The sequence below is a fragment of the Haemorhous mexicanus genome, chromosome 2 (genome assembly GCF_027477595.1).
Source record: "Haemorhous mexicanus isolate bHaeMex1 chromosome 2, bHaeMex1.pri, whole genome shotgun sequence".
NCBI lineage: Eukaryota > Metazoa > Chordata > Aves > Passeriformes > Fringillidae > Haemorhous > Haemorhous mexicanus.
In genome coordinates, this window is record NC_082342.1 from 51,698 (window position 1) to 296,012 (window position 244,315).

Here is a 244,315-nt window from a genome sequence, read left to right on the forward strand (position 1 = left end):
TCTAATAAATTAACACCCAACACTCCAGCAGCCGAGCTAGCCCTACCAAATCTCTCTGTTTATACATCCAATAAACAAAACCAAAATCCCAACAATATCCCAAGTCTATTAAAGAAACCTACTGAAATTAATCCTACTCAAATACAAACCAACCCATCCATAAAGTTAGCCTCACTCAAAAAGAAAACAATGACAGAGAGTTAATAATACCAAGAAATAAAGCAACACACCATACACCACCAACGAATATAATATTCAAGGAAAAAAAACACTTTTTTTTTTTTTTTTTTAATTTTTTTTTTTTAACTAACTTCTTTTATTAGCTAGAACAAAGGATTTTGCCAGGACTGTAACACTGTAACAACAACAACTTCTCCTCCTTCCTCTTCTTCTGAAACGTCCCATCTCATTCCCAAATTCCTTACAACTTTTGAGTTTCAATCCAAGCAAAAAGCAAAACTCGTGCACGTGTGCGTCGGATGCTCCTGCCAGGTTCTCCATTGCAGCCCACATCTTCTTACACGTTCAGTCTTCGTGCTGTCCTGCCGGGGTGAGTTTCAGAGAAGGATTGGCACATGTGAAGAGAGGATTTCCTCTCCCTCCCTCCCTCCCTCCCCCCCCAGAGCCGGTTTCCTTAGCGCATTTCAATAAATTCCAAGCCTGCAATGATGCACACTCGTCCCAAGGCTCACAGCAAGCACGCAGGAGCTCAGGCTTACTTGCTTCCATGGCTCTGTGCCTGAGATAGCTGAGGAAATTTCCCGTGACCCTCTGTTGCAATAAACTGGAATGCAAACTCGGCTCCATCTCAGAGCCTCAGTGGGAGGCAGGAGCACATCTGGCTGACCCACAAAAATCCTTTCTTGGGCGGCGGCACCGCGCTGGAAAGGGGAAACACGTGCTAGTGAACAGCAGCTCAGAAACAATTCTTGTCCAATGTTACCTGCTCTACTTGGCAGCTCACTAACACCAGTCTAATTTTATCACTGCAGGGAGAATTCTGTAGGAAAGTGTCTGATGAGCAGCGACAAGGGCTTCACTCCCTGCTACGCAGCCTGCAACACCCTTGAGAGAGCAGAGCAGCAAAATCACCAAACTCTTCTTGCCGTGGGGCAGGGTAGAAGATCACTGTGGGAGGCACATCAAAAGAGGGGAAATGCTCTATAAATGCACAGACATTTGATTTCAGAAGCCCAGAGATAAGGATTTTCTCTAGGAAGCCAGACGTGACATGATATTTCTAAGATTTTCTTCTTCATTGAAGGAAATCTATGTGTATATATACACACTTACAAATGATTGCGTGAGGTTTTTTTTTTTTTTTCTTTTGAAGCTCCAAGAATGATTTCCCATCTTGAGTCACTCAGGAAGAAATGGCCCCTGTGACTCAGGACAGAAGGGCTGCCTGCTCTTTTGATCATGACAGCTTTTGGCTGTACCCGGGAAGCAGGAGCAGCAGCCAGAGCTGAGGCTCAGCAGAGGCTGACCCCGGCCAGCCCCTTCCTCACTTCCCTGTGTCACAACCCTTCCAGGCAGAAGGACGCAAAGCAGGTTACGATTTCTCTCCTAGATATGTTTTTCGAAAATAATACTTCCAGGGGTGATCACAATGGGGGCACAGAAAAACACAAAGAATGAAAAGTACCGTGTTTGGTGTTTTAGCAAACGGTGTGTCTTCCCTACCATGTCCGGAAGCTGGATCGATGCACCAAACTTTTCACTGCACCCTTGTCCTTGCTTCTGCGCCATCTTCACCAGCTGCTCTTGGGAAGTGCTTGTATTGCCCTGGAAAGGTGATCACCCTGCACGAAACTGGAGGCTGAGCTTTCGGCCTCTGGAGGAGGGAGCTGCGCCGTGGATCCCGTCCCGATGGCGCCGCAGACGCCAGCACCCGCGGGAGGACTGGGGGGACTCCGAGCTCCACCTCTCTCTGCCCAGGCCCTGGGGAAGATGGGGGAGCTATTCTCCAGAAGCATCGCCCCTGCAATCATCACCTCCATCAACATTCTGAGAGCCCTTTTGGTTTTAACAAAGAGCAACCCTGATTTGCCATTTGCAGATCACAATGGGAATGAACCTGGAAGACAAAACACAAGATCAATTCACAGCTGGACGTTCAAATCTTTTTCTCCAAAACCCAATCAACGTGCAGCTTCTCCCTTAAGCTGAAGTACGGACCAAAGTCATAGAATCGTTCAGGTCAGAAAGGACCTTCAGGCAGCGAAGATGAGCATTTAGGTGTGGCATGAAGCTTGGGGAGCACTGAAGAAGCTGTAAAAGTCAACTGATATTCTTTGGAAATTAAAAACAAAACGAAGTAATTAACTAACAAGGAATCCTCTGCGGAAACGACACACGGGATGGCCTGCGGGGGAGATGCCCGAAAGCCAAAGCTGCGCTTCAGTGGCATCTAAGGTGGGAATTTTGCAGAGTGCCTGTACACAAGTTTGTTTTCACTGGGATCAGTGAGCAGTGGCCACCGCAGAGCAGGAGGTGCTGTGGCTCAGAAGACCTGGCTGTGAAAAGTACAGGTTATTGTCCCCAAGCACATGCCGGCGGTCTGGAAAAGGGTGATCCGGCTTGACACTGCCGGTGTGCTTGCTAAAGGGGGGGAGCGGCTCAGTCCTCGTCACTCACCTGATGCTCCCAGTCGGGGCGCAGTCGAACGGCACCACTTGGCCGGGCTTCACCTCCCTGGCTATTTTCTGTGCAGGGAACTGCAATGCCATTGCAACTTTTCTGTTCTCGCATCATTCTTCTAGAAAAAAAAAAACCAATACGTTGAAGGGGAAACTGCCTTGTCACCGTCCCAAAATCCTTTATCGCTCGTGGTAACCCACGGCACACTCCCTGCCCGTGTTATCTTCACCTTAACTCTGTTTACAAGTGCCGTGAATAAACCCAAATCCAACTGAGGAAGCTCCTCTTTGCTCACATTTCAATTCAAGGCTGGAACGATCACCTTGCAAAGAACTTTCCTCTACCGGTGCTAGATGCAAAAGAAAAAAAGCCAACCCAGGAATGCCTGCCACACCGGAGTACACAAAGCTGCTGCTGCTGCTTCCAATGGCTTAGGCTGAGGGCTTCTCTGTTCTTCTTTTGCCCTTCTCACGGGAAGGACTGGCTTTGACTGTCTTTGAACTAGCTACAGATACGAAAGAATTAGTAAACAAGTATTCTTTATCCCATTTCTCTTAAGAGTGTTTCCTGACAGATGTCTTCTTCCTCCTGAGGTTTAGACCACTGTTTGATCTTTTTTTCTTTTCCCCCCCGCTTTTTTCCCCCCCTTTATTCCCTGAAGCATTTCACACCATGATGGGCAAAGGCCCAGCAGGAATTAGACTGGACACGGAGACAAAAGAAAAGGCTGGAAGTTACTCTTGTTCTCCAGGCTGGCACTGCCAGCTCCTGAGGGCTCAGTCAGGACAGTCAACATTTCTGAGAGTACCTGTACACAGGCGTGTGCAGACCTTGGGTCCTGCTGCGGCTCGCAGCTGCAGGCTCAGACACGCACGCCGAGCTCCTGGATCCTCCACGACAGAGCCGCCTCTCCCTGCTGATCCCGTGCTGTGCCTGCGGAGCAGGGAGGGAAGGAGAGGCACGCAGGGTACCACAGTGGCAGTGCACAAGCTGCCAGGCCTCACCCATCGGACCTGCACCGAAGAGGAAATCTTACTTTTCAAAACTCTCCATCGTGCCATACAAAACACTGAATCCTTCCCAGTCTGGAAGGGACAGCCTGGCATGATGCCCCTCAGGTCACATCTTACATAAAGGGTTCTTTCTTCTCCTGCACAATGCTCTATAGTCTACTTTTACTTTTTATCTTTCTATAGATATAAAAATACCTACAGAAACTATCGATATTCACGAAGCGACCTTCAATCGTAACAGCCAGGCCTCCGCATGACTGCGCTTAACTCCTGCTCAGCTCAGGGCATCTCCCTGTTCCTCAGGCTCCAGAAACCACTGAAACTCCCCTGTTTTCCTGGGGGCTGCCTGCTGGCAGCTGCCCTCCTCTCTCCAACGCGGTCACCTGCCTGGCTGTAATATTGACATTGTTGTGACTATCGAGTCATTGGAGACTCATCCACGCTTAAATCAAATAAACCCCCTACTTTTAAGTACTAAATTCCCTACCAAAGCAAGCGTTTTACTGACGCCTACACGGGCATACCGGGCAGCTTATTTTCATTCGGAAAAATAAAATAAGCTTCCCCAGTACAAAAGCCCCCTCCAGCAGCACAGGATGCACCCTGAGTACCTCGGCGAAGAGAGGCCACCACGCCAGTGCCCGTCAGCGGCCCCCCAAAACCCGCCCGCCCGCGGCGCTGCCGAGCCCACAGCCCGCCAGCCCCGCACCGGAACCACCGCGGAAAGCCCCGACGGGCCGGCGCCGCCACGGGGGCGCCGTGCGGGCAGCGCAGCGAACGGACCGCGAGCCTCGACCGCGCCCCCCCTTCGTGCCGCCATCTTGGGAAGGTCACCCGGCTCCCGGCCGAGCCTCTCCCGAGTCCCGGGACGGCGGCGGCTGCGGGTCCCCGGCAGAGAGAGGCGTCCGTGCCATTGCCTGTCGGCGCCCGCCCGCCACCCGCCCGCCAGCGGCGCCACTGACCCAGGGCCCGTGTGCCCGGCGCTGCATACCTCACGGAAAATCCCGCCGGGCCGGCGGGCAGGCAGTCCGGTATACAGACCGCGGTGCTCCTTTTTCCCGCCCTTTTGGCCGCCATCTTGGGAAGGTCAAGCGCGTCCCGGCCGAGCCGCCCCCCAGGGCGCGATCGCGCGCGGGCCTCGGCACGGACGCGTCCCGGCCGCTGCCCGTCCGGGGGGCGGGACCGCGCTCGGCTGCGGGCGGGGAAGGCGGGCAAAAAACCGGCTGCCATCCCCCAGAAAATCCTCTGAAATAAACGCCGAAAACCTGCCTCTTACCCAACAGGAACGAAACAAGCGCCCTTTCTTTAAAACCCTATTTAAATCTATTTTAGATTTAAATGTTTCATGTTTACATTCACATGCATCTTTATACCGGACATTGATGCGTTAGGTAATTTGTATAATATATTACATCTACTCCTATGGTTTGTATTTATTTATGTTTTGCGTTTTTATACATATCTGTCTATATCGATTGTATATTTCTTCCTTTAGATTTCTATTTATATAATACTTCTATTATTCAAAATAAAAACCCTGTCTCTAACAAAATAAATACAACCCCCCCTTATTTTAAACGCCATTGAAATATTTTTATTTCTACTTCCTATAATTATATTCACATATGATTCTTTCGTTTCTTTTGATGCATTATAATAGTGATTACATATAAGATATATAAAATTCTAAAAAAGTATTTAAATTATTATTTCTATTATGTATCATATCTACTGCTACAACTGATTTTTTCTTATATTTTTAAATTTTATATATATCTGTATGTATTTATGATCTATTTCTATCCTTAGATTTCCACCTTTATATTATTTGTATCTCAAATTTTTACAATCAAAACTCTGCCTATTGACAAAAAAAACCCCGCTTTACTATTTAAAAGTATTTTTATATTTATAATTTTCATATTTATATATATAATTTGTTATATAGTATACGATAACATATTGATGTACTCTACTTATATATATCCAATACACATTTCCTATAATCTATTATCATAAGATATATACAGTATTACTTGTATTATGTATTGTATCGGTTTTTATTATTCTGTATTTATAATTATCTTATATTTTTATATATGTCTGCATATATTTGTCATCCATTTCTACATTTATATTTTGATTGGGGCTTTGTTTCTATTTATAATCTAGATCTTTAGATATCTATAAACATATGTAATACTCTGTATTAAAAATTATAATAGCTTATTGTAATATATAATGATTCATGTTACATGTTTCACTTTTATATATTCGGTCTATATTTAAATTTTAAGGGGTTTTATTCCCATTTTTATACATCTATTTGCTTTGTTTAATTATCGTCACAGTTATAATTTTACATTTAAAATCCAATTCCTAAATAATAGGACAAAGCAAACAGCATCACATTCCCACCAATATCCTCCAAAAGCATCCAGATACCTCCACCAGCCAACCGACGGCCAGCAAAAAGCCACACAACGCTCTTTGCCGTAACAATTCTCATCACATCAGAAAAATGCAACGAATATAAAAGAAAACCCAATAGAAACGCACACAGCAAATCACAAAAACTACGAGGAAAAATTCAAACCACCTTACTAAACTCCAAACAGTGCCAATGACCCTGAACTTTGCTAAAAAAAAAAAAAAAAAAAAAGAAAAAAAAATTCTACCTCTACACTAAGTCAAAGAATAACCAATACTCTGTAAAAATAACTTTAAAAACCGAACTAATTAACGAAATAGAAAAAAATCTCAACCACTACAAAATAAGAAAATAACTACCCAAATAAAAAAACTACTTAAAAAGACCCACCCTATAAATACCCATGTTCCAAAAAAAAAACCCCTGATAAACAACAACCAAATATATCAAAGGCCAAAAAAAAAAAAAAAAAGCACCACCAAAAAAACCCAACCAAAAACCCAACCGAAAACTTAAATTTAAAAAAACTTAAATTTACAACAACAACAAAACATTCCTAACTGAATCAACCCATAGTGCCTCAATCTATCAAAATAAAACGCCGCCTAGAAATGAACACAAAGCCTAAGGAGAAACGGAACCATAAACAATATCTCCCAAATGATCCGTCACAATAAAACGTACGCTACAATCGAACAAACCAAATAAATGAAAGCCCTGTAAGACGATAAACACAAACGCAATTATCAATATCTTTAAAACCCCGCTGCTATTAACTACCTGACGCTACCTCAAGCCCACCAGAACAAACGCTACACACTCACGCTACTAAAAGCCACCACAACAGAATTAAACGCCTAACCTCTACTTCACGCTACGACCCATAAAAACCATCGCACACCTTTAGAAAACATCGCACACCCCGGCAAAAAAAAAAAAAAAAAAAAAAAAAAAAAAAAAAAATCCGACAACAAAACTCCATTCAAAACAAACCTTTATCGTCACCACCTGAACCGAGATCCACAGCATTCAGGAAAAACACCCTATCCCTTAGCATCCAGCAACTGCAGCCTGCGAACGCTGCGAGAGCTGGAGGTGCCCGCAATTGTACCCCGAAACGGACGCCGCGGGCGGGGCTCACCTCGCTTCAACAAGGGCGAATAAACGTGTGTTCTCCCCTTCAGTTTCATCCCCTGTCATAACAGAAAATAAGGGGTTCTCCTCAAATGAAAGCCTTCAACTGATGGCAAAGAGGGATTTTGACCTCAATTCGAACCCTCGAGAAGGAGGGACAACAGGGCTGCCCCCTCAATTTAAACCTTAGGATGATGAAAATGGGGTGGCTGCCTTCAAATCAAACTCACAATACGACCACGATATTTTTCCAATTGCCCTTAAAACAGAACGCAGGGATTCCCTGTCGCCCCTGTGATACCCCTAACAGCCTGGAAAAGGCAGGTTTTCCTTCAATCAACACCCTTAAAACCGCAAGTGAAGGGGGATCCCCCCCCGGTTCAAACACAGACAATAACAGAAGAGTAGCTGCTTCCCTCTCCTTAATTTCTTTTGTCCTCATAAGCTCCATTTTTGTTCCTGGGGAACCGGGGAGGGACTGGCAAGATGAAATTGAGAAGGGAAAGGACAAAAGTCCCCGCTCCGAGTCCACACGGGCTCACCTGTTCGGCTGCCGCTTCCCGGCACAAAGCTCTGTCTCTCGGCACCTCCTTTAAGCAACGCTCCGCGTATCCAAGCGCGTATCCTGGTGTTCCCCCAGACCCCGGGAGAAGCTCTCACCGTCCTTCCACGAGACAGCCCCGGGAGCCCCGCTACTCAGCAGCACCATGCAAAAGGGAGCTGAGGCAAACCCTCCCCCTAAAACAGACCCCGGCAGGAGCCGGCCCCTCCTCATCGTCACACTCACACCTGGGGCTGCTCCGAGCCCTCATCACCGTCACACTCACACCTGGCGCTGGTGCCACTCTCCAACAGCGCCTCTCGGTGACCAGCGCAGAGCCCGCTTCTCACAGACCCAGAGCAAACAGAAATCTGCCACGGGTGTTGGCTTTTCTCATTCCGTCTGGTTCCACAACTAAAACGCGTTCGTGCGCTGATGGCATTGAGAGAAAGCTTTCCAGGGGAGAGAACTGTCATTCAGGTAGCACACTTTGATACACCTTCAGAAAAAGCAGAATCAGCGCCAACTCTTAAGACCCCCGCTGAGGAACCCAGCCCTCCTTGGGACACCCAATGCACCTCGAAAAAGGAGGGGAGAAGTTCTTGTGCTGAACTCGGCACGGTCCGTCTAAACTCGGTCCTATTCGGTTCTTCGGCTGCACTCGGCAATTTTCGTCCACCCTCGGCTATTTTCGGTTCTTCGGCTGCACTCGGCTATTTCCGTCCACACTCGGCTATTTTCGGTTCTTCGGCTCCACTCGGCTATTTCCGTCCACCCTCGGCTATTTTCGGTTCTTCGGCTCCACTCGGCTATTTCCGTCCACCCTCGGCTATTTTCGGTTCTTCGGCTCCACTCGGCTATTGTCGGCTAACCTCGGGGGGCTGCAGTACCGCGCTCTGCCCACCAGGCGGCTAAAAAGCAAAAAAAAGTCAACAAAGAACAACCCAAGCCTTTCTTTTAAACAATATTTAAATATATTTTATTTTCAAATTTTTCATGTTTATACCCAAATTTCGATTTAGAATGTATATTGATGCATAATGTTGATTTCTATATTTATAATTTTCTATTTATATATACATTTATATTCTATATTTAATCGATTCCTATTACTTAGATTTATTAATATATTTTACATATTGATTATATATTTCTGGTTAAGATTTTATAATTCTGTAACAATCATATGATTTCAAATAAAACCCCTGCCTCTACCCAAGTAAAAGCCAAAAAAACCCCTTTCTTTTAAACTTTATTTAATTTTTTTTAAATTACATTTTTCATATTTATACTCCCATTTACAGTTTAAATGTGTATTCATGTATAGTGTCATTTGTGTTCTATATTACATCTCTTCCTATTATATTTATTTCTATTTTATATTTCTCTATCTATATATTTATATCCTGATTATATATTTCTATATTTAGAAATAGACAAAAATAATATCTATATTCATATTATTTAAAACAAAACCCCTGCCTCTAACCCAATAAAAACGAAAAAAAAAAAAAACAAACCACCAACCCTTTGTTGTAAAAAATATTTGAATTTTTTTTTTTAGATTTATATTCCTTTCTATTTAAAATGTATATTGATGTACAACGTTTATTTGTACATTTATGTTTATCGTTTTCTATCGGTATATAAATTTATATTCTATATTACATACATTCCTATTATTTATATTTATTTATATATTTTTATACATATGTTTTTATATTGATTATATATGTCTGGTTAAGTTTTTTACTTCTGTAACACTTCTATTATTTAAAAAAATAAACCTGCCTCGAACCAAATAAAAGCCGAGAAGAACCACTTTTTTTTAACTGTATTTAATTTTTTTTTACTTATGGTTTTTATATTTAGACTCACACTTACATTTCAAATGTATATTAATGTATATATTAATTATTTGTGCTCTCTATTACATCTCTTCCTATTATTTCTATTGATTTATACTTTATATCTACATTTATATCCTGATTATATAGTTCTAGATTTAGAAATATAAAACAATAATATCTATATTCATATTATTTAAAATAAAAGCCCTGCCTCTCACCAAATAAAAACGAAAAGAACCCTTTCTTTTAACCTATATTTACATATCTTTATATTTACAATTTTCATATTTATATACACATTCATACGAATGAATTATTTTTCAGCCTAATATTATTTATATTCTAAATGACACCTCTTCATATTACTTACATATATTCATATTTAAATTTAAATTTATAGTTAAGCAACAGGTGTATATCTTGATACATTTATTTTATCTTTCTCTATTTAGATATAGAAAATATTTCTAAAATATTTACATTATTTAAAATAAAACCCTTGCCTCTAACCAAATGAAAACCAGAAACACCCCTTTATTTACAACCTATTTAAAGATTTAAAAATAATTTTGTTATGCATAATTATATTTACATGTCCATTTATAATTTTTATTCGTTATATTCATAGATGTGATATATAGTCTAGAGAAAACCTTTTGATCTATCAGATATATTATTTTTATAATAGGTATTTCTATAAGTTTAATTTATTTATATTAGATATTTACAGGTATCGGTATATATAGTATATATTTGTATAGTCGGATTTATATTTTTATATTATTTATATTTATATTATTTTTCAAAAACTCCAGCCTATAACCTAATAAAAACCAAAAAAGCCCCAATTTATTTTCAACGACATTTAAATATTTTTCTGTTTACGATCCCTATTTCTATCTCTTTGTACAGATCTCTATCCCTCTAGCGCCCTTTTTGGGGTCGCTTCCAACGCCTGGGGATGGGCAGGGCGCTGGCTCGGGGGGGCTGCAGTACCGCTCTCTGTCCACAAGGCGGCAGACTTACCGGGAGGGGCGCTCTTCGATTTTCCCGCCCTTTATGCCGCCACCTTGAGAAGGTCAAGCGAGTCCGCGACATCCGCGACACTCCACTCCCAACATGGCGGCCAAACGAGGACCCCCCCCCCCCCCACCACCGTGAGGCGTTTACGCAGATGCCTGTCAGAAACACGCCAAATTACAACCGTCCGCGACTCACCTGAGCTCACAGCCCGCGTCCGAGGCACTTGATACGCCACAAAAAATCCCGCCGTGGCCGCGCAGGCGTCAGGGTGCTGTGCAGGCAGTCCGGTTAGACGGACCGCGGGGCCTTCTTTTTCACCGCCATCTTGAGAAGGTCAGAGAAAGTCCGCGACATTCGCAACACGCCACTCCCAACATGGCGGCAGCGGTGATGCCCGCCCGTGCCGGGCTGCAGTACCGCGCTCTGCCCACAAGGCGGCAGCACCGCCGCGCGCCCCAGCCGGGGGCAGCCGCGCGCCTTGGGGCTGCGGGCAGGGAAGGCGGCGAGAGAGAACAGGGGCGGCCCCCGCCGAAAACTCCTCTGAAAGAAATGCCAAAAAATAAGCCGGAAGAAATTAAACCCTGCCTCTCACCCAATAAGAAACAAAAAGAAAAACACCAAACAAAAAAACCCCAAAAACCAGCCCAAACCCGAACATTCCTTTAAAACAGTATCTATTTTACTTTTTATATTTTTTCATATTTATATTCACATTTATATCTATCATGTATATATTGGTGTATCATGTAATTTAACAATTTATACTTACAAATTTCTATTTAGATAGAAATTGAATTTCTAGATTTCATCTGTTCCCATTACTTAGGTTTATTTCTATGGTTTTATACATGTTTTTATATACTGATTAGATATTTCGGGTTAAGATTTTTACTTCTGTAACACTTACATTATTTCTAATTAAACCCCTGCCTTTACCCAAACAAAAGCCAAAAAGAACCCCTTTCCTTTAAAATGTATTTCATTAGTTTTTATTTTATTTTTCATATTTATACTCGTATATATCTTAATGTATGGTGTCATTTGTGTTCTATATTACACCTCTTCCTATTATCTATATATATTTCTAGCTTATATTTCTATATCTGTATTTTCATATCTTCTTTCTATATTTCTATATTTAGAAATATCAAACAATAATATCTATATTCATATTATTTAAAATAAAAACCCTGCCTCACACCAAATAAAAAGAAAAAACGACCTTTCTTTTAAATTATATTAACATATTTTATAGTAATATTTTTCGTATTTATTTTCCCATTTATATTTATAATTTCAATTGCCCTATAATGTTATTGACATTCTAGATTACATCTCTTCACATTACTTACACATATTTATATTTAGGTTTACATTTAGAGTTTAATTATAGTTACATAACTTTATATATTTATATTTCTATATTTCGATTTACATTTCTATAATACTTGCCTTGTTTAAAATAAAGCCCCTGTCTCTAACCAAATAAAAACCAAAGACTCCCCTTCAGTTAAACCGTATTTAAAAGTTTAAAAATAATTTTATTTTTCATCATTATATTCACATGTCCATTTCTATTTTTTACTATATTTATAGATTATCTAGTATAGAGAATGCCTTGAAGAACAGATCTGTCTTTATACTATATATTTATGCTACTTATATTTATTTTGTATTAAATATTTATAGGTATCAGTAGATATATTATAGATTTGTATAGTTGGATTTATAGTTTTATATTATTTATATTTCTACTATTTATAAAAGAACCCAGCCTATAACCTAATAAAAACAAAAAAAAATCCCCAATTTCTTTTAAACTATAGTGAATATTTTTATATTTACAATCTCTACTTATATATATTTGTGTATATATATTAGACTCTATTTTCCATATATTATAGTATGTCACAATAACATACATTATATGATAGTTTTATATATTTATCTGTTTTCCATGTTTATGTTTACAGTTATAGTTTTAGATTTCCTTTCAAATTTATTTTTATTTCTCTTTTGACCTGTCTAGTAAACCATATCAACTCACTCACCTGACCCGTCAGAACCACAGAAATCCCGACGCGCCTCGGTCAGCGCCGGCGCGCAGGGCACGCTCGTCCCATCGCAGCACATCCAAACAAAACCTATTTCTGCTACTAACAAAGAACAAAGGCCCCACTACACTTCACCCCATTAAAAACTCACAGAAACCCAACTGGAAATAAATTTTAAAACCCCTCTATAACTAGCCCAAACCCCCCCATCCATTCCAATCCTAAACTTCCTCCCAAACCAGTAGCTCAGAAACCCAAAAAACTCAAACACACATTGAAAATGAAATAACTGCTAATAAAAACAAAAACCCATGAAAAAATAAATCAAACCGACTCACTGAACTCAAAACTGTGCAACTGACCCTAAACATTACTCCAAAACCCCCCAAAGCTCCACCTTTATGCTAACTCACAAATAAGAACAAATAATCTATTAAAATTATCTTAAAAATTAAAAAAAAACTAATTAAAAGCATACAAATAAAAAATCTAAACTATTAAAATACTAAAAATACCACTACCCAAATTTTAAAAAATGTTGCCTATAAAAACCCACCATAAAAATGCCCCTGTCCCCAAAGATAAAACTAAACAAAACCCATCACACCAGAAATAAATCGGAACTTGGGAACGCTAAAACCGTAACACTCAAGAAGTACACCATATCCCTTCTGGTACACCAGCTACAAACAGCATAAAACAATACAATCAATTCTTAAAAACCACCTTTAAACCACGACCTTTTTAAGAAAACTTTCAACAATTTTAAAACGGCTTTTAACAAAAGCCATCTAATAAATTAACACCCAAAACTCCAGCAGCCGAGCTAGCCCTACCAAATCTCTCTGTTTATACATCCAATAAACAAAACCAAAATCCCAACAATATCCCAAGTCTATTAAAGAAACCTACTGAAATTAATCCTACTCAAATACAAACCAACCCATCCATAAAGTTAGCCTCACTCAAAAAGAAAACAATGACAGAGAGTTAATAATACCAAGAAATAAAGCAACACACCATACACCACCAACGAATATAATATTCAAGGAAAAAAAACACTTTTTTTTTTTTTTTTTAATTTTTTTTTTTTAACTAACTTCTTTTATTAGCTAGAACAAAGGATTTTGCCAGGACTGTAACACTGTAACAACAACTTCTTCTCCTCCTTCCTCTTCTTCTGAAACGTCCCATCTCATTCCCAAATTCCTTACAACTTTTGAGTTTCAATCCAAGCAAAAAGCAAAACTCGTGCACGTGTGCGTCGGATGCTCCTGCCAGGTTCTCCATTGCACCCCACATCTTCTTACACGTTCAGTCTTCGTGCTGTCCTGCCGGGGTGAGTTTCAGAGAAGGATTGGCACATGTGAAGAGAGGATTTCCCCTCCCTCCCTCCCTCCCTCCCCCCCCAGAGCCGGTTTCCTTAGCGCATTTCAATAAATTCCAAGCCTGCAATGATGCACACTCGTCCCAAGGCTCACAGCAAGCACGCAGGAGCTCAGGCTTACTTGCTTCCATGGCTCTGTGCCTGAGATAGCTGAGGAAATTTCCCGTGACCCTCTGTTGCAATAAACTGGAATGCAAACTCGGCTCCATCTCAGAGCCTCAGTGGGAGGCAGGAGCACATCTGGCTGACCCACAAAAATCCTTTCTTGGGCGGCGGCACCGCGCTGGAAAGGGGAAACACGTGCTAGTGAACAGCAGCTCAGAAACCATTCTTGTCCAATGTTACCTGCTCTACTTGGCAGCTCACTAACACCAGTCTAATTTTATCACTGCAGGGAGAATTCTGTAGGAAAGTGTCTGATGAGCAGCGACAAGGGCTTCACTCCCTGCTACGCAGCCTGCAACACCCTTGAGAGAGCAGAGCAGCAAAGTCACCAAACTCTTCTTGCCGTGGGGCAGGGTAGAAGATCACTGTGGGAGGCACATCAAAAGAGGGGAAATGGTCTATAAATGCACAGACATTTGATTTCAGAAGCCCAGAGATAAGGATGTTCTCTAGGAAGCCAGACGTGACATGATATTTCTAAGATTTTCTTCTTCATTGAAGGAAATCTATGTGTATATATACACACTTACAAATGATTGCGTGAGGTTTTTTTTTTTTTTCTTTTGAAGCTCCAAGAATGATTTCCCATCTTGAGTCACTCAGGAAGAAATGGCCCCTGTGACTCAGGACAGAAGGGCTGCCTGCTCTTTTGATCATGACAGCTTTTGGGTGTACCCGGGAAGCAGGAGCAGCAGCCAGAGCTGAGGCTCAGCAGAGGCTGACCCCGGCCAGCCCCTTCCTCACTTCCCTGTGTCACAACCCTTCCAGGCAGAAGGACGCAAAGCAGGTTACAATTTCTCTCCTAGATATGTTTTTCGAAAATAATACTTCCAGGGGTGATCACAACGGGGGCACAGAAAAACACAAAGAATGAAAAGTACCGTGTTTGGTGTTTTAGCAAACGGTGTGTCTTCCCTACCATGTCCGGAAGCTGGATCGATGCACCAAACTTTTCACTGCACCCTTGTCCTTGCTTCTGCGCCATCTTCACCAGCTGCTCTTGGGAAGTGCTTGTATTGCCTCGGAAAGGTGATCACCCTGCACGAAACTGGAGGCTGAGCTTTCGGCCTCTGGAGGAGGGAGCCGCGCCGTGGATCCCGTCCCGATGGCGCTGCAGACGCCAGCACCCGCGGGAGGACTGGGGGGACTCCGAGCTCCACCTCTCTCTGCCCAGGCCCTGGGGAAGATGGGGGAGCTATTCTCCAGAAGCATCGCCCCTGCAATCATCACCTCCATCAACATTCTGAGAGCGCTTTTGGTTTTAACAAAGAGCAACCGTGATTTGCCATTTGCAGATCACAATGGGAATGAACCTGGAAGACAAAACACAAGATCAATTCACAGCTGGACGTTCAAATCTTTTTCTCCAAAACCCAATCAACGTGCAGCTTTTCCCTTAAGCTGAAGTACGGACCAAAGTCATAGAATCGTTCAGGTCAGAAAGGACCTTCAGGCAGCGAAGATGAGCATTTAGGTGTGGCATGAAGCTTGGGGAGCACTGAAGAAGCTGTAAAAGTCAACTGATATTCTTTGGAAATGAAAAACAAAACGAAGTAATTAACTAACAAGGAATCCTCTGCGGAAACGACACACGGGACGGGACGGCCTGCGGGGGAGACGCCTGAAAGCCAAAGCTGCGCTTCAGTGGCATCTAAGGTGGGAATTTTGCAGAGTGCCTGTACACAAGTTTGTTTTCACTGGGATCAGTGAGCAGTGGCCACCGCAGAGCAGGAGGTGCTGTGGCTCAGAAGACCTGGCTGTGAAAAGTACAGGTTATTGTCCCCAAGCACATGCCAGCGGTCTGGAAAAGGGTGATCCGGCTTGACACTGCCGGTGTGCTTGCTAAAGGGGGGGAGCGGCTCAGTCCTCGTCACTCACCTGATGCTCCCAGTCGGGGCGCAGTCGAACGGCACCACTTGGCCGGGCTTCACCTCCCTGGCTATTTTCTGTGCAGGGAACTGCAATGCCATTGCAACTTTTCTGTTCTCGCATCATTCTTCTAGAAAAAAAAAAACAATACGTTGAAGGGGAAACTGCCTTGTCACCGTCCCAAAATCCTTTATCGCTTGTGGTAACCCACGGCACACTCCCTGCCCGTGTTATCTTCACCTTAACTCTGTTTACAAGTGCCGTGAATAAACCCAAATCCAACTGAGGAAGCTCCTCTTTCCTCACATTTCAATTCAAGGCTGGAACTATCACCTTGCAAAGAACTTTCCTCTACCGGTGCTAGATGCAAAAGAAAAAAAGCCAACCCAGGAATGCCTGCCACACCGGAGTACACAAAGCTGCTGCTGCTGCTGCTTCCAATGGCTTAGGCTGAGGGCTTCTCTGTTCTTCTTTTGCCCTTCTCACGGGAAGGACTGGCTTTGACTGTCTTTGAACTAGCTACAGATACGAAAGATTTAGTAAACAAGTATTCTTTAGCCAATTGCTCTTAAGAGTGTGTCCTGACAGATGTCTTCTTCCTCCTGAGGTTTAGACCACTGTTTGATCTTTTTTTCTTTTCCCCCCGCTTTTTTCCCCCCCTTTATTCCCTGAAGCATTTCACACCATGATGGGCAAAGGCCCAGCAGGAATTAGACTGAACACTGGACACGGAGACAAAAGAAAAGGCTGGAAGTTACTCTTGTTCTCCAGGCTGGCACTGCCAGCTCCTGAGGGCTCAGTCAGGACAGTCAACATTTCTGAGAGTACCTGTACACAGGCGTGTGCAGACCATGGGTCCTGCTGCGGCTCGCAGCTGCAGGCTCAGACACGCGCGCCGAGCTCCTGGATCCTCCACGACAGAGCCGCCCCTCCCTGCTGATCCCGTGCTGTGCCTGCGGAGCAGGGAGGGAAGGAGAGGCACGCAGGTTAGCACAGTGGCAGTGCACAAGCTGCCAGGCCTCACCCATCGGACCTGCACCGAAGAGGAAATCTTACTTTTCAAAACTCTCCATCGTGCCATACAAAACACTGAATCCTTCCCAATCTGGAAGGGACAGCCTGGCATGATGCCCCTCAGGTCACATCTTACATAAAGGGTTCTTCTTCTCCTGCACAATGCTCTATAGTCTACTTTTACTTTTTATCTTTCTATAGATATAAAAATACCTACAGAAACTATCGATATTCACCAAGCGACCTTCAATCGTAACAGCCAGGCCTCCGCATGACTGCGCTTAACTCCTGCTCAGCTCAGGGCATCTCCCTGTTCCTCAGGCTCCAGAAACCACTGAAACTCCCCTGTTTTCCCCGGGGGGCTGCCTGCTGGCAGCCGCCCTCCTCTCTCCAACGCGGTCACCTGCCAGGCTGTAATATTGACATTGTTGTGACTATCGAGTCATTGGAGACTCATCCACGCTTAAATCAAATAAACCCCCTACTTTTAAGTACTAAATTCCCTACCAAAGCAAGCGTTTTACTGACGCCTACACGGGCATACCGGGCAGCTTATTTTCATTCGGAAAAATAAAATAAGCTTCCCCAGTACAAAAGCCCCCTCCAGCAGCAGCAGAGGATGCACCCTGAGTACCTCGGCGAAGAGAGGCCACCACGCCAGTGCCCGTCAGCGGCCCCCCAAAACCCGCCCGCCCGCCCGCCCGCGGCGCTGCCGAGCCCACAGCCCGCCAGCCCCGCACCGGAACCACCGCGGAAAGCCCCGACGGGCCGGCGCCGCCACGGGGGCGCCGTGCGGGCAGCGCAGCGAACGGACCGCGAGCCTCGACTGCGCCCCCCCTTCGTGCCGCCACCTTGGGAAGGTCACCCGGCTCCCGGCCGAGCCTCTCCCGAGTCCCGGGACGGCGGCGGCTGCGGGTCCCCGGCAGAGAGAGGCGTCCGTGCCATTGCCTGTCGGCGCCCGCCCGCCACCCGCCCGCCAGCGGCGCCACTGACCCACGGCCCGTGTGCCCGGCGCTGCATACCTCACGGAAAATCCCGCCGGGCCGGCGGGCAGGCAGTCCGGTATACAGACCGCGGTGCTCCTTTTTCCCGCCCTTTTGGCCGCCATCTTGGGAAGGTCAAGCGCGTCCCGGCCGAGCCGCCCCCCAGGGCGCGATGGCGCGCGGGCCTCGGCACGGACGCGTCCCGGCCGCTGCCCGTCCGGGGGGCGGGACCGCGCTCGGCTGCGGGCGGGGAAGGCGGGCAAAAAACCGGCTGCCATCCCCCAGAAAATCCTCTGAAATAAACGCCGAAAACCTGCCTCTTACCCAACAGGAACGAAACAAGCGCCCTTTCTTTAAAACCATATTTAAATCTATTTTAGATTTAAATGTTTCATGTTTACATTCACATGCATCTTTATACCGGACATTGATGCGTTAAGTAATTTGTATAATATATTACATCTACTCCGATGGTTTGTATTTATTTATGTTTTGCGTTTTTATACATATCTGTCTATATCGATGGTATATTTCTTTCTTTAGATTTCTATTTATATAATACTTCTATTATTCAAAATAAAAACCCTGTCTCTAACAAAATAAATACAACCCCCCCTTATTTTAAACGCCATTGAAGTATTTTTATTTCTACTTCCTAAAATTATATTCACATATGATTGTTTCGTTTCTTTTGATGCATTATAATAGTGATTACATATAAGATATATAATATTCTAAAAAAGTATTTAAATTATTATTTCTATTATGTATCATATCTACTGCTACAACTGATTTTTTCTTATATTTTTAAATTTTATATATATCTGTATGTATTTATGATATATTTCTATCCTTAGATTTCTACCTTTATATTATTTGTATCTAAAATTTTTACAATCAAAACTCTGCCTATTGACAAAGAAAAACCCCGCTTTACTATTTAAAAATATTTTTATATTTATAATTTTCATATTTATATTTATAATTTGTTATATAGTATACGATAACATATTGATGTACTCTACTTATATATATCCAATACACATTTCCTATAATATATTATCATAAGATATATCCAGTATTACTTGTATTATGTATTGTATCGCTTTTTATTATTCTGTATTTATAATTATCTTATATTTTTATATATGTCTGCATATATTTGTCATCCATTTCTATATTTATATTTTGATTGGGGCTTTGTTTCTATTTATAATCCAGATCTTTAGATATCTATAAACATATGTAATACTCTGTATTAAAAATTATAATAGCTTATTGTAATATATAATGATTCATGTTACATGTTTCACTTTTATATATTCGGTCTATATTTAAATTTTAAGGGGTTTTATTCCCATTTTTATACATCTATTTGTTTTGTTTCATTATCGTTATAGTTATAATTTTACATTTAAAATCCAATTCCTAAATAATAGGACAAAACAAACAGCATCAAATTCCCACCAATATCCTCCAAAAGCATCCAGATACCTCCACCAGCCAACCGACGGCCAGCAAAAAGCCACACAACGCTCTTTGCCGTAACAATTCTCATCACATCAGAAAAATGCAACGAATATAAAAGAAAACCCAACAGAAACGCACACAGCAAATCACAAAAACTACGAGGAAAAATTCAAACCACCTTACTAAACTCCAAACAGTGCCAATGACCCTGAACTTCACTAAAAAAAAAAAAAAAAAAAAAAAGAAGAAAAAAAAAATTCTACCTCTACACTAAGTCAAAGAATAACCAATACTCTGTAAAAATAACTTTAAAAACCGAACTAATTAACGAAATAGAAAAAAAACTCAACCACTACAAAATAAGAAAATAACTACCCAAATAAAAAAGCTACTTAAAAAGACCCACCCTATAAATACCCATGTTCCAAAAAAAAAAACCCCGATAAACAACAACCAAATATATCAAAGGCCAAAAAAAAAAAAAAAAAAAAAGCACCACCAAAAAAACCCAACCAAAAACCCAACCGAAAACTTAAATTTAAAAAAACTTAAATTTACAACAACAACAAAACATTCCTAACTGAATCAACCCATAGTGCCTCAATCTATCAAAATAAAATGCCGCCTAGAAATGAACACAAAGCCTAAAGAGAAACGGAACCATAAACAATATCTCCCAAACGATCCGTCACAATAAAACGTACGCTACAATCGAACAAACCAAATAAATGAAAGCCCTGTAAGACGATAAACACAAACGCAATTATCAATATCTTTAAAACCCCGCTGCTATTAACTACCTGACGCTACCTCAAGCCCACCAGAACAAACGCTACACACTCACGCTACTAAAAGCCACCACAACAGAATTAAACGCCTAACCTCTACTTCACGCTACGACCCATAAAAACCATCGCACACCTTTAGAAAACATCGCACACCCCGGCAAAAAAAAAAAAAAAAAAAAAAAAAAAAAAAAAAAAAAAAAATCCGACAACAAAACTCCATTCAAAACAAACCTTTATCGTCACCACCTGAACCGAGATCCACAGCATTCAGGAAAAACACCCTATCCCTTAGCATCCAGCAACTGCAGCCTGCGAACGCTGCTAGAGCTGGAGGTGCCCGCAATTGTACCCCGAAACGGACGCCGCGGGCGGGGCTCACCTCGCTTCAACAAGGGCGAATAAACGTGTGTTCTCCCCTTCAGTTTCATCCCCTGTCATAACAGAAAATAAGGGGTTCTCCTCAAATGAAAGCCTTCAACTGATGGCAAAGAGGGATTTTGACCTCAATTCGAACCCTCGAGAAGGAGGGACAACAGGGCTGCCCCCTCAATTTAAACCTTAGGATGATGAAAATGGGGTGGCTGCCTTCAAATCAAACTCACAATACGACCACGATATTTTTCCAATTCCCCTTAAAACAGAACGCAGGGATTCCCTGTCGCCCCTGTGATACCCCTAACAGCCTGGAAAAGGCAGGTTTTCCTTCAATCAACACCCTTAAAACCGCAAGTGAAGGGGGATCCCCCCCCGGTTCAAACACAGACAATAACAGAAGAGTAGCTGCTTCCCTCTCCTTAATTTCTTTTGTCCTCATAAGCTCCATTTTTGTTCCTGGGGAACCGGGGAGGGACTGGCAAGATGAAATTGAGAAGGGAAAGGACAAAAGTCCCCGCTCCGAGTCCACACGGGCTCACCTGTTCGGCTGCCGCTTCCCGGCACAAAGCTCTGTCTCTCGGCACCTCCTTTAAGCAACGCTCCGCGTATCCAAGCGCGCATCCTGGTGTTCCCCCAGAGCCCGTGAGAAGCTCTCACCGTCCTTCCACGAGACAGCCCCGGGAACCCCGCTACTCAGCAGCAGCACCATGCAAAAGGGAGCTGAGGCAAACCCTCCCCCTAAAACAGACCCCGGCAGGAGCCGGCCCCTCCTCATCCTCACAACTCACACCTGGGGCTGCTCCGAGCCCTCATCACCGTCACACTCACACCTGGCGCTGGTGCCACTCTCCAACAGCGCCTCTCGGTGACCAGCGCAGAGCCCGCTTCTCACAGACCCAGAGCAAACAGAAATCTGCCACGGGTGTTGGCTTTTCTCATTCCGTCTGGTTCCACAACTAAAACGCGTTCGTGCGCTGATGGCATTGAGAGAAAGCTTTCCAGGGGAGAGAACTGTCATTCAGGTAGCACACTTTGATACACCTTCAGAAAAAGCAGAATCAGCGCCAACTCTTAAGACCCCCGCTGAGGAACCCAGCCCTCCTTGGGACACCCAATGCACCTCGAAAAAGGAGGGGAGAAGTTCTTGTGCTGAACTCGGCACGGTCCGTCTAAACTCGGTCCTATTCGGTTCTTCGGCTGCACTCGGCAATTTTCGTCCACCCTCGGCTATTTTCGGTTCTTCGGCTGCACTCGGCTATTTCCGTCCACACTCGGCTATTTTCGGTTCTTCGGCTCCACTCGGCTATTTCCGTCCACACTCGGCTATTTTCGGTTCTTCGGCTCCACTCGGCTATTGTCGGCTAACCTCGGGGGGCTGCAGTACCGCGCTCTGCCCACCAGGCGGCAAAAAAGCAAAAAAAAGTCAACAAAGAACAACCCAAGCCTTTCTTTTAAACAATATTTAAATATATTTTATTTTCAAATTTTTCATGTTTATACCCAAATTTCGATTTAGAATGTATATTGATGCCTAATGTTGATTTCTATATTTATAATTTTCTATTGATATATACATTTATATTCTATATTTAATCGATTCCTATTACTTAGATTTATTAATATATTTTACATATTGATTATATATTTCTGGTTAAGATTTTATAATTCTGTAACAATCATATGATTTCAAATAAAACCCCTGCCTCTACCCAAATAAAAGCCAAAAAGAACCCCTTTCTTTTAAACTTTATTAAATTTTTTTTAAATTACATTTTTCATATTTATACTCCCATTTACAGTTTAAATGTGTATTCCTGTATAGTGTCATTTGTGCTCTATATTACATCTCTCCCTATTATATTTATTTCTATTTTATATTTCTCTATCTATATATTTATATCCTGATTATATATTTTTATATTTAGAAATAGACAAAAATAATATCTATATTCATATTATTTAAAACAAAACCCCTGCCTCTAACCCAATAAAAACGAAAAAAAAAAAAAAACCACCAACCCTTTGTTGTAAAAAATATTTAAATTTTTTTTTTTTAGATTTATAGTCCTTTCTATTTAAAATGTATATTGATGTACAACGTTTATTTGTACATTTATGTTTATCGTTTTCTATCTGTATATAAATTTATATTCTATATTACATACATTCCTATTGTTTATATTTATTTATATATTTTTATACATATGTTTTTATCTTGATTATATATGTCTGGTTAAGTTTTTTACTCCTGTAACACTTCTATTATTTAAAAAAATAAACCTGCCTCGAACCAAATAAAAGCCGAGAAGAACCACTTTTTTTTAACTGTATTTAATTTTTTTTTTACTTATGGTTTTTATATTTAGACTCACATTTACATTTCAAATGTATATTCATGTATATATTAATTATTTCTGCTCTCTATTACTTCTCTTCCTATTATTTCTATTGATTTATACTTTATATCTACATTTATATCCTGATTATATAGTTCTAGATTTAGAAATATAAAACAATAATATCTATATTCATATTATTTAAAATAAAAGCCCTGCCTCTCACCAAATAAAAACGAAAAGAACCCTTTCTTTTAACCTATATTTACATATCTTTATATTTACATTTTTCATATTTATATACACATTCATACGAATGAATTATTTTGCCGCCTAATATTATTTATATTCTAAATGACACCTCTTCATATTACTTACATATATTCATATTTAAATTTAAATTTATCGTTTAGTTATAGGTGTATATCTTGATACATTTATTTTATCTTTCTCTATTTAGATATAGAAAATATTTCTAAAATATTTACATTATTTAAAATAAAACCCTTGCCTCTAACCAAATGAAAACCAGAAACACCCCTTTATTTACAACCTATTTAAAGATTTAAAAATAATTTTGTTCTGCATAATTATATTTACATGTCCATTTATAATTTTTATTCGTTATATTTATAGATGTGATATATAGTCTAGAGAAAACCTTTTAATCTATCAGATATAGTATTTTTATAATAGGTATTTCTATAAGTTTAATTTATTTATATTAGATATTTACAGGTATCGGTGTATATATAGTATATATTTGTATAGTCGGATTTATAGTTTTATATTATTTATATTTATAATCCTTTTAAAAAACTCCAGCCTATAACCTAATAAAAACCAAAAAAGCCCCAATTTTTTTTAAACGACATTTAAATATGTTTCTGTTTACTATCCCTATTTCTATCTCTTTGTACAGATCTCTATCCCTCTAGCGCCCTTTTTGCGGTCGTTTCCAACGCCTGGGGATGGGCAGGGCGCTGGCTCGGGGGGGCTGCAGTACCGCTCTCTGTCCACAAGGCGGCAGACTTACCGGGAGGGGCGCGCTTCGATTTTCCCGCCCTTTATGCCGCCACCTTGAGAAGGTCAAGCGAGTCCGCGACATCCGCGACACTCCACTCCCAACATGGCGGCCAAACGAGGACCCCCCCCCCCCACCGTGAGGCGTTTACGCAGATGCCTGTCAGAAACACGCCAAATTACAACCGTCCGCGACTCACCTGAGCTCACAGCCCGCGTCCGAGGCACTTGATACGCCACAAAAAATCCCGCCGTGGCCGCGCAGGCGTCAGGGTGCTGTGCAGGCAGTCCGGTTAGACGGACCGCGGGGCCTTCTTTTTCACCGCCATCTTGAGAAGGTCAGAGAAAGTCCGCGACATTCGCGACACGCCACTCTCAACATGGCGGCCGCGAGAAGACCCAGCAGCAGAGAGAGGCGTTTACGCAGATGCCTGTCAGAAACCCGTCGAAAAGCGCCCGCCCACCGCGCCGCTGAGCCGACAGCCCGCCTCCGGGACACATGAAACGCCACAGAAAATCCTGCCGGGGCCGCCCTGGCGCCGGGGTGCCGTGCAGGCAGTTCGGTTAGACGGACCGCGGGTCTTCAACTTTCCCGCCCTTTTGGCCGCCACCTTGAGAAGGTCAAGCGGCTCCGCGACACCCGCCGCATGCCACTCCCAACATGGCGGCAGCGGGGACGCCTGCCCGTGCCGGGCTGCAGTACCGCGCTCTGCCCACAAGGCGGCAGCACCGCCGCGCGCCCCAGCCGGGGGCAGCCGCGCGCCTTGGGGCTGCGGGCAGGGAAGGCGGCGAGAGAGAACAGGGGCGGCCCCCGCCGAAAACTCCTCTGAAAGAAATGCCAAAAAATAAGCCGGAAGAAATTAAACCCTGCCTCTCACCCAATAAGAAACAAAAAGAAAAACACAAAACAAAAAAACCCCCAAAAACCAGCCCAAACCCGAACATTCCTTTAAAACAGTATCTATTTTACTTTTTATATTTTTTCATATTTATATTCACATTTATATCTATCATGTATATATTGGTGTATCATGTAATTTAACAATTTATACTTACAAATTTCTATTTAGATAGAAATTGAATTTCTAGATTTCATCTGTTCCCATTACTTAGGTTTATTTCTATGGTTTTATACATATTTTTATATACTGATTAGATATTTCGGGTTAAGATTTTTACTTCTGTAACACTTACATTATTTCTAATTAAACCCCTGCCTTTACCCAAATAAAAGCCAAAAAGAACCCCTTTCCTTTAAAATGTATTTCATTATTTTTTATTTTATTTTTCATATTTATACTCGTATATATCTTAATGTATGGTGTCATTTGTGTTCTACATTACACCTCTTCCTATTATCTATATATATTTCTAGCTTATATTTCTATATCTGTATTTTCATATCTTCTTTCTATATTTCGATATTTAGAAATATCAAACAATAATATCTATATTCATATTATTTAAAACAAAAACCCTGCCTCACACCAAATAAAAAGAAAAAACGACCTTTCTTTTAAATTATATTAACATATTTTATAGTAATATTTTTCGTATTTATTTTCCCATTTATATTTATAATTTCAATTGCCCTATAATGTTATTGATATTCTAGATTACATCTCTTCACATTACTTACACATATTTATATTTAGGTTTACATTTAGAGTTTAATTATAGTTACATATCTTTATATAATATATTTCTATATTTCGATTTACATTTCTATAATACTTGCCTTGTTTAAAATAAAGCCCCTGTCTCTAACCAAATAAAAACCAAAGACACCCCTTCGGTTAAACCGTATTTAAAAGTTTAAAAATAATTTCATTTTTCATCATTATATTCACATGTCCATTTCTATTTTTTACTATATTTATAGATTATCTAGTATAGAGAATGCCTTGAAGAACAGACCTGTCTTTATACTATATATTCATATTACTTATATTTAGTTATATTAAATATTTATAGGTATCAGTAGATATATTATAGATTTGTATAGTTGGATTTATAGTTTTATATTATTTATATTTCTACTATTTATAAAAGAACCCAGCCTATAACCTAATAAAAACAAAAAAAAAATCCCCAATTTCTTTTAAACTATAGTGAATATTTTTATATTTACAATCTCTACTTATATATATTTGTGTATATATATTAGACTCTATTTTCCATATATTATAGTATGTCACAATAACATACATTATATGATAGTTTTATATATTTATCTGTTTTCCATGTTTATATTTACAGTTATAGTTTTAGATTTCCTTTCAAATTTATTTTTATTTCTCTTTTTACCTGTCTAATAAACCATATCAACTCACTCACCTGACCCGTCAGAACCACAGAAATCCCGACGCGCCTCGGTCAGCGCCGGCGCGCAGGGCACGCTCGTCCCATCGCAGCACATCCAAACAAAACCTATTTCTGCTACTAACAAAGAACAAAGGCCCCACTACACTTCACCCCATTAAAAACTCACAGAAACCCAACTGGAAATAAATTTTAAAACCCCTCTATAACTAGCCCAAACCCCCCCATCCATTCCAATCCTAAACTTCCTCCCAAACCAGTAGCTCAGAAACCCAAAAAACTCAAACACACATTGAAAATGAAATAACTGCTAATAAAAACAAAAACCCATGAAAAAATAAACCAAACCGACTCACTGAACTCAAAACTGTGCAACTGACCCTAAACATTACTACAAAAAGCCCCCAAAGCTCCACCTTTATGCTAACTCACAAATAAGAACAAATCATCTATAAAAATTATCTTAAAAATTAAAAAAAAACTAATTAAAAGCATACAAATAAAAAATCTAAACTATTAAAATACTAAAAATACCACTACCCAAATTTTAAAAAATGTTGCCTATAAAAACCCACCATAAAAATGCCCCTGTCCCCAAAGATAAAACTAAACAAAACCCATCACACCAGAAATAAATCGGAACTTGGGAAAGCTAAAACCGTAACACTCAAGAAGTACACCATATCCCTTCTGGTACACCAGCTACAAACAGCATAAAACAATACAATCAATTACTAAAAACCACCTTTAAACCACGACCTTTTTAAGAAAACTTTCAACAATTTTAAAACGGCTTTTAACAAAAGCCATCTAATAAATTAACACCCAAAACTCCAGCAGCCGAGCTAGCCCTACCAAATCTCTCTGTTTATACATCCAATAAACAAAACCAAAATCCCAACAATATCCCAAGTCTATTAAAGAAACCTACTGAAATTAATCCTACTCAAATACAAACCAACCCATCCATAAAGTTAGCCTCACTCAAAAAGAAAACAATGACAGAGAGTTAAGAATACCAAGAAATAAAGCAACACACCATACACCACCAACGAATATAATATTCAAGGAAAAAAAACACTTTTTTTTTTTTTTTTTTTTTTTTTTAAACTAACTTCTTTTATTAGCTAGAACAAAGGATTTTGCCAGGACTGTAACAACAACTTCTTCTCCTCCTTCCTCTTCTTCTGAAACGTCCCATCTCATTCCCAAATTCCTTACAACTTTTGAGTTTCAATCCAAGCAAAAAGCAAAACTCGTGCACGTGTGCGTCGGATGCTCCTGCCAGGTTCTCCATTGCACCCCACATCTTCTTACACGTTCAGTCTTCGTGCTGTCCTGCCGGGGTGAGTTTCAGAGAAGGATTGGCACATGTGAAGAGAGGATTTCCCTCCCTCCCTCCCTCCCCAAAGCCGGTTTCCTTAGCCCATTTCAATAAATTCCAAGCCTGCAATGATGCACACTCGTCCCAAGGCTCACAGCAAGCACGCAGGAGCTCAGGCTTACTTGCTTCCATGGCTCTGTGCCTGAGATAGCTGAGGAAATTTCCCGTGACCCTCTGTTGCAATAAACTGGAATGCAAACTCGGCTCCATCTCAGAGCCTCAGTGGGAGGCAGGAGCACATCTGGCTGACCCACAAAAATCCTTTCTTGGGCGGCGGCACCGCGCTGGAAAGGGGAAACACGTGCTAGTGAACAGCAGCTCAGAAACAATTCTTGTCCAATGTTACCTGCTCTACTTGGCAGCTCACTAACACCAGTCTAATTTTATCACTGCAGGGAGAATTCTGTAGGAAAGTGTCTGATGAGCAGCGACAAGGGCTTCACTCCCTGCTACGCAGCCTGCAACACCCTTGAGAGAGCAGAGCAGCAAAATCACCAAACTCTTCTTGCCGTGGGGCAGGGTAGAAGATCACTGTGGGAGGCACATCAAAAGAGGGGAAATGCTCTATAAATGCACAGACATTTGATTTCAGAAGCCCAGAGATAAGGATTTTCTCTAGGAAGCCAGACGTGACATGATATTTCTAAGATTTTCTTCTTCATTGAAGGAAATCTATGTGTATATATACACACTTACAAATGATTGCGTGAGGTGTTTTTTTTTTTTTTCTTTTGAAGCTCCAAGAATGATTTCCCATCTTGAGTCACTCAGGAAGAAATGGCCCCTGTGACTCAGGACAGAAGGGCTGCCTGCTCTTTTGATCATGACAGCTTTTGGGTGTACCCGGGAAGCAGGAGCAGCAGCCAGAGCTGAGGCTCAGCAGAGGCTGACCCCGGCCAGCCCCTTCCTCACTTCCCTGTGTCACAACCCTTCCAGGCAGAAGGACGCAAAGCAGGTTATGATTTCTCTCCTAGATATGTTTTTCGAAAATAATACTTCCAGGGGTGATCACAACGGGGGCACAGAAAAACACAAAGAATGAAAACTACCGTGTTTGGTGTTTTATCAAACGGTGTGTCTTCCCTACCATGTCCGGAAGCTGGATCGATGCACCAAACTTTTCACTGCACCCTTGTCCTTGCTTCTGCGCCATCTTCACCAGCTGCTCTTGGGAAGTGCTTGTATTGCCCTGGAAAGGTGATCACCCTGCACGAAACTGGAGGCTGAGCTTTCGGCCTCTGGAGGAGGGAGCTGCGCCGTGGATCCCGTCCCGATGGCGCTGCAGACGCCGACACCCGCGGGAGGACTGGGGGGACTCCGAGCTCCACCTCTCTCTGCCCAGGCCCTGGGGAAGATGGGGGAGCTATTCTTCAGAAGCATCGCCCCTGCAATCATCACCTCCATCAACATTCTGAGAGCGCTTTTGGTTTTAACAAAGAGCAACCCTGATTTGCCACTTGCAGATCACAATGGGAATGAACCTGGAAGACAGATATTTAAAATTTAAGTTGCTTATTCTCATTTCTATACATCTGTTTTGTTGAAATATAGTTATAATTTTACATTTAATTTCCAATTCCTAAATAAAATGACAAAACAAACAGCATCAAATTCCCACCACAAATTCAAAACACATCAGGATACCTCCACCAGTCAACCAGCTGCCAGCAAAAAACACCACAGTATGCTCTTGTCACTAACAATTCTCATCACATCACAAAAATAGAATGAAAAGAAAAGAAAACCCTAGAGAAACACACACAGCAAACCACAAAAACTACTAAAAAATAAAAATTTACCAACTTACTAAACTTCAAAGGTTACCAATGACCCTGAACGCTACTAAAAAAAAAAATAACCAAAACTCTACCTCTACACTAACTCAAAGAATTCAAAGAATAACCAATACTCTGTAAAAACAACTTAAAAAACCGAATTATTAACGATATAAAAGAAATCTCAACAGCTAAAAAATAAAAATATATCTACCCTAATAAAAAACTACCTAAAATGATCCACCATACAAATACCCATGTACCAAAGAATAAAACAAATAAACAAATTAATGCCAAATGCATCAAACAAAAAAACAACAAATAAAACGAACAGAAAAAAAAAATCCCCAAAACAAAATAAACTTAAATTTACAACAAAAAAATTATTCTTAACTGACTTCAGAACATCTGTCCAGTACATTTCCCCAGGAAACAAAACTCACCGGCCTAGCTTCCTGGTGTCAGTTTGCAGGAGGCACTTGGCCCTATCAAACCCCCCCAAGTTGGCACTGGGGCCAGCTTGGTGCCGGGCAGGATCCTGCGCAATGCCGAATTTCAGGAGCCATGAACCCACTCTGGGCCACAGACCCCTGAACAGCAACGCCCGCCCTTTTCCCTGGCAAACAAACCTCACCCACCCAGGTTCCTGATGGCAGACTGCAGGAGCCAGCTGGAACTGTCAAACCACCATGGATCTGGCAGGCATCCTGCGCAAAGTTGAATTCCAGCAGGCAGCCAGACCTTCCAGGCCACAGGCCCCTGAACAACTCTACAGGCCTTTTCCCTGGGAAACAAATCTAACCAGCCCAGATTCCTGATGGCAGATTGCAGGAGCCACTCGGCACTGTCAAACCAGCCTAATTTGGCACTGGTGCCAGCTTGGATCTGAGAGATGTCCTGCGCAATGCAGAATTTTAGCAGCCGGCCGGCCATTTAGCCTTAGGCAGGTTCCGAGGAAAAGGCTGTGGTGGAAAGCATGGTATGAGCTTTGAGTTCCCCTTGGGATGCCTTCCGCAGCTGCCGTGTGCCTGGATCTCTGGGCTTTGTCGTTTTAAAGCCCTAACCCTAGCTGTAACCCTAACCCTGGGCAGTAAACACTGCTTTGGGCTAAGGCTAAGCCCTAAATGTCCTAAGAAAGGTTCAAGCATCCCCTCTATATCCTTTGAGGTTTTGGAAAATGCCTGAAAAAAACCTGCTCAGCCTCCAACAAGCCCCTCCTCTTGCTCTCCAACCCTGAGATGTCTTCCCTAACTTTATGCAGTGGATCTTGTTGTCATCTCAGGTTCTGTCATTGTCCTGGTATGAGAGTTGCTGCCGTGTCCCACCGGGAGGGTTCCGCTCTGGTCTCACTGTTAGGGTTGCTGTGTTGCGCTGCCGTTGGGGGAAAGGGCTGTTATTAGGGGGGCTGGTTAGACTGGGATTAGGGCTGGGCTGAGGGGTGGTGCAGCTGTACACTGTCTTGCCTCCTAAGATGTACCCTGTAGCGCGGATCTGCACTGGACTGCGCAGCCCTCAAGCCCTCTCCCTTTACCCCTCAGTCCCTCCTTCAGCCTCCTAGTCCTCAGGCCCTGTCACCCTCAAGCCCCCTCTCAGCTCCTGTGCGTCACCCTTAACTCCTCTCCTTAGCCTTTCAGTCCCAGCTTCTCTATGTCACCCTTCAGCTGCCCCGGCCACCCTCAGAATCTCTGTGTGTCACCCACTGTCCCTTCTTCTCCCTGCTCCTCCCTCAGCTCCCAGCCTCTGCCATCCTCAAGCCAACACAGCGCCCCTAAACCTCTGTCACGCCCCAAAACGAGCCTAAAAAACCCCATTAATTCCCTAAAAATACACCCTCGTCTCCAAAGTGTCCTAAACATCCCCAAAAACATTAAAAAGCCACAGAAAACACTAAAAATACATTACTTTATAAAAAGCCCGAAAATGGCTTAAAAATATCCGAAAAAACTTTAAAAAATCCCTAAAGAGTCCTAAGTGAGTTCCAAGAATATTTAAAAAACCATTTAAAACGCCCTGATTGGAAGCTAAAAGAAAGTCTAAAAAATACCCTCAAAATCCCTAAAAAGTCCCGAGCCTGAAAAAACTTGTCCATATACCACCAAAAGACCTGAAATTCCTTTAAAAACTTCTAAGTAATCCAAAAACAGGAACAAGAATACCCTAAAAAACACCCAAAAAAACTATTAGTCAGACAGCCCTTAAAACACCCAGCATTACAACTCCCCAGGCCCCAGGACTTGTCCTATGATACCTACACCAGGCTGTGCAGCAGGGCAGAGCAGCTTCGGGCCCAATACCCAGACACCCGTGACACAGAACAAGACAAACCAGGGGACACAACAGGGAGAGAAAGCTCTCGGCGAGAAGAATGCCAGCCAGGGCCCAGAGAAGGCGGGACCAGATGACCTGGGTGAGAGCGACGGTGAGCCCGTCAGGCTCAGAGAATCCTGGAGGAACAAAGACGCTAACAGAAGGACTTATCGCAAGCGGGGCAAAGATGGGTGCCCCAGAATCCTACGGTCAGAATCTCCCCCTATCCTGCAATTTGTACAAGTCCTAACCAGCTAGAAGGGATCGTTGCCATGCACAGCTGTCGAGAACAGCTCAGAACAAGACCTGAATAGAACCATCCGGTCAGATGTCTTAAGAGAGATGCTACGCCATTGCCTGTCCAGCATCCTGAGTCAAGGCTTTGAAGGAATACGCACTGGGCCGAGGAACACAGAGATCTCAGTGGCAAAGATGGACACCTGGGCTTCGGAAAATCCTTTGTGGGGCACGAGGCAAAAGACACAGAAGGCACGATACACACAGAAGGCACGACAGACAAGTGACACAAGTGACATGCACCGGGACTGCTCTGCCCTGAGCACCTCAGCACCGGGTAACTCTTCCCTTACGTGGCCTAAGGGGCCACCTCCTGCACAACCCCGCCCCCAAAGCTGCCACTCCAAAGGCCCTCCCAGCACCTCGCTTTCGTCCCCCTCTCAGGGGGCTCATAACCCTCCACTTATCTCTTGGAAGTCCGGGGATGACAATCCGCCTCCGCTGCCAAGGAAGGGCGCCTCACCCGCTGGGAATTTTCCGCAGTCACCGGGCTCTGGTCTCTTGGTCAGCTACAATCAGCAACACCAAATATCACTGCACCCTCTTAGCTGCACAGCGGCCAAAGCCCACCAAGCCTGCTACTCACCCTTCTGCTAAGAACGCCCGGCTCCTCGGGCCGCACGCTACGGCCACGCTCGGAGGCCGCCGCCGTCATCGCGGGCTCTGCCTGCCTCAAGAGGAGACAAGGTGATTTGGCATTGCTGAATCTTCAGGGGAGTCAGGCTCCTCTTCCTTACTTCCCCAACTTACAGCAACTCTTCGGCCCTTCCTGAAGGCTCTCCAGGCGTCACCTTCAAATGGCAAAGGTCACGGCACCATCACAGAGCCCCGTACCGCTTAGCGAGTTCCCACGAGAGCGACGAACCGGGTCTGTCGGCCACTCGCTGATGGGGTCTCGGCGTGATACCCATGGACCGCCTGAAGCACACAAAGGAGAATGGAGGCTGAGAGATGCAGCAGAAATTGAGACCTGCGCAATAACCACTGCTTCCATCCAGGGCCCGCTGCTCACCTTGCCCGCTTACCTTGCCTCCTCAGGTTCGGCTTTATGTCCTAAAAATAAAGGCAAAGAACAATGCTGTAAACACACAGTCACCATGAACGCCGCCCCTGCGAAGGCAAACGGTGCCTCACCTGCTCAGGGGAACCACTCACCCGCCACGGGGCGCTCCGCCACGGATTTCATCTGCCAGCACCTGAAAGAATGGGAGGACAGGGGTCAGAGGGCTGCAGGATGACTTAGGCCTTCCAGACATCTTGTGTCAATCGACAAATGCCATCTAGAGTCCAGCTACACCCCGCATTACAACTCCCCAGGCCCCAGGACTTGTCCTATCATACCTACACCAGGCTGTGCAGCAGGGCAGAGCAGCTTCGGGCCCAATACCCAGACACCCGTGACACAGAACAAGACAAACCAGGGGACACAACAGGGAGAGAAAGCTCTCGGCGAGAGGAATGCCAGCCAGGGCCCAGAGAAGGCGGGACCAGATGACCTGGGTGAGAGCGACGGTGAGCCCGTCAGGCTCAGAGAATCCTGGAGGAACAAAGACGCTAACAGAAGGACTTCTCGCAAGCGGGGCAAAGATGGGTGCCCCAGAATCCTACGGTCAGAATCTCCCCCTATCCTGCAATTTGTACAAGTCCTAACCAGCTAGAAGGGATCGTTGCCATGCACAGCTGTCGAGAACAGCTCAGAACAAGACCTGAATAGAACCATCCGGTCAGATGTCTTAAGAGAGATGCTACGCCCTTGCCTGTCCAGCCTCCTGAGTCAAGGCTTTGAAGGAACACGCACTGGGCCGAGGAACACAGAGATCTCAGTGGCAAAGATGGACACCCGGGCTTCGGATAATCCTTTGTGGGGCACGAGGCAAAAGACACAGAAGACACGACAGACACAGAAGGCACGACAGACAAGTGACACAAGTGACGTGCACCGGGACTGCTCTGCCCTGAGCACCTCAGCACCGGGTAACTCTTCCCTTACGTGGCCTAAAGGGCCACCTCTTGCACAACCCCGCCTCCAAAGCTGCCACTCCAAAGGCCCTCCCAGCACCTCGCTTTCGTCCCCCACTCAGGGGGCTCGTAACCCTCCACTTATCTCTTGGACGTCCGGGGATGACAATCCGCCTCCGCTGCCAAGGAAGGCCGCCTCACCCGCTGGGAATTTGCCGCAGTCACCGGGCTCTGGTCTCTTGCTCAGCTACAATCAGCAACACCAAATATCACTGCACCCTCTTAGCTGCACAGCGGCCAAAGCCCACCAAGCCTGCTACTCACCCTTCTGCCAAGAACGCCCGGCTCCTCGGGCCGCACGCTACGGCCACGCTCGGAGGCCGCCGCCGTCATCGCGGGCTCTGCCTGCCTCAAGAGGAGACAAGGTGATTTGGCATTGCTGAATCTTCAGGGGAGTCAGGCTCCTCCTCATTACTTCCCCAACTTACAGCAACTCCTCCGCCCTTCCTGAAGGCTCTCCAGGCCTCACCTTCAAATGGCAAAGGTCACGGCACCATCACGGAGCCCCGTACCGCTTAGCGAGTTCCCACGAGAGCGACGAACCGGGTCTGTCGGCCACTCGCTGATGGGGTCTCGGCGTGATACCCATGGACCGCCTGAAGCACACAAAGGAGAATGGAGGCTGAGAGATGCAGCAGAAATTGAGACCTGCGCAATAACCACTGCTTCCATCCAGGGCCCGCTGCTCACCTTGCCCGCTTACCTTGACTCCTCAGGTTCGGCTTTATGTCCTAAAAATAAAGGCAAAGAACAATGCTGTAAACACACAGTCACCATTAACGCCGCCCCTGCGAAGGCAAACGGTGCCTCACCTGCTCAGGGGAACCACTCACCCTCCACGGGGCGCTCCGCCACGGATTTCATCTGCCAGCACCTGAAAGAATGGGAGGACAGGGGTCAGAGGGCTGCAGGATGACTTAGGCCTTCCAGACATCTTGTGTCAATCGACAAATGCCATCTAGAGTCCAGCTACACCCTGCATTACAACTCCCCAGGCCCCAGGACTTGTCCTATCATACCTACACCAGGCTGTGCAGCAGGGCAGAGCAGCTTCGGGCCCAATACCCAGACACCCGTGACACAGAACAAGACAAACCAGGGGACACAACAGGGAGAGAAAGCTCTCGGCGAGTAGAATGCCTGCCAGGGCCCAGAGAAGGCGGGACCAGATGACCTGGGTGAGAGCGACGGTGAGCCCGTCAGGCTCAGAGAATCCTGGAGGAACAAAGACGCTAACAGAAGGACTTATCGCAAGCGGGGCAAAGATGGGTGCCCCAGAATCCTACGGTCACAATCTCCCCCTCTCCTGGAATTTGTACAAGTCATAACCAGCTAGAAGGGATCGTGTCGATGCACAGCTGTCGAGAACAGCTCAGAACAAGACCTGAATAGAACCATCCGGTCAGATGTCTTAAGAGAGATGCTACGCCGTTGCCTGTCCAGCCTCCTGAGTCAAGGCTTTGAAGGAATACGCACTGGGCCGAGGAACACAGAGATCTCAGTGGCAAAGATGGACACCTGGGCTTCGGATAATCCTTTGTGGGGCACGAGGCAAAAGACACAGAAGGCATGACAGACACAGAAGGCACGACAGACAAGTGACACAAGTGACACGCACCGGGACTGCTCTGCCCTGAGCACCTCAGCACCGGGTAACTCTTCCCGTACGTGGCCTAAGGGGCCACCTCCTGCACAACCCCGCCCCCAAAGCTGCCACTCCAAAGGCCCTCCCAGCACCTCGCTTTCGTCCCCCTCTCAGGGGGCTCGTAACCCTCCACTTATCTCTTGGAAGTCCGGGGATGACAATCTGCCTCCGCTGCCAAGGAAGGCCGCCTCACCCGCTGGGAATTTGCCGCAGTCACCGGGCTCTGGTCTCTTGCTCAGCTACAATCAGCAACACCAAATATCACTGCACCCTCTTAGCTGCACAGCGGCCAAAGCCCACCAAGCCTGCTACTCACCCTTCTGCTAAGAACGCCCGGCTCCTCGGGCCGCACGCTACGGCCACGCTCGGAGGCCGCCGCCATCATCGCGGGCTCTGCCTGCCTCAAGAGGAGACAAGGTGATTTGGCATTGCTGAATCTTCCGGGCAGTCAGGCTCCTCCTCCTTACTTCCCCAACTTACAGCAACTCCTCGGCCCTTCCTGAAGGCTCTCCAGGCCTCATCTTCAAATGGCAAAGGTCACGGCACCATCACAGAGCCCCGTACCGCTTAGCGAGTTCCCACGAGAGCGACGAACCGGGTCTGTCGGCCACTCGCTGATGCGGTCTCGGCGTGATACCCATGGACCGCCTGAAGCACACAAAGGAGAATGGAGGCTGAGAGATGCAGCAGAAATTGAGACCTGCGCAATAACCACTGCTTCCATCCAGGGCCCGCTGCTCACCTTGCCCGCTTACCTTGACTCCTCAGGTTCGGCTTTATGTCCTAACAATAAAGGCAAAGAACAACGCTGTAAACACACAGTCACCATTAACACCGCCCCTGCGAAGGGAAACGGTGCCTCACCTGCTCAGGGGAAGCACTCACCCTCCACGGGGCGCTCCGCCACGGATTTCATCTGCCAGCACCTGAAAGAATGGGAGGACAGGGGTCAGAGGGCTGCAGGATGACTTAGGCCTTCCAGACATCTTGTGTCAATCGACAAATGCCATCTAGAGTCCAGCTACACCCTGCATTACAACTCCCCAGGCCCCAGGACTTGTCCTATTATACCTACACCAGGCTGTGCAGCAGGGCAGAGCAGCTTCGGGCCCAATACCCAGACACCCGTGACACAGAACAAGACAAACCAGGGGACACAACAGGGAGAGAAAGCTCTCGGCGAGAGGAATGCCAGCCAGGGCCCAGAGAAGGCGGGACCAGATGACCTGGGTGAGAGCGACGGTGAGCCCGTCAGGCTCAGAGAATCTTGGAGGAACAAAGACGCTAACAGAAGGACTTATCGCAAGCGGGGCAAAGATGGGTGCCCCAGAATCCTACGGTCAGAATCTGCCCCTATCCTGGAATTTGTACAAGTCCTAACCAGCTAGAAGGGATCGTTGCCATGCACAGCTGTCGAGAACAGCTCAGAACAAGACCTGAATAGAACCATCCGGTCAGATGTCTTAAGAGAGATGCTACGCCCTTGCCTGTCCAGCCTCCTGAGTCAAGGCTTTGAAGGAATACGCACTGGGCCGAGGAACACAGAGATCTCAGTGGCAAAGATGGACACCTGGGCTTCGGATAATCCTTTGTGGGGCACGAGGCAAAAGACACAGAAGGCACGACAGACACAGAAGGCACGACAGACAAGTGACACAAGTGACACGCACCGGGACTGCTCTGCCCTGAGCACCTCAGCACCGGGTAACTCTTCCCGTACGTGGCCTAAGGGGCAACCTCCTGCACAACCCCGCCTCCAAAGCTGCCACTCCAAAGGCCCTCCCAGCACCTCGCTTTCGTCCCCCTCTCAGGGGGCTCGTAACCCTCCACTTATCTCTTGGACGTCCGGGGATGACAATCCGCCTCTGCTGCCAAGGAAGGCCGCCTCACCCGCTGGGAATTTTCCGCAGTCACCGGGCTCTGGTCTCTTGCTCAGCTACAATCAGCAACACCAAATATCACTGCACCCTCTTAGCTGCACAGCGGCCAAAGCCCACTAAGCCTGCTACTCACCCTTCTGCTAAGAACGCCCGGCTCCTCGGGCCGCACGCTACGGCCACGCTCGGAGGCCGCCGCCGTCATCGCGGGCTCTGCCTGCCTCAAGAGGAGACAAGGTGATTTGGCATTGCTGAATCTTCAGGGGAGTCAGGCTCCTCCTCCTTACTTCCCCAACTTACAGCAACTCCTCCGCCCTTCCTGAAGGCTCTCCAGGCCTCACCTTCAAATGGCAAAGGTCACGGCACCATCACAGAGCCCCGTACCGCTTAGCGAGTTCCCACCAGAGCGACGAACCGGGTCTGTCGGCCACTCGCTGATGGGGTCTCGGCGTGATACCCATGGACCGCCTGAAGCACACAAAGGAGAATGGAGGCTGAGAGATGCAGCAGAAATTGAGACCTGTGCAATAACCACTGCTTCTATCCAGGGCCCGCTGCTCACCTTGCCCGCTTACCTTGACTCCTCAGGTTCGGCTTTATGTCCTAAAAATAAAGGCAAAGAACAACGCTGTAAACACACAGTCACCATGAACGCCGCCCCGGCAAAGGCAAACGGTGCCTCACCTGCTCAGGGGAACCACTCACCCTCCACGGGGCGCTCCGCCACGGATTTCATCTGCCAGCACCTGAAAGAATGGGAGGACAGGGGTCAGAGGGCTGCAGGATGACTTAGGCCTTCCAGACATCTTGTGTCAATCGACAAATGCCATCTAGAGTCCAGCTACACCCTGCATTACAACTCCCCAGGCCCCAGGACTCGTCCTATTATACCTACACCAGGCTGTGCAGCAGGGCAGAGCAGCTTCGGGCCCAATACCCAGACACCCGTGACACAGAACAAGACAAACCAGGGGACACAACGGGGAGAGAAAGCTCTCGGCGAGAAGAATGCCAGCCAGGGCCCAGAGAAGGCGGGACCAGATGACCTGGGTGAGAGCGACGGTGAGCCAGTCAGGCTCAGAGAATCCTGGAGGAACAAAGACGCTAACAGAAGGACTTATCGCAAGCGGGGCAAAGATGGGTGCCCCAGAATCCTACGGTCAGAATCTCCCCCTATCCTGCAATTTGTACAAGTCCTAACCAGCTAGAAGGGATCGTGGCCATGCACAGCTGTCGAGAACAGCTCAGAACAAGACCTGAATAGAACCATCCGGTCAGATGTCTTAAGAGAGATGCTACGCCGTTGCCTGTCCAGCCTCCTGAGTCAAGGCTTTGAAGGAATACACACTGGGCCGAGGAACACAGAGATCTCAGTGGCAAAGATGGACACCTGGGCTTCGGATAATCCTTTGTGGGGCACGAGGCAAAAGACACAGAAGGCATGACAGACACAGAAGGCACGACAGACAAGTGACACAAGTGACACGCACCGGGACTGCTCTGCCCTGAGCACCTCAGCACCGGGTAACTCTTCCCGTACGTGGCCTAAGGGGCCACCTCCTGCACAACCCCGCCCCCAAAGCTGCCACTCCAAAGGCCCTCCCAGCACCTCGCTTTCGTCCCCCTCTCAGGGGGCTCGTAACCCTCCACTTATCTCTTGGAAGTCCGGGGATGACAATCCGCCTCCGCTGCCAAGGAAGGCCGCCTCACCCGCTGGGAATTTGCCGCAGTCACCGGGCTCTGGTCTCTTGCTCAGCTACAATCAGCAACACCAAATATCACTGCACCCTCTTAGCTGCACAGCGGCCAAAGCCCACCAAGCCTGCTACTCACCCTTCTGCTAAGAACGCCCGGCTCCTCGGGCCGCACGCTACGGCCACGCTCGGAGGCCGCCGCCGCCGTCATCGCGGGCTCTGCCTGCCTCAAGAGGAGACAAGGTGATTTGGCATTGCTGAATCTTCAGGGCAGTCAGGCTCCTCCTCCTTACTTCCCCAACTTACAGCAACTCCTCCGCCCTTCCTGAAGGCTCTCCAGGCCTCACCTTCAAATGGCAAAGGTCACGGCACCATCACAGAGCCCCGTACCGCTTAGCGAGTTCCCACCAGAGCGACGAACCGGGTCTGTCGGCCACTCGCTGATGGGGTCTCGGCGTGATACCCATGGACCGCCTGAAGCACACAAAGGAGAATGGAGGCTGAGAGATGCAGCAGAAATTGAGACCTGTGCAATAACCACTGCTTCTATCCAGGGCCCGCTGCTCACCTTGCCCGCTTACCTTGACTCCTCAGGTTCGGCTTTATGTCCTAAAAATAAAGGCAAAGAACAACGCTGTAAACACACAGTCACCATGAACGCCGCCCCGGCAAAGGCAAACGGTGCCTCACCTGCTCAGGGGAACCACTCACCCTCCACGGGGCGCTCCGCCACGGATTTCATCTGCCAGCACCTGAAAGAATGGGAGGACAGGGGTCAGAGGGCTGCAGGATGACTTAGGCCTTCCAGACATCTTGTGTCAATCGACAAATGCCATCTAGAGTCCAGCTACACCCTGCATTACAACTCCCCAGGCCCCAGGACTCGTCCTATTATACCTACACCAGGCTGTGCAGCAGGGCAGAGCAGCTTCGGGCCCAATACCCAGACACCCGTGACACAGAACAAGACAAACCAGGGGACACAACGGGGAGAGAAAGCTCTCGGCGAGAAGAATGCCAGCCAGGGCCCAGAGAAGGCGGGACCAGATGACCTGGGTGAGAGCGACGGTGAGCCAGTCAGGCTCAGAGAATCCTGGAGGAACAAAGACGCTAACAGAAGGACTTCTCGCAAGCGGGGCAAAGATGGGTGCCCCAGAATCCTACGGTCAGAATCTCCCCCTATCCTGCAATTTGTACAAGTCCTAACCAGCTAGAAGGGATCGTGGCCATGCACAGCTGTCGAGAACAGCTCAGAACAAGACCTGAATAGAACCATCCGGTCAGATGTCTTAAGAGAGATGCTACGCCCTTGCCTGTCCAGCCTCCTGAGTCAAGGCTTTGAAGGAATACACACTGGGCCGAGGAACACAGAGATCTCAGTGGCAAAGATGGACACCTGGGCTTCGGATAATCCTTTGTGGGGCACGAGGCAAAAGACACAGAAGGCACGACAGACACAGAAGGCACGACAGACAAGTGACACAAGTGACACGCACCGGGACTGCTCTGCCCTGAGCACCTCAGCACCGGGTAACTCTTCCCTTACGTGGCCTAAAGGGCCACCTCCTGCATAACCCCGCCTCCAAAGCTGCCACTCAAAAAACCCTCCCAGCACCTCGCTTTCGTCCCCCTCTCAGGGGGCTCGTAACCGTCCACTTATCTCTTGGACGTCCGGGGATGACAATCCGCCTCCGCTGCCAAGGAAGGCCGCCTCACCCGCTGGGAATTTGCCGCAGTCACCGGGCTCTGGTCTCTTGCTCAGCTACAATCAGCAACACCAAATATCACTGCACCCTCTTAGCTGCACAGCGGCCAAAGCCCACCAAGCCTGCTACTCACCCTTCTGCTAAGAACGCCCGGCTCCTCGGGCCGCACGCTACGGCCACGCTCGGAGGCCGCCGCCGTCATCGCGGGCTCTGCCTGCCTCAAGAGGAGACAAGGTGATTTGGCATTGCTGAATCTTCAGGGGAGTCAGGCTCCTCCTCCTTACTTCCCCAACTTACAGCAACTCCTCCGCCCTTCCTGAAGGCTCTCCAGGCCTCACCTTCAAATGGCAAAGGTCACGGCACCATCACAGAGCCCCGTACCGCTTAGCGAGTTCCCACCAGAGCGACGAACCGGGTCTGTCGGCCACTCGCTGACGGGGTCTCGGCGTGATACCCGTGGACCGCCTGAAGCACACAAAGGAGAATGGAGGCTGAGAGATGCAGCAGAAATTGAGACCTGCGCAATAACCACTGCTTCCATCCAGGGCCCGCTGCTCACCTTGCCCGCTTACCTTGACTCCTCAGGTTCGGCTTTATGTCCTAAAAATAAAGGCAAAGAACAACGCTGTAAACACACAGTCACCATTAACGCCGCCCCTGCGAAGGCAAACGGTGCCTCACCTGCTCAGGGGAATCACTCACCCTCCACGGGCCGCTCCGCCACGGATTTCATCTGCCAGCACCTGAAAGAATGGGAGGACAGGGGTCAGAGGGCTGCAGGATGACTTAGGCCTTCCAGACATCTTGTGTCAATCGACAAATGCCATCTAGAGTCCAGCTACACCCTGCATTACAACTCCCCAGGCCCCAGGACTTGTCCTATGATACCTACACCAGGCTGTGCAGCAGGGCAGAGCAGCTTCGGGCCCAATACCCAGACACCCGTGACACAGAACAAGACAAACCAGGGGACACAACAGGGAGAGAAAGCTCTCGGCGAGAAGAATGCCAGCCAGGGCCCAGAGAAGGCGGGACCAGATGACCTGGGTGAGAGCGACGGTGAGCCCGTCAGGCTCAGAGAATCCTGGAGGAACAAAGACGCTAACAGAAGGACTTCTCGCAAGCGGGGCAAAGATGGGTGCCTGAGAATCCTACGGTCAGAATCTCCCCCTATCCTGGAATTTGTACAAGTCCTAACCAGCTAGAAGGGATCGTTGCCATGCACAGCTGTCGAGAACAGCTCAGAACAAGACCTGAATAGAACCATCCGGTCAGATGTCTTAAGAGAGATGCTACGCTGTTGCCTGTCCAGCCTCCTGAGTCAAGGCTTTGAAGGAATACGCACTGGGCAGAGGAACACAGAGATCTCAGTGGCAAAGATGGACACCTGGGCTTCGGAAAATCCTTTGTGGGGCACGAGGCAAAAGACACAGAAGGCACGACAGACACAGAAGGCACGACAGACAAGTGACACAAGTGACGCGCACCGGGACTGCTCTGCCCTGAGCACCTCAGCACCGGGTAACTCTTCCCGTACGTGGCCTAAGGGGCCACCTCCTGCACAACCCCGCCCCCAAAGCTGCCACTCCAAAGGCCCTCCCAGCACCTCGCTTTCGTCCCCCTCTCAGGGGGCTCGTAACCCTCCACTTATCTCTTGGAAGTCCGGGGATGACAATCCGCCTCCGCTGCCAAGGAAGGCCGCCTCACCCGCTGGGAATTTGCCGCAGTCACCGGGCTCTGGTCTCTTGCTCAGCTACAATCAGCAACACCAAATATCACTGCACCCTCTTAGCTGCACAGCGGCCAAAGCCCACCAAGCCTGCTACTCACCCTTCTGCTAAGAACGCCCGGCTCCTCGGGCCGCACGCTACGGCCACGCTCGGAGGCCGCCGCCGTCATCGCGGGCTCTGCCTGCCTCAAGAGGAGACAAGGTGATTTGGCATTGCTGAATCTTCAGGGGAGTCAGGCTCCTCCTCATTACTTCCCCAACTTACAGCAACTCCTCCGCCCTTCCTGAAGGCTCTCCAGGCCTCACCTTCAAATGGCAAAGGTCACGGCACCATCACAGAGCCCCGTACCGCTTAGCGAGTTCCCACCAGAGCGACGAACCGGGTCTGTCGGCCACTCGCTGACGGGGTCTCGGCGTGATACCCATGGACCGCCTGAAGCACACAAAGGAGAATGGAGGCTGAGAGATGCAGCAGAAATTGAGACCTGTGCAATAACCACTGCTTCCATCCAGGGCCCGCTGCTCACCTTGCCCGCTTACCTTGACTCCTCAGGTTCAGCTTTATGTCCTAAAAATAAAGGCAAAGAACAACGCTGTAAACACACAGTCACCATTAACGCCGCCCCTGCGAAGGCAAACGGTGCCTCACCTGCTCAGGGGAACCACTCACCCTCCACGGGGCGCTCCGCCACGGATTTCATCTGCCAGCACCTGAAAGAATGGGAGGACAGGGGTCAGAGGGCTGCAGGATGACTTAGGCCTTCCAGACATCTTGTGTCAATCGACAAATGCCATCTAGAGTCCAGCTACACCCTGCATTACAACTCCCCAGGCCCCAGGACTTGTCCTATCATACCTACACCAGGCTGTGCAGCAGGGCAGAGCAGCTTCGGGCCCAATACCCAGACACCCGTGACACAGAACAAGACAAACCAGGGGACACAACAGGGAGAGAAAGCTCTCGGCGAGAAGAATGCCAGCCAGGGCCCAGAGAAGGCGGGACCAGATGACCTGGGTGAGAGCGACGGTGAGCCCGTCAGGCTCAGAGAATCCTGGAGGAACAAAGACGCTAACAGAAGGACTTATCGCAAGCGGGGCAAAGATGGGTGCCCCAGAATCCTACGGTCAGAATCTCCCCGTATCCTGCAATTTGTACAAGTCCTAACCAGCTAGAAGGGATCGTTGCCACGCACAGCTGTCGAGAACAGCTCAGAACAAGACCTGAATAGAACCATCCGGTCAGATGTCTTAAGAGAGATGCTACGCCGTTGCCTGTCCAGCCTCCTGAGTCAAGGCTTTGAAGGAATACGCACTGGGCCGAGGAACACAGAGATCTCAGTGGCAAAGATGGACACCTGGGCTTCGGAAAATCCTTTGTGGGGCACGAGGCAAAAGACACAGAAGGCACGACAGACACAGAAGGCACGACAGACAAGTGACACAAGTGACGCGCACCGGGACTGCTCTGCCCTGAGCACCTCAGCACCGGGTAACTCTTCCCGTACGTGGCCTAAGGGGCCACCTCCTGCACAACCCCGCCCCCAAAGCTGCCACTCCAAAGGCCCTCCCAGCACCTCGCTTTCGTCCCCCTCTCAGGGGGCTCGTAACCCTCCACTTATCTCTTGGAAGTCCGGGGATGACAATCCGCCTCCGCTGCCAAGGAAGGCCGCCTCACCCGCTGGGAATTTGCCGCAGTCACCGGGCTCTGGTCTCTTGCTCAGCTACAATCAGCAACACCAAATATCACTGCACCCTCTTAGCTGCACAGCGGCCAAAGCCCACCAAGCCTGCTACTCACCCTTCTGCTAAGAACGCCCGGCTCCTCGGGCCGCACGCTACGGCCACGCTCGGAGGCCGCCGCCGTCATCGCGGGCTCTGCCTGCCTCAAGAGGAGACAAGGTGATTTGGCATTGCTGAATCTTCAGGGGAGTCAGGCTCCTCCTCATTACTTCCCCAACTTACAGCAACTCCTCCGCCCTTCCTGAAGGCTCTGCAGGCCTCACCTTCAAATGGCAAAGGTCACGGCACCATCACAGAGCCCCGTACCGCTTAGCGAGTTCCCACCAGAGCGACGAACCGGGTCTGTCGGCCACTCGCTGATGGGGTCTCGGCGTGATACCCATGGACCGCCTGAAGCACACAAAGGAGAATGGAGGCTGAGAGATGCAGCAGAAATTGAGACCTGTGCAATAACCACTGCTTCCATCCAGGGCCCGCTGCTCACCTTGCCCGCTTACCTTGACTCCTCAGGTTCGGCTTTATGTCCTAAAAATAAAGGCAAAGAACAACGCTGTAAACACACAGTCACCATTAACGCCGCCCCTGCGAAGGCAAACGGTGCCTCACCTGCTCAGGGGAACCACTCACCCTCCACGGGGCGCTCCGCCACGGATTTCATCTGCCAGCACCTGAAAGAATGGGAGGACAGGGGTCAGAGGGCTGCAGGATGACTTAGGCCTTCCAGACATCTTGTGTCAATCGACAAATGCCATCTAGAGTCCAGCTACACCCTGCATTACAACTCCCCAGGCCCCAGGACTTGTCCTATCATACCTACACCAGGCTGTGCAGCAGGGCAGAGCAGCTTCGGGCCCAATACCCAGACACCCGTGACACAGAACAAGACAAACCAGGGGACACAACAGGGAGAGAAAGCTCTCGGCGAGAAGAATGCCAGCCAGGGCCCAGAGAAGGCGGGACCAGATGACCTGGGTGAGAGCGACGGTGAGCCCGTCAGGCTCAGAGAATCCTGGAGGAACAAAGACGCTAACAGAAGGACTTATCGCAAGCGGGGCAAAGATGGGTGCCCCAGAATCCTACGGTCAGAATCTCCCCGTATCCTGCAATTTGTACAAGTCCTAACCAGCTAGAAGGGATCGTTGCCACGCACAGCTGTCGAGAACAGCTCAGAACAAGACCTGAATAGAACCATCCGGTCAGATGTCTTAAGAGAGATGCTACGCCGTTGCCTGTCCAGCCTCCTGAGTCAAGGCTTTGAAGGAATACGCACTGGGCCGAGGAACACAGAGATCTCAGTGGCAAAGATGGACACCTGGGCTTCGGATAATCCTTTGTGGGGCACGAGGCAAAAGACACAGAAGACACGACAGACACAGAAGGCACGACAGACAAGTGACACAAGTGACACGCACCGGGACTGCTCTGCCCTGAGCACCTCAGCACCGGGTAACTCCTCCGTTACGTGGCCTAAGGGGGCCACCTCCTGCACAACCCCGCCTCCAAAGCTGCCACTCCAAAGGCCCTCCCAGCACCTCGCTTTCGTCCCCCTCTCAGGGGGCTCATAACCCTCCACTTATCTCTTGGACGTCCGGGGATGACAATCCGCCTCCGCTGCCAAGGAAGGCCGCCTCACCCGCTGGGAATTTGCCGCAGTCACCGGGCTCTGGTCTCTTGCTCAGCTACAATCAGCAACACCAAATATCACTGCACCCTCTTAGCTGCACAGCAGCCAAAGCCCACCAAGCCTGCTACTCACCCTTCTGCTAAGAACGCCCGGCTCCTCGGGCCGCACGCTACGGCCACGCTCGGAGGCCGCCGCCGTCATCGCGGGCTCTGCCTGCCTCAAGAGGAGACAAGGTGATTTGGCATTGCTGAATCTTCAGGGGAGTCAGGCTCCTCCTCCTTACTTCCCCAACTTACAGCAACTCCTCGGCCCTTCCTGAAGGCCCTCCAGGCGTCACCTTCAAATGGCAAAGGTCACGGCACCAGCACAGAGCCCCGTACCGCTTAGCGAGTTCCCACCAGAGCGACGAACCGGGTCTGTCGGCCACTCGCTGATGGGGTCTCGGCGTGACACCAGGGGACCGCCTGAAGCACACAAAGGAGAACGGAGGCTGAGAGATGCAGCAGAAATTGAGACCTGTGCAATAACCACTGCTTCCATCCAGGGCCCGCTGCTCACCTTGCCCGCTTACCTTGACTCCTCAGGTTCGGCTTTATGTCCTAAAAATAAAGGCAAAGAACAACGCTGTAAACACACAGTCACCATGAACGCCGCCCCGGCAAAGGCAAACGGTGCCTCACCTGCTCAGGGGAACCACTCACCCTCCACGGGGCGCTCCGCCACGGATTTCATCTGCCAGCACCTGAAAGAATGGGAGGACAGGGGTCAGAGGGCTGCAGGATGACTTAGGCCTTCCAGACATCTTGTGTCAATCGACAAATGCCATCTAGAGTCCAGCTACACCCTGCATTACAACTCCCCAGGCCCCAGGACTTGTCCTATGATACCTACACCAGGCTGTGCAGCAGGGCAGAGCAGCTTCGGGCCCAATACCCAGACACCCGTGACACAGAACAAGACAAACGAGGGGACACAACGGGGAGAGAAAGCTCTCGGCGAGAAGAATGCCAGCCAGGGCCCAGAGAAGGCGGGACCAGATGACCTGGGTGAGAGCGACGGTGAGCCAGTCAGGCTCAGAGAATCCTGGAGGAACAAAGACGCTAACAGAAGGACTTATCGCAAGCGGGGCAAAGATGGGTGCCCCAGAATCCTACGGTCAGAATCTCCCCCTATCCTGCAATTTGTACAAGTCCTAACCAGCTAGAAGGGATCGTGGCCATGCACAGCTGTCGAGAACAGCTCAGAACAAGACCTGAATAAAACCATCCGGTCAGATGTCTTAAGAGAGATGCTACGCTGTTGCCTGTCCAGCCTCCTGAGTCAAGGCTTTGAAGGAATACGCACTGGGCCGAGGAACACAGAGATCTCAGTGGCAAAGATGGACACCTGGGCTTCGGATAATCCTTTGTGGGGCACGAGGCAAAAGACACAGAAGACACGACAGACACAGCAGGCACGACAGACAAGTGACACAAGTGACACGCACCGGGACTGCTCTGCCCTGAGCACCTCAGCACCGGGTAACTCCTCCCTTACGTGGCCTAAAGGGGGCCACCTCCTGCACAACCCCGCCTCCAAAGCTGCCACTCCAAAGGCCCTCCCAGCACCTCGCTTTCGTCCCCCTCTCAGGGGGCTCATAACCCTCCACTTATCTCTTGGACGTCCGGGGATGACAATCCGCCTCCGCTGCCAAGGAAGGCCGCCTCACCCGCTGGGAATTTGCCGCAGTCACCGGGCTCTGGTCTCTTGCTCAGCTACAATCAGCAACACCAAATATCACTGCACCCTCTTAGCTGCACAGCGGCCAAAGCCCACCAAGCCTGCTACTCACCCTTCTGCTAAGAACGCCCGGCTCCTCGGGCCGCACGCTACGGCCACGCTCGGAGGCCGCCGCCGTCATCGCGGGCTCTGCCTGCCTCAAGAGGAGACAAGGTGATTTGGCATTGCTGAATCTTCAGGGGAGTCAGGCTCCTCCTCCTTACTTCCCCAACTTACAGCAACTCCTCGGCCCTTCCTGAAGGCCCTCCAGGCGTCACCTTCAAATGGCAAAGGTCACGGCACCATCACAGAGCCCCGTACCGCTTAGCGAGTTCCCACCAGAGCGACGAACCGGGTCTGTCGGCCACTCGCTGACGGGGTCTCGGCCTGATACCCGTGGACCGCCTGAAGCACACAAAGGAGAATGGAGGCTGAGAGATGCAGCAGAAATTGAGACCTGCGCAATAACCACTGCTTCCATCCAGGGCCCGCTGCTCACCTTGCCCGCTTACCTTGACTCCTCAGGTTCGGCTTTATGTCCTAAAAATAAAGGCAAAGAACAACGCTGTAAACACACAGTCACCATTAACGCCGCCCCTGCAAAGGCAAACGGTGCCTCACCTGCTCAGGGGAACCACTCACCCTCCACGGGGCGCTCCGCCACGGATTTCATCTGCCAGCACCTGAAAGAATGGGAGGACAGGGGTCAGAGGGCTGCAGGATGACTTAGGCCTTCCAGACATCTTGTGTTAATCGACAAATGCCATCTAGAGTCCAGCTACACCCTGCATTACAACTCCCCAGGCCCCAGGACTTGTCCTATCATACCTACACCAGGCTGTGCAGCAGGGCAGAGCAGCTTCGGGCCCAATACCCAGACACCCGTGACACAGAACAAGACAAACCAGGGGACACAACAGGGAGAGAAAGCTCTCGGCGAGAAGAATGCCAGCCAGGGCCCAGAGAAGGCGGGACCAGATGACCTGGGTGAGAGCGACGGTGAGCCCGTCAGGCTCAGAGAATCCTGGAGGAACAAAGACGCTAACAGAAGGACTTATCGCAAGCGGGGCAAAGATGGGTGCCCCAGAATCCTACGGTCAGAATCTCCCCCTATCCTGGAATTTGTACAAGTCCTAACCAGCTAGAAGGGATCGTTGCCATGCACAGCTGCCGAGAACAGCTCAGAACAAGACCTGAATAGAACCATCCGGTCAGATGTCTTAAGAGAGATGCTACGCCGTTGCCTGTCCAGCCTCCTGAGTCAAGACTTTGAAGGAATACGCACTGGGCCGAGGAACACAGAGATCTCAGTGGCAAAGATGGACACCTGGGCTTCGGATAATCCTTTGTGGGGCACGAGGCAAAAGACACAGAAGACACGACAGACACAGCAGGCACGACAGACAAGTGACACAAGTGACGTGCACCGGGACTGCTCTGCCCTGAGCACCTCAGCACCAGGTAACTCTTCCGGTACGTGGCCTAAAGGGCCACCTCCTGCACAACCCCGCCTCCAAAGCTGCCACTCCACAGGCCCTCCCAGCACCTCGCTTTCGTCCCCCTCTCAGGGGGCTCGTAACCCTCCACTTATCTCTTGGAAGTCCGGGGATGACAATCCGCCTCCGCTGCCAAGGAAGGCCGCCTCACCCGCTGGGAATTTGCCGCAGTCACCGGTCTCTGGTCTCTTGCTCAGCTACAATCAGCAACACCAAATATCACTGCACCCTCTTAGCTGCACAGCGGCCAAAGCCCACCAAGCCTGCTACTCACCCTTCTGCTAAGAACGCCCGGCTCCTCGGGCCGCACGCTACGGCCACGCTCGGAGGCCGCCGCCGTCATCGCGGGCTCTGCCTGCCTCAAGAGGAGACAAGGTGATTTGGCATTGCTGAATCTTCAGGGGAGTCAGGCTCCTCCTCCTTACTTCCCCAACTTACAGCAACTCCTCGGCCCTTCCTGAAGGCTCTCCAGGCGTCACCTTCAAATGGCAAAGGTCACGGCACCATCACAGAGCCCCGTACCGCTTAGCGAGTTCCCACGAGAGCGACGAACCGGGTCTGTCGGCCACTCGCTGACGGGGTCTTGGCGTGATACCCATGGACCGCCTGAAGCACACAAAGGAGAATGGAGGCTGAGAGATGCAGCAGAAATTGAGACCTGCGCAATAACCACTGCTTCTATCCAGGGCCCGCTGCTCACCTTGCCCTCTTACCTTGACTCCTCAGGTTCGGCTTTATGTCCTAAAAATAAAGGCAAAGAACAATGCTGTAAACACACAGTCACCATTAACGCCGCCCCTGCGAAGGGAAACGGTGCCTCACCTGCTCAGGGGAACCACTCACCCTCCACGGGGCGCTCCGCCACGGATTTCATCTGCCAGCACCTGAAAGAATGGGAGGACAGGGGTCAGAGGGCTGCAGGATGACTTAGGCCTTCCAGACACCTTGTGTCAATCGACAAATGCCATCTAGAGTCCAGCTACACCCTGCATTACAACTCCCCAGGCCCCAGGACTTGTCCTATTATACCTACACCAGGCTGTGCAGCAGGGCAGAGCAGCTTCGGGCCCAATACCCAGACACCCGTGACACAGAACAAGACAAACCAGGGGACACAACAGGGAGAGAAAGCTCTCGGCGAGAAGAATGCCAGCCAGGGCCCAGAGAAGGCGGGACCAGATGACCTGGGTGAGAGCGACGGTGAGCCCGTCAGGCTCAGAGAATCCTGGAGGAACAAAGACGCTAACAGAAGGACTTATCGCAAGCGGGGCAAAGATGGGTGCCCCAGAATCCTACGGTCAGAATCTCCCCCTATCCTGCAATTTGTACAAGTCCTAACCAGCTAGAAGGGATCGTTGCCATGCACAGCTGCTGAGAACAGCTCAGAACAAGACCTGAATAGAACCATCCGGTCAGATGTCTTAAGAGAGATGCTACGCCGTTGCCTGTCCAGCCTCCTGAGTCAAGGCTTTGAAGGAATACGCACTGGGCCGAGGAACAAAGAGATCTCAGTGGCAAAGATGGACACCTGGGCTTCGGATAATCCTTTGTGGGGCACGAGGCAAAAGACACAGAAGACACGACAGACACAGAAGGCACCATAGACAAGTGACACAAGTGACATGCACCGGGACTGCTCTGCCCTGAGCACCTCAGCACCGGGTAACTCTTCCTTTACGTGGCCTAAGGGGCCACCTCCTGCACAACCCCGCCTCCAAAGCTGCCACTCCAAAGGCCCTCCCAGCACCTCGCTTTCGTCCCCCTCTCAGGGGGCTCGTAACCCTCCACTTATCTCTTGGACGTCCGGGGATGACAATCCGCCTCCGCTGCCAAGGAAGGCCGCCTCACCCGCTGGGAATTTGCCGCAGTCACCGGGCTCTGGTCTCTTGCTCAGCTACAATCAGCAACACCAAATATCACTGCACCCTCTTAGCTGCACAGCGGCCAAAGCCCACCAAGCCTGCTACTCACCCTTCTGCTAAGAACGCCCGGCTCCTCGGGCCGCACGCTACGGCCACGCTCGGAGGCCGCCGCCGTCATCGCGGGCTCTGCCTGCCTCAAGAGGAGACAAGGTGATTTGGCATTGCTGAATCTTCAGGGGAGTCAGGCTCCTCCTCATTACTTCCCCAACTTACAGCAACTCCTCGGCCCTTCCTGAAGGCTCTCCAGGCATCACCTTCAAATGGCAAAGGTCACGGCACCATCACTAAGGCCTATATAACCTCCCGAGTTCCCACGAGACTGACAAAGTGGGTCTCTTGGCCGCTTTTTTATTCTCGGCATAACATGCATGGACCATCTAAAACATGCAAACAATAATGGATGCTTAGAGATGCATCAGAAACACCACTACCCTAGGTAGACAAATATAGAAATTTTAAACAACAAAACTCAAAAAAAACCCACCAAAAAACCTGCCTCCAGTTACTCATAACCACACTACCTGATATAATAACAAAGACCCCATGTCCAATCCCCTTATTAAAACCTGTAAAATCTGTGCCAAAAAAATCACTAAAACTGAAAAAACCTTGCCTCTTACCAAATAAAAGCCAAAGAAACATGTCTTTTGATCTATAAAAAAATCATTAACCTAACACAAAAAAACCACAAAAAGATAAAACCTTACTGAACAGCATTACATGCTAATTTCATCACAACATATAAAAATCCACCTATTTTTAACCTAACAAAAAACATCACCCAATTTTACTGCAATAAAACCTTGAAAACCTCACTAAAAATAAAATTTCAAAATTCCATTTTAACCTGAAAACTCATACATTACTTATACATACTAAACATGGACTTCCTCCAAAACAAATATTCCTAATACCCAAACATCGCAAATAAAGATTTAAAATAACTACTAAAGAGCCAAAAGCCATAAAACAATTAAAAACCCAACCTCAACTATCTAAAACTGTCTATTATATCTCTTCTTAAAAAACAGCCCCACAAATACCAATTACCACCTCAGCAATACACCACCAGCAACACCCAACAACTCCAAATGCTGTCATCCCCATCCAAAAGATACAACATAAACTAAAACACCAAAAAGAAAAAAATCAATCAGCAAAACCCACTCACCCTTCAACAAACCCATTTAGCCTACACACAAAACCAAAACAAATAAAAATTAACTATAAAGTATCATACCTTAATTAACTCCACCATTAAACACTGCTGTACCAAACTTAATTTAAAAAATCACAAAAACCAAGTTACAAGTGGTAAATAACACCAACAAATAAACCAACACACTATATACCACCAAAAAATCAATAAAAGCCACATATAAATGCCACTATTTATTAAACAGCACTGCCATTAGATATATTTACCTGTATATATAAATGTATACATACAATAAAAATATATTAATTTGAGCATTAAACCAACGATATAAGAAAATAAAACGTCCTAAAGTGATAATATAATAGGATATCCTCTATCATCCTCACCCTATTTCTCTCTGAACTATATTGCCGACCACAAACAATAGAAAAAAAAATCAATTTTTTACTTATTCTACCTTACGTCTCATGTATTAGACAAAACGAAAAATTTGGCCAAAACTGTAATTTCTTCTTCTAAAACTATTCAACCTCACTGCGATACAGAAAACCAAACCACCACCAAAAACCTGATGACGAAAAGATGCTGGTCACACCCCATGCACAATTCCGTCCGCCCCTGCCGCTGCACGGACGCAGCAATGGAAAAACGGACACCCGGAGGTCTCACGACACAGTGCGAAACGCGTGGAACACTGTTTCCATCAGACGCCCACGGTATTATTTAAAGCTGTGGCTCGCTTGCAGAGCAACACCAACAAAGCCCACAAACAAAAAGCCCTCGTGGTCGGCGCTGGGTTTTTTTCCCCCTTCTTCCTTTCAGTGACTTTGGCAAGCATGCTCCGAGGCTGACAAGCCCCAAGCGTCCCCGAGCGCCCCTTGCCGGGACTCGCTCCCGGCTGGCGCCGCTCCGCGGGGCGGGCGGCACCGGGAAGGCCACTCGAGCCACGGGAACGGCGGCACCCGGTGCCCCAGGGCGGCCCGGGGATCCCGGCACCGGAACGAGCGCGGCTGCCGGCAGGACAGCGGCTCCTCCGGCGCGCAGGGGCAGCGCCGAGCCGGGAGACTTCCGCCCGCTCCCCCCGGCCCGGCCGGACCGGCACCGGGCCCAGGGGCCCCGGCGGCGCCCGAGCCCCGCGCCCGGAGCGGGCAGAGCGGCCGGCACCGGCCGGGCCAGCTCAGGGCCCATGCCGCCTCTCCCGCCCGCCGGCCCGGCACAGCTGACCCGGCTCCGCACGGCTCGCACCGGCGCGTCCCACCTCCACGCCACCCCGGCGCCGCCCCGCCGGGATTTTCCGGCACGCGGTCACTTCCAGGGCCTGGAGAGGGGCGCGCAGCCCTGTTCCGACGGGGGTCGGGGGTTGCAGCCCTGTTCCGACGCCGCTCGCCCGCCCCCGCCGGCTGCCCCCGGCCCGTGGAGCGCTGCGATCGCGCCCCTGCCGACCGCCGAAACTGGCCCCGCCGGGCCTCCCTCGCCGCTGCCACTCACCCCAGTCATCGTGTCCCGTTGCACTCCTGAATCTCCTTCCCTCCTACCCTCTATTTACAGACACCGCCACGCTCGCCGCTCGCTCCCGCCCCTCGCCTTCCCTCGACGGGCAGCGGTCCTTCCCCCGCCCCCCCGGCACCCAGCGGCGCGGGGCAGGGCGCTGGCTCGGGGGGGGCTGCAGTACCGCTGCCTGTCCACAAGGCGGCAGACGGACCGCGGTCCTCGATTTTCCCGCCCTTTTCCTCGCCATCTAGAAAAGGTAAAAGCGAATCCGCGACACCCGCCACACGCCACTCCCAAGATGGCGGCGGCCAAGTGACGACGCCGGCAGAGAGGCGTTTACGCAGATACCTTTCAGAAACCCGCCGAAATACAAGCGCTCGCTGCGCCGCTGAGCCCACAGCCAGTGTCCGGGGCACTTTAAACGCCACAGAAAATCCCGTCGGAGCCGCGCCGCTGTCGGGGTGCCGTGCAGGCGGCCCGCTTAGACCGACCGGCGGGTCTTCAATTTTCCCGCCCTTTTTGCAACCACCTTGAGAAGGTCACGCGAGAGTTCGCGAGATCCGCGACACGCCACTCCCAACATGGCGGCCGCGGGGCTGCCTGCCGGCGCAGGGCTGCAGTACCGCGCTCTGGCCACAAGGCGGCAGCACCGCCGAGCACCCCAGCCGGGGCGGCGGGCAGGGAAGGCGGCGAGAGAGAACAGGGGCGGCCCCCGCCGAAAACTCCTCTGAAATAAAGGCCAAAAACCTGCCTCTAACCCAACGAGAACCAAGGAAGCCCGCTTCCTTTAAAAACATATTAAACTATATTTTAGATTATAGTCTTCATATTTATGATCACATGCATGCGTATTATAGACATTGATGTGTTATGTAATTTATATATGATGTCTATTCCTATTATTTATATTGATTTTTAATAAATATCTTTATATATTGATTGTACATTTCTATATTTAGATTTATATTTCTATAATACTTCTATTATTATAAACAAAAGCCCATCTCTAACCAAATAAATACCGAAAAACCCTTCTTTTAAACTATATTGAAATATTTTTATATTTACACTTTCTATACTTATATTCACATTTATATTTATAGTTTCTTTTGATTTATTATATTTATAATCATATATAATATGTATAAAACTCTAAAAATATATTTAAACGAACATTTGCATATGTATCTTACCTACTGCTACAACCTTTTCTCTTATATTTTTATTTTAATATAAATCTTATGTATTTATGATATATTTCTATACTTAGATTTCTACCTTTATACTATCTGTATTTATAATTTTTATAATCAAAACCCTGCCTATTGCCAAATAAAAACCAAGACCCCCCCTTTATTTAAACTACTTTAAAATATGTTTATATTTCTATTTTTCATATTTATATTTATAACTTGATATATAATATATGATATCATATTGATAAACTATATTTATATATGTTTCCTATAATTAATTATATTAAGATATTCACAGTATTACTTCTATTATGCATTGTATCGATTTCTATTATTTTATGTTTATGAATATTTTATATTTTTATATTTGTCTACATTTATTTGTAATACATTTCTATACCTATATTTTGTATGTGTTTGTTTATATTTACAATCTACATTTATATATTTCTATAAACATATAAAATACTCTATAAGAAACAATATACCATTGTAATATATAAGGACTTACGTTACATGTTTTATTTTTATATATTCTTTCTGCATTCAAAATTCAAGTTTTTATTCTCATTTCTATACATATATTTGTTTTGTTTAAATATAGTTTTAATTTTACATTAAAAATCTAATTCCTAAAAAATTACAAAACAGCATCAAATATCCACAAATATCGTCGAAAAACATCAAAATACCCCCACCAGCCAACCAACTGCCAGCAAAAAACCCCCACACTATGCTCTTTTCACTAACAATTCTTATTATACCAGAAAAATGGAACGAAAATAAAAAAAAACCCTATGGAAAAACACAGGAAATCACAAAAACTACTAAAAAAAAAATCATACCAGCTTACTAAACTATAAACCGTACCGCTATTACTAAAACAAACAAACAAAAACACAAACAAAAACCACAACACTACCTCTACAGTAACTCAAATAATAACCAGTACTCTATAAAAATAACTAAAAAACCAGAAGTAATTAACGATATAAAAAAAACCCTCAACCAATAAAGAATAAGAAAATAACTACCCAAATAAAAAAACGACCTAAGGAGACCCACCATAAAAACCAAAGTAATAAACAACAACGAAAAAAAAAAACCAAAACAACTTCAATTGACAACAAATAAATTATTCCTAACGGATAAAAGCCGTAAACCATACACTCCAATCAAACAGACCAAACAAGTAAAAGCCCCGTAAGATAATAAACAAAACTGCAATTATAAGTATTAAAACACCCTCACCTATTAACTACCTGACGCCACCTCAAGCCCACCAGAACAAACGCTACACACTCACGCTACTAAAAGCCACCGCAACAGACTTAAAACCCGAAGCGCTACTTCACGCTACGACCCATAAAAACCATCGCACACCTTTAAAAACCATTGTACACCCGGCAAAAAAATATATCCGACAACGAAACTCCATTCAAAACAAACCTTTATCATCACCACCTGAACCGAGATCCACAGCATTCAGGAAAAACACCCTATCCCTTAGCATCCAGCAACTGCAAACAGAACGAACCGATGCAATCGATTCCCAAAACCCGCCTCGAAACCACGACGTCCAAGAACTTTCAGCACTCGAAGCCCGCGCTGCCGGCACGGACGGAGCGCGGCTGCCGGCAGGACAGCGGCTCCTCCGGCGCGCAGGGGCGGCGCCGCCCCGGAGCCCCCCGCCCGCTCCCCCGGCCCGGCGGGGCCGGCACCGGGCCCAGGGGGCCCCGGCGGCGCCCGAGCCCCGCGCCCGGAGCGGGCAGAGCGGCCGGCACCGGCCGGGCCAGCGCAGGGCCCGGGCCGCCTCTCCCGCCCGCCGGCCCGGCACAGCCCCGCTCGGCTCCGGCACGGCTCGCACCGGCGCTGCCGCGGCAGCCCCGCCGCGCCAAATTCCCCGTCCGCCTCAGCGAGCGCCCGGGCTGTGCCGGGAGGGCTCCCGAGCGGGGACGTTCGGGGCCGGGCCACGGGCAGAAGAAGCGCCCTGGAATGCAGCGGCGCGGCCCGATCGCAAGCCTGCGAACGCTGCGAGAGCCGGAGGTGCCCGCAATTGTACCCCGAAACTGACGCCGCAGGCGGGGCTCACCTCGCTTCAACAAGGGCGAATAAATGTGTGTTCTCCCCTTCAGTTTCATCCCCTGTAATAACAGAAAATAAGGGGTTCTCCTCAAATGAAAGCCTTCAACTGATGGCAAAGAGGGATTTGGACCTCAATTCGAACCCTTGAGAAGGAGGGACAACAGGGCTGCCCCCTCAGTTTAAACCTTAGGATGATGAAAATGGGGTGGCTGCCTTCAAATCAAACTCACAATACGACCACGATATTTTTCCAATTCCCCTTAAAACAGAACACAGGGATTCCCTGTCGCCCCTGTGATACCCCTAACAGCCTGGAAAAGGCAGGTTTTCCTTCAATCAACACCCTTAAAACCGCAAGTGAAGGGGGACCCCCCCCGGTTCAAACATGGACAATAAAAGAAAAGTAGCTGCTTCCCTCTCCTTAATTTCTTTTGGCCTCATAAGCTCCATTTTTGTTCCTGGGGAACCGGGGTGGGACTGGCAAGATGAAATTGAGAAGGGAAAGGACAAAAGTCCCCGCTCCGAGTCCACACGGGCTCACCTGTTCGGCTGCCGCTTCCCGGCACAAAGCTTTGTCCCTCGGCACCTCCTTTAAGCAACGCTCCGCGTATCCAAGCGCGTATCCTGGTGTTCCCCCAGAGCCCGGGAGAAGCTCTCACCGTCCTTCCACGAGACAGCCCCGGGAACCCCGCTACTCAGCAGCACCATGCAAAAGGGGGCTGAGGCAAACCCAAACCCTCCCCCTAAAACAGACCCCGGCAGGAGCCGGCCCCTCCTCATCCTCACACTCACACCTGGGGCTGCTCCGAGCCCTCATCATCCTCACACTCACACCTGGGACTGCTCCGAGCCCTCATCATCCTCACACTCACACCTGGGGCTGCTCCGAGCCCTCATCATCGTCACACTCACACCTGGCGCTGGTGCCACTCTCCAACAGCGCCTCTCGGTGACCAGCGCAGAGCCCGCTTCTCACAGACCCAGAGCAAACAGAAATCTGCTACGGGTGTTGGCTTTTCTCATTCCGTCTGGTTCCACAACTAAAACGCGTTCGTGCGCTGATGGCATTGAGAGAAAGCTTTCCAGGGGAGAGAACTGTCATTCAGGTAGCACGCTTTGATACACCTTCAGAAAAAGCAGAATCAGCGCCAACTCCTAAGACCCCCGCTGAGGAACCCAGCCCTCCTTGGGACACCCAATGCACCTCGAAAAAGGAGGGGAAAAGTCAAGCTTGGAGTGGAAAAAAAGAATATAAATACATTCCGGGATAGAGAGTGGACAGAGAGAGGGTTTCTTCCCAAATGAATTTAGAGACAAATTCCTATTCTTTACCATTACCTATAAAAACGAATAACTGGACAGGTTTTAGCATTCTCCACCCACCCTTCCCTGTGAATTTTGAGGCAGCTTTGGGTCCCTCTGGGGGACGGCACCCAGCATGACCCCCCTCGTCCGCCACCCACCTGCTCCCCCACCGCAGTGAGTGTGGCTCGCTCTCCCAGAGACCTTGGGGTGCCCCAAATGGCAACAGAGCCCCGAGTCTTCACCCCCTTTTCCTCACCCAGGCACAGAACGAGTCCAACTGCCCTGGAGAGCAGCGCAGCGCTTCCTTCGAGCCCTTTCCACATGTACATCCCCCCAGAAGGGGATTCTGCTGCAACAAGAAAGGGGGGAGAGCCCCCGGAAGGGCTGGGGTTCCTCCCCAGCCTCGCTGTCACGGGCGAGGGGCAGCGAGGGGGAGCGACAGAGACGGCGGGGACGGGACGGCACAGAGCGGGGGCCACTCTCAGCGGGATGTCGGGAAAGCCGCAGGTCCGGCAGGGCGGGGTGTTTGACCGGCACGGGGGGATCCGCCGAGAGCCTCCGGCCCCGTGCGGGGACTCCTGCAGGGGCCGAGGGGCGCCGGGCTCCGGCCCTCTGGGCTTTATTCTCCGGCACCCCGAGCCCCGCGGCTGCGGGGGAAAAGAAGGAAAGGGGGGACGGGAAGAGAGGAGCGATAGCAGGGGAAGAGAAAGGGCAGGGAGAGAGGTCGGGCTGTGGAGGAAAGCGGGAGGGGAAGGGAAAGCCCGGGAGGGGGAAGAGGGATGGTGGACTGAGGAGAGAGAGACGGGGAATAGAAGGGAGTAGCGGGATAGGGACAGGAAAGGAAGGAGCCGGGCTTGCGGGGACGAGGGAATGGGGGAAAGGGAGCAAGAGAAGAGGAGGAGGGGATGGGGAAGGAGGGATAGAGAGGGACAGGCGGGGAAGCCCCACAGAGCCCCGGCTCCACCCCGAGCCCGCCCGGCGTCCCGCCCTGCCCGGGATGCTGCGCTCGGCGGAGCTCGGCTCGGTTAGGCGACGCTCTGCTAGAGTCGGCTGTTCGGCTGAATTCAGCTGTTTTTTGCTAAACTCGGATATTATCGGCTGCATCCAGCGAGATTCGGCTGTTCGGCAACGCTGGGCTCGCTTCGGCCGAACTCGGAGCCGCTCTGTGTGTTCGGCGCGGCTCGGTTCGCTTCTGCCGAACTCGGAGCCGCTCTGTGTGTTCGGAGGTCGGGAAAGCGGCGCCGCCTCACGTTAAACTCGCACAGCTCGGGGCTCTCCTGCTGCCGCGGGCGGCCCGGCCGTCGCACGGACACGGACGGCAGCGCGGGGTTGGCCAGGAGCTCATTAGGCTGTGACCGCACTCGCGCTAATTAGCGGGCACGAGAGCAGGCGGCTCGGTTCGGCTGAGCTCGGCTCGGTTCAGCCAGCCTCGTAAGCTTCGCCTCGGTTCGGTCGAGGTCGCAAGGTTGGGCTGGCGTCGCCTTGGTTCGGCTGAGCTCGTTCGATTCGGCCGAAGGCGGCGACGTTCGGTTCTGTTCCATTGAACTCGGCTAAATTCGGCTGGGTTCGGTGCTTGGGCTGAACTCGGCACGGTTCGTCTAAACTCGGTCCTATTCGGTTCTTCGGCTACACTCGGCTATTTTCGTCTACATTCAGATATTTTCCGTTCTTCGGCTCCACTCGGCTATTGTCGGCTAACCTCGGGGGGCTGCAGTACCGCGCTCTGCCCACCAGGCGGCTAAAAAGCAAAAAAAAGTCAACAAAGAACAACCCAAGCCTTTCTTTTAAACAATATTTAAATATATTTTATTTTCAAATTTTTCATGTTTACACCCAAATTTCGATTTATAATGTATATTGATGCATAATGTTGATTTCTATATTTATAATTTTCTATTGATATATAAATTTATGTTCTATATTTAATCTAGTCCTATTACTTAGATTTATTAATATATATTTTTACATATTGATTATATATTTCTGGTTAAGATTTTATAATTCTGTAACAATCATATGATTTAAAATAAAACCCCTGCCTCTACCCAAATAAAAGCCAAAAAGAAGCCCTTTCTTTCAAACTTTATTTAATTTTTTTAAAATTACATTTTTCATATTTATACTCCCATTTACATTTTAAATGTATATTAATGTATAGTGTCATTTGTGTTCTATATTACATCTCTTCCTATTATATTTATTTCTATTTTATATTTCTCTATCTATATATTTATATCCTGATTATATATTTCTATATTTAGAAATATACAAAAATAATATCTATATTCATATTATTTAAAACAAAACCCCTGCCTCTAACCCAATAAAAACAAAAAAAACCCACCCAACGATTTGTTGTAAAAAATATTTTAATTTTTAAATTTTTTTTTAGATTTATATTCATTTCTATTAAAAATGTATATTGATGTATAACGTTTATTTGTACATTTATGTTTATCGTTTTCTATCTATATATAAATTTATATTCTATTTTATATACATTCCTATTATTTATTTATATATTTTTATACATATGTTTTTATATTGATTATATATGTCTGGTTAAGTTTTTTACTTCTGTAACACTTCTATTTTTTTAAAAAATAAACCTGCCTCGAACCAAATAAAAGCCGAGAAGAACCACTTTTTTTTAACTGTATTTAATTTTTTTTTTACTTATGGTTTTTATATTTAGACTCACATTTACATTTCAAATGTATATTAATGTATATATTAATTATTTGTGCTCTCTATTACATCTCTTCCTATTATTTCTATTGATTTATACTTTATATCTACATTTATATCCTGATTATATAGTTCTATATTTAGAAATATAAAACAATAATATCTATATTCATATTATTTAAAATAAAAGCCATGCCTCTAACCAAATAAAAACGAAAAGAACCCTTTCTTTTAACCTATATTTACATATCTTTATATTTACAATTTTCATATTTATATACACATTCATACGAATTAATTATTTTGCCGCCTAATATTATTTATATTCTAAATGACACCTCTTCGTATTACTTACATATATTCATATTTAAATTTAAATTTATCGTTTAGTTATAGGTGTATATCTTGATACATTTATTTTATCTTTCTCTATTTAGATATAGAAAATATTTCTAAAATATTTACATTATTTAAAATAAAACCCTTGCCTCTAACCAAATGAAAACCAGAAACACCCCTTTATTTACAACCTATTTAAAGATTTAAAAATAATTTTGTTATGCATAATTATATTTACATGTCCATTTATAATTTTTATTCGTTATATTTCTAGATGTGATATATAGTCTAGAGAAAACCTTTTGATCTATCAGATATATTATTTTTATAATAGGTATTTCTATAAGTTTAATTTATTTATATTAGATATTTACAGGTATCGGTATATATAGTATATATTTGTATAGTCGGATTTATATTTTTATATTATTTATATTTATATTATTTTTCAAAAACTCCAGCCTATAACCTAATAAAAGCCAAAAAAGCCCCAATTTATTTTCAACGACATTTAAATATTTTTCTGTTTACGATCCCTATTTCTATCGCTTTGTACAGATCTCTATCCCTCTAGCGCCCTTTTTGCGGTCGCTTCCAACGCCTGGGGATGGGCAGGGCGCTGGCTCGGGGGGGCTGCAGTACCGCTCTCTGTCCACAAGGCGGCAGACTTACCGGGAGGGGCGCTCTTCGATTTTCCCGCCCTTTATGCCGCCACCTTGAGAAGGTCAAGCGAGTCCGCGACATCCGCGACACGCCACTCCCAACATGGCGGCCAAACGAGGACCCCCCCCCCCGTAAGGCGTTTACGCAGATGCCTGTAAGAAACGCTCCAAATTACAACCGTCCGCGACTCTCCTGAGCTCACAGCCCGCGTCCGAGGCACTTGAAACGCCACAAAAAATCCCGCCGTGGCCGCCCTGACGTCGGGGTGCTGTGCAGGCAGTCCGGTTAGACGGACCGCGGGGCCTTCTTTTTCCCGCCCTTTTGCACCGCCATCTTGAGAAGGTCAGAGAAAGTCCGCGACATTCGCGATACGCCACTCCCAACATGGCGGCCGCGAGAAGCCCCAGCAGCAGAGAGAGGCGTTTACGCAGATGCCTGTAAGAAACGCTCCAAATTACAACGGCCCGCGACTCTCCTGAGTAGACAGTTCGTGTCCGCGGCACTTGATACGCCACAAAAAATCCCGCCGTGGCCTCGCCAGCGTCAGGGTTCTATGCAGGCAGTCGAGTTAGACGGACCGCGGGTCTTCAATTTTCCCGCCCTTTTGGCCGCCATTTTGAGAAGGTCAAAGAAAGTCCGCGACATTCGCGGTAAGCCACTCCCAACATGGCGGCCGCGAGAAGCCCCAGCAGCAGAGAGAGGCGTTTACGCAGATGCCTGTCAGAAACCCGCCGAAAAGCGCCCGCCCACCGCGCCGCTGAGCCGACAGCCCGCGTCCGGGACACATGAAACGCCACAGAAAATCCTGCCGGGGCCGCGCAGGCGTCATGGGGCTGTGCAGGCAGTCCGGTTGGACCGACCGCGGGGCCTTCATTTTCCCGCCCTTTTGCACCGCCATTTTGAGAAGGTCAGAGAAAGTCCGCGACATTCGCGACACGCCACTCCCAACATGGCGGCCGCGAGAGGACCCAGCAGCAGAGAGAGGCGTTTACGCAGATGCCTGTCAGAAACACGCCGAAAAGCGCCCGCCCACCGCGCCCCTGAGCCGACAGCCCGCGTCCGGGACACATGAAACGCCACAGAAAATCCTGCCGGGGCCGCCCTGGCGCCGGGGTGCCGTGCAGGCAGTCCGGTTAGACCGACCGCGGGTCTTCAACTTTCCCGCCCTTTTGGCCGCCACCTTGAGAAGGTCAAGCGGCTCCGCGACATTCGCGACACGCCACTCCCAACATGGCGGCAGCGGGGACGCCCGCCCGTGCCGGGCTGCAGTACCGCGCTCTGCCCACGAGGCGGCAGCACCGCCGCGCGCCCCAGCCGGGGGCAGCCGCGCGCCTTGGGGCTGCGGGCAGGGAAGGCGGCGAGAGAGAACAGGGGCGGCCCCCGCCGAAAACTCCTCTGAAAGAAATGCCAAAAAACAAGCCGGAGGAAGAAGAAAAAAAAACCCCTGCCTCTAACCCAACAGGATCAAGCCCACACCCCCAGAAAAAATTATTTAAAAAAATATTTAAATATTGTTAAAATAATTTTTTAAATTTATATTCACATTTCTATTTTTAATGTATATTGATGGATAATGTTTAGTTACAAATTTATATTTATAAATAAATGGATATTGTATATTACATATTTTCCTATTTCTTAGATTTATTTATTTATTTTTATACAAATTTTTACATATTGATTATATATTTCTGTGTTAGGATTTTTACTTCTGTAACACTTATAGTGTTTAAAATAAATCTCCTGCTTCTACCGAAATAAAAGCCAAAAAACCCCCTTTAATTTCAACTGTATTCAAATTTTTTTTTAAATTAAATTTTTCACATTTATATTCACATTTCTAGTTGTAATTTATATGGCCTTATAATGTTATTTATATTCTATATTACATATCTTCATTTTACTTACATATATTTATATTTATATTTAAATTTATATTCAGAGTTTAGTAATATATCTTTAAATATTTATTATATACTTCTATATTTAGATTTACATTACTATAATACAGATATTATTTAAAAAAAAAGCCCTGCCTCTAACCAAATAAAAACCAAAGCCACCCCTTTATTTAAACCATATTTAAAATTTAAAAAATAATTTCACTTTTCATAATTCTATTCACATTTACATTTATAATATTTATTTATTATATTTATAGATGTTATATATATTAGAGAGAATACCTTTTAACATAATAATAGATATATTATTTTTATATTAGATATTTCTATCATTTATATTTATTTATAAAAATCATTTATAGGTATCAGGACATATATTATATATTTGTATATTTGAATTTCTGGGTTTATATTAATTATATTTATTTTACTTATAAAAGTACCCAGCCTATAACGAAATAAAAACCAAAATATCCCAAATTTATTTTAACTATATTTAAATACTTTGATATTTACAATCTATATTTACATATGTTGGTATTTATGGAATAGATTATACTTTTTATATATTATATGTTACAACAATATACTGTAGATATTATAGTTTTATATATTTATCTATTTGTTCTCTGTACTTATGTTTACCACTTTAATTTTATATTTATTTTTAAATTTATATTTAATTCCATTTTAACTGTATATTAAACCATAAAAATTCACTTCCCTGACCCATCAGAACCACAGAAATCCTGTGCCTCGGTCAGCACGGGCGCGCAGGGCACGCTCGTCCCATCGCAGCACATCAAAGAAAACCTATTTCTATCACCAAACATCCCACAACCCAAATATAAATGAAAATAAACCTAACTGTAAATAAATTTAGAAATCCCACTATAACTGGCCCAAAACCCCCATCCATTCCAATCCTAAACTTCCTCCCAAACCAGTATCTCAGAAACCCAAAAAACTCAAAATCACATTGAAAATGAAATAACTGCTAATAAAAACAAAAACCCATGAAAAAATAAATCAAACCGACTCACTGAACTCAAAACTGTGCAACTGACCCTAAACATTACTACAAAAAGCCCCCAAAGCTCCATCTTTATGCTAACTCACAAATAAGAACCAATAATCTACAAAGTTATCTTAGAAATTTAGAAAAACTCATTAAAAGCATAAAAATAAAAAATGGAAACTATTAAAATATCAAAAAATACCACTACCCAAAGTAAAAAAAAAAATGTTGCCTATAAAAACCCACCATAAAAATGCCCCTGTCCCCAAAGATAAAACTAAACAAAACCCATCACACCAGAAATAAATCGGAACTTGGGAAAGCTAAAACCGTAACACTCAAGAAGTACACCATATCCCTTCTGGTACACCAGCTGCAAACAGCATAAAACAATACAATCAATTCTTAAAAACCACCTTTAAACCACTACCTTTTTAAGAAAACTTTCAACAATTTAAAATCGGCTTTTAACAAAAGCCATCTAATAAATTAACACCCAAAACTCCAGCAGCCGAGCTAGCCCTACCAAATCTCTCTGTTTATACATCCAATAAACAAAACCAAAATCCCAACAATATCTCAAGTCTATTAAAGAAACCTACTGAAATTAATCCTACTCAAATACAAACCAACCCATCCATAAAGTTTGCCTCACTCAAAAAGAAAACAATGACAGAGAGTTAATAATACCAAGAAATAAAGCAACACACCATACACCATCAACGAATATAATATTCAAGAAAAAAAAACTTTTTTTTTTTTTTTTTTTTTTTAACTAACTTCTTTTATTAGCTAGAACAAAGGATTTTGCCAGGACTGTAACAACAACTTCTTCTCCTCCTTCCTCTTCTTCTGAAACGTCCCATCTCATTCCCAAATTCCTTACAACTTTTGAGTTTCAATCCAAGCAAAAAGCAAAACTCGTGCACGTGTGCGTCGGATGCTCCTGCCAGGTTCTCCATTGCACCCCACATCTTCTTACACGTTCAGTCTTCGTGCTGTCCTGCCGGGATGAGTTTCAGAGAAGGATTGGCACATGTGAAGAGAGGATTTCCCTCCCTCCCTCCCTCCCTCCCTCCCTATCCAGGTGCTGTGTTAGAGCAAGGGGGGTCAAGGCTGTTCAGAACCATAGGATCCTTTAGGCTGGAAAAGCCTTCTAAGGTCACTGAGCCCAGCTGTTGCCCCGGCACTGCCAAGCCCCTCCCAAATCAGGTCCCTAAACACCCTTTAAATGTCTCCAGGGATGGGGGCTTCCCTGGGCAGCCTGCTCCTAGGCCTGACCACACCTTCAGTGAAGAAATTTTTCCTCAAATCCAACCTAAGCCCTCCCTGCTGCAACTTGAGGCCATTTCCTTTTGTCATGTCGCTTCTTACTTGGGAGATCTCGGTACTTAAACCTTACCTGCTTGTTCCCTAGGAGGTCTCTGGCTTGGCTGGATGAGAGGAGAAACACTCCCAGCATCGGAATGGGAGCTCAGGAGGTCCCACACCAAGGCAGAGGGAGCGGCAGTCCTCACCAGGGCTCACACGTCAGTTCTCAGTGCTTGGCTCTGCTTTTCCTCCCGGATCTCTGGCAGATCTCTGGTGAGCGCTTCAGAACTGGCCTTTTGGAAGAGGGAGGAAAAAGAGGTTAGCCAAGGTTTTTATCCAGACTCCTCTGATGTCTTTGCCTGCTTTGCCTCTTCCAGACTTCCTTCTGCTAAGAAAACAGCTGCCTTTGGACTTCTAGGGGGAACTTTCATGTAATGCTTGAAAAGGAGCTACAGAAAAGCGCCTCATTTTTAAAGACTCGGCCGAGAAGACAGACAACTGCAGCTTCTCCATCCCCACTGCCTGCAGAGCTGGCAGGCACCAGGCCAGCTCTGCTCCTCCTTCAAGTTGTTCCCAAACCTGCTGAAGAACTGAAGGCTACTTTGGTGTTCCATCGCTCTGCTTTTCCCGAAAAAGATCTTTGGGTGCTGCTATCCCTCCACGGGAAGGGCCCTTCTGTCTCGCACGCTCGGTGACACGAGGCTGCACGAAGCTGCAGCGGCCGCTGCTCCGGGTGGGAAGGGCTTTCTGCCTCCTCTGGCACCTGGCTGGCACAGGTTGCTCAGAGATGCTGCGGCTGCCCCACGCCTGGAAATGTTCAAGGCCCATTGCTGCTCTGGGATGAGGCTCCGAGCAAGCTGCTCTAGGGAAAGATGTCCCTGCCCACGGCAGCAGGCTTGGAATCAGGTGATCTTTGGAGTCCCTTCCTGCCTGAATTATTCCATGATTCTATGAACTCAAAAAACCTGAGGAGTAAATCTGTAAAGGTCACTAAAGACATAAAAGCACATCCCCATCAGCTTATTTTTGAATGAAAACATATTTTCGAATGCAATTCTAAAAAGAGGGAGAAGTATTCTATGTATTTGCTCTTTCTAGCTTTCAGGTGTAATTTTAGCTATCATTTAAAACTTTAAAATATTTTCTCTTTTTGAAATAATAAATAGTATTAAAACTCAAACATTTTTACACTATTGCAGAAATAAAAATTGCTGACAATCAGGCCATGTCATTCTTTATGGAGCTACACACTTACGCTACTAAAAGCCACCACAACAGAATTAAACGTCTAATCTCTACTTCACGCTACGACCCATAAAAACCATCGCACACCTTTAGAAAACATCGCACACCCCGGGAAAAAAAAAAAAAAAAAAAAAAAAAAAAAAAAAAAAAAAAAAAAAAAAAAAAAAAAAAAAAAAAAAAAAAAATCCGACAACAAAACTCCATTCAAAACAAACCTTTATCGTCACCACCTGAACCGAGATCCACAGCATTCAGGAAAAACACCCTATCCCTTAGCATCCAGCAACTGCAAACAGAACGAAGCGATGCAATCGATTCCCAAAACCCGCCTCGAAACCACGACGTCCAAGAACTTTCAGCAATCGAAGCCCGCGCTGCCGGCACGGACGGAGCGCGGCTGCCGGCAGGACAGCGGCTCCTCCGGCGCGCAGGGGCGGCGCCGCCCCGGAGCCCCCCGCCCGCTCCCCCGGCCCGGCGGGGCCGGCACCGGGCCCAGGGGGCCCCGGCGGCGCCCGAGCCCCGCGCCCGGAGCGGGCAGAGCGGCCGGCACCGGCCGGGCCAGCGCAGGGCCCGGGCCGCCTCTCCCGCCCGCCGGCCCGGCACAGCCCCGCTCGGCTCCGGCACGGCTCGCACCGGCGCTGCCGCGGCAGCCCCGCCGCGCCAAATTCCCCGTCCGCCTCAGCGAGCGCCCGGGCCGTGCCGGGAGGGCTCCCGAGCGGGAACGTTCGGGGCCGGGCCACGGGCAGAAGAAGCGCCCTCGAACGCAGCGGCGCGGCCCGATCGCAAGCCTGCGAACGCCGCGAGAGCTGGAGGTGCCCGCAATTGTACCCCGAAACTGACGCCGCGGGCGGGGCTCACCTCGCTTCAACAAGGGCGAATAAATGTGTTCTCCCCTTCAGTTTCATCCCCTGTAATAACAGAAAATAAGGGGTTCTCCTCAAATGAAAGCCTTCAACTGATGGCAAAGAGGGATTTGGACCTCAATTCGAACCCTCGAGAAGGAGGGACAACAGGGCTGCCCCCTCAATTTAAATCTTTGGATGATTAAAATGGGGTGGCTGCCTTCAAATCAAACTCACAATACGACCACGATATTTTTCCAATTCCCCTTAAAACAGAACGCAGGGATTCCCTGTCGCCCCTGTGATTCCCCTAACAGCCTGGAAAAGGCAGGTTTTCCTTCAATCAACACCCTTAAAACCGCAAGTGAAGGGGGATCCCCCCCCGGTTCAAACACAGACAATAACAGAAGAGTAGCTGCTTCCCTCTCCTTAATTTCTTTTGTCCTCATAAGCTCCATTTTTGTTCCTGGGGAACCGGGGAGGGACTGGCAAGATGAAATTGAGAAGGGAAAGGACAAAAGTCCCCGCTCCGAGTCCACACGGGCTCACCTGTTCGGCTGCCGCTTCCCGGCACAAAGCTCTGTCTCTCGGCACCTCCTTTAAGCAACGCTCCGCGTATCCAAGCGCGCATCCTGGTGTTCCCCCAGAGCCCGTGAGAAGCTCTCACCGTCCTTCCACGAGACAGCCCCGGGAGCCCCGCTACTCAGCAGCACCATGCAAAAGGGAGCTGAGGCAAACCCTCCCCCTAAAACAGACCCCGGCAGGAGCCGGCCCCTCCTCATCCTCACAACTCACACCTGGGGCTGCTCCGAGCCCTCATCATCGTCACACTCACACCTGGCGCTGGTGCCACTCTCCAACAGCGCCTCTCGGTGACCAGCGCAGAGCCCGCTTCTCACAGACCCAGAGCAAACAGAAATCTGCTACGGGTGTTGGCTTTTCTCATTCCGTCTGGTTCCACAACTGAAACGCGTTCGTGCGCTGATGGCATTGAGAGAAAGCTTTCCAGGGGAGAGAACTGTCATTCAGGTAGCACACTTTGATACACCTTCAGAAAAAGCAGAATCAGCGCCAACTCCTAAGACCCCCGCTGAGGAACCCAGCCCTCCTTGGGACACCCAATGCACCTCGAAAAAGGAGGGGAGAAGTTCTTGTGCTGAACTCGGCACGGTTCGTCTAAACTCGGTCCTATTCGGTTCTTCGGCTCCACTCGGCTATTTTCGTCCACCCTCGGCTATTTTCGGTTCTTCGGCTCCACTCGGCTATTTCCGTCCACACTCGGCTATTTTCGGTTCTTCGGCTCCACTCGGCTATTGTCGGCTAACCTCGGGTGGCTGCAGTACCGCGCTCTGCCCACCAGGCGGCAAAAAAGCAAAAAAAAGTCAACAAAGAACAACCCAAGCCTTTCTTTTAAACAATATTTAAATATATTTTATTTTCAAATTTATCATGTTTATACCCAAATTCCGATTTAGAATGTATATTGATGCATAATGTTGATTTCTATATTTATAATTTTCTATTGATAGATAAATTTATATTCTATATTTAATCGATTCCTATTACTTAGATTTATTAATATATTTTACATATTGATTATATAGTTCTGGTTAAGATTTTATAATTCTGTAACAATCATATTATTTCAAATAAAACCCCTGCCTCTACCCAAATAAAAGCCAAAAAGAACCCCTTTCTTTTAAACTTTAATTTTTTTAAATTACATTTTTCATATTTATACTCCCATTTACAGTTTAAATGTGTATTCATGTATAGTGTCATTTGTGTTCTATATTACATCTCTTCCTATTATATTTATTTCTATTTTATATTTCTCTATCTATATATTCATATCCTGATTATATATTTCTATATTTAGAAATAGACAAAAATAATATCTATATTCATATTATTTAAAACAAAACCCCTGCCTCTAACCCAATAAAAACGAGAAAAAAAAAAACCCACCAACCCTTTGTTGTAAAAAAATATTTAATTTTTTTTTTTTAGATTTATATTCATTTCTATTTAAAATGTATATTGATGTAAAACGTTTATTTGTACATTTATGTTTATAGTTTTCTATCTGTATATAAATTTATATTCTATATTACATACATTCCTATTGTTTATATTTATTTATATATTTTTATACATGTGTTTTTATATTGATTATATACGTCTGGTTAAGTTTTTTACTTCTGAAACACTTCTATTATTTAAAAAAATAAACCTGCCTCGAACCAAATAAAAGCCGAGAAGAACCACTATTTTTTAACTGTATTTAATTTTTTTTTTACATATGGTTTTTATATTTAGACTCACATTTACATTTCAAATGTATATTAATGTATATATTAATTATTTGTGCTCTCTATTACTTCTCTTCCTATTATTTCTATTGATTTCTACTTTATATCTACATTTATATCCTGATTATATAGTTCTAGATTTAGAAATAGAAAACAATAATATCTATATTCATATTATTTAAAATAAAAGCCCTGCCTCTAACCAAATAAAAATGAAAAGAACCCTTTCTTTTAACCTATATTTACATATCTTTATATTTACATTTTTCATATTTATATACACATTCATACTAATGAATTATTTTGCCGCCTAATATTATTTATATTCTAAATGACACCTCTTCATATTACTTACATATATTCATATTTAAATTTAAATTTATCGTTTAGTTACAGGTGTATATCTTTATACATTTATTTTACCTTTCTATATTTAGATATAGAAAATATTTCTAAAATATTTACATTATTTAAAATAAACCCCTTGCCTCTAACCAAATGAAAACCAGAAACACCCCTTTATTTACAACCTATTTAAAGATTTAAAAATAATTTTGTTCTGTATAATTATATTTACATGTCCATTTATAATTTTTATTCGTTATATTTATAGTTGTGATATATAGTCTAGATAAAACCTTTTAATCTATCAGATATATTATTTTTATAATAGGTATTTCTATAAGTTTAATTTATTTATATTAGATATTTACAGGTATCGGTATATATAGTATATATTTGGATAGTCGGATTTATATTTTTATATTATTTATATTTATATTATTTTTCAAAAACTCCAGCCTATAACCTAATAAAAACCAAAAAAGCCCCAATTTATTTTCAACGACATTTAAATATTTTTCTGTTTACGATCCCTATTTCTGTCTTTTTGTACAGATCTCTATCCCTCTACCGCCCTTTTTGCGGTCGCTTCCAACGCCTGGGGATGGGCAGGGCGCTGGCTCGGGGGGGCTGCAGTACCGCTCTCCGTCCACAAGGCGGCAGACTTACCGGGAGGGGCGCTCTTCGATTTTCCCGCCCTTTATGCCGCCACCTTGAGAAGGTCAAGCGAGTCCGCGACATCCGCGACACTCCACTCCCAACATGGCGGCCAAACGAGGACCCCCCCCCCCCGTAAGGCGTTTACGCAGATGCCTGTAAGAAACACGCCAAATTACAACCGTCCGCGACTCACCTGAGCTCACAGCCCGCGTCCGAGGCACTTGATACGCCACAAAAAATCCCGCCGTGGCCGCCCTGGCGTCGGGTTGCTGTTCAGGCAGTCCGGTTAGACGGACCGCGGGGCCTTCTTTTTCCCGCCCTTTTGCACCGCCATCTTGAGAAGGTCAAAGAAAGTCCGCGACATTCGCGACATGCCACTCCCAACATGGCGGCCGCGAGAAGCCCCAGCAGCAGAGAGAGGCGTTTACGCAGATGCCTGTCAGAAACCCGCCGAAAAGCGCCCGCGCACCGCGCCGCTGAGCCGACAGCCCGCCTCCGGGACACATGAAACGCCACAGAAAATCCTGCCGGGGCCGCCCTGGCGCCGGGGTGCCGTGCAGGCAGTCCGGTTAGACGGACCGCGGGTCTTCAACTTGCCCGCCCTTTTGGCCGCCACCTTGAGAAGGTCAAGCGGCTCCGCGACACCCGCCGCACGCCACTCCCAACATGGCGGCTGCGGGGATGCCCGCCCGTGCCGGGCTGCAGTACCGCGCTCTGCCCACAAGGCGGCAGCACCGCCGCGCGCCCCAGCCGGGGGCAGCCGCGCGCCTTGGGGCTGCGGGCAGGGAAGGCGGCGAGAGAGAACAGGGGCGGCCCCCGCCGAAAACTCCTCTGAAAGAAATGCCAAAAAACAAACCGGGAAAAAAACCCAAAAACCCCCGTCTCTAACACCTAAAGAACCAAAATAAAGACGCCTTTCTTCTAAAAAACATTTAAATACATTTTATATTTTTATTTTTCAAATTTTTTTTTTTTAGATTTATAATGTATATTGATATATAATTTGATTTTTAATCTATATTAGATCTAGTCCTATTTCTATATTGATATTTCTATTTTTATACATATCTTTATATATCGGTTATATATTTCTGTATTTAGATTTATATTTCTATAATGCTTATATTATTTAAAATAAAACCCCTCGTCCACCCAAATAAAAGCTAAAAAGAACCCCTTTCTTTTAAAAAGTATTTAATTTTTTTAATTTATATTTTTCATATTTATATTCACCTCTTCAATGTATATTGATGTATAGTGTAATTTTTATTCTATATTACATCTCTTCCTATTAATTATATTTATTCATATTTTATGGTTTTATATATTGATTTTATATTTATATATTTATAACGATAAAAAATAACATATATATTCATATTTTTTAAATAAAACCCTTGCATCTAACCAAATAAAAACCAAAAAGGGCTCTTTCTTTTAAACCATATTGAAATATTTTCATACTTCTATTTTTCATTATTATATGCACATTTTCTTTTATAGTTTATATCGGTTTATTACAGCTATTATCTTATATAATGCACATCATAACGTAATAATATAATTTATTATTTATATTTATATCATATGTACCTCTAATACTTACATTATTTTAAAATTACAGTTTTATATATATATTTGTGTAGTTATGATATATTTCATGCTTAGATATCTACCTTTATTTATATTTATAATTTTATAATAAAAACTCTGCCGGTTACCATATAAAAACAAAAAATACCTTCATTTTAAACAATATTTTAATATTTTTTAGATTTATATTTTTGATATTTAAATTCTTAAGTGGTTGTATACTATATAATAATATATTCACCATTGTTTATTACTATATTAGATTATAATATATTCAGTGTTCTAATATATGTGCTATATTTAGCTATGTATGATATATTACATATTAAATTATATATACAGTATAATTTGTATCAATTCCTAATTTTTAAATTTATATTTACATACATCGTATAGAAATGTATACATTTATACACATTGTATATATTTATATTTATTTATATACAATATTTTTCCCCCTTCCATTTAAATTAGAACGCAGGGATTCCCTGTCGCCCCTGTGATACCCCTAACAGCCTGGAAAAGGCAGGTTTTCCTTCAATCAACACCCTTAAAACCGCAAGTGAAGGGGGATCCCCCCCGGTTCAAACACAGACAATAACAGAAGAGTAGCTGCTTCCCTCTCCTTAATTTCTTTTGTCCTCATAGGCTCCATTTTTGTTGCCCTCTGGGCTTTATTCTCCAGCACCCCGAGCCCCGCGGCTGCGGGGGAAAGAAGGAAAGGGGGGACGGGAGGAGAGGAGGGATGGCAGGGGATGGGAAAGGGCAGGGAGGGAGCTCGGGCTGTGGAGGAAAGCGGGAGGGGAAGGGAAAGGCTGGGAGGTAGGGACAGGCGGGGAATCCTCCCAGAGCCCTCGATCCATCCCGAGCCCGCCCCGATTCCATCCCCAGCCCGCCCCGGCGCCCCGCCCTGCCCGGGATGCTGCGCTCGGCTCAGCTCGGTTATTATCGGCTGCTTTCGGCTGCATTCGACTCTTCGGCGGAGTTCGGCTCGGCCGAACTCGGAGCCGCTCTCTCCGTTCGACTCAGCTCGGTTCCTTTCGGCTGAGCTCGGAGACGCTCTCCCCGTTCGGCTCAGCTCGGTTCCTTTCGGCCGAACTCGGAGCCGCTCTGTGTGCTCGGCTCAGCTCGGTTCCTTTCGGCTGAGCTCGGAGCCGCTCTCTCCGTTCGGCTCAGCTCGGTTCCTTTCGGCTGAGCTCGGAGCCGCTCTCCCCGTTCGGCTCAGCTCGGTTCCTTTCGGCTGAGCTCGGAGCCGCTCTCTCCGTTCGGCTCAGCTCGGTTCCTTTCGGCTGAGCTCGGAGCCGCTCTCTCCGTTCGGCTCAGCTCGGTTCCTTTCGGCCGAGCTCGGAGCCGCTCTCTCCGTTCGGCTCAGCTCGGTTCCTTTCGGCTGAGCTCGGAGCCGCTCTCTCCGTTCGGCTCAGCTCGGTTCCTTTCGGCTGGGCTCGGCTCGGCTCCCTGAAGAAGCCTAAACCTAAAGAAAAAGTTATGTTTCTGTTTCCGCAAAAAACAAACCACACGAGATTCCTACTCACCGTGTCAAACCTTATTTAAAACACTACAAAAAACCCCACGATAAACAATTCCGTAACCAAAACAAAACATATAAGTAACACTAAAACCACACATCCAAAACCAGTGTTTATTGGTCACCGATCCTAAAAATCCATTTTCTACATACTGTGTTAGCATATCTCTTAATACCTAACTTTATCCTTCGCAAACTTTAAATTGTAAATCAAAACATCCTATACATAAAAAACTCTTAAAATACAATTTATACACTCTTACACAAATTACAGTTAAATCACAACAATTAATATTACTAAAATCATTACCAAAAAATACTTGTATAATATTTAGTTACAAAAAAACCCCCAAACAACCACAAAACCACAAAGAAATTACTTCAAAGTGTAAAAAATTATAATTTAAAACAATTAACACAACTAAGACTCAACATAATAATACATAAAAACCCCCCCAACATAATCACTTGAACACAAATTTACTTCTCAGTGCCAGTTCCCATGACGAACCGGGTCTGTTGGCCACTTCCTGACGGGGTCCGCCTGAAGCACACAAAGGAGAATGGAGGCTGAGAGATGCAGCAGAAATTGAGACCTGCGCAATAACCACTGCTTCCATCCAGGGCCCGCTGCTCACCTTGCCCACTTACCTTGACTCCTCATATCCGGCTTTACTTCCTAAAAATAAAGGCAAAAAGCAATGCTGTAACCACACAGTCACCATTGATGCTTCCCCTGCAAAGGCAAACGGTGACTGATCCCTGGGGCACCTGAGCACCGTGTGACTTTACCTGGCCTATGGGGCCACCTCTTGCACAACCCCGCCTCCAAAGCTGCCACTCAAAAGGCCCTCCCAGCACCTCGCTTTCATCCCCTCCATGTGTCATAGCCCTCGACTTATCTCTTGGACGTCCGGGGATGACAATCCGCCTCCGGTGCCAAGGAAGGCCGCCTCTCCGCTGGGAATTTCCCGCAGTCACTGGCCATGGTCCCTTGGTCGGCTACAATCAGGAACACCAAACATCACTGCACGATCTTTGCTGCACGGTGGCCAAAGCCCACCAAGTCTGCTCCTCACCCTTCTAAGAACGCCCGGCTCCTCGGGCCGCACGCTACGGCCACGCTCGGAGGCCGACACTCGCAGAGCTGAGCTCTTTGCCCTGGTATTGCCACTGAACCGACCAACCACGGCCTCAGTCAGGGCTGTGAGCATCCCTGGTCGTGGACTACGGGCATTCCTGGGTGGGCTGGGGTGGGAATTCCCTGGTTATCCCTGGGGGGATTACCTGTGGACCCTAACCCTGCACTATTGCACCCTGCTTAGACTCAACATTGCAGTTACTGCGGGCACCTATAGGGGGTTCTGGCACTTTCCTGCATTGGAGTTGCTGTTCAGCCTATGGGTCAGGGGTGGGGGTGAGGGCTGGCACACCTGTACTCTACCTTATGTCCTAACCTGTATCCCTCATATTCGCTGTGTGCTCTCTATCCCTTGAGATGTTCACCACTAAAGTCCCTCTCTGTCACTGTCAAGCCCACCTGCCATTGGTTCCTTTGTTCCCAGCCTCTCATTTACTGTTTCAGGCCCCTGGCATCTGCCTATCACCCTCGAGCCCCGACCTGGCTGTTCGAGATGCCCCTCTGCCTCTCAGCTGCTCGGGTGGTATTTAAGGTAAGGGCTAGGGGAGGCATGAGGACTGGTGTACCTCTTCTCTACCTGATATCCTAACCTGTACCCCTTAAGTTCGCTGTGTGCTCTCTAGCCCTTTACCTCTCTCTCTGTTCCTCAGCCTCACACCCCTGAGACCACCCGCTTAGTGCTGCCCTGCCAGCCCTGGACGTTATCCCCACCTTTTTTCTTTTGGAGTTGTGCTCCTCTGAGCATTGTGATGGCGACACATTGTGATGTACTCACTGTCGCTGCAGTAATCGAACATGTGGCCGGGAACAGCCATATCTATATCATCTATATCTATCTATATCTATATAATCTAACCGCTATATCTATCTATAGTTAATATATCTATATTTATTTATCTCTATATATATCTCTGTATATATATTTATATATCTCTATATATCTAGATATATATTTATATATCTATATATATTTATATATCTATATATCTATATATAGCTCTATCTCGCCGGGAGGGGCGTGGCCTTTGATGTATTACACGGCATTGAGGGGCGGGGCGACTCGGGGGAGTGGCGATGACGCAACGGGGGGCTGGGCAATGTGACGATTAAATGACGCTCGGTGGGCGGAGGCGGAGCGCGAAGGGAGGTGCCGGTGCCGGTGCCGGTGCCGGTGCCGGTGCCGGTGCCGGTGCCGGTGCCGGTGCCGGTGCCGGTGCCGGTGCCGGTGCCGGTGCCGGTGCCGGTGCCGGTGCCGGGCTTTAGCATGAGTGATGGGTGCTGCCGCGCTGGGGGAGGGAGCGACGGGAGCATAGTTCTCAGGAGCCTCCAAACAAATCCTCGTGCCTGACAAAACCCCGGCACCGTCTGCACCCAAAGCTTGGTGGTGAACATTGCCTTGGAGACCGGATGGGACCGCGAAAAAAAAACAAAAAAACCAGCTGGGAGAGGGAGAAAAATAAAACCTCCTCGGGCTGCAGGGGCGATGGAGTGGGAGCTGCGGGCGGTTCCGCCCCTGCCCAGCCCCGTGTCCGATCTGCAGCGCTGAACGCGGGCGTCGCTCTTTTCGGCCGCCCTCTTCTTACAGTGCCAGGAACGGGGACAATCCCCTTGGCTCGGGAGGCTGTGGAGTCTGCCTCCGAAACTCTGCACCCTTCGCTAAGACCCTGCCGAGCCACTGGAGCGACTGGGGATAGTGGGCTTGTCCAGCTGGAGAAGCGATTGCGCTGAGAACTCTTTAGTGGTCTGCAGCTTCCTCCCGAGGGCCATCTCTGCTCTCTGGGAGCAGTGATGGAACCCAGGGAATGGCTGGAGCTCTGTCAAGGGAGGGTTGGGCTGAGTATCGGGAAAAGTTATTCCCCCAGAGGGTGCTGGGCACTGCCCAGAGTCCTCAGGGCACGGGCACGGCTCCGAGGCTGCCAGAGCTCCAGGAGCGTTCGGACAGCGCTGCCAGGGATGCACGGGGTGGGACTGCTGGCGTGTCTGTGCAGGGACAGAGGTTGGACGCGATGATCCTTGTGGGTCCCTTCCAACTCGGGATATCCCACGGCTCTATTCCATGGCTGCAGCTAGCAAGACGCCGGCTTCAGACGGCTCCCAGCCGAGCCGAGGCGCTGTGAGTATCGCAGCCCTTTGCCCGGCGCGGTGACTCGAAGGCGGCTCCGTCCGCACGGCTGTTCCCGAGCCTGTCCCTCGGATTCTGCTCCTCGTGATACTCCCGCAGCGGGACTCGGGCCTGGCTCGGCTCGGTTTGCTTAAGCCGCAGCTCCGTCCCGCCTCGGCCCAGCGCCCGCCCCCCGGCACCTCCCCTCCGGGGCGGGCGGCGCAGTGCGGAAGGAAGGACGCGGGGCCGGGAGGAAGCGGATCCCGCCGGCTCCGCGGCACCGGGCGGGGCGGACGGACGGTGAGCGCGGCGGTACCGCGGGCCGGCCCGGGGCTCGGGGGGCTCCAGCGGGATGGGCGGGCGCTGCCAGGCGTGTCCCTGCGCCGTGCGGGAATGTGGCGGCCCGGCGGGCGGCGGGAGCCCCGCGGCTTGGCCGAGCCCTGAGCCCGCAGGGCGCGGCGGGGTCGGGCGGAGGCCGGAGCGGCGATTGCGTGCTGCTCCCGAGGTCGCGGAGCTGCCGGCAAGGGAGGGCGGAAGGCCCCGCTCCGGAATGAGAGGTCCTCGTTCTCTGCGTGCTGCCGATCCGTCGCACGGAAATTGGGCTGCTCTCGCATTTGTTTATGGTTTGCTGCAGTGTGAGAGTTCTGTGGGGGTTTTTTTAGGATCTCACTCGTGTGTGGCTGGCGGGCAGCGTCACCAGTACGGCACTGCGATGTTTCAGCCGCCGCAGGGCAGGGTTTAAATCCACATCAAACGGTGCTTTCTTTAAAAAAGGGGGGGAAAAAGCCGAAAATAGGGTGACATTTTTGTACGGCCCTTTAAAATGTCTTGACGGCTTCAGCGTTTAAAATATACTGTCCTTTTGTACAAGGGCAGAATTAGTAAAATAGATCTAAAAATTGAAGGCTTCCTCTCTGCCTTTGGCACTAGTTTACCGTGGTTGCTGTTCTTCCATGTTGCTGGTAGCTAGAAAACCTTTTATTTATTTATTTATTTTATTTCACTGAGAAGAAATACTATTTATCAAGTTTTGGGAAAGAAATTTAAACTAAAATAGAGTAGGATTAGATTTAGGTGTGTTCCCTGAGAAGGTGGGGAGGCCTTGGGACAGGGTGCCCAGAGAAGCTGTGGCTGCCCCATCCCTGGAATTATCCAAGGCCAGGTTGGATGGGGCTTGGAGTAACCTGGGATACTGGGATGTGTCCCTGCCCGTGGCAGGGAGGTGGAACTGGATGAACTTAAAGGTTCCTTCCAACACAAACCAGTGTGGGATTCTGTGAAATTCTAGTTGTCTTAAACAAGCTTTTAAATAAATCCAGATCCTGAAAGGTGTTTCTCTGGGTAGTTCTGGTTTTGAAACCCTCTTATGCCATCATTAGGTAATCCCTGTATTTTTTTGGACGTAGATAAACTAAGTCTCACGAGGTAGAAAGAGGGAGCAGGGGGTTTTGTTGTTAGTTTTTGCTGAACACGTTAAATCCCTAGGAAAGGCTGTGGGTCAAACCGGCTTTGCGGGAGGTGTCTGGGAGCACGGGGAGGTTTCACTAACATCATCCTGCGTTGGCCAGGGCTGCCCGTGTGTGAGGCAAAATGGCTTTCAGTAAAGGATACCGAGTCTATCACAAGCTGGATCCGCTTCCCTTCAGCGTGATCGTGGAAACCAGGAACAGAGAAGAATGTCTCATGTTCGAGTCCGGAGCTGTGGCTGTCCTCTGTGAGTCCATCTGTTTTGATAACTACCGTGTCAGAAACGTGGCAGACTTGACGTTGTGTGAGCCATTTTATTTGGGGAATGGAAAGAAGCAACTCTTCTGTTTTTCTGTTTGCTAATGGAGAGGCTTCTGATTTAAATGAGAAAAGAGACATTTTCTTATCTTCATCTGTTCTGAGAGAATTTTGCACATTTCATTACATTTCTTTATATATCTATATTTTCATGTCCACTAAATTTTCTTATAATTGCCTCCAACATCACCTTGTTTCTTGGGCTCTGAACAACCCTATTTTGAACATGGGATAACTCACTGACGAGCTAATTCTGATGTTGCATTTCATAGCAATAAATTCTGTATTCTTAAGTGTTATATCATAATTCGGTTTTATCTCATTTTGTGTGATTTTTGTTAGGTTTTTGATTTTTGGTTTTATTTTGTCCCTGTATTTAACCTTCCTCAAGATTTGGTATTGCTCTGTCTCGTAATAAATTGAGTAATATTTGGAGCAAGATGTCTTGCATTGCAGAGTTCTTTTTACATGTCTTAAGTGAAAAATGCATGAGAGAGTTCCCTAAATTTTTGTTCCCCTCCCTTTTTCTTTTTGCTGGAGAACACTAAAATGAGAAGTGCAGAAGAGAACCACAAGGCCTATACACAGACTTTAAAAATATGCAAAATTATAAAAAATGTTTGGTTTTTTTAGGAGGTCAAAGCACCTGGTTGCACAGCTTTTCTGAGCTCTATTTTGGCCCTTCTGTAGAAAGCTTTCATTCCATGGAAGTAGTTTTCTCCTTAGCCAGCACCTGTTAAAGGCCTGGCAATGACTGACGTGGTTGCTGCAGCTGTATGATGGTCCAGGTGAACAGTGGGTGCTTTTCTCCTATTTTTAAAGTTCTGCCTTTTTTTTTTTTTCTGGTACAGTTTCTTCTTACCATGTATTTAAGTAATCCTCTTGACTGTGGTAGCAGTATCCATAAGGCACTGTGGTGTGGATTGGGAATAAGTGTCCAGTCATAAAGGTAGCAAACGGGTTTAGTGCAAGCCATGAAATGTTTTGAAGATTTGTGGAACAGGTTGTTTTATCCTGCGTTTAGTAATTATGGAACATGCTTGAGCTACTTAAGGGCTAACAGATGAAAAATTATTTATTCCTGAAGGTTATGCTCAAAAAGGGGAGTAAGTCACTTCTCTTGGCAGGATACACCGCAAGCACCTGGATAAATGGCCTTTCCTAAAAATTCAAGCCCATGTGAAAGTTCTTGCCCACTTCCTGACCTTGTTGTTATGGAGCAGAGGAAGGCAGAGCTGAAGAAGTTCGGAAGCCTCTCTCCTCTTGGGTTCTGTACTTAGTGATAGCTCATTATTCATCTGCAAAGCAGTGTCCTTGGAACTCTGATTGGTAGGTTACATCACAGCAAATGTTCATACTCAGCTGGAAGTAGTTACTGAGTATTGTTTTCAGTGAGCTTAACCAGGAAACTAGTTACTCTTTTTCTGTCTGGTACATGGGCATAGTTTTCCACTGAATATTTAGCGGAGGCTTTTTTCTTTAATTCCCTCTGTAAAATTTCCATATAATTCCCTAAATTCTCTAGGTGCTGGTACTTTTCTTAATGGTTGGAAGATCACAATCTTAAACTGACAGCAGAAAAAGCCCAGGAGTCCCCTAGCTCAGGTTTCTTTCTTCTCCTTTTCAGTTCTCATCTGTTATCTGTTCTTTTTAATGCATATTTAAAGGAGTACAGTTATTACTACTTGGGGAGATTTGTGAAGTGTTACTTCTCTATCTCACTGGTCATATCACAGAATCCAGCCAGAAGATTCTGGTCTGTACGTGTACAAACTTACAGGTATTTGTACAAATAATTGACAAAGTTAATGCATACTACTGTCCCTTGGGCAAGATTTCCCGTGTTTGTAAAATCTGTGTGAATAGATATAAAAATGGTCAGATGAAGTATATAGCAATTTAAATCCAGAATAGCATCACTTTAAACAGTCAGAAACTTCTGGGTTTTGATGATGGTGCTAACACTTTTTAGACTACAAAAATTGACAATACTGACCTCAAAATTGTTAGACATTTTTCCCAAATATTTTAATAAATACTGGAGATGAAGTAACATGTTTAGCCTTATACCTGATCATAGTTCTTACCTGTGTGTAGAGTGGATAATACATGCACAGCCTAGTGAAATAGATTTTAGCATTAAAACTGATTCATGTGGCTCAGTTCTGAGAGCCTTAGTGGACTGCACCTCCTGGAATAACCATGTACAGAAATTTGGCTTTGAAATGGGCGAAGAGATCAGAGTGGAAGCTTACTGATCCTTTAAACATCATCTTAGAGGAAGCACATCTGTCATTGTGCTGAGGGAAGGATATCTGCATTAACCTTCCTCCCCGTGCCCTCGGTGAGGTTCTGCAGGATGATTCAGAGGATTCAGTTCAGCCTCAGTAGGAAATGCTGCGTGGTTCAGGTGGTGGGTGATTTTCAGCCTGTGTGCCATGTGCTGCTCCAGTCAGCCAGGTCGGAGGGAAGCCAGGAAGAGGGTCGAAGGGATGGTTCAAAGGTGGTGGTTGTGTCTGAACGTGGGAGCAGCCCAGGCCATGCTTCTTCTGGAGGTGCTCTGTGTGAATTATCTAATGTTGGTGTGACTGAAACACCTGAGCCATACTTTGCTGTCCTTTGTGCATTTAACACCTCTTTGGTCGGCACGGTCCTGGTATTGGGTCATTGGAGCCTGGGGATCCTTCTCAAAGCCTGGTGAGACGCCTGGGTTTAAATGTCAGCAGCTTCACTGGTGATTTGTTTGGAATTTAGTGGGAGGGTGTCACAGATGTATTTTTCTTACTTTTCATGTGAAATGGGCAGTGTATTTATTCTCTGAGATTTCTTAACTGGAAAGGTTTCCCTGACTGGGCAGGAGTGTGTTCTCTCTCCCTCTTCCTGCTGGTGAGTCATCCCAAATGAGTGGTAAGCTGTCTTTGCTCCTGTCTCCTGCCACGGAGAACATTCTGTCTGGGAAAACACGGAGCCGTGAGCGTCACGCGCATCCTTGGACTTCATTGTCACGGCAGAGCTGAGGAGAGAGCAGGTGTGAGCAGGAGGAGGCCCAGGGCCCACCTGGGCTCCCTGGAGCTGTGGTGAGAGCTGTAGTAAGCTGTGTGCAGCGGGCACCCCGACAGCTGTTCACTGCCATGGGCAGCAGTGCTACTCACACCACTTCTTAGGAAGGACATTCTTCCACGCAGTTCAGCCAGGGTGGTCTCAGCAGGCCTCAAAGCCATCTGGCACGGTTTTCTCATCCCCAGCATCCTGAGCTGGGCAGTACTAGCGCTGCGTCAAAAAAAGAGGTATCGAAAGTAATGGTTAATTTAATAGATAAAAGTGGTGACTCTCTTCTGATTTTAATCACCTCTGTGGTAATATTCGGGTGTTAGCTTTAATTTAAATACCAGAAATCTAAAAGTCCAAATTTGCCAAAACCCTTGAAAACCTTAGTCTTAAAAGATCAAAATCATATTTTATTCCTAAATTTTTCACTTTTTTTTCAGATTTTTCAGATTCTAAACCTTTTAAAATGAGAGTTGTGTGGACTTTATCTCATCTAATGTAAGTTAGAAGCCTTGGGTCTGAAGGAAATGCACATAATGTCAGGATTGTGGTTTTGTTTCCAGCTCAGAGTGCCATATTCTACCTGGAAACTGTAGAACTGCCACCGATTTCAAATGTGCTGTCTGATGGTCCCCTGTGAGCACACCAGGAAGAGAACCCAGCCAGAGAAAGCCTACATGGTGACTTTCACTGTGATCAGAACTTTTCAGTTGTTAAAACTGGGAAACTGATCTCTGGGTCTGGAATGGAGCAGAATACATGTTGAACCAGATTATCCTGAAAACAGGATTGTTGATGGAGTTCCATTTCTGTAAAGCTGGTAGGGCTGATGTATTCCCTTCAAGATAATTGAATTGTTCAATTTTCTTGTGAGAGTCCATGATTGATAAGGTGTGCTTTTTACAGATGGGATTTTAAAATGCTCTTGGCTGTTAATCCTTAATAAATAGAGACCTGAAATTTTGTTGTTTTTCTCTTGACACTGCAAATGGGGCTTTCTGGCTTTCTGCAGAAGTACATTACCAGTTGATTTGAAAATCACTTTGTAAGTGTTGCGATTTTGTGCAGTTTTTTTGTAAGTTTGGGTTTCTTGGTACTGCTTAATAGTGATCATGAAAAGATAAAATCTTTCTGGTTTTGGAGGGCTGAAGATAGGGGTCAGTAGGACTGGTGCCTTGGGCTCTTAGAGAGCAGACTTTGGCCTGTTCAGGAGGCTGGGTAAGAGTCCCTTGGGAAGAGAATGGAAAGGAGTGTGGTGAAGCTGTGTCTTCCTGATTTCATCTTGGTTTTCAGAAGCTTCAGTGCTTTTCCTAGATGTTGTAACACTCCTGACCGCAGGAAGTTCCTTATTGGGCACTGCTTCAAAAGCAGAAGCCTGGGGTGGATGAGCATGGACCAGGGCAGGATGGAGGAACTGATGCCATATTTGAGATTTTCCTATGTGAACTTTGGCCTTAAAAAGCAAATTGAGGTGGGAAAAGTGCAGGCAGTGTGAGAGAGAAGCACTTAGATGGTCACTGTGGAAAAGCTCTGAGTTTGCACTGAAATAGGTCCAATGTAACTGAAAAACATGGCATGAAATGCTTTTGGTTGGTTCTTTCAGAAAATAGTACTTGACTAGCCACAGTAAGTTACTCTGTTTTTTTTTTTTTTTTTTTGGTCAGTTGGTTGGTTTGGCAACACTTTCCTGCTTTATTAGCCTTTGCTGGCCTTTTTTGTTGGTCTGAATTTGCAAAGCCCATGTTACTTAATTTACTTTAGGCGTTTACTTATTAAGGCTTAACAAGGATATCCAGAATTCTCTGCAATGGAAAAAGAGAATAAATCCATGTACGACAGAAAAGGCATTGTTCTGACGTGTCACTGAATCCCAGCAGGCACCTTTAAGAACAATCCTGCAAGAGGTTTGAAACAAAACTTGATCTTTCCATAATAATTTCAAATGTGGAGGGAGAACATGGCAGCTTTCTGGTTATGGAAAACTGAGTTTAGAAGAGTACATTGGTATCATTAAACCCTTTCTAAAAAACATAGAAGGAACCAGGGTCTCAAGTTTAGAAGTTCTTTCCAGCCCAGTGGTCTACTGGTTAAGAAAAACACAGTTTGGTGATGCTCACAAAATGTTTTTAGATTAGCTGCAGGTTCAAAACACTCACCCTGGGTGAGGATTTTAGGAATAGATCCTCATGTTGCTATAAAACAAATTTTATTACATCTGTATTACAGGAATATTAGTGCAATAAGGTAAAGAAACTTTTTAGAAGTCCACTGAATAAAACATTGAATGGGTTTGGATTTCAGGCTGTGGTTGAATAATTGTTTAATCTATTTTAAATTGTCTGATCCGCTTTAATAAAAGAGCTGGAGGATATTTGAACAGAAGCGTTGTGCCTGTGCACAGGCAGGGCTATACTAATCTTAGGGGATGCTTGTGAGGAAGAGCAATTCTAAGTAAAAGAGGGGTGTTTTTTTATTTTTCTAAGTAAAATAGAGTTTTTATTCTAAATGATGTTGCTCATGTGAGAGAGAGCACAGCAGAATGCCAGGGCAGATAGGCATTTTGATTTACTCTTTGTGTCATGTCCCGAGGTTTTTAGTGTCAAAGCCAAATGGTGCTGATTGTTGGTAACCATGGAATCTTGATCCCTGCAGATCCAGTGGCAAGGCTGGAATTGTTGATGTTGCCCTTCTGGTGCAGTCTTGGTGGTGAGCAGAAGCTCAGGACGGGTGGGATCCCGCTGCTCTGCAGCCAGGCTGGTGGGCCTGACTTGTTATAGTGCTGATGCAAGGGCTAAAATATACATTTAACTTCCAGGAGAGCAATGGCAGATATACTTTAATTTCTTCTAAAATATGACAGGGTTGTTTTGTGTTTTCTTTTCAAAACTGTCTGTGAGAATTGTGTCTTCTTCATTCATCTGAGACATGGCTCTTAAATACCAGTTGTTGTGAACCTGCAAGAGTTTTCATCTGCTTGGAATATATCTAAGATAGGTAAAATGGACTTGTGATAGTCTTGTTCAGAGATAATACTGCCACATGATGGTTTTATTCTTGGAGGAAAAGGGTAAATTTTTTTTCCATCAAAGAAGTGACATTAAGCACTAATTTTAATTACAGGAGAGCGTTCTCAGTCATCTTATTTGTCTGTGCTTTTTATAATAACAGATGATGTTGTTAAAAATGCCACTGTTCTCCTTTAATATCACTTGGAGTTTTGCTTTTTTATTGCTTAAAAACATAGCACGATCATACTTTGTCACAGAATCAAACCCTCATTTTCCATTATCAAGTGCCATATGCTCATACATTTTGATTTCTTTCCAGAAGCGTCACGTAAGCACTGCTTTTGTAGTCCCTCAGGTTTTCAGTTTGGAGTGGCTCATTCTCGCTGCCATAGTATTGGGCCTTTTACATCAGCAAATCTTTCATTTTCTCTCCACAGCCTCTGCAGAAAAAGACACAATCAAGAGTACGTACTCCAAAGTCATGGATGCCTATGGGCTCTTGGGCGTGTTAAGATTAAACCTCGGTGAGTCGAATATGTAATATCTGAATTTTTCATTTGGGGAAGAATACTGTGCTGCTCCTATAAGACTGGATCTTTGCAACAGGAATGGGGCTTATATTTTACTAATTGTTTGTTTGGTTTGATTTTTTTTTTTCTTTGCAGACTAACTTACAAATTTGGAGCACTCCCAGAAATGAGGGAGTGGACAAAAATAACTTCTGTTTTTGCAATCCCTGCTCTTTGCAGAGTAGTTTCTCCTTTTCTTCTGTAGAGTTTGGGAATGCGTTCTTGGCATTAGCTCTCTTTGTACGTTTTTCAGGCCAACTGGGGTGGGCTTGTGAGCCTTTAGCACGTGAATGAATCAGCATCTGCTGTGCTGAGATCCCCTCTCTTCCCTGTGCCCTTTCTTGTTTTGCAGGAGACACGCTGTTGCATTATCTGGTTCTAGTAACAGGATGCATGTCTGTGGGGAAAATTCAGGACTCTGAAGTTTTCCGGGTTACTTCCACCGAGTTCGTGTCCCTGCGAGTTGACCCCACGGACGAGGATCGTATTTCAGAAGTGCGCAAAGTGCTGAACTCTGGGAACTTTTATTTCGCGTGGTCTGCAGCTGGCGTCAGCTTAGACCTGAGTCTCAGCGCGCACCGCAGCGTGCAGGAGCGCACCACTGACAACAGGTTCTTCTGGTGAGTTCAGAATCGGTTCAGCAGCGTCACACGATGAATTCTTCTGCAAAGTAACGCCGGGCACGTTTTTATCCTTGTCTTTCCCAGCTCTTTCTCCCACAAATCTTGAGATGGAATAGCATTACTTGAACTCTAAGGGCAGAAGTATATTACCACTGTTTCACAGGATGTTGCTGTGACCGCTTGGAGGTTTCTTAATTGGAAGGCACAGATTTTTCACCATTTGTATTGTATTTTTGTCTGAACATCTCCTGTGATGTTGTGTTTCAGTTCTGGTGCCTCGTAATTCTTCATCAGTTGTGTCAGTTTTTTAAATGGGTGGATGTGGTTATGCAACTTCAAAGGAAAAAAAATTACTGTTTTTTAGAGCGTTCTGGATTCTAAAATGGTGTGGTGTTTATAGATAGAGTACAAGGGGGTTTCTAACATATGAAGGCATTTCAAAAGTTTTGTTACTCAATAAATTGTGATATTGCAGGTTTTGTTGAGACAGCAGGTAGGCTCTGCTACAAAGTGCACTTTGCTCGGCTGCTGCACTTAGTATCATTTTACTGGATATTTTTTGAATAGAGTATGGTTTTCACACAAAGAATTTTTGGTGAGAGGAATACTGCTCTTTCGGTCAATCAGCAGCTTAAATAATGCCAGTAATGCACACTGACATGTCAGAAATTCTGTTCCCTTCAGCCTTTGTTAAAAATGCTCTGTGTCCAGGGGTCTTGGTAGGGTGCTGAAGATTTGGCTTTACACTGTTAGAACAGGTGAAAAGCCACATCCATTCCCCTCTTATGGCCAAAATACACCCAACCAGCTCCAGCATAGGAGCCAATGCTTCTCTAGTCTTAGCTGCTATTTTGGTCAGGTAGAGCTATCTGATCAGAGTGAAATACAAGAAAAAATTGTTAAGGTAGGAAATAAGCTCAGGTCTTCAGAAACATTATTTCCTTGATGTAGGTTTACAGGGGTTGTAGGAACCTTGCTGTTTGTCTGTGCATCTGGAAGAAGACTTGTCTCTCCATTGATCAGTCAGTACCTCAGGGCTTGAGAAAGGATGCCTGTTGAACCTATCAAAGTAAGCTGGGCTGATTCTGACCCCTGTTGTAAAACTTTGGTAGTTACCTGGTTCTGTGTTTTTTTTAGCAAGGACCAATCCTCCTAGGAGGTAGCTGGAATGTCCAGATTCCAAGGTCTAGAAGTGTAACCACTGAAAGTCAAGAACAGGAAGTATTCTGCATGTGTACTTCAGTGAACTTCCTGAGGATTTTCCTGTGCCGAACATCTAGGCTCAGAGTGCCCAGGGAAAGAATATTGTTTGGTTTCAGTGTCCTATTATAATGCATCTGCATGCTTGGGTTTAGGATGAAAAGGCTAAAATTAAGGAGCTTCCTCTGTTATAATGAACATGCTGTTTGCAATTCCAGTAGAGTTTTCTGGGCAGAGACACAACCAGACATCTTCCTGGAGTTGGCTTTTCTTTGCTGTGCAGAAAACTTTGCTTCCTTTTTATACAAGTGAATGTTTCCAAAGAAGATCAAAAGCCAAGCCCCACTAGAGTGAGGCAACCAAAAATTTCACGAAACCCAAACTTTAGTCTTAGTTACTTAATAGAGCATTGATTAGTGCTGGTAAGCACACAGGTACATTCAAACTGTGGATCTTCCTTTCATGAGAGCAGTAACTGCTATTAGAGAATCATATATGCAGTATATAAAGTACCAGCACTCAGCCCTGAAATTGGTGTTTAAGGACATTTGAGAGCCAGTTGTCTGAGAATGTATTCCTGGAAGCCTGTCTGGTGACCAGCTTAGGGTTAGGTGGCATATAATGATGGCTTCTAATGAGGGTATTCAATGTATATTGGTAAGGATTTCTATTCTAGCTTTATTTTGTGGTGGTGTGAGATTGAATGGGGCTTTATACACTACAAAAAAAGTAACCCTGTCATTGGAATCCTGTCATGCTTTCCTAGAATCTATAATCTCTGGCTTCTCAAAACAAGGCTGAGCAGAGAAGTATAAACAACTTGGAGTATTGTTTTTTTTTTGGTGGGTGACAAGCAAGGGCTATAAGGGTTATTTTAAGGTAATGGAAATTGATAGCTACACCCCATCTTCTTATTGTGCTATTTGCAATTTCAGAAGATTTGAATGAGAGTTAGAACGCAAAACTCTAGCATGCCTATTTTCCTGGTCTCATTTGTGTTAGTGGGTGTGAAATGTCAGGAGTTAGTAGTTGGCCTAGGAGTTTGAGCTGAAATGTAATTCCTTGTGGTTGTTTTCTCCCTGATAGGAACCAGTCGCTGCATTTACATCTGAAGCACTACGGCGTGAACTGTGACGACTGGTTGTTACGGCTCATGTGTGGAGGAGTGGAGATCAGGACAATTTATGCAGCTCACAAGCAGGCCAAGGCTTGTCTCATCTCACGGCTAAGCTGCGAACGGGCTGGCACCCGATTCAACGTCCGGGGAACAAACGATGACGGTCACGTTGCCAATTTTGTTGAAACAGAGCAGGTATGTTATGCTCCAGTGCCCACAGCTTGGCTGACAAGCCAATGTGAGCCCCCAGTCATCTCGATGATGAGATTTTTGCTCTAAATCATTGACTCACAAGGCAAGTCTACCACCAGCAGATATTGGGATAGTTTCTTTGATGCTAAATTAGGAAGCTAAGCAGGTTATGTAATTTGATGATCTTCGTTTTTTTGTGTGGATTATGGTCAGGGCATGCCTGGGTCTGAGTTGCAGTAGCTTAAGAAGGTGCTGAACTCCTGTGGGGGTGACTGTGCTTCCCCTGAGCCCCTTAAGCTGCATGGCAGCATGTGCCACTTCTGGCCTGAGCTAATCTAAAGTAAAAGAAACGGTCAGGAGGGATTTTTGGCAAATACCAAAACACCCGTACCTTGTGGCTCGCGAAAGATAACAGCGTTCCACTTAGCACAGCTCCTCTGAAAGGCAGCTTGTAGAGCCACTGTCATTCTGCTGCCTTGGATCTTCATAGCTCTGCCCTCACTACACAGAGATGTGAGAACCTGCTAAATCCTTCTTTGCTGCCTTTCCTTGGTAGCCTGTTCCCGAGCTGTGTCCGTGCTCCTAGGTTTCTTTGGCTGACTCACTGACTCCTTCCAGAGCCCAGGTGACTGAAGGAGGACTTCATGCAGGAAGGGCTCTGCTTGTACACCTCCAGTTTCAGGAGTTTAGTCAGAACACTCTTGCTACACTTTCTCAAGTTTCCTAGTGTGCTAGCGTCGCTGAATGGCTGTGGTGTGTTATTGTGCTTCAGTTTTCCTTTCCTGGGTACTTGATGGACTGTGATATGTTGGTTTCTGATGCAAAAAATCTGTGCATGGGTTCTGAGTAGGCTACACGGTGATTTTCTGTGCATTGGTGTTCATTTTAACTGTTCCTGCGGGAAAATCTTACCTAGTTGTTTAAAACATCTTACTCGTAGTGCAGAAGTTACTTGAGCCCAAATAATAAAAGCTGTATTTCCTCACATGTTGTGGATTGTGATTCTGCAAGGGAGCATGAGAGTGATGGAACTTTTTGCAGGAATTGCTCAGTCTCGGGAACAATACTTTATTTTCTAGTGTGGAATATGTAATACATAAATATATCTTATTTGCTCCATGTTTAGTTAAGGCTAAGAATTCTAAGATCTTACACTGTGATAATTATTAATACTATGCTTTGCTTTCCTTAACAGGTGATATATTTGGATGACTCTGTGTCATCTTTCATACAGATTCGAGGATCTGTTCCATTATTTTGGGAACAGCCAGGACTGCAGGTAAGCAGGAGATTAGATTTAATTATACAGATGATTTTTATTCATGTCCTTTTTAACATAATCTAGTAGCCTTTGGGCTCTCCTTCACAGTTGGCTGTGAGGATGAGGTGATCCTTTGGGAGTATGTTGGTGCTGTTGTGCCTCACCAAGTCTGCTTCTCTCAAGTCTAAAAGTTGTCTTGCACGTGACTTGAATATCCATTCTTTTTTCCATGTCTCCTCTTTGAAATTCTTTTTCCTGTTTTAAATGGGTTATCTAAGGGCATCCAAAGAGGCTGTTTTCTTCTTAATTGCTCTTGAGAAGTCTTCTCAAGAAGTCAATAAGGATCAAGAGTTACTGTGATAGAATTTCATCACAATTTTCTTGAAAGAGGGACTGATTCAGGTCCTGCTGCTGTGACACCTTTTTGACAGGAAAGGTTAAAAAGTTTGTGCCTTAGAGGGACTCTGGGTTCTTTAGACATACCATCATTTTACTCAAAACAAGACAATTTAGTGTACTCTTGATGTTGTAGGTGGGATCCCATCGTGTCAGGATGTCAAGGGGTTTTGAGGCGAATGCACCGGCTTTTGACAGGTAAAGAACATCTAAAGTTTCTGCTAATGCACTACAAACTTCTGGTAAGTTCTGCTGCATCAGAGATGGGAGATGTTATTTGTACAGACAAAGCCTCCAAATGGGAGGCTTTGTCTATACGAATGTGGAATTTAGCAAAGCTGGGAACTTCTGGGGATTGCTTCGGCCTTTCAATGCTTTGTTGGGAAGTGTGAATAAAATTTATTTTGGATACTTTGTAACTCTCAGTATTGCAGGTGTTACTGTTCATTTTTTCTGTGACAGAAAATGATTGTGGAATTTTTCTTCCGATAACAGGCATTTCCAAACTCTTAAAAATTTATATGGCAAGCAAATTATTGTAAATTTACTTGGGGCAAAGGAAGGGGAGCACATGCTCAGCAAAGCCTTCCAGGTGAGTATGGCAGTTCTTTCGCTGTGCATATCCTTGGAATTTGCTTGCCTGCAATGAAGCTTTTACATAGCCTTTGGAAACCAAACCCCCAGGTATGCAGTGCTTTGGGAGCTAAAATTTGGTTTATCATAACAGCACTGCTTAAGATGCGTGATGTGAAATGAATTGTTAAAAGCTCTCTATGTAATTCCTGTTTGATTCTGTTCAGATTGGTTACTGAACTGGAAAATTATAACAGTAATGTAGACAATGTTGAGGGGTTTTAATTTTTAATTTTTTTTTTTTGGTGTATTTCATGCTTACTAGTGTCTTACTGAAAACATAGGTCTTTTACACTATAAAATTGATTAATAAATACATGATACTTTGATATTTAATGCTGTGATGTTTCTTTTAAAGATATTTCTTTTTAAATTAATGGGTATATCCCTTACAATTTTTTTAAAAAAATGCAGTTTATCAGTTTAAATGTGGAGCTGCTTCATGATTAGCAGGAAATGTGTGTTCAGAAGATGTGAACTCTAGGTGGCTGCTCTCATTAATTCCCACTGACTAGTTTAAAAGAAAACTCCGTGTTGCAGTTGGTAAATACCGACTGTTTGAGGAGCTCCGTCTGCAGCCAGAGAACATGTCAGCAGCCATCTGTTACCTCCCTGTCCCTTTTCCCTCTGTGCTGCAGTGATTGAAGGCTGGGGCGTTCACTGGCACGTTCGCTGTATCCGGCTCTCCTGGTAGGAGACCGCAGCGTTCCCAGATGTGCGTCCATACCGCGGCTTTTCCAGCAGACTTTGTGTGCGCACTTAAGGATTTTTCAGGGAGTACTTAGGGAGAGTTTTGCTCAAGTCATTCTCCACAGCAACCTAAATAATTTGGGTGGGTTTTTTGCCAGTAGTAGTTGAAGCGTTTACTCGATCCCCGTTGCTGACTGGCATGTCAGTGGCTGTTGGTGAAAAGGGGTTTCACTGGAACAGCCTTTTCCAAGTGAAAGCATTTGAACTGCAGAAGAGGCCATGGGTTGCCTTGGTGACCCCTGGGGGAGTAAGGGAAAAACCTGACTTTGTGATAAGGAAAAGAAAAATACAAATGCGAAATATGAATCAGTTCTGAGTGCTTCATTTCAGTGGTGATAAAAGTTTTCATTTTACCTAAAAGAAAGCTAATAAAACCACTTTTAAAATATTAGTAATCTCTTGTTTAGCTCCTATTTCTGTATGTTCATGTCCTGGTATATTTAATTTTTTTTTATTTCTGTTTACAATGCCAGAGCCATTTGAAAGCATCTGAACATTCAGCTGATATCAAAATGGTGAACTTCGACTATCATCAGATGGTTAAAGGTGGAAAGGCAGAAAAACTACACAGTGTCCTTAAACCTCAAGTCCAGAAATTCTTAGAGTGTGGATTTTTTTATTTTGATGGAAAGGAAGTGAAAAGGTTTGTGCGTACAACTTTCCTCAGATTAAATTGTGGTGCTGGGATGTGTTTCACCCTTCAGCAAGAAGATAAGAGAGAGGCTGTTGGTTTTGTTACTGTGGTTTTAGTGTATCCTGGGTGATCCTTAACAGCTGAAATAGGAGTCACCTATTTTACTCCGGTAAGACCTTGTCTCATCCTGTGTATGCTCTAAAAATACCTAAAGAAGATCTCTGTGAGACATTGAAGGGGCAAGAATTAATTTCAGGCCTTTCACCTCAGGATTTTGTGGAAATGGTCGATAGTCCTTTTTCTAGCGGGCAGCCACATGGAATTAATGTCTGTTTTTCCATCTTCCTGTATTACAGGCTGAGTACTTCCCTCAGTGATTGAACATGCCATTTTCTGTGTGTTGTAAATGTGTGCAGGACAGTGTTTTTGTCTGTGCCTGGATCCCCCATTTGAGAGATTCCATTCTCTCAAAGCGGGATTGAGATGCACATTTCCTGCTCTGCTCTGTACTTATTCCTGATTCCTGGAGCAAAGGCTGTGCTTATCTCAGCAGGAAAAGAGAAGCAGAGATAAAAGTAGGCAACATTCCTTCTCTTCTCCCTTCCACACCCTTACGCCTTTTAAGTAATGCAGAACAAGGTGCTGAGTGAGGTTCTCCCTGAGAAAGAGTTGCTGAATGATGAGGAGATGAGCTCCAAAAAGCTGTAAAAATGGCTTTTCTTTTTTTTTAATTGGGAGATTCAAAAAATGCCGTCACAAATCAAAATTCAACAGACTGAAAGCAAAAAAACCCTGTGGCTTATGACAGCTCAAAGACTTGTGTTAAAAGAAAGTGGTTATAATACTTGTGAGTTCATGGACTGTCTCCTTTGGGAAATGTCAGGCTTTTTGCTTATTATTTCAAATCAAATGCAGAGACAGTAATGCAAAAAAAAAAAAATCTTGAAGGAAATTCTTCAGAACTTGCTGCAGTTTGTGGTTATGCCTCTAAGTAAAGGTGCTGAAACCATACTGCCTTTGGTGGGCAAACTGTGTACAGGGAATGCCAGAAGTAAGGGATAAGTGTGTGTCCTTGGGAGAGCCATTAGTGTTTTGTACTCCCAGCTGAGCAGGCAGCACATGCATGTTACTCAACACGATCCTTCTGAGAGTTTCTAGCAGGAGTTACTGGGCTTTTCCCAAAGGAGGTGGAGCAGTTCTGAGTGCTTACAGGCCTCAAACATCACTTGAGCTCAAAGGGAGAGCTTGTTTTTCATTTTTATGAGCAAGTTGTGAGGCATTGGAATTGGCTTTAGTTATATCATAAATTCCTGTTACTTTTAGTTACATAAAATTCAAGAACTGACTCAGTACTTCTTTTTTTTTTTCCATTTTTGTTGTAACTAAGTTATTTCTCTGAGGTTTTTTCGAAGTGTGTTAGTTGAATTGCTTGAAAAGAAACTTTAAATCTTGCATGACACTTAACCAAGCAAGCAAGGAGGACTGGGAGAAAGCAAAGCAGAAGGATGGATGTTATTGGCAGAAAATGCCTGGGCTGTGCTCAGTCAGCACTTGAAGCTCACCCTCTGTTGCTGACACGTTTATAAATGTCCTTGTGGGGCACTGACAATGCCCTGATTTACTGCTCTGCTTCAGATCTGCCTGCCCTTGCCTCTGTTAAAGAGATGTGTGCTAAATGAGTTATTTCAGTTGTTTTCCCTCTCCTGTTGTCTTTGGCACAGATCCCAGAGTGGCACGGTCAGGACCAACTGCCTGGACTGTCTGGACAGAACGAACAGTGTGCAGGCCTTCTTTGGCTTGGAGGTAGGAGACCTTGTCCAGCTGCTGCCTCTGGGGCTCCTGGGCTGGACCAGTAGTGTCACCTTCCCTAGGAAGGGTGAATGAGCTTTTCACAGGTGTTTTCCTAGTGTGAGCTGTTTCTCGGTCTGACTGCCGGAGAGAAGACCTTCAGCATGTTTGAAAATGAAAAAATAGGGATGCTGCAAGGTCAAACCTAGGGAAATCATTACCCTTGTGTTTTCTGAGTTTTGTAGAGTTAAAATTCCCCTCTTAAGAGGAATTTCTGTGACAACTTACAGGGCGCTGGTTTTAGAACAGACCTATCTGATTTTGGAATATGTGGTTTTTGGCTGCTGCATTTACACAAGTTTTCTGGGGCATAAGATTCTTTTTACCTTCTTGTTGTGTAGAGTACTTACATGTCAAATGTAGCTATCTAGCTTTGTTTTTTCCTGTCATATCTTTTTAAGAACTGCATAAATACAACTTTTTTTTTAACCAGGTGTGCCAGATTTTTCAGCAATGAGAATTAAATTATGATTTCAGCTAAAGTATGAGAGCTAAAAGCAAAAAAACTAATTGATAAGAAGTGAAATGGTTAATCCTGAAGAACTGCTTACTTAAAAGTAAAATTCTATTAAATGAGATACATGAATTCTTAATTTAACACAGTAGATACTTAAAATAACAGGTACTGAACTCTAGATGACCCCCTAAAATTATAAGAACAAGCACCCAATTTCTAAAACTTCTTGTCTATTTCTTCTTAATTTTGTTTTGCAAGTTTCCTTTTCTATCTGCTCTTGATTCCTGCCCGACCTTCAGAATTTTGCCTTTGCCATTCTGTGTCTATTACTTGAGGCTCCTTCTTGCTGTCAGACACCTTAAGATTCTTAAAGATTTTTGAAAAGCTCTTGAAAATAGCTTCTGTGTTTAGTTTGGTGAACTTCAAGATGAAAACATTTACAAAGCAGCTATGTAATTTTTTCCTGTACTACCTATCTTCAAAGGAAAATGCAGTGTTGGTGCTAAATTACATGTCTGATGCAGCCTTTCAAGCATGTTATGCTGACTGTTTGCTCAGAATGAGACATATAAACCCAGGATTTGTGGGGTTTTATGCATATATGCTGAAAAATACCACGTGCCTTTTAAGAAATATATTTCAAGTGGGGTTATTTTTTGTTTTTGGTTTGGTTTGTTGGGGTTTTTCTGCTAATGCTGTCTTTACCTGTTACAGATGCTAACAAAACAGCTGGAGGTATTAGGATTAGCTGAGAAGCCTCAGTTAGTTACTCGCTTTCAGGAAGTTTTCCGATCCATGTGGTCTGTGAATGGTGATTCTGTCAGTAAAATTTATGCTGGAACTGGAGCCCTTGAAGGAAAAGCTAAGGTAAAGTACATCTTCTTAAATGTTTTAGCACTGTTCAGTATGGGTTTGAATAAATTCTGCCATTAATTTAGCAATGATGAGATTCTCTTTAAAAAATGAGCTCTTTGTAATCCTAAAACAATCCCAAACAAAATCCAACCAACCAAAAAAATTAACTTGAAATGGTTGGTTCTGTTGATAACCAGGTCATGTTCCTCTACATCCCTTCCTAGACATGCTCCTGCCTCCCACGTAACACTATTCTGTATGAACGGATAAGTCTGAAATCTTCCATTTCTTTAGAATGTAGTTCAGAAAAATGTGTATTCAAATCAGCTTTAGTTTCTTTGAATGTTTTTACTTTTCTCTCTGTACCTTTCCTGCTATTATTTCAGTTCCATTCACTATATCTCGTTTTCAAGTCTGTTTGATGGGATGTTGTTCGTGTTTTTAATGTTTTAGAGTGTCAATACTAATCTAGTTGTAGCCTGGTGGGTTTTGTTTGCATGTTTGTCGGGCTTTTACTTCTCAGTTTTGCAGTCACTGAACAAAACCCCAAATTTTGTTTCTACCCTGCTTTTTAACGCTGTAAGAACAGTTCCATGCTCCATGACAGTGTAATGTTTCTCTTCAACTTGTCTGGGTTGATGCCCGAGTTGTTCCCATTTTCTAATTCTGCCTTTTGTTTTTTTTCTCACAATGTTGCTTTTTTGTTTCCTTAATCCTGTCCCTTGCCAGTTGGTACCTGTCAAGACAAATGTTGATCCGTAGCAATTTTTGCCCTTGGTTCCCTCAAGAATGTCTTTTCACACTATTCTTTCTGCTAAAGAATGTGCTGCTTCTCATTCCATGTTATAGCCCATGAAGCCACAGGCAACTGTTTTGGATTTTCCATCATTTGTTCATTGACACTGTGCCGGGGTCCTTCTCTGCTCGTGGAGGAGGTGTCACAGCAAAATACGTAAAACAAAATAATCAAATCAACTTGTTGCTTATTCTGCCCCTTGACTGGTGCACACAAGACTTGTTCCTTTGGCAGTTGCTTGTATTTTACTGTGGAATGGAATTTGGTTCAAGATGTTTAGTTTTATTTTCTTACAAAAATTTCACTTAGACTGCCAGGAAAACTGCAGTAAGTATTTTATGGAGTATCTCCCCTTGTCTTGACTTTGCCATTCAACTTTAAGTTCCTTTTCCTAAATTAATAAACATCTATTTAATCTAGTTCATTTGGCTATTTTAAAATGTTTTTTGACTTTAAAAAATGCATTTGATGTATACATTTCCATTTTTAATGTTTAAAACACAGAGGAGATGTCCTGGTTTCAGTTTGTTAAACAACGACAATACATTTACTCTGCTGTCTTTGGAATAATTCTGGATCCCTGCCCTTGGACAACTCTTAATTTGTACCACATCTCATAAATCAAACACCTCTGACATGAGTCCAGTCTATTCAAAGAGGATCTTTAATGCTTGCAGAACCATACAATACTTGCTCTTGTTTCAATTAAACCTGACTCAGTATGTTTTTGAGTACTGTGAGTATATATTTTAAAATGTAGTTTTTCATTTGCATCATCATTTCTCATATGAAAAATTTGATGCCTGAAATTGTTCCATTTCCTACTTGCCAGTTTGATTCTTCAAAGCCCAAGAATACTTAAAAGTAAAAATGCAGAAATTTCACATAAGAGAACTATTTTAACCTTAAGTGTGTTAATATACTTTTCTATACGAAAACCAGTTCTTTTTAAAGCATTATAATACTTGTTACATCTAACTCCTTACCTGCTCTTTCTTTTGCTTTCTCGGGGTTCCTTTCAATTAATTGCCTGATATGTGAATGGTGAGTGTGGTTTTTTGGATCACCAGTTGTACCTTGTCCGCCAGGAAGGGAGTGCATCCTATCAAAATCCTACTGCAACAGAGTGCTCCCCACAGCTCATCCCCATTGTCTGCCAAAGCCACTTAGCCTTGCCAAAAGAGTAGCATCTGTCTTGCTGCCTAGTACAATTCAGAACTAAATCCTAGGGTGGTTTTGTTAAGCTTTTGCCTTCTTTCCACATGCATTTAAGAGGCTTTCATGGACAATGCAAGCTGTGAACTTGGGAGTATTTTTTTATAATAACACAATCCCTTGCAGCATCCCTGATGGATCACAGTCTGTATTTCGTGTACCTGCAGCAGTGTGTGCTCACAGGCGAAGCACATGCTGCGCCAGGTGTTTTTGTGTGCCCAAGTCAACAGTGCCGGGTTTGGAATCGAGCACGAGACGGCATTATCCGTTAGCTACGTTATCCTGTGGGTCTGTGTGACCCTCAGGTACATCTGCATCAGCAGCACGTTTCTCTGGAGACCCTTGTTCAGCCCAGGTGGTTGGAAGGCCATTCCTCTGGACTGCAGTTCGGTCAGGCCAGAGTGTGCAGAGACAGTGTCTGGGTGTGTCTGTAGCCGTGGATCAGTGCCTGTGTTCCTTCTGGGATGCTGCATGAGACTTGCATGTTATTTGAACAAGTTAAGGGCGGTCTTAAGTGGAAGCTCTCTCTGTTTTTAACATGGATATTCCAGAATGTGAATTCTGAACTCCTAAGTCCATAAACATATACATTCATGTGTCACGGCATTTGGACTCGAGTGCTTGCTCATCTCTCACTATTTGGGGAAAAGCCCAAAATCCCTGTCATGGTCTAAACATGGCACAATATCAAATTAATTTCTAAAGAGCTAGGATTTAGAAAAAAAAATCCCCTCCCTGCAGTATTTTATTTTATTTTGTGTAATTTAAATCTGCTCGTTAGATACGCCTTGTAGGTATTACTGTGTCTTTTAGCATCTGGGGGTGGGGGGAAAGCACATGTAGCACAGTAGGCTCAGACAACTTGATTTAACACTTAAAGAAGAAAATTGCCTTAGCCCTTAAAGTCATTAACACAGTTTACGTGTTTCTGCTGAATATTGCCAATGTATTGTGAGCAGTGTCCGACATAAAATATTTTATACGTGTTCCTCCCTAACAGGCTGGAAAGCTGAAGGATGGTGCTCGTTCTGTGACCAGAACGATCCAAAATAACTTTTTTGATAGCTCCAAGCAGGAGGCCATTGATGTTTTGTTATTGGGAAATACCCTAAATAGTGATTTAGCAGATAAAGCACGGGCTCTCTTAACCACCAGCAGTTTACGCGGTATGTGTCTTTCAGGATTTTAATCTCTGATAACTATTTGGTGTAAGAAAGCTGTATCAAGTTTGTTTTCAAAGCACTGTTGGAAAGTATAAATGCTATTTTATGTTCTCTTGGCTTATTAAAAAATGGGAGTTACTTCTGCTTTACTAATAGTGCCAAACTAACGTGCTGCAGAAATTGCTTTACCTGTCTGTGATTTTCGGGTCAAGTTCTAAATCAAAACCAGAGAGATTTCGATAAGAAACTCTGTGCAGGGCAGCCATGTGACTCTTGGGGGTTTTGTACCAGAAAGGTGGTTCCCCTCATGAGAACAGGGTGCTGAAACAGCATCCTGCATCCCCAAAGAGGTGTAGCCTCCATGGTCCCTGGAACTGCAGTCAGTCCCATCTTCTGCAAGTCTGGTGGGCAAGAAAATAGTGGGTCAGTCATAGGGCTGTGTTCAGTCCTCTTCTGGGACATCAAAGCTACAAGAGCTAATATCTGGCCGAAGAAGGAACTTAAATTTGAGTCTTCTTTCCAAAATCCCAGCCAGTAATATTCTGGGTTACTGCAATTTTTAGGGAAGCATTCTTAAATTTTCCTTTTCATTTTTTTCCTTTTCCCGGGCACATCTTAACCTAGAATGAGGAAAAAAATATGTCAAAGCTCCAGTGCAAATCTCTGGCTCAAGAGGAAAATAGTTGCCCAGTTGTAGTCTTCGTGTTGAGGGTCCACATCTTCATCTGATGGGGAGGCAGAGGGAGTGGTTTTGTCCCATTTGTTTAGCACAAGGTTTCATGTTATTGTGATTTTTTTTCTTATATCTGAAACCCGGTAAATCAGCCTCACCTCAAAATTAGTTACAGTTTGATTTAATCTCCTCTCACTTTTTCTGGGAATGCAAGCTGTCCTTTCTGTATTTGCAGCTCCTGACAGCTGAGGAGCATTAATCTCTCTTCCCTGAAATCTCTCTACATTCTGTGCTAGATGGCAAGTGAACCAGCGGGGTACTTCAACATGTGTGAATCCGTTGTTAATAAAGGAGGAAAAGAGGATTTGCTAATCCCGTTGTGAAACTTGGTAGATTTTGCAGCACAAAACATATGCTTTAACTGATGCAATTGGTTATGTGTAATATATTGTGTATTAACAGCATGTTTTCTCACACGTTGCTGGAAAATCCTAAAAAGCAATATCTTATTTGACTAATCTTCTCTTGTTTCCCTCTTACTGCATCCGTAGTTTCAGAGCAATCATTACAATCAGGTATAGTATAGTACAGTAAAATAAACTGTAAATACCTGAGCAGCTGTTGTTGTCCTCTGGCTTTTCTTCTGTCTGTTTGTGTAATATTTGGCTATGGGCTCACATTTTCCTGGTGGTGTTTGGATCTGGCATTCCTGTGCCCCAACATCCTTTAATCCAATAAAAGTGAGACTATAAGAGGTGAAAAATGTTGCATTTGAGCTTGGGGGAGAGTTAGGAAATGAGGCAACCAATTCGCAGGGGTTTATTTTCTGCACATGCTCCAGCTGCAAAGGAATTTTGTTTTTTATCTAATTTGGAGGCTTCTGTATTTTTGCTTTGTTTAGGATAAGAGGTGAAATTCTTCAGTACAATTTGTAATTTCTTCTAATTTGCTGCTAGAGGGTTCCACATGCTTGTGTTCGTGCAGGAAGCTTGTCGGCTGTGCAGCACTTCATGTTCTTGTTCCCAGAAACCATTATTTAAAATTAAATATTCCTAATGCTCTAAAATCTAATCAGAATTTACGGTGCACTGAGCGAATTTAAATGGCCTTTTCATTTGCCAGTTTTGCTTTTCCTATATGTGTTTGACTCTACCTGCTTAACTCTCAGTGAGTATCTAAGGAATGAAATCTGAGTCACAAGTCATGTCTGTCTGCTATTCAGTGATTCACTGGCATTTTGTCAGTGTAACCAAGTGCTTATTGGAATGACTGGTCGCACTCACCGATGGTATTGCCTCCTATCTTATATCTCTGGAAGAAGAGCCAACTATTTTTTTATATATTTATCAATTACTGTTGGTATTTTTATATATTTATCAATTACTGTTGGTCTAATTTTTGTTATTTATTAGAGTGCATATTTTTGTAAGAGTTATGAATCAACTATTTTTTTTTTAGCATTTCAGGATTTCAGCTGGGTACGAATTGCATATATTGAAAAATTCCTACAGGAATTTGGATGTTTCAGTAAAACAGTTCCATCAAGTTCCAACAGTTCCATTCAGTTGCGCAGAATATTCCAAACAGAATGTTAAACTAACACTCCCTTTGTAAAACTGAATTTGAAATTTCTGCTTGCCTAGTAAGAGCAGCAAAGAATTTTTTCTGCAAATAACAGAAAATGTAACTGATTGGATTTCTAACATGGTAGAGTGAGGCACAATTTTGCTGAAAAGATAAATAACTAGAAATATGTAGGAAAATCATAGTCTCAGGTGCTCTGAAAAGCACTTGGTTCACTCAGTATTTTGGAAAGCAGTAAAATTTTTATTTTTAATTATTCAAATTTATAAAAGGAGTCATTCTACAATTATGGAAGACTGCTAGTTTAAAGATATAATTTTTTTTTGTTTGTAATAAGTTTGTTTTCAGTTCACTTTTAAAGTTAGAATCTAACCTGGTAAGGCTTTTCACATTAGGGTCTCATAACATCAGGAGTTAAATAGGCAAAAATGAAATTTTGCAGCTTTTCTTAAAAGCTGCTCAGTAGCAACTGAATGATTTGGAGTAACTAAAACGAAGCTGAGATCCAGTAAGCTTTCAAAATAAAGAGATGGAACCCCAGAGGAGAAACGTGCAAACTCTGCTGTTAAACTGGCTCAGAGTGCTGCAGAGGCTCATCTCCGCAGGCCTGCACGGCTGGTTTGGGTTCCTGGGCTTCAGCCAGCCCTTGGGATGATTTGGGTTTTTGGATGTGTTGTGGCTGCAGCATTCCTGGGATTGTTTCCCTTCAGTGGCCAGGTGCTGAGGTACCTCCTCTCCACCCTCTGTGGCCTTTTGGGCACGTGTTGTTAATTCCTGGCTGGAGTCACCTGGAGTGTGGGTCAGAAGCAGAGCCTGTATTTGGCTCTTGCCTGGAGGGCTCAAGTGTCCTGTTGGCTCCTTGCTGTTTTCTAGACTTCATTTCCCTGGATTTTGATGAAGAAAGCATGATCCCGAGCATGATCTCTTTGGAGCACCCCAGGGAGACACCAACCAGTTCATTGTCTTTTCTGTGTGGTTGGCCCATTTATGGATGTGTGATTTGTTCAGCAGGGGAAGCATTCGCAGCCAAGAAACACAATATATTTTCTTCTCTTGCTTCCAGTTTTTTTCAAACCCAACAGGGATAGAGAATACCTGATTTTTGTTTTAGCCAGGCGGCCAAGAATAACTGAAAAGACAGCAGCAGCTCTCTAATCATCTTATTTGGGGAATTTAAATGGAAATACCATTCCCAGTAACTGACTATTTTTCAAGACAGCAACAAGTGAAGGGAATAATTCCATCTGATATTGTTTAAATTGTTCTTTTGGAGTCTGAAAACCATGAGAACATGGAAAATAGGTAAATTAATATAACTTAAGTACCTGAGCATTGATTCAGCTTTTTTCTTTCTGTGTTTGTCACAATGTCCTTTACATATGGGTCATTCCTCTCTTCATCTGGCACATAAAAACAAGGCACAGGGAAAGGCTGATGGGACAGAGAAATGAGATGAATTATTTTGAATCCCAGCCTACTGTCCTCACTAAAGCAGCTCTTTAGAATTCAACTGATGTAAAAATAATTCAGATCTGTGGCTTAAATAGACATACTCTGATATGAAATTATGTACCTTCTCTATTTTAGTAGGCGTAGGGTATCAGCAACTTTTACACTTCCAGAATTTAATATATGTGCACGTTGGTTCTGTAAGAGATTGTATTTCATGAATTGATCTGTGAAAATGAGACAGATATGTACAAAACATGGTTTCCCTAGAATGTTGTGGATGAGATGAAAGAACAACAGATATTTGGAAAACATGGGAATTGTTTCCTTCATGGGTTATTTGTCTCTATATAATTCTGAACAAATTGCTGCTGTTTTTCAGTCAGTGTCTTGCCCACACAAGTAACGTGTGTCTCTAAGGGTACTTTCCCCTGGGAAAGCTGCATTCCTTGTGCTTTTGCAGTTTAGCTTTGTCTGTGCACGTGCATTGGGAAGATCTCCCTGCCAAGCTCTCTCAAACATTCGCTGTAAAAGTAATGTCTTTCAAATGTTTTTGCAGCATCTGTAAAAGTGCTCAAGAGCATGTGTGAGAACTTCTATAAGTATGCAAAGCCGAAGAAGATCCGAGTCTGCGTTGGGACGTGGAACGTCAATGGGGGGAAGCAGTTTCGAAGTATTGCCTTCAGAAATCAAACCCTCACTGACTGGCTTCTGGATGCACCCAAGCTAGCTGGAATCCATGAATTCCAAGGTAGGATTTGTGTTCTGTCATTACTTTTTCTTGAAAGCTCTGATTTTTCCGAGTAGATCAGACATTGAAACAGGTATCACAGAAGCATAGAACTGTAGGAAGGGACCATAAAGATACAGTTCCACCACCTGCCAGAGAAACACCTTTCAAAATCTGGATTTATTTAAAAGCTTCTTTGCGACAATTTTACAGAATCCCACACTGGTTTGTGTTGGAAGGGACCGTAAAGTTCATCCAGTTTCACCCTCTGCCATGGGCAGGGGCACATTCCACTATCCCAGGCTAATGCAAGCCCCATCCAACCTGGCCTTGGACACTTGCAGGGATCCAGGGGCAGCCACAGCTTCTCTGAGCACCCTGTGCCTCCCTCACAGGGAGCAATTTCTTTCCAAGGAAGGAATTTTTTTTTCTTAGAATGAATATATATATATGTATATATATGAGGTCTTGATTCTTAAGTTAATTAGAAACAAGAAATAACTTTTTCCCTATTTACCTCAAGATCGCAAAAACAAACCTGTGGACATCTTTGCCATTGGATTTGAAGAAATGGTGGAGTTAAATGCGGGAAACATTGTGAATGCCAGGTGGGTGATCCAGTCCACACAGTACTTGTTTGGCTGATAATCACCTTTTTCAAGTCGTATGCTATTTAAAGTTTTTCTCCAGGGCTTGCAGTGTTCTTCAGTTCCTCTGTCTTGTATTGCTGGGAATAGCAAATCCTGTGAAAATCTTTCCAAAAGCGTGTGTTGTTGATGTGCCGTTATGTATCGGGTTGTGATCTGTATAAAGGAAGGCTTCCTTCCATACTGTTAGTTTGCACTGCCATTCCATGTATTGCATGGATGTATTACTGTGGAGTTGGGATTTTTCACTCCTAGCAGACTGGGTTATGGAAATACATTTTTCCCAGTGGTGGGTGATACCAGACATAAGTGTGTGTAGTCCTAGGACCAAATTCCCTTTGTCCATTGTTTTCTCTGCCTGCTTTGCATGTTTCTGGGCGTTAGGGAAGGTTTAACTCATTGGGAAGAGCACATAAAGCCTATAATGCTGTAGCCTTTGTGCAGAGTTTTGTCTGTTGGGTACCAGGTGTCAGCTTGTCATCCCCTGATTTCACCCTTTGTGTACCAGGCCTGATATTTTTCATTCCCATCCGGTGCTGGTTCTTGAAACTACAGTCTGTTAGGTCTCCAAGGATGTTTCTTCTTGATCTAAGACTGTGACACCTGTTTTCCAATATTGACTGAGCTCTAGGCTAGGAGGTAACTCTCTAAAACAATTCTTAGGTTTCCTCCTCTAGTCTGGGCTTGTAAATAGAGCAAAGATCACCATGGCTCCTGAAGTCATCTGTGGTGTTGGGCAAAGTAGGCAGCATTTGTAGAGTCTGAATGTGAAACAATGGTGGCATGACAGTCTAGAGCCCGTGTCTCTGCTGGGAGATGTTTGAGCACCATTCCCAACTTGGCTTTGGTTTACTGCCTCAAGTTTTACTTCAGGTTCTTGGATGTAGCTTAGACAGCTCATTCACCAGCTAGAAACCTGCTCAATTTGGTTTATTTCCAACCTGGTGTTTTTAATCTCACTACCAGCACCACAAATCAGAAGCTCTGGGCTGCTGAGCTGCAGAAGACCATCTCCAGAGATTACAAGTACGTGCTGCTGGCTTCAGAGCAGCTGGTGGGCGTCTGCCTCTTCGTGTTCATCAGGCCTCAGCACGCTCCCTTTATCAGGTCAGTGAGTACGGCTGGCTCCAGCTTGGGTCACCTTCAGTTTGCCTCGTGTTGGAAGATAACACCCAGACTTCCTCAGAGCCACGTGGGGCTCTGAGAGAGCTGTTCCACCTTCTGCTGAAGTAGTTGTTGAAGTTCTTTCCTTAGTTTTTAAATGCCCAGAGAGCGCTGGTCACCCAGAGAGCTTGAAAAGTTGAGGTTTTATCTTGTCAATGCTCAGTGACCGTTGGAACTGTTAAAAACTAGCCCTGTGGCTAGGAGAACGGTGTGTCCCTCCAGCCCAGTGTCACACTCAGAGCCATCTGTGGCAGGCTCCTGGAAGGTTTAGTAGTTGTTTCACTATTTCAGGGATGTTGCTGTTGATACAGTCAAGACTGGCATGGGAGGAGCCACTGGGAACAAAGGTGCAGTGGCCATTCGGATGCTGTTCCATACCTCCAGCCTCTGCTTTGTGTGCAGTCATTTTGCTGCAGGGCAATCCCAGGTGAAGGAGAGAAATGAAGACTTCGTAGAAATTTCTCGCAAGCTTGGCTTTCCGATGGTAAGCATGCTGTTCAAATTCCATAACAAATGAAAAGTGAAACCCCTGGAGCCCCAGCAACGTCATCCCAAAGCTCCATTTGCATTTTTCCCCTTCCCCAGTCTCCTGTGGAAATCAGATTTCCTTGGGTTAGACATCTCAGAAGTAACTGAGTTTCCACAATGTTTAGTAAAACAGAAGACTGCAGAAGAAAGAATAGACATTGCCATGATGAAACATGAGGTCATTTGCTTTTGGAATCAAGGACTTAGCATAGGACAGAGATCTTATAGATCCCTGACATGCAGTGGAACTTGGGTAGGCACAGGACACAATCACCTCTGAGAAAAAGAAAATCCCTGTGAAACATCACTGTTCTCGGTACACAGGAATGATTCCATGCCATGTTCTCATAAACAAACACCATGTTCTCATGATCAAATCACCAAGTTGAAAATGTTATCAGTGCAACAAAATACTTCCTTGAGACTTAAGGGTGTTTTAAATTTTGTCATCAAACTGTAATTTGTTAATTTTTGTGGCACTGTGCAGGAGTGCCACAGAAATTAACAAATTACATCTTATTATAAGGGGTAAACATCTTATTATAAGGGGTATTTTATTTTCTAAATTTGTCCCCACTGTCGTGTTTCAGTCTTCCTAGCAAGTGCTGTATCCAACAGTTTCCTAAATGCTGTTGTTTCATTCTGCCAGTGTATCTGCTTGGTTTTACTTATGGGCAGTGGAAAAATCAAAACAAAGGGGGAAGTAGAAGTCCTCACTCTAAAATCTGGGCTTTGTTTAAACTAATACAGCCCTTATGTCTCTCTCTAGCGTTGAAAATCACATGTAACTGAAAAGTCTTCAGTTAAATCTGAATGATAAAGCTCTGGATTTGCAGTTTGTCAGGAGACTGTGTCGCAAAGTCCCAGGGGCGTTTTGTTCTCCTCTGTCACAGGCAGCAGCCATCACCTTTGAGCAGACTTCTAGAACAGGAGGAGGAAGATGAAGAATGTTGGAATCCAATTCATTTGTGTTTCTTTAGAAATGGAAACTCCCTAGGAAGTGTCACTTCTCTTGTGTTCCATATGTAAACACCACACTGTTGATTGCGCTGTTCTAATCATATGGGCACTAAATACTAGGATGTATTTCAGTTGTCTTCATTGCCCAGAAATTATACGTATTTCACAACTAAAAACTGAATTTCTGAACCTAGAAGCAGTAAGTGTGTCACTTAGTTGCTTTTAACTCCAGTGTGTGCTGCTGTTTTACAGGGAAGGATGCTCTTTTCCCATGACTATATTTTTTGGTGTGGGGACTTCAATTATCGAATAGATTTGCCCAATGAGGAGGTGAAGGACCTGATACGACAACAGAACTGGGATCCCCTCATAGCAGGAGACCAGCTTATCAACCAGAAAAACTCTGGACAGGTGTGTTCAAATGTCACCATACTTGAGAATACTTCATTTTTTTAACTGGTTTTAGCAATTGCTCTGATGCTCTCGTAAACCTGTATCCTCAGCATGGAGTTTTCTAATTATAATATTTTTCTTTTTGTCAGATGTAACTATTTGAGAAGAATAATTATGTTTGGTAATGTTCCTCTTCAGTTAAGTTGTAATAGGCCTAATGCTGTTATTGTCGGGAAAAGGAGTAGTCCAAATGGTAGCTTTTTTATTTGCAAATAAAAAGACAGAATAACAAAGTCTGAAGAAAGCTACATTTTTTAGATTTGTAGGGTTTCTTGTTCTCTCTGTGCAGCTCTGCGTGGGAAGGCTGGATATGGTAAAAAGAGAGACAATCCTCTATTGTAGGTTGTGTCTGCTCGCCAGCACTTGGATCACAAGCAGTGCTTTTGCTGATTTAGAGTTTGCTGATTTCCCTTCCATTTGTGCTGGTATCCTGTGCACCAGAACAGGAGGCAAAAGACTGAATATTTTTACTCACTTAATTTTTTTTTTAACAGCCTTTTGCTAGAGAAAGCAAGGTGTACATTCAAATGGGCAGACAGCATTGTCTGTTTGTCAGAGTGTCTGTTAAATTGATCAAAACATGATGTGTAGAGGATTTGGAGACACCTCCAGCAGTTATAAAGCTGGAGAAATCGATGGAAACTGCCAGAATATGAAAAGGACTCCTGGCTGGGGAGCAGGAGTAGCATTGCACTGTTGGGGTGAAATCCCATGATTTAGAAGCTGCTGGCTGGTTACCAGCTGTGTCCCTGCTGTGGCAGGTTCGCATCTGTACCTGCTGCTCAGGAACGGTGTTTACATAGCAACTTGCTCCATACAAAGTAGGTTAGAAAATAATTACTGAGGCCAAACAAATTGTCTCAGAAGTTCAACTTCTAGCATTCTGACACTGATCTTCTGACATTGACTATTAAATTGACTGGATTCAAATTGTATTTCCAGCAAGAAAGGCAGGTCAGCCTGTCACTTGGTGCAGATTTGACTGTAAGATCCAAGTTAGATTTCTATTTTACGGATTTCTGAAGTGAAGGAAAGATGCCCATGGAAGGTTGAATTCAAGAGTAGAGCTGACTGAGTTAGCTAAAGGGTTTTATCTTGTGTCCGGTTTAAATACTTAATGAGTGAGAAGCTCACTTTGAATAGATTGAAATAGATTGAATGTATTAAGAAGTCTTTTTTTTTAAAAAAAAAAAAGCTATTTATTTGAGAGGGCAACTTGTGTCAGCTTTTTCCTGGAAGTGTTCAAGACCAGTTTGGATGGCACCCTGAGCGACCTGGTCTAGTGAATGGCATCCTTGCCCAAGGCAAGGGCTTGGAACTGGATGATCTTTAGGGTCCCTTCCAACCCAAACCAGTGTGTGTCTGTCAATTTGTGGGGATATTTGGCATGTTCAGATAGATGTAAACCATAAAATGTACACCTTAATTCCCCACTTTTGCTGACCCAGGAGCAAATAAGCACCAGATTAAAATAAGCACCAGATGTTACAGCATCAGTGTTCTGTGTGACCTCCAGCTGGTCATGACACTGAAGGAGCAGGTCATTCCGAAGCCTGGGCTTAAAGATATAACTGCTGGCATACTTCTGTTCATTGATGATTGTCTGGGTCACTGTTTAGTCGTAGTTTAAACTAGTTTAAACTGTTTTCAGCAGACAAAATGTGGAGAGGAATCCATTTTAACAAATAGCAGGTTTTTAAATTTTATTTTGAGGCGTTTATACAGGTTGTCAGTGTTAGAATAGTGAATCCAGATTTGTTTCAAGCTGTTTCCCTTCTGTTTTTACAGATTTTTAGGGGATTTCTGGAAGGGAAAATCAATTTTGCCCCTACATACAAGTATGATCTGTTCTCTGATGACTATGACACCAGTGAAAAGTGTCGCACGCCGGCGTGGACGGATCGGATCCTTTGGAGGAGAAGGAAATGGCCGTTTGACCGATCAGGTTTGAGGGCTTCCTTCAACTGTTTGAAATCTTCTTTGAGGGACTTCGAGGATCCATTTAGTGATGTTCACAATGCCAGTGATGCTGAGCTCCTGTTCCCAGCTTGGTAGGATACAGAACACTTGTAACAGACCTTCAGTAAATGCAGTGAGGCTGAAGAAAGGGCCACGAATCACATCCCACTTACTGACAATTGAGGAGTGGAAAAGAAACTTTTAGCGGGGGGGTTTTCTCTAAGACACTCAGTTTGGATTTACTTGCTATATTTTTTCTTTTTACAAATAGCACATCCTTGCAATCGCTGTGTTTTTCCTCTTTTGTTTTCATTGCTGGTTGTAGCTGAAGACCTGGATCTCCTGAATGCCAGTTTTCACAGTGACACTAATGTCCCTTACACATGGAATCCTGGCACTTTGCTGCACTATGGAAGAGCAGAGCTGAAGACATCTGATCACAGGTTCCAGTTCAATTTTATACATTACTTCCTAAGATTTAATACTCATGCTGTGTATTTTGTTGCTCAGATATTCTGCTGACAGGATTTTCTTGTCTGGTTTTTTTTCAAGGCCTGTGGTTGCACTGATTGACATTGACATATTTGAAATTGAAGCAGAAGAGAGACAGAAAGTGTATAAGGAGGTGATTGCAATGCAAGGTCCCCCTGATGGTACTGTGATGGTCTCCATCAGAAGTTCTTCAGCTGAAGAAAACTATTTTGATGATAACTTGATTGATGATCTTCTTCAAAAATTTGCAAGCTATGGAGAAGTTATACTTATAAGGTTAAAAAAGCCAAACTTCTTACTTTTAATCTCTGCTTATAGAATCATGGAAGTGTTTAGGTTCAAAGGGATCATCCAGTCCCACTTGCTGCCATGGGGACGCCTTGCACGAGACAGGGATCCAGGGGCAGCCACAGCTTCTCTGGGAACGCTGTGCCAGGGCCTGCTACCCTCACAGGAAAGAATGTCTCCCCAGTATCCCGTCTTACCCTCTGGCAGTGGGAGGCCATTCCTCCCTTGTCCTATCTGGACTTGGACCTGCTAGAGCAGGTCCAAAATTCATCTTCATTGTTCCCACCAATTTCCCGAATAAAGTTATTTCCTTAGGTAGGAGATAACTTTTCAGTTATGATCTGTTTAATTTTTAACATTTGAATTTCAACTTAAATGTCTTTAGATTTCATTTTGCATATCTGTGTGTGTCTCAGTTTTCAGACATGATTTTTCCAGATAGTCTTATTTTTGGGAATTTTATACAAATTTTGTATTCTAGAATTAGGTTAGGGGTTTTAAACGAACTGAAAATAACGATTTGTATTTGCACTAGGCTAGCAATTGTACTATTAAGTGTCGTGGTATTTTGTGGTTATTGTTTCCAATGAACTTTGCAGGTTTGTGGAAGACAAGATGTGGGTAACATTTTTGGAAGGAAGCTCTGCTCTGAATGTTATGAATTTGAATGGTATTGAGGTAATGTAAAAAATGACTGAACCTTTGTATAGCAAGAGAAAATCCAGCTTTTTAGAGTCTCCTTGAGTGGGTTGGATTTACTGATTGTCTTTGATTCTTAGAAACTTGTTCTGTTCTGTACTAGACTTTTGCATCTTTTTCTTTTTCCTTTTGATGGCCACATACCATATGTTGAGTTTCAAAAGCTATATAAAAGAAGTATCAAACTTTATTTCTCTAACAATACTCCTCCTAAAAAAATAAGATCTACTGAGAGGCATCTTCATCAGATGAGGGGTTTGGGGTCTTTTAAAAAGTAGAGTTTAGTTTCTTGAATTAACCGGTTAAAAATCTTTATAGCCTGCAGTTATTAAAAATTTAGCACTTCTGTACTACAAACTCTGAAAAATGTCAAAATTTCAGCTTGCATTGACTGCTATGGGGTCAGTATTTAGTCCTTGTGAAAATTTAATTTTTGACGTTCAAGTTTTCACTAGTCTGTGTCTGTTAAGACTTAATGTGTGATGTTTACAGATGGATCCTTGGATCTGGTGAGATGTCACTGGCAGTTCTGACGGGAAAGGGGCTCTGGGTAGAATATCAGTTTACAGAATGAGGACCTGCTCTCTGCCAGCCTCTAAAAATGACTTTATTCATGTAGTTTATGAGCAAGTCTGTTTTTCTTTATAAATAGTGTTTCTTTATAAATAAGTGTCAGAGTAAAAAAACCCAGAAGCTTCCTGATTAACTGAAAAAGAGAACCATAGGAGATGAGTTGCTAGTTTTTCTACCAAAAAAAATTTAAAGGGTTGTATTGAACAGTTTAAATGACATAAATGTAGTTACCTACCAAAATGAAGTGAAAACCAGAATTTTTTTTTTTAGTCACAGAAATTCCTATGACCTTATTTGTGATATTTTCAGGAATTATTTTCTTTTTAAATCTAAAATGCTGAGCTTTAACATTCCTACTCTTAAAAACTTCTGTGCCTTTTTTTTTTCTTTTTTTTTTTTTTGCAATTCAGCTACAAGGAAGGATTATAAATATCAACTTGAAAAATCCAGAGTGGATCAAAAGTTTGGAAGATGAGATGAATCTAGAGAAGATTAATATTGGGCTGCCTTCATCCACAAGCTCCACTTTGCTTTGTGAAGATGCTGAAGTTACTGCAGACTATGATATGGAAGGTTTGTTGAGATAAAGCATTCCTTACTTTGAAATGCTGACAGTCCTAAATAATGTGGTTAATTTAATGCATATATAAATATGTCTGTGCCCATCTGAAACAGATTAGAAATCACATTATTTCCAACAGTATCTTGACAATCTGCTTCATTCTTATCTACATTTAAATATATTCTAAATATATTTAAAATTGACAGTTTACTCTTCAAAATCACATCCATGTTGAGCCTTTTTTTTTAAACACCATTCCACCTTTTGCAAGCACAAGTTGTTACAAATAACAGATACCTTGAAATCCCCTGCCTGTCCTTCTGAGGAGCAAGTGAAGCTTGCCATATTGCAAACCAAGGGAATAACCTGTAAAGCTAATTGTTTCTTAGATTAATCAACTTAGCAGTTGCCACACTGTTATAATTACCTTTAATATGTCTATAATATATATTAAGCACTTCAGGTATTTTCAGCTGGTTTGAATACGTTTGTGTTCTTCATGTGTAATTTTGGATGCAAGAATCATACTTTGGTTGCTGAGCTAATTCCTTGGAATTTTGGGGCTTTTCTTGCACAGAGAAAAGAGTCAGCTTTTATGTGCTTTTCTCCTCTGGGGTTTGTTCTTTAGGAGACATCGATGACTACAGCGCTGAAGTCGAAGAAATCCTCCCTCAGCATCTGCAGCCGACGTCGAGCTCCGGGCTCGGCACCTCCCCGAGCTCCTCCCCGCGTTCCAGCCCCTGCCAGTCCCCGACCCTGTCGGAGGGACCCGCGCTCCCGGCGAGGCCCAGCCGAGCCCCGGGGAAAGCTCCTGGACCCCCTGTGTCCGCACATGGTGCGTGCTGCGCCTCGACAGCTGCCACACCCCAGTTCTGCTGCCGCGCGTCTGAGGGATCCTGGTTCACCCCAGTCATGCTCTCGGAATGCAGCCCCTGCCAATCCCTACCCCTGTCAGCTCCAAGATATAAATTGTAATCGGCACGTTTATAAATTGGGAGCACAATATGAAAGCTTCTGTTTAAACACGGCCTGTTTTTAAATTATGAAGTGAACATGTGAACACAGTGGTGGTTCTCAGAATGGCTTCTTATTGAGTTTATTTTAACTGCTCAAATGCCTTGAGAATTCCCTTTGTAGCATTGTTTTCCAGAGAACTGGGTTCACGGGTAGGAGTCAAAATGCAAATTTGGAATGCTGCGGTTGCTAAGATTGTTAAGGATTTAATGAAAAACGTAAGTTTATTAAAACATGTGAGGCAAAAGTTTTGATTTAGGAAATCTGCTTCTTTTCATCATTGGTTCCTTCCTCATGTCTTCTCTCTCTCAAAAACTTCCCTATTGCTATTTCCGAGGCTGGGGCCTGACTGTCCTCTCTGTGAGAAAACCTCGCTATTAGAAAAGCTTTGCGGTGTTTAGAATGTCCAGGGTATTAATTTTTGCTTGTTTTCTGTCATGTCCTTCAGCTGAATTCCAGACCGGTGGCCAGCAGAAGGAGCCTGCCCCGAGCCTGGAGCCGAAGCGCCCCCCGCCCCCTCGGCCCGTGGCTCCTCCTGCCCGTCCCGCTCCTCCGCAGCGCCCCCCTCCGCCCTCAGGTAACGCGGGCACCTTTCCAGCTGCTCGGGAATATTTGCTTTCACGTCTGTGCAGGGACTTGAAAGTGCATATCCAAACTGCATATTACACTTTGTGCTCATTGGTTTTTTACTTGAAATGTTTAATTGCTGCATTTAAAAGCAATAGCAGCGTGGGAAATAACAGCATTTTTACCATTTAAATATTATTAGTGAATAAGTTTATAAAAACTTATTTACACATTTTTAAAAAGGTGAAATTTTATAGCAATGTTTATTCAACATTTTCATTTTTTATAGCATCTATTTTAAATAAAATAGAAATAGACTTATGCATTCATTAGTTCATTGCTGTTCCTTTAATTTTGTCATCAGTATATATGTGTTTTATCATGTCCAAGTTTTTAATGTAGTGTTCATTTGGATCACCTGACAGTGTGAACAATTGAGCACTAAGAGAAACTGGATGTTCAGAAGCATTTGGGCAACATAGTTAATAACAAACTGACCCTTGTGATTTTTAACTTTCTCGTTCTTTTTCTTCCCTTCTACTACACTGATATTTTTTATTATTGCTGCATTCATTTCTTAAATACTGTCAGGCGGTAGGAGTCCTGCACCTGCTAGAAAAGAATTTGGAGGTAATGATTTTAATTGTTTTTGAATATGTCTGCATAGCAAAACTGCTGTGGGAATCTGTTGTGAGGATAGTTAACATGATGATTTCCGAGGCTCTAAAAATGGGCAATTCTCAAAGTTACAGAACTGGATAATTCATGAATGTCACTGTCATTTCTTTCTTCCCCCTCTGAACTACGTTTGGCTTTCTGGTGAAATGGTTATTTCTCCAGAAGTTATTTCAAAGTCAGAGATGAAGGTTTCCAATTTTTATTACTTTGTCCTGGGTGAATACATCCAGTTAACTTTGCTGCAAACTGCTTCTTCAAAGTAGTCTTTGTCCTTCTCTGGCCCACATTTTGCTGTCCTGCTTGGACTTAAATCAGCTCATCAATACATGAGAGAGGGTGAGAATTGCTAGTGGCACTTCCAGGCACTGCCCCTCAATTGGTAGGAAGGAGGGATTTTTGACAAAATGCTTCTAAAGTTTTGAGTAATCTCAGAAAATACATAAGCTATTTAAAATAGTCTGTAACTATCAGCTGACTTTGGTGTCAGGCAAAAATGTACTTGGCTCTTAGATACTGGTGAGACAAGGAAGTTTTCATGCCCAACGTGTAGTATTTCAGATGAATTAAAATGCAGCAGCTTTAGGAAGCAGTTGATAGACCACATTCAACCTAGGTGACATTTAATTAATTGTTCTCCAGTCCTGCGTAGTTTTCTGTGCACTGACACAATCCTGTTTGCCTAGTTTGTCTCAATTGTGCAAAGACTAGTCAGTTGTCTTCTTTTATCATCTTTCCCAACATAGCTTTCCATAGAGTTGTAACTTGCATAAAACTTGCTTTTTATGCAATTATTTGAGACTGTAGTATATTTTTTCATGTATTATTCCAACCAAAAGCTCTTTGCTTTTTTCTGCTCTCCATTTTCCACTCATGGTGTACATGTGTAAGCATAAAGACTGATTTTCATGGGCATCTGAGCTCAGCTTCAAGCAAGTTAGCACAGGGCTGCAACCAAAATAAATGTCCTTACGGACTACTTTAGTGAGGAAAGGGCACCTGTTTCTCTTTCCTAGGAGGAAGGCTCTTAAAGCTTTGTGGAAATATCCTTGTATAGTGTGTAAGCGGATCAAACTTTTGAGTTTCGACGTCTATAGCGCATGCAAAGAGACACTGATCATGTCCTTAAAATGTTGTGCCTTTTAAATGTTATTTTTTTTCCTCGCACCTTTTGACCTTTTTACCCAAGTGCTTCAGTCCCTTCAATGCCCGTGGCACTTTTTCTAATGGCTCAGTATGCTTTGAAGATGGGAGAAGGATTTGGGCATCTAAGTGTTTTAGTTTGGTCATATTTTATATCAGAAGTAACTCAGAGTTCAGGTGAGCAAGGCTCTGCACTCCTTGCAGGGCTTTACAACGTGCAGGCCTTTTGTATGCTAATACCAAAAGACATTCACTGAGGATTCTGTAAGCTCCAGTTGTTTATAGTTAAAAAGTTTCACTCCGTTTACCCTATTATTTTTTAATACATTACAGATTAAATTTTCAGAGGACATTAAAAACTATAAAGGCCACTAATTGTCAACTGAAGTTAATAAATAACATTTGTGGGTTTTTTTCCTTTTAATGCTAGTAGTCAGTTTTCCTGATTGGTTCAGCCAAAGCTTTTATCATTGGTTTAAACTGTTTTTCATTGTGCCTAAGATTGAAATATTCCCATGCTACCCTTTATGATAACATTATCACAGCAGGACACTTTTGCTTTCTCGCTATTGAGGAGTGTTAGGAGGAAGTGAAAGCTCAGGTATTTACCTTATGTGCCGTTTCTCTCCATTGTAGTGAGTGTTTGTTAGCTTGCCGAATCCTCATGCCCAGAGATCTTGCTCCCTCTGGTGGCCCGAAGTAGGAACGTGTGCCCGTGTCTCCCTGCTGCTGGAAGGAGCTGGCTTTAGTCCTCCTCCTGCACAAAACAAGAGCAGTGGAATGTTGTCAGGCAGTGCCCTACTCCTGTGCAGCCTCACTGCTGCTCCTCTCACAAAGTCATTCACGGTCAGAAACTTGTGATGGGAATTGGCAGAGCCTGGGTCTCAGCCAGAACAGGTAACACATGCTAGGGTTTAGCATCTCTGAAACAGATGTTCAGCCAGTGCAGAGCTCTAACATCTCTGGAGACGGTCCCATTTCAGCCCCATGTGCAGCCTTCACTCTGCCCACTCTGTGACAGAGCTCACAGATCACAGATCTCATACGAGGGCTCGTGTTGAGAAAGCAGGAGGCTGTGTCACAGCTAAGGGATACCTTCAGTGCTTCCATCATGTCTAGGTCATGCTGTGTTTGTGCCATACCCTTTTAGGAACCTGGTACATGCTTGATGATATTGCAGAAATAAAGTAATTCAGCATGGTTATGCATGATTGAAAACCTTTCTCTCAATCTGAACTGTTAAACCAATTGGTACAGCTGTCTCAAGTGCACAGTGCTGTGTAGAGGCAGCTCAGTAATACAGCTCTTCAAGATAACATACATTATATGAAGTGGGAAGTATTGCTTTATCACATTTCCTATTCAGATGTACCATGGCAGAAACAGACTACTCAGTGTTCTGAATGACAGGGATGAGGCTTAATTTTGCAGGGTACAAGTGCTGTGCTCATTTATTCCCCAGTGTTGGAGTACAGGTCTGTGCTCTGCTCATGAGGCTCAACACTGGCATGTCAGATCACACTGGACAGCTGAACGTTTTTGTGGAGAGTGAACATTCTGAAGGAATGAAATTCACTTTCAACTGTAATGTAAAATTAAGATAATAGATGTTATTAAACGTGATTTTACTTGATGATTTGTAATTCACACCAGTCTGGTCCCCATGCTGCTACAAACAGTTATTTCCTACATGTGACTGTAATCTATCTAGACCAGAGTTAAATTGTGTAAAGCTGTCTTGTGGCAGTGTTCTTTCTGTTTTTTCTTTCTCAATCTACTGCTTTTCTTATGCTATGTACAGCTTCTCTTCTTTCTCTGAAAAGGTCTTGGAGCTCCTCCCAGTCCTGGGGTAGCTAGGAGAGAAGTAGAAGGTAACATAACAATTTTTGTATTCTAGAAATGGATTTCTAATTTAACATCTGAGTAATATTATTGCTCTTGTGAGACTAAAGGTGGTTTCATTAACATATTTATCATGTAGGATCTTTCTTCTTTTATTTAGCATAGCTTTCACCCAGCCAGGTTGCTTCCTGGCTTTCAGTGGTGGTGGGAATTGTTACAGAAGGCATTTATGAAAAGCTAAGTGAAAACTTAGAGAGCTCTAATCAAGAAGGCCTTTAAGGCTGACCCTCAGAGGAAGCTGTAACTGGCTGGTCATCAGTGTGGCCATTATACCTTTAACTAAATCAGGAATCTAGGGAGCCTGACTTTTCATCAAGGACTATGTATGTTCATATATTCTGGGGAGAGAAACTTCCATTTAAACTATTTGGTCTATAATTTAATATTTTGCCTCTTTCTAAAGAGCACAGTGTAGGTGTTTTGATTCTGATAGCCAGCTGTGTGTAACACACAGTTATGGGGAGCATTCCTCTTGTACCATTCTGGTTGGAGTACATGGGATTACTGCTGGATGGGTCCTGTTTAGCCATGCCAGCAGAGTCATGGACTTGGGTTTCTTCCTTGTCTCTCAGGAATGTGTCCTTCACAGCAAATAATAATACAAGTCCTAATAAAATCACTGGCAGAGTTTCCTCCTGTATGCTAAAATTAATTTTGGCTGCATTGCTGGTTTATTTTTCTAAATTAGCAAAACCACTCTATGCGTAGAATATCTGAGCTTGGAAGGCACCTTTGGTGGTTATCCACTCCAGCTTCCTGCTCCAAGGAGGGTGAATTGACACCAGGTTGCTCAGGCTGGGAGCTGCTTCACTGCGAACAGCACCCAGAAACCCATTCTGACTGCTTCCTGGGCAGTCTGATAGCTGGAAGCTGATTTGATAAACTGTGTGGTGCACCACAGGGTTCCACTTACTGTCACTGGCATGGTGACTTTGCCTTCCTGGGAAATAAGCAGCAGAAACTCAAGCCAGAATCCTAAGCCTCCCTGCCTGTTAGAAATTGTGGACTTGTCTGAACTAAAGGTATTTTTTTCATCTCTTGCACGTTGAATGTTGCATGTGATGGTTGCCATCAGCGTGGCCATGGTGAAGCTGGGGCTATAACACATTTATCCCAAAAATACAGAGTGGGGTCAGGAACTGTCACATCAGTTCTTTGTTTTAACCACTGCTGGTAGAACATCTGCAGAATATACCACCAAACAAAACAGCTTCCAACACGATTGAGAACACAGGGACCTGTACGAGTGGGTGCCTTTAGCTTGCGACAAATAGGATGTGATTTAAATACTCTGGAATAAAAAGGGTCAAATTGCTTCACGTGTGCCGTGGGATAGGAGTGTGTTAGTGACAGCTGGTGGCATATGTAATAAATTTTGAAAAAATCACTGGTATCTCTTTGCTTCCCTTCTCAGTAGCAGTAATGTAACATTGCCCTCTAATACCCATTTGTGGCTTATCTAACACAGATAATCTATTTGTTTTTCATGCTTCAAAGCACAAAAAAGCCCTGGAACACAAAGAAAAGATAACTTAGGTAATAGACACATGCCTTGTACTAACTGTAATACATACAGAAGTTGCTTTTGAAATAAGTGCTGATCTCTAATATCTGTTACAGTTCGTAATCAGCCTCCACATTCGGCGGGTACAACCAGACCGGTAGGTTTTGTTTTAAGATCATTTTCCTGCTAAGTGTCTGCTCTTTATTACATCGAGGTTTCTGTTAGTCACAACAGATGTAAGAAATCTACACGGTGGACTGCTCAGTTTACAGTTTCTGTGATTGAGTTATCTCTACACTTTTTGTCCGTTGACTGAAAGTACTGTGGGATGGGGGGGAACCACAATGTACGTTCAGACTGGATGTGACTTGATTGTTTTGCACTCTGCAATCACATAACAGGCTCCCGAATACACATTTTACATCTCCTTTCTAATCACTGCCAAGTTACTCTTTTTATTGTATGTCCTTACTGATTTGGTGTGATAAAAGGCTTTCTCTTCTGTCCTGGAACATAAATCGTGCCCGCAGTTAATTGCTTGCAGGGCATTAATGGATTACATATGCAGTTGACATCTTATGATTACTTGATGTGTTATGGAGTTTTGTACCTTGTTTTAAAAGACTAATTTTCATAAACACCTTTATGCAAAAATGAAACATTCAAAAGTTTCAGCAAATATTAGTATTGTGTTTCATTCCTTTATTTGTGGAACTGAACTGAAGGAAGGGAATGAAGGGATTTACAGGCATTCAAATGCTTCACTCCACACAGGAAATCAAGAGATGAAATAGATCTGCCTAGCTTTTTCTTACCAGTAGCAAGTAGGAGCCTTATGTGAGGGAAGAGTAAAGTGTTTTTATAGCTGCAGGTCTTCTTGAAGAATTACTGAGTAATGGGGTTGTCTGTTGGTAATTCTTTGACTTTGCAGCATATTCCAATATTGGAACTGCTCTTGAAAGTCTCAATTGAAGTAAATTTTACAGATTCATTTTTCTCAAAGAGATTGATTCTCACAGTGAACAATTAATGGTCTTGGCTTTTTTTTTTTTTTTTTAATTTTTATTTTTCTGGAAATGTTAGATGGCCTCTTCTAAAATTTCAACAAAGAAAAACTGGTATATATAGGAAAGAATGTATTACTTTTTCACTTTGTGCTTGCCTTTGTCTCAGGTGGTTGTTGGAATTTATTTCAAGGATTTCAGGACCAGGGACAGTAGCTACAGTGTGTACTGCTTCCCACTGAGGGATCCTGAGAGCTGGTTTACACTTTCCTTCTTTTCTGTTCCTTTTTGGATATATTTTTATTTTTTAAAACTACATTTTGGTGTATAATCCAATCATCCTCCTGCCTACTATCAGAATATTAAAAGAAATAACAAAATGCATCTTGGCAATCTCAGATCAGATTGCAGATTCAAAAATTCAGATAGGAATTTATGAGATGAGGTGGCTAAAAGAGTTCAGAACATTGGTAAATGGACACAGCGAAGCACAAGGAATCATGTAATATACCAAGACTTATCTAGTAAAACTAAGATCAAGAATGATACTATTTTTTATAGTATTTGCTTGTTTCTAATATTTTTTGTGTACAATTGTGCAATGGAATTTGCTCTGAAAACCATTTCTAGAATGTCCTCTGGTACACAACATTTTACAGGAAACAAATCTTACAAACTTGTCTCACAATCCTTCCTGTCTCACAGTCCTTTTTATCCCAGGGCCTTTTATTCAGCTTTCACTGCGTTTTTTGTAATTTACTCTACTTCAGTTGTAATCTGGAATAGCTTCCTGTGTCTATTCAAATACTGATGTAGACTTTTAAATTTACATTCCCAGCATATTAACTTCTATTCCATCAACGTCAGGAAGACTTCAGCCTTCAGATGACGCAGAGTGTGTGTTTCATTAATACTGTTTGATGAGAAACAGACCTCCAAATAAAGTAGTTGCTCTTGTTGGTTTTGTTGCTTACAATTCACGGACTTAGGTAAATTATCTTACCATTACTAGCAAAATAATAACTGTTTCTAGCATTGTTGCACAGGTAAATATTTATATAAAGTTGAAAAGCATTGTAAAAATCCTTTGCTTTGAATTGAACCATCATCAGGTTTTGTTCTTGCATGTGCACAAAAAAATCAGCTGAGCAGCTGTTATCAGAGAATTTATTTTTCACAGAATCGTGATGATTCTGAATCATTTAGCAGTAGATGACTGCAGATCCAAAGCTGAACTAAAATACTTTCTTTTTACCAACTTTGCTGTCAGACTGTTCCTCCTCGAGCTGGAGTTATCAGTGCCCCACAAAGCCATGTCCGTCCCTCGGGGGCAAGACCAGCATCTGAGACTCAGAGCAAACCAGCTGAACCACCAAGGGGTAAGTTTCCCTTACAAGTTAAATACAAATGTCACTGTTCAGTCAGGCACTACAGTCTGTGGTTTGAATGCTTTGTTTTCAACAGATGTCTCTACTTTTCACTAGGAATTAAGATTCTTGGATGTAATAGCGTTTGGTAGTTTGTGTTAAGCATCCACCAGTATTGCATTTTTGGATGCTAGTCTCAAGATCACGTGAGATCTTGACCCATAGATTTCATGGTACCAGAAAAACAGTGCAAAGATTGCAGGGTTTGGTCTGAGCTTGCTGGTGTGTCCCATTCTGGCCATTGATGGGGAGATCTATGCATTGGTAGTTCTGTAATCATAAGATTTGGAATAGCATTTCTGTCTGACTCTCAAAGCAACTTCCTAAACTTACAGTTTAAAAAACCCCCTTATGTTAGTATGTATAAAAATACACGTTTTATAATAGTGACTTCCAAAATACTTTTCAATAGAACTGAAATACATTTTGGAGTGACATGGTTTGTGTTTTGTGTAAAATCACAGCATGGTTTGTGTTGGAAGGGACCTTGGAGATTGTTTAATTCCAAGCCCCTGCCTATGGGCAGGGCCACCTTCCACCAAGCCCCATCCAGCCTGGCCTTGGGCTCTTCCAGGGATCCAGGAGCAGCCACAGCCTCTCTGGGCATCCTGTGCCAGGGCCTCCCCACCTTCAGAGGAAAGAATTTCTTCCTGATATCCCATCTAACCTTGCCCTCTGTCAGCTTAAACTTAAGTACCAGTTTTTAATAGAGATCTGCTGAGTTTTTGATTTCCAGTTCCGCTGCCGTGAACACCTGCTGTTCTTACAGCCCCTTCTCTGCAGTTCCCTCCGGTGCTTCCCCATCCTGCCATCCTTAAGATTCATTACAGCTCCTTACCATGAAAACCACTGCACATGTACTTCCAGGCTCACCACTGCTTCCTGAACCACTAAAGCCTCAGGCTGCTGGACCTGCTCAGCCCAGCACTCCTGTGCTAAGGATGCAGGAGCCCCTGATCCCTGTGGCACCGCACCCCTCTCAGGCAAGTGCCCCGCAGAGTCTGGAGCCCCCCCAGCCGCCGCCTCGTAGCCGCTCGTCTCACAGTTTGCCTTCTGAACCTGCTCCCTCCCAGCAGCAAGTAAGTAAAAAAATACAACCCTGCAGCTACCTTCTTTCACTCTGTAAATTAACATAGCTTGTACTGGATGCTGCAGGTTTTTGAGGAACCCCTAAGGCGAGCACAGAAACAAAAATTAGGGTCCAAGGATTGGATTCCATGGTTGTGGGGCTCAAGGAGAGTAATAATTGCTTGGGTATTGTCCTTGAGTAACTAACATCTTAGATACTAAACATTGAATTTAGGACTTCTTATGATGGCCTTACAGTTTATGGACAGCTCTGTCTTGAAATTATGTTGTCATTTGGCAACTTTGTATGGAAAAGCACTAGATCTAAGAAATCTGATTTGATAATTATATGTGCATGACAAGCGGTACAGTAAGTAGCTAGCACAGGTTTTAAATAGTTATTGCATGATGTGGTGCTTTGTTGGTGATCATTCATTGAAGGGAGATGATTTTGATAAATAAGTTAATAAATCAACATATTAATAAATACTTAAGAGAAACAGAATTCTCCCCATTCCTCAGTGTCAGTTAAAATACAGAAACCTATCCACATACTGTGGAAATTTGATACAGTAACATTAACTTTCTGTTCTCTGGGATCATTTAGACTGTTATGATAAACATCAGCTTCTTCTAGGAAAAGCCATAGTTTCTTACTACTTGAAAATGCAGAAGCAGGTTTTCAGTGCTGCTCAGGTTCTTTTCTTATGCCTGTATCTGAAGCCCTTTTTTGCTACAATAGTTAATGCCTGTTTTGTACCACAGTGAAGCAGCCAAATTCAGTCCTCAGTGAGCTGATTTTTGAATTCAAACTGAAAAAAATCTTTAAATGCTTTTCCTTTCTTTCTCCTGAACCTCTTTCTTTGCCTGTGAACTGCCTTTCATTTTGGAAACTTAGACCAAAAAGTGCACTTTTCTGAGGAAAGGTCTTTAAAGAAGTACAAAGTCTTTTGAGAGGTCGTGAATTCCAAGCCCTTCCTTCTATGCAAATCTTGATTATGATATTGAAGAAATGAAATCTGTTCTTGTAAAAATCATCACTGGTACAGTGTGAATGTTCAGGACTCTATACAATCCATACATTGAAAAAGAGAATTAGTTATTGTAAATAGATCTTCTTTATTGTAAAGAAGGGAGATTCTAGATTTCCACAGAAGGAAAGGCAGTTTGGTTTTTTTCAGCTTGCAAAATGATTACTATAGGTGAGGGATAGTACCGACATAGTTCCCAGAATGAGAGCTGTGGGGCTTTTCATGTTGATAGGTGACTAGAATTAGACCATCCAGGCTCAGATCGTTATAACTTGTCTCCAAAAAGTAACACATTCAGCTGCACAATGGGTGTCTCTATGAACTATCATTAGAATGGACTTGAGCTGGTTTTTTATGACTCTTAATGGTCAAGCTTACAGTAGAAGACAACAGAAGGAAAATGGAGTGTAGTGTGTAGCAAATACTTGTGGTTTGTATTCACAGCTCAAAAAAAGGTCTTTGTGAAAACTTCTGAAAATATTTTTAACATGAGGTTGCTTTGTTACTTGGATTTTCTTCCTAATTTTCCTTCCTCTGATATCTGTTTCTCTTTCACAAGCAGGAGCAACCGTCAGGGTAACAGGTATCTAACTATTTACCAATCTTGTATGTGGCCTCCATCCATTCGAGCAGAAAAGATGTATGAATGTTGTTTTCATACATCTGCAGTCCCATCCCCGTTAAAAACCACCTGTCTGCATTCATGGGTTGACTGTCATACCGTAGTTTGCTTTTTCCTTTCATAGTGCACTTAAAAATGAGACTGCTTTTATTAGGGCCAGAGCAACTATTTTGTGTCATCATCTTTTTATGAAACAGTTGGACCCTCGCCTACGTTGCTTAGTCACTGCTGAGCCTCCTGGTCTCAGTCTGTTCAGGGAAAAAAAGATCAGTGTTGACAATAAATGTTCTCTTTAATGCAAATAAATCCTGATGCTATTGCACTGCCAAATTCTTTTTCAAAATAAATCCCATATATCACATTTCTCAAGGAACAAAGAGCTTACTGTGACCCAAAGTAAAACAAACTGTTACACTTTTAAAAACACTTGATTCCAGAATTACTCAAAGCAAGTTTTTACTTAGAATGAGGAGCAATTTGGATTCAGAGTTTCTTTGGGATCTTGTACTTTCAAATGACAACAGGACTTAACCAGTTGTGTGGTTAAGTGCCAGGCTGCATTTGATTTCTCTTTCTTCTACAGTTCAGTTTTTTACATTTTTCCCAAAGTTACCCAATGCCTTTGGTTTTAATATTATTCTGCATTAAACTTCACCTATAGACAGTCAATTCAGTTGTTTTGGTATATTAAATTTATCTGTTAAAATCATAAAATCTTTTTGTGACATTTGAACTCTTAGAAGCCATTTTTACTTAAGCTTAACTCATTTGATAAGGGAAAGCTCCAAACTCTGTTCTGTCAGTGTGCATACTGAACCAAGTAGATACTCCACCTTTTTGGACAGCTTTTACAAGGTAAAAAATACCTTGCATTATTATTTGAAGCAGTGTATAAAACCAGGAATATTTTAGTTTTAAAAGCTGAGAAATTCTGTGGAGAAAACTGTCTTCTCCAAGGGTAACTTGTTGTTTTAATTAGTGATTGTCCCTTTTCATGCCAAGAAGAGATGCTTACGGATGCCTGCCTACACAGAAACGTCTGACTGCATATACTAATAACACTAATGTTTCCTTTCATTGTGGTGCTTTAATGCTGCTTGTAACATCAGTATGATAAACTCCCAAAAAATGTAACCTGGAGCTTTTAATTTCATGGTTGCGCGGGGCTGTCCCTTGCTTAGAATACAGTATCCCTTGCTTAGAATACATTTCCCGAACATTTTCTTATGCAAAGTTCCCTTAGTGTTTTTTGCTGGGACTGGGACCTGCAGGAAGTAGGTTCCAGCTGCATTCACCACCGAGGAGGGGGGAGTGCTGTTTAACAGCTTACAGGCTTTTCTTAGACGGGGGTTCAGGCTGTTGTTTCTGTTCTAGTTAAAACAAAACTGGGTTGGCATTTCAGCTGAGGAGTGAGAAGGGGGGCAGTAGGAACAACCTGGAATCAGCTGATTCCTGAGCACTTGTTTCCTTTGCAGCAGAATCCCAGCGGGACGTACGGCACTAACCCTGAACCCCAGCTCAGCAGTGACCCTTTTGAAGACCTGTCATTTCAGCTGCTCGTGTCCAAGATGCAGACATCTGTCCGAACATCACCTGCTCCACCCTTAAACCAGAAGGAGTTGATACAGTTGCCTTCAGCAAGACAAAGAAATGTGGATAATTCGAATACTGTAAATTGCATGTCAGCAATGCCTCCTATTCCAACCTTTCACTCATCCCAGGAACATCAGCACAGCTCTCCAAATCCATTTATTACTGGGCTGAACTGCTCAAATCCATTCACTGAAAGAACTCCTAATGCTGGGAACCCATTTAGGACGGAAACACGGGAGTCCAGGATAACCTCACAGGTACTGGTAGGACCTGCTGCTTCCCACCCATTCCCTCCTCTGCCCCCCCCCAGCTGTAACACAAGCAAGCCTCTATTTCCTGTGGATGCAGCTGAAAACACGTTTTGCCTGCGCAGTAAATCTCTCAAGGTAGAAACCGTCCAGCCCAAGGGGTGGGTGACGTTTGACGAGGACGAGAACTTTAACACGAAGCTAAAGCCATCTGCGAGCGTTCCGGATTTTACGCGGCTCGGCTCCGCGAAGCCAGCTGGGTGCCCGGGTTTGCTGGGAGCCGAACACAAGACTTTCCTCGGTTCAGACTTTAACTTTGATGGTGACTGGAGTAAAAGTGCTACTGATTGCTTCTGTACGATGCCAGCAAGAAAGCCACCTGCACCCCCTGTGCCATCCAGAGCAACCATCAACAGGTCCCCTGCAGATCCCTCCCCGGCACCCAAGGTGTCACCAACTCATGGTTTTACAGAAAGATAGGTGGCCAGAGATACAGAAGGTTGTATTTGTTCCTACATTTTATCCAGTAGAATAATTGGGCATTTGAGATTATCCTGCGTGCAATAATTAATTGTTAAATGCACTGAAACTTAACTCTGCTCATAAACAGCCACTTCAGCCTGTGTATAAACTTTGAATGTGTATATATGGTAGAGCACAAAAGATGGTCTGAAGTTAATTAAAATCTCGATGTAATAGTATTTGAATAGACAAAAAGAGAAGAAGGGTGAGCTACTGTCTCACTAAAACCTATCAATCCTGGACACAGATTTTGCTTAGGGAGCTCTTTCATTTCTGTTCTCCTGTGTGGAATTTCACAAGAAGAGGCTCCCTGCTGGCAGCCTCCCCCCTCCCTTTTGACTGTTTTGTTAGTTGATATTTATAAGTATTTACCAAAGAGCTGCCAAAGTTTATGGAGATTTGAATGTTGACAAGTATTGTTTAGAAGCTGTTTAATTTATAACAGAGGCTATGGGTATTTGTAAGGCTTATATTTGAATTTGAGGCACAACAAAAATAGTTTACTTTCAAAATAGAAACAGAACTTTGCATATTAATATATTCAATTAATCTCCTGTGTCAATACATTTCAGTTGTTAAATCCTATTGTGACATACACTCACTAGCACTAATTCAGAATAATTGTTCCATATCATCCATTTATTCATTACTATTTTAACTATACTTATTTTTTCACAAATTGGAAACAGTTGATACAGCAGGCTTTTCCTCAACCTCTGGAAAAGAAACCTCCTTGGCTTTTGAGACAAAAAGCAGTATTTGCCAGTTGCAGACCATGTATTCTGCCAGCCAGGGGGTGAAACAACACGCTTAGATTGTATTTAGAGTAGTGAAATATCCCAGGGCAGCAAGCTTTTGAAACCCTCAAACGCTCTCACAACACCATCCACGAAATAATCCACTATTCCTTCGGACAGCCCCTGGTTAGCCACGAGCTGCAGCCGCCTAGAGGGGTGATAGTGAGTTTTCTATTGCGCTTTTTTCTGTTCAGGTCATTCCAGCTGTACACTTGGAACAGCAGTGGTACTACTTGTGCTTCGGTGTGTGAGTTACCTTGTTTCACGCTGTTGCTGCAGACATCCGTGTGGTTGATGTTTTGGTATATCCTTACATTAGCAAACCAAATTCAGGGGGGAACTTTTGCTAGTGGGAGTCACGTGATAAAATATGTTGTCGAATATTTAATTGTAGTGATTAAAAACTATCTGTCTGAACTGTACCCGGCGTGCGGCTCCTCTGCACTTCACAGGACTGTGGGGGACTACAGGGAATGGTCCAAAATTTCAGGGAATATATATATATCTAGGTGTATGTATGTATATATATATATGTGAGCTGTAGTAAGGCCCTGCCATGTGTTGATGGGAGCAATGATCAACAGCAGATGCTGTGAAAACACAGAGGATGGAGGTGAGACCCACTCCCCATGTGTCCCTGGACTCTCCGGGTTCCCGCTCACCTGTCCATGGCTGTATCCCCCGGGACACCCAGGTATGCCTGAAATAATCCTACCCTTGTGGTCTTTCTCTGTGCCCCTGTGCTACCAAATCCTCCTAAATTGTCAGGATAAATAAAACCCTCTACAAACTGCCTTTTTAGTGTCAGCAAGTTAGGCATTCCTTTATTCTTGGCCAGGCGCTGTGTGACTGACAGAATTCCGGCCTCCACGTGGACACCGATACGGAACTTTTTCACTTATTTATACATTTTTAGTAAACAAAGACATTAAGGTTCATGTGTTCTAAATTACATTATTATCTTTAATTAATTAGTATTCTGTCATTTATTGGTGATTGATTTCTCACTTCTTGTGCTAATTAGTCCATATTTTAAGTCTTTTTTTATCTTTCCTTTTAGTAGGGAATTTCCAGTGCATATACTGAGGCTTTTTTCTGGTATTTTCTGCATAGTGTCCTTGTGATTCGTAAATTCTGCATTCTAGATATCCAGCCTCCCCAGTCCCTCCTTCTCTCCCGGGCTTTGTTCATTGGAAATATCAGAGTTTGTTTATCAAAACTGATCGTTTCGGGTCTTTTCACAAGCTGTCCCCGCAGAAGTAACTTGTAACAACTTCACTAAATACCGCCTGAGAGTAATTTAAGTGTAGTCCACTGCTTATAACTGATATACATATAGGTGATGATTAATTAGAACAATTAATTTAAGAGGTAATTAAAATCCTTATCTGCAGTTAGTAAGACGTTCTGTCGTTCCCCTCACGGGGCCGGGCGCGCGGGCCCTTTAAGGGCTCCCGTGCCCTCACGGGGAGGCCGGCAGTACCACTGCTTATAATAATTGATATAGACATATATAACTGAGGATTATTTAGAACAATTAATGTAAAGGTGATTAAACTCCTTACCTGCACTTAGTAAGACGTTCTGTCGTTCCCCACACGGCGCCGGGCGCGCGGGCCCTTTAAGCGCTCCCGTGCCCTCACGGGGAGGCCGGAAGGGGAAGCGGCGGCGCCGTTGCGGTGGGACCGGAGCCTCCCGAAGGATCCCGAAGGATCCCGGTGCTACCGACTGGGGCGGCAGCGGCCCCCCCGCGCCCTCAGGGCCTCCCGAGGGGGCGGGCGCGGCCGGTCCCCGCGCTCCCTCCCTGCCGCCGGTATCCAGGAACTCGGCTGCGTTGCTGAGGGGCCGCCCCGGGCTGGCCATGGTGCGGCTGCACGTCAAGCGCGGCGGCGAGAGCCAGTTTCTGCTGGAGGCGCCGGGCAGCACCCGCCTGGCCGAGCTGGCGCCGCTGGCCGCCCGCATCCACAACGGGCGGCTGAAGGTGCAGCGCTTGTGCTCAGGTACCGCGGGGGCCGCGGCGGGCGGGAGCGGCTCCGGCCGCCGCCCGGGCAGCGGGAACGCGCTGCCTCCGCTCCTGACGGGGTCGGTGCGAATTCCCGCCTTCGGTGTTTAGTGAGGGCCCTGCAAAGCGCTGAAAACTCTCCCGCTGCCTGTGCCGGTAGCGGCTGCTTAAATCAGGGAATCGCGGAATGGTTTGGTTTGGGAGGGACCTTAAAGCTCTGGCAGTGCCACCCCTGCCATGGCAGGGACACCTTCCGCTGTGCCAGGTGCTCCAAGCCCCGTCCAGCCTGGCCTTGGGCACTGCCAGGGTTCTAGGACCAGCCACAGCTTCTCTGGGCACCCTGTGCCAGGGCCTCAGCACCCTCACAGGGAAGCATTTCTCCTCAGTATCCGTCGAACCCTGCCCTGTGGCGGTTTGAAGGCATTCCCCCTTGCCCTGTTACTCTGGGCCCTTGTCCAGAGTTCTCCTTCAGGGCACTGTGAAGTGCTCCCTGCTGACCAGCAGTGCCCCGACTGTGTGTGAGGTTATACTGGCCACCAGCAGCATCCCCTGCCATGCGATGGAGTCAGTGGCATGTCTGAATTTGTGCTGAGTTCACTTCTGAGGCAGCCTTAAAAAGCGTTTCCCGCCCGACCGTGGGGCTGTCAGAGCAGAGATTGCTGTCAGGTGAGCCTGACCTGGGGGCGCAGCCCACCCACACCAGCTGTGCAACAGCCACAGTGTTTGGGGGGTGTCTGAGGCCATACTGATACTGCTCTGAAATGTAGAAAAATCTGACCATGGAAATACCAAAAAAGAAAAGGTTTATGGCCAGTAAGTACCATGAGGGCTTGCATCCCTGCACATGTCATTTGTTATGTTGTTTTATAGGTATGTAAAATGTATAAATTTCAGCATAATTACACCATCTGTATCTATATATGTGTGTTTATATCCCTTATTCTTTATTCCCTATATTTACCTGTTTAGAAACAAAAAGCTAGGGGCAAGTTTTGCCTGCATGCACATCATGTAAAAGGCTTTTGTAAATGGACTGTAGTAATGGAGACTTTTAATCTTGTTCTCTAACCACTCCAAAGAGATGGAGGAGCTGGCAGAGCATGGTATTTCCTTACCTTACAACATGCAAGGACTGACAGATGAGCAGATCGAAGAGCTGAAGTTAAAGGATGAGTGGGCAGAGAAGTGTGTCCCAAGTGGTGGAAGCGTCTTCAGGAAGGATGAAATGGGGCGAAGAAATGGATTTGGTAAGTCAAACGTCAATGTTGGTTTCTTTCCATTCAGGCACAGACAATCCATAATATAACAGGGAGCAACAAATCCCTAATTCTGGAATGGGGTAGCCAAACTGTAAGTTCCACACACAGGAATTTTGTCTTGGGTTAGAATCTGGGGTAATGCTGATTAACAAGCCTAAAGAGCAGTATCTTCAGCACCTAAACAATCAGCAGGATCAAGTTTGACTGTTCCAGTTCAGTTTACTCTCCCAATTTGTAAATGTACACTTGAGAACTGGGTTTCCCTGGGGACCCCAAGATACATTAACAGGTTGTTTTTCTAATATTTCTCCTTTTTTCTCATTGACTGGGATTCAGATTCACCGATCTTGTTTTTGTATGTGGGAGTTCAGCCTTGTGATATTGACAAAGTTAGAAAATTGAGCAGTGTGTATATGTAAGCCAAACCAAGTGCCCTCAAGTGATGCACCCAAGTGGGACATTAGCTGGGAATGAGTATGCTTTAGCTGGATTTTTGGCTTTGAGGACAGGCTTTTTATAGCAATTGAAATAGATAACTGTGATATGAAAGGTACAGTGCATTTGTGAAACTGGCTTTGTTGTTACATTGAGATTTTAATTAGAAAAGAAAGATGCAAGCTCTTATGCCCAGTTAAAGCATGTCTGCCAGTACAGCCCACAGTAGTCCAGCAGGGAAGGAGCCTCGGATTGTTGTGGAGGGTATTGGGATTATGGTTGTTGCTTTCTACTGAGGACCTTTGTCCCAAATGAAGTTCCAGATCATAGACTCATGGAATCACAGAATAGTTTGGGTTGGAAAGGACCTTAAGGCTCATCCACTTCCACTCCCCTGCCATGGCCAAGGACATCTTCCACTAGACCACATTGCTCCAAGCACTGTCCAGCCTGGTCCAGAACACTTCCAGGGATGGGGCAAATACCAGTCACATGTCTTTGGGAAAAGTCAGTTAGTTTGTTCCATGAAAAAATCTGCTTATTTCTTAGTGAGAAATACAGGAATGAACTATGTAACTCCTGCTTTATGATATAATACTGTTTCATTTGCTCACAGTCGAGTCTGGACAGGATACATGCTTGGTTTCTTTACAGTAAGCATAGACTATGAGATATGTCTCTTACTTTTAGCTCCAAATGAAAAAATGCAGCAAGTTATAAAGAAGACAATAGAAGAAGCCAAGGCATTAATCTCTAAGGTAATTTTCCTCAAGTGAAGTGTGGGGCTTTCCTGGTAAGTGCTGTGGAGTTGGGCATCTTAAATAAAATCAGACTTTTTTGGGGCAAGGGCTAACAGTTGTTGAGAAATACCATGAAATGATGTGACTAGTCTAGTAAAACCTGACATTTTGGTTAATGTTTTTCTTTAAGGCTTTTGGCAAGTGGTTCAACAGGTTAAGGAATCATATCCAAACTCCAAGGGAATGCTGGCAGCCGAGCCCATGTGGAACGATTAAATCACATTCGGTTTTATCCTTGCAGTTTGCTCTTGATGTGTTCTTTGGGTGAATGCTTGTCATGCTTTCTGGTGAAAAATTAACTGCATTCCGTGCTGTTCTTGGAGTTAATGAAGTCCTTTGACTTTTATGTGTAATTAATTGGAAAATGTGTTCTAATCTCTTAGATTATCACAGAATCACAGATGGTTTGGTTTGGAAGGGACCTTAAAGCCCATCCAGTCCTACCCCACTGCCATGGGCAGGGATACCTTCCACTAGACCAGGGCTGCTCAGAGCTCAGTCCAGCCTGAACACTTCCAGGGATGGGCAGGGCCTAGGCCTTGGTTTGACAAGCACTTGCACTCACGCTCAGTCCTGCTGAGTGTGTGTGTTCAAAGACAAGCACAAGGTTTGCCCTGATGGGACGGTGCTCTCAGCCATTCAAATTCACATTGCCACATCTGTAGGTGCTGTGTTGTGTTTCAAAGTCATACTAAAGGTGAAACACAACACAGAGCACCTAGACATAAATATTTAGTAATATTTATGAATGGAGTTTAGGGTAGTTTGGAAAGTGGCTTGTTTGGTTTGCTGCTTTATAATGACAAAATAGAAGAAACATGCCCGTGTATTTGGGGTTGTACTGGCCAGTTAACCAGATTAAGAATGTCCACAAGGAGGCAACATTCCCTTACCTTAGTACTTAAACTGTTACATCTGCAGGGAAGACCTTTATTTCTTTTCTTCCAGATGTGTCATGTTTCTCCTTTATCCTTGCACTAGAGTTTGGAATGATCTCAAGTACTTGTTCTTACAGTTCTCTGCATGAGCTGCGCAGTTAGCCAAGCTTTACACTTCTGCTCACATGTGCTCTATTTTTTTCTCAAGTTTTAAGCCCCTTCTCCATCCTTCGCTTGAATTTTGCTGGCTTGAATCATGCTCATGAATCACAAGTGCTTGGAGCCAAAGCACCCCTGTCTGGTATTTGTGGTCACTCGTGTCCTGGTTTGAGTCCTGTGTTCCACAGGCAGTTGTCTCCTGCACAGTTTAGTGAATATCTCCCTGTTTTGTTTTTTCTCCCACCCCACGTGGGCAGGCTAAACAGAGGGGCCAAAGGTGAGAGATGTACTCCCAAGTCAGTATTCCAATGAGGAAATTCGCACTTCTAAAATCTTTGTGCAGCCTGCTAGCCCTGCTCAGATATCCCATCACTTAACCTTTGAATTGGCCACGCTTTCTGCAGGTTTGCTTGTACTGCCGATGATCCCTGTCTGTATTTCAGAAACAAGTTCAGGCCAATGTGTATGTTGACATGGAGACGGTCAAAGATGCCTTGGAGCAGCTCCGAGGGGCTGTCACGATTGTGTATCCGATGGGATTGCCTCCACATGATCCAATTAGGATGGAGTTTGAAGATAAAGAAGACTTGTCAGGAACTCATGTATGCAGTAATGTATCCCCATTGTATGTAGTCCTGGGTTAAACATGGCCTATGCTGCTCTTCATCTTATCAGTGAAAGTTGTTTTCACCTCCAACATGGAGAATTTGTTGCCCAAAGTGTTTCTATTAGATCAAGATTGAATGGAATATAAATAAAAATGCCATAGACGAATATGAGGAGAAAGATGTAGAAGTAGAGCGTAAAATTACGCTTCATGTTAGGAGTTCCAGAAAGACTTCCCCCCCCCCGAAAAAAATCTGGTTTTGAAAAAAAAAAAGAAAAACCAGCAAGAAACAACACCCTCAACTCTTTACCTTGTTTGTTTTGGCACAGGCTGGAACTGAAGTTATAAAAGAATCAGAAGCGCAGTTATGGTGGGCCGGAAAGCAGTTAGAAGAAACAAAGTTGCTCTCTGACTATGTAGGCAAAAATGAGAAAACAACCATCATTGTCAAGATCCAGAAAGTGAGTATTGCTGGGAGATTGCTCTGTAAGTTCCTCAACCTTGGTTGTCTGTTCTCTGTGGAAGAGAACCTATCCATAGGAGTATAAAATGGATTAGATTAGTTCCAGCTTGAGCATCCTAAAACTGTGCATCTCTTTTAAGGTTTGAATGGATTATACTCTGAGTTTTTCCTTAGTAATTCCTTAGCCTGTCAATTACATACTGTACTTGCTATTTCTTGCTCCGTGATGTTTTTGTGAAGTACAACAAAGAGGTATTTAAAGAGGAAATACAGGCTGGGAAGTTTTATGGCAAATCTTGCCACCTGTAGTGCATTCTGCGGTGCATCACTGAGAGGTAAGTCAGGTGATGTATGTGATTTAGGTGATTTATTTAGACCAGATTTGCTTTCTCTTTCCTCTCAGGGTCACTGGGAAATGGTGTGGAACCTCAATAGCCACTGAAGTGTAGGCTCCCAGGAATGCTGTCTGTTTAATTACTTGAAGGACTTGCTCAAAGAGCAAGAGCAGTACAGGGGCTCCTCTCTGCCCAAACTGCCTCAGAAATGTTTGTTCTTGAGAGCATCCACCATGTCCATGCAAGATGCTGTGCTTGCAGTTGCTGACAGCACATGTTTTCTGCTTTGTCCATCATTTCTTCCAGGGGCACAGTGGCCTGGATAAGAAATTTCCTTTTACTTGTAGTGGTTTGTAACTCCCTTACTTCTCTGCTGTACTGAATCCTATGCCGTGCTGTGTCTGTATTAGTAGGGGAGCTAAAGAGATGTCTAGAGTGACCTTAAAACAGATTTATTATGTCTTTTAAAGTGGAAATTTATGTAAAATAGACTTAATCCTGTTTGCATCTTCCATTGATGTCCACAGAATTGACAGCATGATCCTGATACAAAGATGAAAAAATAACCCTCCCTTGAAAAAATAAGCCTCACTTCCCTGTGAGGGTGTTGAGGCCCTGGCACAGGGTGCCCAGAGAAGCTGTGGCTGCCTCATCCCTGGAAGTGTCCAAGGCCAGGTTGGATGGGGCTTGGAGCACCCTGGGCTAGTGGAAGGTGTCCCTGCTCATGGCAGGGGGTGGGAATTACACGATCTTCAAGGTCCCTTCCAACCCAAACCATTCTGAGATTCTATGAATGCAGCCACAGTTTCTCAGCATTTATTTTCCTGTCCTGAGGGACCTTACTAAATCCAGTTGTCTGAAGAAAGGTTTTTGATGTCTGTGATTAGCAGCTTCTCCTTTGTATCACAAATGCCATCAGCAATGTTTCCAATTTCTCTTCCAGAAAGGACAAGGAGCTCCGGGGCGGGAGCCTGTGATCAGCCATGAAGAGCAAAAAGAGATGATGCTGTACTACTACAGGAAGCAGGAGGAGCTGAAGGTAAGTGTTCCTTTGGTGCCCGAGAGCTGGGCTGCTCCAGCAGAGCTCAGGCTGCGTCCCTCACTGCCTCCCTCCCCTCTCTGCCACAGAAACTGGAGGAGGAGGACGACGACTCGTTTCTAAATGCTGAGTGGGCAGACAACCATGCTCTGAAAAGGCAATTTCATGGTGTGAAAGACATCAAATGGGGTCCAAGATGAAGCTCTGCAAACCCCTTCTTAAGCTGCTCGGTTGATGCACTTGTTTGCAGCCAAGAGTTCTGTTGTGTGTGGTAGATTCTTCTGAGAGCAGCTGAAATTGTCACTTCTGTGGCCTTAGATGTTCAATAAATGTTCGTATTTCTCTGTGACTGCAGCAGCACTTTCCTCTGCAAAGAAATGAATAGATTCTCTTGATGTTTGGTATTTTATTAGAAACTTGTAATTTGGACATGGGAATGTCAATCTGTTTCATAGGTAAGAGATGTAGTAAATATGCACTGGAATGTTTGGTGTTGTTCAGAGTGGTCTTTATACTCTCCTCTCATTCTTGCATTGCTACTAGATGGTGTGCTCTGGAGAAGGTAATTTATTTTATAGGAAATCAGTTTCCCCTGACTAATCCAGGGAGAATTAAGGTTTTTTATGTGCTTGTTCACATTTCAACATAGCTATTTCCAAACTGTCATTTTGAAATGAGTTAACCTCTTAATAATTGTTTAAAGGAAATGTTTTTATATAAACACTAGTGACATCCTCGTGGAATGCTTCATTTTCATTCTTTGGGTTTAGTTTTTCTTGCTGGTATATAGAGGTTGACCATAATATGTATACAAAAATAAGCATCATTTGCAGGTAGATTGGATAAACCCAAGTTTAATAGGACCCAGATCTTTTAGGATGGAAGTAAAAAATCATACTCATTTTCTGTATTAGTATGGTTGAAGAGACACTGATCAAGTTGAAAGTCAAGTGTTTGCTGAACTTGCAGCTTGAAGATTGGATGCAGAACAGGTAATGAATGCCATTCAGTGAACTATTAATGGTGGTTTTACTTCAATCACTGATTTTTTTTTTTTTTTACTTTCAGGGAAGTTTGTCTGGTAGTTTTTCTTGAATCTCAATTTTACAGTAACATGACTTTTTACAAAAGGAAAAATCAGCATTTCTGAGTTGAAAAACTTCAAGTATTTTTAATTTAAAATTTATTTGGGATTATTTCACATGGCAAAAAAGGTTTTTGAAAAAAACACTTTGTTCTTCCACTTCCTAAGAGGAAAATCAGTGTCCTGGAGCTTGTAATATTCTCATTTCCTCTCTGAAAGCAAGGGAAAGCAGGCATAGGAGATATTTAACACAGATTCTGCACCCCTTTGACTGCCATTCTCGGCTGTAATTGGTGCTGTTTTTTTCTTTAGCTGAGCAAACTTCCCATAGCATTGATCCTTTGTGGAGTTCTCACAACAGTGTTTGTGTATCTGCTGGATTCATTTATTGTGGCTGAAACTGAATGAACTCACTGGAAAATGATTGAAGAGTACCAGAACCCAGGAAACCCTGTGGGTATTTAACTGTCCAAGGAGATAATGAGATAGAAACACCGCACGTAGGTTTGCAAATTTGCAAAAGCAAAGTTTTGTCTTTGTTGTAAACCACTTACTTTTGGAAGTTTGAGAGTAGCCATGCCCTTCCAAGGAGGAAATCCATTCTCTCTACATGGAGAGACACAGCAGAACATTGCTAAAATTTTTGTTTTGTGGCTGTATCACCATCCTGATGAATGAGATGGTTTCCACACCTGGTTTCATTCCTTTTCTCCTTTTCACGGTTTTGCTTTCCCCCATTGCTCCTTTCTCTGCCTCACCCAGGATTTGGAAGGATTTATTTATTGCTTCCTGCAACCTCACCCAGCGTTCTTGGCAACAAACTTGAGGCTGATTTCAAGGCAGAAGTGGGGAGTTCAAACTGCCACACCAGCACTGCATGTTGCCTTCCAGCAAGTTCAGATGTTGATGCTGGCTCATATAATTTCCAGATGTGTGTCACGTCCACAGCTGTGTGTGGGGCATGAACCAGTTAGTCCAAACAACTTGCTAACTCTCCTTTGCAGTACTTTCTCCTTAGGCTCCTCTTCTGGGAAATTGCAGGGATATTCCTGCTGAAACTCCATCCCACAGCCAGCCCTCAGTGTCCTTCCCATAGCATTGCTGCCGCCTCATGGCACCATCCCTGTGGATACCTCAGCCCTCAGCCTGGAGAGATTCCAGCTATGGCACTTCAGCTGCTGGTTTTTTAGGGCTTGGGACAGAGAAGTGCATGCCTCATTAATTTTCTGTTTTGTCTGCTGGATACTTTGGGTGTTATTTCAGAAAGAACCAAATAATTCAATGTCTGTTTATCAGGTTTTTCTATGTTTATCTTCATTCTGACTCTCAGACTGCTGTGAACAGTGAGTATTTGGAAATGAGGTAAACCACTAATTGACGGCTTTCCCCAGTTAGACTTGGAAAGTTTATGCAAAAAGAATAAAATAGCAACTCGAATGCAGAACTATAAATAGTTCACTCAAAGGAACAGATCCTGAGTGAAGCTTGACCTCCCAGCCTGGAGCAAAAGTTGCTTCCCCTGCCCTGCTGAGTTGCTCCTGGTGCTGGGGTTTGGACAGGCTCTGTCACTATGTTTGAGGATCCATTTAAACAGGCATGCATTATTAAGCACTACACTTCCCCCCCCCCCCCCCCCCTCAAAACACATCCCCAGTGTCTGTGAAATGCTCCATCTTGGGAAGCAGCTGCTTCTCTGGCACCTGGAGGAATTTCTTACTGTCTGCCTGCTGGTGAGTGGTGGCATTCAGGGAGGTAAGTCAGGAGGGGATCAGGTCATCAGTTAAATCACTATTTCAATGTAAAATGTCTTTTTCCTCCAAGGTTGTAAAAGCAAGGAGAGGACTGGGAGTTGGGGAAAGTGAAACATTTTGCCCCAAGGAAGGGACTTCTCAGCTGCAAACTGGTTTCTGCTGATCTGCCACTGCAGTTGTTTTGCCACCAGAAGTGCAGAGCCTGGTTTCAGCTTGGAATGTCAACGAGAGGTATCAGATGGACAGAGGTGTGGATGAACTGAACAAAGTGGGAAAAGCACCTGAGTGCCCAGTGGCAGGAGCAAAGGCAGCAGACACAAAGTGAAACATAAGAGGGTCCCCCTGAACGTCAGGGAACACTTTGTCACTGTGGGGGTGGCCAAGCACTGGCACAGGTTGCCCAGAAAGGTTGTGGAGTCCCATCTTTGGCTGGACCAGGTGTTCTCCAGGTGGCCACCACCAGGGCATGCTGACTTTACCTTGTCTTGAGTAAAGTGAAGTCTGAAGGAAAGGTAACTCCCAGCTTTTTTTAGGATGTCTGCTTATGGGCTGAAACCCCACTGAGGCTTCCCAATAAAAAATGAGGGAAGAAAATGCACAAATTTTAGTGGCTATAAACATTAACTGCCAGACAGATAACTTCCAAAAAAGATCAGCTGGGCTGTGGGCCCCAGGCTCTCCAGAAGGGAGTTTCACCAGGATTCAGAGTTTTGGGGGGAGCCCATGAGAGCAGGGGCCCCTGGAGCCCCTGCCCTCAGCCCTGCAGGCCAGAGCCCAGCCCGCTCCTTAAAAAGAAGAGGATCAGGTTTCCATCTCTAGTATGGTTTGTCAGCAGGAGGAATCACTGGGCTGTAGATCAGTCCCTTTGTATCTGTCTGGGAGATGGGTGGCACCTGCCCCATGAGTCAGGGGGAAGGAGCCAGATCTGGCCCAGGCCCTCCCCAAAGACAGACTTGCCTTCTTCCACCCTCAGGACCAAGGCATGGGCTTCTCCAGACCTAAACCTGTTAATCAGTATTGTGCATAGCACAGGCTATGACGGCTTCCTACTGAAAGGGGAGAGCAGTGGAGCAGCGGGATTGCAGCCAGGTTCTTGGGCTGTGCCAGGCCTCTCCTGCAGTTTCCCAGTGCTCTGGATGACCTCAGCCCTCCGTCCATCTCCTCAGCTTCTCTTCCTTCCGCTGATAGGATGCTAGTTGCTGGTGAGATTTTTCCAGTTGAGCACAGGATTGTGCCTTAGTCATCTGAGCAAGGTCCCTTCCTCCCTTTAAAGTTTTTCCAGGGTTAATTTGATTTTGTATCAGCAGGAAATGACAAGCCACGTCACTGTTTTCTTTCCAAGTGTTTCATACTACACTCTACCTGGGCACACGGCATCTAAGTGGGGAAGCACAGTGAACCCATGAAGTATTACCAGTAGGAAGTGACATTTTTCCTCCTTTTGTTCAGTAAATTCCCTGTGGGCTGCAGCAAAAATATTGGAGACATTTTTAAGACAGGAAGGCTGTTCTGGTTTCAGCTTAGATACATTACTGATTTAATTTTCTCTCCAACTGAAACCAAATCTGACTAGTCTAACAAATTTCAAGTGAAGATTGTGAACTGATAAAAAATCCTGAGAATATGACCTGCGTTGAAGTGCTGGCTCTAACCCTGCTTTAGGATCAGAAAAATGAACCCAGTGTTTCCCTTTAGTAAAGTATTCTTGGCGTGTGGTAACTTCGAGAGTCTTTAATGAAAGCAGCAGCCATTTTAAAGCTTGTCCTTCACAGACTGGCCAGCACAGGTAGCAGCAGGAGCGCATCTTGGGCAGGTCTGTTCTGATGGTTGAATACATCTGATGAAATATTTTCCACCTTTTTTGATTTCCTGAACATGCATTTGGCAGTTACAGTGAAAAGTAATCTGTACCATGAGTGAAAATTGTAGAGTGTATTTCACAGAAGGATTTCTAGACAGTCAAGGGTATGAAACTCTCTTTTCATTGTATATATTTCTTTTTATTTTACAAATAATTATATTCACTGACAAATGTTCCTTCACAGAAGGTACATTTTCTTTTTTAAAAAAGGGGTAGAGTGACATCCAAAATAAGCCATTTATTGTTCATTGATATAAAATGTATTCATATTTCTAGGGGGTGTCATATCCAAGCCACTGTTCATCCAAATTTCCTGTATGATCTGCTCCCTGCGCTCAATCCTTTCGGCCAGTTCCGCTGCCTCTGCCGAGTTATAACCTGAGTAAGAAGGTCTGTAAAGTCCGTCTGTCTCATCCTGGGTGTTTGAAAGGGAGGAATCCTCCCCCTCCTCTTCCTCCTCCTCCTCCTGTGCACTGCTCCTGTAGGCTCTGGCACTCTGTGGCACCAGCTGATCCCTCCTCCTGTGCAGTTTCTGGATGTCACTAGGACACAACACGCAGATCACTAAGGCACACAGCGTGAAGATTAACCCCACACAAACGCTGGACACAAACAGGAGAGCGACTCTTTCAGGGTGATCTGCAGGCAAGAAAGCCAGGCCTTAATCACTGTACGAACTGCCAAGGCTGGTTACAAACCCCCAGCAGCCATTCCCAAGTGTTCCGTAGCCACAGGGCACCCAAATGTCCTGACACTCACAGCCAGCCCTGCCAGCTCTGCCTCTCCAACTGCTGGGCAAAAATCCATTCTGGTTATAACACTGTAAAATTACAACATGACCCCAGCCCTTTATGAGCAGCTCAGGTCTGTTGTCAACCAGCTACCAGAGCTCTGCACACCTTGTTTGGTCTTTCCAGCCATGCTGCCAAAACAAACAGGAGGCATGAGAAGAGGGACTGGGCTCTGCAGGGCCTCGGCAGCATCTCCAGGCCAGGCTGAGGAGGGAGCACTTTTCTTCCTTTGCACTTAGTCACAGAACCTGCTTCGTCTCACAGCAGAGAAGGCTGGGTTTGGGATGGCTTTTTCCTTTTTTTTCTTACTCCTTGATGATCCATGTATGTATGCAACCCAACATTTCCAAAGATGGGTGTCTCCAGTGCTCTCACAGGTCAGGGCCAGGTTTTCAAAAGTACTGAACAACCAACAGTCCCAATCAAAAATTTAAAAATATCTTTGCTGCAGTTGCTAAGAGAGTTTGAATCCTTCAAGGCAAGGAATATTCCCTAAATATCAACTATGCTGGGATTGTCTCAGCCACAAGATTGTGATGATACTGTAATAAAGATGATTACCATAAACAGGGGATGACTAGTTCTAACCTTTGGAGTTGATCCCCCCTTCTCCCACTATGCCACAATCCAGTCAGCCAAACAGTTTTCCTACCTCTAATGTAGGCGAATGTAGCCAAGTAGTTAGAGCTAACAATAGTTCCACCTTTCTTTGGAAGTCTCGATTCCCTTGGATCAAGGTCGACACCTGTGACACGAGGAGGTAAAGCAAATTCAATGAAGCTACTAAACTGATACTCACCCAGTAACCTTCCAGCTAACAAGTCCCCCCAAAACACAGGCAGGCCAGTGCTGTGCTGAAGGAGCTGCAGACACTAGACCAAACAATGGTTGGTAAGTTAAATAAAGTAGAAATAACAAATTATTGAAAATATCAAACATCTAGAAAATGGCAAATTCATTTAAAAGAGTCTATTGCCAAGAGGAACCCCTTGTGCCTATTCCCATTGGGGTTTCTGAAGTAATTTTACTTCATGAAGCTTCACAGTTCTCCAATGGCCTTCCCAGCCCAACCAGGCCATGTGCTCCTGTTACTGGGGACACACATCAGCCTCATCCTTAACTTTGTGGCCTTGAAGAAGAGCTGGTGTTGGCATAACTTGTAAAAGATTCTCCACCCTGAAATAGCTACAATTTCACTTTTACTCTTCCCAGCATGCTGGCTCTGGCCAGCTGGGCAGGTCACTCTTCCCGCAGCTTTGCTGTGACTGCAGGACTGTGTTCACATCCCAGTCCCAGCCTGTCCTCTGCTCTCCAACAGGAAGAGCAGCTCCTTCAGAAGGTTTCCACTACTTCATCCCAAACCTGTGTCTGTGCTGGTACATACCATCGTTCTGTTTGATGGAAGACTTGTTATCAGGGACCAGGGGGTTGACTGCTGTGAGGATAAATTTAGGAACTGCAGAGACAAGAGATAAATTGTGTTCTGTTAGTTTTAAGAACCCTCTCCCCAGTTAATTACGAATCCCACTGCTAACCCTGGGTTTGTTAACTGGGTTTCTGATGCTGGTATTGAAGGTTGGACTCAATCTTGGAGGTCTTTTCCAGTGTTAATGACTGTGTGGTTCTTGCAAAGTCAGGGCAGCTCTGGGCCTGTGACTGGATTCACACACCAGCCTGCTCCGGGACCATCAGTGCATCTCCACACAGCCTGGCAACCTGCCCCTTGCTTTCAGCCCCTCAGGGGTGTGCCGGCCAGTGGATGGAGACAAAACTGGCCTCTCAATTCAGCATAAACTGGGCTACAGCCAGATGCTGAGTTGCATCTAGATGCTGGGTTTGGATGAGGATAATTCACGGTCATGCTAAGATAAATGTTGAAGTCTTGTGCGATGTCATTTGTGAAGCTTCTGAGACAGAGAGCTGCTGAGGAAGGTGGGGAGGATGGGAATAAATGAGCTGCATCTTTCTCATTTCATTATTTTATTTCCTTGATAAGTGTTCACAGTCTTCTTCAAATAATTAAAAGAACTACAAGCAGGTGCATTGTACAGACATTGAGAGTTGACGTATTCTGTAATGGATGAACGGGCCCTTCAGCCACCCAGATCTTGGCACCTGTTCCTGTACTGTGTGAAGGCAGATTGATTGATTGATTTTTTCAAACCGACAGGGAGGGTAAAAAAGGAAGAAATGTCAAGTATGACACTCACCTCTGTCCCACATGGAAACATTCACCAAGAAATAGTGTTGAGAGAGTTAAATGGATCAGAGGAGACTGAGGTTTGCAGCTTAGCATAGTTTTCGCTTGGAAAACAACTAAAAATAGCACTTCTTTCTCAGCAGAACTTTTCTTTCTGTGTGGGCTCAAAGTCAGAGCTGTTTCCTTTCCTGATGAAGGAATCCTTCTGGGAGTCTTAGCTCCTGTTTGCAGTGGAAGGCCAACAGATACAGGGGTAAATAAGCTCATTTTTGTTTTGTCTTGTACCTTGTGGTAGTTTGTAGCTGTTTTCCAGTGGCAGAATACTTCCCTTGGTGTGTGGGGCAGACAGGGAGCAGGATTGTTTCCAGCCTGCAGTCTGCATTTGCAGGCCTGGCTGTTCTGAACAACATGCCTGCGTGGTGAACAACATCCTGGGAGAATGCACCTTCTCCAGTGCAAAGCTCCTGTCGTGTGGCCTGGGACTCCTTCCCCTGTGCTGATGTTGCTCCTCCTAGGGGGAGCTCCCCAGGGCTTCGCTTGCTCTTTTCCCCTATGCCATTCAAATATTTATTGCAGGGGAATGTTTAATTCAAAATGGCATGGACAGAAAGAGCCCCTGGCTGCTTGCATTGCTTGTTTTCATTATGGTGCCTTTCAGATGCAAGGACTTCAACTGGTATAGGCTACATCAGGTCACTGAACAGAACAGCTGGGACCAGGATAAGAATTTTTACTAAGATAATCACATCTGTCTTACAACTTGTGCCAGCACTACTTTGGCAAGTAGGAGTCAGTCACCTCCTGCAGGCTGCCAAAGGCAGCCCACAAAGGGACTCTGGCATCCAGGGAGTGCAATACACCACGGGGCTGCAGGAGCCTTGCTTCCTGAGAGAGGATGCCCTGATCCTGAAGTGCAGGCTCAGCAAGAGCCAGGAGGTCTCACCTGGTGCAGACAGGAGATGATGCTGAGCAGATCACTGGGGGCACTGAGACTTCAAGAAACCAGCACCTCCCAGCTCCTGGCATGTTTTTGCTGTCAGGACTGGACTGCAAGTCTAAGAATGCAGCCAGACACACTACCCCTAAACAGCTGCTGACCACTGGGTGGGGAGTGTTTCACACTCCTGACCATGGCAGAAATACTTTTGAAGTGTGGCACAGCCCTGAGAACAAAACTGCTCAGCTCTGTTGAGTTCCTGTCACTACAGGGGCAGATCTATTTGCATCATCTTGGGAAGCATCCAATTAGCAGGCATCCTCTAGTGAGGAGAATGAATGTGAATGGAAACTATCATTCTGGAATATTCTTCCCAGGTTCATTAGATGATCTGTAAAGTAATCGGATCAGCAAATCATTGGCTAATGCTTCAGACTGCACAGCCCAGTAAGATTTGGCAGAAGAAAAACTCTTCCAAATGTGCCAGCAACACAATAGAACACTATTTGTTACCCACGTGTTTTTGCAAAACCACATCAAAATAACAGAATGCATAGTTCCAGTGCAAACAAACTCACTCTGCTTTTCTGGTACACAGACACACAAAGAGGAATGACTTCTTGTAATTATGCTCATGCTAATTAGAGAGAATTACATTAGCTCATTCATAAAGGCAGCTGCACAATAATATAATGTATTGGTCCAATGGCAGATTCCCAGATTTCTCCAATAATAGGAAGGTGGATTACTGCACCACCTTTCACAGCTGACAAACTGATACCTGGGGAGACTGAAAATCTCGTGGGGCTCATTTTCCTCTGATCTTCAGGTAGAGGTGATCTGGCCATCAGTCTCGCACTGTTGTTCTTAAAAGCATGTCTCAGGTAACCTGTGCCCTTTGACCACTGCTCACTAGGGATGCAGCCAAAGCACTCTGCAGTATGGACCTGTGGAGCTGCTCCTATTGAAGTATTTTAGGGAATTCTGCTTGCCTCTTATGAAATTATATTAATCTATAGCAAACAATATGGAAAACTGTTCCCTCTTGTCTGAGAAAAGAGCTGAAGTACTTTTCAGTCCTGCAATGGATGTATAATCTCAAACCTTTACTTTTCATAAACCTTCACTTCCCTTTCTGTGAGAAAGGAAACCCCTCTGTGAGGGAGAAGCTGTAGATGTGCTCACATGAATCAGGTTTCAGGACTGGGCTTGTACACAGTGCTTCAATTATGCTGGACTGTTTTACCTGCACTGATGCCAGGCAATGCCAGTTTATTTTTCCCAGCTCTGTTGCAGGTGAGCTCTGTGGAACAAACTCTTATCTTGATAGTATTTCTCAAAAATATTGAACTGCACAGCTGATATTTTATGGTTGGTTGCATTTTTTATAGTAAAAAACCCTTAATGCCAGAGTCTTTGTTAGGTGCCTCTGTGCCCGGGGGGTTGTTCACCTATTTTGTATGGCTGTGTCACAAACTTCCTGTGTTACAGGGAAATGGATATTTAGGAAGGCTCAGTGCCCATAGGTGGACATGTGTGTGTCTCTACAAGCAGAAATGAGGCCTTGAAAATGATTGTGCATTTGCTCTTACCACATGCATAGCTGACATTTAGGTATTTTGTCACTCCAGGTAGGCACGGACTTCCAAAATCCCGGCTAGTGACAATGATTTTGCATCTCTGTTTCCCATAGCACCTTTTTGATAACACTTCCAGCGCTGAGTAAGACAAACAGTCTGAAAGAAAAAATACACACAATAAATATACAACACCCTGGTGTTATCTGAAATGAGAGCTGCTAGATACATGACTAGAGGTACGAATCTGCACCTGCTCTCAGCTGTGACTTTGCCTTAACAGGACTTCAGGGTTAAATATTAAGATTTGTCAATGCAAGGAAGTCGGCTGCAATAAAAATGTGAACTTGCAGCGAGGTAACTCTCCCATGCTGCCTTACAGGTGCATACTAAGGGTGCAGAAAAGAGTCTTATCAAGCTCCAAACAGGTGCCCAATGTAAGGTCTCAGTGTTCCATTCAGGATGTGTTGGAAAAAACGAGCACATCCATCTCCATCTATGCCATCTCAAATCCAGAGAGATGAAATGCTGTCTCCAAGTCTGTTTCTCAGCCCTGGGTTACTGAGATGAGTCAACTGGCTATCCAAGTTCAGTTCAAGTCAGGTGAGATCAGTTTTTATGTGTTGCAACAGCTCAGGTTACAGGGAAGTTCAGGGTATTAAAAAGTAGCTTTTGGTTTACTATGAAGAGGTCAAAATAGGCTCAATATTTAACCAGGGAAACATGTGGCTTCCAATAATGGGTTTTGCACTGGAGCTGAAATTATTTGAGTGGGAAAGTGTGTGAGTCACACTCTGCTTTAAAAAAAAAAAGAACATCTCTAAATGTGATTAAGTTCTCTGTATCCACATGAGCTAAACTCCAAGCCACAGAGCAAAAAACACCCTGTAGTCTTGGTTTCTAAACAGAGGATGCAGAAAGGACAAGTTTGGAGAAAGTAATACTTCTCTGAATATTTTTGCATCACCCCCACACTGCAGCTTTCTGTGTATGACAGATATGTTTCCCTCCAAGCTTCTGAGGCAAGGGGCTCTAAAGGTCTGAAATGTCATTCTCTGACATAGTCCCTACAATAAAGGATGGCCTCCAGACACCTGCCAACTGCAGAAGCTCATTTGTGCCTCTGTAGAGGAAGGACAAACACTGTTTGCAAAGATACTCCAAAGGTTCCCCAAATCTGTTTGAACAGAAGAGAAGGTTTGAGACTGAGTTCTTGACATTTAATGTTTGAACATGGGGCAGATTTGGGATTTTTGGAGTTAACTGCCTGACACCAGTACTAAATAAGTCATACACCTGGGCAGAGCCATCAGGAGATATAGGGCTGATCTGTCTGGCAAAGGGCTCATGGGTTGCTTTGGACATGGATTTTAGGACAGAGCTCTTTGACTTTTCAGAGACCTGAAATCCTAATACCGGTGTGTCCTAAGAGAGTGCTGGGAAGGCAGGGAAGGGCTGACCTAAAGCATTGAGTAGTTCTGATTAAGTAACTCAGCAGGTTTAGTTTCCCTCCCTGGCAATTCCAGGTGAGTAAGCATATATTTGGATGGATGTTTTAGGCTTACTTTGGCAAGTACAAAACCAACTGGAGAGTATCAGGAGGAGCTGTCGAGTGATTAATAAATTATTAGACTGGGAACACAAAAGAAAAGTGGCAAACTGAATTATGTTTTCCATAGAATTTCCTGCACTGGGAGCTAGTCTTGGTGCCTTATAAAACCAGGAGGTTGCTGTGCTGATGGTTTCCTACATATTCAGTGATACGGCAAGTGTATGTTTCATTTTGCCTTTGCTCATGTTTCTGTGGGACTTAATAGCTTCTTATCATCTCTGCCCATGTTGGATTTGGCTCCTCTACCTCAGGAGCCAGTCATCATATGCCTGCAGGTTCTTGGCAGGCCAGTTTTTGGAGAACCTCCCAAGGCTAGCCTGGTGTCACAGGTGAGTAAATGCAAACCATGGCCTGTTTCTTCTGCAGGACAGGACAGACGTTACCTGGAAAGTGTTATAACGTAAGAAAACTTACTTAAACTTCTTGCATTCTGAAAAGGTTTTGGGTTTTAGTGATGTAATGAAAAATCCTGTCTGGTTTACATGTGGCCTTGCTACCTTCCCAGCAGTTCTATGATGGGATTAACTTGAATAAGTTACCCTGCTCCTGGTCAAACACCTTATTCCAGTGACTGAATGAGGGCTGTGTTTTGAGTAAAGGAATCCCATGGAATGGCCCCATAGAAACCATGAACTGGGAGATGAACCTAAATAAACAAAGTGGCTTCTTTCTGACTAGGTGCTTTCTGATCTACACAGATATCCCTGGGGCTTGTTAGACTGGTACCATACATTTCCAATAACCTGCCTCTGGAATGTCACATTCCCAGAGTGCTAAAAGGCTGGTGGTGTCCAGCGGTGGCGGACAAGGCAGCAATGTGTGGCTGGGAAAACTCTCCATTCTCCGTGCCTTTCTCCCAAGGCTGCTTGTTACACACCAAGGCTGTCGGTGGATCTTTTGTACCAGACACTGCTATGGATGGCATGGGGATACGGGTGTCAAGGCGAGGTTCTTAATGCAGTAATAAAGTATCCAGTCTGACTGCAGCTATTTAATAGCTGGAGCAGAAAGCCTTGTTTCTGGAGGAAAGGCTCTTTCAGCTCCCTAATTAGCTTTGTTTTGGAAAGTTTTGGCATGCAAATGACATGCCATAAATCACACAGGCTTTAATGAGAAGTAATTTGTCTTCTGGTTTCTTAAAGCTGCTCTCAATTCAGACAGGAGGAGCTTTCCCTCCCTTTCTTTCCACCCTGCCACACAAAACCTGCAGGTGATGGAGCATCTTGTGCCTGTCTCACCCTCTCCAAATGCTTCCAGCTGCTTTCATGCCCAACTGCTCCTTACACTGCTTTTTGTGTTCTGGGCTGTGCCCACACAGAAGAATAAGGAGCTCGCTTTTAAAATCAACTGAAAGCAAAGATTTCACACCTCCAAATCAGGATGGCTTGTGCTTTGTGGAGCCCAGATATCAGCTGTGGGGACATGAACTGACAAGGGGAAACTGTGGAGTTTGGAGCAAGCTGAGGCTGCAGATTCCTAAAGAAAGCTGCTGAAATAATATGGTAATTTATGCAAGAGCATTACACATAGGGTCTGCCTGTGCATCAGAAAAGGGCCACTCAAACTACTGATTCCAGCAGAAACACACAATGTGATCAGCAGCACTTTTGTACAAAAAAACCCCCAAACTTGGTGTCTCTCTCCTCCTTGCACATGCGTGTGCAGAGTGGGGGGTCCACCCCACCAAACACCGAGGGCAGGAGACAAGTGTGGCTCTCCATTTCCTGACAGCAGGAACCAGACTGCCTGCTCCTGCACGTGCACAGGCAGGAGTTCCTTGGCTCCTTTTTGACTTGAGGGCCAAGTGTACTTTTCCAAACCTTTCACAAATGTGAGCCATTAAAAAAATAGAAACCCCTGAACTGCTGGTAAAGAAAACATTACTGGTTGAAGGGATGTGTGTCTCAGCGTGCTCCAAGCAACTTCCACCAGCAAAATCTGATCTTCCCTGTTCATCTCAGAGGAGTTATTTGGACTCTAAAAATGGTGGCTGGTCTCTTCCTCCCTTCAAATAATCACTCCTCATCCTGCTGCTGTACTGAAAACCTCTTCTTTTAAGGGAGTTTTGCCTTGACAACATTCACTGGGGCAAAGGGGTGCAATGGCTCCTACTGGCACTCTTGGGGCCCGAAGCACCTATTTAGCTTCTCAGTTTGCCTGGGCTGACAGAGGCAAGGACCTTTTCATAGCTGATGTCTGCACGTAGAGAGAGCTGACTTAAGGGGTTTTGTGGTGGAAGCAAAATTGAACTGTTTTATCCTTACTTTTGCATCCACAAAATTCATTTTATTCCTGTCTCCCGCGCCCAAAGTGTCAAGGCAGTGTGGAAACATTTCCAGATCTGCCTAAAGCTGCTTTCTACCTTCACTGCCGTTACTTCTGCTCTCGAGAGACCTTCCCAGGGGACAGGCTCACACCAGGCAAAGAGTACATCTTTCAGTAAGAGACAGAAACCAAAAGCTTTTCCATCAGTCAGTGAATAAGAGGCCCTTTGAATTGGCTACAATATCCAAGCAAACAAACATACAAAAATAATCACAGCATCAGAGAATCCTGTTCCATTAAAAAAATCGTGACACCTGGTTGGACTGGAAGGAACCTACAGGATTTTGAAAATCCCCCTTGCTTGACTTTCTCACCCCTTCTTCTTACCTGAATTCCATTGGGAATAAAGAGGAGACTAGGCAAAGCCCAACCCCAGGGTATGTCTTGGCACAGTGCAAGCTGTGATGAGAGTTTGTGAATTCTCCAGCTCCCCTCTCAACCCTCCAAAAGTGGGACCAGGTAAAGGAGAGGGCAGTACTGGAAAGAACCCCACCCTCCAGCAATGAGAACCGTGACAGGGGTGTAATTCAGGGCTCTGCTGGCCACTGGTGCTTGAGGGAACATACATCTGACCAGCCAATGTGCATCCAGAGGAATTTCTGGGAAGGATTTTGCAATGTTCTGGCTTGCAAGTTGAATCTAGAGATGACCCGCTACCAAGCCTTCTTTCAAGTATTTTCATGTATTAACAAGAGAAATGTATTATTTGAGAGGTGTTTGTTGACCTGAATCTTCCTGGTGCTCTCTATGGTAACCTGTTCTGGCACAATTCTTTAACTTTTTCTGACCAATAAATTTTCTGTTTCCTCATGCACATGTTAGTACAAATACAAAAGAGATAATGGGTCAGAAAAGGCAGCAATTCTCACAGGAACAGACTGCTATGGTTTCCTGCTTTGGTGCTGGGCACAATGGATTCCTCTAGGCAGAACCATCTGCTACAGAACCACACCCAGAATTTTCTTGTCAAGTTTTTGATAGTCTTAGTAAAACAGGAAAGTTGCTTGCTGGAAATTCTGTACAGGCTTAACAGTGCCAGGCATTTGGACAGCTGCAGGAGCTGGCTTTTACATCAAACTAGCTCAGAAAACCAGCTGCATGAATAGGTACTCATGCTAAATGTGGAGGGTGAGGCTCAGGGTCCTACAAGTGCTCAAGGCCACACAGATACCTCCCACAGCAGAGATGGATTTTTATAGTTTATTTTCTGCGTGGAGAAGAGCCTTTATGCCAAAGAAATGTTATGTTTTCCTGGGTTCCCTTTGAAGCAAAGCTTTGAAAATCTGTCAGCTGATTTGACAGGTGGTTCACAGAAAAGTGATGCTTAAGAACACATCTGTCCCAGCCCAAAGCTGCTGTCTGTCACTGCTGTCACACATATCAGCAGGTAGCCAAGATCTTGAGGAGCATCCCATTCAATACCCAGCACACCTGGCAGGACCCTATCAGGTATGGAGAGATGCAAAACTTTTGAGCTCACCAGAGACTTTGTGGGCCTGTCATTGGGACCTGTGGGTAACTTCTCTTCTGCACAGTGCTAAAAAAATCACCTCAGTTTCTCTGTGATGCAGTGAAAGAACTGGAATGGCTTGAGCGCTGCCCTTAGGCTGAGTTGCACCAATGTGAGCAGAAACAATAATGGATGTGTGTAGGAGCCAATTCAGCTGTTGGTACAAACATAAATGGGTACATGGGTTCTGATTCAGGAGGGAAGAGCTGTCTCAAGTCATTACATTCAAATTACCATTGTTTTCTCTGAGAGAAAGGTACGCAGTCATTGCAGAAATCTAATCATGCACCCACTCACATCTGTAGGTGCTTAAACAACCACATAAATAAGATTCAGGCTTGAGACAGATTTGGAGCCAGCTGGGTCTGGCCCTTAAGTGCCAAGTCTTCTGTGATACTGTGATAACTGAATGTGAACTCCCAGGCCACACAGCGGCTTTTGGAAATTCCAACAGAATTCCTGCAGAAAGTCCCTGGTACCACACAGAAGAGGCCAAGCACTTCCATTAAGTAGTAGGAAATCTATACAAGGATCTACCTTCTTAGATGTACTTTGTGTTTATCTCAGGTTGTATGCTCTCTCCTACTCCTACTGCCCTAGGCTGCTTTACATAGCACAGAACCAGTGCCAGCCAGGGGGTTGCTGCACAGGTGATTCTACACAGGGGCCACAGCAGAGCTTGTTGCTGTTGCAAATTCTTTATCCTGGGAAACTTTATCCATTAGGGAAGGTTTGCAGAATTCTGATCTGTGGACTGCGAGTGCTGACATTGGAGGCAAGGGAGTGATTTTGAGAAGTCAGTGACGTGCAAGACGTGAGTGTGGTGACAGCCTGTCTTGATCAGAGAGGCTCTGCCCTGCCTTGTGTCACCTGTTAATGCCACTGTCATAAGGGGTGTGGGGGCCTGCCAGAGACCTGCTACGATGTTTTCTCCACAGAACAGACAGGCACAGCTAAGTCTGTGTGAAGGCCCAAGAGAGCCGGTGTGAAACATAGATCTGGCAATATTAAATGGATTCTTGTCTAAGAACAGATTGCAATTTTCAGCCAATAAATTTTTAATAGTATCTATGTAACTAAATAGAAACATTGGCTTGCAGGCAAAGGCTCTTAAGATTAATTATTGATCTCTTCTTGATGTTCAGAGATGCTTCTCATAGACAACACGTAAAGTATGTTTCTTAGGAGCAATGTTAAGCCTTTGCACAAGGCTGGTGTCAGTCATGCAAGCCCTTCCCTGTGTAGTACCAAGGGGTTTGAACAGCACACTCATCTCGTGTTGGCCTTCTCATGGTGTGAAAAGTTACCTTCGTGCCCTTGGTGTCACCACTGAATCTATTACTCAGTTTAGTTCTAGGTACACTGGACATTCCTGACTTGGTGCCAGAGAGAAGTCCCAGGTACATTTAACTTCCAGTGTGCCACCACAGCCTTGGGCTCTGGTCATACAACAGCATCTAAAGCAATGGCCCTGCCCCAGTGGCCCTCTCTGTACAGTCTGCAGCTAATGCAGGGAATATCTGGCACAAACAGGTGTCAGAGAGGAAGGAGCAGTAAGAGCATCATGACAGTGGAGTCACCTGGTCATTGTCAGAAGCTGGAGGAAGAAGAGAGACAAACATATTTATTATATGTCACCTAAATTCAAGACAGGCAAGGGAAGTAAGTTTTGATGCTAATCATACTAAGAACTGATTAACTATATGAAAATTCATTACTTTGCTGCACTTCTCACTCTGTGTTCGTCCCTCATATTGGGCAATTTGTTTGAGTTTCAGAAATAATCTCTCTCACTTTTCCATCACGGATGCTTTCAAAACACCATTGCTCTTGCAGCTGAAGTTTCTCCCCACCTGTGTTCTCTGCTGCCTGTGCTCCTGCCCAGAGAAGTCCCTCAGTGGTGCCCAGACATACCAAAGGGGGGTGCGTGCTCCGCCTTTGTTGAGCAGACGCTCTCCTCGTGTGCCCATCTGCCATAGGTGGCCGAGTAGATGATAAGGAACTTGGATTCCTGACAGTGGAGCTTCAGTTCCTGGTTTTCACATGCTGATTTGGTTTTGTATTCAGCTAAAGTAGAAGCAAACAGCAATATGATAGCGTGAGGCAATTTAAATAGCAGGGCTGTTAATAGCAAATAGCAGCAGGACACAAACCAGCTTTCCTGCAAATGCTGTTGCAAGTGACACGTGGCACCTGTACAGCTAGACACAAAGTCAAGAGCAGAATGCTTCTTCCAAATGAATTGTGCCCAAGTGACTGTCTAGAGCCTGTGGCTCCATCTTGAACAGAATAGAAATCCCTAATTTTGCCAATCTCCTTTCCCAGTGAAACAGGCTCCCTGCTTTCCTGGCTTTCTTTCCACTCCTGCTCAACAAGAGAAGCTTCACCCTTCCCTTTTGTCTCTCCTGGGGACACTGTTGCACTCTACACGTGCCTCAGTCAGGGGCAGGGCTGGCGCTGCTCAGTGACAGCGCTGGGTGAGGCACAGACAATGGCAGGACAAAAGGGCAGGACACAAGGCCAGGTCCCCATCCCAGGCCACACAGTGCTCTCAGCTGTATCTGCACTGCACCACCAAGGTCACTGGGTTTCCCTGGGCAGCCCTACCCAGCAAGGGCTCATTTCAATGTCTGGCTGGCAAAGTGGTGTGAATTAGGAACTGAAAAAGATCCCCTCGTCCCTTGCTCAGCTGGCAGAGGCAGCCTGGCAGCACCCTCAGCAGAGGTGGGGAAGGCACTGAGCTCATCTTCATGGCTTATCCCTCCCAGGGTACCCCTTTAAATCTGCCACCTGGCCAACAGGGCTCTTCCTGGCCTAAGCAGCCGCTCTGTTGGTGGCACTCTACCTTCTCAAGTCTTTTTGGTTGAGCTGTGGTGCCAAACCTTCTTATGGCAGATAAGGTCAGGGAGAAGAGTTTATTCTCCTCCACTTTTTTTGTCCTCAAAAATGTGAAAACAGGAAAAGGAGATTCCTGAGCGGAGCAGAAGAAAAGGGAAACCTTATTGTTAGCCAGTGGTGTCCCTGTGAGTGGAGGGTGGATGCTGGTTCTTTAGGAACTGGAGAGAGAAAAACCTCCCATCTACTCATGAATTGTTTAATCCATAACAGAACAGATAAAATAATGGGTTAATGTTCTTGGTAACAGTCCATTTTTTTTCCATTTGAGCTCATCAACAGCCACATGCTTAGGTGTAAAAAGGATTGATTTTGCAAAGTATTTTGAAAACATTTTTGGAAACATTTTGAAAAATACGTGACCGACTGCAGGTTGTGACTTCTGTAGAAGCACCTGCCACGCTGTGCACACATAAACAGGCCAAAACCCTGGGGTCTGTGCCCAAGGACTGACAGCCTGCAGCTGGGCTCTGAGTTTGCCTGGCTGTGCTGGAGAGGCTGTGGAAGTACATATAACCCCAAGTGGTATCAGACAAGGAGAAGAGCCCAACATGAACCACTGCAAAGATACGGCAGCAATAATTCTAAATAGGTGAAAAACCAAGGGATTTAGGCAACTGCTTCAGTGCCCACTCGAAGGCAAGGAGACTGCACAATATACCTGAAGTTATCCTGAAGGGATTTCCTGAGTAAGGATGTTTTCCATTGCCAAGACTAACAATATCAGTATCTTACCTACAAATATAAATTTCCTGTCACTGGAAATCATGTCATTTGCACTGGAATTGGACTATTCCTCAATTCTTAAGGCAGCAGCTGCTGTTGAATACACTTCTGACCAGCTTTTTAAAAATTCAGATCACAGAAAATACTATATACTCAAAGCAGCTCATCTCCCATGGGAAAAAATATTGAGCAGCTTCTGAAAGTAGTAAACAGGATCCCAATTCACTTTTGATTGGCAAAAAGAGATTTCTAATGACACAGACACTGCTATGATATTCAAATCCATCTACTATTAATAATGGACTGTTAATCTACTATTGATAATTGCAATATACAAAAAATAATTACACTATTGATATAATACAACAGATAATGAAAATTTTAAATTTCAGGCATTTTTTCCCCCCCAATGATTGGCCCACTGTATCTCCCTGGGAGTTCTTGAGTCAGTGCTTCCCCAAAGGTAATATCTGCCTACTCCACTCCATCTCTCTGCTCTGACTTCCACTTTCCATTGTCAGCCAGCCCTTCAGTTTGCTTGCCACCTACTCCTGTTCTACCACTGCTATCTATCGTAGTGCTCTGATCACAGAAAACCCCTTTAGTGCTTTCTCTAAGGTTGGTATTTCTGTGTTGGCTGGTGAACCTACCCATGAATCCTCATTCAGCTGTTTTCTTTGGGACCCACTTCAGCCACACCGGGAATTCACTGCCGAAAGAGCTGAGCCCCCAGGCTACTGGAGCTTGTTCTCACATACCATAGCAACAATGAGAACGATTAAAAACCACCAATAAAGGAAACCTCATGAGGATTATCTTAATCGTTCTTCCCCTTTCTCATGTTTACAAAGTGGATTCTCTTTGAGGCAGGATTTGTCCCTTCACATATCAGCATCGAATACCTGCAGAGAGCACAGGTGATTCTACAATAAAAGCCCCTAACCAAGTCAGCACATGTATCTTCTGGCCATTATTCCATAAACAGGAGGTATTTTTGAATCTTTGAAAGCTTTGGAGCCAGCTCCTTAAGTATTTTTTTGCATATTCCTTCCTAGGATACCTTCTTTATTTGATCCTTAGCCCAAGCATCTGGTTTTGCTGTTCAGCTCTTTATAATATAACATTATCACTGCTATCTCACTAAAAATAATTTCCATAACATTTCCCCTTTCTAGTCTGATGTCTGACATCTGCCCCTGCCAAGCGACACTGGTCATTAAACTGGCAGCAAGCACCCTGAAGCTGCAAACACAATAGAGAGCTAAGGTAAAGTAGAAAAGAACAATTTGTTATCAATCCAGGAGCCCCAGAACCTCACATGGATTTATGCAAAGCCTTGTGCAGTGGCATTTTAACCAAAACAAGCAACAAAACACGCAGAAAAATACATTTGCCTGATAAAGATTACTTACTAGGTTTGCATTTAAAGGAGACAAGGAGGAATTTAGTGGTTCCTGGACACAGATCAGGCCCAAAAACCCGACTATTGACAAGGAGTTGGCAGGATCTCAGGTTTTGGCATTCATCCAGTACTTTCTAGAACAATGGGCAAAAAGGATAGTCTTGACAACAAGGTATGAAGCTATACAGCAATGAAAACACTTAGTTGTACTTTGTTCTACACAGGAGAGAAATCACAACTTTTTGGCTATAAACATGCAAGAAACATCTGCATCATTGGATCTAGGCCATAGCTCTAGTGGGCTTGGAGTCATGGCCAACTTTATGGGAACCCATTCATCACAGCCACACTCACAGCAAATGAGGATGTTACCAACTTGTTGTTGTTTGTCACTCTTCCCTCTGCCAAGCTGTCCTGAGTGCCACCACAGCCTTGATGGTGCAGAGCCCAGAGCAAGTGGAAACACACAAAGCCCCCAGCTGTCTCACTGACATACCTGAGGCACTCTTACACTCCTGGGCACATTTATGGGAGTGCAACGTCCAGGGAAAGCATGGCAACAAAAAAGGTGTCTTCTTAAACACTTCTTCTTGATCTGCTTACATGTACCTGAACATGCTCTGTAAATAATCTTCACTTGAAAGAGTTCTGACTAACAACAAGTACCAGTCAAGCTTTAAGCCATGTGTAGGACCTCCTGCTTAAGGGACACTTCCTTCTCGCTTGCAGTTACACACATTGTCAGGGATTTACTTGAGTTGCCACGAAAAAATTTCAGAATTGGTTTGATTGGATAGCACAGGTGTGCAAGTCTATCCTCAGCCTCCTTGTCTTGTTTTGTGGGGTGTTTTTAATGCTGTTTTAAGGACATATCTACCACAAATTTACTGGCCCAGCAATATATCCTGGTTCTTACAGTGCAGCTTCCCTGGGGTGGCAGCAGAGCAAGACCACAAGCAGGTCAGCAGTGTTATACACAAAGTGTTATGTGGACTCTCTCCCAGTCTGGCAAAAAAGGACTGAGTGCCTGTACAGCTCACACTGGTGCTCCCACTCCAGCTGTGCTCTTGGAACTGTAGCTGCAGAAAATATGAAGACAGTGCCAGGGCCAGTCTGTCCAGCTTTTAACACAGTCACAAGCCAAACACCTAAAACCACCCAGTTTAAATGCAGCAGTGTATTTAGGAAATTCTTATTTGCCTCCAAAACTCAGTTAAGAGAGGGCTTTTCTGACACTGGTTTTGGATAGTCTGTGTGGTTGTACACAGGATTCATGATGTTTAAAATCATAGCAGGCTGTGACAAAGGAGGGCGTTACCTGCAGGTCACCCCACTCTTAACCGGAGTAACTGTAATAAACCATTCTGATAGTTTGAGGTAGTCGCTCAAAGTCCATGGGAATTTTTGCTTTTTTTCTCATCAGAAGAGGTCTCAGTCATACCAAGAGACCAAATCACAAATTTACCACTGTGGTGGCACAAGCTGCATTCCTATTTCCAGGCTGAGAGAGTTGGCAGTGGCTGGATCTCTGTTGTCATCACTGGAAACCTTCCCTCCCAAGCAGCAATGACACACGTTGGCAGCACATTGCAGTGTCCTACAGCTCCCATTGGCAGGGGAAGAGGACATGCATCCAACACTTTTGCAGCATTAAATGCACTCTAAAGAGTTTAAAAGGGAAGGAAAGCACTGCAGACTTAATTTTATCAGTCAATTTTCCTTTTACAGAGTTGCAAGTCGAAAAAATAACTCCTCCTTAACTGGGTAATTCTGGAAGGGACCAGTGGAACAGAGTTCCATCTTTAGTAAATAGAGATAGCTGTCCCCTGCTGAGTCACCTTCTGTTTGCACCTGAGCTGAATCATCTCCTGTGCATCTGTTTGTGTTTTCTCCTGCCTAATGTGAACAGCACTGTCATGATGCTGTGCAAAGCACACAGCCACAAAGGCAAACAGTGATACTCAAAATAGCACCAGGCAGTCACTGTCTCGAGCCAGACCCAGCTTTGCAGAGAGCCCTGAGACAAGAGGTCTCTGTAATACGTGCCTGTGATGCTTCCTCCCAGCTACAGGGCATCATCTCAGCTGCCTGTGCAGACTGCAGATCCACTCCCAAAGGGAAGGGAAGCAGGGATGAGGTCACTGGCGCTCTTTTCTAAGAAATCAGTTTACAAGATGTGTTCCTTCTCCTTAGAACTGGAACTCCTTGAGATGCAGAGCATTTGTCTCTGACACAAATTCATGGCCTTGCCAAAATGCTTTCATGCCTTTGATCAGCCACAGTGCCCAAATGATGATGGTAGTTTATATAACAGTTACCCCATGCTGTGTTTATTATATTCAATGGAAAAAACTGCCCGTGGAGACCTCACAAAGGCACTCACAAGCCCAAAATAATGGTTGGTGCCACTTTACTGCAGCCAGTAATATAACATTAAGGATGCATCTGGCCTGCTGTTTTTGGTGGAGAGATGTACTTTCACATGGCCCACAGGTCATGTCTGGAATGTCCTCAAAAATTGCAGTACAGCATGGGTGAGCCACACTTATAAAATTGCTCTAATACTGTTTCTAGAGAGAGGATATTACTGCCAAACCACTTCATAATACCTTTCAACTCAGTAGTGGTGGGAACAGACATTCCTTGATGTCAAGAAGGATCGTGTGGTCTACAGACAGAAATGTTGCAAACTCCATCAAAACTTCTGTAAGGCTTTTACAAGTTTAACAAAGAGAACATGTTCAGATTCCACTGACTACTCCTTTTTGCAAGGATTTACTGAATTTGGAATAACACTGGGTATTTTTCACTAAGATGAAACAAGCCTTTGACAGCAGGGTAAGTCAGACCTTGTTACAAAAGTCTCCACAGCAGAAAGTAATAACTGATGAAGTATAAATCATTTTAAGCTATACTGAAGCAGGCCCAGCAAACAAGCCAGAGGATGTTGCTGATACAAATCAGTTAGTCACAGAAATGCAGGAATCTGCAGAAATTCTTGGGATTTGCTGTTTAGTTGTTGCTGTGCCTTTTCAGTGAGGGAAGACAGGCATGCAACAAGCGAAATGCCAACCAGCATGTCATCTTACTAGCTGGATTTGTAACCCTGCTCTGTCCAGAGCTTGTATCCTCCCCTGGGGTCAAGGAGGGCCTGTGTGATAGATTAAGTCTGGTCAACTCAGTCATCACCAGCCCTTGCATGGAAAGGAGCGGACTATTTTGGGGAACTTTAGGAATGGGGTTTCCAAAGCCAGGTTCATCACAACTGAAGGCAATCTTCAAAGCTCTCACAATCCCATGGTAATACCCTGCTGTCCAGACAAACCCTTCCTGCTGTAACACTTTTGGTGGAAAACTGCCATAGCTACAGAGTTGTCTTGTTCCAGGTTGAGAACACTTGCACAGAAATGGCAGGGAAACCGTCAAGAACATTCTGTACCTTGAGAACCTTTACAACATGTGGTACCTGCAAAGAGGTGGGTGCCACGCAGTTCCTGGGCTCTGCCATGCTGGTTTCAGGCTCCCCAGCACTGCACATGTGGGGGTCCTGCCCGTAAAACGCCGACTGAACGCTGATGGTTGAGTGCCGAGGGCAGTGCAGGCTCAGGTGCTGCCCGTCGCAGGCATAGGCAGTGTGATTCTGCAGGAGCTTCGTTAGGTAACCTAGAAAATATTCAGCTCTGTTACAACCAGCACAGGAAATGACAAGCCCGTTAGATAATAAGAAAACCACAGTCAGTCTCCGGAAAGGGCACTGCAGTCAAGGTTATAGGTCTGGCCTGCAGCCACCCAGTTCTCTGAATGGGTCACCCCTGACGTGCTCGTAGCACCCTGGGCTGGGAACACGAGCTCTGGTGGCAGGGCGTGCGAGCCCTCCCAGCACTCCAGCAGGATGTGTTGTACGGACAATCCCTGGCTCAGGCCCTTGCCAGTGCTGGCTGCTCACGGTCCCAGGGCGTGTCTGCAGCACTCAGAAGGGTATTGCTGGGTTTTCTGGGCCAGGTTCTTGCATTCCAGCCGCCTAAGGTATTCCTTATACATCTTGTTAAAAGGATGTGCTGCACTTTTGGGCTCGTGGGCAGCTGTGTTTCACACACTCTTAAGTATAATGGAGGAAAAAAACCCTCGCATTTTCTTGTGGGAACATTTCTTGTTGTGGCTGAATGAGGGGCTTTTTTGTATCATCAAAACAAAAATTTGTTTTCTCAAAGAAAATACTGAAAAAAATTCCCTCCTTTTAATTAATTAAAATTTGCCCTTAAAGTAAAATGTGCCATTTAATTTTCATACTTCTGCCCTTCATAAACTTTCCCCAAAGACAAGAAGATTTCAAAAAAGTTTTTAAATAGAAACTTTAGTACTCCAAGCAAACGATAGGAAAATCATGTAATCATAGAATGGCTTGGGTTGGAAAGCTCCTTAAAGATCTCCTAATTCCAACCCCCCTGCTACCTTCCACTAGAACAGATTGCTCAGAGCTCCATCCAGTCTGGCCTTGAACACTTCCAGGGATGGGTCAAACATGTCGGTTCTCTGGCATATTTTCCAGCTCCAGCTGTGCATCTGGATAATGAAAATCAGCTTCCCCGTCAGTTATTAAGTCTGGAGGAAGGAGAAGCCTGCTCCATCGTTATCTTTACTGTTCCCTGTCTAGAGCCCAGGGGAGGACAGGAGCCAGGCAGATGCACTTCCAGCACAGCAGAGCTGCAGCTGAGTTCCCTGCCTCACTGACCTCAGTCTGAGCACTGGCAATGGAACAGGGACAGAAAAAATTTCATGCTCTGCATTTGCACTCTGGATCTCAAGGAGACCGGTCTAGCAGCAATCCCCACAGCTTCTCACGGGTTAAAAAGAATAACCAAGCCCACAACCAAACCCACCCCTACATTTTCTGTGTAATTGAGATCACAAATAACTGAAGTTCCTTGCCAGAGCCCCTCCTCTGTCAGCCTGCTCCTGAGAGATGCCAGGAAAATGGGCTGAATGCCCAACTGCACCCAAGTGACTTCGCTGTGGCCAGTGCTGCAGAGGGGCCTCCTGTGGCATTTGCTGAACACCTCTGGCATCACCATCGTGGCATGAAGGGCCACAGGGTCAGGGCATTCAGCCCTACATGAGTTGTGGGCACTCAACACCCTCACAGGTACGACCCAATATTTTTAATCATTTCAATTCTTCAGGTTTACTTGGGGCCAAGAGTGCTGTATACAAAACAGTCCAGTATTCCCTAAAGAATATCAGCTATGCTGTGATTTGGATGAGTTCCCTGGCATCTTAACTGCTACTTTGATTCTGCAAATTCCTAATCCAGCATCTAAGCACCTTTCTCCAACAATTGCAACTATTCAATCCTTTAAGAAAATGTCTTTATAAAAAACTTGCTCTGATTCTGTAGGAGCAATATGGTTCACTTGTAAAAATGGACTGGTGAAAATAAGATATATCTTGCTCTCCAACCTTCCAAGCAGCCTAAACGTGACTCTGCTATTACTAAAATCCTTGCGTATTTGCACACAATAAGAGATAAAAATAGTAATGGAAATTGCTGAAACCTAATGTTCTCTGATATAAGAGGAGTGGTGACATAGTATCTAAATTGCTCATCTCACAAGGCAGACCACATAAAGCTGCATTTTTCATTACTGCACACACAGACACGCGTAGAGCAGTCAGTCCTTTGAAGCTCACAGCCCATGCTGAGGGAGGACTCCCACTCCAAAAGTCACGATTTCCTCTCACCCTTCTCTGAACAACTCCTGGTTCCTTCCTGTCCCCTCTCCTCATAGTGGGGCACCGCCTGCCCTGCACCCATCAGTCTTCTCAGCAGCTGCTGCCTCTCCTCCTTTCCTGGGTAGTGTGGCTCGTACTCCCCCTGGTAGAAGCTTCACCTTCTTGAGACCATGCACATCCCTAAGATGTTACTGACTTCTGCTCAGAAACAGATTTTCCCAGAGGGAGCAAATTCAGCCAAACAACAAGGTAAAGTTGGGGGGAAATCGGGAGTGATCTCTACCAGTAATAATAGCCATGGTGATCAGGAGTGAGGGCATTGTGAGGGTTGAACTCTTCGTCAGGCAGCTCCCTGGCCTCTCCTTTCATGTTTACTTCATCAATATCAGTTAGCTGTGAATTTGGGAAAAACTTTATTTTACTACCTAAATATGGGAGCTGGAGGCTGTTCCCGGACTACAGCAGACCTCCAAGTTTGTCCCCTGCATGTCAGAGAAGTCTTCACTAGCTCCTAGACAGCCAAGGAGATCCCTCCCCTTTCCCTGAAGAGCAGGGCAGAGGGAGGGCTGGAGCACAACCAGCATGGGAGTGAGGTCATGGCTCTGTGTTCACTTGGGCTGGGCAATCAGAAGACTTGTGAGTTTTGGGGTTTCTTATCCTGAGCAAAGAGAATTGTAATCAGAACCCACAAAAAACCTTAGATTACTTAATGTTTTAAACCTAATACTGAGGTTTTTTTCTTGTTTTCTGGGTTAGGTAATGGAGGGGGAGATGGTGTTCAGCTGCAGCAGTTACTTTCCCAAGTGTCATTCTGTAATGAGGAGGGCTATAAAGTTTCTCTTTTTTCAGAAATAACAAATGTCACTCTTTAAAACAATATGAAACTATACCAAAAAAGTTAACTACCATGAGAATTGTCTAAATTAGAAAACCTTGGCAATACTGCAGTGTCCCAGTAACATCTCTCCACCTCTGTGTGAAAGCCCCACTAGGCACTTTCCCATTTATCCAGGACACACACTCATAAGCAATGTATGGAGTGCTCTGCATCTGGAATCATGTACGAGGCGTTAGAGACTGGCTCAGAAGTTAAGCCTAAAGCACACAGGCACAAAAAGATCTCATTATTTGGAGGCCAGAAGGTATCATCCCACCCAACTGTCTGTCTAACCCAGACTACTCATTCATTGTAATCTTTTACTGAGACTCAAAACACCAGTACAGAATCCAAGCGTAATCCTTTCTTCCAGAATTAGCCAAATTAGTCACAGCATCCACTGGGTTGACAAAGAACTTCAACTAAAAAAACATAGCACCAGAGAACCACACAAAACACTGAGGCTGAGCAGCTGAACAAAGCCTTACTGAAAAGGACAACTGATAAAATTATTTTTAAAATGACTGACAAAAAAAACTGGCATAGGAGAATAAAGAGATACTTGTTTGTATGAAAAAGAATTCTTAAGGGGTTATAGTTGGCATAATCACTTTGAATAGGAATGATAAGGGTAGCAGTGGACCTGAAGGTATGGAGATCCAATTTTTTTTTTTTTTCTCCTTAAAAACACTGAGAATCTGGGAATTTAGAAAGTTCTGTGTATGTCTGAGCTCCCCAGATGCAAGGATCAAGGAGTAGAGCATTTCAGGCTGTGAGCCCAATGCCCAGCACACACTAAAAGCAATCTCAGCATTAGCTCAGGTAATGTCTTTCGGGTAGGACAGCAGCTTTGCAATGCAGTATTTTTAGAGGCTGAGGCTGAGTAGTCCACAAGCTGTGAAGGTTCTCAGAACTGGGCCTGCATGCACAGATTTAGTAACATCAGTTCCTGTGTATCGTTCAATTTAGTTTAATTAGCACAGAAATTTGCCAGCTCATTTTAAAGACATACCCATCTATTTTAGATCAGAATAGATAGAAATAGCACCCGTACTGTTGTGGGAGTCCCAGAAGGCTAATCCATCCGGTAAATCTCCATCAGCTCCCACAGTTCTGTGAAGAATTGTGCCAACACTCATTAAAAATACACAAGCCAGCTTGGTGAATTTGAAGGAAGGTATTTCATGCAGTGATAGCAGCATAGTTAATAAACTCTGCTACAAACACCATTGGAAGCACGACTCTCTGATATTGACTGGTGTTTGGGATCCAGCTGCAGTACTTCTCCTGCAGTATTTTCTCCGTTGGCTTGTGAAGGAAGCACCGAGGAGAAATTAACTCCCGAGTTTCAGCCCCAATCCCATCTGCCATACCCTCTGCTGCTCTTAAGGCAGCTATGCCACAGGTCATGCTCTGCCAGGGCTCTCTGTCCAGGAGACAAGGAAATCTTGGCATTCCCTGTCACCTGGCTGTCTGCAAATTGTCTGCAATGTTTCTAAAATTCATGACACTATGTTTCTTGCTTCATCATTTTACTCTTTTTATCTAAGTGCCTTGTCAATATTCTGTTTGACTCATTCTAGCCACACTCCATGTCGCAATCTTTAATCACTAAGAAATATACTAAGACAGAAGCATTGTTTATTCTTCTTGCTGTTCAGAAATTAGCACAATTAGCTTTACTCGGCACACGTAAAAATCTGTAATTCCTTAATATATGCCTTCTTGCATGTCACCAATCTGATTTAACTTCCCTCCATGCCTTATTTTTTTCAGTGTGCCTTTTTCCACTGTTCCTCTCAACCCTTGCTCTCTTTGCCAGTGACTACCATCCTACCAACTTCAAACTTCCAGTTGTACTGCAGAGATAGCATGAAAAGTTGGTTTTCTGTGCAAGGAAAATGTTTTTCATATAACCACTCTATTTTTTTGTATTATCTAAATCTTTTTTTTTTTAAGCAAAGATAGATGTTTCCTTGGAAAAACTAGGCACAATCTAGTTTCACTAATAAGACAGGGACAACAAACCCCATTCCATTTCCAAATGCCTACTTTGGTTTCAGAGTAGGCATTTGGTTTGCTTTTCTTAGAATCAGTCCTTGAGACTTTTCAGGTGCCCATTTCTGAAGGAGATGAATCTTATGAGATCCTGCCCTCTGTCCATCTGCCATTCCTTTACTCAACTCATCACCATTTAAGCTTAATGGCCAGTTTCAAACCTGAGGGGTGCAGGGTTTAAAGAAGTTCCTACAAGTTGCACAGGAATTGAAGCCTGAGCTGCTTTCAGTTCAGTCTCAATGACTAATGCTGCAAGTGGACTGGCAGCTGGAGAGACAGGATGGTTATCCTGGAGAGCCATCAGCCTGATGCCAATGGAGCAATTTGTTTCCACTGGCCTTACTGACTGATGAAGGATTAAGTCTGCAAGAAGAAAATGCTGAAGTTAGTGGTGAGGATGCTTTTGGGGTAGCATGGCAATCAAAGCAGTGGTCGAGATACCAGTCACATTTCCCATTCACTGTTCTATCCACATGAATACTTTCCTAAGGAGGTTGTCTTCATTTTTTCCCCCTCATGGATCACAACATGAACCATAACCATCTTACTGAATCTAATTTCCACTGTGTGTTAAATTTGAGGGTCAAATTAAGCAAGAGCTTGATTCTGCTTAAGCCAGAGAAAAGGCCAGGTAACCAGCAGATAATTCAATGCAAAACCTCATTTGCACTCCAGTTTAAACAGGGTTTATTCAGACAGCAGGAGCACACACAAGAAGCCAAGCTGTGAGCTCTTCCTATAAAAACAAACCAAGCCATTATGAATAAAGAACAGACCTGTAAGTTTTTGATCCCAGTTTCTCCAGGAACTACACAACCTCTTCCTCTCCATGCCACTCAGTTCAGACCTGCAGTTATGTGAGTTACATTTTTGCAGAGTGGGAAAGCCCAAGAACCCTGCACTTACACACCACATGCCTGTTCTGTTTCTCACATCCTCCCACAGGTGTTCTCTGTCCTTCATATCTACACTTCCCCATTCCCTTGTGTTGTCTCCTAGGAATGATGCCCAGGGGTTTACTGTATCCCAGTGGCTTTCTGAGGAAATTGGAGAGATCCCTATGCACTTCTGTTTTCTCACTTGCTTTCTGATTTTATTTCCTTCTTGTGTCAGGAAGAGGCAAACTGTTCTTGATCCCCAAAATCTTGGGTCTGCAGTATACTCCACCCGATAGTCAGTTATATTTCTCTCAGCTATTCCATGAAGCCAGAAGGGCAAACACATGTCCTGGGACCTAATATGGAACTACTCCAGTAGAAAAGGAAGATTTTCTTCATCCCATCTAAAAAAGCTGACAAGAGGCATGGGTTAGGGGAGACTTTAAAGCTCTTTTCTGCCCTTGCCAAAAATCCTCCTTTTAGCTGGAGACAGAGTAGCCTCTTCTAGTGCCATTAACAAGAAGTAACAAGAGAAAGACTCTGCGGGCATCAACTGTTTCTGGAGACAGAATGAGAGACTCTTTATGCCCAAAGAGAAAAAACTTCCAATATTCCCAAAGACTGCAAGTAGGAGAACCTCAGGGGCTAGAGGAAAATGTTTGTCTGAAAACTCAGATGTATGATCATGAATCTTCATGTTCCCCAGGAGAGCCAGGGGGCTGTTCATTGCCACCTCAGAAAACAAAACACAGGTTTTGTTTTGCAAACAGAACTTTGACTCAAGCTCTGCATTTTTTTGTATCCCCACTTATATTTGACATTCAGAAAAAAAATCAGAAAATCTGAAAAGATCAGAAAAAATCAGAAATCTGGCAGCTCACAGATCTGCAGAGCTATGATGGTTTATAGCACAGTAAGGCCAAGCTAGAAAAGCAAAAATACACTCCCCACTTCACTCTCAGCGCTTGATGATTTTCTTTATACCAACATTTCTTTGTCCTCTACTCAGTTCTAGCCCAAAGAAATGAAAAGTTTAAAAACTGCAAAACTATTCTGAAAGAATAACTCTTGTCTTCTCATCCAAGATTAAATACAATGAAGAAAAAGAAACAGATATTTGTGGGTTTGAGACCCTCATCCAAAGCCCAGTGAAATCCTTGGGAATCCTTCCAGTGACCATAGCCTTTCAATTAGGTCTTATATAGTGAGTGATGTTTTAAAATTAATTCTAAATTAAGAGCCAAACCTCACTGGTATTTAATTTGTTGCCAAAAGCTACACAATAGACCTTTGAAGCAAAACTCTTAAAATGCCTAGAAATTCAGATTAAATGACTCACCAATGCTGAACAAATAAGGCGTAACCACGCCTCCTTCTGCTCTTCAGCTCCCTTAAGACACTATTTTCTCTGTGTTGGGTAATATATCAAAATATTTCTGTTTTAATTGTAGATTATGGCTGGCAGATGACAGAATTCTGCTAAGTGTTGACCGGTCAGACAGTGCCTTCTCTGTCTGGGGACACTTCCAACAAAAGCTGAGTATTTATCTGGAACAAGTCTGTAGTCCCTTTTTCTAATAAAGGTGAGACTGAAAGCTCTGCCTTACTGGGAAGGATATCAGCAGCAGATGGAGCAGGAAGGCAACAGGGGAGCTAATCCCTGCTATTTATTTTGAATAAAAATAGCATATGGTGTGTTAGGTGCCAGCAATCTGCCCAGGGAGAACAGAGAGAGTTCTGCCCCAAACTTCCTGCCCCAAAATTGTGAGACTCTGATAGACTCAAATGTGTTGGTCTCTGAGTAGTGGAGCTCAGGAATTGAAGTTTTGTGTCTTGTGTCTGAATTCCCCCACATCTGTAGGGGCAAGGGCACCACACAATCCCTTAATTAATTTTGGAAGCCCTCCTTGGGGATGAAGACCTAGCTTACTGTAAAGGCCTCATAAAATGTGTAAGAACTTGACAGGACCTTTTACTTCTCTAACAAGCACAACTAAATCTCATCAGTGGATTTAGCAAAAAATATTAGCACATCTGAAATGTGGCTTCATAAGTTACACTTCCTCGGAAAGGCAAAAAGAACTGCAGGAAAAAGGCTGAAACAAAACCTTGGGTCTCAGCACCATGATCTAAACTAAAATCTCCGTTCTGACACACACCTCTTTATTCCACAGAACAAATCCCAGACCAAAGCCCACTTCACTCAGAGAAACTTTAAACCAGACTTTGAGGTTTAACTCACACATTACTGAAATGAAACACATTTCTAAAATGAAATGCTTTTCTTTAAAGCAACGAACACTCGACTTTTAGAAGGCAGTATTGAGAAGATGCATCGTTGCATCACTCCTTCTAGCACATCACTCCTTCTTTAAACATCCTGGTTGAAGGACATGCTACAATTGCCACAGTGAGTCAACAGAACTGACTCAAGAAAATTTGTACAGGATTTTATCTGACCAACACAAAGCCAACAGAAAAACCTCTGCATCATTGTGGTTGGTAGTGATTGATCCTGCCACATTACTACAAACAAAGCATTTGCTCAAAGCATTTGTTTGCTTTCCTTTTACCTGGGGGAATCTGGGATGGGTGAATGCCACAGAACTTAATGGAAACTTTTAATGCAGAAAGGTCACAGGAGCAGATTCTATTTCTTGGGTGAACTGGTTTGCTTTTTCATTAGATCCACTTGTTTCTGTGGTTGGGTCAGGAGACCAAGTCTATGGAGTTAAAGCGAAGCTCAGTTCTGTCTGAACTGTTTTGCAAGAAAAGACAGAAAACTTGACACCAGCGGACAGAGATTAAAAGGTTCTACCCCTAAGCAGTGGCTGCTTTCTATTAATGTCCAGAAAGTAATTCCTCACCCCAGTTATGCAAACACAATTACTTCATTTTTGATCTTCAGTTACAGCCACATTTCTTGAAAGCTGCCCAGAAAACCTGGCTGGGACTCAGGTAAAGAAAGGGAGACTGAGTGGTGAGTGAGCCAAGGAGGCGAGGTCAAGCCTGAGCTCAGAGCAGCAAGGAGAACAGAAAGAGAAGGAAGGAGCATAAAAAAAGGGGTGGATGGATGTTCCTCAGTGTTGCCAGAGAGAAGGAGTTTGTTCCCAGATGGAGAAGGGGTCAGTTCAGTTTGTCAGCAGACAGGAAAAAGGTAGAAGGAGTGGGGATAGGATGGACAGCTGAGGCCTTTTCCCAGTGCCAGCATGGAGAGCAAGGGCATGAGAGGAGATGAGGAGCAGTGATCCCTGCTCTTGGGAAGGTACCCACAGAATGCCACCATCCCCAGCCAAGCCAGCTCTCCTCAGAAGCTGGGCTTTCTATAGCACCAGGACACCTACAGTGTGAAACACTGGAAAGAAGTTTGCTGGATTTGCCAGCTCCTTGTTTGGCCTGTTGTGGGAACCAGTCCTTGAAGACAGAGGAGTTGTGAGGAAATGGCTGTAATGAAGCCCTGATGTCCTGAAAAATGGCCCTTCTGGTAGTGTCCTGAGAGCCCAGGGTGCTCAGAGACTGGAGAACCAGCAAAATTCACAGCAGCCCCCTGGAATGGGACTTGATCCAAAATGTGAGAGCTACTAGCGATCACTGAGAAAATAAAGAAATATTTTAGCTAAAAGGTGTGCTTTGTAGAACAGGCATGAGGGGAAGAAAATTCTGTAGCTGTAGGATCACTCTCATATTCATGAAGGTCTAAGGAAAGAACTGTGGATTAAATCTCTCTTCTTCCAAACCTCCAGCTTTCAGTTTAAATTTGGGCATGAATACTTGAATTCCACTTTGAAAAATTAATCACACTGAGGACTGCAGAACTCAGAGCACATCTCCACTTTCAGTAACTAATGGAACTAATAAATATAGATTCATGGAATCATTAAGGTTGGAAAAGACCTGCAAGATCATCGAGTCCAACCTTTAAATTTCTTGTTTGTTGCTTCAAGCTGCTAGAGAAACATAGACTATGCAGATCTTTATTGCGTCAACATAAGAGAAACTATTGTGTCAAAATAAGAGAAACTCTTATTTCCCATAAGAGAAACTATTGAGTTCTCACAGAGCTGAATTTTTAACTGCTGCTGGTGTCTTATTTCAGAACACTTTTCTCCCCTAGAACATACCAATCCACAAAATGTTATTGCACAGTGAAGAAATGTCTCTCTTAAAAAAACCTAACCAAACAAACAAAAAAAGCCAACAAAATAGACAATTTTTTTCTCAATGTTAAAAGCTAGAGAGATGAGAGCAAGAGCCTGCAGCTGTAGGTAGTGGAAAGGATAGAGACCTCAAATACAAGTCAAACTTATAAATATTAATAATGACCCTTCACTATACACTGCTCCCTGCTCCCCTTTCCAGAGCATCACAGAGATCCCAGGAGGGAGCCTCTTTGGGCTGTTCCAAGCAAATGGCGAGGTCTGATGATGAACAAATGGGCTCTGGGCAGGGTGGAACTGCTGCCACAATTGAGACTTGCATTAAGGGAACAACAGGGATTACACGGGCAGGTGCTGGAACCTGGCAGCAGTGTAGGAAGGAACTCTGGAAAGCTGTCAGAATGGTGAGGAGAGGAGGAGAGAGGAAAAGAGTTTGGGCAGTTGGGGCAGAGGCCTCATTGCACTTGGCAGCTGCAAGGCACTTGAAACGGGCCAGGTTTGTGGCCATGTATATTCAGCAGAGCTCAGGAAAATCCAGTTGCTGTTCCTGCCGAGGGAGAGAGCAAATAAGGGAAATCAGCAGCTCCACAAACTCGTCTTGAAGCTGCTGTTATGGAGCTTGTAATTCTTTAACAGTATTAAACAGCCTGAGGATGGCACTGCAGGCTGTCATCTCACCTCTGCCAACTCCTGGGCCACAGTACCTGCTTTTGAAGCAGCTAAAAACTTCTCCCTGTGCTCTGCGTACATTTTTTTTTTTTAAGGTTACAGTAACATTTTGGTCTTTTCTGTCATTCTAGATTAGATCTCCATGTTAAAATAAAATGTGAGCAGAATTTGTTCAGGCCTGGGAGCTTCCCAGTCTGGTAGGAATTCTGGAGTCTGCTTTCCTTATTTACTAAAACGTCTGCATGTCATGTTTAATATTGATCTCTGGGGCGAGATACCTTTTTTCCATGGGTCATTCTACCTATTTGGAAAGCTCAGTGTGCAATGAATACTGAAGACAGCTGTACTTCTGAAATTAATCTTGGATAGCCTTATCTAAATAACATCATTTTAAAAATGAGCAGACTTTTGTGAGAGGAACTTTTCTACATAAAGGGATAATTTTTAACTCAGTGGCTAGTTGAAAAGGAAAATTCGAACATTTGTTTTATGTTATTGTGGAGAACCACCATGTGATTCCAAAACTAACATCCCAAACCAGCAGTTAAGCAAAAAAAAAAACCACCAAAGAATGAGACAGCAAGCATTTAAAAGCCTTTTACATGTGAAAGGAATTGAATATGAGAAATGTAGCTTATCCAAGTACGTAATTCTGGTTTTTATATTTCATGGCTGCTTGCTTAGAAATTTTCAAGCTTGTGGAGCTGGACACAATTTAAAAAACTAGAAACTGTATTTTTCTGTTGCTGAGGAAATAGTTTCTACAGAACCATGACCAGAATATTGAACTGTATCAACACGAACTATATTAAAATGCATAACAACACATATTGGCTATTAATTATATATTAACTTTGTTCCAGTGCACTCGACTGGCTTTTGAGAAGTTCTGCTCTGTTCAATACGGGAAAGGCTTGCTTTCTGCCCTAGAGGCAGTTCCATAAGCTTCCAACTGCCAGGAATATGCTGTGCTCACTGAGACACATAGAGAGGAGAGAAACAACTCTTCCAAATAACTTTCTAACAGCAGTGGGATGTCCTGGAGCACTAGAAAAGTTACAAGAGTGCAGTTTTCACAAACAAAGAATACAGACTGCTTCCTCATCTTGGTGGAAACAAGGATATTTTCCCAGTTCCTGCAGTCACTTCACTTTGCAGTGATGCAGCACCTTCCCAGAGATCTGTCATTCCTGGGTGACAGCTGGTGCCACTGCTCCCTGGGAAGGGACTCCCCTCATCCACTCGTCTCACGCTGTGAGGCTTCCCTCCCAGCAGAGAGAAGCGCAGCACTTGTTCGCTCCCTCAGGGCCCGACTCCAAGTCTCCAGGAGAAAGTGGGAACCTTTCCAGGGACTTCCACGCACTTTTGGTCAGGCCCTGGCCGATCCACGCCCAGCGTTCCCACCGCGCAGCGACAGCTCAGCTCCCCGTGTCCCTTCCCACCTGGCCCCTCTGGAAGCCCTTAACCCTCTCCTCCTTCCTGCCTTCTTCGCGGCACATCGGGCCCGCGCTCCCCGGGGTGCAGGCCCGGGACACGGCCCCGCACAGGGGTTACGGAACACGGAGCGCTCCGGGAATACGCGGCTCCGTGCGGCGCTCCGGCCGGGAGCCCGCGGCCGCTGCCCTGGATGCGGCCGGTCCCCTCGGGGCACTGTGGGGGGCTGACAGCCCCCGCCAGACCCTGCCCGCGGCGTGCCCGCCTCCGCCCGGCCCCTCGGAGCTCCGCAGCCCCCCGCTCCCGGGAGCCGTCACTCGGTGCCCGCCCCGTACCTGAGAAGTCGGCGAGAGCCGCGACCTCGGCGCCGCACACAAGGACCACGCAGGACAGGAGGCGGAGGAGCAGCCCGGGCTCTACCTGTGCGCGGCGTGGGTGCTGCCCCGCATCCCCGTCCCTCATGGTGCGGGAGAGGGCGGCTCGGGGCGGGGGGCAGCCCCGCCGCTTCACATGGTGCAGCCGGTCCCGGCTGGCGGCGCGTTCCCCCCGGGCCGCCGGGCGCCCTCGGGGCTGCCCTTGCCCCGCGTGGGAGGAGGAGGAGGAGGAGAAGGGGGAGAAGGAGGGCGAGGGCGGAGCAGCCCTGCCAGCGGCCGCGGCGGGAGCGAGTCCGGCCGGCGCGGGCACTCGGGACGCGGGGGCGGCGGGGAAGGGACGGGAAGGGACGCGGGCTCCCGGCGGCGCCGCGCCGGGCACTGCCCTCGGCGCACATCGTGCGGCCGGGCTGACTCAGACCCGGCTGCACCTCGCCCGCCCTCCCCGGCTCTCCCCACCCCTCTCCGAGCCGTTCGCGCCTCCCTCCTGGTCAAGAGGCTCGATTTCACCGTCTCCCCCCTCATTCTTGCTTGGCAATGGTTGGAGGATTGCCACGGACTTTCACACACACCGTGACTCGACCACATTTCCCCGCTTGCGTTTTTCCCGAGAGAGGTGCAAGGTGCTCCCCATCACTCCCTGTCCCCCGCAGCCCAACTTCCCTGCGTTCCCTTCTCCAGACGCCCTCGGCTCCCGTGCCAGACCCTGCCGAGGCTGCTGCTCCAGCCCCGCTCCTGCCCTTCCACCTCGGCTCACGGGTCTCTGAGGGAACCCAGCTGGGACCTACGCCTGGCAGGATCTCTGGAGGAGGGATTTCAGTGAGCAAACAGCACTGACTCTTCCGTGCTGCAAGAGGAGCACCTCTGTTTCCTCACACTGACACCACCTTACCGCAGCTCCGGGGCCTGAGGACTCTAGTTCAGCGTGCCTTAAGTGCGTAGGCTTGGCTTAAAGCCTTCACTGCAAAGTGAGAAAACATCTTGAAGTCAGTTTGAGAGACTTCAAGTTGTTCCCTGAAATCTTTTGTGATACAGAAAAGTGGACCAGTGAGAAGTTCAAACAAATTGTCATTACGACCTGCTAAACCACCTTCCTATGTAATTTGTGCTTCTTTTAAGGTATGAGGGACTCAAGGGAATAAATCAGGACAGCTCCCAGTTCCTGTAAGAGCTGTCCTCAGGAAAAAGAGCTTAGAACCAACACTGGAAATGGGGCACAAAAGCATCTTTTTTCCTGGGGCTGTGGGCAAACATGAATATCCAGCTGTTTACATCCTGCCATGCATGATCACACTGATCTTTCTCTTGAAAAAAACCCCCACAAGTGAGTCAGTGAAAGATGATGGAACCAAACTAATTGTGTTAAATCTATTCCTCTCCTCCTGTTCCAACTGAAGTTGGACCACATCCAGATTTGAATTTCCGAAGTCTGGCACCTCTTTTCAGAGGTTACACTGAACTTTGACCAAATTGGTCTTCATGTTTGAATCTGAATCTACTTTTGTTCCTCTTCACACACAGAAAAACAACTGGATAACACATATATTAGCCTATGCTTCCTTAGTCTTGGGCAGATAAGAGCAAAATGGGTTTCACATGAACCTGTCCGAGGTCAGGGACATTCCATCAAGTGTTACTGAACTCAGATAAATGGGATCAAAGATGCCGAAATAACAGTACAAAATCACCCTGAAACATCTGCAACTGCAAACACAGATGGGGAGAGAGAACAGTAGCTCTGCAGGTGAAGCCCTTGCTTCTGGCTGCTTCAGATAAGGACAGTGTTTACCTCCGAACTCAGCCAGTTACCCTCTGCCTTCCAGCGGGGGAACTGGAAGGAGACTTGTGGGAGTCTGCCCCAGATGCCTCCCCAGAAAAGGAGGCATCCCCTCCTTTTTCCCCTTTCCCCTGAATGATCAGGTGACCTTGCACCTGATCATTCAGTCTGACACTTCCTGCACCTGCTGTCTCTGGTCAGTCCCATCAAAGGCAGAAATGAATGCTGGGGAAGAAGCAGCAGACTTTTACAGAGAAGCATGTGGAGGCCATACTTGGATCCTCTAGAAAGGCATTCCAGATAATTAGGGTGAACTTACCTGTCTATCCCAACTTCCTAGCTGCTGTAACCTCGTATCTGCCATAACTTCAGGTGAGTGCAGTCAGACCATCTGTGGCTTCAGGATGCCAAACCTCCACTCCCTGTACAGCCAACAGAGAGATATCTCATACTCAGGCCACCTGCTACTGCTCTAGCAGGAAGTGTTTCACCTCCTTCTCTCACATCTGCTCATTAATCCCTGGAACAGATGTCAATAATGACCACTCAGTCTGTTGTGAGTAACTGAGTAGACAATAGATCTGTGACAAGTACACAATCACTGCAGAAGAATATATAAAGCATCAAAAATAACTGGGAAGTATCCCATACTTGTGCTTGAAAGGCTTTGAATCAGAAGGTCTGATGAGCACTTGTGAACCCTCTTTTCCCAGTGAGACTACATAGCTTTTTCTAGCCTGGTGGTGCTGTAAGCAAAAGACCATCCCAAAGTGCACTCATGAGCCTGGGATGCTTTTGGCACTCTGCAGGTATAGCCCAAAGGCAAAGGCCATTTCCAAGAGGAATGACTAAACTGTAAGAGGTTCAAAACGTAGGTAACCTCCAGGGAGGTGAAGCACAGAGGGTTGAATGACAGCACAAGAGGCAGCTGGGTGCTCCTGCTTGTAGACATCTGTCTTCAAGGGAAGCCTTCCTAAGAAGGAGGAAAACTTATGGACACTGTGGCTGACAGGGACGGAATGGCATTTATATTTTTTTACACATATGTATATATAAATATCTATGTGTATACATATAGTGGGTTTTTTTCTTTTCCCTCAGAATGGGGCTACTCTGCTATTCAAAATTAACCTAAAACCAAGTAACCTAAAATATAAAAAGTAGTCTTGCAAATCTCTGCTATTCAGGGAATAGCAGACATTTGCAAGACTACTTTTTATATTTTAGGTTACTACCCATCACTACCCTGTGATGGGTAGTGCTTAAATATTAAACTTGGAGACAGTAGTGTAAAACATAAAGGCAGGAAGGGAGAAAGTGTTTATCAGAATGCAGCTCCTAGAAGCTGGCAATATTCAGTTGCTGGAAGATAATATAACTAATCCAGACATGTTCAGCATGCAGAATTACAGAATCTCACCCCTGTCCTTTCCTCACAAGCAACAGGAATTAGATTGCCTTTTTTTTTTTTTTTTCCCCAAAGGAAAAAAAAAAAATCATACGAAAGTCCAGGAGTCAGAATCCAGGAGAGGTATCACATCTGCTTCAGACAGTTTCTCTCTTTTGGACTTGGGGAGAAAAGAAATCATTTCACAGTGCCAGAAATGCAGGATTTGTGTTGTTACAAGGAAGCTTGGCTAAAGCAAAGCCAGAATTTGAGCACTTAACTTATTTTTCTCCATATTATTAATTTTTCCCTGAACTTCACTCCAACTGCCAATTCAAAACTCATATAATGACTTTGTGTTTGGAAATTCCAATAAAATTAGTGTGTCAGTTAAGTAAACAATGTGAAATAAAAGAAAGTGAATGTGAAAAAAATAATGTGAAATAAAATAGACAGTTCAGTAAGATGGCCTAAATTTGTCTAGAAGTGAAAAAAATCACTAGATCTATTGTACAATAACAAAAATTGTCAGAAAAATACCTCAGAAATATTTTTTCACACAGACACATGTCTGTGTTTACACTTCTCACCACTAAATCCCCTACTGCTTTTTCTTCCTGCTTTCTCCCCTATAATTTTTGTAAGAGCTGATATTTGTAATTTTCATTTTATTCTCCCAGAATAAAGTTTCCAAGAAGTTCCCTAATGTTCTTTTTGGCTTTTGATGATTAAAACAAAACAAAAAATTAAGAACAAAACCCCAGGCTTTTCCCACATTTTTAAAAGTTTTATATTCCTGCATTCTGACACAGACAGAATCTACAGGACAGTTCAAACAAGTGGGTTGCTATCCTCTGTCTGTTTCTATGGAAATGAGTGTCAGACCACTTAAAACAAAGCACATACTTTACAGTAATCACAGTATGGTGATTATTTAAAATAACAGACTGCGTTTTTCCCAATCCTGCCTCTATTTCTATGGATACAAGCTGAAAATAGTTGTAGAGAAGCTTGTTCATCAGTTTTTTCTAACTCTAAATGTGTTTTGGATGCTGTAAATTCTCACAGGGTACTATGGATAATAAGACCTAACAAGATCTTCAAGTGTTCTGTAATTTGAACTTGAGAGGACCAATTCGGTGACCCAGAGTTAAGAAACACTCTCGTGTGTGTAAATAGAAATTTGAATGAATACCGAGTGAGTACTCTACACAGCAGGTTTAGAAGGAGGGGAAATATTTGCTGTTTTCTGCTATTTTTTGACTCGCTTCAGAGAGAGCAAGCTCAGCCAAACAAGTTTTGAGTTTTGTGCTCATGAGCTGCTCCTTGGCCAAACTAGTCATAACACCACAGAGACCCTGACCGCTTCACAAGACAGAAGATGTGGCCCATGAAGTTTGTAAAGCCAATCTCCTCACGTTTCACTTGGAATGAAACCTCACTCCATTTCCTCACCAGGCACAGCAGAAAGTCCCCACTCCTCACCCTCCTGAACGCTGCCAGTCCTGCTGGCATTTCTCCTGTACAGATTACTTTTTCTAGCAGTGCACCTGGCACTTGTATAGACATGAAGTAAGAGGCACGTCCCATCTTATAGAGCTTACTGCTGGAAACAAGAGAAAACATGACCTAAGGTGGAGGCAGAACAAATGCACCAAGGAAAAGGTCCTGGTTTTGTTGCTCTTGCCCTCTTGAAGCACCCAAGTCGCCCCTGTCACTTCCTGACATGATGCTTCAAAGACACACTGGGAAAGACTATGTGTCTTGCCTCTCAGTTTAGGAAGAACATTAGGACAGAGTTGCTGGGCGGACCACGGTCTTGGAAATCAACCTTTTTGTGAAAGTGCTTTATTATGGTTTTATAAGCCTACCTTTGACGGGTTGTTGTCACTGTTCCCCTTTAATAAGCCCTGAAGCTAAGATTTTCCAAAATGACTAATGATTATGTACTTGAAATTCAAGACTGAAGCTTTTTAAAGCCACAGAATCAATGTCAAAACACTGAAAAAAACTGTGGCTTTTCCAAGAGCCTTGAAAAAATCAGGCTTCAGGGTCTCTCAAGTTAGGTATGTAAAGGCATGGAAAACTGGCAGTGTTTCAGAAAAGAGTAACCCATATCAATATCTAATCAGTGAGAGTTGATAGTTTTGAGATCCAGACCTCAGGCTAATTCAACCTGAGCACTGTAAAATTAAAAACAAATAACAAAATTTGAAAGTAATTATTGCAGTGTTTGTAAGTGCCTGCTTTTCCCATCAGGACTGTAAGGGCTCTCTGGTAAATTCTGTGACTCAGTGATTATGTCAAACTAACTCAGACTGGATGATGCTTGAGGATTATCCCATGTGCAGAAGGTGGGAAGGATTTCAGTACACTGAAGATACCCTGAGTATTGCAGTAGATTCTCAGAGGTGCTTACAGCATGTGCCTCCTCTAGCTCTTCACAGCCTGCTCACTGACCTCCCCACTCTTCTGACCTCTTCCCTTCTTTTCTGATCTTTCCACCCATCTTCAGCACCTGGGCACGCAGCCCAGCTCCAGACTCACACCATGCTCTGACTCAAACCCCTGATGCTCATAATGCCTTGTCCATACCGACAGGCTCTAATATTCCTTGTGGGAGGAAGACAAATTGCCATTAGCCAGGCCTAAAATGCACTCCTGCTGCAATAACTATGGGATTGGAGGAGGAGGGAGAAGAGGAGGAGAGGTGGTTTTGTTTTACAGCATCTAGAGTAAAAAAAGTTGTGGTTTTACTTCAGCCTTGCCAGCCCACTCATCTCCTGGGTCCACACACTGACCTTGCACATCACCCGGACTCCTCGATGCCAAACTTCTTGAATCAAGCACTGCAATGACTGTGTCTCCAAGTGTATGACCTAGCACTGGGCTGATCAGAGCAAGGATCATGAGTATGGGGCACAGGGCATTCAGCCATGTGATGGCAAAGAAGTGATAGTGCTGGGAATATTCCCTTCTGGGAGGCTGTGCTGAGGAGATGGTCCTGATATCCCATCCCTTGGCAGCATCCACCCTTGCTCCTTCTGTGATCCCATGCCTCAGGGTGTCAAAGGCTGGAAAGCAGGAAGATTTGACAAAGAGCTCTATATCACACTTGAAATTTTGGGAAAAACCGAAGGAAACTTTTCTGTGGAATAATTGCGTAAACCAAGGGCAAACATTGAGAACTACAGTTTTAGAGATGGGATTTTGGATTAAATCCATGCCCTCTGAATGCTTTCTGTAGTTAATTTATACATAAAATGAAAATATTATTTAAGAAATGAATGCATTTCTTACTAGTGTAGGGTAGGGGATCACAACTCACAGATGGCCTTGAAGTGAAACCACCGCAGAGGTTACTTTAACTGGGGCTCCAGTACCCAACCCAGTGGTTTTAAAGGACAGGTTTGGGCTGGGATTAGCATGGGCCATGCTGGGATAGCTGGGGTCATGCACAGGTCTGTCAGCAGTCCTACTCAGAGAGAGTCCCTCATCTGTAGGGAGAGGCTGTAGGCCTGGAGATCAGGCTGAGTTTGGGAAGGGTCATGAGGACATGGTTAGGGAGTGGTGTAAATGCATATCAGGAGACTTAATCCTGAGGGGTGACAAGTACTAGCTACAGAACAGCAAGTATCCATGGCTAAAGGCTGGAGAGAGGGGCTGGCAGAGAAGGACAGCAGTGTTTAAGGCTGAAATCAGAAGAGAAACCTTGGTGAAGCTCTGTGTTAGAAATGCAGATTTCTAACAAATCAGATTTTTGTCTTCAGGACTGCATGGGTGAGGATCCCGCAGCAAAGAAAAAGGTTCAGGTTTGGGAGGCAAAGGCAAAGAAGCAGGACTGCAGGACTGGGGCTTGGCTGATTGTATGCTGTTCAGGGCATGAAAGGCTTCAGAGGTCCTAACTGAGGCAGGAAGGGGTCGCTTGGCTCGATTAGTCTGGTATCTAGAACTGTTCCTTGAACAAGGCAGAGAGCTGAGGTTCATGCAAGGGACCAGGAATTGTTTTTCAGACTTGAAAATGCCAGAGGGGCAGTGTGTAACTTGGATATGATGATCTGTTCATCTGGCAAGAACCACAGAAGAGCATTTTGATTTACTGAAAACTGGACAGCTCAGAAGTTGCTGCTTGACTCATTCGCTGCTCCCATCTGTTGCACATATAAGCACAGCAGAGCAGATGCATTTTGTCTGGGCCTGAGGTCTTCGACTGGCCCTCCACAAATGCTGCTTGCCAAAAAACAGACTTAGGGGGGGAAAGCTGTCAGATATAATAGAGAAAGAAAAGGACATGAGTTTCAAAGTGCACTCCAGCAGAACATGGAAGTGACCTGGCTGGAACTGAAAGCAGCAGTCTGCTTCCCAGCCTCCTGGAAGCCTCTGACAGCTACACAGGCAGTGAGGGGAGAGAATAATTGAACTTGAAATGAAATGAAATGAAATAATTTTCAGTACCGTTCTGCAGTACTTTTTAAAATACTAGAACTATGAAATATGGAGTGATGGTAACTATCAAGCTTGTAAGTCTGGTAACTAGGACTTTTACCTTGAAGATGTCAGTATGGGTACTTTCAGCCTTTTAAAAGCTGTCTTAAATCAAATCTTTTTGCCTGGCTCTACTAGCTCTAGCCTTCCTTTCCATCCCCTCAATAACAAAGCAACTCCCTCTTGAGAATGTTATTTACTTTCCATATTATGTGCCTATCAATTTCTGGAATTGCAAATGTATTTGGATACCTGCATAAATTTAAAAACTGTAAGGCTGAAACAAAGGATTCCCATCATCCAGAAGAATCAGCAAAAATGTTTTATGGAAGAACTGAGAAGTCTGTACCTTTGCATAGAATTTGCTATACTGAGGTGAATTCCAAATGCCTCTGCCATCTAAACAAGCAGAAAAATAGCTGGAATGTAGTGAGTTAAATTTAAGTATTCCTAGAAATAGGAATTATTAGCAGAGCTTGGAGCATGATGTCACTAGCAGCAGTATTATGCTTTTAGCTTTATTCTCATAAATTACTTAAAAAAGCCCTTGTACCTAGTGTTTAGCAATTCATACTTTCCCATTTCCTTTTTATCCCCCCAGTATTGTGTACTCCCTTTATTTTACCCTTTTCTGTCTTCTAACTTCAGCTTCTTTTATTTTGTTCCATCGTCTGTTCTCAAAACATCACAGCATCTTCTGCCAGTGTGAAAGCATTTGTTCATCCTAGGTCTCAGAATGGCTGCGAATATTGCCCTCTTCTGGATCACTTTTTTTTGTGTTTTGCTAAAAAAAAAAAAAAAAAAACAAATCACAAAAACAGTTTGAAAAAGCCAAGGAAGATACTAACGTTACTTTTATTACTTGCATATATGAAATAAATTCTGGTTTGGATTTGGATAGATGTTTATTTTGATTTTTTCTTACTGAACTAATCTACTCTATCTTCCACTACTGTTTCAACTGTTGTCATTCCATATGAAACAGTTTATTGGAAGAAGGCTTTTTCCATTCCTCCTTATCACTGTGCTTGTCCTGGAATAAGTCTTGCTGAAAGCAAGGGAAGAGTTTAGATTTTAATTAATCTGGGCCTGCCGTCTGGCAGTGGGATGCCATTCTCCCTTTTCTGTCACTCCTTCCCTCACAAATAGTCCCTCTCTATCTCTCCCGTGACTGGAAAGCCACAGTTAGGTCACCCTGAAGCCTTTCCCTCTCCTGGAGAGAGAGGAGTATCTGAGGAAGTTCTGTCCCCTCCCCGATTCCCTGCGCTCCGTGCGATCCCCTTCCACTCCGAAGTTTAAGCCGTGTTGGTTCAGGATCGCAGTGGGGGCTGCACTCTGGGGAAACTGGGATGACAAAAACCTGCTTGGCCTTGCAAGCAGCGATGGATGAGAGACTGCTGCAGATGGGACATTGGGAAGGAATTCCCGGCTGTGAGGGTGGGCAGGCCCTGGCACAGGGTGCCCAGAGCAGCTGTGGCTGCCCCTGGATCCCTGGAAGTGTCCAAGGCCAGACTGGACGGGGCATGAAGAAACCTGGCCCAGTGGAAGGTGTCCCTGCCCATGGCAGGGGGTGGGAATGGTTACGGTCCCTTCCAAACTATTCCATGATAACTATTTTTAACTCTTTTTGCCCACCTCGGCACTGGTCGCTGGGGAAGCCTTCCCGCTAGGGCGGGCCGGATCCTTCACGGCCCCGGGCTGCGCCCGCTTCGCCCGCCCCTTCCTGCGGGAGCGGTGGCGGTTCCGGGGCGGGCCTGAGCTGGGTTCGGATCGGGCATGGCCGGGAAGCGGAGCGGCGAAGCCGGGGAGCGGAGCGGGGAGCCTGCGGCCAAGCGCGCCTGTGGCCCGCGGGACGAGGAGTTCAATGGCGCCCGCTTCAAGGCGCTGCTGCGGGACCCGGCGGCCGCCGCCAAGGGTGAGGGGCTCTGCAGGGCGGGAAAGGCGCCCCCTGAGGCGGCCGGCCCGGGCTGAGGCGGCTGCTCCGGGCTGAGGCGGCTGCTCCGGGCTGAGGGGGCTGTCCCGAGCTGAGGGAGCTGCTCCGGGCTGAGGGGGCTGTTCCGGGCTGAGGGAGCTGCTCCGGGCTGAGGGGGCTGCTCCGGGCTGAGGGGGCTGCTCCGGGCTGAGGGGGCTGCTCCGGGCTGAGGGGGCTGCCCCTGGCTGAGGGGGCTGCTCCGGGCTGAGGGGGCTGCTCCGGGCTGAGGGGGCTGCCCGGACTGAGGGGGCTGTCCCGGGCTGAGGCGGCTGCCCCTGGCTGAGGGGGCTGCTCCGGGCTGAGGGGGCTGCCCCGGGCTGAGGCGGCTGCCCCTGGCTGAGGGGGCTGCTCCGGGCTGAGGCGGCTGCCCCGGACTGAGGGGGCTGTCCCGGGCTGAGGGGGCTGCCCCGGGCTGAGGGGGCTGCCCCGGGCTGAGGCGGCTGCCCCGGGCTGAGGGGGCTGCTCCGGGCTGAGGCGGCTGCTCCGGGCTGAGGGGGCTACCCCGGGCTGAGGGAGCTGCCCCGGACTGAGGGGGCTGCCCCTGGCTGAGGCGGCTGTTCCGGGCTGAGGGGGCTGCCCGGGCTGAGGGGACTGTTCCGGGCTGAGGCGGCTGTTCCGGACTGAGGGGGCTGCTCCGGGCTGAGGGGGCTGCTCCGGGCTGAGGGGGCTGTCCCGGGCTGAGGGGGCTGCCCGGGCTGAGGGGGCTGTTCCGGGCTGAGGGGGCTGTTCCGGGCTGAGGGGGCTGTTCCGGGCTGAGGGGGCTGCTCCGGACTGAGGGGGCTGCCCGGGCTGAGGGGGCTGCCCCGGACTGAGGCGGCTGCCCGGGCTGAGGGGGCTGCTCCGGGCTGAGGCGGCTGCTCCGGGCTGAGGCGGCTGCTCCGGGCTGAGGGGGCTGCCCGGGCTGAGGGGACTGTTCCGGACTGAGGGGGCTGCTCCGGGCTGAGGGGGCTGCTCCGGGCTGAGGGGGCTGCTCCGGGCTGAGGGGGCGGCCCGGGGGACGTCGCGGGGATGGCACGGGTGCTGCTGCTGCTGGGGATGCCGCACTTGGGCACGGCCCGACCCCTCTGTGTGGCGCAGAGCGGGCCCACACGTGGCGCTGGTGGCCCGGGTGACGCTGTGGCTTTGCAGGGCTGGAGACCTTCGTGTCCATCGCCAAGACCCTGCCGTCGCCCCAAGTGTACGATGTCGTGGAGGGATACGTGAAAATTTCCATGGAGTGCGCTGAGATATTCAGGCTTCTCGATGGAGAAAGGAAGCCTGAAAGTGAAGTAAGTTGGATATGGGGGTTGTCATTTGGGGACTGGCAGCTACAGTCCCAACAATCACACTCTGGAGAAGAACCAACAAAAGGTCGCCAGGGAATGGTCACAGCTGCCAGGTCTTCCAGAACTCCTGGAGCATTTGGACAACGCTCTCAGGCACAGGGTGGGATTGTTCAGGTGTCTGTGCAGGGCTAGTAGTTGGACTGGATGATTCCTGTAGGTCCCTTCCAGCTCAGGATATTCTGTGGTTTTATGAATAAATAGTGCTTTGTGGTGTAAAGAACTCTGTAAATTTTTGGTTTGGGTTTTTTTTCTGGAAGTAGCAGTGGCAGGAGCACCTACCAAGTGGGAGATTTTCCTTTCTGTTCATCAATGTTCCTGGATTTAATGGCACACACAACCAATAGTCCTGTCCAAATCAAGCTGTTAAGGTTCTTTAAATGTTATCACAAGGCCTTTTAGGAAATAAGAGGATCAACAGAAGCAGTTAAGAAAGCAAAACAAAAGTAGTCTAGTGAAAGTAAATGTTTTTAGATATCTACATCAGCATTTCTAGGAAGCCGATGGTAAAGTTGACTTCATTTTTCTTATTTCAGCTGGACACAATTTTATCCTCATCAGAATATGCTGAATGAACAAAGAATTCAATAACTTTTCACTGAGAATGCTGGTGCAGCATTGCTTACATTGCAGTGCTGCTTACAATGTACTATTGTATTGTGTGGCTTTTTAACCATCACTTGCTGTTCTTTGCCTTTCACTATCATTTTTGTCTCTGTAATGTTCAGTGACAGCCTTTCCTCAATATCCCTTTCCTAGCAGGGGCTGATGTTTGTAATGGGCACAGTCCCAGTGCTGTATGGATTATGGATTCTGAATTCTTCTGGCAGGAATTAATTGAAAGAGTGGAACATGATATTTTTCTCCAGCACATTTCATTTTTCATCACCCATTTAAGAGCAATTGTCTCTTGAAGCACTTATTCCTTGAAACTACATGTTCTCAGAAGCGATCTTTTCAAAGAGGAAGCATTAGTTTGGGAGAGAATCTAGAAGTTAATGTCACTTTATTATGTGGAAGATTTCCTCTTGGAGTGGGGTTATTACTCTTTTTATTAATGATGGTTGTTACTGTTTGCTCAGCTAATAATTTAAAGTCTTACCTGATACTGTCAGGTGTTAACATACTTTTTTATCCTGCAGATTCTGTTAATCTTTCAAGCTCTAGAAGCCATTTTACTGAGGACAGCCAGTGACCTCTCACATTTTTCTGTTGTGGGAATGAACATTGTCAAAAAGTTGATTCATTCCTATATGAAGCTGGTCTATGCTGCTTTGTATTCTGAAAATCACAGGTACGTCTTCTTGATGCTCTGGTGGAGAATCTCTGTCAGTTGTTCTGGAGGGACTGTACTAGATGTTGCGAAATTCATCTTGACTTATTGCTAATAATCCATCTTTATTTAATAATCCTTTTCCACTTGTCATAAAATAATTGCCTGTGGAAGTCTTTGCAAAGTAGAAGCAGATACATCAAACAATCCAGTGCTGTAGGATACTTTCTTGAAGCTGTAGTTTTCATCAGCTAGGCCTGTCCTGATGAGAGCTAACGTGGGTGGTACCTTGAGTCCTGTTATTTTAATGCTGCTTGATTTGTGGGGTGAAATGTATTGTGTGGAACAGGGCTGGGCAGTCTTCCTGTGATGGCAAAAAGAGCTGCTCTAGAGTGCTTTATTTCCCTGTATTTTTTGGAGTCAGGTTTCCATCTTTGTAATGGATTTTTCTCTTTCAGACTGGCTTTTCTTCTGTAACTTTTTCAGTCTCTTAAGTCTGATGTAATTTTAGGTTGTTCAGTAATTGTGTTATCTAGTCCGGACCAAAAAATGTCTCATGCTCATGTGGATAGGGGAAAGAAGTTGCAAATGTCAGACATTTCAGTACAAACCTGGGAGGAAGAAGAAAGCAGAGGAAAAACCAGACTGAAATTGGCTTGTCCCAGGCCAATGACTCATCTTTCAGTCTTTGAGCAGAATTGGAAAAGCTTTTTTTGCTTTCCCAGTTCATAGACACAACTGTGCTTCCTGCACTGCCCAGTTGATCTTACTGCAGCAGGCATTTGAACAGGACAAAGAATCTCAAATAGGTACGCTGGAAACAAATTTTGAGGCTGTGCAAGGTCTGCACTTCTGATTAGGTGTTTCAAGATTGCAGGTTCTGGAGAAATCCTTCTAGAACCTGCACAGAGGAGGCTGCAGATTTCTGATGGGAGATGCTCTGCATTTTCTGTGCAACCTCTTTGATGTGCAGAGGTATTTTCTTTACTGTATGTCTAGAGGGGATCTCTGCTTGAGTCACGTGGCTTTTTGCAGTTTGTCCATGGCAGAAACATGATGGACAGATTACAGATCTGTTCATGGTAGTGGCTGTTCAGATGATGGAGGTCTGCAGTCTTGTGTGTCGTGGCCCTGACATGTTGAAATAAATGGCAAACCTCTATGAATTTAGGAGTTCATAGAATTGTGGAATAATTAAGGGTTGTCTAGTCCAACTCCACTGCCATGAACAGGTTATCTTCAAGTTGTTAATTTTGTCACTTTCTCCGTTTTAAACTACTTTATAAAGGGAATATCCAGCCTCACGTTACAGCTTAATTTTGGGGAAGAATATAAAAAGGCATGTCCTTCTCCTTTCTCCCCTTGCCCCTCTTTCCCAGCTGCTGCTATTACTGCCTAAAATAATTACTTTGATTTTCTCTTGAAGTTTTAATCACTTAGTTTGGCTGTTTGTATAACCATCATCCTGGAAATAGCCTGCAGGTTTTCCTCTGCTTTGTTTTCTCAGGGTGAGCCGAGGGTGCCTTACCCTGCTGTCAGCGATGGTGGCTCAGGGCCCGGATTCAGCAAGGGATGTGTACAGTCATTTTGATTTCAATAACAAGTACCTGCCTGGATTGTTGAAAAGAAGATGTAAGCAGGTAAATGAAGGTGCTGCATGCCATGGCATGCTGTGCCATGGCTCCACCAGCTTTTTTAGCTATCTGTTCAGAACAAAGCTGTTGCCAATGTTTGCTGTATTTTCATCTGCAAGAGCTTAACTCTCCCTTCCTGTCCTGTGTCAGGCTGAAGTCCTTGATTGTGCCTAACTGGGCACATGAAAATGCCTTTTGTGTTTCCAACAAGCTATGGAGAAATTGAAACGTACAGTTTCTGTGAACTGCCCTTCTAATATCTAAAGCAGAGTGAAAATGATAGTAAATTCCTGAAAACTAGTCATCTTTTTGCAGTTTGGTCCCACTGCAATAAATGGAAATTGGAGAGGGGATATTGCCCAGTACTAATACAGAGTAATTGCTTTTGAAAACATAAACAAGAGTTCTAAATAATCTCTAGCTGGAAATCCTTAAGCATATTATGTGAGTGGAGAGAAAAAGTCACTCCTCTCTTTCCAGAAGAATCTACCTCTTGTTCCCTCCCTGTTTGCTAAAAATAGTCAGGATTGACCCAAACCAGTGCTTTAGAACAGGAATATTTGTGTCATTCCAAATGCAAGTGTATAATAAATCCAGTATTGTTTGCAATGTTGACATATTGTTTCTGTATTTTAAAGATTACTTGCAGAGTGAATGTGTGTTGGATTTGTGCCATCTGACATGAAAATTCAGACTTTTTCTTTATTAAGCAATCAAGTGGAAGGCAAAAAACCAAACACACCCCTTTTTCCCTGGAACCACTTTTTATAGCTCTGGAATTGTCAGATGCTGTGGATTTTGACCTCACTGCAGGAGTTGTCTGCAGGAGTACTTCCACCCTTAATTTTAAATGCTTGGGTGTAGTCTTTTGACCATGAGCTGCTTAAATAAGGTGCAAGGAGACTAGCATCCAAAATGTCTTAGTCCTGTACAGCTTTCAGTGAAATGATGTCACTGCTGGCTATTAGAGGTGAGGTTTTTTACAGTAAAGTACCAGGCCCAAAGTTTACAGCAAATTCTTATTTGTTTCTCTGTATTTCTTCTTTCAAGACATTGGTGAGTCCCTGCTGCATTATCTTTTGCTTACTTAGAATCTTCCTTCAGGCTTCTTAACTTGCAGCTTAATTTTGCACAGCAGGTTTTTAAAAAATGGTAAATGATGGTGGGACCCTGTCAGGGAATGTAGTGGTAGGATGAGGGGTGACTCTTTCAAAGAGGGTATATTTACATTAGATATTGGGAGGAGACTCTGGGCCATGAGGGTGATGAGATGCTGTCCTGCACAGGTTGCCCAGAGAAGCAGCTGCCCCATCCCTGGAAGTGTCCAAGGCCAGGTTGGACCGGGCTTGGGATAGTGGAAGGTGTCTCTGCCCATGGCAGGGCATGGAATGAGGTGATCCTGAAGATCCCTTCCAGCTCAAACCATTTTGTGATTCAATGTTCATACCCTATGGTGCTGTTACAGGTCAAGCTTTCACTGCTTCTGCTGTGCCTGAGTTGGTAGCTTTTATGGGCATTTCTGTGAACTGACCTAGCAGTGCACAAGGGAGGAAATTCAGTGATGCAGGGTTTGGCATGAAACGGCTGTTAGTGTTTCCTTTTAATTTAAATTTGTGGCCTGGTCTCATACATTGAGAATTGAAAAGCACGTGAACCAGTACATTTTTCTTTTTATGTAAAAGTGATCTGTTTAATGCAAGAAGATTTGTAGCTGAATATGCTGTGTATGTATTGCATGTAAATGTATGTCTGTGGCTGCATGCAACATTTTTATAGAAGTTATTTCATGCACCCATTTATGGCACTTCTAGGGGTAATCAGCAGCTGCAGTATCAATTCTGCAGTTGGGTACAATCTGTGTGCTAACAACATTTTTTAATTTTATACTTACATTTTTGTGTTTCCAGGGGAGACCAGATGTCCGCATGGCCTACATTCAGTTTGCTCTCTCCTTTCTCATTGCTGGTGACAATGCAATCTTGGCACAGGTGCTGGAATTAAAAGGTACTTCAGAATTGCTTGTTGGGTTTTTGTTTTTCAGGCACAGTCATTTATAGGTGATAATAAATATGACCTAATTAAAAATGTGAACCAGGTAGAGAGCACTAATAAGAAGCTAAATATGTATTTTTAATCTTATTATCTGAAAGCTTTAAACTTCTTTGGTAGTGTAGTAAATAAGCCTCTCCTGCTTGAGAACAATATGATATCTGCTAAAGCTTTGCAAAAATAAAGTGGTGACACAGATTAAAAAAATGTAAATCTAATATAAAACTTTAAGGTCATAGAGTCAATTAAAAAAAATTCATGGCTTCCAGCCTTGCTCATAAGACAGTGGATATGTTGCATTAATTTTCTTTTGAAAAGGGTGTTCTTCAGTTGCCTTTCTGCCCTGTGAATTGTGACCCTTGGAAAAGTTATGAGACAATTCAGAAGGGATCTAGAAATACTGTTTAAAAAAAAATTCTTAAGCCCCTAGCTGGCAGCAAGTAATGGCAGGGGGCTGAGAACTGGCTGTAATTATTTACTTCTCTTGCTCCTGCTAGCTCAGGGCTGCTGATTTCCTTGAGGTGCTGGCAGTTTTTTAGTTTTCAGGCTGGGGATTGCACACCTTGGCCCAGTCAGTACAGGTGGCTTTCATTCCCCTGTAAGAGCCCCAAGTTCTCTATAAACTAAAGTTGTCTAACGTTGGGATGCACTGGTGAGCCAAAAGGTGATGCATGTAGCTGGAGATGGAACATCCAAACATTTGGGAATCACTCAGTGAAACAATTACAAGTGCTTCAATGGGAGGAATATGAAATTACTTGAATTTCAGGCATTTCAGGGCCCTAAATGTATTTAGGTTGACAGATGCTGTAGCAGTGTTAATCAGCAAGTTGGCCAGTCAAGATGAGAGTGGTTTGGCAGCATCACTTGCTCCTAACCATAGTAATCATCCTTCTGAACTCTGATTGCTGCCTTTTGGTTCATCCTGGAATATAACAGCAAGATAAATAATGTGACATGGAAGAGGAATGGGTATGAATTCCCTGAAGTATTTTAGTGTGAAAAGAGCTTTCACATTTTGACTTAACGTTTGAAATGTCCTCTTAGATTTCATTCCAGCTATTCTTCGCTCTGAAATAAAAGAAGACAGAGTTTCTACCGTCAATCTTCTGCTTTCCACACTGACAACTAAGGTATGGTACACCCTTGAAACTTGTGTTGTCTCATGTTTTCTCTTTTCCTCACTGCTGAAAACAGTTCTGCAGTGATTTCCCACACAGTGTTCAGTTCTTAGGGCTGCTGGCAGTGTGCTGCTGCAGTGTGTGACTGATAATATGTGTTGGAGGTTGCTAGCTTGGCTGTATTACTGTCTCAGGATTGAAAAGAGGGAAGCAGGAATTGCTGAAAGGTGAGAGAGTTGGTTTAGTGGTGGCTGCCTTTCCTGTGCTCCGTCTCCTTCCGAGCATGGCCCTGCCTCTTTCATGGGGTGCTTTTGTTGCTTGTGGAGCAGCTGCACCTGAGATGTATTTTATTTATTTAAAAATGTTTTTAGCTCCAGAATCTATGACTTTTTAATATCTGTTCTGAGTAGCAATGTTGCATAAGCTGTTGCATGACCAGTTGAGAGAATGAAGAAAAAAATAGTTTCAAATTTAGAGTGTAGCCATAAGGGCCTTCTTCAGACTTGGGCTTTTCTCAACTGACCAATTAAAGCCAAAAATGTTCTTTCATTTTGCTGTTGCAATAACACGAAAAAGAAGGATAATAAAGAAGCAATCAGTTAAATGTAAAATAAACCTCATTGGAACTTTGTTTTTCAAATAAAACTTTTCCTATGTGGGAATCATACATACATCATGAGCTGTTGCATTATTGGTGGACCCCAGCACACTGTATGACTCTTTCGGCTTAGCAAGAAAAATGAGAATTAAAACAATGCCAGCAGTAAAGCACAGCAGAAGAATTTCTGAGAAACTTCCTCCACTGTGTATTCCCTTTCATTCAAACTTCATTTGTAGTAGGCTTTACTCTGCCTACACCCAGGTTCCCCTGGTTCTGTGGCTGTGATGCTCTAAACATGATCTGTGCTCTTCAGCTGAACATCTGTCCTGTCCAGCATGTGCAGGGTTTGCCGAGGTTGGCGTAGGGCCAGGGTGGGGCAGGAGCCGGTGAGAGAAGTGTTGACAGGACAGGCAGGACGTTTCTTCTGTTTCTGCTGTGGTGAGGAGAGCCAGCTCTGTGTGTACTAGAAGAATGGGGCGCCTTGCTGTTTTGCCATGGTTTTGTGACAACTTGCAATAGATGGAAGAGTTTGCATTTTTCTCATTTTCAGGTGGTTCATAACAAAAATATCAGCAAGACACAGAAGGTGCGTTTTTTCACTGCAGAAGTGTTGGTTCACATCGCTTCACTCTACCGTTGGAATGGGATTACTGATGTCAGCCCTGAGGATTTAAAGGTCTGGCCATTTATTTCTTTGTTACTCTTAGTCCTTCTGCTGCCTTTGTTTCCCCTCCTCTTGCAGCCCCCAGCTTTTGAAACAGCTCGCAGTTGCTCTGAGCTTGATGAGCTCAAAAAGAGGGATCTACTCAGCCTATTTAAAAAGAGCCCCCAAATTTCTGCTGCTTCTCACTGGGTTTTGGCTACAGATTTTTCACCTTTGTGTGTGTCCTCTTGTATTCCTCTACCACATACTAATGACCTTGCCACTCCCATCCTGATGTATTATAAACACCCTTTGGAGGAGATCTGTTTCTTCTAGTAGATATTTGCTTGGAGCTGTGCAAATCTCCGACCCCATTCATACATTTCAGTTCTGAATCACTTTAAGTTCTTAGAGTTCCTGGCAGTCCCTGTAAGTCATATGATTAATGATTTCCCAGCCGCAGTTGTCAAGAGTCTTCTCATCCGTGGGCATCATGGGTTGTTCTGGATTTAAAAGGTTTATGGAATTGTAGAATCACAGAATGGTTTGGGTTGGAAGGGACCTTCAAGTCCTGAAGTATCTCTTTTTGATCTGAACAAAAGCCAAACTTTGTTTCAGTATTTCTCTAAGAGGAGCCATATAAAATGTAGAGTGAAGCTGATACCTGTGATGCCAAATCTCATATGCCTTTTTTACTCCCTTTTGGTTCTTATAGGTGGCCCAGGGTTCTGAGGAGGTGGGAAAAGCAATGGTACGAGAACTTGTGCATAGTTTCTTAATGGACCTTTGCTGCTCTCTGAAACATGGCATAACGTTCTATGATCCAAGTCTGGGAACTTCTGGCAAGTAAGTCACGGGGCAGCTGGGATTGTACGTGGATTTTTTGCTAGAAACAAAAGCGACCTCACTAGTTATCATATCTGCCCTGAAACGTGTGATGTTAATTCACTGTTTATCGTGCAGAAAATGTGGAGGTAAACTAATTTCTTACTTCTTTGAGTATAAACTCAGAAATTATGCCAGGAGGGTGAGAGATCTTGCCTTCAATTAACAGTTAGAGAAGCTGCAGAGTTCACATCCCATAGAAAGTATCAAAATAAGGATTTCTTATTCAAAATAATTTTTTTTTGTCTTCAACAGGGGAGGAAATGTGGTACTTCTGCAGTTCCTGCTTGGTTTAAAAACTGCAACAGAAGATGAAATGGTTGCTGATCTCGTGGTGAATATTCTCAAAGTATGCCCAGATTTATTGAACAGATACTTCAAGGAGACCCAGTATTCCTTTGTTCCTAGAGTGAAGTCTGCTTGGATGGACAACATGAAGTTACTCAAGAAGGTAAGAGTATGGGTGATGGTAAAAAGCCATGCTCAGAGCAGGAGGCTCTGTAAACATGTAAACTTAGCTGGTAGTGAAGGAATTGGTTTAAGAAACAGTGGAAAACATCACATCAAGGACATATTTTTTGAGATGCAGCAACATCAAAGCTCAACTAGAAAAACCTTTTGTCCTTTGTGAGTGCTCCACTGCCTCTTTGTTTAGCTTAAAATGGGCAAGTAGGATCTGGGATCTCTTGAAAAGGCATGGCCTTTAGCAGGGATGCTGGTTGCTTACAGAGGGTCCATTTAGTTGAGTAGGGGTCTGGAGGATGCTCTGTAGCATTTTTGCATAAAAATTGACATGTAATGTTGCCAATACTTCCGACAAGTCAAAATCCTTCTGAAAAATGCTCCCCAGAGGAAGCTGTCATCTCTGGAAATGTATCAATGGGGCTTAAATTTTTGTTTCTTTTCTTTCAGATCTATGAGGCTCAACCAGAGATCTCTAATTCTTTTAAGACTTCAGAATTTATTCCTCTTCCCAGATTGCTTTCTATGGTGATGGTAACAACGGTCCCTGCAGTGTGCAATAGAACAATGTTCACCCAAGGGTTAAATGTAAGAGCAGTCTATAGTATTTCAATGATTTTTCTGTCCTAGTTTGTACTGTTTCATTTTAGTGTATGATCATTCAAGAAATTTCTTAAGTTGGTTAATTACTTGTGTTTTATGTTATCTGCCTCAGCATAAATCTGGCTTGGTGAAGCACTGGAAAATGAATTAAAATCACTGATGCTGATTGCAGGTGCCTTTCACAAGCACCAGTTCTGCCGCTGTCCACTCATGTTTTAGGCTGGGAATCTGAAAACCTGTGGATTCTTTACTGCTAGCTAAGATATAGAAAATAAGTAATTCATTGACCAATTTTAACACACATTCAGAGTACGGATTCTCTGCATAGCATAACAGGAATCACTGAAATGTCATTAATTCACTTCCTTCTTTTAGTTGCCCAGCACAGAGGTGAAGCAGACCATCCTATCACTGATGTCCATGGTGCTGAGAAGAGCCCTGAGGAACATTCAGCACTGTTTGTCTGAAGAAACCTGGCAAAGGTCACAAATCTACACACTGCCAGCAGGGCAGGAGTTTGTGCAGCTCTACAGAGAAGCTGTCAGCAAGGTAGGAAGAAAGGAACAGTTGCAGCAGACAACTGCTCTCCCCTGTACTTTGTCCTGGAACGGCTGCAGCTGAGGTGCCAAGAGATGGTACCCTGGGGAGGCTGTGGGTTAAATGGTGGGGTAGGAGCCTACGCTTCCTGACATGTCTGCCTGATGGGAATGCAGATAAAATTCTGTGGGGAGACAGATCTGCAGCAATAATGGCTGTTGTGCTGCAAATGATTTCCAAGAGCAGGAAGCAAGTTCTCTTCCTGGTTAAAGTCAGTGTAGCCATCAGAGGTTACTCAGAAGTTACTGAACAAGAGAGCACTTGAGTTGAAAATATGCCATGAGGAAGAAGAACCGAACAAATTTTTCACAGGAAGCCTTTTCAATGAAATGTTCTTTCCAGTACTTGTGTTAGGCAGAAGTGGAAGTACAGTGCTTGATTTTATGTCATGCTCTGATTGCACACAAGGTCACTTCCAACCTTTGTGAAGAGCAGCATATCTTCCTGTTAGGTGTTTGGGGATGTATTTATCACAGGATCTTTGTCTTACAAAGGAGAGCTGTTGCAATTTACCCTTTTTGCTTTTAGGTTTTGCCAGACATGACTAGTATAGTGGCTGTCTGGCAGTCCCTTCTGAAGCAAGAGAGAGAACACAACAATGGCCCAGCAGAGAAAAAGGAAGGAGATGTCTCCACCGTGAAGGCAATGACTGAGACAGAAGTTGCTGAGCAGCATGGTAGGCAAAGCAGGTGGAGTTACAGCTTCTATCTCTGTGGGAATGAGTGATGTGAAACCCTCATCCTACCCTTAACTTCAGGAGAATCCAGATCTCACTTGTGTATTTACTGCTCACCTTTGCTTTGTTCAGTTCATGTTCAGGCCATTAGAATTGCCTGAGAACCCAGTTCAACATGTAGGCTGCCACTGCTGCTAGAAGGTTAAGCAGTTTGACTTGGCTGTCCCAGAATCACAGAATGGTTGAGGTTGGAAGGGATCTCTGTAAATCATCTTGCCTGATACCTCTGCCTAAACGTGGTTACCCAGGTCCACATTCACACAGCTTTTGAACCTCTCCAAGGATGGAGACTCCAGAACCTCTTTGGGCAATCTGCATGGTTGCCCAAGTCAAAAAGTGTTTCCTTATGCTGGGAGTGTTCCTGTGTTTCACTTTGTGCCCTGTGCCTCTGCTCCTGCCCCCAGGTGTTTCTGGGAGGAGCTTGGCACTGTCATCTTTGCACGCTCACTCAGGTGCTCATACACGTTTGTAAGATGCCCCTGAGCCTTCTCTTCAGTCTGAACAGTCCCAGCTCCCCCAGCCATTCCTCACAGGAGAGATGTTCCAGTCCCTTCACCATTTTTGTGAGCCTCTGCTGGCCTCTCCCCCGTGTCTCCATTTTCTGGGGAGTCCAGACCTGAGCACAACGTTCCTGGTTTGGCCTCCCAGTGCTGAGAGGAAGGGAAGGGGCAGCTCCCTGACACCAGGACACCCAGGCCTTCCCTGGCAACCTGCTGTGTGCTTGGGTGACCCCCAGAAGGTACTGGTGAATGGGGCTGTTCCTCCTCAGGTGCAGGGCTCTGCTGTTCCTCTTGCTGAACTCAGCCCTCCTGCCCTTGAGCTTTCCATGCTAGTAGCTGTCTCACAGCCACAAAATAAAACTGGCAGGAAGACTGATATGCCTGAAAAATAACTTTTGGAGAGATTTTTGTTTGTCCGAGTTATTTCACCAGGAGGTGTTTTTTTTTAGCAGTTAGTTACTGTAGCTACACAAATGCTTGAATTGATGTAACACCGGAGTGGAATGATGAGTGTTGGAAGAGGGGGAGAGGGATGGAGTGGAGGCTTCAGTTTTCCTCTCTCAAATCCAGTGTCCCTCCCAAAGGGCTTCCTTCCACAGTTCCATTGCAGGGAATGGGGAGTTTCAGGATTGTCTGTATCTTGGCCAATGGCCTGTGAAGTTTTCCTTGTGGGCTAGAGATTAATCTGCAAACAGTTTTACCCTTCACAGGGCATATTCCACAGAGAGACTTCCTGGAGCAAAAGGCTTTTCAGTGGATGTCCTTCTGTGCCTCCCTTTGGGCAGCAAAATGTTGTTGTCACTGACAGTCCAAGGCCTGGAAAGCAGTGAAGCAGCTCATTTCTGTAGGACTGTAGCTGTAGTTCCTCAGCGTTCTGAGGTGGTAATGCTGTGTCACTTGCTCCCAGTTCACCTTTTACAGCTTTATTTGCCTTGTGGTCACTAGAGAGTTCTTTTCTAATGGGAGCTGAGACTCAGGCAAACAAAGTTTATCCATGGCATTCATCCTGTTCCTCCAAACTCTGCGAGGGAGACCAAGTAAATAGGAAAAAGTTAGGTGTTACGTGTTTTGGCTCATGTTCTTTGCTTTTTTTCATTAATGACTGGATAACAAGTAGCTTTTATGGCTCTTCATGTTACAACTGAAACCTGAGATGGCTTTTCCTAGGAAGTAAACATTTGCTTTAAGTGCTATTGGTGTTTCTCTCATGTGGGTATTTGTTATCTGCCTCTTGCCAGGAGCTTACACTGATAAAGTATTACTTTGAAAGGGGAAAGAAAAAAGTTTTTAACTGAAATAATAAATTTGCACCGAACTGTGGTGCACTGTCTGGAGCACTTCACCAGCCAAAGCTACCTGACATTAGCTAAAGGTAGTGTCCCCAGAAATCAGCAGCATGGCCATATCCTTTCCTTCACTTTTTCCTATTATTCAGCCTTAAACAGCAGTGGGATGGGTGGGATTCTTACAGTGAGTATTCAGATGCTCAGGTTGTGTTTTATATGTGTGAGCACTTCTGAGTCAAATTAGAAATGACAGCTCTCAATCTAAGCTCTGAATAAGCAGATTTAGTTTTGAAAGTGTTCATACAGGAATGCTGGGGAATGAAACTGGAGATTCCACAGGTGTTTTTCTCGTTCTTCTTGTTGGGAAGATAGCAGGTCATTTCCTAGACAAATCTGCTGGAAATACAGTTATTGATTCTCCTGCTGGCTGATGGAGGTGGGACGCTGTGCACTCTTGCTATGAAAGAAGAAACTAATGATGGAAACATTTTGTTTAGGTTCAGATGATGCTGAGATGCTGCTTCTGAAAGCTGCACTGCTTCAGGTCATATGTCTGTATCAGAAGGTTGTGCCCCACTTGGTAGCACAGAGCAACTTTGATTTTAGCAAGCTGATAAAAGGTATGTGATGGGTATTTGTATTGCCTCCCCTGTTTTCTCTGGCTGTTTACAAAGTCCACAGCAGAAGGGAATGTTTGCTTTTCTCCCTCTGAGGGCTGGATTCTCACCTTGGGTCGGCCAACCTTAGTTGCAGTACGTCTGGGGATCCCACGATATGAAGATCTTTGAGTGGCCAGCTTGTCTCACCATTGTGTTTTAAACCCTAAAACATGAGTATTCTGAGATTTCAAGAAGTTGGACCAAACTGAAGCTGGTTTCTTGCTTTCACACCTCAGGTATAGTCACTGAAGAGGGCCTGCGGGAGGAGGTCCCTCCTCTCCTGCAGCACCATATCCTGAAAGTGGCTTTGGAACTTCCCGCCAATAAATTTGCCTGGTTCAAAGTACAGGTAAGAGGCCGATGGAAATCTTTCTTTCCTTGGTCTGTTGTCCTCAAATCTTTCCATCTGACATTGCCTAGTTTTAAATTAGTCCAGTCATTTTAGGAGGTGACCCTTTTGTAAAGCCAGCAGGAGTTACATTCTCAGCAGTGGTGAAAAATCCCTTCTGATCTGAAAGGTTTTTTATGGGGACAACATTTTTTCCCTCCCTGGTGAGCACAGGAGAAAGTTCCAGTAGGTCTTTGTGTCTCTGGAGAGGAGCACAAGTGACAATGTGCTGATTTCCCCTTGTCTGGAAAGCCTGAGGTTGCAGATAGGGAAATGAGCCATTGATGGCAGCCATCCCACCCCTTCCCAAGGAAGATGCCAACATTTTTTAATGCTCCCCAAAATTTGTGGAAACCATCAGGGCCCCAGCTCTTTTTTACTGCAGGCTTGTAAAATAAGAGCTCTATCAAGAGCTTGCTTGTCATGTCAGGAGAAAGGAGTGGTCTTGGCTTTGAGGAGAAGCAGAGACAGCCACGGGGTGTTGTAACGGGGACAGACATGGAATGATTGAGGAGTAAAATATGATTGAGGGAGGTGGCTTTGTCTTGGGTCCTGGTAGTAGTTGGGGTTTCTGCTACTGCTGTCTTCTTCCACTTTCCAGGAAAGCATTTTACAAGTGAGTACAATGATCCTGGCTCATGAAATGCAAAATAGTGTAAATGATCCCATTCATTTCTGGCCTTGGGACTTTGGGGCAGGTCTGTAAACACTTACCTTACACACTTAACACACTTACCTTATAACACACTCACCTTACACATCAGTCTCAGTGCAACATAGTCCTCTACAGTGTTGCTGTAGCAGAGGAATTTTAATCTATTTTTCTTGTAGAACATCTCTGACACAGAGAAGATATCTGGTGAAAAATCAGTCTTCTATTTACTGATGAAAATGTTTGTTACAAGTACCCATTCTCATCTGAAAGTTTCCACCAAAAAATTAATCATCAAGGTAAGCATTTGAATTGAAATACCAGGATATTCACTATATCCCACTGGTCTGAAATTTCGGGATTGTAGAATTTTTTCTTAAAGCAGATACCTTTACTGCATGGTTGTGTGGTCAACAGAGTCTCCTTTCCTGTTTCTTGTGACTGTTGTTGGAATTTGCTGTCAGATAACAGGCTATTAACAAAATATTTTGTGGAAATGAATGCTGTGAACTGACTTCCCTGCAGCAGTTGATGAAAGATTAAGGAAAATGTCTTTAATGTGTTCCCACTCCTCCTAGGCTGAATTAACTCTGGCACTGTAATAAATTAATGTAATTTGTGCCTGCAAAGGTCTTTGCATTAATCAAGAAGAGATTACTTTTGAGTTTTATTTTTTATCATTTTTATTTAATCTGTACTTCAGCACTGCAGCCTTGCATAAGCCTTAGATGGTTTGCTCTGGCCCTGCAAAATAGTCCTCTCTGCTACTGTCTGGTACAAGCTTTGATGCCAGGAGTACTTTTTGTCTTTAAAAATTAATCAAAATCCCCTTCTGTACATTTAAATTAGTTATTTGACTTTTCAGGAAAAACTGGTCAACTGCAAGTCCACAAGACATCAGGGGCTGTTGTTTTTAGCACCTTATTAAAAGAGGTCATCTTTTAGTTATCTGAATAGGAGTAGGGATTTACATCAGGAATAAATACAACCAAACTGTCATGCCAAGAGAAAATCCAGGAAGCTGTACTGGCCCTGGACAGGGCTCTTCATGCAGTGTCCTGCAGTAATCGTGGCACACCAATTTGTACCCAGCTTTGTGCATTGAATTTTTGCATTTAGCTGAAATCAGAGAGTGCCATTGTAATATTCAGTCCACCAGACCAAAGTTCCAGTGATCAAACTGGGGTTTAGTTGCCCTTGGCCCTTGCAAGGGTTTAAAGGCAGGTTCTCCAGGTCTCCCAGTAATGAATGCCTGAACCAAAACCTGCTCAAAATGTGCAGTTTTTCTGGTGGTTTTGGATTTCTTTTGCCAGGTGGGAACATGGACTGCCTTACTTGTTCTTGTGTCCACTTTCCACTTCAGGCCATTGCATTTTCTCTGGAGTGCAGGAACAGGGAAGTTAGGACAGTTATGTCAGCAGAAAGGCTGCTAAGAATAGATGGTAAGGACTTATTTTTCTATGCCGTGCCACGTAACTGAAGGCTTGTTTTTGGATTTCACATTCTGTTCCTGCCTGTTTCTGTGAGAGCTGCAAGTGCATTTCTATTTCAAGACTCTGCCAAAAATAGTCAATTATATTAAAATGAATCCTTTTTCCTTCGTTTTTTCTTTATTTAAATGAATTACCCTGTCATATTCATGTAAGCAGCAGTTATTTTTAGAGTTGCTGGTGTTGTGCACAGAGTAAATGTAGAACAAATGAGTTGTGATGGCTTCCTTTTATTTTGTGTGTGGAGAGAAGCAAAGGCACAGATTGATCCTGTGTAGTGTGGGTGCCAGAGTCAGGAAGCTGGGCAAGGTTTCCTCTCTTGTTGGCAGCTAGGGGCAGGGAGTTTAACCATGGTGTCCTAGTTTGGGTTCCTGAGGTCAGGGCCTGAATTTAGAGAGCAGGAAAGTGGGGAAAATGTCTAGATATGTCAAAGCCTGTCTCTTGGTTGTGGTATATCTGGGTCTACCTCACTACCTCCCACAACCTGCACTTTTGGACCTTGCTGTGGTCACAACCCACTGCTCATTTACGTGACTGTTCATCCATCTGCCTAATTGTTTTATGTACATGTAGCCTGATTTAGGTTTAATTTAGCAATGATTTTCCTTTATGTTAGATCAGCAGTTTTTAAATCTCCCCTACAGGGTATTTTTAAGGCACTTTTTTTTTTCTGCCTGTGATGATATAAAGATGTACAACCCTCTGAAAGCAGTATAACCTGCTTTCCAAAACTTATAGAAGTAAGATTTTTATTGTCCACTATGCAGTCAAAATCCCCCTAGTGAGTGGGAATAAGGCCTCTTGAACTGAGGGGGTGAGGAGAGTCACAGATACTTCTTTTCATCAACCTGCTCTTCTTTTCTTTCCCAAAAGAAGGAATCATGAAGTTACTACACAACAAGATCTGTATCTCTTGGGGTTTTGTATTTTAGGTATTTTGAGGTTTATTTACATACCTCCCCCTTTGTTTCCTGGACAGGTTTTACGTGACAGTGGAGTGTTTGAGTACACATGGAAGGAACTTTCAGTTTGGCTGGAACACTTGGATAATACAAAAGAAGATGAGAAGGAAGCAGTGATTCAGTTTTTGGAAAGGGTAACAGTGTTCAAATTAGCTAATTAGCTGGATGAACAATGCGAAGAGTAGTGTAGTGGAAACTAGAGATTTTGTTGCTATTGTTGAGAAACCTGTCAAAGACCAATGAGTGAATTCTGAGAAAAGCATTGTTTGGGATTCTTTATACAGAGGTGGGATTGTTCTTGCAGGAGGGACAGTGAAATTATTTGGAGGAAAATTAAATCCAAAAAGATCAGTTATTATTAAGGCATTGTTGGTATAAGGGTAGAGTGTTGTATGTGGGAATAGCTTTTATCTCCTCTTGAGGTGCCAAAATTATCAGACCTCAGTAAATTGGGATCTTGTACAAGGAAAGCTGACACTTCCTGTTTACTCTTCAGGATGCTGAATGCCCAGTGCTTCATTTCCAGTGCGGTCTCCCCAGGGACTCAGTCTGTGGTAGCATTCTAGATGCCAAAGTGCAGTGGACTTTCATTTTTTTCTATCAGTGTCCCCTGTAGAGCAGGAGCCATAGACAGAATCCTGCAGAAGTAATATGGAAGTTGTCCTCCTAAAAGCTGCCCAGCTTCCAACTACTTTTAGCTCATTGTCTTTCTTAGCAACAGATGGTTCCCCTGCACTTGACAGCCATTGCACTTACTTTTCTCCCCACCTCTGCTGACAGATCCTGCTGAAGCTGGTGACAAAGCCCTATCCCTACACAGACAAGGCAGCAGATGTGGTTCAGGAAGCCAGCATGCTCCAGGTTGCTATGTTTAAACAGGACTCTGATAACATCAGCATCCCTGTCTCTCACATTGATGGTATGTGGTGACCCCTCAACAACAGAATTCCACGACCTGGGGCTACATTTTCTAGCCCTAATCAGCAAACTAGAGATGAATAACTATAGAAATCCTGTTATATGAGGACCTCCAGGGATTCAGCCCTCTGTATCAGAAGTTGGAATTGCAAAGTTACCAGTTTACCCCCAAACATAGTTTTTTATGTGGTTGTGCCACTTCAACAGTATTTGAAACCTCTCCTCATGCTCTTGCAGCATCATTTTTGAGCTAAAATAGACATTTAGTCCTTCTGCCTGAGGCTGTTCACAGAATCATGGAATCCCAGAATGGCTTGGATGGGAAGGCACCTTTTAAAGCTCATCCAGTTCCAGCCACTGCCATGGGCAGGGACACTTTTCAGTAGCCCAGGATGCTCCAAGCCCCGTGCAGCCTGGCTTTGGACACTTCCAGGGATCCAGGGGGCAGCCACAGCTGCTCTGGGCAACCTGTGCTGGACAGCAGCATTGAAAGCTGTGATTTTTGTGTTGCACTTAACATTGTTTTGCCTGACAAGTGACAAATGTGGCTTTTTTTCTTTTTTTTTTCTTTGTTTTTCTTTTGTTTTTCTTTTGTTTTTCTTTTTTTTTTTTTTTTTTTTTTTTTTTTTTTTTTTTTTTTTTTTAGCAACTAAAAAGATGCCTTGTGTTCCTGGAGTGTTGCATTCTACCTCTGTTGTTTTTCCAGTTAGTCTGGATCCTCTGCTTACATTTTTTCCTTCACTTAACAGATGTCCTGGATATGGTGGATGTTCTGATCGAGGGCAATGATGACTTTGATGAAGAAATTGGGTTCTCTTTAAATGAAGACATGATTATCCAAACATTTCCCTTCAGTGCTGTTGTCCCTGCTGCATTAGAAGCCAGGAATACACTGTTGCTTCAGTCTGAAGATGGAGCAGGTACAGATTTTTTTTTTTGGTTTTACATGTCATTTCTGTCAGTGGAATGAAAGTGGCGTCGTTTTTACCCCTTTCTAATAATTTTTTACCATTTATAATTTTTTACCTTGAGATATTTTATCTTCCCTGCAAGCAGAAGGAGGTGCAGATTCATGGTGTTTTGTGCTCAAAGAGAGGCATTGAAGCTCTGTAGGTGCTTCTGCCCCTTTTCCCTGACCCTAAAGAGAAAGGCACTGTCCCTGCATGGACATCTTGCTCTGGAAGTAGTTGGCTTCAGTAACAGAGTGTTTAAGGACAGAGTGTGGAGGTCAGGAGAGGAAGGTGGTTTCCATGCCTGTGGGCAGCTCTTCCCGAGATCAGGGAGAGAGGACGGCATGGTTAAGTAGGAAATGGATGCATTTTCCAAAGACAACTTCAGAAATAAAGCTCTGGTGGCAAATTTTGCAAAGTTCTACCACCTCCTTGAGGGAAGTGTTAAAATCACAGGGGCAACAGGTGGGCTTGGAGCAGGATTTGCCAGCACCACAGCACCTCACTAAGTCCTCTGTGTGTATTTGGCAGTCAAGTAGCACTTGGGGTGTACTGAAAGTTCCAGTTCTGAAAGAAAATTCTATTTAACTTGTACACATTAACTGGGGTGTGTGCCCCCCAGTACAAATCAGTTCTTCTCTGAGCTGGTGCTTGGCACCTTCCTGTTAAAACCAGGCATGTTTAGCACAACACAGTGAAGGTGGATTATTTGCTTCAGCAAGAACTAATGTGTGGAGGATTTTTGAGGTACCTCAGTGGTCAGGAACACTTGTCTAGGTCACTACAAGCACTTTTTGATCTTATTCAGTACTTTTCTGCATGACGCTCTGTGGGCTGCTGCCAAGGCTCACAGTAAGGAGGGTTGCCCCAGGATCTTTGCTCATGTCAATTGTTCAATTTATTTTTGCTTTTCTAGGAGCACACATTGTGGAGTACCTTGTTGCTGTTTTCACTGACCTCCTGCACTCTCAGAGAGAACCCCTTGCTCTCTGTTTGATGTTCCAGCTCTATGACAAAGATCTCAAGTCCCTGAAAGTTGCTAAGTATCCTCAGCTCTACCAGTTTAACCAATACTATAAACTCTGGATACCCAAGCAATCCCAGGAATCTGTGGTATGGAATACCTGAAGTCACTGAATTCTTGAGCCAGTATCCCTATAAAAACCTTACAGTTTACAGAGGTTACAATTTCCATTAGAAACAGCATTTTTATTGAGCTAGTTCTGCATTTCTTGTTGATCACGTTGGGACACAAATTTGCTCCAGGGCTTTTCTCTGATGACACTAGAGGTATGTGTGCTGTTTGGGAGGTGATACCAGGGCTCAGGGGACATACACAGACTCCTCACCAGGCACTGCAGAGCCCTCTGTTTACAGTGCCTGGAGTTCCCCCTGGGTGGGTAGAGGATCACAGGCCCCCTGGGCTGGGTGTGGTGAGTTTTTCTCAGTTCAGCAGTGAACACTACATCAGATTCCCCTGGGGACACTGCTGGACAGCTCTGTTCTGGCAGGACTGCAGACTTGTGCTCCTGGAGCTTCAGCCTGAGTTCAGCTCAGAGCTCATCTCAGAACAAAGGTGGCTGAAGAGATTCTTGTTTCATACTCATAAGTGTTGTTCTCTTATGCTTTTTTTCACTTTAAACAGTTTAAAAACCACAAGGGGGTAAGTGAAGAACCTACTGTGGCACTGGATTCTGTATTTGCTGCTTTGCTAAAGAGTGCCTATGAGAGAGGAAGCAATACCTTACTGGAAGATGGTGTTCAGACAAAATTGAGAGACTTGGCTTCCTGGCTCCCCCCTGACCAGCTTTTGTTGGGAGTAAAGCATGTGCTGCTATACCTGAAATCCACAGTGGAGAACTTCAGCAATGTAAGAGCAATACTGTAATAATATTGTGGTTATGTTTGGTTTATTTTAAGGTAGAAGGTACAAATGACTTGACTGTAAAAACTTAGGTTCCAGTTCTGTAGCTCTTTTTTCTCTACTTGGCTCTGAGGCTGCACAGCACCATGCAAAACTGCACCTAATTTGTAAACAAATGTCAGTTCTTCTGATTATTGAAGAATGTTGGATTTACTTTGCATGGGTTACCTTACTGATGGGTGTGAGTGTAAATAAACTCAAGATTTTAATCCAGCTCTTGGATCTCCCTGAGAAGCCTTTCCAGAGAGTAAAATTCACTAGCCACTAAAATTCAATAACTCCAAATGTCACAGTGTAAATGAAAATCTATCAATAGTTATTTGGCAACCTGAGACTTCTCTTAGAATCAGGTTTCTACATAGAGAAGTGGTTCCTTCCCCAAGGAGAAGTTGTAATCTAAGTAGTTCTTAGTTAACTCCAATTCCTGTTGGATAATTACCTTTCTGCTCCCATTCTCCTCTTTTTTTCACTTCCAAGATGCCTTTATTTTTATAGGTTGGTAAAACTTTGGGTCCTCAACTCGTTGACCTCTATGTGGACATTCTGAGCATCTTGTTGTGCCGGGGCAATCAAATAAAGCTGGACCAGCAACAGAAGCAGGAAGAGCGTCAGGCTGAGTCAGATCTCTTTATGGATGAGGAGTCTCTGATGACAGAAGTGTCTTCAAATGACAAGGTACCAAATCCCTTGATTCAAGGACACCTATTAGTAAACTTGGGTTTGATTGATTCTCTAGGGAATAGTTTTGCTGAACAGAGAGGTTCTGTTAAGGTCTTGGAGGAGAATTTAGGAACATAGAGCATGTGGTCCAGCAGTTGCAAAACTGTTGTCTGGAGATGTGACCCAGCTGCATCATCCACAGTCTCACCCCTGAGCTGGAGCACAGTCAGGAGAGGTCCTGAAAGAGATCACCTTTGCAGAAAGAAATGTATTCCCTCAGCCCAGTGTGAAAATTATGAATTTATGAAAGGAGTGAATTTTTCTCCCTCTTCCACCTGTTCTGTGAATTTGTGGAGATTAGAATGTGTTGATGAAGCCTAGAATATTTAGTTTTCCTCTGGAGATGAGCTTAGACATGTTTAGAATGTTCAGTATAACAGCATAAATGTTGGGAGAATGATATTTATGTGCTTGTAATTTAGTAATATTTTTTCTCTCCTGGCCAGCTAATAGACAATTTCATGTTCAATAATTGTAATATTGTAATTTAATTGTAATATTTCCAATCTGTGGAAAATAGGCAGGTGAACTAGGTGGTTTTTTTTACCCTGCACTGTGATTATTAATTAATTGTTAGCTCTGTTTGTTACAGACACTGGAGGATACACTCACCTTGATTTTCAGACATCCTACCCTGGAGAGCTGGTTCCTGGCCTTGGAACTGCGCTCTATTCCTCAGCCTGGATTGAACCCTGTCACTGTGAGGCTCCTGTCAGCTCACCTCAGTTCCGGGGTGCTCCAGCTGCTGAAAACAGCTGCCCCCATCGTGCAGGGCATCACAACAGATCACAGACACATCTTGTCCAAGTACTTCGAAGCTATCACAAAAAGTGTCCTGGAAGAGCTGCAGACTGTGGGGAAGGGCAGCAGCCAGGTCTGTCCCAGGAAGTCTCACCAGCTGCAGGCTCTGGAGCAGCTGCACATGTACATGACTGCAGCTCAGCTGAAGGAGATCACTCTAACCATGCTGCAGCTTCCTGAGATGAGCTTGACTGATCCGAAATCTGAAAAATCCCCTAAAAAAGGGAAGCAGTTAAACTTCTATGGACAAGTTTTGGTGAAGCTCCTTACAGACAGCTACCAAAGGCATCCCCAGCAAGGAGAATTTCTGCTATCCACAGGGCACATTAAAGCTTTGGGAATATTGATGTCAGCATCGGCCAGCAAAGATTTGGAGGAAGTTTTCCTGCAGGCTCTCCAGAGTGAGCCAGTCCTTGCTCTCGCCGTTGGTGTCGAGGTTCAGGCTCACTGCCTTGCCCAGTGCTCACACACCTCCCTGGCCATTGTGGCCGTGCTGATCCAGCACTCCAGGACTCACCTGCTGCAGTTTGAGCTCTGGTGTCTGAGCAGTGCCACTGGGAAGTACCTCAGGAAACGCATGGAGAGCTTTCTTCCACTCATTAATGCGTATTTGCAATGCAGAGACCAGTTTGGCTTCAGCCGACCTTCCGCAGGTAAAGGCACTGCTGAGCCCTGCTTGTGATTCAGGAGGCCAAATTCCCTGTTTAGGTCCTGCTGGAATCTTTACACAATAGATAAAGGTGATAAAACTTAGGTGTCTGGCCTCTAAAGACTGTCTTGGAAGTACCTCTGCAGCACTAAAGGTGAAGAGCTGTTCTGAGGGTTGGCTCTTGACTGAAGCCAGGTGCTCTTACAGCTGCTGCTGCCCAGATTTCTCCTTTGAAGCCCTTATTTAATGCTCAGTGCATGTGAAAATCTGTCATTGTGCTTCTCTTGGTTTAGTACAGGAGGTAACACCTTTTGCTCAGGCACGGATAGAAGAGTGTCTGGAGTGCACAATGCCATGGCCAGATGGTTTTTGCAGAACCTGAGCTTTCACTGTTACAGAGTCCAAAAATTTCTTCTGAAACAAATCTCCAGCTGTGGGCTGGCTGCAGTAATGCCCTCCAGGACTTTCCAAACCCACAGCAGCATTACATCTATGGACAAGTGTGTTAAATCTCTACCAGCAAAACGATGAGTTAGGGTTCAACTGGATAGAACAGGATCACTTTAATTTAATTTCTTTTATTGCCCAGAAGTGTCAATAGCATAGGAAACAGGTGGACTGTAGCTCTACGTACAAGGTAGAGATAAGCAAGCAGTGATAAGACCTTGTCAGCACCCTGGGAAGCAGAGGATGGGTAAAGAAGTGAGCCTCTGTTGTAGCACTTCTCTGTAACAGATTCGCAGCTGCTGTAGCATCATTTCCTAGAATTTGGGTGGTCTGGGCCTGGCTTAGAAAGTGATTTGGGATTAGTGTGTTGTAGTTTAACACCTGCAGGTGGTGGAACCTGTGCCTTCTGCTCTCCCAACAGTTGTGTCGGCTGTCACACCTGTCCTGAGGAAAGCCCTGTGGAAGGAGCTCTGTGCCGCAATTCAGGACACCGGAGCGTTGCGCGAGGCCTCTCTGAAACTGCAAATTCTGTCAAAGTTGTTGCCACCTTCGGAAAGCAAAGGGCTGCACAAGCTAATGGACTGCCTTCCTGCTGCTCTGGAGAGAGCAGGGAATGAAGAGAGGTGGGCAGGGTGTCTGTGCCTCCCTCAGGGCTCAGTTTGTCCTGGGAAGCACTGTGATAGGAATGGGAGCAGTAACAGCATCCTCTCCTCAGAGAATCTGTTACTTTGTGCTTTGGCAGCAAGACATCTTTAATATATACAAAACCAAGTTAAAATAGTAATTAAAGAAGCAACAATTGTCTCTCTGCAGTTGGGCCGTGGCAGATGCCATATCCACAGTGCTTAAAAACTCAGAGGAGCTGCATTCCTGGAGGAGACATCTCTTGTCAGCCTGCATAAAGGGCTTAGTTGCCATGTACAGCAGCAGTAAAGATGAAAGCAAGCAAGAAGTGGAGAGGTCCATGCTGCTGAGGCTAGAGGAATTATTGGTGAGACTTCTTATCTGCTTTGCCATGGTTGGAACTATATGCATATGTGTGATTGGGCAGTTGTAGATTTTGTAAATACAGATTGGCCTTGATTTCCTGTTTTATGGATTCTGGTTTCCATGGACTTTTAATAGCTTTTGCAGAGTCCTGATAATTCTTGATATGAAGCAGTTTTATGTTCTTGATGATGGCTTTCTGGTAGGAATCCCCTTTGAAGACAGGAACTGTTTGAAGCAGTTTGAGCAGTTTAGGAGTAAGAAATCAAAGGTTACCAGTGGAATTTTTTTGTTTTTTAATTAAAAAAAATGATAGAGATACTTTTGCCAAGACCCACCTGCCATGCCATCTGAAGTCTGGGGCAAAAATCTGGTTGATCATAAATAGAATTCCAGACTTTGATCTTGAAGAACAGTACTTGGGCACTCCCTCTGTACCGTTCCCTTGGTTTGAGCTCTGATCACCCCACATGAGTGTTTGGCTTGCATGTTCTTAGTGTCCCTTGAACTAAAATTGCTGTAGAAGCTCCGTGTGCCAAATGTAAACCAGCACCTCTTTTTACTGCTGCACACAGTGTGTGGTTGAAGAAGTGGACCCAGATGACTGGTGCAGCCTTGTGAAGACAGGACTCAAGTAAGTGTTTTCATTTTAATTTGGTTTGGTTTTACGAAGTCCATTTTCTTTGCCAAGTTCTCATTTCTTAAACAACTCTTAATTTCAAGCAGGTTTCCTTGGGTTTGGTAGTGATCTGACTTCTCTGTGATCCTTCTCCCAAAGGTTCCGTTACAGAGATGAAACATTTCTGAAGGTCCTGAACGCTGCCATCCAGTTACTGTACAAGCAAGAATCCTCACTTAGTCAGAGCTTAGTCAAGCTCTCCAAACTTCACATGATGGTCACACAGCACTCTCTATTTCTCTCAGCCATCCTGAGGTCAAGAGAAGAAGATGGCACGAACACCCAGACAAGAGGTATTTTTTAATCATCTTCTTCCCATACTAAATACAGTTAATCTTGTCTTTCTTGCATTGTATTCTCTCCATCCAGTAACACACCCACCCATGTAAATACTTGCAGAGTTATTAACAGTTCCAGAATACTGGCGTTTAAATTGTACCTCTGCTTGGATCCAAATGGTACATTCATTTTATGCTGGTTTTAAACACTTCTGTTTTTAAAACTACTGGAAGGGTGGGTTTGGGTCTTTGTTTGTTTTTCTGGTATTTTTAACCCAGTCGAAGTCTTGGATTGATTCTTTTGATTTCTGTGAGGCAGTTAGTGTAAGATCACTGAAGTGCACATAGGTCCTGTGATGTTTAAACCTGTTTTAAAATAGTTTGATAGAAGAGATTTAAAGTTGATTTTGGAAGTTTTATCAAAAATGGCAATTTAAATTGCGTGTTTTTCATATTGCAACCTTTCATGAGGAGTTATCCTTCCAGAGGAATACAAATTGGATGCTAGTTCATGTGTAGGATTGGCTTTGTTTCTTCTTCACTGGCAACTGAAATCCTGCCTCACCTTGAAGCACATTTAATCTACATAGACCTCAGCTTTTCTCCACTCTGCAGGGGTTTGAGATTCAGTGATTGAAGGAGCTGTGTAAGAAAAGGGGGGGAAATTCTCAGGGCAGCATGTTGATAACAATTTCTTTTTGTTTATTGATGAGCAACATGTAAGCAAGCTTTCAAGTTTTAAAGCACCTGAAAAGAGAAAAAAGCTCTTGTGAAGTCACCAGTTTAGTGAAATTGAAAATAAGGAATAGATTTTGCTGCTTACTGTATCTATGTGTCTCACCTTTAGAGTGTATTTCTGTAGATCAGCAGGATGGATTCTTTGAGGCCAGCTGCTGTTCCAGAAGCTTGGTGTCACAAGTGCATTCACTCAGGCTGCTCCTTTAGGAGTTCTTCAGTTTTGACATGTATTTTATATTCCTGCACATAATAGGGTCAAAGCCCAGGCCTTTCCAGATACTGGGAGTAGACATCTGGAGTTTAGTCTTGAGTGTGCTACAGACAGCCTGTTTGTTTTTGAGGAACCCAATCACTTACACTTTCTGCTTCTCAGTTAGTTACAGAGCAAAGGTGGATAATTTTTGTACCCCACAGGACAGTTCCTGTGGCTCACAAACCACCCTCAGTGCTGAGCCCTGCTGGAACACACAGTGCAGAAGCATTTTGATACTTACTGCAGCTGGGGTGGAGACCTCAGAAGTTTTTTGCTGTGAATTCTGGAGTCCTTGGGGAGGTTGCTGGGATGTCTGCCTTTCTCTGTGCAACTCTTGAGCTCATTCCAGATGCCTTCCTGGAGGAGGAAGGAGTGAAGCTGTGGCAGGATAGGGCACAGCTCTCCTCTTTAACCAGAGAGTGGGTGTGTACCCATGGAGAGCTCCTGCAGAGTAGTGTGTTCCACACTGGGGACCTCACCTGGCCGAGTGACTTCTGTGTTTGGCTTGGGAATAGTGTTTTAAAATGTTCCCTTGAATTAAATGCATCAAAATCACCCTTCAGTGTGCTGGGGAATGGGCTGTGGTATCTCTAGAGATAGATGCTGATGTAAAATGCCCAGTGCTGTGTGTGCACCCATTTGGAGTGGGCCTTGGGGTGTTAATTTGAGCTCTGTGTGACTGAGAGGTGCAGGGCTCAGGCTGTGCTTGTTGCAGAGGCGCTGGTGGACATTCTGCTGACAGCTGTGCAGCTCAGCCCCTCTCTGTGTGAGAGCAGCCACCTGCCAGTGCTGCTGGGAGCCTATGGGGCCACGCTGAGCACCGTAGGTGAGTGTCAGCCTGGCAAGGGCACTTCCTTCTGCAGCTTGTTCTTGTGTCCACAGCTCACTAACTTTGGGTTCCATCTTGGGTTTTAGATCAGAAGATACTGCTGTTGCTTCAGCTGTATGAGAAGAATAATCAAAGTCTTATAAACTCCAGGTAAGCTGAACACCTTATTTTGTTGGGCAAACTACACACAGGTAGTCTCCCAACTGGTATTTTTCCAGGGTCTCATTTTTAAATTAAGGAGACAGTGAACAAGGGGAAACCTAAAGATGAATGTTGCTTTTGGAAACACTTTTACTAAACATTTCCTATTCTTGATGTAATTCTCTTCTGTTGCCGAAAGTTCTGTGTGTCTGTGGGTTAGTTGAGGGAATGTCTCATTTCTGAATCACTCACTCTCCATAATTGGGACTCACTATAGGCATCTTCTCACAATTTGGAGAAACATAAGTCTGCAACATATGTCGTTAGTGGACTTTTCCCTTTCCTGTGCCAAAGGAGTCCACAGGAAGGTCTGTTGCCAACAATTGTGGTTTGGCCTGCCTTCCTCACATGCACTTCAATGTCTTGGAGGCAGGAGCAGAAATACCTCCAGCAGTGCAAGAGCGCTGGCTCAGGCAGCTGAGGCAGGTCTGGATTCCTGTCCCTTCATGCAGCTGCTGTCATTCTTACCTGCACTTACAGCTTAAATCCATGCGTGCCTCTGCATGGGTACGTTCTTACTTGGATGGACAGAGGAGAGCAGAGTGAATGAGACACCCTCAGACTAAACTTGCAAAGCTTTGGGATGGATGGAAAAAGTGTTGCTAGGGAAATGAGTTACAGTTTCAAGTGCCACAGGGTGCTAACTACAAGTGAAGACAAAATTTCAGTTCTCTTGCCTAATGTGTTTGCCTTTAACAATGTTTAAGGATCCTGCTGTGGGGTCCAGCTGCTGTGGAGCATCACAAGACTTGCAAGAGTCTGGGGAAGTCCTTGTGGCAGCAGCCAAGCATGGAGGAGATCCTGTGTCTGCTGGATCGAGAGAAGATGATGAAGACGATTCTGTCGTTCCCTCAGCATCGCAGGCTGCTGCCATCACAGGTGCTTTTGGATCAGCCTGTCCATGGTTACCCTTCTTTGGAGATGCAGGAAGACCCTTGAGCCATTCATGTCTTGCATCCATGTAATACATGGCAGTTTGGTTCCATCAGGAGAGTAATTTCGATTCATAGGAGGAATTAGTTCTTCAGGAGCACTTTTCAAAGTAATTGCAGGATACGGGCCACATCTTGTCAGCAGGGGTGGTAGTGCATTGCAAAGGTTGTCATGTATGGGAGGCCTGGATTGGACAGCCCAAGGATCCACTGGCTCTCCAGCCTTTCTTACAGTTTGCTGGATTGCTGTTGATGCTGGTCAGGGGAAATAGTTGTGGATATACTCTCATAGTGAAAGCCAGGTTTGAGCACAAGCATGTCTCACCCTGTGTTGCATTGTATTTTACAAGGTGTAGTATCAAGTGGTTTATAGTGTGATGAGGTGGTTGTGGAAGTTTGAAACCCAGCATGAAATTGGTGTTCCTTACAAATACTGTTCTGGATTTGGTTTCAGGGGATACAAGAGTCACTATATAAAGATGAAACAGTGAAGAGCCTTGATGACTTCTATGATCCTTGTTTTCTACTTCAGCTCTTCAGTGAACTGACCAGGCCAGGTAAAGTGTGTGTTTCTCTTTGGTATTTAGTGTCAGGTTGCTCTGCTGCAGGAGCTGCACCTGGAGCGCTGTTATCCCTGATCCAACAGCTAATGCTGCAAGGAATTTGTGCCTGACTTTAGAGAGAAGAAACAAACTACTGTGAGGGCTGTGACTGAACTGGCTGGAGATCTGGCCTGTTACAGAACAGGGAAACTTCAGCCAATTCATTTTCCACCAGACAGATGGGCATGGGGCCAGTGTGTGTCACAAGTAGGCTGGTGCTCTGAACTGTCAGCAAGTTTCTCATCTGATATGACTTGGCTTTGCACATGCACATCCCTGCTGTGCTCCATGGACACACTGTCCCTGGAGAGAGCCCTCAGAGGTCAAAGGGAGACAAGCAGCCTAAGGGATTTCCTAAGCAGCTCTCTCCCTGTGTTGGTTATGGTTAAGCACTGTGCAGTGACAGCTAGATTTGGCTTTCCACAGCAGTAATGTTAGAAGCAATTGGAAGGCTGTTAGTGTCTGTCAGTGAAATCACACTCACAGTCCTTTGTTCACCCAGGCCCCTGCAAGTACAACCCCTGTTTGGGTGTGCTTAGCCTGTCCTTAGCCATGGTTGAACTGCTCTGTGTAATCCTGGCAGCAGGAAAAGAACTGCCTTTAAGTCCTGAGGAGAAAAGGTACCAGAGCTATCTGGCATTTTGCAGATGGAGGGATCTTAGACAATCCAGTTAATGCTGGGCCTTTGGGGTGCACAGGGAGGAAGAGCATGGACAGCTGGTCTTTGGAACCTAGACTTGGTAGCTGGAGAAGGGACGCTCTACCAGCACCTCTCAGCCCGTGGAGGGAGGGATTTGGTGTCTGTGGCAGCCCCAGCAGCACTGCAGCTAGTGGTTGGCTGCTGATGTGGGAAGCACCAAGGCTGAGGGAATTGCTGTACATCATGTTCTCGTGGAGCTGTAAAGACAGTGGCTGTCCTGAATCTGAGCCTGGAGAGGAGAAAATAGCCCTCTTAGCTTTTCCACACAGAGTGAGAATCTGTGTCCTAAGAGGGGCATTTTGAAAGGGCCCAAATTATTTATGAGTCCCAGTCCCACAGTGCTTGTAAACCACATCAGCTACTCTTGGAATTCCCAGTTCTTTATTTGCTCTTTGTCCTGGCTGCACAGTGCCATCAGAATACATAAACATGGAGTTCTTGCACAGTGTTCAGTGCTTGCTGAGGAAAAAGTAAGTCTGGGGCTGGGCAGATAGCAAGTTCTGTCTATCTTTAGCTCTGATAAGCATCTTATGGAAAGCTTTTCCATCCTGGTTCTCAAGGTCCTTTAAATAAGCTGTATGTCAGACATAGAATTAAATTGGGGTGCTTTTCTAATAAGAGCTTGTTATTTTATGTCAGTTTTTGAACACATTCTCCAGGGGCAGCAGGATGGAAAATATTACCACTGCGTGTTTTTAGTGAAGGAAAGTTTTCCAAATAAATCTTCCTGTGGGCTGCTGAAGTGAGAACCTTGGATTTCATTCTGTGGCGCTGTGCCACAGTGGGAATGGTTAGTGCACACCAGCAGCTCCCCAGAGCTGCAGCCTGAAGGAGAGCAGAGTGCTGGCCCTGGGACAAATGGCAGTGGCTAATGGGGAAGTGGAGACCCTGCTTGAGCTGGCAGTGAGAAACTGCCAGGCATGAAATTGAGTTTTAGTAGATCTAGTAGTAGAGAAAAAGATGAGGAAAAATAGCCCAGGTGCCAGTACAGGGACAGAAATAATCTGTGCTTTTCTAAACATAGTTTTATATACACATACATATATACATGTGTACATACACACACTAGCCTGTGTGGGCAGTGGTAGGGGAGGAAAGCAGGGGACCAAATGTAGGTACTTGGCAGAAAGATTGCAGCTCCTTCTCAAATAATAGTATTTGTTTCTAGAAACTTCCTCTTGACCTTCAGTGTGAATGACAAGAAAATACATGAATATTACTGCTAAACTTGTGGCACATTTGTAGCTGGGAAAATACCACTGAGGTGCCATTGTGCTCCATTCCTGGAGAAAAGGTGGAAGGTTCACAGCAGGTCATTTCTAGCCATGAGTGAGTGGAAATGGCAGCAACCTTTCAAAACTCAGAGAACACAAGCCCTTAAAGGAGAAACTCCAAATCCTGGTGGCAAAATGCTGTGAAAGCTAAATGCTACATTGAAGGGTGTGCTTCCTGTTTTCTCTTGGGCTGATTTCTGGTCATTGCTGGATTTTGTTTTACCTAGAAGGGCTCAGGGGTACAGCTGAGTACTTGGCTCGGAGCAGGCCTTGTCACAAGAGTCACTTGTGCCTGCACAGGGATGACTGCTGTGCTTTATGGGCTATTTATGTTATTCTCCCATCCTTTCTGTTACAGGAGCTTTTTAGCGCTGGTCTTTCGGGCAGCCTCTAATGCACTGGAGAGATGAATTTTCCCTCTTGTTGTTCTTTGTACTCAGCTTCCCTGAAACAGTGAGATACAAAGATGTCTTTACAGAATTTACCCCTAACCTTGCATGGCCTGGTGGGCAGGATCATCCCTGTCTCACATAAATGAGAGCAGCCCCATGCATTTCAGCTCCGGTAAAGGATTCCTGTTCAGAGGGAATTGCTGAAGCCCTTTGTCAGCTGGAGGAGCCTCCATGCCCTGAGGTCATAGTTTGTGGGGGTAGAGCCAGAAATGTGTGCTCTGACCAGGAATGTGAAGGATTAAAGTGCTGTTCCACACACTGAGGCGGGTCAGTGCTAACACAGCGGGTGCTTTCTGCTTCTCTTCCCCATCCCCTCACAGAGTGTGTGGTGGCCTGTCACAAGTTTGTGGAAGTCAATGCCCTGGGTCTCACAGTGGCTGCCCTGAGCAGCTACGACCCCAGCATGAGAGCAGCTGCCTATTTTGTCCTGGCTTCCTTCCGCTCCCACCTGGAAGGGGCTCGCTTTCGAGAGAAGAGCCAGGTAAGCCATTGCCAGTGTGCCAGGGGACACCTGGTAGGCCATGGATGTGTGGGGGGCAGATGTTGTCCTGCTCATCCACCTGCATCATGTGGTGAGACAGCTAAAAGCAGCTTTTTATCCTCTCTCACATTGTTTCTCCTCTACTGCTTTGTGTTTCCTCCTGTTATAACCAATGGACAGAGAAAGGGGAAAATTTGTTTTAGAAATTCTTGGGAGTTTTGTATGGAATGGAAATCCTGATGGAATTGATATTTGACCTGTATGGCCCATGAAATATCCCGGAAGCTGATTGGTGTCTTGGTGCTCCTGTTGTGTTCATTTGGGCTGTGCTTCAGGCTTCTCTCCCTGGGCTCTTGCAGTTGCTGTATCTCTTGGATGCTGTGCAGAATGGAATCAGGCAGCCAAACCTCAGGTTCACCTTCTCCCTGACCCTCTACGTTGCTCGTGTGGCGCAGCAGATCCTGAAGCCAGGTACTGGAACTTGCTGCGTGTGTCACTGCTGGGGTGAACAACAGAGCCTTGGGGAGTTGATCTCCTCAGCTGCTTTGTGCTTGTGCACTCTTGACTGAGCTTTTTGTTCTGGGAGGGGAAGGGGAGGCTGGGCAGCAGTTGAGGGAGCCTCAGAGCAAAGGCCTTCTGCAGTTGCTGGGCTGTTCTCCCAGCCTGGAACACTGCACACTCGCTACAGCTTCCACTGACTGTCATCCCTGGTTGTGGATTGGGAGCATTGTCCTCCTCCACAATGCCAGCTTTTTCTCTTCACAGAGGAGCACATGTACCTAAAGGTAAACAGATTCCTTCTGTCACACCAGTATTTGGACCTGAAGAAGGTACCAGGTTTTTTCCAGCTTTTCTACAGTTTTGATTTTGAGGTAAGAGTCCCATTTTAGGTATCCAGTAATTAATTCTTCAGAAATGTATTAAAAACAGCCATAAAAATACAATGAAATCTCATTCTCCCATAGGTAGTTAATTAGAGACATCTTTCTTATGTTTCATATTGGAATGAAACATGTTATTTCTGTGGGGTTTTTGTTACTTTCTTAATACCAACGCACAATGAGTTGTGCTGTGTATGCTCTGTGAGCACGTTAAACAGAATATTCTGCCCCAGCTAGCTAAAATTCCTCCTTGAGTTTAGATTAGTAACGTTGAGTTCAACTGAAGTATTTTAGGAACAGCAACTTCCAAAATTCCATTTCCTCTGCATGTTTGGGCTGCAGACTGACTGTTCCCAATGGATGTTAGTGATTAAATTTGATAGGAATGGAAAATGAGAAGTCCAGAACTGTGGTAAGCCCTGAGCTGGCACTCAGAGGGAACCAGGGTGTTGTGCTCTTAGGAGCAGGTATTCTTTGGAAATGTCTGAATTTCTCATGGTGGTATTTTTCTTTGTGGCTTCCAGTACAAAACAGAGCGTGAGTGGATCCTCAGATTTCTTGGGGAAGGGCTGCGTGACAAGCACTGCTATGAGCTTTATGACTACCAGAGGATTTTCCAGGTCATTCTTTCCTTTTTCAACAGTCCTTTGTGTGACGAAGGCTCCCAGGTAAGAACTAAAAAGCAAGTTCCAAAAACCCCCAAATCACAGAGGTTTGCATGGCTTTGAGATCTCAAGTACAAACCAGAAAGGAGCAGCTGACTCTGCCTTGGCCCTCTTGAAAATTTGTTCCTTGTTGGTTTTGTGTATGTGTGGAGGGGAAAATAATTGCTTGTGTCTAAACCAGTCCCATCCTTATCCCCTGAAACTGGAACAAGTTCCTGCCATCATGGAGCCTCATGTGGGTGCTGTGGTTTTGCTCCTACAGTTGGGGCCTTTTTTTTTTTTTTGGGGTCTCTATTTCCCAGCCAGTGCATTTACTGTTACCTGAACAGTGCTTCAGCAGGAGGGAAACTCACGTGCCAGGAGGGAAACTCACGTGCCAGGAGCTCTCAGGTTTGGGAGCATCCACCCTGAGTATTTCAGGTATCAAAACCTTGGACAAAAAGATAAACTAGTCTTGCTACCTGAATACTTCTTGTAAGAGCAGCACCTGTGGTATGAAGCTTTGAAGGGAGAATGTTTTTCCTTCCCTGGAGTTGCTGAGAACAGGTGATATTGGTTTTACCTTGAAGTTGATCAGATAGCAGCCAAATTGCTAATTTTAAGTTAAGATAATTAGATCCTGACTGTAAAAGAACAAGTTGCATTTTCTGTTTCAGCGTCGTATTCTGGAGATATTGCAAAGTGCTGCCCGTGTCACCAGAGCTGCCTATGAGCTGGTCCAGGATCACAGCCTCCTCACATGGATCCTGAACAGCCTAGAGAAAAGGTAACCAGAGAAGTACAGGAGAAATGGGAACCATTTTCCTGTCCACAGTGGAAGAATTATGTGGCTGAGGATGAAAGCAAGGGTGACAGACATGGAGACAGGGGCACCAAGGGCTCTACTGGCAGAACTTGCTGAGCTCTGAGGTGTCCCTTGTGTTTTTGGGAACAGAAAAAAGATGCTTTCAGGTTGTGGTAGGGGGGAGGATGGTGGGGGAGCTTTGTGATTTGGAAATCACTTCCTTGAAAAGCTGAAAAAGCAAAATGGCACCTTGTGCTGGTGTCTTTACCTTTTAAATTTCAAGCACCCTCAGTTCACCTCCTGTCACAGGACCTGCTGCTCAGGAAGTGGCACAGTAATGGATTTGAGCTGTCTAGAATATTCCTCCTCCCCTTGCCTCTCCCTCACAAGTAGATCTCTTCTGCCTACATAGAGTCTTCTGACAGGTTCAGCCAAGTGCACCAAAAGTGCACTAGAATATGGTCCCCTGTAGGTGATGGACCAGCTGCTGGTGAGGATCTGCCTTTCAAATGTGGTTTTCTTTTTTTCTTTTTCCTTTTTTGTTTGGTTTTGTTTTGTTTTTCAGGTTTCTGGAGAACAAGGTGATACATAAAATTATTTCCTTAGTCCACACACTGTGGCTAACAAATTTAGGAGACAAGAGACAAAACAAGAATCAATCCCAGGAGAACAGGAAACTTCTTCCTATTCAGCTTGTAAATGAATTTCTGTGTGTTTTGGTCGCGTTAATCAAACATATTCGGTAAGTGCTTTGTTTTGTTTTTTGTTTTAGTTGGTTTGCATTTCATCCTCTGCCCAGTTTGAACTTTATTAAGGCCAGGAGGATTTTTTTATCTCTGCTAGATGGATGGCTTTTTTCATCTTCAGTTCGTGTGTTGAGTAGTGAATTTGGATGAGATTTCTTTGACAGGAGGATTTAGGTGTTTGTATACAGGGGAATAAAGTAAAATGTGATGCACAAGTCAATGTGCACAAGTCAGTGCTGTCAAGTCCTTTGTCCCTTAATTCCTGGTCATTCTGACAGTAGGGATTAAGAACTGTACTGATGAATTAGCATGCATGGCACTTGTGTTTTCTTTTGACAGGACTAATGTGGATCTGGCCAAGCTGACTGAGTTGTTTGGCACCCTGAGCTCCGTGCTGGAATACCGAGCTGTTATTGTGGAGGCTTTTAGGGAGATGAGGCGTTTCGCAGTCAATGACAGCATCCTTTCCAGCAGGGAGCTGCTGCTGCTGCTGCACAACTGGAGCCTTGTCAGCAAAGACCTGCAGCTGCAGGAGGACCTGCAGGCCCTGGCTCAGAAGTACCAAAACAAAGAATTGCTCAGTAAGTGCTGAAGTAGTTCAAGGAAGGCATATTTTGTTGTAGCTGTTACAGACTGGCTGTTCAAGTGAGGCAAACTTCTCTGGAAGTAGTCCTAATGCCTTCTGTCAGACTGATGTACCTTGAGGGGGGAGGAAGGGAAATGGAAGGGCATTTTTCAGGTCTTCCTTGTGGTGATTTCAAACCTTTGGAAGCTTTGGAAGAAACACATTTATGAAGCTAAAGAGCTTTAAAATGAAACTTAGTGGCAAATCAGGCTTTGACTCAGGCTTTGAAAAAGGGAATTTTTAAATTTTTTTTTGAAATCTTAAGAGAAAAAGCAGTGCCTGGAGACTTTGTGCTCAAAGGTGTGAATCATTCTGAGCATGGATGGGGTTCTGAAAGCGATGTGTAAGTAAAAACAAAACATAAATAAAGCAAGAGAAAGGTAATAGTTGGCATCTCTCGTTGTCACCAGTTTTGAAGGAAGGAAAAAAAACTTGTGTGACTTCTTGTTCTCTCTGTGAACAAAAAGTGCAGGGAAATTGGGAGATCTTAAAACAATGCTGGTTTTCTGCAGCAGCTGCTGCTTTTGGTGCACGTTAAAGCTTCTGTAGGTTTGTTTAAATGTTCTGTATCATTTGAGAAAGTATCATGTATTTAAGGGATTCTGTAAAAGCTTTAGCTTTTCTACAGTTTTTTCACCCTTTGAAACTCCTCAGAAAGGCCTGAAGAGGGTTTTTGGAGTGATGCCTGTAACTTACTGCCCGTGTGGGTTGTGTTGCTCCAGGCTGAGCGATCCAGTTTGGAACAGGGCTCCAGCCTGGAGTCCCTGGGAGCTCCTGGAGCCCCTTTGAACAGTGCAGGCTTCATGAGGCTGCTAAACAAGGCTGGTTCTTGCCATTGTAACGACTGAATCAACGCAGGAGAGCACCATACTTGCACAGTTTTGTACCAGGAAAATCCTCTGGAGTATCTGATGTTTGTTTTGGTGGTGGTTATCTTCTTACAGAAAATATCAAAGACAAGAACAAACCTCAGGCCTCATCTCATGTGTATCATCACGCTCGGAAAAGGAACGAGGTGGGAGAAGATGACACTGCTGCAGACGTGGATGTGTCTGAGCTGGAGAAATGCAGAGAGCATCTGAATTCCATACTGGCCCTTTGGGACCCTGTTTTCCCAGCACCGCCCTCCACACGTGGAGGGGAGGCCCTCAGAGCTGGTGACACTGGGGGTGAGGCAGTGGCTGTCACCTGTGCATCCATTCACATTGTCACTAAGTGGCTGGTGAGGTCCCTGGCTGGGCAGAGCCCCCTCGGGGAGCAGGACGTGTCCCCAGTGCTGAGGTGGCTGCAGAACCACGTCCTGCCGCACCCGGCGGCCGTGCAGGAGATGCTCAGGGATGAGACACTGAGGAACAACCTCTTCAAGCTTTACAGCCGGCTCTGCCAGGCCAGCAGCACCTCAGCTGGGCTCTCCAGGCAGCTCGGTGGGCTCAGTTCCATCATGCTCCAGCTCATGGAGGAGCGGGGCCTGTCCAGCACCTTCCACGAGCTTGTGAAGTCTCTGTGCCGATCAGCAGCGGTGGAAGAGGATGCAGACAAGACAGGTGACTTGTCTTGTTCTTATCACTCATGTTGTGAGGCAGTATGGGAGAAACTAGGAAATTCCTTGGCTTTTTTAATCCATGAAATCAGTTCTCCCATATCCAGACAGGCTCATGGCTGCCCAAAACAGAAGCTGTGTCTTTGGTGGGATGGGCGCAAGGGTGGGCAGCACAGAGCGTGGTCACACTGGGAGGTTTTCGGACACTACAACACTCCCACACCCTCTAGGAAACTTCCCTTTGAAGGACTAAAATAGAACAAAAGGTATAAAATAAATACAATTCCGAAAGGGAAAATAGTCTGCAAAAAAACCCAACTCCACGTGGGCCTGGACGCTGATCCCTACTGCTGGTCAGTGAGAGAGTCTGACAGGTCAGATTTCAAACTGCTTTATTGAACAGGAAACTGGTTTGTTCCTTCCTGAGAGTAGGATCGTTGCCTTTACATGGGCAAAGTCACTCCAGCTTTTCCAGCTGGGAAAAGAATTAGGGAATTCATTTAAAACATAGTCCTGGAGGTCCCGAGCAGCTTGGCTTGGTAATACTGTGGGGAAATAGAAGAATATCCGTTCTGATGTTTCTCTCACCTTTCTTCCACAGCTGTTTCTGTATTCCTGACTTCCATTTACATCGGGGACTCGTGGCTTGGAGCACAGGAGCCGGGTATGTTACTTACCCATGCCAGACTGGTCTGCAGTAGTGCAGATTATGAATTACAGGATGACTCGGACACTCAGAAACAAGGGGAAGAAACTCTTATGTCTCTCTGCAAAAAAATTTGGCTACATCAGGGCAATAATTGAGGGGACTGACATTCGTCTTTAACATTCTTCTGTGCTCCGTCCTCACCACCGTGAGCCCTGAAAGCCTCCTGAGCTGTTCTCACACAGACCTGCCTTGTTTGGTCACAAAAATCAGTATTTTATTACTGTGTGCAAACCCGGGGGGAAGGTTTCATTCAACATCTCTCAGAGGGACATTAAAGCTCCAGTTTCCCTTTTCTTGAACAGTTTGACAGACAATACTACTTATGTAATTTTAATTTCAGGCATTTTTATCTTTTTGAAGAACCAGAAGGACTGCTTGTGCATATGTGTGCCCTTAGTATCCATCCTCTCTCTAATACAGGACAGGGAAAAAAAGGCTGCAGAGCTTCTTACAATGAGGTGTAAGTGCAAAGAAGGAGGAGACAGAGGTTTAGTCACCATGATTTACTGTTTCTTGGAGAACCTGGTTATTTTCATGATACCAAAACCAGTATGAATGGAATACTGGACTTGGGAATCAGGATGGTCTTTTTGTGTTTAAAAAGCTTGAATGGCTTTTAAAGACATTTCTATCAGATGTGGTTTATTTTTATTACCCTTTTTTTAAATTAAAAACAAAAACAACAAAACAAAACCCCCTGACCATCGCTGCTGCTGCAATGTGCGACACAAACCCATCTTCCCTCTGCCTGGATCAGGTGAGAAATGGAACTAAACCCCAAAGGATTTTCTGCTCAGTGATTATACCTGAGTTTTATTGGGAACTCGCTGAGAAATCTGATGCATTGTTCTTCAATGTGGCCGTGAGGGTAGCTGGGCATGCCAGTCCAGACCCACAACCATGCAGTGCCAGAGTGAGAACCTTTGAATCATAAACCAGGATTTATTCAATTGAATCACAGCTGTGTGCTGTGCCCAGGACCTTTGTACAAATAGTGTACGGGGAAAAACCAGAACTGCACATTGCTTGTGATAGGTATGGAATTTTGGGGGTGTTAAATAAAAACGAGATGCAAATGAGGACATTGCTTCTACATGTAAATATTCTTGTCTTGAAGGAGCCATCAGCTCTGTCCCAAGAATTAAAATTATATTTCTTTACCAACCCGCAGGCCTTTTAGAGGCTGCAGTTTGTGTCATGCAGAATTCGTAGGAGCTGCCATGAGGAAATCTGTGAGCCGAATCTAGCTGAGCTCGGCCGATCCGAGCCGAGTTCAACTGAGCTGGGCCGAGCTCAGCCGAACGCAGCGAGCGGCACCGAGTTCAGCTCAACCGAGCCGAGCTCGGCCGAACGCAGCCGCCTGCTCTCGTGCCGCTAATTAGCGCGAGTGCGGTCACAGCCTAATGAGCTCCTGTGCTACCCCGCGCTCCCGGTCGTGTCCGTGCGACGGCCGGGCCGCCCGCGGGACAAGACCGCAGGAGAGCCCCGAGCTGGGCGAGTTTAACGTGAGGGGCGCCGCTTTCCCGCCCTCAGCCAGCCGAACCGAAGCGAGCTGCGCCGAACACACAGGGAGGCTCCGAGTTCGGCCGAACCGAGCCGAGTTGCTCCGAACGGAGCGAGCGGTTCCGAGCTTCCCCGAACGGAACCGTGTTTAGCCCAACTCAGCCGAATCTAGACGAGCTCGGCTGAACCGCCTCTAACCGAATTCGGCCGAACCCAGCCGAGCTCGGCCGAACTGAAATTCTCTGAACTTGTATTTCCCGATGTGTAAAGGACCCTGCTGTGTTGCAACACATGAGCAACAACAGCAGCAAAAGCTCCCCCTGAGGTTAATTTACCCCCGTGGAGCCAACCAACATCACAAAAGGCAAAGACACTGACAGTAAGTAGGCAATATTGTTTACTGTTTTCTTCCACCACTCCTTGGTGGCTTTCTTTAAAAAAAACATCACTGACGCCTTGAGCACGTCCCGCAGCATTCCCAGACTTCAAACCGCGGGGATCGCACAGTGATTCCAACACATATCCCTGGCGAGCGCTCCGTCCTGGCACCAGGATCCGCCCCGGGCGCTCTCGTGCCCGTCAATTAGCGCGAGCGCAGTCACTGCCTAATGAGCTCCTGCCCGAGCCAGCGCTGCCGTTCGTGGTCGTGCTGAAAGGAATGACAAAAGGTGTCTTTACAAACAAACTGTGGGGCTGCTGGTAGACAAACCCCGACACTGACAGGTGAAAGAAGTGATTAAGGGAACCGTAAATTCCAGAGGAATTCCGCTAATTGACAGAGAGTGCTGCCCGCCCAAGCCCTTGCCGAGTTCCTGGACTTGAAGAAAAAGAACACAGACACAAAGAAGAAGGCGGGGTTGCACATCAGAGGGCGGTCTGTATCAGGCGATTTGGGAAGTTTGTACCTCTCAATTACCTCAGCCGATGGGAAGACAGAGGAAAATGTGTCCGAGAAATTAGGATAAAAAGGAGGCTGCATCCTGCAGCAACACGAGAGACCCCATGGGAAATGCCCATGGCCTCTCCCTTCATCCAAAGAAAGTTACAGGACTCCAGTGTCTCCTTTTGGATATAAACCTATGGTGTTTTGAATTAACTTTGGTGACAGTGCGACAGCTCGGCCGACCGCGGGACACGGCAGCAGGAGAGCCCCCGAGTCTAACGTGAGGCGGCGCCGCTTTCCCGCCCTCAGGGAGCCGAGCCCCGAGCCGAGTTCGGCCGAACCGAGCCGAGTTGCTCCGAACGGAACCGAGCTCAGCCGAAGCGAGCCGAGTCCAGCCCAACCGAGCTGAGTAATTCAAAAAGCAGAAACAAAGCCCCAAAGTCTCAGCAGCAGGTCTGGCACAGGGAGGCAGGTTTGGAATTTTCTTTGCCATGCTGCACGTGCATTCAAAACATCGTTCCTCTTTGTTTGACAGAAGCAAGACAAGAAAAAATAATTCTTACCAAAAGAGGATGTTTTCTTTCCTTCCTATCTAGCAGCCAAATACCACCAGCTAGCTATCCATATCTTAAAATCAGCTGGAGAACTTGCATCCCAGAGCCCTGGGGACTGTCTGAGGAGAGCTCTGGCCAGCTCTGTTCATTGTTAAGCAGCCCTGGAAGAGCCGAGAGGCTGGAGGAGGCTGGAAGAGTCCCAGTGTCCCAGTACTCAAAGAGACCCACCTGGTCAGGCCAGGTCGCTCTTAGGCAGGGCTGAGACTGACCTCAGCCCAGGCACAACCACAGAACTAAAGCTGAGATAAGATACACCTGAAAAAGCCTCTCATGCTGGATGTTAATGCACATAATTGAAGCAAATGTTAATGTTCTGCATCTCAGCAGTGTGATCATCAGCTGCCTTGGCAGGCAGATGGGTTTGGAATCAGCGGTCCCTTCCGTCTTATTTCTGTGGGATGATGCAGTGCAGACAAAAGGGACTGGGACATGGTTCCCCCCCTGCAGGGCTTGTACAGGCATCAGCCTTCCCCACTCTGCCAAACCCACCCACCAAAACTGGCACCACATCACTGGGGACTGCAGGGAAGTGTGTGCTGCAATCGGATCGTGGATTCCATCCAGGAGCGCTCCGTGTCTCAGGATTCAGCTGTGGCACAGGCCTTTCGGGGGTCACTTGGCAGTGACCTGTTTCTGTGTGGATGTGCAGGTAAGATCCAGGGGCTGACTCTGCTCTGGAGGGCGCCGGGCCCTTGCCAAGAGAGTTCACCCTTGGTGTTACCCACTGGGGGAGGAGAGGGGTGTCCTGCACAGCCAAAATTGTATCTACACTGCATCAAAGGAGGTGGGGGGGATTCTGCCCCTCTCCCCCACTCAGGTGAGACCCCACCTGCAGAGCTGCCCCAGCCCTGGGGTCCAGCACAAGAAATCTGTGGAGCTGATGGAACAAGTGCAGAGGAGGCCCCAGAGCTGCTGCAGGGCTGGAGCCAGGCTGGGAGAGCTGGGGGTGCTCACCTGGAGAGGAGAAGGCTCCAGGGAGAGCTCAGAGCCCTGGCAGGGCCTGAAGGGGCTCCAGGAGAGCTGGAGAGGGACTGGGGACAAGGCATGGAGGGACAGGACACAGGGAATGGCTCCCATGCCAGAGAGCAGGGATGGATGGGATTTTGGGAATGAGGAATTGTTCCCTGGCAGGGTGCCCAGAGCAGCTGCCTCCTCTCAGCAGGATGTGGGTGAGCTGGAGAGCACAGGGGCCCTGGTGTCCCTGGGCTGGCAGAGATGGATGAGCACAAGGGATGAAGGTGAAAGCTCTCCAGCCTTGAGCGGTGACGCGAGCGGGCGTTTGCTGCGTGAGTGTGTCGGGATTATCAGCAGAGAAGGGACGTGAGGTTTCCTTACAGGCCCTGGGTGATTGTCATGCCAAGGGCACGGGGTGGGTGACACAGCAGAGGGGGTGACAGGGCAGGGGGTGCAGGTTTACCCTAGTGGCTTCTTTCCAGCACCACACTGGGCTTCGGTGCTGGAATTAGGGGGAGTGGAATTGAAGTGGGGCTTAGGAAATAAACAGAACTCGACCCAAGAGGGAAAGTTTTGTGTGTGACTGGGTTTAATAGTTTCTTCAGTCCTAAAATTGTCAAGCCTAGGAAAATGATAACAGGGGATGGTTTCAAAGCCTAAACAAATCTTACTGAATGCTGTTTTTCATTAATGATTTCTGGGCACTCCAGAAAACATTTCTAGACTTGTCTTGTTAACAATGGCCACTTGATGGCCAAAATGGAATACATGAAGGATAAAGATGTGTATTTTTTAGCCAAGTATTTTGCTCAGTAACACGATGAAAAAGTAAAAAACTTTAAAAACCAATACTTTGTTTAAGTCTTGCAAACACTCTGAGATTTTCATGTACACAGACTTCTCCTGCCAGTTTTTTAGGAACAGTAAATTTTTGCTAACATGCCTCTGTTACCCTGCAATTTCATGTCTGTTTCCTTGTCTGTTGTGTTGCTAGTCTGCCTCCTGCTTTGTGGGTTATTTGGGAAAACTGCCCTTTTTTTTAATTGTTTTTGTTACCTTTTGTGAGCATGCCAAAGGCCCTAGGGTGCCAATAAATGAGAATATTAGTGCTCCTTCTGACTGCTGTTTCCCTCTGCTTGCTTGTGACCTAATCCTGAATCTCTGCCCAGCCTGCTGAGCTGAATTTTCCTGATCAGAAAAGGAGGAGCAGTGTGTCAAGAGACCCTCCAGCCAAATACTGACAGGAAAAGTTTCACCTCTGTGCAGTTACAAACGTTCTGTGTCACGGCTGGATGACTCGGGCAGTGAATGTTTCCCACAGGTTATTTTTTCACACCAGTATCTACTTGCTTTATCTCTGATTATTCTTACTTTATCTCTGTTTCTACTCACTTGGCTGGTGTTGATCCAGAGCAGGACATGCACAGCAGAATCAGGAAAAGGAACGTCACGAAGGCGGCGAGGCCGACCCAGAAGGCGATGACGATGGAGTCTGTGGGCACAGCAGGGGATTCTGTCACTTTGCAGAAGTAAAACACAGCAAGGTGATTTACCCTCTCTACTACAGGTATGTCATCTGACTCATTTCTCCTTTCAGAGAGAGGGGTCTAAGTGCCAATTTGTTAAAGGTCTTGGGAGCCTCCTGACAGTGGGGTGAAAGAGGGGCTGGGAAAAGCCTCTGGAGTGTCCTGGTGACCAGACCTGTGCAGATAACAGAACGTGGGTCCTGTTACACAACCACAGTGCAGGAAGCCTGAGTGGTCACTGCCTAATCCTGCAGGGTCTTCAAGGAGAGGCCCTCAGGGAGGGAATTCCAGCCTTGAAAGCGCTTTATACCAGGAGAAATAGCAAGGGGGGTTTGTGGCACAGTGCCTGTGCCCCTCCCAGCACATCAGGGCAGTGGAACAGAGGGTGCCCCTTGCCCTGCTCAGCTGCAGCCTCCGCGGAGGAGCACAAGATGCTGCTTTGCCAGGAGCAAATGGTTTATCTGAGGAACAAGAGGGCTGCCAGTGCCCAAGTGTGCCCACAGTGGGAGGGTGAGGTGGCTGGGGGAGCAGAGGGAGCTGCTCTTTCATGCAGGCTCCAGTGCTGTGCCAGTTCTATTGCCTGAGCCTTGGGCTCTCTGAGAATCTGCTCCTGCCCCCACGGCACTAAGAGCCTGAGTGAGAGATGTGGGACTCCAGGCAGCTCTCCAAAATGCAGTTTATTGTATACAAAATGCAGTTTATTCCATCCAAGGTGTTACAGCAGTCCAGGGTGATGGGCAACAGAGCCTGTGCCTACAGCTGTCAGCTCCAGCTGCAGGCAGGCCTGGAGACCCTTTGGTTTTGGTTACAATGCATTATATACTTTCTTTGCTAAGCACCTTCATACAGTAGAACCAATCTACACCTTAACTACTGTCTATAGCCTATCATAACTACTCTCATTACCATATTCGTGGTACTGCTCTCCAATCACTAAAAGTCAGTGCATTACAGTTTAAGCTAGAAGTTGTTTTTCAGTTTTCTTGCAGTGGAAATATTTAAGACCCTTTTTCTCCTTGCCACATTTGCTGACTGTGCTATCTTCCTGCTTGGTAAAAACATCTTCTTGTTTGGGGAGGGTTTATCCTTTTCTCTAAGCCATAAAACCCCTTCTAACTAACACACCCTCTGCCTCCTTGGTTATCCAGCAAGACTGGCTCAGCAATTCTTTTCTTCTATATCAAAACTTGCTTCCATCTCTATTCCTTCTTCAGATTCTACATTTTAAACTCTTTCTGCTAAGCACACATATCTGTGAGACTTCCTTGTCAAACTTTCATCCTTCCCAACAGAGCACCTTTGGTCTGTGTTCCACAAATGCTCCCTCCTGGGGCCACTGTGCTGCTGGTGCTGGTGGCCTTGGGAAGTCTGGGTGCCCTGCCCTGGATTCACAGCAGATGAGGTGGAAAAAGAAGGGTCACTGACTCAGAGACAAATATTGACCGAGATAAAATAAATCTTCCCTCTGAAAGTACAGAAAACATTGTGTTCTTTGAAACAGGTCTGGTATGCTTGATTGAGTGTTTCTTTGTGAAAAAGTTCAGTATGTGTTGGCATCAAAGCCAAAGGGAGATCAAGGGAATTAGTCCAGCTCCTTTTAAACCCAAAACTAGAGCTGGCCCAGCTCTACCCTTATCAGAATCCTGAGTTTTGGCTGGGCTACTGAGAAATATCAGTGGGGAGGGGCAGCCTATTTTATTCTTCCTTTGCCCAGGGACATTTTGAGAAGCCCAAAGTTTTGAAGTGTTCCACACCACTGGGACAGAAATTATGAGTTTGGATTTGTAGGATTCCCTGTCAGAGCTATTTTGGCTTCATCTTTTAAAAACAGTTTTACTAGATTTCATGGAATTCACTGAAGCTAAATAAATTGGCTCCAGGGCTTAGGTGGAGCTTGAAACAAAATTTCCTGGTTTTAAATTCTGCAATTAGTTGTTGTTTGTTTGCTTTTGTTTGTTTGTTTGGGGGTTTTTGTTGTTTTGTTTTTTAACTGGAATAATGTATTTTCCTATTTTACCAAGCTATAAAAAGCTTTCCTGTTGCTAAATTTTACCATCACTTTTTGTGCATGTGTGTGTGCATGCTTTTAAATTGCCTATTAGATCACGGGCCAATGAAGATTTTTCATTATTTTTGTACAAAATTGAGAGAGATGCACAACACTACAAATAGAAAGCAAGACCATGGCTTTTTATCTGGGTTTAGATTCATTTTTACAAGACAAATTCAGTCTCAACAAGTTTCAGGGACCAGCCATGTAACAGAGGAAAAGAAGTGCAGAGATTCAGGTCTCTGTTTCACATTGAAAGAATAAAAAACCCCTAGGAGGCAAAACTGAGAGCACATAAGGCCAATAATCCCAGCAGCAGCTTCTCGAGGTATAGGAATGTAAATATTGTGCAAGGACAGACAAAGTATATTCATTGCTTGACTGGTACTTTTACTCAAAACAGTGAAAAATCCCAAGCAGCTGTGGAATTGTTTCTCTTGGTGTTCTCATTAGAACTTGTAACCCGCTGTTCTCCCACTGGTATTTGGAGGGGGAAGGATAATAGCAGCAAGAGGATGCACTCTCTGTTCCTCCTGGGCTGCTGACATGGAAAAATGTCTATTTTCATCTTCACAGAATATAGAAATGCCTGAAAGGTGGCAGACTTCTCTACTTCTTTCAGGGGTGGGGGGCAGAACAAGTGGGACTAAAAAGTCATTACAAGACCATTTTACCCTGCTTTTTAATGGAAATAAGGCTGATGAGGTCACTCATAAGCACATATGGGGTAATTTCCTCCACAAAACTGTCAACAAATTTAAATTCAATTTAACAGAGGGCGAGCATCCTGTCTCAGAAGCACAGTTTCTACAAGGACACAGGCAGCTGAGGAAAAATGCCCTATGAATTGCCAGGGAGGGAAGTGCTGTAACACAAATGCCACCTCTGCTGTGCACCAGGTGACCCAAGTGGTAGAAAAATGTTATTAAGGAGAAAACAGGGGAAAGGTTTACTCCTGGGTTTGGGGTTTTGCTATGCCAGCCACATGCCAGAGACTTACATCTAGCTTAGCTCAGCAGTTTGGGGTTTTCCTAGTGAAATTAGGGAGTAATCATCTGCCCTAACTTTAAAATTAAGAGAATTAGATGAGCTGCTCCTGGTCCCAGCAGCACCAAATGTTGCTCTATATTAGAGAGAAGATCTTTTGTGGATATTCACAGCACTTTCTTTAAGGTGTGGTGCTCTGAGTTTGGGGGCAATAAACCCTCGGCTGATCTGAATGCACAGAAAAGCTTTTCTAGAGGAAGTTTCTGCTCCTTTTTCCTACTGCTGTCCAAGCAAGCGAAGGACAAGCATCTCCTAACACGGAATTCAACCTTCACCATCAGAAAGGCAGCTTCTTGCATTGGTAGTGAGAGAGACATGAAGATATTCTGAAAGGCCATCACATTTTTCTGGAATATATGATAATTGCACTGTAATAACCTTGGGAAAAACAATTTCAGTCTCTGAATCCACATCTGAACAGTTTCAGCCATCTTCAGGGATGGGAGGGAAGGTCAAAGAATATGTTTGCAGTTATTGTTCCTGGCTAGTGGAAACACACATTTCCTTTAGTAAAAGTCTGAAGGCTTACCAGTTGCAATGTCAGCCTTGTCCCAAGACGAGAACACAAGTGTTTTTATGAAAACCTCTGCTCCTTCAGTGAACTTCAGTGACAGTAGCACACGGGTAACTAGCACCCCACACTACAGATTCACAAGTCAACACATTTCCCCTTAGCAAATGACTCAAAAAAAAAAATCTGTCCTTAAGAATTAGTGTCAGCAGTCTTATAGCTTCAGATACTGTAAGATAAAGCCCAGAGTGTTTGTTAGTAATTATCCAGCCCGAAGGCAAACACCCATTCACACAAACCAGGCACTGCCATGGACTCTATTGCAAGGAAACAAAACCAGGTCAGTGAGACAAGCTACACAACATTTTCCCCCTGCTAGATTAGCACCTACCACTCCACAATACTTACATTTATTAACCTTCAACTTGCTTCCATCTACTGGAATTGGATCTATGTAATCCCAGTAATATTCGTAAGACCAGAAGTACTCGGAGGAGTTTGTCCTGTTGGCCATGTCAGTGGTGCCTTTTGAGCCAGCCCAGAACTCCGACCCAGTGCTTTGCTTCATTGTGCTTCATTGCCCTCAGGAAGAGAATTGCACAACTGGTGCCTGTGCCAATCGCCCTGGGGTCCCGCCGCTCAAGGACTGAAAACATCCCGCGGCAGTGAGCCTCAATGTATGGCAGAGACCTGAGAGCAGCCCTGAAAATGCAATCCTCGCTTCTCCCGGACAACGACTCCTGTTATTCCTCAGGATGTTTTAAACTGAGACGGGTGCCCTGTAACCGAGGGACAGCGTGGACAGCAGCCAGCTGGATCACAGGCCCTTCTCTCAGAGCAGTGCTCTGTCCTGGGAGCTCCTGAGCACGGCCAGGCTGGAAAACATTCCCGAATGTGTCTGATGGAAAGGGCTGGGTCTGCAGGGGACACCAGGAGTGGCCGAGGGCCTGTTCAGCCTGGAGGAGGCCGAGGTCAGAGCTCACCGGGGCTGCGGCTCCTGCCGAGGGGCAGCTCCGGCCTCTGCTCCCTGTGGCCGGGGACAGCGCCCAGGGAACGGCTGGAGCTGTGTCTGGAGGGGTTTGGGTTGGATTTTAGGGAAAGGTTCTTCCCTCAGAGGGTGCTGGGCACTGCCCAGGCTCCCCAGGGCATGGGCACGGCCCCACAGAGCTCCAGGAACGTTTGCAGAGCTCTCCAGGGATGCCCAGGGTGGGATTGCTGGGGTGTCTGTGCAGGGACAGGAGAGGGACTGGATGGTCCTTGTGGGGCCCTTCCAGCTCGGGAGGTTCTCTGAATTAGCAGTGACTTGATAAAATGTTTCATGTTCTGGAATAACCACATCTTTTCCTCTGGTTCCACGACCTTTCAAGGTCTAAACGCCGCACGGGCGGTGCGGAGGCGGCTCCGGGAGCAGTTCCGGGGCAAGCCCCGGCGGGCGGGCACGGCGGGGCCGTTCCCGGGAGCGGTTCCGGGGCCACGTCCGGTGTCACTGCCGCTTCCTCGGCGGGCGATTCGAAGGCGATGTTGAGGGCCGCGGCCGGTGCCTGGGCGGGCGGCCCGGGGCTGGTCCCCGGAGCAGTTCCGGGGCAGGCTCGGCGGGCGGGCGGGCACGGCGGGGCCGGCCCCGGCAGCAGTTCCGGGGCAATGTCCGCTTCCTCGGCGGGCGATTCGAAGGCGATGCTGGGCGCCGCGGCCGACGCCTCGGCGGGCGAGCAGGACCCTCTGTCGCTGTGCCCGGCGCTGGAGCACTCGCTGTCGCTCCTGGAGCCGGGCGCCGGCCGGGCGCAGCGGCAGCCGGCGGACGAGGCGCCCATGCCCATGGTGTTCCTGTGCGCCGGCTGCCGGCGGCCCGTGGGCGACACGTCGAGCTGGGTGTCCAACGACGAGGACAGCGGCTGCATCCTGCTGCGCAGTGAGTGCCGGCCCCGCCGCCCGCGCCCCCCCCTCACGGCCGCCATCCCTCCCTCCTTCCCTCCCTCCTCCCGCTGCAGGTGCGGCCGCCAGCGTCGCCGTGGATCCGGAGCGGAAGATCTCCAACCTGCCGGGCGAGTGCGGATGGTGAGGGCCGGCCGTGGCTGGGCACAGCCCCGGGGCGGTCGGGGGTTGCCGGGGAAGGCGCTGGGCACAGCCCCGGGGCGGTCGGGGGTTGCCGGGGAAGGCGCTGGGCACAGCCCCGGGGCGGTCGGGGGTTGCCGGGGAAGGCGCTGGGCACAGCCCCGGGGCGGTCGGGGGTTGCCGGGGAAGGCCCGGTAGAGGGCCCGGAGTGCTGGTGTGGCCCTGAGAGCCCCTGGAACACTGATTTGTGTGGTGTGTACTTTGTGGCCTAAGGCAGAGGGATTTCTTACAAGGACAGGTAGTGGTGGACAAGGGGAATGGCTTTAGGATGAACGAAGGCAGGTTTAGATTAAATATCAGGAGGACGTTTTTCCCTGTGAGGGTAGACAGGCCCTGGAACAGCTGTGGCTGCCCCTGGATCCTTGGAATCTCCAAGGCCAGGCTTGGAGCAGCCTGGGACAGTGGGAGGTGTCCCACCCATGGCAGGGCTGGGATGGGACGAGCTTTAAGGTCCCTACCACAATTTAGGGATTCTGATGGTCTTGCTGAGGTCAGTCAGCCTGAGGAGCTGCTGCAAATTCAGGCTGAAAGATAACTGCTCATAATTTACACGGTGTAAAGCAGGAATGAGTGCTTAAACAAATTATAATGCATGATTTTTTTTTTTTTAAGGAAGGGATGGGGTGAGGTGCTTCCTTTTATTTTGTCCTGAATCAATGTTATTTCTACCTTCCAGCTTAGTAGAAACCTTATTCTGCTCTGGCTGCTCAAAGACACTTGGCAGCATCTACAGGTGCACCTCAAGGAGCCTCGACTACAAGAGAGATTTGTTCTGTTTCACTATTGACTCCGTTGAAAGGTAAATACAGAATGTTGATGGGTCAGCCTGCCAGCTTCACTCACCAGGCATTGCACCGAGGGTTCTCCTGTTGTATCTCTGGGAAATCTAGAGGTAGTTTTTTCTGCTGCTTTGTCCCAGAGTGGTTTTCTGTATGGCTGCTGTTGGCATCAGAGTGCTTAGTTCTGAGGAACATCATCTGTGTAAGGCAAATCCCAGGGGAAAAAAAACTCTAAAACAGCCAGGTCTGCCTTTTGTATGAGAAATTGCATTCCTGCCAAGAAAATACCACCAGGTCCAGGGCACGGGAGGGTTCCTTCTCATTTTCTCAGAAGAGTACACAAACCTGTCTGGAGCCCCTTAGGGGTCAGCCCCTCTGTCCTTGCTAAGGTGGGCAAGGGCAAATCTGACAACTGAGTATGTTCTTGAGACTCTCACTCAGCTGTCTTGAAATCTGTCTAGAAAATTGGTTTATAGCACTTAAAAGTGGTCTTAAGGTGTTCTTCAGTAACTATATAGTGAATCAAGGCTTTGTGCCAGAGGTCTTTTATGCAAGCATTGTTCTAATGGACAGTGTTCACCTGAACTAGTTTTAATGTCTCTGTTTTTTTTCTGAAGTTCCCATTCATTTTGCTGTATTGCTGTGGAGGTTCACAGTGGAACATCCACAGCTCGTGCTCTGGACAGTGCTTTTGGGTTTCTTCTTAATTCCACAGCTGTGATACCTTATTTTTTGGCAGTAAAATTCTCTAAAGCGCTGACTTGGCTGCAGAATGGCACTTCTCTTGGAGAGTAATGCTGCTTCTCCCATCCAGCCCTGCACTGTTCTCGGTGTCTGTGCAATTTTTCACTGCTTCCTGCAGTCCCAGAATCCATGGCTATCTCTCCGGGTTCTGGAGGAGCGCTGTGTTTGGATTTTTGGCTTCAGAGGGGGAGTCTGTGCATGATCTGAACTGTGGCATCTCAGCTATATTCTAGGAACCACGGGAAAGCAAGCTGTCATCCATGAGGAACCACTTACTCTTGAAACTCAAGCTGTCTTGCAAGAGGTGCTGGAAAAGGTGAGATTTAACCTTATAATTAATAATTTGTTTAATTCACCTCTGTGAAACCTTAATATGCTTCAACAGTTTCTGCAGAGCAGCTTATTTCACCCAGAGTAATTCAGTGCATTGTGGCATGTACTGGTCTGCTTCCTGTCATTGGTATCTTGTGTTATGCAAGATTTTCAGTAACTTTTCCTTCAATTTTCAAGGTAATTAGCATTTTCTGTTTATCAAGCACAGCATTAGGTTCCTATTTATGTCTCAGGAATTTGATATGTTGTTTCTAGTTAGTTCTGATTCACTTCTCCAGATCTTCACTTAACTTTTAGTCATGTTTCTTCTGCCTTCTGTGCAAATGGACTTAATGCTTTTGCTGTAGCTTTGCATTGAAATATAGCATCATAAATCAAGGTGATGTTTTGCTCTACTAAAATCTGGTGACTGCAGGTGGGAAGAGCTGGGAGCAAATAGTGTTAAGGAAGCTGACTGTGGAAACTGGAGGCTGTCCAGCAGAAGCTGAGTGTGTGGCTGTGACACCAAGGCTGGAAAAAGTGGACAGTGAATGTTAGAGTTGGGTGAGCTTTCACAGGATGAAAGTAGCAGGGAAAGAGTCAGATGAAGAGAAATGGTGATGTGAGATGAGATTTGAGGTCTTTCTGACATCCAGCCATGCTCTTTGTGTGTGTGTAACCCGGCACCTGGTCGTTTTGCAGGTGGACATGCTGTTCAAGGCTCTGGAGACAAGAGTGAGCACTGTGGAGTCGCGTGTGGCTGCTCTGCAAAGGCAGGTCTGACAGGAGAACCTGCTGAGCTGCAGGAAGAGGGTGGAGGTGAAGGTTGCCCCGTGATCCTCTGGGATCTCTGGGAACTTTGCAAAGACTGTGGAGGCGCTTGAAGCCATGGGTGGCCTGTGTGGTGGGGGAGCAGTGCTGACCAAGGCTGTGTCCCAGCCAAGGAGTTCCTCTTATGTCCCTGAAGAGGAAACCCCCGGGGTTTTTTTCCTTAATAAACACTTCTGATCAGACAATCTGTAGACTGCTGGATTAATGTGAATACTTACTTAAACTTTTGTCTCTGAAAGAAAAACATTGATCTCCTGATTTCCCTGCTATTCAGTATCTACTGAACTGGGTGTGCATTTTCCTCAGCTAATGAAAAGCCTCCCTGTGGTTCTCTAATTTCCAAAGGAACAGCATTAAGTTTTTCTTGTCTCCATAACTTTAGCTTGACTCATGCTCCAAGACATGACTCAATAACTATATGTGGTGAATTGTTAGTTTGGTAGGGTTTTTTTGCACGTTCAGGGCTAAAATGTGATGTAAGAAAAGGCTTTTTTTGCAGCATTAGATTTTTCCAGCATTGCAGCTTTTCAAACTTTCCAAGTCACCTCATTCCTATTTAAACTCTCTTGAAATATGCTTAATATGGTTTTTTTTCATTGTTATTGTTGGGGATTTTTTTTTTTTAATTTTTTTTTTTTTTGCCTGGCTTAGGAAAATTTAACAGATCTCCCTTTTTTTTCTCCAGTAGAGTGTAGTGTTATCTTCTTAATTCAAAAAACATTTGCTGTATGGAAAAACCATCTTGCCTTGTGAAAGTACAGGTAGGAGCTATTTTAATGGCCAGTGCCACAGTGCCCTGTACCACAGAGATTCCCAGGAAGTGGGGAGCCCTCTGCCAGGCAGACACACCTGGCCAGGTTCCTGTGGATGCTGCTGCTGTACCCGGCTGATGAGGTGAAAACCAGCTCAGCTTTACTGCCAAAATAAAACCCATCAGTTTTCTTAGGAGTCCCAGCAAACTGGTCCTAAAGGCTTTGTCACTCAGTCTCTGCTTCCATTGGTTTGGAGGGGTTGGATCCCAGTTGTTCACACCAGGAGTGCCCCTCCATCCTTTTTCCCCTACTTTTCTGTTCCAGTTGTGGGAAACTTGGGTTTTGGTTTTTAAAAAACCCACAGGAGGGAAGATCATTACTTGTGCTTCCACCGCCAGGTGTGAGAAGATATGGTCACATCCTAGGAGCCTGATTTTGGAATGTTTTATGGAATTAGCTCAGCAGCTTTTACTTCTGGGGTTCCTGTAGTTTGTCCATGGCAGGTCCAGCCTGTGCTGCAACTTGGAGCCCTCATTCCACAGGGAAGTGAACCTTTGGGGAAGTTCCTACAGCTCTGCATAGTGCTTTATGAATTGTGATGATTTTCTGGAAGGAGGCTGTCCGTTCTGACCCCTTTTCTTCCCTCTCCCTGCAGACTGTATGTGCTGGAAGGCTGAGGTGAGACCAGGATCCGTAAAATCCCTGACGCCCTGTGCCTTCCTGAGGCTGAAGCCACATTTGCTGTCCATGACCACAGAGTGGAAGATGATAAAGACTGAAAACTTTGGGTTTTCCTCCTGAATCCCAAGATTCTCTCTGCAGCTGTACCCTGTTTATATCTTAAAAGAGTTTCTGGGCTTATAAAGTTTTTTACATTTTGCAATATTTATCTACAACTCAATTAAAAAGAGTCATACTGTATCAATGTGGTGTTAATTTAAGTTGGTTAATTAAAGCAAATTGTTGATAAGGGGTTTGAGCATCCCTTAGTTGGAGCTGGCAGCTCTTATTTAATTTCTCTTCATTCCTTTAATTTCTTTCAATTATTTCTTAAGCAGTTACTTCAGTTAGGATATACAGTAAGGACAGCAGCATTTCTGCCCTGCTGGATTGGGAAATCCAAGCCCAGTTCCTTGGAGAGACTGAGGGGATGGGTTTTGACAGGGGGAATTTGGTGAGGAATAAAGAGGAGAGGTCCCACAAAAAGTGGCTAAGGCCAGTTCTGCTGGCTCTGGGTGCTCCTACCCCAAAAAATCATCCTGGTTAAGGGGACCTTGAGGAAGCAAGGGGCCCTGTGCCAGGGGTCCTGTGCTGATTCCACCCAGAGATGCTGGGCACTGCCAGACTTTTGGGTCACGGTTACTGAGAGGCTCCACTGCCTGGTCCAGAGAGTTTTCCCATTTTTTCCTGTCGTGCTTAGCACCTGCCAAGTCATTACAGGCACACAGGTTGAAAATCCTCAGTTGGAATCACAGATGATCACACAGAAGCCCAGCCAGCATTTGTTCTTGATTTTGGTTGGGTGAATCCTGAGCAGTGTGCACAGGTCATGCCATTCGTGGGGGCAGAAAAAGGAGATTAAGCTCCTTTTATTTCAAGCAGTTATTAAAAAAGATTTATAACTCTTTAAACACAACACCCTTTAATTACCATAATGTTTCTTCCATGATTTTAACTAATTCTCAGTATATTTTATAAAACTTAAATAGCACCTCTTCCTTAACAGACTCACAAAAGATTAGACAGAAAGTCCTAATACCAGTCTCAGGCTTACACCCTCCCCCTAACCAAACAAAAAATCAAACTAATGTACCAAAAGTAGTCCTTATTAACATTAAAAATAAAACTCGACCATGTAAAAAAAAAACCCCAAATTTATTTCCTCCAAACACCAAATACTCTTCACATTCTAAATCAAAAACTCTTTAAAAAGTAAAAAAACCCATAAAAATATACTCCAAATATAAAAAACCTAAACATATAAGTAAATATTACTCAAAGCCCACAAAAAATATAAAACAATCTAATCAATATCCTAAATACAAAAAAACCCCACTATTCAAATCAGTACCTTTCTAAATGTAACATAAATAAAAATATTTGACCAAGAAACATATCTCCCAATAAATAAAACCATAGTGTAAAGATTTAGGTAATAATAATAATTACTCAACAATCTAAAGTTTCTCCAAAACCAAAATACTTTAAAAACCTCAATATTTATAAATAGTAACCTTCAATAAGTCAAGTATTAATATAATCATCCAAAATTAAATTTCACTACATTTAAGTCTAAATATTCTTAAATTTCATTTTATCACTTAAGTGTTCTATTAAAATTTGATTTATTATTCCTTACTATCAGAATTCATTCTAAATTTAAATGTTATTTAATATAACTTCTCCTAAATTTTATTTAAAATAATTTATCTGAACTATAAAGTATATACTTTATTTTTTAGAGAAAATTAAACAACTCCAATTAAAGCAACTAAAATGAAACACAAACACCTATTCATAAGTGAAAAAATAGTCTATTACATAATCAATTTCATTAAAAATTCTATTCTGCATTACAATCTCTACTATTTTTTTATTTATAAAAGATTATAAATAACACCAAAAAATAACAATTACTATTAATATAATTCTATTTTAAAGTTTTTACTCTATTTCCTTAATAGAATAACTTTTAAAAAATATTTGTATAACTTCTTCAAAGACTTACTACTACTATACCAATTACATGAATTACTAATTTTTATAATAAACATTATTTTAAAAATTTAATATTTTCAACTGACTTTCATATACTTTACCACCTCTTTATATAATTACCTAAAACACATATAATTTCAAAATCCTACTTTTTTATTCTCTAACCACTTATACATCTCTTAAACCAAGTTAACTCCCTAACTAATCTCTACACTAACTCTATAATTTAACCTAATATTATCTCATAATTTTAGATATTTTACAAAATTAAAAAAAAATTGTTAAAAACCTCCTCCAAACTATTAATCTTATAACTTTCCTCAGTTATTATTACAAAAACACTTCAATAAAAAATCCAACTACAACATTAATTTATTTTTCTAAGTTTCATGCTAAGTAATCAAGATCTCATACAACTACATTTCCTCCACACTCTCAATATCCAAATCCAAACTCACAATCCTGTCTATAACCACTTTCAAATCTTTAAAAAAACAAGTTTACTATATTCAAAACATCTCTATTCTAAAAAAACTTTAAAAAACCCAATTATTAAATAATTTAATTAATCTTTAATCCAAAAATGTTAGTCATAACTACTATTTAAAAAAAATATATATAAAAATGTATTAACTTCCACCAATTAAAATTTAAACTACAATCAAACCCTAAGTCTACCTAAATAAAATAATTAACAACAAACCCAAATATTTGCTACATCAAAAACAAAATTCAAATAATTTTAGCTTAACAATTTAACTTTATCAAAATAACAACTAAACCTATTTTTAAAATAAACTTAAAAAGTCATTTTCCAAACATATTTATGTAACCTTCCACTAACTTAAAATTTATCAACTGCCACAAACTCTAAAATAATAGACAATATTTGAATACTTAATAAATATATAATTTCACATGTTACTAATTATATATACAATCTAAATAATTCCCAATTATTATAATTTTTTCTTTACCACAAACAATATTTTAATTACTTTTTCTTCATACTTATAACAAAAAATTACAACTTATAGAATTATCTTACAAATCTCTACACAATTTTATAACCCAAAATGTATCAATAGTTTATTTCTCATCTGAAAACATAAAGTTTACTTTTATCTCAACAAGTACAAAAACCCAGGTAAATGTCAATAAAAACCATAAAACCACATCACACAAAACACACACCAATTAAAAAACCAATGTAAATTACACAAAAATTCCAACTCACACCTAACATCTTGTATTACATCCACAAAAACCTACAAACTTTAAGTTTCTTTATAAATATAAAAATCAAGATTATTATAAAAATTTTATTATTAGATAACTTTAAAAATATAAAATTCATTCAAATATTATACTTCTACTCTGTTTACTTCATTCACTTTTAATTATACAACTTTACCAATTACCCAGCCTAAAGGAAACATTTAAGTAACTTAAACCAAATTTTCAAGTTTAAATACTTTGTATTTATCTATCACTACTCAAAAAAATCCATTCTTTACTTACCTAATCAATATACCAATTACAAATAATCCATAAAATTAAAATAAACCGTACAGTATTAACTCAAGATAAAAATAATTATCAATATTAAACATTAAAAAATAATTTATCCATCAATACTAATAAAAACATTTTTAAAATTTAAACCTTGAAGCTTAAAAAAAAATGCAGCATCACTTTTTATGCCCTTTTACTTCAACAGCACTAAAACAATTAAATAAATTAAAATATTATCTAAATACACAATCTAATGCTACATCCCTTACATTAAATAACTTTTTAACAGATACCAAAAATATTAAATATGCAGTTTTACAAAACAATACAATACATTTTCTTTTATTAACACACAAACATAAATATAAAAATTTTAATGAAATATATTCTATAAAGTTATCTAATCACTCAAAATCTATTTATAAAAATATGCAACTTTAAAAAATATAGAAAATAAGAATAAATAATAAAACTTAACAATTTATTTAATAAATAAAATTTAACACCATTATTAAAAAATAAACCAAGATTATCCATTTTAATTATTATTATAATACTACTACTGATAATAACACCTTATTTACATTAATATATACAACCAATGCTTAACAAATCTATCAATAAAAATTTCTTAATACAGAGAGAGAGGGGAGATGTGGGAATTGGAGAACCAGAAACTTCCAGAGACACCAAAAGATTTGATCTGCAGCCTGGGAAGAAGCTTGGATTGATGTAAAAATCCAATACATTAAGCAGAAAAATAATACATAAAATAACTACGTTCCTATGGCTGTAAGTGAGAGCATGCCTTAAGTAAGTGAGAAACTGTAAGGGTGAGGTGGTGAAGGGTTTGGAATGTGAGGGTGGGGTTGTGTAGAGTAAACTAAGAGTTAGAATTGTAGCAGAAGCATCTGTGTGCAAGTGAGACAGAGAAGGCTGTCGGGCTGTTGTATCCGCAGTGCAGCAGAAGCAGGAAAGGTGACAGGCCAGACAAGCAAAGGAAACCCTGCCTTAGAAAGTTGTGCATTGCCTTGTAGCACAGAACTTGTGACCAGAACTGCAGCCCCGACTCACTCCTTCCAAGCCTCCTGGCCCCGAGGCTGATGTTCGCCTGAGCAATAAATCCTCCTTTCCCCAGGGCCAGCCCAGCCCTGATTGCTGGCAGTGATGGCTGCAGCCAGGGCTGTCTGGGTCTCCTCCAGCACACACGGCAGGGCTGGGCTGTCAGACGTGGCATTCCCCAGGCAGTCAATCCCAGAGAGGAGCCCTGTGTCCCTCTGACCTACCCACAGCGTGGGCAGGACCTGAGCCCTCCAGCACAGACCCCTGGTGCTGGCATCTCTTGGCTTTGGCTGCTTAAACACTGAGGATTTTGGCAAAGATGGCAGGAGTCTGATGATTTTCCCTGTCCTGAAAGAAAGGAGGAAAAGAAAATTAAGTCCACTGTGGAAGTCAAAGGATCCCAGTTTTCACACCTGCTCTGATGGCTCCCTATGGGGTTTGAACCATGAGAGGTGACACCAATTCAAACATAAAAGTGCCCTTTTCCAGCATGTTTATTCCTAACTATTGCAGACATTAAAAGGAAGCTCATTATTGCATTCTTTGCCTAATTTTAACAGAACCATTTTCATCCCAGGCCTCACTTGTCAGACATTCAGTCCTTTACCACTGTACTTTGTACAAAGGGATGCTGTACCCCAAGAAATCCCAAAGGGAAACCCCTCCAAAACCTGTCAGGGGAAGGTTTCAAGGCACTCCAGAGCACAGCCAGCTGTTCATGCCTGGTCAGGCCACACCAATCCTGGCACATCCAGCTGAGCTGTGAGGCCAGGCAGAGGCTGCCCTTCCTCCTAGGGACACTGCCTGAGACCACAGAGGGACATCCTGGGCAGCACCTGGAAACAACAGGGGAAAGGCAAAACGAAAGTGTTTTCTGTCAGAAAATGAGTGTCTGCAATCAGAACTTCTGGACTAACTTAGTGACACCACTTTCATATGATAAATACGGGCCATGCCCATCCTTCCAGCCCAGGTGAAAGCAGGAGGGCAGAGTTCCTTGTTTGGATATATTTCCCAAAGACTCTTCTCTACTGTACGCTCTTTGTGCTCTTTAAAAGAACGGATTGCTGCTAAAAAATTAATATTTTATCAGCCAGAGCCAGGACAAGGTGAGCTACAGCTGGAGAGCCAGGGAGATGCAGGAGCTTGGCACACCAGGGATAAGAGCAGGGGAAGCAGGAGAGCTGTGGGAAAGAGCTGGACAAGTGAAGGAACATGCAATCTTGTCAAAAATAAATCTTGTTTAATTCATCAGTGCTGGGAACAAGGAAAACACATGGATGCATCAGGGACATAATGCCCCTGGTTTGGTTGTTGTCCTTTGCTCCTAAGCTTTGGCTTCAGCCCCTCTCCAGAGGAGCAGGGAATTCCTGCAGGGTAAGGGGGAGGCTGCTCCCACTCCAGGGATGTGTCCAGCAAAGGAGGGCAGCTGTTCAGAGTGACTGACCAGTTAGAAGCCTGTGTCACGTGTAGCTAAGGCTGGAATTCCTCACTCAGGATTTCACACCTGGATTTGCCAGGAAGCACATGCACACAGGTGTGCCCATTTCTGTGATATGTCAGTCAGAAGTCATGTAACCCAGCAACCTGCTTCTCACTGCACCACTTAGAAATACATTAAAAAGCCAGAAAAAAACCCTCCAAACAATCCACTAAAGAGAGAGCTTCGTGCAACATCATCTTAATGTTCTGCTCAGTGATGGAGAGAAAGAAGGAGGAAAGTTGTTCTTCCAGTAGTCCCAGTTCTGGACCAAGCAGTTTGGAACAGCCAAAATTGCCCTCACCTGCAGCTTCCCTCCTTGGTTCAGCCTTGCCCTGACTTGTGAGGGACCAGAGGCACCACACAACCCAAAACTGGCAGCACTCACACCCACTGCTAGCACGGACATCTTCGTGTTCCCTCTTTGGCCAAACAAACCCCAGGATGTTTTCGCTTTCCTGTCAGACTTGGCAAATTTCACTGACATTTATCCAGGCAGCAGACACCCTGTGTGGCTCTGGGGTCAGAGCCTCTTTGGCACAAAAACCCTAGAGAAAATTGGAAGGAATCCAATAAATCTCCCTCACACAAAGCACCAATTTATCAGATTATGCTCTTTTCTGACCCAGAGATGGGGCAACTGAGAGGCCTTTTAAAAACTTTGATTCCATTTTCAGTCTCACGAGAATGGTGAGACAATACAGATGTTATAATTCACACCATCACAATCAGCAGCCAACTATTCCCTAATTACAGTGCACTGTAAGTGTTTCTTGGCCTATCAGCTTTTGTCACACCATGCTGTAAATTCCTTAAAACCAATTATCTAAAATTACTCCTTGTAAATCTTATTACAATGCATCTTTCATAGTTCTGTTTCTCTAAAGTATCCAGTCTTGTTTACAAAGTCATCCTTTAAAACTCGTTTCTAGCTCCATTTCTCTCTCAGCAATGTCTGTCCTATTCCATGGCATTTCTAAGTCAGCATTTCTTATCTCAAAATTTCCATACAGATACACACTATGTGAGCCTTCTGTCAAACTCTGAGAATTCCCTACACCTCCATTTCCCCCAGCAGAGCTGTTCCCTGCCCAGCACAGGGGCTGTAAGTGCTGCTGCAGGGCACAGGGTCTGAAGGAGCACTGCAGCTGTGACAGTAAAGCCAGCAAAAGCAATTAGCGAGCAGAAAGATCCTCACCTGGTCGGGTGACTGAATCCCTGTGGCTCATCCTCACGGGGTGTCCCTGCTCCAGACGACATTCACTGCAGACTCTCCACTCTCAGCACTCCAGCTGCAGTATTTGCATTTCTCACGGAGTTCTGTTTCCAGGACTCCCATCAGGAATGGGAGTGGCCGCTTCCAGATGCAAATCCCCAAGGCACCATTGATCCCAAACACTGCTCCTCTCCCCCCCCGAACCCCCCCTTCCCTCCAACCTTTCCTCCTTTCATAACCACGGCTCCACTCAGAAGGAGGCTCCCAGGTGCCTCCCGAGACCCAAATCATTCCAAGTGTTTCAGGAAATAAATAGAAATAAGCTCGTCCCTTTTGGGGTAACGAACTATCTTTTTCTCCATTCCCCCTTCTGTCTCCTGTTCCCTAAGGCAAAACACCCGGATCAGGTGGAGCCAGGGGGAAAATGTCAAGTCCAAACCCAACCCAAACTTGTTTTTCCATCGGTTTCCCTCAGGACTGTTCAGTTCTCCCAGCTGTTCCTCCGCCACAGGAGCAGCTTCTCTCTGGGACCCGTGGGGACACAGGGACACCCATCCCGCTGCCTCCCGAAAACGGAGCCCAGCCCATTAAACGCGCTCACCGCAGCTGGGAACGCGGCACGGGTTTTACTCCATGAAACGCGATCCCAGAGATCCTCCAGTCCCGGGACAAACTCGTCCCACACAGCAGTTTTTCCCACGCAGCAGTGCCGAAAGCACACACGTCCCCCTGTGGGTGCCACCCCGCCCAGGTGACCCCTGCGCACCTCTGTCCCCTCCGGCCACGCACCCGAGGGCGCCATCCGCTCCTCCCGGTGCTGCTGCCCGAGCCAAGGGGATTGTCCCCGGTCCTGGCACGGCACGGACAGGGCGGCGAGGAAGCGACCCCCGCGTTCT

The 244,315-nt window shown here is 44.9% G+C and overlaps 6 protein-coding genes and 4 long non-coding RNA genes across 31 annotated transcripts; 4 read left to right on the top strand and 6 right to left on the bottom strand.

The window, feature by feature from the left end:
- Window positions 1-232: 232 nt before the first annotated feature.
- LOC132339835 (uncharacterized) lies at window positions 233-8,605 on the bottom strand. 5 transcript variants are annotated; one of them, XR_009489732.1, is made up of 4 exons: window positions 3,449-4,575; window positions 2,638-2,758; window positions 720-2,077; window positions 233-542 (listed from the first exon to the last, which is right to left on the bottom strand). It is a non-coding gene; the product is annotated as an uncharacterized LOC132339835 (long non-coding RNA). The 5 variants fall into 5 exon arrangements; XR_009489734.1 differs by having other exon boundaries at window positions 944-2,077; window positions 3,449-4,573; XR_009489727.1 differs by lacking the exon at window positions 233-542 and adding an exon at window positions 7,761-8,605 and having other exon boundaries at window positions 616-2,077; window positions 3,449-3,653.
- Window positions 8,606-27,529: 18,924 nt separating this feature from the next.
- On the bottom strand, window positions 27,530-32,257 carry LOC132339847 (uncharacterized). Its single transcript, XR_009489735.1, has 4 exons — window positions 30,770-32,257; window positions 28,890-29,283; window positions 27,925-28,333; window positions 27,530-27,756 (listed from the first exon to the last, which is right to left on the bottom strand). It is a non-coding gene; the product is annotated as an uncharacterized LOC132339847 (long non-coding RNA).
- Window positions 32,258-66,015: 33,758 nt separating this feature from the next.
- LOC132339854 (uncharacterized) lies at window positions 66,016-67,788 on the bottom strand. The gene is made up of 2 exons (XR_009489737.1): window positions 66,642-67,788; window positions 66,016-66,242 (listed from the first exon to the last, which is right to left on the bottom strand). It is a non-coding gene; the product is annotated as an uncharacterized LOC132339854 (long non-coding RNA).
- A 9,608-nt stretch (window positions 67,789-77,396) lies between these two features.
- Window positions 77,397-128,161, top strand: SYNJ1 (synaptojanin 1). 13 transcript variants are annotated; one of them, XM_059870518.1, is made up of 33 exons: window positions 77,397-78,611; window positions 79,880-80,025; window positions 86,590-86,676; window positions 87,074-87,341; window positions 89,631-89,856; window positions 91,049-91,132; window positions 91,647-91,708; window positions 92,006-92,102; window positions 93,367-93,536; window positions 95,249-95,330; window positions 96,547-96,699; window positions 99,699-99,864; window positions 101,086-101,109; window positions 104,127-104,318; window positions 104,821-104,905; window positions 105,911-106,051; window positions 106,400-106,592; window positions 107,849-108,007; window positions 109,838-109,994; window positions 110,334-110,451; window positions 110,561-110,776; window positions 111,388-111,466; window positions 112,471-112,633; window positions 113,251-113,457; window positions 114,085-114,213; window positions 114,795-114,833; window positions 117,845-117,892; window positions 119,421-119,459; window positions 119,544-119,584; window positions 121,702-121,810; window positions 122,726-122,937; window positions 124,517-124,540; window positions 126,055-126,230. In XM_059870518.1, the coding sequence occupies exons 2-32, from the start codon at window positions 79,902-79,904 to the stop codon at window positions 124,535-124,537; spliced, it is 3,891 nt and encodes a 1,296-aa protein (XP_059726501.1). In that variant the 5' UTR covers window positions 77,397-78,611; window positions 79,880-79,901; the 3' UTR covers window positions 124,538-124,540; window positions 126,055-126,230. The 13 variants fall into 13 exon arrangements, with proteins under 13 accessions (XP_059726501.1, XP_059726511.1, XP_059726516.1 ...); XM_059870528.1 differs by having other exon boundaries at window positions 126,058-126,230; XM_059870533.1 differs by lacking the exon at window positions 101,086-101,109 and having other exon boundaries at window positions 77,399-78,611; window positions 126,055-126,190.
- LOC132339976 (uncharacterized) lies at window positions 114,622-129,410 on the bottom strand. The gene is made up of 2 exons (XR_009489748.1): window positions 129,305-129,410; window positions 114,622-116,778 (listed from the first exon to the last, which is right to left on the bottom strand). It is a non-coding gene; the product is annotated as an uncharacterized LOC132339976 (long non-coding RNA).
- An 18-nt stretch (window positions 129,411-129,428) lies between these two features.
- CFAP298 (cilia and flagella associated protein 298) lies at window positions 129,429-136,204 on the top strand. 2 transcript variants are annotated; one of them, XM_059870578.1, is made up of 7 exons: window positions 129,429-129,739; window positions 130,821-130,988; window positions 132,126-132,193; window positions 133,716-133,874; window positions 134,209-134,340; window positions 135,621-135,716; window positions 135,806-136,204. In XM_059870578.1, the coding sequence occupies exons 1-7, from the start codon at window positions 129,601-129,603 to the stop codon at window positions 135,914-135,916; spliced, it is 873 nt and encodes a 290-aa protein (XP_059726561.1). In that variant the 5' UTR covers window positions 129,429-129,600; the 3' UTR covers window positions 135,917-136,204. The 2 variants fall into 2 exon arrangements, with proteins under 2 accessions (XP_059726561.1, XP_059726568.1); XM_059870585.1 differs by lacking the exon at window positions 133,716-133,874.
- Window positions 136,205-140,635: 4,431 nt separating this feature from the next.
- Window positions 140,636-181,937, bottom strand: EVA1C (eva-1 homolog C). 4 transcript variants are annotated; one of them, XM_059870569.1, is made up of 10 exons: window positions 181,846-181,937; window positions 180,836-180,994; window positions 174,658-174,760; window positions 159,854-160,050; window positions 156,398-156,521; window positions 153,279-153,431; window positions 145,933-146,076; window positions 142,588-142,659; window positions 141,856-141,948; window positions 140,636-141,051 (listed from the first exon to the last, which is right to left on the bottom strand). In XM_059870569.1, exons 4-10 carry the CDS (start codon window positions 159,923-159,925, stop codon window positions 140,651-140,653), a joined length of 1,059 nt encoding a protein of 352 aa, XP_059726552.1. In that variant the 5' UTR covers window positions 159,926-160,050; window positions 174,658-174,760; window positions 180,836-180,994; window positions 181,846-181,937; the 3' UTR covers window positions 140,636-140,650. The 4 variants fall into 4 exon arrangements, with proteins under 4 accessions (XP_059726552.1, XP_059726536.1, XP_059726544.1 ...); XM_059870553.1 differs by lacking the exons at window positions 174,658-174,760; window positions 180,836-180,994; window positions 181,846-181,937 and adding an exon at window positions 172,526-172,944; XM_059870561.1 differs by lacking the exons at window positions 174,658-174,760; window positions 180,836-180,994; window positions 181,846-181,937 and adding an exon at window positions 164,049-165,373 and having other exon boundaries at window positions 140,636-140,954.
- Window positions 181,938-181,949: 12 nt separating this feature from the next.
- URB1 (URB1 ribosome biogenesis homolog) lies at window positions 181,950-221,889 on the top strand. Its single transcript, XM_059870411.1, has 39 exons — window positions 181,950-182,125; window positions 183,311-183,450; window positions 184,647-184,798; window positions 186,285-186,417; window positions 188,319-188,415; window positions 189,508-189,593; window positions 190,733-190,858; window positions 191,541-191,671; window positions 191,966-192,161; window positions 192,623-192,760; window positions 193,151-193,324; window positions 193,901-194,048; window positions 196,392-196,514; window positions 196,790-196,902; window positions 197,773-197,892; window positions 200,063-200,179; window positions 200,826-200,964; window positions 201,713-201,883; window positions 202,830-203,026; window positions 203,559-203,783; window positions 204,333-204,512; window positions 205,150-206,011; window positions 206,876-207,077; window positions 207,268-207,445; window positions 208,017-208,075; window positions 208,220-208,413; window positions 210,105-210,215; window positions 210,305-210,368; window positions 211,127-211,298; window positions 211,806-211,908; window positions 214,700-214,860; window positions 215,220-215,331; window positions 215,626-215,732; window positions 216,266-216,409; window positions 217,063-217,172; window positions 217,756-217,932; window positions 218,276-218,517; window positions 219,506-220,105; window positions 220,703-221,889. Exons 1-39 carry the CDS (start codon window positions 181,987-181,989, stop codon window positions 220,903-220,905), a joined length of 6,846 nt encoding a protein of 2,281 aa, XP_059726394.1. The 5' UTR covers window positions 181,950-181,986; the 3' UTR covers window positions 220,906-221,889.
- An 803-nt stretch (window positions 221,890-222,692) lies between these two features.
- MRAP (melanocortin 2 receptor accessory protein) lies at window positions 222,693-230,489 on the bottom strand. The gene is made up of 3 exons (XM_059870620.1): window positions 230,307-230,489; window positions 226,157-226,256; window positions 222,693-222,962 (listed from the first exon to the last, which is right to left on the bottom strand). Exons 1-3 carry the CDS (start codon window positions 230,464-230,466, stop codon window positions 222,893-222,895), a joined length of 330 nt encoding a protein of 109 aa, XP_059726603.1. The 5' UTR covers window positions 230,467-230,489; the 3' UTR covers window positions 222,693-222,892.
- Window positions 230,490-231,371: 882 nt separating this feature from the next.
- MIS18A (MIS18 kinetochore protein A) lies at window positions 231,372-236,349 on the top strand. 2 transcript variants are annotated; one of them, XM_059870597.1, is made up of 6 exons: window positions 231,372-231,807; window positions 231,887-231,953; window positions 232,687-232,809; window positions 233,756-233,849; window positions 234,548-234,622; window positions 236,084-236,349. In XM_059870597.1, the coding sequence occupies exons 1-6, from the start codon at window positions 231,417-231,419 to the stop codon at window positions 236,108-236,110; spliced, it is 777 nt and encodes a 258-aa protein (XP_059726580.1). In that variant the 5' UTR covers window positions 231,372-231,416; the 3' UTR covers window positions 236,111-236,349. The 2 variants fall into 2 exon arrangements, with proteins under 2 accessions (XP_059726580.1, XP_059726591.1); XM_059870608.1 differs by having other exon boundaries at window positions 234,548-234,618.
- The last annotated feature ends 7,966 nt before the right edge of the window (window positions 236,350-244,315 follow it).

Excerpts from the sequence above, each read along its gene's own strand:
- SYNJ1 (XM_059870424.1), top strand. The coding sequence starts at position 79,902 with ATGGCTTTCAGTAAAGGATACCGAGTCTATCACAAGCTGGATCCGCTT. Across the intron at positions 114,214-114,794 it reads GCGCCCCCCTCCGCCCTCAG|GCGGTAGGAGTCCTGCACCT; the intron begins GTAACGCGGGCA and ends AAATACTGTCAG. Across the intron at positions 121,811-122,725 it reads ACCAGCTGAACCACCAAGGG|GCTCACCACTGCTTCCTGAA; the intron begins GTAAGTTTCCCT and ends ATGTACTTCCAG.
- CFAP298 (XM_059870578.1), top strand. The coding sequence starts at position 129,601 with ATGGTGCGGCTGCACGTCAAGCGCGGCGGCGAGAGCCAGTTTCTGCTG. Across the intron at positions 130,989-132,125 it reads GGGGCGAAGAAATGGATTTG|CTCCAAATGAAAAAATGCAG; the intron begins GTAAGTCAAACG and ends TCTTACTTTTAG. Across the intron at positions 135,717-135,805 it reads GGAAGCAGGAGGAGCTGAAG|AAACTGGAGGAGGAGGACGA; the intron begins GTAAGTGTTCCT and ends TCTCTGCCACAG.
- EVA1C (XM_059870544.1), bottom strand. The coding sequence starts at position 164,196 with ATGCTGCTATCACTGCATGAAATACCTTCCTTCAAATTCACCAAGCTG. Across the intron at positions 160,051-164,048 it reads CTTCTGGGACTCCCACAACA|GTTACCTAACGAAGCTCCTG; the intron begins GTACGGGTGCTA and ends AATATTTTCTAG. Across the intron at positions 141,949-142,587 it reads TTCCATCAAACAGAACGATG|GTGTCGACCTTGATCCAAGG; the intron begins GTATGTACCAGC and ends CTCGTGTCACAG.
- URB1 (XM_059870411.1), top strand. The coding sequence starts at position 181,987 with ATGGCCGGGAAGCGGAGCGGCGAAGCCGGGGAGCGGAGCGGGGAGCCT. Across the intron at positions 190,859-191,540 it reads TCAGCCCTGAGGATTTAAAG|GTGGCCCAGGGTTCTGAGGA; the intron begins GTCTGGCCATTT and ends TGGTTCTTATAG. Across the intron at positions 197,893-200,062 it reads CCAAAAAATTAATCATCAAG|GTTTTACGTGACAGTGGAGT; the intron begins GTAAGCATTTGA and ends TTTCCTGGACAG.
- MRAP (XM_059870620.1), bottom strand. The coding sequence starts at position 230,466 with ATGAAGCAAAGCACTGGGTCGGAGTTCTGGGCTGGCTCAAAAGGCACC. Across the intron at positions 226,257-230,306 it reads CAAGTTGAAGGTTAATAAAT|ACTCCATCGTCATCGCCTTC; the intron begins GTAAGTATTGTG and ends CTGTGCCCACAG. Across the intron at positions 222,963-226,156 it reads TCTGGATCAACACCAGCCAA|CACGACCACGAACGGCAGCG; the intron begins GTGAGTAGAAAC and ends CATTCCTTTCAG.
- MIS18A (XM_059870597.1), top strand. The coding sequence starts at position 231,417 with ATGTTGAGGGCCGCGGCCGGTGCCTGGGCGGGCGGCCCGGGGCTGGTC. Across the intron at positions 233,850-234,547 it reads TGCAAGAGGTGCTGGAAAAG|GTGGACATGCTGTTCAAGGC; the intron begins GTGAGATTTAAC and ends GTCGTTTTGCAG. Across the intron at positions 234,623-236,083 it reads TGGCTGCTCTGCAAAGGCAG|ACTGTATGTGCTGGAAGGCT; the intron begins GTCTGACAGGAG and ends CTCTCCCTGCAG.